The 288,358-nt window shown below is 44.0% G+C and overlaps 1 protein-coding gene and 1 pseudogene across 1 annotated transcript; one reads left to right on the top strand and one right to left on the bottom strand.

The window, feature by feature from the left end:
• Positions 1-47,932: 47,932 nt before the first annotated feature.
• Positions 47,933-252,951, bottom strand: C5H1orf21 (chromosome 5 C1orf21 homolog). The gene is made up of 6 exons (XM_057769664.1): positions 252,574-252,951; positions 166,188-166,412; positions 142,079-142,173; positions 83,498-83,574; positions 74,717-74,777; positions 47,933-57,253 (listed from the first exon to the last, which is right to left on the bottom strand). Exons 2-6 carry the CDS (start codon positions 166,279-166,281, stop codon positions 57,215-57,217), a joined length of 366 nt encoding a protein of 121 aa, XP_057625647.1. The 5' UTR covers positions 166,282-166,412; positions 252,574-252,951; the 3' UTR covers positions 47,933-57,214.
• Positions 252,952-267,103: 14,152 nt separating this feature from the next.
• On the top strand, positions 267,104-267,277 carry LOC130875134 (40S ribosomal protein S29-like; annotated as a pseudogene).
• Positions 267,278-288,358: the final 21,081 nt, after the last annotated feature.

The raw sequence follows: 288,358 nt of genomic DNA, 5'->3' as shown, positions 1-288,358 counted from the left end.
AGTCTGGAATGTGGGAGTAATCAACACTTCCCCAGACATTTATCCTGAATGAGCAAGGGTTTGAAATCCCTGGGAAATGTCAAATAAATGACGCAACAACTTTGTGTCAAGACAATACTGAAGAAGCTTTGGGTTTTTTACTTGGAAGAGAACATAGCTCACATGGGAGTCTTGGGATGTCAGAGCCAAAAGGTTCTTGAGAACGTCATATCATCCGATCCCTTCAACTGGCTGAAAACAGAGGCCAGATGTGGGAAGTGACACACCCATCTGGAACCCACCCCTTCTAAGCTTCCTGTGCAAGAAGGCTCTGCGCATGTGCCTTGGGGTCATGGCTTCGCTTGGCAGACTCCGCTTGCTCATCCCTCCTTCGCAAGTTACCATCCAGCTAGTGAGATCATTACCGACTTCAAAGCTGGCCCGAGATGCCCTTCCAGGCCGGGCTCCACCGCCTTGCTGTAACATCTACCGACGTAGATAGCATTGCTCACTATTAAACGTGCAGCACATTTGAACAAAAATGTCATTTAATTCCTTAGAAACTGGCTCTCCTCACTGGAAGTAGCTGTTCTTTTCCTGATGAATAAATCCATTCATGAAAGAATACATTCTGTGCTTTTTTTTGTGCTGTCATTCATCCCAGTTAACTCAGGCGTGGGCAGAGTTAGAAGAAAGAGCAAGGTTCAGATTCTTAGTTGGGTGGATCTCAAAATCAGAGACTTTGTGGTGATGGCAGAACTAGTTCTTTTTAGATTCAAATCACTGAATGTGGCATTTCTAAATTTGAAACCATGGATAACATAGAAAGCAGATGCAGGAAAGAATAGTAATAACGTCCCCGCCCTGTGTGTATGTGTGTGTGTGTGTGTGCGTGTGCATGTGCGTGTGTGTGTACTGGAGGTAGAATACAGCTCCTTGTACTCTATCAGTGACCTGCATCTCTGCATCCCAGCCTCCCAATGTACAAATCTCTGTGAAGCTCTGTAATCTCTTGTAATAATGATGCTCATTTATAGGGTGAGTACAAGATACATACCTTTGTTATTCTCATTTTGCCCGTGAGAAAAATAGAAGGCTAACAGCTGGGATTCTAATACCAACTACTCCACCTGAGTTTGGTTTCTTTTTCCTTCTCTGTATCTTTTTATTGAAAAACATTTTTACACAATATATTTTGATCATGTTTTCCCCTCCTCCAATTCCTCCCAGATCCTCCCCACCTCCCTACCCACCAAACTTGATGTTGTCTCTCTTTCACTCTCTCTCTCTCTCTCTCTCTCTCTCTCTCTCACACACACACACACACACACACAAAGGAAGAAAGAGCAAAAAAAAGAAAGAAGCAAAAGACCAATAAGTCAAAAAGTTGTCAAAACAAAGAAAAATAAAACAAAAAGTCCACCAGAATTCTACTGAGTTTGTTTTGCTACTCTCAGGCATGGGGTCTGTGAGATCGGATCTGTCACGGAACCTGGAAGCTGACTGATTTGGCTAGACTGGCTCTCCAGCCAACTGCAGGGATCCTGCTGTCTCTGAGATCACAAGTGTGTGTGCCATTGTGCTTGACTTGTGCATGGTTTCTAAGAAGCAAATTCAGGTCTGCATTTGTATAGCAAACACTTGACCAGGTGAGTAATCTCCCCAGCCCTATAGGAACATCTGTAAAAGAAAATCAGTCTTAGTAACGTTACATGTAGGATTACCTTTAAATGCACAATTCTTTTCAAAATCAGACGTATTTCTCCATGTGCTTATAAAGTCATCCTCAGAGCAGAGATTTGGAACTAACACATGCCATACGATCTGTTTTGCTTGTTAGGAGACATAGCCCTCTGGTTGGTCATAGAAAGAAGTTTCTTGGAGAATCCCAGTGAAGGTACCAAGGGGACTTGGGGTGCAGTGGTTTCCCAGTGAAGGTACCAAGGGGACTTGGGGTGCAGTGGTTTCCTTTGCACACAGCAAAGCTATCTTGTGAAGAGAGCCCAGACTATTTTACCTTTTCTGTCCATATTTATTGATGTTACTATTTCACTTTTTGGCCTTTGAAAACTGACTTGGCAAACTAGTACAGCAAAGGAGATGAGCCTCGGCACCCATGCCTTATTCCTGAAACTACATGACATAAAACTGACGCCCTCAGCCAGGAGCCTTTCTCCAGGAGCGCTGACAGTCAGGTTAGGTCCTTGCCTAGAAGGGGCAGGCAGGAGTAATGATAAAAAGGAAGGCAAAGGGCTCTAATAAAAAGGGCTACTTTGAGAAGATGGAAACTAATCATTTCGTTCAAACGATTGCGAGTTTTCTGTCCAAACAGAGGAGGAATTGGGGATGTGTGAGAGAAATACAGCCTTACACAGTCTTGGCCAAACTGTGACCTGATTAGTCATGACTTCAGCTCGGTTCTCAAGGAGACCTCTGGAAGTCATTATGGCCTGCTGGGTGGGGACAGTCCAGTTCCTGTGAGATCATCACTCCTACTTGGTGTGACAGATTTTGACATCTGTCTCCGTGGGTCTGCTATTCCTGGAATCCAAGGTGACTACAGGCTCAGGACAATGACTGAAGATTTTTCCAATGTCTTTTAGAGTGTCTGGAACAAGGTACTATAAAAACTGACAGAGGCATAGACGCCTCAGCCACGCCTGCCTGTGTGCCTTCAGCTTTAAAGGGATTTGACAGGTCAGATGTGGCCAGGTTCTAACTCGTGCATCCTTAAAGGAGACGGCTACACACAAGGATGCCTGACTTCCTCCCTCTCTGCAGACCAGGCTGGCCTTGAACTCGGGGATCCGCTTGCTTCCTCCTCTCCAGTGCTGGAACTATAAGCATGCGCCATTTCTCCTCCTTGAGTTAACCATGTGGAGGTACCAGGTGAGGACCCAGAGGGTTTTTAGCAGATATGGTTTCTCAGAACCTGTTACAAATATTTCATTATTTTATTTGTTGTTAGCTGTATGCATTTTCAGAAATGCCCCTTTCCAGGTTGGGTAACTTCCCTCTATCCTACTTTAATGAGAAGGTTTTTATAAATGGCTATTGTATTTAGTAAAATACTTTGTACAGTGCACTTACAACATAAATTGTGTACATTTTCTTCTTTATAGCATTGATATAATGAATTACATTGGTTGATATTCAAATAAATCAACTTTGAACTTTTGGGGTCAATCTTGGTTGACAATGACATATTTGTTTTTAAATGTGTTACTAAATTGTATTAATAGTTTGTGTTAGTATTTATTTATTTATTATTATTATTATTGGTTTTTCGAAACAGGGTTTCTCTGCGGCTTTGGAGCCTGTCCTGGAACTAGCTCTGTAGACCAGGCTGGTCTCGAACTCACAGAGGTCCGCCTGCCTCTGCCTCCCGAGTGCTGGGATTAAAGGCGTGCGCCACCATCGCCCGGCTTGTGTTAGTATTTATGAGGGAGAGATGTTTGATTTTATTTCTTTAGCATCTTTATCAAACTTTGTCATTAAAATTATGGTGATCTCAAGATTAGCTAGGAAATATATTTTCTTCTAATTTTGGGAAAAACTTAAAAATTGTGTTATTTCTTCTGTGTGAGAGAGTAGAGTAGGCCATTGATGTGGGCAGGAAAAGAATGTAGCAGGACACAGAAGAGTAAAGAATTTATGAAGACACAATACAAGGATCTGGCAGGCAGGTTCTCGGGCAGAGGTCTGTGGAGCTGAGAGGAGTGGGGGGTCTTCTCTGCCAGATGAGAGGGGAAATATTTGATCTTCTCTCAAGGAGCATTTATATGGAGTCCATCTACCCCAGGGAGATAGGCAGCTATCACACTCTCTTTAAAGTAGTAAATTTTACAGTTCAAGTTGGTTTTTTCTGGAAAGAGGCCATGGTTCATTAGGGGCTGGATTCCTGACACCCGCTATGTCATATGAATTACCAGGAGTTAGGCTCTGTAGGCACAAACTAGCGGCTGAAGTACTGGCCTTTTCCTGCCTCGTTTCTGTTTTTAAATGTTTGACAGAATTGACGAGCGAAGTTCGTATCACCTGGGTGGTTTTTGTTTTGTTCCGGTGATGGAGATGAGCTGATCACAAAGTAGATTAGAACTAGGTAGACACAGGGCTGGAGAAATGGCTTCGTGGGCGAGAGTATTTGTTGCTCTTCCAGAGGACCCATGTTCAGTTCCCAGCTCTTCCAGAGGACCCATGTCCAGTTCCCAGCTCTTCCAGAGGACCCATGTCCAGTTCCCAGCTCTTCCAGAGGACCCATGTCCAGTTCTCAGCTCTTCCAGAGGACTCATGTCCAGTTCCCAGCTCTTCCAGAGGACCCATGTCCAGTTCCCAGCTCTTCCAGAGGACCCATGTCCAGTTCCCAGCACTCAGCTGGTGGATCACAAATGTCTGTAGCTCTAGTTTCAGGGGATCTGATGCCTTCTTCCGACCTATGTGGGCATCAGGCATGCACATGGTATACATATATACATGCAAGCAAATCATTCATACATATAAAAAGAAAAAAATAAACGTATAATAATCTAAAAATAGGTACTTAGCTCAAATTTCCCATTTTTCCATTCTTTAGGCTTTGATGATAAGTTGTGCTTTTCAAATAGTGTATAGCTTTTACTTGAATTGTTGAAGTTTTATAGAATTAAGTAGAATTGTTGAATTTATATAGACACAGTTACTGAATTATAGAATTTGTATCAAAAAGGTATTGACAATTAATTCCTTATACTCATCTTATTGCCAATACAATTTATAGTGGTATTCCCTCTCTCTCATATCGATTCTTTTTTGTTACTAGCAATATTGCTATTAGCTAGTAGTGGCTTAGCAGTTTTTTTCAGTGAACAAATGCTGTCTTTGTTAAATTCTTCTACAGTTTATTTACTAACTCCCTGATTTCTTCAGTAGCTCCTACCTTCAATATATTTGAATATTTTATGAGCCTATATATGAATTTAATGATTTAAAACATTTCCCCTCTTGTTTGTACCACTTTGGATATAGGAATTTATTTTGTTGACATTAATACAACTCAAAGAATAACTAACACCCATAGTAAACACTTATTCCACGTTCAAAGTCACCAGATAATACTGAAACGTTTAAGTTTAGAGGCTGGGCAGATGAGGAACACTGACATGTGGGCCTTCCATATCCCACAGTCACAGAAAACTCTGCTTTTGGGAGTTTCTGCATTAACTGTCTCGAGCTTTAAAATGTAGCTTCTCTGACCAAGGCTGTACTGGCATTTCAACTGTAGTTTAATAAATAAGACTGCCTGAAGATCAGAGAGTAAACAGCCCTACTGGTCAGCCTTACAGACCAGGCAGTGGTGACACACACCTTTAATCCCAGTAGCATCACTAGTTGCCATAGAAACCGGGCAAAGCATGCCTTTAATCTCAGTCCTAGAGAGGAATGTAAAATGGGAGGGGACAGTTCTCAGACACAGTCTCATTCTGAGATTCCTGGAGACAGGATCACCACTTCAGACTGAGGTAGAGGTATGAGCCAGTGGCTGCCTACTTTGCTTTTCTGACCTTCAGGATGAAACCCGATTTCTCTCTCTGAGTTTTTATTAATCATGCTTCACAAGGCAGGGTCGATGTGTGAGTACAAACATAGATATTTAAAGCAACAGTGTCAGCCCCCAGGCCCCTGGAAGTGGGCGCCTATGGAGTAGGTCTCAAATCAAACCTGAAAGGGGTTTGTTACCATAACAGTCAGCCTTGGGTCTCAACACACACATATATGAATATGCACACACCACAAGCACGCGTGCGCGCGTGCACACACACACACACACACAATCTGTTCAGACCCTTTTCATATTTCTCATTTAGGTTGTTTGCTTTCTTAAAATCAAGTTATTTAGATTCTTTGTGTGGTGTTGATAATGGCCAGTGCTAGATCTATCTTTGGCAAATGTATTCTTCAACCCATAGGTTGTCTCTTTTCTCTGTCAGGTGTAAAAAGTGTATGGGTTTGATGCAGTCCCACTAGAGAACACATGAGACTCTCTCAGCATCACTGAGCACTAGCGAGATTGAAAATTCACAGCACAGTGCAGTGTTAACTCTGCTGTCAGGATGGCTATTATCACAAGGGCTCATAGGAATGTAAGTTTGTACAGCCGGCATGGAAAACAGCTTGGGGTTGTTGTTTGTTACAACATAAGTAAGCAGAGAGGACATCGTGTTAAAGGAAGTAACTCAGAAATACAGACCATCCCCACTCTGGAAAATAAAACAACCTACATAAGCCAACCAAGAGCAGACCAACAGACACCAGACTCTGGGGTCCGGAGATACAGGGACACCTTGCACAGTGTGGAGGAGGCTTCAGGGAGACAGCAGGGGTAAGGTCTTTGTGGTCTATTACAGTGGACTGGTGACAATTAACAGCAATGTGTTGCTACTTCAGAATTGCTAAGGGATTAGATTTTACTCATCCTTGCCATAAAAAATAAATATTTGGGTGATGAGTATGCTAATTCGTTTAATTTAATTTCCTTTTATTCAGATATGACATAGATCACATTGTATCCCCAGAAATGTATACAATTGTAATTTATCAGTTAACATGTCTTGAAAAGATAGTGGTATTTCATTTGTATTTTAATAAATAAAGCTTGCCTGAGGATCAGAAAAGTAAAACAGCCACACTGGAGAGCCTTACAGACCAGGCAGCAATAACACACACCATTAGTCCCAGTAGCCACATGAGCTTGTCATAGAAACCAGGCAGTAGTGGTACACGCCCTTAATCCCAGAACTAGAGAGAATTGTAAGATGGGAGGAGACAGCTCTCAGTCTGTCTCATTCTGAGATTTCTGGAGGCAGGATTGCCATTTCAGACTGAGGTATAGGTAAGAGCCAGTGTCTGGTTGCTTTGCTTTTCTGACCTTCAGGTTGAATCCCAATTTCTCTCTCTGAGTTTTTAATTAATCGTGCTTCATAGTCTCAAATCATTTTTCTGAAGTGGTTGTATCAGTCAACACATGATTTCACCAGCAGCCCCCGTGAGACCCTATGTGACAGCAAATGAGATGGCCTCCCAGCATTTGCTTCTGCAGAAATGTGCCGCTTTTAGATCCCAGGAGAGGAGAGTATTCCTGAAAACAAGCCGTGCTATATCCTTTCCCCTGGATGCCGGGGAGGAGTTGGGGGTCTGTGCTGGCTGAAACCAACAACGGCGCAAACTTTCCAGTTCTCAGAAGCTTCTCCCAGCCACGAGGAGGGAACAGCGTGGGGGGGAGAAGGCAGGGAAACCGCAGGACAGGTGGTGTGGGATGCTTTCTACGAGATCGCTCTGCAGGTCTGAGTTAGACCCTGCCCCCGCCCCAACACTGGATCAGCAGCCTTTCCCGCACTGCAGAATGTGTCTCAGCTCTATGCTTTGCCTTCTTCCCACGCATCTGAGACCTGTCCTGCGTGTCTAGTTGTTTTCTGAACTGGCAAGTGGGAGGGTCTGCTCATGCACTGCAGAAAATAAACTCAGAAGCCTGCCGACCGACGACAGATCCAATGGTGGCACCCCACTTGTCTTTCTGCCACCTGGGGCATGTGTGGTGACCTACTAGACATGAGGATGTGTGAGTCACCCGTCCACTCTGCGCAAGGTAGGCAGCCCACTTGAAAATACACAGCAAAACAATAGAGATTATCATTTCGAGGACCAGACTTTCTGACGGCTCAGCCTGGGATTGTCAGTCAGACCAAAGCAGGGGATGGAGATGCAGGACGATTTGCAGTGTAAATATCCACCATCGTTGGGTGGTGGTGTTCACAGCAGACTTAGCAGAACTTGCTCAGAGTTCTGGAGAAAAGAAGACAGCTGGAGAAGAAATAGCATTCTGTTGTATTTTCGACAGAAATAGAGTCGCTTCAAATAGCCTCTTTGACGTATTTTGTTTCCAAACTGAACACCCTTTGAAGAAAAGACTTTTGTTTTTAAAAGTTTGGAAGGCAGCGATAGGACCTGGGACCCTAATGGGACGAAGAGTGAGCGACAGAAGAACAGAGCTACAGCCCCTTTAGGACGGCAGAGTACTGCAGCAGGAGCCAAGCATGTGTGATTCTAAAAACCAGCCAAGTAGGAACAAGGCTTACATTGTCTTACACAAACTAAGCAGCTAAACACAAGTTCTGGGGTTCAATATGACATGAGAGTAACGAGGTGCTGTGATTTGGATGGGATTTGGTGGTCTCCTCCCTAAAACTTTGTGTGATTTGAGGCTGGGTCTGTAGGGTGGCAGTTCTGGGAGGTGGTGGGTTCTTAAAAAGATGAGACCCTCGAGGGTTGCTGGAAAAGGAGCAAGCCTGGCTTCTGCATTCTAACTCAAGATATAGTTTTTCTCCCAAATTGACTCTCAACATTGTGATGTACTCAGCCGACACATAAAAGTTTTCCTGTTTCTCACCAGTAAATACAGTACAGAAAAGCTGAGGATAATAGTGAACCAGGGCTAACACTCACCCTTCACACTAAACACATGTGTTTCCCTGAATCCTCCAGTGGGAATTGTCCAGAAGAGGACACAGAAAGAAATGAGCTCACCTATGCTCTTCAGTTATAAACACACAGATTTGCCTTAGGAAGCTACATCAAAAATAACTTTGACTTAGCAGTAACTGGTCCTAAGTGCGTGTGTCTGCCAGCAGAGAGCTCAAAGCTCCCTTCTTGGTCCCCGATTTTCACCTGTGTGACCCTTTGCCCAGGAGACCACTCTCCTTTCTGTTCTCACAGCAGGAAGGGTTGGGTAGACCTGAGTAGGCAACCTTTGCAAAACAAAGGTCGTCCCATAGTGCTGGAAATCATTAGTGTGTGTGTTAAGTGTCGGGCGAGGCATGCCTCAGCTGGTGGTACTCACTGGGGGAAAATGTGTGTGTTTCAGAGAACTCAACGGAACTGACTTCAACTCCGAAGGTAGCGGCAGATGCTGGCTGGCTACATTGACCAGTTATTGATTGGTATTGAGGCTAAGCAGCTGAATGCAAAATCCATTTCAATACTCACAATGTGGTGTTGGGGAAAGCCCAGCATGCACACACAGGAGATCTGGCCTCTTATTGATAGGTTCCTGCATGAATGGATCAATGGCCCTGGGACACTGTAGGACCTGGACTCCTGCTGGAGAGCCCAGGCAGAGAAGCTCTGGAAACTTCAGCCCTGACCAAGAAGGGAGCAGGTAAGTTTGTTTGGTGAAACCAAGCAGGCAGTGGTTCAAAAGAAGAGGCCCACACTCGCTGCCTTTCCCCATGGATTGAAGCCGAAATACCCACGGGACCTCACCCATTAGACTACAAACACACCTCAGGGGAGAATCTCTGTTAGAGACTTGGGCTTTTTTGAGATTTAAATGAAACCATGTAAAAATGTGACCCAAAGCCTGTCAGAGAGGAGTATGCCAGTCACAATTTCTAACAGTTAACTTTCGGAGGGCTCTGCTGCTTAAGGCTGCAGCCCACCACGTCCACACAGCTCTCTGAGCTCAGCGTAATATAGAGGACTCCCTCTGCAGCAAGACTCCCTTCCTACCCTGCTTGGATAGTGTCTCAAGGCCTGGATGCCTGACCTTATTTGGAAGCTGTCCCTGAGCCTGGACGCCTGACTTACCTTAAGAGTGACCTTTGACATAGTTCCCTGCAAATGCCCCCTACCCTTGCTGTCCGTATGATAATTAGATATTGTGCTCCAGTTGTGCGGTAGGATCATGCTGCCAAATGCAATTAGGTGATGTCCAAGCCGTTGTCCTCAGCCTGTATATTCCCCTTGCTATGAAAACGTTGAGCTGTAACATTGGAACAAGCTTCCAGAAGGCTATTTCCATTGTACTCACAGCCCATACAAAGTTGAGCATACAACCCCTGCTCCCTCTGTCCTCTCGGACTGGTGGCCAACAGACACGAGGAAAAGGGAGACCTCACCCTGATAGAGATGTGTGTGAAATGGAATAGCTAGACAACTCTTTATGGACCAGATACGGTGACTTAAAAGACCACATTTAGCAAAAGGCCACTGAGAAGATTAATCGGTCTTTGTACCTCATCTCAACCTCTCACTCCAGTTGACCCAATTGTGGGCACAAATAGGACCCAACACAGCCGTAATGTGACTAAGGAAAAGGGGAACTTATTTATCTGTCTCCACATCTTCGTGTCAAAGATGGATTAATTACAGCATACTGCTGACAGCAACTGTAGTGATAAAACTCCTCCTGAATGTTCCCTCTGCTCAGGTGCTGTTTATCCACACATATGCTATAGAGGAGGGATTTTAGCTGTGGAATTCACAAACACACAAGGCATTTCCCAGGGGGCATTTCAGAGTAGAAGTGGGGGAGGCAAGAGTGTCAGTACCACCATCAATAACTGACTGGCCAATGGACCAATCAGAGCAGCTGCCTTAGATGTGGCGGTAAACCAGAGAGACAGCGTTTCAGACAGTAGTGGTAGGAACACCTTTAATTCTAACACATGTGGGTGGAGGGAGCAGAGGCAGGAGGTTATCTGTGAGTTCAAGGCTTGCTTGGTCTACATAGCAAGTTCCAGGCCAAACATGGTGAGACATTGTCTCAAAAATACTCTGTGTTTCAGAGACATTTCCAGCTAGAGTTGGTGTCTAACAGCTAAGTGGGTTAGAGATGTCTTACAAGATAAAATGAGTCTCAGTCACCTTTAATGCATTGATGGCAAAGGAAAGAATAACTTTGCCCAAAAGGTGAAGGGAAAGGCTGGTTGGAAGAGCATGGTGAAGCGGGGGTCTCTGTGCTTAAAGATCCTTCACTCATCCCTTAGTGGCCTTGTCTCTATCACAAGGGAAGTGGGGGCGTCTCTGTGAAGGATCTTGCACTCACCCCTTAGTGGTCTTGTCTCTACCCCATCACACAAACCACTCAACCCTGGACTCGGCCCGAGGCTCAACATTCTTTGTTAACCCTAACATCACTTAACAATAGAAGATAAACTTCTTACCACTCACAAACCATTTTAGTCCAAACCTGGGTTGTTACGTCCATCACGGTCAGTCTTTACTGCTGGATTATTTCCTAGTAGATGTTGTCTCTCTCTCTAACTATGCATCATTTCTCATTTTGAATTTCACATGCCACTCCCCTCATATATTATGCTAAGGTTCTCAACTCTTGTGGTTGACCAAATGAGCAAACAAGTGGGGGACGGGATGAATGCATGGTATCAACACAGACCATCTTCGCGGCAGCGGATCTCTAGGTCCCCTTCTTAGATGATAACCTAACAATTCTCCTCTGGGAACTAGCTCAACAAGAAACTGCTATGTAAGAGATTATATAAGAACCCTCTCTTGCTGCACAGGATAACACAGGCTTTTGAGAAGCTGAGGCAGAATAAATTCCAGACTAGCCTGGACTAGGTACATGGTCGGATCTTGTCTCACTGCACCCACCCCAAAGAACTTTCTCCCCTTGCAAGAATCTCTACCTTTTTTTGTTGTTGTTGATTAACATTGTCAGTTGTAATTAATTAAATAATTTAATTGGAAAAAATAAAGTTGCTAAATTTTGTTGTTGTCAGAGTGCTTCATTTTGCTGGGTGGGTGTTGCCTCATGACAAGTAGACAAGTCAAGAGAGTGAAGGTCTCACACAGCGATGGGTTCTCTCACTGATCTGGCAAGTTCGACTTGAAGGCTTACTCTTGAGCAGTGCGCGCAGGTGTAGCGCATGCCCAGTTCCCGGCAGGCGGACTTCCGCCAGCTGCACCGTCGGGATGGTAACGTGCTTTGTTTGCCCCATGATTCCTGTAGTGACACATTTATTTTCACTCTTCCGGGGCAACAGGAGGCTTCCTTACTAATTCACCGTGACGCTGTTGTCTAATTAGGTGTCTTCGCACAGCAGGCGTTCCAGTCTTGAACATTTCTCTTGGCTTTAATGTGCCAGCCAGCTGCCCGCCTTTGGGCTGACTAGTCTTCTCCTGTGAGCCAAGCTAACACCCAGAAGACACGGAGCCCAGCGCCTGACACCTGGGAGCCCATGGAGACGTATTCCTCATCTGGCATTTCGGTTAACCTTAGGAATAAAATAGTACCACTATGCGGCTCCATTTTTCTTCATCCCATTAGAAGCCAGCGACGCCGTAAATGCAAGCTACATAAATTGAACATTTCATTTCTGTTCAGCCTCATGAGGCAGAGACTTTTATTCCCCTGGCTGTGCAGGCGAAGAAGCCGTCACTGAGAAGTGTGTTAAGTGAGGTTACAACTGGGTGAGTAAGCAAAGGAGATGGAATAAATTTCCTTTTTTTTTTTTTTTTTTTTAATATTTTCGAGACAGGGTTTATCGTAGTTTTGGAACCTGTCCTGGAACTAGCTCTTGTAGACCAGACTGGCCTCGAACTCACAGAGATCCGTCTGCCTCTGCCTCCCCAGTTCTAGGATTAAAAGTGTGCGCCACCACCGCCCGGCTACCTCCATAAATTTTCATCCCCAACTTTACCCTTCGGGGACTCCAGGTGGCCACTACTTAAGAGTATGAAGGTACTAAACACAGTACACAGTGGGGAGCGAAACCAGTCCTCCCTGAGCCTGGAGAGGCTTCAGCACCGAGCTGGGCCACTTGCTTCCCATAGGCGGCCTATTTTAGTGGCCCAGCTGCAATGTGGAGAAAGAACTCCGTGCCCTAAATGGCACAACATGACCCTCCCAGTGACACTGCAAAATAGGGAGCGAACAGCAGGGGCTCCGGCACCCACACTTCCAGGGTCTATTTGTGCTCCAGCCCACGGACCCGGGCAAGAGTAACCACAGAGCGGCTCATACCAAAGAGCGCTTCTGCCTATTGTCTCCAGCGTCTTCCGGCTGGCGTCTTCCGGATCCTGGGTGAAGCCACCTCTGCCCTGTGGGGCAACAGGAAAAATCAGGGACTGGAGATTTGTCAGGGACCATTCCCTGGAAAGTCTTCAGTTGAAACCCTGCCTCTCGTGATTCTTTTTTTTTTTTTTTTTTCGAGACAGGGTTTCTCTGTGGTTTTGGAGCCTGTCCTGGAACTAGCTCTTGTAGACCAGGCTGGTCTCGAACTCACAGAGATCCGCCTGCCTCTGCCTCCCAAGTGCTGGGATTAAAGGCGTGCGCTTGAAGAGGTCCTGGAGTAGGGAACAGAACTCACGATCCAGTCACCTGCCAGGCAGACCGACCACACAAGATGCTGACGCCCAGCAGGAGGTCACCTCGGGAATGCCGGAGCCTGCCAGCTGGGGGCGCTGTGCTCCAACCGAGGCACAGGTGCGGACCTCCGAAGGCAGAGGGCTTCTGGAAAAGCCCACAGCTCAGTCTGGCATAGTGGAGATTTGTGCGCAGCCCATGAACTTGAAAATCCAAACGCATTCATATTCAAGTCTCAGCTCTGTTCCTGAGTGTGGTTTATTTGTACCCGGCATTGTGTGAAGATTTTTTTCATTATTGTGCCATTTAACGCTTGTAGCAACCCTTTAAAGAAAATGATGTAAAATATTCTTCTTGATTTGGCAAGAAATAGGCAGTTAGTTCAACTCCCACACTCCTTGGCCCACCTCTCAGTTCTATGGAAAGGCCAGGTTTTATACATTAGATAAAAAAAAAAAAATGCTTAGGGCGGGGACCCCACTGGTCCTTACAATGAGTTTCTTAGTTCTCCAAACCCCCGGCCAGTCCTGGGCCAGCGGAAGGACTCTCATGAGGACTAGTGGTGATGTACACAATGACCAGCGGGCACCTTTAATCCCAGCACTCAGGAGGCAGAGGCAGGCTGGTCTCCATGAGTTCGAGGCCAGCCTGGTCTACAAGAGCTAGTTCCAGGACAGGCTCCAAAGCTATAGAGAAACCCTGTCTCGAAAAACCAAAAAAAAAAAAAAAAAAAAAAAAAAAAAAAAAAAAAAAAAAAAAGAGTGGGGACGCTCCGTCCATGCCTTTGGCACTCAGAGTGTTTGGGTAGACATGACCCAGGACTGGAAGTGATATCCAGAGCCCATGCTACAATTGCTATTTATTTTAAATTAAATCTTCTTCAGAGACATACATGAAATCAAAATGTAACGATTGTTGAATTTGAATGGGTATGAGTTTTATTTTCAATTTTATACTTTCTAAATGAAAACTGTTTCCTTAGTATAACAGTAATACACATTGATGCATTACCTGTGAAAAATAAAGACACTGTCAAAAAGGAACTGGGAAAAAATGTTCATTATCACTGTTCAGATCTAAGTATTGTTAGATTTTTTTTTCATTTACTTTCTGTGATTCATTAGTGTATTTACTATTTTGTAGACTTGGCCTCCTTCTCTGTAGGTTGCTAGCCCATCTTCTGCCCTTAAAATGCAATACTTCACTCTGCATGGCTATTTAAGTCTTTTCTAGAAAACTTGCATACAACATACACACATCTTCACTTATGCTTGAAAATGTCTCTAGATTACTTCTACTACCCAGTACAATTTTAATGCAAATAAATAGCTATTGTACCATATTGCAAGTGAATAATGCATGAAAAATATCTTTTAAAAGTCTATATATCTTTAAAACAGACACTTAAAAAAAATGTACTTTCTGGACTAGTGAGACAACTTAGCACCAAGCCCAATGACCGGAGTTAAATTCCCAGAACCCGCACGGCAGGGGACAACCAACCCCATAGGTTGTCCTCTGACTTTCATGCATGCCGTGTCATTCACCTCCGAATAAATACATATATATAATAAACATATTTACAGTATTTTCTGGGCTAGGTAGATGGCTTGGTGGGTAAAGTGCCTCCACTTTAAAAATTATGAGGCCCTGTGTTTGGATCTTCGGCATCAACATGGAAAGGTCAGGCCTGTTTGTGTGCATGTGTAACCCTAGCTTAGCATGGGACAGAGAAAGGCGATCCCTTAGAATTCCCTAGTTAGTCAGTCTAGCCAATCAGTGAGCGCTGGATTCAGTGAGAGAGTCCGTCTTACAGGATAAACTACAGAGTAATCAAGAAAGACATCCAGGCAGCTGGGAAGATGGCTGAGTGGTTAAGAATATTGGATGTTCTTGCAGAAAACTGGGGTTTGGTCAGCACCTACATGGTGGCTCACAACTCTCTGTAACTCCAGTTCCAGGGGATCCAATGCCTTCCTCTGACTTCTGAGGGCACCTGGCTCATACAGGGTACACATCGGCAAAGTAAAAAAGATGATGGAAGAGTCCAAGAATAAGAGTATAAAAATGTGGATTCCAGAAATAAGAATGTAGAAATAAAAGAAATACCAAGTTGGAAGCAGGAGAATGAGAGCAGGCTGCCAGCAGCTTTCTCAACAGCTTAAGGATTACCTATTAGCAGTGGGTTACTCCGCTTAACAACCCATAGCTCTGTTTGCAAAGCTGAAGCGGCCTCTGCAAACGCAGGGTGGCTCTGCAAACTGAGGATCAGCTTTTAGACACCCCTGACCACTCATGACCACAAGTCGATGTGAGCTGAGTTAACTTTTAAATGACGAGATGTACGTGACTTTTGACTTTTTGTTTTTACATTGTCCCATACCCTTCCCTGCTATGCGAAACTGGCAGTGTCAGGGGAAATGCAGAGCCTGGGTGAACACTGTCGGGGAATGCCAAAGAAAACAATGGACTAAATACAAGCATTAGTTTAACTGAAAAACTCAGTTAATGGAAATTGCAAAGAAGGGTAATTTGTATCTGAGTTTTACCTTGAGATTGTAAAATTCTTTTGTTATTGCCTAATGTTTGCTATAAAAGAGGGGTTCAAGACCCGGCCTTTGCCACAGCCTTACCAATCCATCTCTGACTATGGTCTTAGCTATGTGATAAGCTTTTTGTGCCCCATGGAGATTTATATTTTTAATTTTTAATTTTTTCCTGGAATAAAGCTTGCTTGTGGTTTATTGGGCTTCAGTGGTCTGTCCCCATCTTTGCATGACCCCCGTGGACTCAACAATGGTGTTGATCTCAGGCTTCCAGGCACACAATTTGTACATACACATAAGCTACATACACATACACAAAATATTTGCTATCAATGGTTGGTTGACTGTGGATGTGAAATCCAACAAGAGCCAGCTGTATATTATAATCATTCTAACATGACTGCAAAGAGTCTTAAAATATACAAGAAAGAATGGCTGCTTTCCAATTTTCTTTACAAAGTTGTTTATTGCCTTTGGAATGAAAAAAATCAAGCCTAGAAGAACCACATTGTGCTAAAAAGATATTTGTAAAGTGTTACATTGCTGGGCTGGAGAGATGGCTCAGTAGTTAAGCGTACTGACTGCTCTTCCAGATGACCGGGGTTCGAATTCTAGCATCCAATGGTGGTTCACAACTAACTGTAATTCCACTTCCAGGAGATCTGGTACTTTTCCAGACATGCAAGAGGTGTGCAGACATACGTGCAGACAAAGCAATGTTTCCTGTGCAGCACAGGCCGTGCAGGAGACGGCTGTCCAGGAACAGTCACACCACGAAAAACAAAGAAGGAAGAGTTGGCTTTGTGGGAATCAGATGGGATATGTGTTATGTCTATAAGACAGGGCGGGTCTTATATGATGAGGAATGGCAGAGCCGTAGCAGTCAATGACAATGAAGAGGAAACAAGATGCATGTTGGCTGACGGAGACTTGGAAGACAACTCTGTCTGCTGTGTGCCGCAGCCAGCTCCTATAGGGTCCGGAGGCTAATTAGGCCATAATCAGGAACTTTGCGAGCTTGTTGCTAAACGGTGTCAAAATTTATTGGCAGCTTGAAGTCTGTCGTGCTGGGAGTCTTAACACCCCCGAAATTTGACATCATCAGGTGCTACGCAATTAGAGCTATTTTTTCCTATTTGCTTACTCTACAGAGAGCTGATTTCTGGCACCCTGGAAGGAATGATCCAAAGACAGGCTTGTGTTGCTCAGAAAGCTCGGGAGCCTGCAGAAGCTAGTAGCACGAATAGAGTTTGTTGCGATGGCGTGTGTGTATGAGCTGGAGTCTTGACCCACTGGCTCTTTCTGTAACTAGAAGCATGGGTAGAAAATCATGGGCTCTGGAAGACCCACAGGAACAAGCCCTGGGTGTTTTGGGATCCTCTTAAAGCAAAAAGACTTAGATCAGAGGATGAGACATCACGAGGCAGGCACACTTGTTACTTGGTCTAACAAGGCCCTATTGATGTAAGTGAGCAGGAAGTTCAGCGCTGGAGAGACACTTCTGATTGAGAGAAAGTTGAGTGAAGGATTTGAAGCAATGGCTGTACACCCAGAAGTCTCTTCCAGTGTGCTCTAAGGAGAGAGGTGGCGGCAGGATTAAAGGGACCTCAGGTCTACCTTCTCTTGACTCCATGACTTCTAGAGTTTCCCCATGCTCTAGGTGCCTAGGGCCAGGCTACGCAGTCTTCCCTTCCCGCTTTCTTATTGCGCTAATGTGCTCTCTGCACTTGCAGTTAGGACAGATGCTCCAAATGCAAGACTATGGGCTACTGGAGAGAAATGCTTGTGAAAGTCAGGTGAAGAAAGAAAGCGGATGAAGAACTCCAGTGAGGCCACAGAAGAGTTGGTACCTACCTGATGAGGAGTCAGAGTGTGTGGTATTACCTTTTAGGTGTCCAGAAGCAGCATCCCTTTGTCCCCACATGTAAGCTTGCTTAGGAAGGGAAAGTGGCCCTCTGCCACTGAGGAATGCCCTGGAAGAACCACCTGCGTGCCCACAGTTGGCTGCCTTGGGAGAGGTGTCCATGAGGTCACAGTATTCCTTTTTTCCCCCTTTGGGAAGGAGCAGCCTCTGCGTAATTCCCTTCAGCTTTGCTGCTCTTAGGAAGAATTTTCTAAAGGGCTGGGACACCGAAAGGGAAGGAGAACGTGGCGAACAACGCTTAATAAGGACGGTGAAGGGCCTTGGTCCTGAGGTCTCTCGTAGAGGTCTTGCTTCAGGCCGGGCTCCCACAGGTGGGCCCTCTCATCTCTCGAATCTACTCAGCTCCTTCACTCCAGATCCACTGCTCAAGGCTAGGATAGAGGAAAGGGCTCAGTCTCAGCAGAGCACATGGCTGGCCTTCCCTGGCTTTGTTTCTTGTCCTAAGAGCGCAGCCTCGTCAGAGATATTCAAAGTGGAATAATCACTCTTTTCTAGAGATGTCATTTTACACCACAAGGTGGCGCTCGTGGGGAGACAGCCATCTCCCTCCAGTTTCTCAGCAGATTTTGGCCTGTTTACTCTTAACCGACCAACCCACCGTGGTTCAGCTGCCCTGGGCTGGGTCGGTCGTCCTTTCTTCTTCTTCTTCTTCTTCTTCTTCTTCTTCTTCTTCTTCTTCTTCTTCTTCTTCTTCTTCTTCTTCTTCTTCTTCTTCTTCTTCTTCTTCTTCTTCTTCTTCTTCTTCTTCTTCCTCTTCCTCTTCCTCTTCCTCTTCCTCTTCCTCTTCCTCTTCCTCTTCCTCTTCCTCTTCCTCTTCCTCTTCCTCTTCCTCTTCCTCTTCCTCTTCCTCTTCCTCCTCCTCCTCCTCCTCCTCCTCCTCCTCCTCCTCCTCCTCCTCCTCCTCCTCCTCCTCCTCCTCCTTCTTCCTCCTCCTCCTCCTTCTTGCTCTTTTTTTTTTTTTTTTTTTGGATTTTTCGAGACAGGGTTTCTCCGTAGCTTTGGTTCCTGTCCTGGCACTAGCTCTTGTAGACCAGGCTGGCCTTCTCTTTTGTTTTTGTTTTTTAGCTGCATCAGACTTTTTCCTCCGGCACCTCTCCCTCCCCCGTTCTCTAATTCTTGCAAACAACGCTTTACAAAATCCTTTTCAGTCTGTCACACTCATTCAGAAAGGGGAAGCAGTCTCTTCTTTTTTCTCTTTTTGCCCACGTCATAAAAAACAAAAACAAAAGGCTCCCACATATCTACCAGGCAGAAAGGAAGCCTAACCCAGCCTATAGGCGTCAGCCTCAGGCACAGGCTGACAAAGGGATGAGTTTGTCACACGCTGCCCCTTCCACTGTTTCACAGGCCAAGATTATTCTTTTGTGGACTAGAGATGATTTTACGATTTTCTCTGAATGAAATTCTTGAGGACAAAGGGCTTATTCATGTTCCCCCAGAACAAAAGGGAAGTCTAGCAGAAGTGAGTCTGAATTACCATCTTTTCAAGAAATAGTGCCTTCGAATGTTTACCCGAGCACTGTTTCCCCCCAGCTTTTACTCAGCCAATTAAAAAAAATTAAGGAGCAAATTATAGCCACCAGATGCCAGAGATACAAATAACTTTTAAAATGAGAAAAAATGAACCAGTGAATAAATTGAGACTAGTTTATGTGAGAAAATCTTACAAATTAAAAACAGAAGAAAACTATAGTCTAATCAGACCAACAAGTACTGTTGCAAAAAGATTGAATTTAAAATGAGCAAATAGAAAGTTGTATCACAAGAAAAATGTTTGATCGGGGAGGTTTTATTCTAGGAATGTGGAAATGGCTTTGTAATTCATCACGCTGGTATATTAAAGCACATTATTATTCTTTAAACCCTGAGTATAAATGAGAGTGTAAGTAACACATGTGTGTGTGGTACACATGAACGAGCAGCAGCAGCGAGCGCCATTGCTCGCGATGGCAGGGAAAGTGTCTCTCATTAAAATCAACACTGAAAAAGGCATCCACACGGTCACCTTTACAAACCAATATTATTTAGGGGTTCTTTTTTGTTTTGCTTTGTTTTTTTTTGTTTTTCAAGACAAGGTTTCTCTGTGTAGATGTGGCTGTCCTGGAACTCGTTCTGCAGACCAGGCTGGCCTTGAACTCTGAGATCCTCCTGCCTCTGCTTCCCAAGTGCTGGGATTAAAGGCGTGCGCCACCACTGCCAGGCCTTACTTAGAGGTTCTACTAAATGCAAGAAAACAATGAATTGAAATATTGTCTACAAATATTGGGAAATATGTGACAAGTTAGAAATTTGGTCAAAGCATGTTTATGCCTTGAGAATCCCAGAAATATAATAATATTGGAACGAAAGCAACTTTTCTAGGATTATTAATGTAGCCAAGGGGCCAAATGGAATGTTATTTTATCAAAGGACCTAAGGCTAGAATAGAAAAACAGTGAAAACATGGAGATTGGAAAATAAACTTCCATGCCATAACATATAATTTCCCCAATAGCATGTATAATTAGCAGAAGTCTAATTAGAATCTAAGTAGAGTCTTTAAATGTGACATAGGATTTAGGATCTATGTGGAATGCTATGTAGCCAAGAACAACCCTGCAGAGATGAAGAAGATTGGGGAAGACTTTCTACCAGACAATAACTCGTTAGCATCATTGCAATATATTTAGTACAGTGTGGTAGAGAGCTTTACATTTTTTCATAAAATTTCCAGAACAGCATTAATAGCTTAAATATAAATATTAATAGTAATATACTGTAGAAAAAACAACATCAAATCTAATAAGGTCCATTTCTATACTGTAATAAATGATGCTGGCTCCCTGTGAAATCCATCTGAAGAAATTAAGAGTTTGAGCCTTATCTTGTATCATAGTAAAAATAGTTTTGACTGATTAAAACCTTAAAATTATAAAAAGAAATTGTATATATAGATATATACATAATTATATATACTTAGATACATGCATGTATATACACACACACATACATACATATGAATGACAATTGTCTTATTGCAGAGGCCATTTTTACTAATACAGGAAAATCAGAAGCTATGTATCTATATCTATCTATCTATCTATCTATCTATCTATCTATCTACCATCTGTCTATCTGTTTGTCTGTTTATCTTCTGGCCTCCTTCAGTATTGAATGAAGGGAGACACATCCATACACACAAGCAAAACATTCATGCACATAAAATGTTTTTTAAATCTCAAAAAAAAAATCCCACAAGAAACAAAGTTTGAGGCCAGCCTGGTCTACAAAGAGAGTTCTAGGATAGCCAGGGCTATTACACAGAGAAACCCTGTCTTGAAAAACAAAAACAAAAACAAAAAAAAAAAACCCAACTAAACAAAAGAAACAAATAATACATTGAGAACATATTTTCAACAGAACTATAGGTGAAGGATTTTTACAGTTAATATCTACATATCAAAGAGGTCTTCATATTGAGACTCAAAAGGCAATCCTACACAGGTGTGAGTAAAATAAGCAAATAAGCACTTTATAGAAAACATCCCCAAACATCCACAAACAGAAGGATACACCATTTACCCTGCAGAGACAGAGACTGGTGCTGTGACCACGGTAGTTATGGAATGTTCTCAAGCTTTAGTTTGGTGGTCTTAGATGAAGATGATCATACTACCTGAACCCTTGACTGCCAAAAACGTGAAGGCCAGCATATGTCAAGTGTGCCGTCTGGAGCCTGCACACACAGGAAGTCTGGTGCATCGCGAAGCGTGATAGAAACTGTTGCTGAAGCTATGAATCAGGAAAATGCAAGTTAGGAGAACCGCACCCACCCACCGAGCTGGCAAACCCAGTGGCGACACTGCTGGTGGGGTTCATAGCGGAGAGGTGGAAACGTAGTGACGCCACCATTGTGCGCATGCGTGTTCTGGCAGCGCCTCTTAGCGCTGTACTCCACAGCATCCTTGGACTCATCACTAACTCAGGAGTGGGGAGGAATAAAGCCGCCAGTACAAGGATATTCACGACAAACAACGGGAAGCAAAACAAAACTGTAGGAGAGGGGAAGGAGCAAAGCCAAGGCCTATTATTATTTCTCATCATAGTATCATGCTATCTAGTGTTTTATCAGTTTTTATTTACAGTGTGTTTTTAAGTGATTAAAAACAAATGCCAGAGAGCGTGGATGTGGTGGTTTGAATGACAGTAACTCCCACAGGCTCCATCCCTGTGTTTGTATGCTTGGTCCTCCATCAGTGGAACTGTTTGAGAAGGTGCGGTCGTGTTGAAGGAGGTGTCACCGCGGATGGGATTTCAGATTTCAAAAGCCTGTATCATTCCCAATAGATTTTGATCTCTTCCACTTGCACCCCCATGCCCTGTGTTTGTGGGTCAGATTATAAGCTCTCACCTGCTGCTCCAGTAACATAAGTTATGTGACTTATACATATAAGTCATATAACATGGTATATTATAGAATATATTATAACTTATATGATATAACTCTGAAATACATATATATATATGTTTTCATATTGTTAAATGGGTACATGAATGCAAGAAAGGGTAAGTATGAGGCTGTTGCTGATTTCCTACATATCTTGTGTTCAGGTCATGTTTGCATACATGGAATAAATTCAAAGAAATATAGGAAGTTAAGTGAAGTGCTCTGATGTTCCACTGCTTGGAAACAATCGTCACTAATGTTTTAGATTTATCTTTCATGCATTTCCTTATTCACAGCTTTCTGTGGATGGAGTGAAGGCTGGCCTCTTAAATCATGTGCTCTTTTATAGAGAAAATACATCAAATCCAAATCTAGTTCCATTGTGGGGGGAAATCTTTTTTCTTTTTCTTTTTTTTTTATTCTTTTTTACTTAAAATTTCCAACTGCTCCCCGTTTCCCATTTCCCTCCCCCTCCTCCCACATATTGCCCCCTCCCCCCGCTCCCCTCCCCCTATCCCCACTCCACTTCTCCTCCCCCTAGTCCACTCCCCCTCCCTCTCGATATTGAAGAGCAGTCCAAATTCCCTGCTCTACAGGAAGACCAAGGTCCTCCCACTTCTATCTAGGTCCAGGAAGGTGAGCATCCAAACAGGCTACGCTCCCACAAAGCCAGTTCATGTATTAGGATCGAAACCTAGTGCCATTGTCCTTGGCTTCTCATCAGCCTTCATTGTCCGCCTTGTTCAGAGAGTCCAGTTTCAACCCATGCTTATTCAGTCCCAGTCCAGCTGGCCTTGGAGAGCTCCCAATAGATCAGTTCCACTGTCACAGTGGGTGGGTGCACGCCTCGTGGTCCTGATTTCCTTGCTCATGTTCTCCCTCCTTCTGCTCCTCATTTGGACCTTAAGAGCTCAGACCGTTGATCCAAATTGGGTCTCTGTCTCTCTCTCGATCCATCGCCAGATGAAAGTTCCTGTGCCATTCTCCTTGGCCTCTCGTCAGCTCTCATTGTCCACCACATTCAGAGAATCCGGTTTTATCCCATGTTTTTTTCAGTAGCAGTCCAGCTGGCCTTGGTGAGCTCCCAATAGCTCGGCCCCCCTGTCTCAGTGGTTGGGTGCACCCCTCATGGTCCTGACTTCCTTGTTCATGTTCTCTCTCCTTCTGCTCCTCATTATAACCTTGGGAGCTCAGTCCGGTGCTCCAGTGTGGGTCTCTGTCTCTATCTCCATCCATCGCTAGATGAAGGTTCTATGGCGATATGCAAGATTGTGGGGGGAAATCTTAACAAAACCGCACACTGAGGGCTTTCTGCATGGGCTAAAAAAAAATGTCTGGGCTAAAGTCAAGAGGTGCCGAGAAGTAATGGTCACTAAACTAGCAACGTGACTCTGAGCAGTCATTTCAGTGTTCTCGGCTCCAGTTCCTCCCACACGGGAGGTCAGGGAGATGATCTCTGAGTTTCCCTTCTGCTCTAGCATCCATGCTTCTATATGGTTCCTGGGGAAAAGTCAGAATGAAACACCAGAAGAAAGGTACAAACTGCAGAGTCAGACACCACTGAGACCAAACACCAAGTTTGATATTGCAGTGCATCTTCGAGCTGGAGCACTCCTTGCTCGAGAAATGGAGAGCTCTTACAGCTGCAGAGCTGTAAAGACTGCTTAGAAAATGTACACAGATTGACCCAGAAAGTCAGCTTGGCAGTTGAGAGCACTTGTTCTTGCAGAGGACCTGGATTTGGTTCCTATCACCCACATAGTGGCTCACAGCTGTTTGTAACTCCTCTTCCAGGGGATCTGATGCCCTCTTCTGGGCATCAGACATACAAGAAGGACACAGACATACATGCAGTCAAACAAAATAAAACAAATAAATCTAAAATAAAAAAGAGTTTAGTGGCTGGAGAGTTCACCCAGTGATTAAGAACACTGGCTGCTCTTCAAGAGGACCTGGGTTCAATTCTAGCACCCATATGGCAGCTCATAACTGTTTGTAACCCCAGTTTTAAGGGATCCAACACCCTCCCACCAAGGCACATGGAATAAAGATAAATAAATCATTAAAACGGAGTTTAAAGAAAAAGTATAAATCATGGAACACACATACATATGCATGTGTACAAGTACAGATGAATGCATGGGTATATATGTATTGGGCTTAATCATATTAACTTGCCTATATATTTACATGTATAGCATATAAATTCTGCATTGTCGCATATTATATAACATTCAATGCTCATGTGCATAGCTTATATTTTATATGCACATGTATATGTGTTTTGTTATGCATATGCTTAGCAGCACTCTTTTCTAATTATGCTAATTGAGTAAAACTGTTTTAAATAAACAAATAAACATAGCATGCTTTATCATCTTCAAAGGGTTACTCTGTTATCATAAGATAAGAGAGCTGAAGAATAGGACCTGAAATTCAAGGAGGGGATAATCAATCAGCGATGAACCAGCAGAACAACCGTGCAGCCATTTTGGAGGCTCATTTCTGTGCTCTCTACCCCTGAAAAGCTAAATGGAGATTTTCCTTATTAGAGATGCTTGTACAAGTCCACCCAAACAGGTTCTGCAGCTTTCTGGGTTTAAGAAAGGGAGGAGAGGATATGGTTTCTCCCATGAAGAGAAGGAAAAAAATGTGAGTGGAATTTAATCAGCTGGAACATTTCCGAAATGGGATACCTGGACATTTTCACCAAGACAGAATGAAATGCAATCTCTCACTACGCATGTGGCCGTGGTTTTGTACCATCTTGTCCCAGGAAGGATACCTTCACTTCCCAGCAGTCTTACCGACTCTGAGGAATCCCGGCTACTGCTGAGCATGCCCTTCTGGAGGAAGTCAGATCCTGGAACATTCTTTCTTTAAGAGTCATTAGAAAGCTTCATGCAGATTCAATACTGACCCTACAGCACATATCAGCTATATCGAAAGAGACAATTCCTTTGTTGTTTTTATTTGCATAGAGACAGGATCTCACTATGTAGCCCAGGCTAGTCTCAGACTCGTGATCCTTGCCTCAGCCTCCTGAGTGCTGGGATTACAGATGAGCACCAGGCTTGGCAAGATATAATTCTTTAAAATTGAAAAATTTACAATTTTACGATACTCATTCTGTATGGTGGCCTTTAAAAGCCAAAACAATTAGAGTAATGTATAAATGGAAGGTATTTTTTAATTGATTTTTATTGAGCTATACATTTCTCAGAGAGACTCACAGCTTGGGTAAAGAACAAGAAGGTAAACAAATGGGTAGAGGAATTTGGAGAGTGTTATTTTTCCTGACATTAATGTATACTATTCATCCTGTGTTGAAGACAGGAATGTGTTGTCGGGGCCGAATGACAGCCTTGTTAGCGACCAGCATGAGCAGTGAGAAGGACACATTCCGCAAGGAAGACGGATGCTTTGGGTGGGTTAAGAAAATCCCCCTTTCCCAGAGAACTGTGGTTGGGGACTGTCTACGTGGGAACCGCCGTGTTAGAATTCAGTTCTCTCCAGTGAGTTTCTCCTCCTCCCATAAACAAATGGTCTGCCCTTCTATGTAGCAGCCCCTTTGGTTGAACCAACTGAAGCTTTTCAAGGCAGCCCTAGTGGCCAAACTGAGGACCAGGCACAGACAAACCCTTTGCTCATTTTCCTTTGTAACCCAAATGCTCAGCTGAAACGACATTGAAAGTGTCAGTCAAAAGAAGAAAAGAGAGACATCAAAGGATTTGCTCTATTTCTGCAAATATGTGTCATTACCCCAAGGAATTAAGACCAGATAGGGCCATGGGGACAAGTTCTAGGCAGGTGTTTCAAATGTCTTTGGGTCAAACTTTGAGATTTCTTTGGGCTTGAGTAGATAGCTGCAGTAGCTAATGGGCATGCTAAGCTACAGATTCACGGTGCGCTTCACAGGGGTCTCAATGACCTGTGGAAAGGGCGTGGTTCTGAGATTGATAATCCCTTAAAAGAAATCCATAGCCCAAAAAGATCAGATAAGAAACCAAGATGGTATTCGCATAATAAAGACTCTGGGGGCATTCTGTGCTCAGGAAATTCATTTAATGGCCTTTAAGCTGGCGTTTCCAAACATTTTATTGAAATGCATTGATTCTGCAGAGCTAAGCAACTCCTAGCCTACAAGGTTGCTCAAATTCCTTTCAGCTCAGTGCTTTTAGATCTTTTAAACACAAAGTAGGGCTGGGAGGATGGCGGGGTACATGAAGTGCTTGCCTCGGGAGCATGAGACCTGAGCTAGATCCACAGAATCCATGAAAAAATGATGGATCTGTAGTAGTGTGTGACCCAGTGATGGAATCCAGAGAGGGGCTCCTGGCTAGCCAGGCCACTTAACTGGTGCTCCAGGTCAATGAGAGACCCTGTCTCAAAAGAAGCGGATTATGTTCTTGATGGTAACAAAAAGACAACCCCTTCCCAAACAGAAGTGGCCCTGGAGGCCACTTTCTCCATCCCAGCTGCTGTGGTGACTTTAAAATATGTCCACAAACCCTCTGGCTCCTTTTCCTTTAAGAGAGAGAGCTGAATTCTGGACCGGACGATGGTCTGAATGTAACAATCCACTTCCAGCAAACAGAACATAGAGCAAAGAATGGAGACTTCCTGGAACTTTCTTTCCGATGCTCTGTATGGAAGCCAGCTGCCACATTATAAGGCCCTCGCTGGCTCTAGGGGACATGGTGGTTGGGGGCGAGGCCTTCTGTAGACAGCCAGTGAGAAACTGTTGGTGGCTGGAAGTGTGGATTCCCCCGCCCTGGTCAAGCTTGCAGATGACGGCGACTTTGGCTTCCACCTTATGAGACCCTAGAGTAGAACCACCCAGCCTACCTGGCCTTCAGTTCCTGACCCGCAGGCACTGCGAATGATTGTTTATCATTTTACACTGCTAAGGGTTGGCGGCAACTTGCTAGGTGGCAAGCCGTACCATAAATCACTTGGTCCTGGAAGCTTTGGCCCTCAGCTTTGTGGAAGCTCTTGACAGTATCCCGATTTCCCCTCCACTGGACGCTAGGCTCTGTAGTTATTCCCGCCTCTGGTACGTCGTCCGTCCATGCGTGGCTCTCAAACCCAGCAGGGAGGGCGAATGGCACTGTTTCTCTTCATCTGGCTGGCGCTCACTAGGAGTCACCTGGAAGAGCGGGAGTGTGGGTGGGAAGTCCAATTAAAAACCTGTCCTGGGGCTTCAGGGATGGTTCAGCAGATAAAGTGCTGGCTGGGCAGGCTTCCACATGCTCTTATACTTCACTCCGAAAGGGGAGCGGGGATGCAACAGACTCCATTAACATGATATCAGAAATGGACTTGAAGTCTCTGACTTTTGGTCCAGGTGGAGCGAATCCACCTCTTTACCCAAAATACTAATTAACCACACCCTCGGTCAGAATCTCTTTTTAGCCACATCTGTTTTCAACAACTTTGAGAGAGCAAAAATAAGCTCAGACTCTCTGATCTGCAGTCATGGCGGGACAGGCTCACATCTGTGGGTTCCCACAGGTCACCAGTTCATGTCAGGGGCTGGGAGAGGTTGCACCTGGCTTCTTCTAGATAGTGAAGGCAAGAGTGCGTTCCCGTTTGCCACAGACCTTTCCCATGTGTGCTTGCTTTCTCTCCCGTGCCATCTCTAGTTGACTTGCAATGCCTGTGAGCACTGTTTTCACTATTCACCGGGGCAAACTTCATTAGCGGGTCAATACCCAGCAGCCTCCGGGCACAGGGTCGGGAGCTGTGTAGAAAGAGCCTGTCCTTAATGGGTTCCCTCACGCTGTGATGCAGCAAACATTTTTAAAAAAGCAAACCATCACAGATGTGTGATGCAAACTGCCCAGAATGTGGCAGCTCCTCCTAGGAAGATTTTGATGGAGGAGATGGGGAATGGCCCACAGGGTCCATTCCCATTCTCCTGGTAGGACAACAGCCACATCGGCCACTGTGCATGTCCTCAGTCTTCACTGAGAAGGACGGTGACCAGCCAAAGAGCTGGGCCCTGTGCCTCCCAGAATCAGTCCCTGTCCCCAGGAAAGCAAGAGCTGTTCTGACAGAAAGACAAAATGGATGAAAGATGCCTCAGCCCCCACATGCCCTATTTTTAATTGATTTGGACACAGACTCTTCAATCTAGGTATTAATATTTAATTGTCCTGTCAGAGCAGATCCTTCACAGTCTGACAGTTACAAATGGCTTGGGACAGAGGAGGACATGAGATGGTGGGACCTCAGGAAATGAGAAAAGTGAGGTACTGACCCAGAGGGGATTATGATCTTAGAGACAAGGAGTAGCAGACACTGGCATCGGGGGCCTGGGAGGCAGACGCTCACTCCTTTTTGACTCTGTTCCTTTTCTACATGTGGAAGCACACAGACTGTCCTCTATTAGCTTCACACAAGAGGACCACAGAGGGAAGGGAGGGAGAGAGAGAGAGAGGCAAATGATAATGATATGTTAGGCAACTTTATGGATGTGTTAGGCTGCATTCACAGCTGTCCTATGTGCAGGCCACAGGCAGAATGTTCCTGCAGCGGATAATGCATTCCTGCCTCTTGATGTTCCCTGCAGCAGATAATGCAATCCTGTCTCTTGGTTTCTAAGTTTGTAAAGAGGTCAGTGGTGGTTTTTCCTGGGTCCCAACCAGCCCATCAGTCCCAGTGAACCCTGATTTCACATGCATGTTTCTTTAGAAACAGTGCCCACCATCTTGGCTGCCCCTTGTCAGAGTACCAAAGAAAAATGGCTGGGGAACTATTTTAGGTGAAAGCACTTGCAGAAGCAGCTAATAAATGTTGCATTGTGACTCATTCATATGCTATTAATAGGCAGGAAATGAACGGGGCCGGCTAAATTCCATTAATTTTCAGTTTCTCCCTTTATTCCTCCGTGTGTGTGTGTGTGGTGTGTGTGTGTGTTTAGAGGTGCACGTTTGTGTGAGTTACCATGTATATGTGTGCAGGTAGTCATGCACATGTGTGGAGGTCAGAGGGAAGCCTTGGGTATCATTCCTCAGATGCAATTCACCTTAAAACAACAAACCACTGGTCTCTCACAGGCCTGGAGCTCACAGCTGGCCAGCAAGCCCCAGGGATTCTCCCTTCTAAACTTTGCCTCCTCAGTGTGTCCACACCTGGCTTTCTAACAAGGGTTCTTGTAATCCAGCTCAGGTCTTTGTGTTGTTAAACAGGTCTATCTCCCTAGCTCTTATTCTTCCTTTTAAAGAACAGAACCCAAGAGGTAAAGTCCAGCTTCCTAGGTTCCAGGGGAGCAAAGGGCTTTGTCCTTTGAGCAGGCATGCCCAGACCCTTCCTCCATGGCCTACTCACTTCTGGTCTCTGTTGAACAAAATCCATCAAGTCTGTTAGTCACAGGAAATCACATTGAAGTGATGGTTCATTTTCATGGTGCCCTGCAGAAACAGAGCTGATTCTAATATGGCTTTCATTTCTCCAAGTTTGCAAGCTTGGGGGCATTGGTCCGCTCTGAAGTGGATTTTTGACATCCTGGTATAGCTGGTTGTTGACCGGATGGGTTGGGATGGTCCCAGTATTTAATGGAGAAAGAGAGGAATACTAGACAGCCTCTCCTGAGCACCAGGTCGTGACCTCTGGGAGAACTGCCTCTTTCCATATGACTGCTGGATACTCCACTGGATTCTTGATAAAATAAACTTAACTCCACTTTGTTCACGAACATGGAGGACCTATAGTATATTTTTCAATTTTGGGAACACACCTGTTGTGAATCAGGAAAGACTGCATTTTGTGTCGTTCAGAACTTTGCCAAGATTTGTTTCCCTTTTGGAACACACACACACACACACACACACACACACACACACTGATAATATCATTGCAGTTCTTGAGTTACCAAAAATCATGGGCACCTGTACCACGCTGCATTTTGCAGCTGTCATAGTCTCCGAGATTCTATTTCTGCAAGCATCCAGCTGCTCCTCACGGCTCCAACTGTCACCAGGTGAGACCTTTACATGCTAAAACATATGGTGGTTATATCATCTAAAGTTACTTTTATAAGTTTCTACCAGTTCTCTCTCTCTCTCTCTCTCTCTCTCTCTCTCTCTCTCTCTCTCTGATATTTAATTTAATTCCAGGATACAAAGGAGGACTTTGCAGAATATATATTAAACTGTAGTGGTATATTATTAGTATTTTGGTAAATAAATCTTGCCTGAAGACCAAAGGCAAAGCTAAAGCCATTACAGGTTAGGCAGGCATGGTGACACCTTCAATCCCAGGATTTGGGAGAGAGAGTTAGATGGATCTCTGTGAGTTCAAGGCCACCCTGGGCTACATAAAATCAATACAGAAATAAATCCAGGTGATGGTGGGCTACATCTTTAATCCCATAGAGAGTCATACGCCCCTAATCCCAGCACTAGAGGGAATATAAAAAGAGAGGAGAGAGAGGCTTAGCTGCTTAGTTTGTGGTCGCCCAGCCTTGGTAGAGGTAAGACTTCTCTGATGGCTTGGCTGCCTTGCTTTTCTGGTTTTTGAGTTGAATCCCAGTATCTGACTCTGGGTTTTTATTATTCGTGATACAGTTAAGGGCAAAGCATTGGATCCAATCCAGATCCTAAACTGGGACTTAAGTCAGTTATACATTCCAAAACGGTGCACGTTCCCAGAGCTGCAGCGATGCCTCGCCGATTGAGAGTGCATGCTATTCTTGCAGAGGAGCCAGGTTTTGTACCCAGCACCCAACTTGGGCAACTCACAAGCATTTGTAACTCCAAGGGATACAGTGTTCTCTTCCAGATTCCAAGGGCACCTGTCTGAGTGTGCACACCCCCACCAATGCACAGAAGTACACATAATGTTAAAACTGAACAGTAAAATAAAATGGCACAAATCCCTGTGGACTGTCAGCAAGTAGATTTCCAAGCTGTACTCCACTCAAGGGTTCAGAACTTGAACAAGACTCAGGATAGTTTTGAAAATGCAAAAATCAGGCAGACTGTGGAGAGGATGAAGGATCAGCGAGGGTGGGGACAGTCACAGCGGCTCCCAGGCTCATGGGGAACAATGGGACTTGTGACAGACTCTTCCCTGCATGAGCAGGCACAGTGATACAAAGTCTCCCAGTGTTTTAGCTGGATGCTGCAGTTCTGGGATCCTGTTGGCTGAGATCAGACTGGGTGCTTTGCCAAAGTGTCAGGAGCCGTGTCCCCCCAAAATTTACAGGAAGCACCGCCGTGAGGAGTTTTTGCAGAGGGCTTCACTTCTCAATTGTATTGAGAATAGTCTTATTGACCAAGCCTATCCCACACCCAAATTAACTGTTAATAGAGAGTTATCTGTTAGCAGAACCTGCCTCACATTCCAAACTATCTAGGCAACTAGGTGTGTCACCTTGTGACTTCCCGACCAAGGAATCGTGACCTGACCCATCGTAACCTCTCGGACTACGTGACGGGCGTGACGGGCGTGGACCACGTGGCAAGACCCCATGCCCCAGCCCCCCAAGCTCCCCATCCAGGGGCTATATAAGCTGTAACCATGACTCTAATAAACGGAGGCTTTGACAAATACGCTTAGCCTCCTTCCTGCTTATCAGCCTATGTCTTTCAGGTGGTGCCTCTCCGTGACCCTGGAATAACTGGCCAGCCAGGCGGGTTACAAACCCTAGACAGAGTAACCCGTCGAGGCGGTCAGTGGCGCCCGAACCAGTGACTCGGAGCACGGTTAACTTTCCGGACGACGATGCGCAGTCCCGGGACAACAAGAAGAAATAGAAGATTCTGCAGCTGTAGAACTCGGACAGATCTGCAGGATGAGGTAGGCGCAGGTTCGCTGTCGTTCAATAAGACATAGGCCAGTCGCTCTCAAGGAAAGAGAAATTCATAAAGGAATTTCAGCAATCACTCAGGGTAAGAGGAGTAAGAGTAAAAAAAAGAGATTTAGTTGCATTTTTTTGTTTTATAGATAAAATATGCCTCTGGTTAGTTTTAACAGGCCCAGAAATACACCCTATTCTCCGCGTCTTCCTTAGTCAGCCAAAAAGGACTCCGCAGCCACTGCCCTATGCTCTGACGGCTCCCGATAGCATGCCTTTGATTCAGAAATTGTTCAATACAAAGCCGCCCTTAAGGCCCAAATAGAAGGTCTCAAACAAGTTCTTGCATTGTAGCATGAACTCTCAGACCTTTCCTCTCAGATTCGGGACTTATAATTCACTATGGAAAAAGGCATGATTTTAGACAAACGGGCAAACGGAGCTAGACAAGTGAAAGCTGCTGAACTCCACCCTGATTCCACAGAAGACCCCTAGGGCTAGAGAGCCTGTGTCTTAGCCTCCTGCCATGTGGAGCAGAGGCAGCCAGACAGGTTGGCTATAAGGAGGTCTGGACTCAGAAAGTTACAGCTTCAGGACAATAAAAGGAGATAAATGTGCTTCTTTTCCATTCCAAAAATTTTGCTTCTTGGTCAAAAATCTTTAGTTTGTAGGCATATAAATTTATATCTAAGGTAGATTAATTTCAGTACTGTGGTTCTGTAGAAAAGTTTTGAAATCAAAGACTTTGAGATACATTCAGAGGATTTTTAAAAATTGTTTAGGATATCCTGAATTTTTATTTCTTTCTTATAAAGTTGAGGATTGTTCTTTTGAGTTCTGTGAAAAATGTTGCTATAATTTTAATGTGCATTTATAGTAAATTTGTATGTGAGTTCTGTGAGGAATGTTGCTATAATTTTTAATGGACATTTACACTGAATCTGTAGACTGCTTTCACTGAAATGGTCATTTTTGCTATGTTTTCTTCTACTTTCCCAAGAAAATAGGAGATCTTTATTTTCTAATGCCTTAATTTTTCTTAAAAGAGTTAAAGTTGTTATCATACAAGTTTTTTCATTTGTACGCCCACTCTTGGGTGGGAGTCGTATTGTCTCAGCTTGTGGTCTTTTCCTGCTGCCAGGTGTAGCTTGAGGGTAAACTGCTGAGACTCAGGCCTCTCACTAAATTTATCGAGGGCCAGAGTTATACTCTAACAAGTGATAATGGTTAAAAATAAAAAACATTTCCACCTTCACAATCAGAGGTAACAGGACCTAAAACTTCTGTCCTGCTTGCTTGGAGTTACTCCAAGATATTTTGTGGTATTCATGGATATTTAAAAGGATGATGTCTCATTTGTCCTAGGTGTAAAAGAGATACACTTGGGTTATTTTCAGATTCTGGCTATGATAAAGTAGTTCTGCTGTATACATAGCTGAGCACATGTTTTTGTGGTCAAAAAACTTTTATATTTAGGCCCAACAGGGGTATTGATAAGTTTTAAGGTGAATATTTGCCTAATTTTAAAAAATGGCCGTAATGAGGGACTCCCAATGCTGGGGAGACTCTCACTCAGGTCTCGGGAGGGCACGGCCCCCCCAGTGACTTGCAGGAGACCGTCCTTGCTGCAATCGCACGAGGCTCGTGACCCACGTGGGGGAAGATTTTGGCCTCTAGTGACCTGTAGAGGAAATTTTTGGAAAAGAGACCACAGCCCTGTGGTCCAGGAGGGTCATAAAAATTCCAAAAATCCAGTGATGGTCGCAGGGGGACAGCTCCCTGCCTCTCGGGACCACTCCCAGGTTCCTAGAGCAGTGTGATGATAATCACAGGAGGAAAATTCCTTGTTTTTCGGGATTGTTTATCAGGATTGCAATCTGGTTTTGTCTTCAGCTGGTTCCTAGGGCAGGGTCGCTGAACAGGCTAGCCCTAGATTTTTGATTCTTCTTTTCCTGCTGGAGAAGTCTGGATTTATCCAGGTCTTTCAATACTGTGTATGATCCAAAAGTGACTGCCAGTTTACACTTCCAATGCAAGTGTGCACTTCCAGCAATGAAGTTTTTTCTTTACCCACATTTTCTTAAGCATAAATTGTTAGCAATAATTTTTAATCTTGGTCATTTTTACAAGGATAAAATAAAATCTCAAGAGTTTTAATTTGCATTTCTCTGATGGCTAAAGGATATTATGTTTAAAGCATTTTTTTAAACTGTCTCTCAGTCATTTTTAAGTTCGTCTGTTGAGAGTTTTCAGTTTAGGTTTGTAACAAATATTTTTATTGGATTAAATTTTTTAATAACTAATTTCCTGAGTTCTTCATATATTTTTAAAATGGGTTTATGATAAGTAAGGACTTTTCCCACTCTGTAGTCTTGTTATACAAAAGTTTCTCAATTCAGGAGAAATAATTTATGGTTTCTCCAAATGTTTGTGCCACTGAGGCTGTGTTTGAGATGTGGCAAAGTGTACTTCAAAAATTTTTTCTCTATGAGGTTCAACAAAATTTTTATATGCTGAGGTCTTTGGCTCATTTAAACTTAAGTTTTGTACATGGAGATGGATATGGATCTATTTTTATTCTTCTACATGGTGGTGTCTAATGAGGCCAAAATCATTAGTTAAAATACTTCCTTTTTTCATTTTCCTATCTGCGGGGCAGACTTGCAACTTAAGAGAATAGCTTATAAGCTTTTAGATATTCAATGGTTAAAGCCCTAGTTATAATATTCTTATAGGAGATCTTGAGCCGATAGGTAAAATTCTTACAAAAAACAGTTTCCAATAGAGAGCTTACAAAGCTGCCAAGCAGGTACTCAAACAAGTAAAATATAAATCAACAAGTACAGTATATTAATTATAATACAGCTATGGCAAATGTGTATATTAAATATAAAACTTGTTCTACAACAGTTTTATAAAAATGCTGTTTATGGCTAAACTTTCCCAGTTTTGCCAGTTAAGATATGAAACTCTTAATTTAGAACAGTAGCCTGTCTGATACAAAAGGGCAGGATAAAATCTGGGAGATGGTTTAACAAAATATTGACTATGATCAATGTTTCTTATACTAAACAATAGATTCATTGATAATTTTAAGATTGATTCCTGGACAATTGCCTTTGCTCAATTCAAAGGCCAAAACAATAATCTTTCCCCAGATGATCATTGCTACAATTCACACACCTGTATTTTGCTAATGTTATAGTTAAAAATCCCTTAAAGGATTTTATGCTAAATTTTACAAATGGCTCTTCCAAGGAAGAACTGCATATATGGTAAAAAAAAATTATTATGGAGCATACCAAGGCTCCTTGAAAGCAACTTATAACAGTTGCACACAGCAACTTATAACAGTTGCACACAGATCCTGATGAAAACGGATCTAGCAAGATGACATCAAGCTGACCTTTACTAAGGCAAGGTAAAAAAAGCCCTTGCAATGCATTATGAAAAAACCCGACCTATATATATTTGGGGTCGAGGAGATGTTTATGCTTTTTTCACACAAAAAAAAAAATATAAAAGCTGGACCTGATGTCCGTGGCTGCAGACACCCCACAGAGGAGTTCCAGACACATTGGAGAGGAATCCTTGATCCAGTCTTCCCTGCCCCCAAGGAGAGGAGTGCCAGATAACAGAACCTGCTACGCCACTCTGCCTCCAAGAGAGTCCAAGGAGACGGCTGAGATAATTGCCAGGATGCGCTTCAGATAGCTGAATCCAGCTCACCTCACCCAGGAAGCCCACCTCCCTTGAAGCACAAATGTTAAGCTGCTTCTGCAGTCTGCTTTCTGTTTGCTTTGCAGCCGAGGTGCAAACTAAACATTTAACTGTTTTAAACTTTGGGACACAAAACTCATTTTAATTAACATATTAACCCCTCTTTACTTAAGAAGGGGGAAGATTGGGGTTTTGACTGTTGCTCAGAGACTGGAACTGGTGGTATTTGATAACAACAATGACTGTCAATGTATGTACTCTTACTGGAATTGACTTAATGATATTTGTAACTGCTTATAGATGTTGGAAAAAGTTTGACACATGCTGTAAAGTGTTCAGGTTTAATGCATATGTTAAAAATGTTAGATTTTGATCCCTTTACACTGCCCTAATGTTTGGCAGGCAGCACTCGTAATCTTATTGTGGAGTAGGCATTTAGGAAGGAGGTTATACCTTAGGCCAGACTAAAGGTGAATACTGGGTTTGGAAAACGCCCTTTCTTCTTGTCTGGAAGATGGAGCTATTGGTGCCAAAAGTATATCACTATATCTTTTATTTGAGGAGCTCCTCATAGTCTTTTCATTAATGATAGATACAGGGGCCCAATGACGGGAGTTAGTGTGGACCCTCGCCTGAACAGCACACCATACAGAGGTTGTAAAAACCGGCTCAACATGGCATGGTGCCAGGCACGAGGATCGCCCTCCACATGGCCTAAGACAGGGTGCCCTGTGGTCAAAGACCTGCTTACTTTAGGTCTTGCTAGATACCTTTTATTTGAGGATCTCCAAGGAATTAATGCTACTTATAAGGCACCCCTCTGTTCCCAGGAGAGGTAAATTGCTCCACCATCCGGGAGGAGGGTCCCTCCTTGTCCCAGTCCCTTCTCATTTAGACCTGACACCAGGGTTAGACTCTGACCTGGTGCCCTCCACTTGATAAATGCCTGCTTTTATAAAAGGAAGGGGGATATGTCAGGAGCCGTGTCCCCCCAAAATTTACAGGAAGCACCGCCGTGAGGAGTTTTTGCAGAGGGCTTCACTTCTCAATTGTATTGAGAATAGTCTTATTGACCAAGCCTATCCCACACCCAAATTAACTGTTAATAGAGAGTTATCTGTTAGCAGAACCTGCCTCACATTCCAAACTATCTAGGCAACTAGGTGTGTCACCTTGTGACTTCCCGACCAAGGAATCATGACCTGACCCATCGTAACCTCTCGGACTACGTGACGGGCGTGACGGGCGTGGACCACGTGGCAAGACCCCATGCCCCAGCCCCCCAAGCTCCCCATCCAGGGGCTATATAAGCTGTAACCATGACCCTAATAAACGGAGGCTTTGACAAATACGCTTAGCCTCCTTCCTGCTTATCAGCCTATGTCTTTCAGGTGGTGCCTCTCCGTGACCCTGGAATAACTGGCCAGCCAGGCGGGTTACAAACCCTAGACAGAGTAACCCGTCGAGGCGGTCGACACCAAAGTGCAGTGGCTTAAGGAATTTGGTTGTACCAAACTCCTTTGCATGTCTTCATAATAAGAAAGGTCATGGCCATAATAGGGTCGTTACCTTGATTGCATGTCAGTTAGTAAAAGAGGGAAAGAGTAGCCAGGAGGGCACACCCAGGTGACATTTATGAAGTCACAGGTTTGGAAGAGATGATGCAGTGTGACTGGAGGGGCAAGCTCATCTTTAGCCAGCGGCCACTGCCAGGCCACAGCTCTGACTTTTTTTTTTTTTTTAAAACCAGGCCACCCATTCAAATATTTAAAACACCTCACATGGACCAATTCTGTGTAGTCCATGGGGCTGGACTCAACAAAAGGACTGCCCGTCTTGCTTGCTGAATTTAAGTTCCTTGCATGGAGAAAGGAAATAGTTCAGAATGGAGGCGGTGTGATGCCTAATTTTGACACAATTGGAAAGAGAGATCCTCCGTTGAGGAATTGCCTCTCTGGTTGGTCTATGACCTATGTCAGTGAGATACTGTATTAATTGTTAATTGGTACAGGAGGGCTGAGCCTGCTGAGGGTGGTGCCAGCCACAAAAGCTAGTTGTATCCAAAACCTAGTTGCCCAAGACAGAGGACCAGGCCACGGAGCTCTGTGTGTGTTCCAAGTTCCTGCTGTGAGTTCCTTCCTTGGCTTTCCTCATTGGTGGCCTGTAACCTGTAAGCCAAATAAACTCTTTCATCCCCATGTTGTTTTGGTCCTGGTGTTTTATGACAGCAACAGAAAGCAAACTAGAACCCGTGGGTAGCTACGAACACATCTCTGCAGAGAAACACTTAAAGGACTTGCTGGTTGTTTTAAGCTAGTTTGATCAAAGCTCTTTTTGCAAAGGTTTAATGAAAGTATGACGATTTTGTTGTTCTGAGACAGATAGACCGATAGTGTGACAGTTTTGTCAGCTTGACCTAACCTGGGGTCACCCAGGAAGAGAGTGTCAATAAATTGCTTAGATCACATTGGCTTGTGGGTATGTCTGTGGGGATTTTCTTGTTTATGTGGGAGGATCTAGCCCACTGTGGGCAGCGCCATCCCCTAACAAGGGTCCATGAGTTATACAGACGCAATCAACCAAGTAAGTGAGCATGTGCTGACCAAAATTCACTTCTCTCTGCTCTTGGTTAGAGATGTGATGTTACCAGCTGCCTGAAATTCCCGCCCTGACTTCTCCACAGTTATGGACTGCAACCTGGAGTTGTGGGAGAAAAGATACCACTGTCTCCCCTCAGCTGCATCTAACTGACATTTAATTGCAGCAACGGAAGTGAAACTAACAGGGAAAGAAATGAGAGAGCCTAGGCAGTCTTCTGACATTTTCTTGTGAATCTTTAAAACAAGTTCAGGTAAAATCATGGACCATTTCAATAAAGCTGTGTTCCCTGAAAGCTCCTTACTTTGGAAAATGCCGTTCCTCTACGCTTCAGAGCACCTGCATTTCTCCTTTTCTCTCTCTTGTCTGGACAACCCATATTCAACCGTGCTTCATTCCTTTCTTCTTCTTTGACTCTTAATAATTGCCAACTGTCGAGTCAGGAGCTGGAGAATGTGAGTCAGGGCATGCTATCCACCTGTTCACTCGGCAGGTTGTTTTGTTTTTGTTTCTGTTTTTTTTTGTTGTTGACTTTTTTCTGTGTTTCAGTCACAGCATTAGGTAGAGGGAATCTATGCTCACTCAGGGTTGAGCTCCCTGAAGACTCAGGATAGTTTTGAACAAGACAGCATTCTTTACTTCACAGACTTGTCTCTGAGCTGAGTTTACACTAGCCTGTGATCGGAATGTGAGGAGAGTGACATCACCCTTCATCTCCTTCCTCCACACGTGGAACTATCCCAAGGACATGGTGCCTCAGTTACAGACGATGTCGTCCAGTTGCCCAGGAAGGAAACATCGCCTGTGGGAGAAGGGACTGGGCTTCCCTCAAGCCCACTGGGGTATCTCCAGCAGAGGGTACAAAGAGGACTATAACCAACTTTAGAAGAAGAAAGTAAGGATGATCCAAAGGCACAGCCACCAAGACCTAGTTGGGAAGGAAAGCCTGCCCCCGGAAACAGCTGGAGGCGGGGATCCATGGCAGGGTGGCTGTGATAGTCATTGATGCTGCCATGAGTTTTTCCACTATGGGATTGGGGAGGCTGGAAATCAATAGGGTAGCTCAGGGAAGAACAAGTGCTGGAGACCTTGGGTGGGAGCTTCTGGGAGGTGAGGTTCCCATGCTGTGGTCCCATGGAACCCTTGGAATGAGAGATAAAAAGACCACAGGCTTACCTGGTAAATCAAGTAGACCATATGGATGAAAAAGTTATGTCTTTAAAGTAGAATAGGGAAACCCTGGCAGATATGTCATCATATAGAGACATTTTGTACAGACTAGCTCTTCATTTTTTCCCTCCCTCCTCCTCCTCTACTTCTCTCCTTTCTTCTCTCCTGTACATTCCTCTACTTCTCAAGAACTGATTATCCTTCTGTCCTAGGGACTTGGATAAGAGCCAGGGATTGAGGTGAGGCCCTTAGGATGATTGCCACCCAAGAAACTACAGGCAGGGAGACGAAAGCTCTTAGGTAATTGCAGGCCAGGGTGGTCAGGCAGAACATACATGAGACGTAAGGGACCCAGGTCGGAGAGCTAAGCTGGGGTCATCAGGTCACCTTCTGAAGCAGGTACTGAGTGAGTCCTGGAGAATGAGAGGGAGAAAGGCATTTGGTGGGCTTTAGGCAGGCACTGGCGACCCCTCAGAATTGCACTTTAGGACAGCGGTGACAGTGTGAAGGGTAGGACTTTTTTCTTCTCTGTGGTACCCAGAGTTGGTCTGTAGGAGTACCATGATAAGTTACCACAGGCGAAGGGGTCCAAAAGATCTCTGTCTCTCTGTCTCTCCTTCTCCCATTCTCTCTTCCCTTCCTATTCCTCCCATTCTCTCTTCCCTTCCTATTCCCTTTATCTCAAACTCCACGCTCAAGCTCTGTCTGCATGGTGCATTTGTCTCCCGTGGTCCTCACCCGCTGTTTAACAACAGCATGCTGGTTTAGAACTCTATTATCTAGGCTCACTTTGAACTCATGGCAATCCTCCTGCTTCAGGGCTCCACCAGAGTGCTGGGGTCACAAGTGTGAGCTACCTAGCTTCGAGAGTGTAGATGTAAAATCTGTTCCTTTTAGGTAGAAATTGTCACTAATAATAAATTAAAGGATGTGAGTTTATGGTTCCTTGGAGCCGAGCAAGTCTTGAAGATTCATTTTTCAGTTAGATTTATTAAGGTATAATTAAATAACACAAAATTTACCTCTTAGAAGTGTTTGCTATACCATTATTTCAAGAAATGGCTTCGTATTCTTTTGCAATTTCCTCAGCCCAGATCCTCTACAATACTGAACTGCTTTCGGTTTCTTTTATTTTCCATTATGTAATAAAAGGGGAATTGGCAATTTTCCCTTTTTGCATCTATGAGTAGCTACCCCACCCCCTGTTACTGTTGTTACATTATATGGACCTACCATGACTGTTAAGCCATTTGTCAGCAGATAGACATTTGAGCAGGGTATGCCTTTTGGAGATCATGAGTTGGGTTGCCATGGATATTAGTATACAAGTCTTGGGAGGGTGGCTTTCTTTCTCTCGGATAACTACTTGAGTGTGGGAGTTTTGGGTAACATGCTAAGTGCAGTCAAATGCTCTACCACTGAGCTATACTCCCATGTAACATGCTAAGAGGATGTCCCCAATTCTGGGGTTACAGACACTTGAGGCCACACCCAGCTTTTACGTGGGTGCTGGGGTTCAAACTCAGGCCCACATGCTTGCTCAGAGAATGTTCCTACCCACTGACCCATCTCTCCAGCCCACGATTTTATTTTTGGAGACAGGGTTTTATGTAACACTTGCTAGGTAGCTGAGAAGGACTTGGTGGCTCTACCTTCTGTCCTGGGATTACAGGTGTGGAGTCACCACATCCAGCATCAGCACCATTTATTTAAAGGACAAGCTAAGCCGGGGTGGTAGCATTCATGGTGATCCAGAGGCTGAGGCAGGAGAATCACAGTTACAGGACAGATAAGGCAGCTATCAGTGAGTTTCCCCGATCACTTTGGAAACAATGATTACTTTGTCTCAAAACAAACAAAGAACAAAAGGCCGGCTTTCCCCAGAACAAATTCCCTTGCCACCTTTGTTTGAAAGCAGTCGATCATGAATGGGTGGGTCTGTTTCTGGACTCTTAGTCCTAATTACGGTGATCTTAGAAACAAGCTTTTGTTCTTTCAGGAAACTGGCCAGGTTTTAAATAGATTGAGCATTTAGAAACCTGCTGCAGTCGGTCTCTGTGGATCTCAGGGTTCAATACAAGCATCATTTTCTGGTGATGGAAACACGGAGGTGGGCACACCAGGACCGTGGGCACGCCAGGCTCCAAGGGCTCCCGTTTTGTTCTGAGGAGAAAGCTAACGTTCGCCCACAGGTGACATCATATCCACGATGGGGAGGTCAAGAGGAGCCATTCCCAACCAAGCAAAGCAACCTGCGGCTTTATTAAACAGGCCCCCTTCCCTGTGCAGAGTTCATCTGGTTGAGAAGCATTCTAGCTCACAGTGAAAGAACACAACATACTCTAGGTGGAGCGAGCACTTTCTGGGAAGAGGCTGAGGAGGGGTAGAGAGAAAGCCAGGACAGAGGCGCAATGTTCTGGAATCTTTGCCACTATTAGGGCAGGGTCCTCCAGCTGGCCTAACAAGAGGCCTAGGCCACGATCGCCACAGCTAGCTCCCCTGGGGCTTCTTTCCAAAAAGCCAGCATTTCAGCTACACAGCCTTCGCCTGTTCGTAGGCTTGGATCGTTAGCAGGCTCTAAACAGACCGTTCATTTTCTTTTTCCCTTTAGCACAGAAGGGTCTCACAACTCCAAATACCACCAAGGACCCGAGTGGTTCAAGTCAAAACATTCTCCAGACCACAGGCCTCTAAGAGGAAGGACTTTAGAGGGGAAACCACCACGCAGCAGCCTGGAGACCAGGGAGTACACAGGAGCCTGGGGCCTCTTGCTCTTAAATGCTGGGGGTCTCCTACCACCATTGATACATGCCCGTATTCTCTTCTCAGTCAGCCTCAAGAAACAGATCCGTCTGCTAGGCTGGGGGAGTATTGATTGGTCACTAATTGCCATGTGCTCTCAGATGCTGCCTGTCACAGCCAATTGAGCAGTAGGACTGGAGTCCTGGTGAGGACTTTGGCAGAGGTGACCCCGTGTGGGATGAGTGCCATTCTTCAGTGTCCTTAGTATACGAAAGCATCCAGCAAACACAGAAAGGAATGTGTGTTGCTGGTAGCTATCGGAGACCTTGGGCAGACAGGGCCCAGTGGATGACAGTGCCTTTGTTATGGGCCGAGTTCTCAGGAGTGGCCTGGGGAGAGCCAAGCAGAATGCCCGAGATAGGAGATGATACTTGCAGAACATCACTGTTTAAGTTTCAAACCCAGCAAGGATGACTAAGGGGCCTATTTAACATACAAAAGTGGGCCTGGCCATCAGGTTCTCCCAGCATCCCTCAGTCTCTGTTACAGGGTACGGCTGGCATACCCTGCCCTCTACCCTGAACTCTTCGACCCAGGGGTTGGGCTGTCCTTCCCCAGAGGCTCTTCCCTATACAACCCAGACATTGTGGCTACCCGTCCCTTTCTGGACCTTTAGCCTCCTGGCTGCTGTACCTGGTTCCTTGCTTTCCCTTCTCCTTCTCCTCTTCTCCCCACATGGCCCAGCTCATTCTGGACTCTCCCAGATGTCCCTGCCTCTGGCTGCGCTCTCCTACATACCTAAAATAAACCTCCTCCTCCACCATACCTAGGAGCGGCCATGTCCTTTCCTTCTTTAGTTTCCCACTCATCCAGCCCATGAGCATAAAAGGTTGAGAAGAGAGCAGTGAATAAGGAAAAGCAGCGAGGGAGACATGCAAGGGAAGGAAGAGGGACAGTGACCAATTAGTAGACAGGAGCTCTTGTGAGAAGGGCTGCCTGGCTGCCTGACCGTCAAACTGGTCAGGCGGTAGAAATCTGGTGGTGCCATATCCATGCGCCAAGGCAGTGTGGATCCACCAGCAGAGGGCTGGGATGCAGGGTACGAGGGACACACTTAAGACAACAGTTTCTGTCTAAGGTTGAGCCGAGTATCCAAAGGCAGATGAGGCGGTTCTGTATGGTCCTGGCAAAGACTGGAGCCAAAGGGATGCCAACGGCATGCCATCCGGAGGTGCAAACGTGAAGGATGCTAGGAGCTGAAAGATTATAAGCCAAGCCTCTGCGTAGGACCAAACATCTCTACCACTTACTGCTGGGCGACTTGGGACAAATTCACCTCTTGGCAGCTTAGTGAGGGTCATTTCCATTTCCAGGAGTTATAGGTGGATTATATGAGCACCGGTTAGGGGAATGGATCAGGGGATGGCTCTGCTGCCTGGGTGATGTGGACACTGCCAATGTTCAAGTTTCTGCAAAGGGCATCCTGAACGACCGGAGATCACGTGTCCCTGAGTGAGGACGGTTCAGGCTTCTTCCCAATCCTTACTCTCCATACTTACATCCTGGAGGCTCCTCAGGCTCTTCCCTTCCGGCTGTGCCTGTGACTGGGGAACGTTACTTGAGGGGATCCCTGAACCCCTTAGGTCGGAGACACCATAACACCACTGTGCCAGCCGAGACACGAACGTCACACTGTCATTTCAAGGATAAAGGCTTTGAGAAGATTTAAAGCTTCTGTCACTTCTTGGGGCAAAGCCTGTGAGTAGAGAGGGTGAGGATGAAAATCAGACAAGGCCTTGCGGGTGACTTCAGGTCTACTCAGCACAATGGAGGTTGGGAAGAGGATTTCCTTGTGTCCCCTGCTCACACACCACCCAATCATGTCTTTAAATGACACTGGTATTCCAGTATGACCAGGGGGTGCTGGCATCCCTGTGGACGCGAGTTTGGGTCTGTAGTTGGTAAGAAGTATGCCCTGGAGTCTTCAGCTGACGTGGGACTCTGAGGGACCAGACAGCATCCATTCTTAATCTCCACCCTACCCCAGTTTCCAGCTGCCCCTCACATCAGGAGGAGAAAAGTCTCTCCTGTGGCTGCTTACTGAACCTTCCCCATGCTGCCGAATCCAAGGCTCTCAGTCCTCAATAGGATAGCTGCAGAACCCAGCATCAGACGCGTGGCTCAATGTTGAGCATACCAATGACCAGCGCTCGGTAAACAATTGGAGCAAGTGCTTGGCATTCCAGCCACGAGCTGGCTGTTCTGTTTTGGGCAATTCCCAAACTTAACCAGATAGGCTTCCTTTGCCAGTAACTCAACCACTGCAGCCACAGTATTAGTGATAACAGCTACCTCCCCTCCCCGCCCAAGGCCCTGGGTGTGAAAGTCTTGATTTTCTGTTCAGTCAGCTGAGGAGACAGAACAGGGAGTCTGAGTGGGTTCTGCCCTCAGTCCCGGAAGCTTTTCCCAGAGTAGGGTTTGGCTAGCAGGTTTGCTGGTAGCAGGATGTAAAGGGTTCATCTTTCTGGGTTCTGAGTTCTAGCTTCCCAGTTAGGTATGCTGTGGGTAGCAGGGCCAGCTGGGTTGAAGCAGGGATGGAGAAGGCTTAGGCTACAGTGCATGAAGTTGGCCAGTAGAGTGCTTCCTGTACAAGGGTTGCCAGGAGATCCAAGAGGTTTTCTGTCATTGGATAGTCATGAAAACCCTTCCTTTGCAAAGGGACAAACTAAAGCATGCCTAGAAACCAGGTGAGCCCTGAAGGTTTGTCCTTATGCCAAGCACTTAGTCATGTGGGAATTGGCCCTTACCCACAGGAGAAGCTCTCCGCTTGCTTCTGTAAGCATCTGTATGACCCAGTGGTCATTTCTGTCCAAGGTCAACTCATCTTTGTTCTGTCCCTAAGAGATATTTCCCTCTAAGGACTTCACAGCCCCTTGGAATGAATGCACTGTTTGGGATTTCCAGCTCAGGGTCCCATTCCAGACCCTACCCTTAGTACAGCAAGCAGCAGCTCCCTGGAGCTGTCCTCCCCAGACCCCACCCCTGAGAAAGTCTGCCAACCATCAGCTCCACCCCCCACAGGGTATTTAAACCCCCTCCTGGGGGTTTCTGTTTCTCCTCTTCCCCTGGGACCACATGGTTATGTTTTGCTCAGATTAAAACCTGGACTTTAGTTCGGCTTGATTGGTTCATTGTATCTGTGGAGTTAATTCAGTACTGGGTTGCCCGGTAGGGATATGTTTTTATTACTTACCAGCCTATACCCTGTTCTTCCCAAGATCCTCATGGGTGGGCCTTTCTCTTTAGCTGTTTGCTAGGGTCCAGTCCAGTAGCCAGAGAGGTGCACAAACGGATCTCCTCCAATCCCTCAGCTCATAGCTGTCTAGGAAGATAGATGAAAATCCTAGGGACATTGGAATTAAGGAGAGGTCGCCAGTTATCCTTAGGGATACGGCGGAGAACCATTAGTACACACTGCTCATGGACTAATGAGGACGCTCTGGCAAAGCGGCATCATATCTGCTTGTTTATTTATTTAATGTGTATGGCAGGGCAGATTCTCACCCCCTATCTACTGCTAGCACTTGTTTGATCCGTGAAACTCTGGGGCTGAGCATGTTTGGAAGGAGAGCTCCTGGCAGGTGTTTGTCCTCTGGTGTGTGGAAGCACACTGGGTAACTCACCAAGTCTTAGGGAACGCCTGCCTTCATCCACTGGCTAGTCTGCGTTCCCCAGCTGCTAACCTTTGGCCTCGATGTCCTCTCACAGATCAGCTCTGCTTCCCACTCTTGTCGGGCACCGGGCTCCACTCCTGGATCTGGAGGTCGGCGTTTTTGCTAAGTCAGATGAGATGACCATATGCATATTGGTCATCTATGGCTATCATCTATGGGTCTGCCTCGCACTTGTACATATAATTAAGATGCCTCCCCCATCCCCCCACTCTGCTCCATGAGTCTTCTCATGCATTTGGGGTAGGACTCAATTTTACCTGACATTACCATCCACATTGACCAAGAGTTCAGGGCCTCTTCTGCCCTGAGGGCTTCTGCCATTGTGGAAAGCAGTAGTGGGCACGTCTGAGGGTGCTGTGTGTGAGGTCCCAGCTGGCCTTTGAGCAGTGGGAGGAGATGCAGCTAGATGAGGTGTTTCAGGCCAAGCTGCCCACCAAATCCCATGGGGTAAAGTCTCATCCAAGGCAAAGACCTGAAGAGAATTCGATCTCAAAGCATTGATCAAGGTTCACTTCCGTTCCCAGGTCACGGGAAATATGGGACTTCAGAGGATCTGTCATGTAAACGGGGAAACTAGAGGCAAGGTTATAGAACCACGGTGTGAAGCAGAGGTCTGACCTGAGTGCTGTCTGTTTCCTGGTGAGTCGGCAGAGATGACTGGACCCGTTCATTTTGTACCCATAGCCTTCAGGGAAACTGGGCAGGAGGCAGAATTACACTGACCTCTGCTTGGGCGGGAAGGGCGTGGCCTTTGTGATGCTAAGTGGGTCTGTGCTAGAAGAGAGGGGTTGTTCCTGAAAACTCCAGCAGGGATCATTCTGGGCTGGAGCTTTGGCCTTGCTTGAGGGTTTGTAAAACTCAGCAGGAAATTTGAACTTACAACTTTTTGGCTTGGAGGAAAATGCCGGGGGCTGGTTATCAATTGGCTCTTTCTCCCCATACCATACCATCAGGAAACCGTGAAGATACCCTATTTCTATGAGCCAAAGGCTGGTGGGCCAACTGATCAGACGAGGGCTTGTCAGAGGACAGCTGGTGCCATGGAGACATCAAAGCAGGTCAGTTAGCTGCGGAGCTGAGCAGGGCACGTAGGGACTGCAAGGTGCAGGGATCGCTGTTCATGCTGCCCCTCTGGCATGCCTGACTTTGGAGTAGCAAATCCCCCACTCTATACTTGGGTGACTCCAGAGCTCAGCATACAGTGATCAAATGACATGGGTCAACTGGCAGGACGAGGAGAACAAATAAGTCTTTGGGGGAACAGATGGTTTTTGTAAGGCAGTTTCTAAGGGATCCCCTCCAGTCAAACTTGGAAAGGAGACTGTTGTTTTTTTACTGTGCCCGAAAAAGTTAAGTAATTTATTTATCCAAGGTCTCAAAGTGTGTGCCTGTGTGAGTGTGTGTGTGTGTGTGTGAGGGAGTACACAAGAGATAAGAATAAATCTCAAGGCATCATATTGTATCACTTTCCATGTGCGCTGTTTGCCTAGGGGCTTCCCCTCAGCTCGCTGGCATCCCTTTATCCAAAAAGTCTGGAATGTTTGGTCGAATGCATCACCTCAGCTCCTGAACACCCCTGTATACAAAAAGTCCGGATTGTTTGGCTGGGGGCTTTACCCCAGTTCCTGGTATAAGTTCCCTCCCCTGGGAGTTGCCTCAGTCCAAGGCTCCACATCCAAGAAAGCCCGCCAAACAGTGACCCCTCCCCAGGGAGGGTCAAGAAAGCCTGCTAAATGGTAAACCCTCCACGGGGAAAGTTGGGACCACTCCCACAGGCTATTTAACTACCCCCCAGAGAATGAACATGTGGCCTCCGGGTTTTGTGTGGGCTCCACTTCCATATCTCCCGGGGGCCACCCAGGAGCACCCCATTAAACACAGCCATCTTTAATTTGGTCTGATTCGGGCTGATTGGGATTATTTGTGTCGGCAAGGATGTTTGGTGTTCTAAAAAAATACTTAGCATGTGCATTACGCCCTGTGGAAACAGAAGTACTGGAAGAAATGAAAGGGGCTCCCCTCACAAATTCAGAGTCAGGAAGAGAGAAAAGGAGGGACAAGGATATCAACAGGGTCTCACACAGACATTTCTACCCCTCCCACCCAGACCCAGGTAGAAAGAAAGGCTTAAAAAACGACAGAGCCAGGGCAACTGTTAAAAATTATTTAATAGAAACTCCAATGTCAAAATGTAACAATAAACAAAAATACACATGTATAAATATGTATATATAATTAGACTTGTATACTTTCTCAGATCCTTTTCAAAATGGAACAGAATTATCAGAACATCTTGATAGTCCAATCAAAAATAATACTCAAGCCACAGTCCACTGGTTCCATGGGATTGGTACCACTGAAGCACTCTGAGGGTTCAAGGAGTTCCATTCAGGAGAGAGTTGGGTATTGACAATGTCCTTTTCGGGAGATGCGGGAAGGAAGGTGAACAATACCCGCTCTGTACAATGTACCTGTTCTCAGCACCGGTAACCACTATTGTGTAGGGAAAGCTCTCCTGTGGGAGGGGGGGCTCAGTTATTTAAATCTAAACTGTGTGAGTTTGCATGCCCCAGATCTCTCAGATTCAAAGCTCTCAGGGATTACCTTGTGACTTTTTCCTTCTACAGGCTGAGTGCCAAACAGTGATTTGGGATGCAATCATGCTATTCTGATTTGCACCAAAGTAGTGGTATTCAAGTTGGGTATCCAACATACTCGGAGATAGATACCCATGGCCACACTTAACTGTACCAAGAGAAAATAATATACTCCTTATACACTGTTTTATGTATGGGTTTCAAAATTGTGTCCTTGTTTTTTCTCTTCTGGGTATGTCTCTTACTATAAAGTAAATGAGCGGATACCTTAACAGATTCATGTACTGGAGGGTGTACCTCACAGGGTAGCCAGGTGGGAAGGAAACAGGCCCTGACTGCCTCACAGGTCCCTGCACAGACAGCACAGCCCTTTTGTGCTCCTAGGCCCACCCCAAGCTGATTTCTCAGGAGCCCAGAAGAGCACACTAGGCTGAGGTTGAATGCTTCACCAGTAGCTTTCTCTTGAATCAAGACCTTGTTCCTAAAGAAACACTAATACCTGTGGGAGGAGCCATTCTATGGCCTTTGACAACCGGCATGGGGGCTGTTTGACCACCTCTTGGCAATGAGATGAAGATGAGTGGGGAATGAGCCAGGGCAGAAAAATGACGAGAGGGAGCCCTAATTTTCAAGTGGGTGAGCGAGAGGCCACATGTTCCATTAACTTCCAGCATCAGCATCAACAGAGGTTAGAGGTAGCATGTGGGATACTCCAGAGGGAACCACAAGATGTGAACTGCACATCCTTGGCTGAGGAGCCAGAGGACTATCTGGGAAAAGAGTGGGCGTCTGAGCAAAAAATCCTTCCCTCCAGTCTAGAAAGTGGGTGTGGATTGTAGGCATGTCTGGCTGCACCCAGATAGCTTGAAGCTGCACACCCCAAGGGCAGCAAGTTAGGCCTACCTGGGATCCCCAAGCTGAGGATCAGTGCCCTGCGGCTAGAAAAGCTGTGCTCAGCCCCAAAGCCCCCAGCATCACAGGGAACCTCACCCGTGATTCTTGCCTTGGTTTCCCAGCCATGCTGACTTATTGCTGATGTATCTAATTCTGCTTCTTCTGCCTAAAACTTCATTTTGTGTGTGTGTAAAAGGAGAGAGAGAGAGAGAGAGAGAGAGAGAGAGAGAGAGAGAGAGAGAGACCCAGTGCTGCAAACCCTGAAAAGGTTCTTTGGAAAACCTAAAAGGCACTGCTTACCTGGGGCTTCCCATGACTCACTCCTGGGGAGTGCCCCTCAATCAAAGTCCCTGCCAGGTCCTCAGCCACTGTGTAGTCTTGTGGATATTCTGCATTTACACACTGTTTATCTGTACTTTATGATTAAAAAAAGAAACAAAAAGACAAACAACTCAAAAGCAACACCCCTCCCCCAAGCCTCCGCCCCCCAACTCCTCTACTCTTGTGTCCTTGGCAAGGCTCCAGCACGTTCTTATGACCTGGCAGAGGCCTGGCTGCCTCTCGGGGTCAGTGCAGGTGAGCTAACCCAGGGAAGGCTATGCGAAGGCGCTGCCTCTGCTTAGAGTGACACACGCAACACGGAAGCCCTCGCTGATGGAGGAGTTAATTTCATTGGTTAAATAAAGAAACTGCCTCAGCCCTTTAATAGGACAGAAAATTAGGTAGGCGGAGTAGACAGAACAGAATCCTGGGAGAAAGAAGCTGAGTCAGGAGTCGCCATGATTCTCCCACTCCACACAGACGCAGCTTAAGATCTTTCCTGGTAAGCCAACTCGTGGTACTACACAGAATATTAGAAATGGGTTAGATCAATATGTAAGAGCTAGCCAATAAGAGGCTGGAGCTAATGGGCCAAGCAGTGTGTAAAAGAATACAGTTTCCGTGTAATTATTTCGGGTAAAGCCATGCGGGCGGCCAGGTGCCGGGGACGCAGCCCCGCCGCAGCTTATTACAACACCTCGCCACTTCCTAAATAGTCATTTATTTTAGGGAGCACGCTCATCTCCAGGTCTAGGTCAACCTAGTCCCAAGAGGTACTTTAGTTATTTCTCTAATGATGGGTCAGGATCAACTAGCTGTCTCCAAACCAGATCCAGTCGTGGCCAAAGACCTTGAACTCAAACAGTGTTTCGGGAAGAGAAGTTGGAAAGGGGAGAAAGGATGGCTGGGCATACATGTTTCCAGCCAGCAGCTCTGCATTTCCAAAGGAAGGCAATTCCCACTCTGGGAATGATCGCATTTAGTTCTCGGGGACACACACTGAGTGAAGAGCGCAGATTTCTGAAACTCTCCTTCGTTCTCCACGAATCCACAGCAATGCCCCGGGGCCCGGTTTGCTACCCTGTTCTCATTTTCTCTTTTCTCTGCTATTCCTAAGCTCCAACCCTTTCCCTGTAAGGAGGCCCCAGATGGCCCCCTCCACCCATGGGAAGTCCCATGTTGTCCTCTCAGAATGATTCTTCTGGTACTTTCCCTCTGTGCCCAGACAAGTAAGGATTTTGCTGCTATTTTCTGGAAGCTTCTATGCCCAAAGCTGGCTGGCTACCATTCTATCCTGACCCCACAGTATCCCTCATCTCCCTCAGGTAGATCTCCTTAGTGGTAGGTTCCTGAAGGGTGGAAATTGTTTGGTTCACCTCTGTACTGCTTGGCCATCGGCTCAGAGCTTGGAGCCTACTAGGTGTGCAAATAATCTGGCGAATGCACACTGCGACTGGAAAGGAGAGAGCTAAACTATACCACACCTAGGACAACTGATAGGTACTCTGACTCGACACATTGATAACCAAGCGTCCCAGGGGAGCTGCGGCAATGTCACAGCCAAGGCCACATGAATGGATGGGAATGTGTGAGCAATGCTATGGCTGGGCCTGGCATGCGTCTTCAGTCCCACTGTGGGCTGAGAAAGGACATGAGTCAAAGAACCCACACGGAGGCCCAGGGGAGCCCGACACATGCAGACACCAGGCACAGAAGGGCACAGGGCAAGAAGACCACGCACACACCTTGGCACTCCCAAGTCGCTAGGAGTCGCTAGGTTTTCCGGTTTAAGCGTCCTTACATTTATATGGATATTCCCCTAGACATTACTGTAGTGATTACAGAAGGGCAGAAGACAGATCCCCCACCCCCCAGCTTGTCTATGATTAAGCATTTATGTTTACTTTATCGATCTATGTTTGTGTATGTGTTAAAAGAATAGATCCAAATTTAATGTCCTAATAAGGCAACTGCCTGGGTCTTAGCCAGCAAAGCAGATAGTCATTTTTATGAATTTACATCTTTTGTTGGATGGAAAAAATATGGCTTGGAATCGCCAGCAAAACATCCCTTTGCTCACTTGCCTGTCAAAGGGGAAGGGTCCCTGAATGTCTGGACTGAAATGTCAAGCCAGGGACTGCCTTTTTTTTTCTTTTAAACTCCTGGGTCTGAGCCAAGAAGCCCTACGGTCTGATTTTCAACCCCAGAGAGCTGAAGGCAGGTCTCACTAAGTTTCTGCTGTTCTTTTTACTTTAAATCTTATTCAGTCAAATCCAAAGGCTTGATCTAAAAATAATCCTTGAGAAGGAACGAAGAATGGATTCAGGGCAAGAGACAATGTCATACAGGAGACTTCAGCCTAGTGGGACTGTCCTGACTTAGGAATTTCTCTGGCTTCCAAGAGCTAAGAGCCATTCCCACACTGCCCAGAAGGAATCTAGAAGTTGCTAGGTTAGAAGCAACCAGGATCTTGGGGACCTACTTCCCAAGGAACTTGGGCAAGAAATTCTTTGGGATCTTGCTGTGTGAGTCAAGGAGGGCATCTGTTGGTCCCTCCAGGTAGCACCTTCACCAGCTGCTGCAGAAATGGCTCATCTTTTACCCTGCGGATTTTACAGAGCTAGGAGACGAACTCTGTGGAGTTCCTGGGCTGGCCTGACCTTGGACCACAGTGACTCTCTCTAGGTCACCACTGAGTCACATCTAGGTGTGGCGCTTAAATGAGCCTGGAAAGATACAGACCCCCTACCCAGCAATCAGAAAGAGAATCATCCAAGCGTAGGCCACTAGAAAGGATTTCCACGTAAGTCAGTGGTCCAGGCATTGCCTTTCCTCCTCAGAGCCTCTCAGATCTCTCTGCAAAGGTGAGGCCTTTATCTTTCAAAGGACAAACCTCTGAAGAAACAAGCCTAGGAAAACCAGGGAAGAGCACCCAAAATGCGGTGCAGGCTGCATCTTTTCTCAGAAGCTGAAAAGATGTGTCTAAATCCCCCCAAGTCTTTCCCTTCTGAGCCCCAAAGCTCTTCTGTCACCAGCGGCCTCTCAGGGTTTGTGTGACACTCGTAGGGTTAGCGAAGGCCAAGAAAGACTCCCCATGAGGACAGCAAGCTGGTAAGGAGCCAAAGACAGACTCTAGAAGATGGGTGCCCCCAAAGGCGTTTTTTTCTTCACAGTGTTGCAAGGTGCGTAGTAATAATAGTAATTCTATACTTGAATGACATTTTTCCTTCTTTTAACATGACCATCATGGACAGATGAGTTCAACATGTAGGACACACTACTTAGAACATGTGTGTGTGTGGTAAATGGTCTGTTCTGAAGAATACATGAGCTAAAGACAGAATACTGAGGGCAGCATCTGGCACCGAGTGAGCACAAACACTGACTACTAGTTTCCTCTTCCCACTCAAGATGAAATCAGCTCTCAGATCTGACAGAGGATCTTCTGAAAACCATGGCGACACCAATGGGCCCCAGGGTTTGTCACAAGAGACATGTATTCTCCCACAGATATGTGATCTTCTTTTTCTGGAGACACGACAGTAGAAAAGGTGACTGTAGAAATCAAAGGCGTCTTCCCCATTAGAGGAAGGCACCCGTTTGTCTGCAAAAGTGATCCACAAACCTTACTCAAGGAATCCCAACCCCAGAGCAATGGCAGAGGGCTCACCCAGCTTGGAAGAGGCACACTGGGGTCTGCCGACCACCCATGACATCCTGAAGGCCCTCTTGCAACCATCTTTTCATTATGCCTTTAAAACACATAGTCCCTACCTAGTGACCATGCCTTGTTCTTCCACTGGAGTTTTAAGTCACTTAACAAAGAGATCAACTTCTAAAAAGGAGTAACGCTTCACAGCTCAGAGAGAGCTTTCTGGTGGAGAAAGCAAGGAAGGCAGAGCTTATGTGAAATTACAGAGCACAATGTGATGCCGCCCCCACCTCTTGCTTTTGAGAGAAGCCCAAGGGAGAGGATTTCGATATCCATTGTTACATCTTTTATAATGGAAATATCTGGATTTTAAAGTCTAGACTCTTTGTATTTTCTTTGGATTAAGAAAGTGATATTCCCTCTTATTGCAAAACTAACATGTTTAATGAAGTGTCTTTTCTTGGGACCAGCAGAGATGGAGCAACCTTTAAATTCTCAGCCAGCGTCTAAACAGGACTTATCTCTCTGCCACCCTGCACTGTGGGTGAGTGAGGTACTCAGGAAAGGTATACTCTCTTTTAGCAGGGCTGCAGGACCACTCCTGCTGGAACAGAAAAAAAGATGGTGATGAGGGTGGGTGGAGGACGAAGCTAAAACTCAGTGTCAGAGGCCATCCACCTGGGAGCTAGGGGCGAGGCTTACTATCCTGGGCTGCCATCTCTCTAGCATGGCCACTTGGTGCTTGGGTACACCCACGACACAGAGAACCTTTATGCCTCACAGTGGAGGAACAGACAGGCACCAGGGGGGTGGGAACCAAGGCTATTCCTGGGCCACGCGTTTCTTACTTGAGTCACCCCGGGCACAGCAGACAGGAGAGCCCTGCCACTGTGTGGCTGTTTCTGGGGGCTGACCTAGTTTTCTCATTTCTGGACTTTGTCCCTTCTTTGTCCCTAAATAGACCATAATGTCACTCTATGCTCCCACTTATGCCCGAGGCTAGAGGCCTCGTGGAGGTAAAAGCGACTTTTGAGTCTGTCTGCCAGCAAGAAACACGTACTCAATTATGAGAGCGGTACTCTGTGATCCTGAATCTCTGCCAAGCAAAAGAAAGCTGCGCACACATGGCTGAGCCTTTACAACTCTATGGCTTGGAGGACACGAGGCGTGTGTAACCCAGATGCAGATCTCGCCAGCAGACCCGCTCCACCCCCTGGCCACTAGACCAACGGCCCTAGCACACTGCCCCCCCAAAGGCTCTTCAAAACGGCTTTCTGTCCATTTTCAACAGTTTTCTTCCTGCATCCACCAAGCCAATTCCTTCCCTTCCCCCTTCCTTCCAACTCCCAAGTCCTACAGACATGACAACTAGCAAGATGCACCAGCAGATATACTGGGTAATTCTTCCCATTACGTCCTGATGTGGGGGGTAGAGTGGCTATTTTTAACTGAGATCCTTCCAGAAGGTATAGAAAAATAAAGTACAAACACAAATCACTTGACAATTTTATGATTCAAACCAACAAATGGAAAACAGAGAGTTTTGAGTGTTGCTAACATAGTTAAGCCACTTCATGCCAACCCACTCAACCATCCCATTTCTTGGACCTATTTCTAGAGGTACCAAATGTGTCTGAAGATGAAATCACTTCTGTACAGCGAGGAGGTATCCAGTGTGAAACACAGGAGACAGAACTGTGAAAACTGCTGCTTCCTAAACAGCACTTAGGGTTTTATTAACACTTGAAAGTCAGGTTCCCAAGAGACATGGGTAACATCCAAAAATGCTAAACGTGACTGAGGCAAAGGACACGGGTGTTTCATCTCCAGGTTGAGGGTGTTGACGTTCTGGGAAGACACTGTCTTAAGACACGAGCAGAGGAGTCACGTGGAAGACGTTACCATTCGTCTCGTTCTTGCGCGGTAAGAACACGAGAATCCAGAAAAGGCCGTCCACAGAACAGCGAACAAAGTCTCCAGTGAACAAGCTGAGGTGGGGCTTAGCAGTTCATTTACAGTTGAGGAAAACTATTTTTGTCCTTTGGCCAAAACCGTACAAGGGGAGGGAACTTAAAACCCTAGACTACTTGACTCTCCCTGCATTTTTCTGCTTGAAGCTGGATAAAAAAGCCTTAGCTTCTGGCTGCAACTCTATTTATGTAACAACCACAGCTGCTCCCCAAAATAGCTGCTGCTGGCTGCAAGAATTACGGAATTTTGTTGCTTACACTCGGGTCCATTTTCCATAGCACTCGGCTGCATTTTCTCTCCCTCACTTTTGTCGCCCTGGGTCTAACAGGAGATCTTGACATTCTGTGGACAGATTTAAAAGTCAAGGCTCATTTCGGCAAGAACCAATTTAGCTCCCGATTCTATTCTGCGGCGGACACCTTCTGACAACTGGGAACATCTTAACTGTCCCTCTGGTAACTATTCCACCTTCCAAAGGTGGCATTGTGGCTGATAGTGAGGCCCTGAAACTCACAACCCTCAAAATGAAAAACACAGCATTCCTGTGTGTGTGTGTGTGTGAGGATAAACCCAACCCTGGACTGCTGGCATGCTGGCATGGCATTGAATAGGGTGCCCTCCCCTGAAAGTAACAAAGAGAACCCTCATCAAAGCTATCAAACATGATAAAAAAATACAAAAGTTATTTTCTCCTTTTGATTGCTATTTACTTGTGACAATATTTGTTAAAAATATTACTTCTGTCTTTGAGAAGAGACCATTCTCTTCATATAGTATGGAAAAATAAACTCTACTGAACACGTAGTCAACACTCCCCACCACCAGGGACTTTCGGCTTCCACATCTCCAAATGGCATGACCGTGTGACTGTCCTGTTTTCCTTTAGGCAGACACCTTTCACCCATACTACTGGTGCTGGAAACACAATGGAAGGACGTGGCAAGGCTCACGTAGCATTTTGAAGGGGGAGAATTAGAAAACAGCGTGCTTTAAGACCTAATAAAACCAAAAGTCAGGTGGTTTCCAGCCCTAAGAAGTCACAGGGTTGTTCCCTCATCTCTTCTGACCACTCACAGCCCTTCCAAACCAGGCAGATATCAACAGAAGGGTGGGGAGCCATTTAGGCTGCTCATCAGTGTCACTGTGAAGGGCTTAACTTCCACACTTAGGATCATCTTAAAATGGGAGATTTCAACCTGGATGAATGGGAGAAGACAAGGATACATAAAAACAGTAAAATGTTTATTTCTTAGAAAAAAAAGTGAGGAGGAGGGATTCAAAATGATTGTGGTCACACTTCCATTTGCATCTGAGCAAAGCCAATGCTACAAGCTTCACCCTGCACTAAGAGTCCTGGTAAGTGGCACGACCTGCTGCTCACTCCGGTGTCACTTCCTGGAGTCAGGGCACAACATGCTCTTAACCAACCGTGGCTCTTCAACTTTTGAGCAGTGAAACAAGGCTCACCATGGCCACCATCCCATCTCCAAAGACCTACATTAACCAGTGAGAAGCAAGGCTCAGGCCATCTCTGGACCACTTGGAAGAGATGGATAAGGAGGAAAGAGGGGAAGAGAAGCTTGACTTCAAAGCAGAACCAGGCTAGGACTGAAGTCTGTATCAGAGTTCATCACTACATCTTATAGAAAACAGGCCGGAGAGCATCAGAAAACCAATAGTATCTTTAAGGTGAACTGCAGAATTCTGCTGCATACTTGGACACGAGAGAAGTGAAAAGTTGCAACAAGTTTTAACTAGCAGCAACAAAGAAAGTTCCAGAACAGTTTTTTTTTTTTTGTATGTGTATGTTTGTGTTTAGCAATATTCCTTTGCAGGTTCATTAAGAAACACTGTAATTTAATGGGGCATACGATATGGAACGGTCTTCGTTTGCTATAGTGCTGTTCAGTGAAGAGAACCGACCTTTGCAAAGGCTTCAACTGGGGTGTAACCTATTTACACAGTAGTAGCTCCTGGTCTGAGTAGGAGAACCGATGCTATGTAATATCCTCTTCTTCAGAACAGTAATCCCGACCCTGGCAGGAGAAAAGAAAAAGGACACGTGAATCAAAGACTCCAACCAGGGGCTGAAACGGTGACTGGTGGGCTGTTTTCTTCCAGCTTCAGTCTGCTTTGTGATGGAATCCAGGCTTCATGGGTGACCTCTGGGTGCAGAACGATGCATCAAGACCCGCGCTGGCTGGTTTTTAAGGTCCGTTTATCTCAAGGTGTGATATACCAAGCCCATAATAAGCTCTTTTAAAATGCTGGCCAGGATTTATGTCAACTTACATTACAGGCGCACACGAAATGTGGCTTACATAAATAAGTTAAGGAGATGAAGCAGCTAGGAGTCTTCTCTCTCATCAGAAGACTCAACAGTCACTCCAGCCCCACACTTAGTACTTAAAAATGCCAGAGGAGGGGGAAGTATAATCAAAGGATGCCCAAGTTTTAATTCACTCTAAGGCGGCTTAAGGGAACAGCAAACACGGATTTTTACGAACATGTGTGACAGATCTGGGGCTGTGCCTGGTCCTCATGAATGACTCCAAGGACAACAGGCTTTTGATGTGCCTGCCAGCAAGCGGGGAATGGCTGCTTCTGAGCATCTCGTATCACTCGCCACTACCGAGACACAGCTGGGACCGGGATTGAGGTTAGGTTGCCTTGATTAAGTAGCTCTCGGAGGGCAAGTCTCCAGAGGGCACAGGACAGAAACGCTTTCCTGCCTCGTCCCAATGTTTGTGAAGGCCAAGCTGTGTTATTTTGTTTGTGCCCTTCACTGAGTTTTCTTTTCAAACACAAACTAGACGCTCTACATTTGGGGAAAGGGCTCCTTTAAAAACAGAAATTTTGGCCCTATGACATATAAAAATAAGAACTTTAAACAATTTAACCACAAGTCATGTACGACAATGGATGCTCCCATAGTTTATCTTACTGAGATAAGCAAGCCATTTATCCTACACTGTTTTTTGTTAACTGTTTTACAGTGCATTTAGTTCAGAGAAGTTCAACTTAGAAATCTCATTTTTTGTAGTTGATATGCATGAAGTATTGGTAGCAAACAATTCTTTGTTTACTATGTATATACTCCTTTGATTTTAGGCTGAATTTTTACTAATATAAGTCATATTACATTAAAAACCCAGAATTTTTGGTTATTGAAGGTACTTTTCTAATCCTTTAGCCCACCATTACTTCCTGCATATTCAGTGAACTGGTTTTCTTTCAAACAAATCCAAAATTTTCTAAGTCACTGCAATGCTTTCTTTTGTTTGTCTATTTTTTTTTTTTGGTCATTTTTCGAGATAAGGTTTCTCTGTGTAGCTTTGGAGTCTGTCCTGAAACTCGCTCTGTAGACCAGGCTGACCTCAAACTCATAGAGATCTGTCTGCTTTTCTCTCCTGAGTGCTGGGATTAAAGGCGTGCACCACCACTGCCAGGCTGGAATGCATTCTTAAAAGCACCAATGTTTATATATATTTTTTAATGCAGTTATTCCTTGGATATATAACACGCTTGCATATTTCTTTGTTATATTATATATCTGCAAATTGGAAATATTTCACATTTTTCTAATGCTTAAATGTCACTATAATGAATTATTACACCCGTCTGGATGCTAATCCCAGCTGTATTTCTTACTAATTTTGGTACCTTGTTCAAGTTACCTCTTTGAGTCTCAGTTTTCTTATGGGTGAAATAAAAACAGTGACAGTTCAAGGTTAGTATTAACAGTGTCTAAACGGCAACCGGTAAATGAATTTGTTCATGGTGTGCACGTAGATGTATTCAAGTGTGTTCCACATACAAGAACAAAACAAACAAACAAGCAAACACACACACATGCACTGCCATGCAATGAAGCCCAGGGATCTGCAGAAGGAAGAACGGTCACCCAACACTTGCCAAACAGCCCCAGACTGCTTGTTCTGTCAGAATGAGTTACTTCATAGCCTGATTCAGTTTCTTCCACCATCAGAAAACAGCCCAGTGTGCCCTGCAGAATGGAAGTCCAATGACAAAGACAATGGGTAACCAGTGCTCCCAAGAAGAACATGCAGGTAGCAGTCACCCCCATGACAGCCTTCCCGGTGACATGGCTCAGGCTCACACCATCCCTAGCTTTATTCTGGACCAGGCAGGAGTCACTCTCTCTGTCATCAGTTGGAGAGTTATAAAGGAGATTCCCCGGCCCCCACCCTACAAGGTTCCTGACCATTGGGAGTTTATTCTCCAGCATGGGAAACAGGTTATACAAATCTAGCAGCACGAGGTCACAAGCATCAAGTGAGGTTCTCCATGTGGCTTTAACTTGGGAGGCTCAGACTGGACTTGCAGATGGATGCTGGGTAAGCAGTTGGGCAGGATAGGCTGGGGTCAGAGTTTTCATGGAGATTTTATCAGCATAGAAAAGTGTCCCTGGGTAGAACAACAGGCTTTGGTTTCTTGGGCACAGTCACTTTTTCTATCCAGTAGGGCTGCGATCAGGGATATGTGCAGAAGAAGATACCATTCTGTCAGTCAATAAATTCTAGCTGTTGCCACTTCCGTTGTCATTGTCATTATAAACACTGGGCTTGTTCAGGCTCCTGACAGGAGTGAAAAGCCTCATTCGTGAGTGAGGGCAGTGGTCGTAAGGCGAGACCCGACAGGAGCCAGAGAGCACAGGAGCCAGAGAGCACAGGAGCCAGAGAGCATCCCTCCGTCCTCAGCAGTGTGTCCCAGGCAGATCTGAATCCCAATGGGGCACATGAAGACAAGTTCTATGGCTAAAACTAAAGTCCCTTCCCATTTGACATCAAAGTAAGGCCTCACATCTAAGGAAGCAAACACACATATGTGCGCGTGTGCGCGCATACACACACACATTAAATAGACACACATTAAAAACAAAACAACAAAACCTACAGGACCATTTCCAAGGCTCCAAGTTTACTGCCAGCACACAAAGGCCCTATCACACCGCTTGGCAGACAGCTAAATAAACCCTCTGTCTAAGCCAGACCCCGAAATTTTCATTTCCCGAGAATTTGGTCCCCTAAATTTTTCTAATTAGTATGAGAGGAGGAAAACCCCCACGAGCTGCTTTGCAGACATCATTTCATTTATTATTCATATCAGCCCTGCAGGGTAGGAGTGGAGCAAACCTCAGCGAAGCCCAAGATCCCCGAGCTAATCTCCGCCTCTCCTGAGCACTCTTCTCCTCTGTTTCATTTTTCTTATCACCTCACAGCAGCTCAGAGGACAAAACACTTTGGGAACAAAGATTTCTGAGATCAGAACATCCCACAGCTAAGAGGTACCACATGGCATGCAGTCCAAAGCGACCCGGAATCCTGTCGGGAGGGTTCCAATTCCCAGACCCCATGAGAGCCCCCCATTGGCACACTGTCCCACTGGGCAGGCCAGGGAACCAGTTTCTGCTGAATAGGACTTCGGGTCTCATTTCGATTGTTAAAAAACTTTTAAAAACAGAATCATCAAACTTTCAGCTGTCAGAGAGGCAGGAAGTAGGATTGAGGAGGCTGGGAGACACACAGTAAGTCTCTTAGCCAAAGTATGGCCCTCCACCCCCATAAAGGGACCCAAAGCGAACGCCTCTGTAAAGTCCCTTTATGCAATTGTATGCTAGTCACAATTCCAGCCTTGTGCAAAGTACCCACCAAAGCCTTCCCAGGAGACCCGGGAACATTACAAGAAAGGAAACTCTAAATGCTGACAAGGGAAGATTATTTGGAAGAGCCACTGGGGTAACTGGGTACAGATTCAATGACAGGAAGAGCTGGGTCTGACAGCACAGCCCTGTCACTTTTGGTTGGCATTACGGAGGCTGAGGCAGGAGGTTTCCACGACCAGCCTGGGCAACTTAACAAAACCCTGCACCCAAACAAACAACAACAAAGAGGGGGTACGGCTTAGTGATAACGTGTCTACCTAGCATGTGTCAGCCCATGCACTCCAAAACAAAACAAAAACAAAACAGCACAGCCATGTCCTGCCTTCCTGCTGCCCCCAGAGCAGGTATGCTCTTGGCCTCTAGACCCTGGGGACGCCGCTGCAGTCTGATGGCAACCTTCGCTCCATTTCCTGAGTCTAACCTGTTTCTATATACCTCAAGTCTTGCTTGATTCTAAATCAATTTCCTCATCCTCTCTCCTTCCCTCTTCTCTTCTCCCCCTCTCCTTTTAAGGACACATCCAAAACAAGCTAATGCCAAGAATCCCAAAGCCCAAATACAGTTATGTCATGTCCCAGAAATACAGCTTAAGCTGCATGGAAATTACATAACTGTTAGTGTACTAAATCTTAAAAATTGATCAGAGCATAGCATTGAACTTTTGTTAATTTGAGGACACGTTAAACAGTTAGATACCTGTTGTGTTTGTGTGTGTGTATGTATTTATGTGTATGTATTTAAACATGTTAAAAACAAACTTTTCAGTGTAGGAGTTAAAACATAGAGAAAAATATACAAGCAACTTCAAGCAGAGGAGATAGCTCAGTCTGTAAAGCTCCCATCTTGCAAGCAGGGGGACATAGATTCAACCCCCAGAATCCATGTAAAACCTGGGGCTGCAGACACGGCCCAGAGGCTAACGTTCTTGCTGCATAAAAGTGAGGACTGGAGTTTGGATCTCCAGAATTCACGTAAGAAGCTGGGAAGATGATGGCCACCTGTGACCCCAGCATTCAGGAGACAGGCATGGGGCGTCTGGAGCAAGCATGCTGGCCAGATTAGCCAACTGGGCAAGCTCCAGATTCAGAGACATTCCGTCTCAATAAACAAAGTAGAAAATGACCAAGAAAGACACTGACGTCAGCCTCAAGCCTCCACACGTGTGTGCACAAACGTGACCTGCCCCCATGCACACACAACTGGGCATGGTGGAGTGCCTGGTAACGCCAGTGCTGGGGAGGTGGAGACAGAGGACCTGGAATTGGCTGGCCAGCCAGTCCAGCTTAGCTAGTGAGATCCAGCGAGAGGCTGCCCCAAAGGAAGTAGATGGCATTCCTAGGAGGACATTCGGGGCTGTCTTCCGGCGCACGCGTGCGCGCACACACACACACCCCATACCTCTTTGTTTCTATACACACCTATACTCACACATTAGAAAAGGGGAAACTTCACACTAGCAAAAATAGCCAAAGGATTTACTATGCAAGCTGTGAGGAAAATTCATACAGAACTTTTTAAAAATGAAGACATGAGAGGTCAAGCACAGAGAGCGAAGACTCATCCAAGACATAAGTCAAGCAACAAGCAAGCAAAAAGGAAAATAACCAGCAATAAAAAAATAAAAATAACTACAAGCAAAATATTTGTGGCAGTCACTTCTCGAGGGCGTATAGGGCACGCAGCTCTCATCACTGTTGGCTGTGACTAGCAACTATGGCTGCTTTTAAAGTGGCCGGCAATTTCTATCGGACCAGGTGAAGATCTGAATCCCCTGTTATAGCAACCAGAGAAATAAAACCCAAAGATACGTGATTAGAGGGGGAACGGAGACTGCCTATAAGCAAGCAGGAAAGTCATCCGTCATGCAAAAAAGGGGCGTTTGAAAACTGGAGTGCGCAGATGGCTCTGCAGTTGGGCAAACTTACTGAGAACCATCAGCCCAGGCATGTGAATCAGCTTGCTTTATGGTGCATAAATTACACCTTGATGAAGTTGTCAAGTTTATAATTGCAAGTATTTATTTTATAGCATTTTTTTAAAAAAGGCGTGGGGAACAGTATTTGAAAACAGGTATTAAGATATGTTCCTATAGCTGGGCAGTGGTGGTACATGCCTTTAATTCCAGCGCCCAGGAGGCAGAGGCAGGCAGATCTCTGTGAGTTCGAGGCCAGTCTGGTCTGCAGAGTGAGTTTCAGGACAGTCTGGGGTACACAGCGAAAGCTTATCTTAGAAAACCAAATATATATTCATGTACTGCCTACCACTAGCCAGACAGACAACTCCAGCAATGTCCTGCCTTCTCTGTGCCCGAATAGCCATTTACTGCCATACACTCACTACTCCCTGCCCTCACACTTCTGCAACGGTCACTGCCTGCTGTCACCCTGTCCCCAGATGATCCAAAAAGAACCTTCTCTTACTCTCTCTGTGGTTTACCCCAACAGGTGTACAGGGATTTTGTCCACAATGTTGGCCTCCCTTTCTCAAGGGGACGTTTCTCGTTCACCTTTGTCCTTTGGTGTTTAATGGAATCCTGTGTGTCTCCCATCACATCACTTGTGGATACCCCTCCTTGAGAGGAGGCTGGGGAGTGTCAGTAATTGGAAACTGCCCTGGTGTTCTGATAGGAGAAGGAAGCTGTCAACATGTTTTGGACCCCAGTGGAGGAAGCCTCATCCCTTTAACAATGCAGCTGTATCATCTGTAGCTACAGTAATATAGGTCAGACTGGCTTGTGCTTCTAGAACAGTACAGAAATGAAGAAAAGGCCAGGGTGAGGAAGAAGGGGTTAGAAGTTGATACTAGAATCCCACTTCTCACTAGTCATCGTTTTTATTCATTTATGGAATTTCTAGGTGAAGCGTATGTGGAATCATGCCCAGTCGGTTTGTCTTCTTTATCAGTCCTGGGGCTGAACCTACAGCTTCATGCATGCTACGTGTTCAGCATGCACGCTCAGGGTTGAATGACTGTTACTCTATTGGGCCCTGTAGAGCTTTACTGTGATAAGAGGAGCAAGGAGCATTTTGATTGATACAGTGTGATGGCCCCTTCTGAATTGCTGTACATCAATTCACTGGGAGTTTCCCTTCCCTTCCCTGCGCCCTTGTTCACAAGCTCTTCCTTCTAGGAATGACCATCCTGGGCAATGGCTTCCAAGTCTCTGTGGAATGTGGACATTCAGCCTTGAACCAGGAGCACAGGGCAGGAGAACCACATTCGACAGCTTCAGAATCTAAGAGCCACCAGCCAGAATGCAGAGCAAACAATGGGTAGGGGGCTGGGAACGAAGAGCAGCCTCTGGGACTGAGGTCTTACAGCTCCCGGCAGGGTTGTGGGCTGGAAGCAGACGCCTTCCTCAGGGCTGGAAATGTCAGAGCCACTTGAGCCACAATGCCACTTTCAGCTCCGTGTTTTTGTTTACAGCCCAGTGACAGCTTACAACAACAGTTTTAAATGCGGAAGAAATGCTGAAGAAAACAGAAAATAATTAGCTGCCCTGGTAAAGTCTCCTCCCCCAGCTTATTTCATTAGAGAAATCAATGGAGGCATTAATGGCTGTCTCTGTCTCTAATGAGCTTTATTCTAATTAGACTCACACATTATTAATCCAGTTGGGAAAAGGCCTGGTTGGTGAGCAGCAGCAGAGTGGAACAGCCTCCGGACTGGCACTCTGGCCACGTTAGGAAGGGTCACCATGATAACATAAGCAGTGGCCACCCTGGTGTGTAGGACTTCTCATCTTCAGGACAGGGCACATAGACACTACCCCCTTCACTGTATCCACACCACCACCCACCAGCAATAGGGACCATTCAGAAGCTTTAAAGCTCCCACGTACCAAGCTTTGTCTCACACTGGTACATACGTGGCTTCAGTGATGCCTTTCCTCACAAGGAGCAGTGATGAGAAAGCAGGATAAAGAACCTGGGATGTCTTCGTTCTCGAAGACATCTCGAACCCATGTTCTTTTGGAAGGGCCAGCTAGAAGATGTTTGAGGTTCTATTCAATCGGGCCACTGATACAGCTTAAACACGTGCAACCAAAGTTCCCAGAAAACAACCGTGAGGCCAGGCATGGTGGTGCCAATTATCCCAGCTGCTTTTCTGTCCACCTACATGTCATTCTCCTGCAGTTTCTATTCTGTGACAGGCATAATTTTCATTTCATCTCCTTTCCCCACCGGACAGTATTTTTCCTAAAATTTCTCTGCTGTGATTTTTTATTTTAGGTGTATGATGATAAACAGATGTGCCATAAATTTTTGTGGAAGATTTCCAAGCTACCCAGACGGACTTAATTCTACGAGGGTCTTATCGTCTTGTCAGGGAGTTCTCAGCCCACGCCAGGAACTCTAATACAAGCTACTGGGTGCGTGGGGGCTTTGCTGTCTCCCTGAGGTTTGTTCCCTTTTGTACAACTGACACATCTATATCTAAATTTATTCGCCTCATGATGGAGATGCGATTCCATATTCTCTAGTGCCTTTATAGCTGGAAGTGACTGTGTTTGCCCTAGAACGTACAGTGAGGATGGGCGTTTGGGAAGGCGAGTGACATCCGTGTTTTCCTCCCACTTGTCATCAGCTTGTTGCTGGCTTAAAGACGTCTTCTCCCTGCTTCACCCCAAAGCTACTCTCTAGACAGTGACTGGCCTATCTATTCACAGCTTACCACTCTGACTACTTCACAGACTAGGCCAAAGGATGGTCAATTTTAACATGGTAAGTTTCCCTTCCTCCCCACATGGGCTGTGTCACTGCTGGCTGCATTAGGAGGCTCGCCTTCCCTTCCTTTCCGAACAGGAAGTAGAGGGGACAGCTTAAGAACCCTAAAAGGTAGAACACGAGCTAACCAAGCAGGAAGTAGAGAGGCCTCTTGAGTTCTGGGTCAGGAGAGTACTTCCACATGGCTTCTTTCTTCCAGAGAATGCCAAAGGCGGCCAATATGGCCAAAATCCAGAATGGAACTGAGCAGGGCCCACTGCATTTCACTATGGGTCTGTAGTTGACCCAACATATTCCCTAAGAAGACACATGTTAGAGGGAGAACAACCAGGTGGATTTCAGACAAAGCATAAGAGGCTGAGCTGGCAGAATCAACTGTGTATCTCCACTAGTGGAGACTATTGGGCTCAATGGGTTGGTTATTAACACCGATTAAATCTGACCATGGCCAACAAGGAGAGCATTTCATAACGTCTAGGCAATTCACTTTGTCTGTGACTATGACTACGGGAGGCCTCGGGAACAGTTTCTGCTGAAATCTAAAACAGGAATGGTTGGGGACTGCAGACCACCAGACCCTGAATTTTCTGTAAACAACCTGTTTTCCTCTGCTTTAAGCAGCCTGCAGCTGATGTCAGGGGAGTGGTTTCTGGTGAGGCTGTACCTGAAAAATCTGGAGAGCTGGGGCGTGGCAAGAGCCCTATATAAGCTGTCCTTGAGCACAATAAAGGGGGCATTTTTGTTTCAAGGATGACCCGTGTTCCTGTGTCTCTGTCTCTGCGTGTCTGTGTTTGTCTGTGTTTCAATCTCCGGCCCTTTGCCCAGCTCGGAAGGAACTGTAGTAGTGCAGATTGTCCGCTACAGGTGAAGTACTGTAGTCTACCTAGCACAGGCGTAGGGAGCTACAAGGAATGTTTTAGGTGACCTAGAACATGGGCCATTGCCCTGAAGGTAATGCTCCCTGGACATTCTGAACCGCTGCACACACTGGGAGCAGTTGAAGATGTGAGCAAGGCTGGTGACCACTGTGTAATCTGCCTTTTGTCCACTTGACATCTTGTCATAATATATTCCTGCTTTCAGGGACTTCTATTGACTGAGAAAGTGAAGTTTCAGAGCAGTACCAAGCATGGAGCGAGCACTATGCAGCTACCATTTAGACAAAAGAACTCCTAGTGTTTGGTATCATGCTTCTGTCTTTCACCTTCCCACCTAGAACATGAGATCACAATGGCCACAGACTTTACCTTCTCAGATCTTTTCTTTCTTTTTCTTCCTTCCTTTCTTTCTTTTTTTTTTTTTTTTGATTTTTCGAGACAGGGTTTCTCCGTAGCTTTTGGTTCCTGTCCTGGAAGTAGTTCTCGTAGACCAGGCTGGCCTCGAACTCACAGAGATCCGCCTGCCTCTGCCTCCCGAGTGCTGGGATTTTATTTTTCTGATGTTGGGACTCGAACTCGGGCATAGGTATGTCCTCAACCATTGATGATATACTCCTGCATCAAGCTTACTTTAGAGACTTTAATATTCCTATAATATTGATACTATGTTAGCTACACTATACAAAATATACTGTTTTTTATGTGTGCCTGAACATTTAAATACATAGCATATAAATACATGCCACTTATAAATATTTCATACAGAACATACTATACTAATGTGAATGCATGCAACATGCATTTATCATATGCCTGCCAATACCTGACAGACGACTGGTATCTGTTATCTATCTCTCTGCTGAATGTAATTATAACTATATCACAGTATTTCTTTACAACACGCTTTTTTGCATTGTATTTTCTGTACTCTATTCATTTAATAATATTACTTGAATTTTGTAACTGTTCCATCTATGCATCTGCTTCATTACTTTTTTTTTTTTCCTTTTTTTTTCGAGACAGGGTTTCTCTGTGGCTTTTGAGCCTGTCCTGGAACTAGCTCTGTAGACCAGGCTGGTCTCGAACTCACAGAGATCCGCCTGCCTCTGCCTCCCGAGTGCTGGGATTAAAGGCGTGCGCCACCATCGCCCGGCCTGCTTCATTACTTTTAACTGTTGCATAACACCAAGATATAGAAGGTTTAATTTGTTTCTCGGCTGCTGCATGTTCAGATGCTTCCAGCTTTTTAAATTTTCATTTTTGCTATTTAACACAGACTGCTATGGTGGCATTTATTGCATTATATAAGAGAATTTCAAGGGTATATACCTAGTAATGTAAGAGTTTTTAATAGTCTGGGTTACACATATTTCATATTACATATGTGCATATTACGTAATTTGACAACAAACCTTCTGATGTTTTAAATCTTACAAATGTATTCCAGACTAGTTCTGGATCTGTGTCTGGGAATCATTCATCATTAATAAGGTGGATGCTGAATCAATATGTTCCCCTGCTCCTTGTGTCTGCCATCACTCACTGGTACCCAGAGAGGAGGCAGCTATGATTGCCCAGCTCCAAACTTCCAAACCTCAAGAATGAAAGTACAGGTGTAGAATGTTTTGGTGCTCCTCCTGGAGACGTGTTTGTACAGTAGAATCAAAGGAACTTAACCAGATGAAGAACGTGCTTCTCGTGATGCCTGATGCACCGACTGTAGCTGTGGGTCACGCGAACCCAATCTGATAGAATAGATAAGGGTCCTTGAAATAACTTCATACACACAGACTTATAACCTTTCTACCTTTCTTACCAACTAGTGTAGTTTTGAGCCCGTGGAAATCAGGCCATTCAGGGACCCAAATATTTTCTTTTTCTTTCTTTTTTTTTTTTTATTTTTCGAGACAGGGTTTCTCCGTAGCTTTTGGTTCCTGTCCTGGAACTAGCTCTGTAGACCAGGCTGGCCTCGAACTCACAGAGATCCTCCTGCCTCTGCCTCCTGAGTGCTGGGATTAAAGGTGTGCGCCACCACCGCCTGGCTCAAATATTTTCTAAGTGTAAACAAGTGGTTGTTTGATAGGTAGGTGTCCAGAGAAACATAATGAAGCCTACTGTTTTGAAGACTAACTATAAAATTAATTTAAAAAGAAGTGAAGATAAACCCTCAAACCAACCTCTCCATCTTTGGGAGGTGGGGTATTATATAAGACAGAGAAGAAATGAAGCTGCAGGCTAAGCTAACAGAAGGGAGGGATTTTAAAATGCAAGCTTACAGATGCTGGATCAGCATTTTAACTGTATGGGGAGGGGAGCACTAGCAGGTTCTTAGAAGACCGTGTTCCTAACTGAGTCTGAGGGTCTGCTGTAGTCACTCAGGGTGAGAGCGGTTCAGGGACTTCACAGTGAGCTTTCCTATATAACTGATAACTGGCAGGCCTCGGCCTGGCACACTGTGTGCTTTACCATCTGTTTTGAGGGGCAGAGAGTGGATGTTTTTATTTGGTATCCAGAGAGGAGGATAGGGAGGTACATTTCAACCCATGCCCTACACAATTTAGAAAATGCAGTCAATGCGTCAAGGGATGCTAGGCTCTACCTCCACAGGCCTGGGTGTAAAATTTAGGAAGAGAAAAGGAATTCTTGGACATTTCTGGGAGAGACAAACTTTTACAATTCAGAACTTCTCAGCAGGACTCTCAGCACAAAGCTCCAGGTGAAACTGGACTGAATAAACTCTAAAAAAAAAACAAAACCCTAAATATGATTTGAGTTGGCTTATAGTTGTCTTCACGCTTGCACTTACCAAAGAACTACTTAGCAATGTTTTAAAAACCCAGAAAAATTACATGGAAAAATCCAGCTTCAATTTTGGCTACAAGGATTGCACTGAGACAAAGACATATATATATATGGAGCATTTTGCTTTTTGATGCTTAATGCTTCAACTGTACCTAGACGGCATACACAAAAGGATGAACTGTAGAGAAGAGAGGAGGAAGAGAAAGACATAGCTTATAGGCCAGGGGATTATCTGTACAGAGCAAGCAAGTACATGGCAGATGGAGGCACAGCTTTCTTTTTCATATAAATATATCTGGGCTTGGGGCATGGCACAGAAGCAGAACACTTGCCCAGCAGGCACCATGGAGGCTCTGGGTTTGATGATCAGAACTAAATACAAAAGAAGACAAAAGAGAAAGAAAAGGTGTCCAATAGTGGGAACACTGGTCATGTTAAATTTAAAATATTGCTTGTCTAGGGAATGTTCTACCCAGTCCAGGGTTTAGTCCTAGGTGCAGAAGGACGTCTTGCTTTCTACAGGAACAATGAACTCGCTCTGAGTGAAAAGAGACAGAGTCTCCATCACGGAAACTTGCTGGGAAGGGACACAAGGGTCTTAGTGCCTCGTCGGCACTTAAAAAGCAGGTTTTGGTTTTTTCAGTCTACCCTGGACCACTGGGCAAATCTTAATCGCCAAAAGAAAGCTGGTCGCAGAAAGAGCCAAGTAAACAAAAAAAAAAAAAAAAGAAAAAAAAGAAAAGATCTTTATCATCACAGTGGAACAAAACAGTTTTCTTTTTTCTTTACTAAACAAAACAGTATCAGCAAACTGAACATCTTTTGAACCAATATGTGAAACTTGGTAATTGATCTGAAATGAAGTTTTCAAGGTCAGTTTAAGACATATGCCAATATTTTACTGAAAATAAAAATACTTAAAATATTTCTATACAGGCAAAGAACCCTACAGAATATCATTTCAACTAATTTATCCACCTCTAGTTTTTACACTGGTGGTAGCTGCTGGTCTTCCTTTTTAAAATGAATTTGTTTTACAATCCCAACTGCAGTTTCCCTCACCTCCTCTCCTGCCACTCCTTCCCTTCATCTTTCCTCTACCCCCCCACCCAGCCCCGGTTCAGTTCAGAAAGGAGCAGGCCTCCCAGGGGTGTCAACAAAGCATGGCATATCAAGTTGCAGTAAGACTAAGCACTTCCCCTTCTATGAAGGCTGGGTAAAGCAGTCCAGTATGAGAAACAGGTTCCCAAGAGATAGCCACAGCATTAGGAACAACTCCTGCTTCCACCGTTAGGAGTCCCACAAACAGAACTAACTACACAACTGTCACATATATGTGGAGAGCCCTAGCTCGCTCCCATGCAGGCTCTTTGGCTGTTGGTTTAGACTCGGAGTTTCTATGAGCCAGGTTAGTTGTTTCCGCGGGTTTTCCTGGGATGTCCTTGACACTGCTGGTCTTTCAATGGAAGAAGACTATGAATTTATTCTTTCATGGTTCCACTTCGAAAATGGGTCTATTCGAAATTCTTATGAATTTAAGATGATCTCTATCTTGCATTAAATATTGTAACCATAAGGCAGGATTTCAGGAAGAGATGTCTGGATGAAATACCCATAAAAAAAGTAAAAGAAAGCCACATATTTTCTCTCCTGAATATCCTTGCTTCAAATCTTTGTGTTTAGCACGAGGAAGCTAGGAAATTAGAGACTGCCATTGGCAGGGACATGAATCTAGGAAGGGGAAATAGTAAAATACAGGTGAAATGAAAAACAGAAGGGGGATATTGGGAGAAAGAACAGCTCAAGCAGGTAGTGAGAGGGATGGGAAATGAGGGTCAGGAAAAGGCTTAACTGAAATGCTGTCTGTGTGACAAAGCCACTGGGGAACTCACGATCCTATAACACAAGCAAAAATCTAAGAGGAAACAGTAAAGCAAAGTGTTCTGAAGGAACGGGGGAGAACAGCAGAAGCTAAGGGTCTGAGTGGGCATGGGGATGTGGATGGTGTGAAGAAGACGTAGGGTGGGCTAACTATAATTATGGATGTATGAAGAAGCCTTAGGAAACTCCACTAGTATAAAAGCTAATTAGAAATATTTTTAAAAGGAGTTTGAACAGAAGTACCCCATGTAGTAAATAATGCTGTACTCCAAAGATACCAGTTATTAAGTTAAAATCTCAGTGCCAGGCATGGGTTACCTCCTCAGAGAACACCCAGAGGTACCAAAACAATGCAGGCTACAGACAAGTTCTTGTTTGCCTACTGTATCTAGATGGCAAGATCTTCCTGTTGGAGACACCATACACTTGGTTATAGGACACAGAGAAATCAGCCTTGAGCTGATCAGAAAACTCTCCCCCTGGTTGGCTTTCATAGAGCTGGAAGGTGCTATGCACACTGCTGGGGATGAAAAACTCAAGGGTTTCATCCATTGCTGGCCTCTGCCTGCTACCATACTGACCTCCTAGGCAAGATGCACCTATTGCTGCAATAGTGGCAAAGCAGTTAATGGGGTAACCAACTACTCTTTCGATTGGATTTGAGGTCTTCTCCTCAGGAGGGAGGGAGGGGATTCGTGCCAGATACTGCAATCATGGTCAAAACCCAAGGCTAGGGAAGTCATAGAGGAGAATCTATTGACATTTTTTCCTAAATGGTCATGTTGTCAAACTGCCTTCTAAATACCAGAGGGTGCAGAGGAATGCTCTAAGTATTGTATTCTGGGACATGACATGGCTGTGGCACACGTGAACTCACAGCAGCTGTGGTCACCTACACAAGACCTGCACCATGTCAAGCCAGTTAAAATTTCCAGCACGGAAGCAAAAGGTTTCCATTTACAAGGCTCCACCCCTCCCCCAGTTGAGGAATTATTGGCTGCTGGAAGAAAAGTCACTTTGTTTTTAGTGAGTGTCACTCCTGGTAGGTTTCCTATGCGTCCCCTCATGTCCACACACATATGAGCAGTGCTAATCCAACTCAGTGGGTTAAAAGCAAATAAAAATTATAAAAGAGAACATGAAGTTGGGAAAAAGATGTGATGGAAGGGTCCTGAGAGGTGGATATAATCAAAACACACTGTATAATGTATGAAGTTTTCAAAGAATAAATCAAAATAAAAACTGAAAACAAGCAACACTTGCCTAAGAGCCCCTAATCCTAAAGAAAAGAAAAAGAAAAGAAAAGAAAAAAAGGAGGGGGTCTAAAGAGAGCTCCATCATGAAGCACTCAATATGCAAACACAAGCACCTGAGTTCTAGACCCACATCAAAAAGCATGATGGTGCATGACTGTAATTCCAGCACTGGGGGGGGGGGGCAGAGCCAGTGGATCACTGGAGCTCACTGGCTAGCAACCTTAGCTCAGTTGGAAAGCTCTAGATCCCACTGAGAGACTTGGTCTCAAAAGATTCTACGGAATGACACCTAACATTGACTTCTGGCTTCTGTATGTATACACACACGTGTGCCTGAACACATATGCACTAGTACATACACACTGAAAAGGAGGCAAAGCAATCAAAACTGAAACTCTGTGATGATTTAACTATAGTACAATACGTTCTGGATTTAATAGTGTTTGTAAGTTATAATGTCAGATTTGTAAGTTAACACAGCCTGGCTCCATACTCCATTCAGTACATGAAGCCTTTGAGATCAAGCTACTGTTCACATTTCCACACAGATAAATTGTGTACTTTAATGTCAATGTAAATTCATACATGTCTAGAGAAGCAACTTGGAGACTCTGAAGAGAGACAGAACAGTAGAATCCCAATCCCGATTATTACAGCCATCCCTATTATCTGTCAGGAGTAGGTCCCCAAGATTCCCATTAGATTCCTGAAGTTGGGGACTGTGACAAACCCTATATATTCTGTTTTCCTGTTTACACTCACATGTCATGTAATGATGAAGACACATTTAGAGAAATACATCACTAGACAATTTTGTTGGATAAACATCAGAGAGGGAGCTGGACGGCATAGGTCAGCTACCTAAAGAGGTTAAGATACCCAAGATGCATGAGACTGATATCAGTGTGGCAAGGAAGTAGAAGGAATACATTTTCAAACAGCTACCAGCAGTGTAATAGGCATACACACCAACAGTAGAGCCCTTTGATCCAAGCACCATGTACCGTGACTGCGTGTGCTCTCCTTCCACGCAACTGGCAGCGCAGTACGCTTTTTACAGTGGCATCACCACAAACACACAAGCAATGGTGTGACGGTGTAACAGCACAGCACCAACACCACACACACACACACACACACACACACACAAGCAATGGTGTGACGGTGTAACAGCACAGCTCCAACACCACACACACACACACACACACACAAGCAATGGTGTGACGGTGTAACAGCACAGCTCCAACACCACACACACACACAAGCAATGGTGTGATGGTGTAACAGCACAGCTCCAACACCACACACACACACAAGCAATGGTGTGATGGTGTAACAGCACAGCTCCAACACCACACACACACACAAGCAATGGTGTGATGGTGTAACAGCACAGCTCCAACACCACACACACACACACAAGCAATGGTGTGACGGTGTAACAGCACAGCTCCAACACCACAAACACACAAGCAATGGTGTCAACAGTACTGTGTGAGAGGAATTTTCAGCCGTTACAATATGACGTGACCACTCTTGTGTATGCAGTCTGACTGGATGACAGTTAGACCCTGTGGATATGTACACATATCCTTACACACGAATAATAAAGCCCAATATATGGATTTGGCACAGGAAGAGCAATGACCATGAACAGTAATTATGGCAATAGTTATGAGTTAGTTAAGAGTTACAAATTATTATTCGACTTTCCCTTTAGTATTTTTGGACCGCACTTGACTGAGTAATTGAAACTGTAGAGAGGGAAGCTGAGGCCTAAGGGAGCACTGTGTTAGGTGAGCAAGTGTGGGAAAGTTACTCATGCACTCTGAGCCTCAGCAAAAAGCAGACAACAGCCCCGTGTGCCATCTGTGGTAGCGCTCTGCTGGTGTGGTCTGCAGGGAAAGCAGCCACTCCCAGAGGAGGGGAGTAATGGAAATAGGCACGGGACACCTGGAGGACTTGGTGCAGTGCCAGGTGGATGCACACACTTGGGGGACTTGGAGGGAGTGGCCTTCCTTTGTGGTCGACGGCCTCTTCCTGATCTGACCCACCAGAGTGAGCTGGAGAAGGCTATGACTCCCGGGTCTAACGCATTATTTTCGTATACACTCTTTTGTTTGTTCATTTGCTTGTTTTGTTTTAACATCCTGACCAATCCTTTGCCAAAAGATTTAGAATACAGGGGTAAAAGTATCATTATCCCAACTTCTAATTAGTAGATTTATCTTGAAATAATGTAGTATACTTAGTTATTTTGCCTTCTTACCTTTTCAATTTTTTCATCCAGCATTCTGAAGAATTCTTGTTGGCTTTCAGAGATGTGCATGCTGCAAGATAAAGAACAGTAAGTACACACTTGAACCCCGCTCTCTCAAGTAAGCGATGGTGAACCCCTCATCTCTGGGCAGACAGTTGTTCATTACTGCAGACTTTCCTACTAAAATAGCCCAAAGCTACTTAGAACACACATCTTCGCACTGATTGTGCAAACCTATTTCCTAAGTCTACAAGTGCTCATGGCTTATGCAGCATAACTTCACTCAGTGTGTAGGGGCTACTTATATTGATATCACTGGGTTGGGCCTGCCAATTTATTTCCTTCAAAACCACATGTGAGGTTGTAAAAGAGCAAAGGACATGCAACATGGGGAATTTTCAGCCCTGTGTGTGACAGAGAAAATTATTCTCATTACACTGAAGCATGGATTTTACAGAAGTTGTAGCACTAACATACCTAGCTGATTCTATGAGTATGGGCTGAAAACACAAGAGCAGCGGACAGAACAGTTGCCCGACACGGCCGCTGACCAGTTCTGCACCGTTAGTAACTGGAACTCCACTGGACTAGGGGTCAGTTAAGAGTGCCGAGGAGTCACCCTCATACACGTGCTTCTCGTCCCATCCACTGCATCGGCTGAGCTGTTGTTGGGGTTAACACGTAAGAAGGCGAAGAGAGCAGGGACCATAGATGGGAAAGGTGTGGCAGAAGGGGCCTCAGTGCTGAGGTGGTCCTAGCCTGACGATATTTACTGAAAGTCCATGGAGGTGAAGGGCACCGGGTGAGCGAGACACACACTACATTGGTTGCAGTGTCTGGGGACAAGGGTGGAGGGCACGCCTAGGATAATCTTTAGGTGTAGGGAGAAGCCTATCTATGTGCTACTAACATGACACATGACGTTCCTCACACCTCAGCAACCCTTCAGGCTTTCCATGAGCTCCACTCCCAGGAGAAGCTCTCCGCTAGGTGTAAGGCCACAACTTAAAATCTATGAGCGTAGGACAGCAGCTGTGCCATGCAAGGAAAACAAGGCAAACCCGTGACACCACTAATCAGTTCACAGTTGACAAAGCGCTTTCACACATAGCGTGTGATTTCGCCATCCTTTACGAAACTTCTCGAACAGGAAAATGTTCTGTTTGGGAATTGGACTCTCGTTCATACGCAGTTCTGAAAGGCAGGGCAAGAGTCTGGGATGAAGCGAATGAACGAAGCCAACAGCCTTCTCTCCACAGAATCTTGAGCAGAAAAGCCAGCGTGTGCACTGAGCTTTCCCAGCTTCCCCTGGCTCGACCTGCTTAAGGGTCAAAGCGTTTGTTTCCCTGAGCCACTCTGGAGGCAGACCTGTCCTACCACATACTCTTTTAATAGAAGGCCCACTATAGACAACCACTCATGTTCCCTTGCTGACTTCAGGCCATCCTGGTAGTCTTAAATCACCACACTCTCCTGCAATATTGCGACACTCAGAGCCACCAGCACAGATAGGGCTGGTCGGAGTCCACAAGCCTGCGGCCCCAGGGCTTTAGTTCTGCATCTCGACTTAACACTGTTCTTTTCTAGTGGTCTCTTGCTGGCGTGGTGCTGGTCTTCCCTCTGCTATGTTCCCGGATGTTACTTTACTGCAGGCTTCAGATCAGCATGGCCAAGCTTTTCCGCGATGTCTGCAGGGAAGGTGAGACTCCGAGGTTTCCTGAGGGTGCAGAGCGTGAGTCACTCGACACCCATATTAGCTGTATGGACATACTTTGACTCTTCTTGTTCTTGGCCAGGTTCTCAACAGCTGTAGGTCTCAGGCAGCAATTTTAAAGTAGGTGTGGATCTTCATACAGATAACAAGTGTATCACTGACGACGAACGACGGTGAATATTTTTCCATTTTCATGTATATGTATGCGGTGTGCATGTGTTTATGTATTTACATTTGCAAATATAGGTGCATGTACACATATGTGTGTGTCTGTGTTGTCTCCTTAAGGATGTTTAAGAGACTCCATGAAAATGGTGTTTTTAGGCTTTGGTGTTCATGTTGCAAACTGTTGCTTGCAGTTCTTAGCTATATATACGTTGCATGCAACAATGTATATATTACATTGTTTGCTAATTAATGGATGGAGTGCTATTTAAATTCATGTGACTTTTGACCCCTCACCGCAGCAGTGTGATTTGTCACATGGCTGAGGTGCCTAGCCTCAGACACCTCTTCCTACATAAGCAAGCATTACTGCTAACCATCTTCAGTTGTTGTCAATATCCATTTGTGTCTTCATTTAATGATTACAACATGAGAACAGCCATGCCTGGTTAGCAGCCATACACAAGCACGGAGGACGAGGGAGGGTATGGTAACTCTGCCAAGTGTGGTTGCCATTTCTGTGGTCGCAATGCACTTCTTACGGGTTCTGTATCAGCAACTAGAGACTGAAGGTGGCTGCCACTAGCCTAAGGATGTGTGCGGAGACACAAGCACAAAAACCTCGGTGCTTTTAGTCTGCATTGTCCGATGTCAGGGAAATGCTGCCTGCCAGCTTGCCCGCCTGCCTGCCTGCCTACCTACCTACCTTTACAGACCAGGCAGGTTCACTCTTGAAATACAGCATGCTTCCTGCTGTAGGTGGAACCGGGTAAATGGAAAGGGGGCTTGTTATCAGAACCTCATGCATGACACAAGCTCCTTCAGATGAATGTTTCTGTAGGAGAGACTATGGCATGCTTCTCCAAGAGGAGGAAATGCTCCCTCAAGGTCCTAGTTAGCCGACTATCACCTCATTTAGCAGGGTATGAAAGACAAAGGCTCACTTTCTTTTCCCTGGGCTCATTCCAGAGGGAAGAAAGAAACCTTGTCAATAAAGAATCTGATGAAACACACGCTTGCCCGGATGCACATGGACCCTCGCCTTACCACACGGAAATCCTATCAACACAGCAGCACTGATATCAGAGTGCAAACCGCGCTGTGAGGACCAGCTCCTCCCTGGGTACCAACACTATTCTAGGCATCTTCTTTTCCTGAAGCACACCTGGATGGCTGTGAGTTAGAGAGAGGGAAAAGCTACCGACAGTCTTACCTCTCCACATACTAGAAAGGGACTACGGCTACATGGTACATGAGTTTATACAGCAAGAATATGTGGGGCTAATGTTCCTCCTTAAACCTTTACAAGAAGCTACACAGTGGTATCTGCTTTAACTCACAAACCTCAGCAGATACTGCGTGGGCACTGCAAAGTTCTGTAAGACAAACTTGTACCCTGAGAGGCTTTTCTTTCCGCTGCTTCTCAGTTTCATGTGTAAAGTGATCCAAAGAAGGAATAATGGGCAAAATGGGCTTCAGAAGTAAAGGCATTCAGATTTCATTTTTAGTGACATATAAAATTCTCAAATATGGAAACTTCAGCCACAAAAATGTAAGGCAGTAATATGGTTTGAATCTGACAACGCCTCCCAAAGGCAATGCCACAAAGGCCTAGTACCCAGAATGTTCAGAGGAACAGTCTGGGGCGGGGGGGGGCATCTGGATCATGAAGCTCACTACTGATGAATTCACTGACAGTTATAGATACTGGGTTTCTGAGAGGTGGTGGGAACCTTAGTATGCGGGGCTTAGCTGGAGGATGCAGGCCACTGGGGGCAGGCTCCTGAAGATGCATTTTGTCTCTGGCCCTTTACACATTTGCATTATCCCCATCTCTATCTCCTTGCCTCCACTTTCCTGGCTTCCATGAGGTGCTTTGTTTTATTATAAGCTCCAGGCCATGATATTTCTCCTTCACCAGAGGCCAAGAAACAAAAGAGCAAGTGGCTATGAGCCAACATAAGCCTTCCATTCTCCAGGTGCATCTTCTCAGGTGTTTGTCATAGCAAGGAAAACGTGGTTTATATGGGGGCAGCCTGTCTGTTTGCAACTTGACATAAGTTAGAATTATTCAAGAAGAGGGAACCACAACTGAGAAAATGCCTCCATAGGCTTGGCCTGTAGGCAGGCTTGCGGGACATTTTCTTTATTAGTGACTGATGTAGGAGGGCCCAGCCTATTGTGGAGGCGCCATCCCTGGATAGGTGGTCCTGGATGGATGGGAAAGCAGGCTGAGCAAGTCAGGAAGCAACACTCTTCCGAGGCTTCTGCTTCAGTTCCTGCCCTGATTTCCCATAGTGTTGGACTACAAGCTGTAAAATGAAATAATCTCTTTCTTCCCTAAGATGATTCTGGTTGCACTGTTTTATCATGGCAACAGAAACTTCACTAAGACAGGAGGCAAGACACTACCTTCTTAATGTTCTACCTTTGAAGGTACAAAGCACCATCCCCAAATACTGCCTCTCCTTGCTCAACTTACCAACCCTGAGGTTTTCAACAGCTCTGGGTCTTTGTTTTTCTATAGAGCTTCCCAGCACTGATATGCTTATCTTGTTTATCTATTTTGTAACAATTTAATCCTCAGGTCCAGATGGAAATCCAAGTGGACAGAGACAAGACTTGGTCTGCCTTCACACCTGCAAACACCAAATGCAACCACCGACTGGGTTCCTCTTACTCTTACCCTGCTTGGCTTTTTCTTAATGATCACCAGACACTTCCAAGTGAGCTTTGGGGTGGAAGCCTCACTCTGGCCTTTCTGACACACTCCCAGTGATAGTTCATACATAGCTGCTTTTATTTGCTTAATTACTTTGTTTGAAATAAAAAAACAAAACCAATATAAGCAGCTGTGAAACTCAAACCAAAACTAATTACTACAACCTCAATTACAAGCTATAACTGACCCAAGGTTAGTTCCCAACTGTGTGTCCCTCTGCCCCAGGGGAACCATTTCTTGCCTTTTATCTTGCAGTACCTCTGAATGTGCTAAAAACATCCAGTTATCTATTTTGGTTGTATTTTTAAAGTCTATAGAGTGCAACAAGCTCTATATAACTAATGCAGGATTGCTGTCAAATTGCCAGGGTCTATGCAGCATTGTGCACCACTGCAGAAACTTAGCTAAACTGCTGACCAACCTTTCATTGTGTAAACATCCTGTATTTCATTTACACAGCCCCATTTAAGGACGATTATCTTTTCTCCCTCGTTCTCAAGGCACTCTAAGTACACAAGATTCGGTTTGCCACTCAAAACACACACACACAAACACACAGTTTCCCCCTCTCATACATACACAAACACACACTCACACACGCGTGTGCACACACGCTATGTGGAAAACGCTATTTCTAAAGTAAGCATACAAGTCCATTTAATATATATCTCTAAAAGCTGTAGTCCACTCTCTCCCTGTAGATCGACCGAGCAGCTTCCAGGTGTCAAGGTGAAATAAAGGGTTCTTTCCAGCACAGTGGTTCTCAACCTTCCTAATGCTGTGACCCTGTAATACAGTTCCTCATGGTGTGGTGACCCCCAACCATAAAATTATTCTTGTTGCTACTTCATAACTGTAATTTTGCTACTGTTATGAATCATAGTGTAATTATCTGTGTTTTCCGATGGTCTTAGATGAGCCCTGTCAAAGGGTCACGTGACCCCAAAGGGGTCGCAGCCTGCAGGTTGAGAGCTACTATTCCAGCAGGATTGAGCAGTATCCATCCCTGCGTTACCCCCTAAATCACAGATCTAGAAAAAGCTTTGTAAAAGAATAGCCCATTTTCAGGGTGCTTGCATGGAAAGGTGATGGGTTGTGTTATCAGGGGTCCTGTGGTCTCCAAAGGCAGACGAAGTTACAGCAGTGACGAGCATCAGAGAGGCTGCTGGGGAGGGCCTGGTGACCAGCAGCAGGGGCCTAAGTGGGAGACAATCAGTTGCACCATTACTCTGACACAGTCAACCTTAAGTGGATTTATTATTTATTTTTAATTTAAAAAATTTATTTAACTTTATTTTATGTGCATTGGTGTGAAGGTGTCAGACAACCTGGTACTGGAGCTACGATGGTTGTTAACTGCCATGTGAATGCTGGGAATTGAACCCGGCTCCTCTGAAGAGCAGCCAGTACTCTTAACTGTCGAGCTATCTCTCCAGACCCTTAAGTGGATTTATAAGTGTTCATTTTGCTTTGAAGTGAGCATCAAAACTCTTAATCCTTTCCCTACCTGCTGATGAGTCCTATGCTCTAGCAAACCAGAGACACTGGGCTTGGACAAAGGGACTGTATTGGTAAGGGTTCTCTAAAGAACAGAACTTACAGAATGAATATCTATCTATCTATCTATCTATCTATCTATCTATCTATCTATCTACCTACCTACCTACCTACCTACCTACCTACCTACCTGGGATTTGTTAGAATGGCTTACAGGCTGGTCTAGCTAATCCAACAATGGCTGCCTATGAATGGAAAAGTCCAAGAACCCAGTAGTTGCTCAGTCTGTAAGGCTGGATGTCTCAGCTGGTTTTCAGTGTACACTGGAATCCAAAAGAACAGGCTCTAAGGCAGTGGAGGAACGGACTTGCTAGCGGGGGTGAGAACAAGCAGGCAGGGAGCAAATGCTTCCTTCTTCCATGTCCTTTATATAAGCTTCCAGCAGAAGGGCTGCCCCAGATTAAAGGTAGGTATTTCCAGCTCAAAGATCTAGATCAGCCGGTTCTGGTGGCACAGATCGGTAGGATTTGTTGAAGGAGGCAGAGGCAGGTGGATCTGGAGTTCGAGGCCAGTCTGGACTACACATTTGCTGGGCGATGGTGGCGCACGCCTTTAATCCCAGCACTCGGGAGGCAGAGGCAGGCAGATCTCTGTGAGTTCGAGACCAGCCTGGTCTACAGAGCTAGTTCCAGGACAGGCTCCAAAGCCACAGGGAAACCCTGTCTCGAAAAAAACAAAAAACAAAAAAACAAAAAACAAAACAACAACAACAAAAAAAGATCCAGATCAGAAGTGGGTTTTACCACTTTAAATGATTTGGTTAACACACCTGGCAGGTGTGATCAGTCATTTGGGTTTTTGTTAATTATAGATGTAGTCAAGTTGACGACCAAGAATGGCCATCATAGGGATCATGAAGCAGGTTATTTTAAACTCAGTTTTCCAGGAAGGCCTAGCAATGACACACTTCTTCTGCTACGGTTGTGATGTAACATCAGAACGGGGAGGAGGTGACATATGTCAAATATGCTTGAATCCTTGGGAACTTACTTGGTCTTAAGCAGAGTACTACAGTAAAGACTAACAGCCTCTCTTAAGAAATATAACGGTAGTCTCATGATCACAAAGTGAATTTTATCACCAATATGGAATAAGCCCTAGAACAATTTAGAAAATGAGTCAATGTTTATTTTTTATGTACTGTTTTATTTACTTTTTCCTTTAAGACAGCTTCTTGCTTTATAGTCTTGGTTTGCCCGGAACTCACTAAGTCAATTGGCCAGAAATGCATGGTAATCCTCCTGCCTCTGTCTCCAAAGTGTTAGGATTTAACCCATGCACCACCATGCCCAAGACATTAGCTATTTTAGTGATGAGTGTTCATCTGTTGGAAGCCAGCAAAGTATCTTCAAGTACCCAGGCCACTGAGGAGATGTACTAGGTACCATCCCCAAATACTGCCTCTCCTTGCTCAACTTACCAACACTGAGGTTTTCAACAGTTCTGGGTCTTTGTTTTTCTATAGAGCTTCCCAGCACTGATATGCTTATCTTGTTTAAAAGCATATTTTTTCAAGTTAAAGATCTCTTAAAATTACGCGTTAAAAGCAACAATCAGATTTAGGAGAGAGAGGCTCTGGGTCCACCTGTGTCTGACCCAGTCAGGTGCACCATTTCGACTGAATGCTTTCTTATTTCCTGGCTTATCTTTATTATTTTGCCATATACGTATACACATAATACTACTCATTTATATCTTTGAATTTAAAGGAACATCCTGCTACTAACTGCTCTGAGAATGCCCCTCCCTGACATGTGGAACATGTACCTTCCTCATTTATTTTCCCTGACTGCCACATAGCATTCCCATCAGAAGAACACGCCACAGCACTGTTAGCCACTGTATTACCGATGGACACTTGGTTTTACTTCTAAAAGCTTATCTAAACTGCTGTTATGGCGATGTCAAAATGTCTCCCAGCAGAAATGTGTTTCTCAAGGGCATATGCCTGTCCCCGGAGGTGCTGGAGGGTAAAGTCTGCCTAGTTTCAACTTTACTAGATAGGAAACTGCACCCCCTGCCACTCCCTTCCAGTTGCACTGCTGTGAACCCACAAGGAGGGGTTCAAGGGGATCTGGTGTTCATCATCTTGACAACCTCTGTGTTGTCAGACTTTTCAAGAATCTGACTTTTCAAGAATGAAATAACACCAAACACACCAGCCGTTCAGGCTTCCTCCTCAGTCAGATGGCTCTGATGGCTCTTCATGTGTTAGCCCTTCCTCTGGGTTTTGCAGTTTTATCTGTAGAAATAGTTCCTGCATTCTGGAAACTCTATATTGTCATTTGTACGTCATCCTCGGTCTTGCGACCTCGACTGTCTTATAGTATATTCTAATGAAGATATGTTCACAATTTTATTGCAGCCACCAATCAGTAAATTCCCATATGATTTATATTATTTTATATCTTAATCAAGATCTCCCCATCTGAGAGCCATAAAGCTATCCCTCTTATTTATTTATTTTACCAAATGGCCTGAAACGGTCAGCTTTGCTATGCACTGAGCATGTTCTGAGAGTATGTTTTGTTTACTGTCTCAATTACTAAAGCTCTATAATAAACCTTGATTACCTGGTAGGCAGAAATGGGGCTTAAAGGACAATACAAGGAAAAGAGAAGGCAGAACTTACTTTGCTCTGGGTTGATGGACCAATCCAGGGACTTCTTTATTAGTTTTAAGCCTCGCATTCGAGCTGGCACTTTTTTCCTGAAACACAAGCACATATGTACGAGATGAGAACCTGTGGTTATGTAATAAGCGGGCATTTTTCATCAGAAACTCTTTGATCCTGATGGAGCCCCTCCACCGAAGCTGGGCACGCCACAAAGACAAGGGTCCTTGCAAAGATGTTACATAAGGCAGGCAGAACCTGCCAGACACTGGAACAGGAAGTACTGTAATAAAAAGAGTTGGCTTTGTAACAGGTACCACTGGGTTTAGAAAACAGCACGCAGCTAGCATTTAATTACCGATTTTCAGTGGTGAGTGAATCGACAAAAGGTTCCAGTACAGACAGAGGGAAACGGGACAATCGCAGGCACTGCCTACCTGTGCGGGGGAACTGGATGCAGTAGAATGCTAAGACACAGTGTGAAAAGGCCCTAGCTGGGACAGGGACGTGACAACAAATGACTAACAGTTTCACGTCACAGTCAATTTTGGGACCAGATTCTAGTGGATTAGTAGAAGTCTTTGGCTTTCAGTTTGGCAAGATTTTGTATTTCCAGCACAGCAGCACAGGGGAAAGAATACGCAGGTATTAAAGTGTTGGCGTGTCAGTAAGCGCACTACCACCCCGCGCTTGTAGAGACATACACAACGTGCTTTCCGCTTGAAAAAATACCCTTGAAGTGGAAGGAAAGAGCATTCTAAGCCTCGTTAAAGGGAGGCTGTTCATCCTTAAAGAACTTGAACTGTGACCAGAATTGAAGAGGCCACTATTTATTTAAGAGCTGGACTACCTTCCCAGCTCCGCTACATGCCCAGTGGCCTGCAGGACATGAAACAGACAGGTCCCAAATAGACTCTTTTGTGTCCCTGCTTCTCTGAAGAGAGTGAATCCCCTTTGAGTCAGTAAAATGCCAGCAACTTTTCTATTCTCTGGCTGGTTGTTAGTTACCATCAAACATGAGTGGGTCTGCATAATATTAGCACTCTAAAAATATGGTAATTTCATGTTCTAGGAAAAGAAAACAATTACCATTTTCCTACAGGCCACCTTGCCTTCTTTATACTAAAAATAATGCATTCATAAGCATTTAAGAAGTATAAACTAAGGCTGGTGAGGTGGTTCAGTGAGAGCTCATTACACAAGCCTCATGCTTGAGTTCCACCCCCAGAGCCCACAGTGCAAGGAGAGAACCAACTCCGAAAGCTGGCTCCACCAGCATGCTATGTTGGCCACACTCCCCAATGATAAGCAAAGTAAATTTAAAAGCCATGGACTATATTCTGGTTACTTCGCTGGGGTAGACAGGGAACAACAGATAGTTACTGGAGCTTTCACAAAGCAGGTGGGAGAATTAGCTACCGGCTCCAGTAGCCCAAACCTAAAGTCCATTGTTTCTATTGGGGTTGTGCTGCCTGACAACGGCCTGGAGCATCATGCAGGGTGTTCTGCAATCGTGCAGGGTGTTCTTCACAGAGCAGTAGAGCACACAAACAGAGCCAGCAAGCGACTGGTCTTTCTGTCTGTCTCAGAGAAGAAAAGAGACTGACGGAAGCCTTCCAGCAGGGTCGAGCGCACAAGTTTCTTCCACTTTCTCCTTGAAGCTGTATGTGTTCTTAAACACAAGGTGGGCAGGTATGATCTGCCACTCCCCTCTGGTCACATAATCTCCCAAATTCCTAGAGCTCAAATGATACATCAAAATTTTCAACATCCTGGAGGCAGGGAACTGAAATGTCACATAACTGTAACCTACTTATATTCTTATTAAACTACTCTACATAATTATAATACCTCTTCGAATCTCCCTTAAAAACCTATTATACATACTTGCTAAGAACAACCCTCAAATGACAGAGGCTCAATGGCAAAACTTTCTACTATGTACTTATGTTTTTATTTTATAGATTATAATTCAACAAGGCTTGTAATAACAACTGAGGACCTATATTTTAATATATTGACTTATTTAATGTTCATAAATATTTGCATACATTAGCTCATTTTCACACCTACAACACCTCTGAATTAGGCAACATTTTATTTCTTTTTTTCTCTCTTTCTTGAGACAGTGTTGGTCTTGAAGTCTCAAGCTTCATTCCTCAGTTTTACAGTGTACACCACCATGCCTAGTCACTTAATTCCCATTTTACAGATGAGCACACTGAGGCATAGGGCGATGAAGAACCTAACTGAGGTTATATAAGTAATGAGTGGCGATACTGGGCTTTGAACTTGGGAAGCCTGACTCCAGAGTTCACGGTATTAGTTACTGGCCACAGCTCTCAAATGTTTAGAACCAACACTTCTATCCATAGTCTTCAAGATATCACACCTCATTCACATTAAAAAAAAAAAAATAACCAAAAATGCATTTGCTGAAATCTCCACCCACATCACCAGAAATCTCTTGACTGGTGTTGTCAAGTTCATCACGGAAGACACAAAGCTTTCCAAAGTTACAGGGTTACAGGTTTTGGTTAAGGTTTGAATTTTAACACTGGCAAAACTGAAAACAAACCGCTGTCAATGACAAACCCATGTCAATTACTTTCCTTGAAGCAAAAATCTCTCTTCATTCATTTTTGAGGAAACGATTTACCAAATTTCCAGGTTTGAGCATCCAGGATCTTTAAAGGAGCTATGCTATCCCACTGAAAGAAAGAACCGCACACTCGGCTAACATCTCCATCAAATGCACAAGGGCTTTTCTTCCTGGAGACACTGTCCTTGGGTAGGCAAAGGAAATGCTTCATCCACATCTCCTACTGCATTGCGAGGCTGGGAGAAAGATATGCCTCCGAGCACGAGATGTAATGAAATGTAATTTACAGTGCTTCACTGAGGACCTTCTTAAGCAAAAATGGAAATGAGTTTTCTACTGAGTCCTGATGGGGTGGCCATACACGTTGACTGCTGTATCACTGCTTTCTGTCGCTGTGATGAAATACTGGAAGCCTGGCGATTTGTTACAAAGAAAAGGGACTTATTTAGTTCATTATGGGGTCCAAGATCAGGTCGTCTCCTCTAGCTCCTCCCAGTGAGGGCACCCTTCTTGGGAAACCCAAGGCTGTGTGGTCCACCCTTTGGCCACAGTTCCTGTCTCTCACACACAAAGAAAACTTACTGCACTGACCATGGTGCATGCAGTCAATATCAACAGTCTCATGGGGTAAATTCATATTCCATGAAACTTCCCCAGCATAAGTGTAACTGAGAATACAGATGACCATAGCCCAATTTTAACACCTCCATTATCCCCCTAAAGGCACCTTAAAACCATTTACAGTTAGTCAGATTGTAGATCCTGACAATCATAGCTCCGTTGTCTCTACAAAGCTGCATTTTCCAGATTCACATAAACGGAATTGCAAAATGCGTAGCTTTTACTTCGGCATTTTTCAGTGAGTATATTTGTTGGATTTGTTCACATGCAGTATATATCAGAACTTGGTTTTTAAACTTTATCATTCCAGTGTATGAATATACTATACCTAGCCATCACTTAATGGACAATTCAGATTCTTTTCAGTTTGTGGCTATTATGAAGAAGGATGCCATCACCATTTACATGTGAGCTTTCATACAAATATGACTCAATCTCTCTCAGGGAGAGTCCTGGTAGTACAAATGTTGGGCTGTGAGTTTAGTTTCCCGACTGAAAACATTAACATGCTATTTTATAAAGTGGTTGCATGATCTTACATTTCCATTCACAAAGCAGGATGGGTCCAGGTTCCCCACATTCCACCACCACCACCTGGCTGTTTCTCAATTACTGCTACTCCAGGGGTCATGTAGGGCATCTCACTGGGAACTTTATTATTAAAATTTGACTTTTAAGGATTTGTTCTTATATTTTCTTATGTATCTATACCCTGGGATACTTTGTGCCTTGCTATAGATATGCCGAGTACTGATATATTTACTTGTTGCTTACATTTACCAAAGAAAGCCAGTTTTATTTGTTTATAAACATGATGAACTTATACTTCAGAACTTGTTTGTTGGGGGTGATGAGGGATGTGGAGTGATTTGCCTTTTTTAAAAAGACCGGATGGAACAGGAAACAAAAAAGGGCTGGAAGAGGTTGATGTGGTGGAGACCCATGGTCACAGCCTGACGGGTCACCGACAGGCACCTGCTCTAGGAATAAAATTGGAAGGATGTAGAAAAGACCACCTGGATGCTGTTTCCCTTAAAGATCAAAGTGTTTCAATGCTATTTCAGTAGGATGTAAGTATCCTACCCAAACAAGCTGGGGACGATGTGACCGAGTAGAAGTCACGGGACTTCCTTTCTCCACCACACCGGCATCTGAACTCTTTGGGCTAAAGCACGAACTCCCAGCCCTCTCAGGACACCCTGAATAGAGCTCCACAGTCCTGAAAAGGAAGCCCTTGGCGATTCTTTACAGATCTGAGCACATCATTTCGGAGAGAAGATGCCTCCATATTGTGGATGTCCCCATTTGCCCTTCAGAGAGCAATTTCCGGGGTTCTCTACAGACAGCAACTCAGTGTCCCAGACAACCCCACAGAGGCCGGCCAGGGCAGATGTCCCTTTAACTCTAATGCCCAGTGGCCCCATTGCCTGGAAGAAGATCCCATTTTCCAAAAATGTCTGCAAACTACTGCCAGGTAGTGATGAGCTTATTCCAGTAACTAAGTTTTCCTTTGCATGGAGTCATTTCTTTCTTTAGGAACGGCGCGCACTTGTCATGTCAGAGTAAACGTATCACCCCTTCTCATTTGCAGCAGACTGCCAAAGCAACTGTATTAACACTGCTGCCAAGAGCTCCCCTCCCGCTCGGCAACTCCCTGAGGGGAGGAGGGAGAGGGGAAAGATCCTAGATGCTCACAGAGCAGCACCTGCCCAGGATGCAGACAGAAGTCACCCTGCTCTGGACAGGGATGCATGAGGAGGGGACATCCTTTCTCCATCACCTCCTTCTCTCACCTATCTGCCTGGGCTGACAGCAGGGGCTGCGAGGGTCTTTTCTAGCTGGGCTTAAAGCAAAGAGAGAAACCCCAGTGTTCTTTCCTGCCCAGCAGCAGGGAGTTCTCTCTTAGAAAGCCCCAGGGTCAGAGTGAGGTCTAAGTACAGTTCCTGTGACTGCCACAATGTGCTGTATGGAGAAATGACACCCAATGAGAAGGCTCAAAGGGTTTGCCCCACCTCTGTCTGTCTGTTTCTCTGTCTCTGTCTTTCTCCCTCCATATCATTTTACCTCATTTTCATTCATGGAAACTAAGTGGGGGGGACTACTTTGTCAGATCCTATAGTGAAGAAATTTTAGGCCATACACGCATATTTGAAAAATAATATGTTCAGACACAAAATAATCATTTCACCTCAGAGGGATGTATTTCATAGAACGTAAACTCTTTGAAAACCATCTCTGACATCCAATCTTTAATTTCTCACATATTAAGATGCAAAAGGATGTCATCGCTTTGAAATAGCTTGTCTGTTGCATGATCAGGATTAGCTGGACCACATTTACCTCCCCAATGCATGCTTACATACGGGAATGCATGCTTACACACGGGAATGCATGCTTACATACGGCCAGCCAGCATCAGAGCAACAACGTGAAGCCCAAACATCCATTATGTTATTTAGGTATAGAGATTTCTAAACTTACTAGTATTTTGTTAAAGTCATTTACTGGTGACGAGGTTGAAATGGGAAGTCTTGGTTTTTAGGGGTTCTTTCCCCTTCAAAGAAAAGAGTGTCCCACATCCCATTTTACAGCAAAGTGACGCACAAGGGGCAAGTCAACTTTAGAGCAACCAATGCCTTTCATGCAGTTGTTCTAAGGCAGACCGGAAACATTTAAAGTAATCCTGCAGCTAAACAGCCACAGGAAACAGCTTGGAACAGATTTAATTGTCTATCAACAAATTTAGAACAAAGTCATTAAGTCACTATGCCGGTAATTAAAAGATACAAGCTACAGTGTTCCCAGATCCTACTGACAATTATAAGCTAAGGACACTTTAAAGAGACGATGCTTCTCCGGGTTCTTCAAGGCATACACACACAGGGAATGCTTTGGAATACCTGCTTTGGAACTACAATCAATGTTTGCCCATGATGCTTTTATTAGCTAGGGAAAGGTAGCTTGTGCTGTGTAACAAGCAGCCTCCAGCATAAGGAGCTCAACGGAATGAAAGTTTACTGCGAGTACATGCGACTTATCTGGTGCAGGGTGCAGAAGTCAGATACTCAGGCTAACTGAGGCCTCACATCAATCTATCTTTCACCATGGCTGGAGGTCAGCAAAGGATAAATCCTCATATTTACTTGGTCATATGTTACAGAACATATAAAGTCAAAAACACAGACAATGTGAGTCAGCCAGGGCAATACAGTGAGACCTTGTTTTAAAAAAAAATTTGTGTGTGTCTGAGAGAGAGAGAGAGAGAGAGAGAGAGAGAGAGAGAGAGAGAGAGAGAGAACGAGCATGGTTTTACTAGACCACATTTGTCAAGAGAACTGCATTAGTTCTAGGTAGCCCTAGTAACTACCATACCTGTGGTTTTTCTAAACGCACACACGTTCGATCACAGTACTACTTAACATTAATGACAGAATTCTCCCTTTCTAAATAGTTGAATGCATAACAAATACCATTATTTATATTAAACCTTGAATTTTTATATAAAAAAACCCCCACATCATTGAAAATTTCAACTGCATCAAAATGCCAGGCACTTCGGGAGGTGACCACGGTGGCTAGCACTGGTCACAAACTAGACACAAGACCTGTACTTCAAGCACTCCAGAAAAACGCATGGAAAGTACACAGGATCATACTCCACAGCTTCTCCATTGCTTCTTTCCTTCCCAACCATCAAACAGAACCAAACACATAGGAGCGGGAATCCCACTCACTCTGATCTTCATCAGGAAGACCAATGGTCTCAGGGATTTGACTCTCTGCTCATCTGTCATCCCTCTTTGCAGCTGGTGTGGGGTTCAGGGTAGGGCGGAAAGAAATAGGAACTGAACACCTGCCCTATTCCTCCAGGGTCGGAAGAGAAATGAAAGAATTTGGATTTTATTCTTCTGGACATAGCGGAGAGCCCTGCAGAGTTTTCAGCAGGGAAGTCACACGACTAGATGAGTTCTAGAAACATCACAGCAGAGCGTGAGAAGCAGAGGCAGGCTGTCTCCCGAGGAGCAGGCTGCAGCAATCCTGTGGTCTTCTGTGGACAGTACCAGGTAAGCCTGAGAGGAGGGAGGGTACTGGACTGGGCAGTAAGAGGACATTTCATTCTCCAGGGCCATGCAGTGGGAGATGTGATGAAGAGACCGGAGGGGAAGGAGCAGAGCCAGGAGATGCTGAGAGGCCAGTTTGCTTGAGAATGCTCCTCATCAGTGAGGACACCTTCAGATACAAGTGCCAGAAAGGCCATTTGACTTCCTTTGAGCCAGTAAGGAATGTATTGGATTACCTAAGGGAACTGGATCCAATCTCATCCAGGTAGTAAAGTATGTCTGTCCGTCTGTCTTTGCTATCATCTTGGTTTAATTTATTTCATGACCCTTCCAGCTCCACATCCAATCTTCCCTACTCTGTAGGTCCATAAGGCAAGAATCTTTCTATCTGGTCCTAGTTACAAGCACAGCAGGAAACACTGCAATCAGCCAAAGAAGGACCCAGTTGGCCATTTCGGTGGCAGTGATGTCACAGCAGGACAAGAGCCTGTGTTGGGAAAAGAGGATGCAATGACCACCACATTTGTTATTCATCTGCCTATGGGCTCTTTGTCTCCCAAATATTTTCCATTAGGACACACATGTGTATGCTTATGTAAAAACAAACTATTAAAATGATAATCTATGCAACACAGACCATACAGTGGGTGTACGTGCTCACATTTAAGAGATTAAGTTTTGGACTGGTAAACAAAGATTTCTCTTTTCCATTTCCCTTTCTCGCAGCCACTCTTAAATTCATTTTAACAGCGACAGATAGGAATGTGCACATTTATGAGGCGCCATGTTCTAAGTACTTCTACAAAGAGATTTAGTGACTTTCCAATTTAGTTCCCACTGGGCACATTTCTCCCATCAGAAGTCTAAGCAAATAGAAAGTCCCTGTTTTAACGGCACCCTCCCTCTCTGGCTTTCCAGCTCATATAAACGTCAGGTCTGCTGTGCTGTAACGGCTTTACAGAGCGGATGGAGTTTGTCACTAGATTCCTATACAGTCCTGTACTCGGTAATCAAATCTGGCATTGTTCCATTATGTAAGTTCTCCAAAGCTTTAGGTAAAGACTGGCCGAGGCTACAGTTTGGGCTGAAAAGGCTTCTTCATGATTCAAAGTTACAGTGCTTAGGCCATAAAGAGCGAGCACAACTCTTTCCCCTTCCTTCCTTTAGAGAAGCAGCAGCCAGAAACAGGAGCACTGATCTGGACATGCCTAAAAGGCGAGCTCAGCCTCGAGTGTCTTCACTCGTCACTCAGTCTTCTAGACACCTTCTAGCAAGGCTCCCACACTGCCGTTTTCTGCAATCGCTCCTAAATTTGGTGTACATCCCCTCAAGTCTTAAGTGGGGCATTTACAGGGGTGCAGGGACAGTGGTGGGTCTGTGAAGCACAGCATAGTGGCGTGCCAAGGAGGAGAAATCTACCATGTCTGCTGCCCTCATGTCCCACCTGAGGGTCGGTGTTGGGAGATTTTTCCATTAGGGCTTCATCCCTGGGAAAACAAGCTGAGGCCCACTGACTCGGTCCCTGTGGAAAGGCTTCAGAACATCTGGTCACACTTCGTTCTTTCTGTATGCCCTCCAGGTCTGGATGAGGGGGTCGGATAAGAGGGCAGTTTGCTAATAGGCCAGCTGAACGGGGTTAGACGGCTAATGAGATTCAGGGGCTGCCAACATGATAGACTTCCATGGTGGTGGCTTACTGTCCTTTGCTGTAACAGCATCTTTGTATCATTATTAAGCTGTTTATTCCCATCATGCACCTGACTCATGCATAAGAATTACCCTATTTTGGGAAATCCTGACCATTCCCTGGACCGTTGCCTAAAACTCACTAAAATTCTCCTCCATTAGAATTTGACCATGAACAAGCCATTCATAATCCATGCTCCCGATGACATCCTTCTCTGTACCAAACCATATTTTTCTCCAGTGTGTACTATTTCTATCCTCTGCTCAGGTAACATTGTAGACCCAAGTTTCTGTCCCACCGGGTCCTGCAGCCATTCAATCCCAAAGAAACACACAGGCTTATATTAATTATAAACTGTTTGGCCTATTAGCTCAGGTTTATTATTAGCTAGCTCTTACAACTTAAATTAACCCACAATTGTTGTCTATGTTTAGCCACGTGGCTTGGTACCTTGTCTCAGTAAGGCATTCTCATCTTGCTTCCTCTGAATCTGATTGGCGATTCACCCTCTTCCCAGAATTCTCCTTGTCTGGTTGTCCTGCCTATACTTCCTTCTTGCCTACTGGCCAATCAGCGTTTTATTAAACAAATACAAGTGACAAATCTTTACAGTGTACAGAGCATTATCCCACAGTATGACACCTCTCTCTCGAGGACTGGTGCTTAAATCTTAATGTAAATAACCTTTTCCTTTCTTCTTTTGTGACTGCACAGATACATTTGTACTAGAAGCCCAGGGTTGGCCTGGGAGGGTTCTTTAATCATTTTCTACCTTATTTATTAAGGCAGGGTCTCTCATTTGAGCCAGAACTTACCAATACAGTGAGTCTGGCTAGCCAGTTTGTTCTAGGGAGTCCTGGTGTCTACCTCTCAAAGGGCTAGATTGTAAATGGGCCACAATAAATGTCCCAAACTTTGGCTCTCATAGGTGCATCACAAGCACTTGGTCTACCAAGCTGTCTCCCTGGCACCCTTATCTTAATTGTAAAAAACAAGCAACACACTTTCCTTTGCTTTAAAAAATCCCCTTTTAACTTGATAAATCCTAATTTTGCTTCATATGGCCTCATCTTAAAATTCTCCTAAGCAGTGTCAGTCAGGACCACAGCTGTTCCCGGAGAAGCCTGCGAGGGACAGACTCATCAGGCTGCACCTCCTACTGCCAACTACACTAGAGAAAAATCAGTTTTCAGAGTCATCTTGCTGATTCCTTCATTCCTTATCTATAGAACCCAGCAAAAATTTTCTCCTACTTGAATAAAAAGCAAAAACAGAACAAAATTAAAGTGCAGACTTATGAGCTTCAATCAACTATGTGGCCCTGAAGATAAGCTTGCTTGTTTTTCCAAGGCACGTCTTGGCAAGCCTAACTATGACATCCTTTGGTGTGACTGCAACCTCTAGATTTCAATATAGCTTATTAATTGAGATGCACCTGCACGTGTTTACAGTCACATGATAAGGACAACCCACCTTAATTAGAAATAGTATTTTCCATACTCAATTTCATGAAATAATTTAAACTTTTCTGGTGCCTCTGACATTGATGTTCATACTTAGTATCATGAGCACTTTCAATTCATCTCGTTTTCAGGCATATTATCCTCCCCTTATGTATGTGGAATAAGAAACACTTTGACCTTTTAATAGTAAGCCACCAGTGTGGAGCTTTGCTAGCCACTCACTGTACTAGCCTTTCAAAGTAATTGATAAAAAGCTGTTTATGCCAAGTATGGGGGCTCATGCCCATAATCTTACCACTAGGAACAGAGAGGCAGGAGGCTCAGAAATTCAAGGCCATTCTTAACTGTGTTTCAACTTCCAGGACAGCCTGTGTTCCATGAGACCTTCCATCGGTCCCAAGAATCCCTGGGAAGGTTTGTTATGAAGACATATCCAAAGTCATTACTAAGTTTGAGTTTGTTTTCCTTTAGGAAAAACAAAACAAATAAATAAAACAAAAAACTGTGACCTGCTGGAAAAGCTTTACGAACGTCCAAAGGAGCCACAGACACGTCAGTCTTTTAAGCTGTATCTCCCCACAAATTCTGCATTCAAAACCAATGAGTGCATCTTCCTCTGAGACTCTGAGGCATCCATTTTTCCCAAACCAACATGATCCATAACGCGAAAGGAACTTACCATAAAAATGACAGCTGAAAGGATATATTTGATAAAATCTAAGGTTTCATGATGAAATTTAATTGACACGTTGGACCTTATGCCACTTTGCAAAGTCTCACGTCAGTTATATGCTGACAGGAAAGTTCATAAACAGCGGACATTTGCTGTACAACAGTCGCTTGTCATTCTGGGGGCACCCAAAGAGAACACGCATGTTGGGGTCTTCACGCCTCCTGCTCACCTCCCTTCTCCTGCTCTCTCTTTCATTTCATGCTACAAAAGATAAACTCCCAGATAATACTTCATTTGCTTCTGACATGACAGCACACACATTTAACTGATGTTCCCATGAAAATTCAACAAGGGAAAGGCAGAGACATTGATTCTGGCTACCGAAGGTTTCTTCCAATTATAAAGACAGTAACAAGAATAAAAGTAACAGCTAGCGTTGATGGCAGCTTTCCCTTGTTAGACGCCACATTAGCCCGTGGGTCTTAATTGATTTAGATACAGATAAACTCCAACCACAGGCCCCAGTGGTATTAGCTCAGTAAATGTCAGCCATTATTCTTACTGCTATTATTGTTTACTTAATACGTACCAGTTAATTCTGACAAGAACCACAGAAGGTGAGACTAAGGAGGTGGCCATTAAAGAAATGGATGTTGAAGGTAACTGTCATCTGAAGTGAAAGTGTGGCCCCAAATGGACTCTCTTTCAATACAACTTTGCATTATTTAAAAACCTAACTCTGCATAAATTAAAGAGGACGTGGGAAAGAGGAGTCCACTTATTTTCAAAGCTGTCTTTTATGTCCTAATACCTAAAAAGATGAGCCACGGCCTGGATGGAAGGCACATTTGTAACAACACAGTCCTGAACACTGGTGCTGTCCCCATGTCACTGCTTAGAATCTGTAACTGTCCTTCCAGGTCAAAATAAGTCAACGTTCAGAATATATATGGATCAATAAACCCCGAATCACTCACAGGGAATGGGGACCAGGGTTCATTATAAGGGCATGCCCTCTTCAAAGATAATCAATTAAAACATTTCAAAAGCTTAACTTATGACAACCAAATAACACATAAATTAATTATCTATCCTGGGTATACTGGAGCTAGTTCCTAACTATCTAAGGGTTCTGTAAGCCAACCACAGTACATAAACGGACTGACATCATCAATATCTGCCTCCTCCTTATAAGCTGGTTCTTCAGTTCTTGTTATAGACAGGCATTATTTCATCTGTAAGACTTACCTGCTCTAGTCACCTAAGCTGCTGTTCTGTAGTCACCAGGGTGGAGCGACTTTAAGTAATTAGGTGGTAATGTCTCTCTCCAGTATCTAGTATGTGGTCTAGAGAAAATGAACGACGTGGCAATGGGAACTGACTACCCTTGCCCAAATGAGGACCCACTACGCTGCTCCAGAGTCACCCAATGGTTCCATAACCCCCAGGAACTATGAGCAGTTACTGTAGAAGCTAGACACAGTCTAGTCAAACGACCCAGGCTATGAAGAAAGGTAAGGAAGACACCAAGATGAAGATGTCACCCTCCTTGGCAGAAGCCCTACCTCCGTTACTGTCTTGGTGGATAGCCATCACTCTAAGTTTATACATCTGTCTCAGGGCCTGGGTTAAACACCTACATCTAATAAAATGCAAGTCCTTTAAAGCTAGCCATAGTATCGAGCTCTTTATGTACAGATGTGCTAGACTTCTGTTGCTATGACAGATACATAAATATCTTTACATATGACAGATACATCTTTTCCTTAAAGAGGAAAGATCTGTTTTGGTCTATAGTTCCAGAACCTTTAGAACAAGGTCAGCTGAATTCACGCGTTAGGCCCAAAGTGAGACAGAACATCCTGGCAACTGGAATTTACGACAGAGGAAGTGGCTTATCTCACAGGAGCCAGAAAGAAGGCAGGCAGGAAGGGGCCAGGGACAAGGGACCTTTCAAAGACACTCTCCGACGACTTCCTCCAGTTCCCATCATTTTACCATGTTCCATTAATAACACAAAATTAGAATCCATGTTTAGATAGATCCACTGATTGGCTCAGGGTCCTGATGATCCAGCTGCCTCTCAAGGATCGGATCCACTAGTTTTGGGAGCCAGGCTTTCAAAACATGAGCCTCTGGGAGACAGTTCATGTTCAAACCATAGTAAGAGACAGCAGTGGTGGCCACTCAGTAAGCGTTGGCTGAATGAATACATGAACATTTGTCTTTCTTATTTGTTACACTGTTTAGTGACAATAATTCCACTCAAAATAAAACTGGACAGAGAAAAGGCTGGAGCATCTTAAGAATGAACCACAGAAGTGAGACACAAGGGTTGGTATCTTTATCGTAGCCTAGACTAAAGCTGTGACCAAGGAGGGCTGGAGGAAAAGAAAAGCCGGCTAGAAATAGCACTTACCAAAACTCATGACATCGTCACTTTTAAGCTAGGTTATAAGAAGTTCATGGTGGTTTTTCTCCTTAAAAACATGTTTTAAGTTATTTCAGGGATGGAAAAAGAGCCTCATTTCACTCCTGTAAAGTATTTTCACCATAAATTGTTGGATCATAGTGACAACAAATGTCAGCTGTTACTCATTCATACTAATAATCATTTGTGTAAAAGCTAGAAAACTCACAGCATCCAGGAGACGTAGAACAGTGGTGGTCAGAGGCTGGGAAGAACGGGGAATGAGTGACTCATGGGAACAGAGCTGGTGCCTTGCAAGATGAAAAAAAGTCCTGGAGAGGATGCTGTGCTGGTCGGCAGCAAGGCTGATATGAAGTTCTAGTGTACTATATACCTAAACACTGTCAGATGATGAGGCTCCACCCCTTCCTGAGGGGCCATTGGTTGCTGGAAAGGGCGTGTTGTTTTCTTCAGTGGGGTCTTCACTGATAAGTATCCCATGCTTAGTAAATAATCCTCTGTAAATGTAACCCTCTGTAAATGCTCTTGGAAGTAAGCCTAAACTTGGCAGGATAGATGCATACACACACACACACACACACACACAAGAGTAGGAGGGGATGAGAGGATACTAGGAATGAAAAACTAAAATTCATTATATGTATGTATATATATATAATTATGCAATTGTCAAAGAATAAAAGAATTAAAAATTTCAAAATGACAAATCTCATGTTATATATTATCCTATATAATTTTAAAATACGGAATTTTAAAAAACACCAGTTTAAAATTCTTTATCAAATCTAGTAAATGTGCTATTTTTGTATATTTCAAAGCCGACATTAAACAGAAAACATACCACATACATAGATCTATTAAAGCATTTAGTCGTGTGCTTACACAGTGTAATCTCAAAGGATCACTTCTGTACCACATAATCCACTGAATAATAGCGGCAAGCCTGTCTGTCCATGCCATAAAGACTGATACACAAGGCACTGGCCAGTGCAATCTCACACCTTTGAGAACTTTGGACTTTGAGAACTGAGAGCAGCTAAAATTGAGAGCAAAAAACATGAGAGAAACATGGATGGCACCAGGTCTGTGTATGACTCCAATACCCGACCTCTTTAGAGGGAGCAATGCCATGCCATTTTCTAGAGAGCAGCAAGAGGAACCGACAGCAGCTGACGGTGGCAGCAGAGCTCCAAGCTTCGCTGGTGAGGAACCAGGACTGAAAGGAAGTCCATAGAGAAAGGAGCCTTGAAAGCCAGGGATGGAAGATCCGCTCTGGGACAGAGCTGCTGTCTGACAGTAAGGCCCAGCCTTTGGTTGGACACTGTGGGAATGGGTGTCTGGACAGACTAAAGAACTCGCTGAATTCTGGCTCTTTGTCTGCCTGGTACACGGAAGAGGCATGTGAGAAGGCTCATCTCATCTCGTCTCATCTATGGGGAGAATCTACGCCTTCTTGTTGACTTTCCAGGCATCAAATGGGAGGCGACAATCAAAGCTCTTGGCACTATGAATACAGACTTCCCCATTAAGAGCTGTGATTTTAGCTTGGTATCCTTCCCTTAGAGTGCCTGACTGCAGAAAAGGAGCATGGTGACCTGGGATCTGGTGTGTGTGTGTGTGTGTGTGTGTGTGTGTGTGTGTGTGTGGTGTTGGGTATGGATGGGCGTTGGGGCGGGGGTGTGCGTGGAGGCCAGAGGTTGTATTCCTCATATGCTCTCAAGCTTAGTTTTTGAGACAGGGTCTCTCACTGAGCCTGGAGCTCCAGGGATTGTGAGGATCTTCTTGTCTCTCCCACTCCCCCAGAGCTGGGATTACAGGGGCAGACCTGACTTTCCATGAATGCTGGGGATCTGAACTCAGGTCACCATGTTTGCATGCCAAACGCTGCCCTCACGGAGCCAGCTCCCCATCTCCAAATGGTTTTTAAAAATGGAATCCCAATCAACCCTCTTGGTTTTAGTTCATCTTCTCTTTGGTACCTAGAGAGGCCAGGTGCTAGCAATTCCTAGGCCTTCATCATCTGTAGGGTTTAACTGGATTTTTCTAGGTTTGCGGAGTCAGTTTCTACCTCTGCTTCCCGCTTACAGAACACTGACATTGCTGTCTCCTAGTCTTAGAAAATTAATATTGTTGTTATTCTGAAAAGCCCAACAGCTGTGTTCTGCTTGTTCTCCCCATTCCTACTGTTGTCTAGACCCTCTGCATGAGTTTTCTATTTGTACAACTGTACCCAGCAGCTGTTATAACTCCACTTAGAGATGAGGAAACCAAGTTTCAAGAACTTGCTCAAAGAATTTCAGGTTGGGAATCAAAGCCTTAGCTTATGCTGCTGTTCATATCCAAATGCTCCTGGTGGAGTGATAGTAACAATGACAAAGGGCTGACACTGAGTGTTTCCTTGGTGACCAGTAGCTTTCAGTCGCTCAGCAATTACACTGGTGCTATGACCCATTTCAAGGAGGACCATGGCCTGTTGCACTGTAGTATAGAGCTTCCCCAAGAACTCAACACTCAGAGATGGTGGCTTCAAAGACCATACCCATTCTCCAAAGACAGTTATATATGAAGCTTTCCCTAGCCTACTTTAGGAATCTTTCCCAACCCTGTCACTTCTCTTCCCTAAATCAATGACCAAGGTTTAAAAAAAAAAAAAAAAAAAGGAAAAAATCTTCCTAATCCAGTCAACTAAGACAGAAGCAAGGGACAGAGGTTGCCCAGAGTGACAGTAATATTATTTCGAAAATATTTTAACAAGAAGTAATTTTACTAGGTTATGCAATCCCCTCTGATAGCTATCTCTGACATGCAGACTGAGAACAATGTCCAGAACTGCCTGTTTAATTAGACATGGGAAAACAATACATGCTTTCGAGAGAAAAAGGCAGCCAGAATTGGCATCTGGGTGTGCTTTTCTAAGACTACTTATGCTAGGGGGAGCTGCTCAACAGTTTTAGAAGTTTTCTTCATTTGCTTCTTAGAGCTGTGTTAGAATAACAAGAATGTGTAGGCTTTTATATATATATAATTAAAATTTGCTTAGCTCCAGTCTGGTAAGTGTTAATTAACATGACATTTTTCTACAGGAGACATTTAAAAATAGTTTCATTCATTCTATTTACAGTGACTTCTTACTCATGCCGAAGCACCAATCACCACCTCTGCCTTTCTCCATGCACGTCCGAGAACTTAATGAAAAGGTAACGCCGTGTAGGCGTTGAACAGATGGCACGAAGAGTCGAGTCTTAACGTAGGTAATAGAACATACGACATAAAAGTTGAAAAAAATCAAATCAGTGGCACCAAAATATCAGGACTGGGAAATCTGGTCCTGGCCTCCTGCACAGTCATTACTAAGTCATGATGAAGGGACAGATGGACTAAGGAAGAGTGGGATGGACGGTGGCGCATATGCTGAGCCTCTAGCAGACTCTTCAAAACGGCTGTGTTAACAAGGTAAAACAAGGCGGGGTAATATCTGCAATCTGTCCCTTCATTTTTCATGTCTCTTGTACTTTGGGGCACCTGCTTACCTCTGTAAAAATGTGTTATAATCACTCAAAGAGTAGTTAGCTAAAAACTGGTAATTCCTAACCTTGGGTGTCCTTCTTCAGGATCCAAGACCCTAGGATCAGAGTAACTCTCGAGTCTTACCATCAGCTTTTAGGGTCCTTTTCTAGGTTCCCAAAAGATGCCAACAAATATGAGTTGTCCTAAATCTGCAGTTACCCGGGATTCCAGGAGCAACACAGCCTGGAAAGACAGCCCTCCCCTGTAGATGAGGGCAACCACCCTACTATGTGGAGGATGTCTCTGTCCTGAGAGCCACCCGGTCCCGTTTTGGACCACTTCATAGAACTAGAATGGAAACAAATCTTGATACACTGGTTAATCATGGCGACCTCTTGACCTCCTGTCTGCACTCTTCCTGTTGAAACCTAAAGCTCATGCCAGTATCCTGAAGATGGGTTTAGACACATTTGTGCCCTTTATCTGTTCCTCTTCCCCAGGTGTACTGATTAAATCCCCAATCTTTTCCATATTATTTTAATGGCTATCAAAATGTCTGAGTCTAGTCTTAAAGCTGCTTTGCCTTAAAACTTTGGTTATAAATGACATAAATTTAATTCCATCGGCTCATCCTTAACTGGAAAACATCCTGCACACATCAGAGGCTGAACAATGAGTGTGATTATCCTGAAGACCAAACAGTTAGGAATTACACACACATACAAACTCATGTCTATCTCTGACGTTTCACTGGTGGTATAAGGAATTATTTATTATAGAATTCAAAAGTTCCACATGAAATAATTTTAGTAGCACATGCCTAGCATTTTTTTTTTATTTTTGTGTTTTTATTGGGGTTAATCATGGGTAGGAACTGTCCCCTTCAAGGTGTGCCCCTCCAACCAAGCATGTCCATTTTAATCCTCTTGGGATGCCTTCTGGGATTTTTTCTTTTTCTTTGTGGTTTTTGTAGAGCTAGCAGCAGCTTCAGGTTCCTCAGAAAATTTCCTTTTCTTCTTGGGGACCTAGCATTTTTTTTTAATTCTCAAAGATAACTGATTCCACAGTAAAACTTTTTTAGTTCTTCCTCAAAAGTCAATGAGGAAGATCACTCCCATGTACTGAAGGGCACTGTGCAGATAAATGATAGCATACTAAGGAATTGTCAGGTCCAAAGGAAACTCTATTTCCCTAAATTCCCAAAGGCAGAAGAGACAAATGGCTATCTGTTCCTATTAGCATATCAAAGTCCATGCTGGCCTCCAGGCTCTCTCAGTATCACAAGGTCCTGCTACACATTTTAAAGTCCAGGCTAGCATCCTACCTCTTCTCACCTCCTCAAACTTCCCCAGCTTCCCCAGCTCCTAGGTTATCATTCTCCTTATGACCCTGCCATCTCCATATGCTCATTCTCTTTGTCTTTCTCTCTCTGCCTCTCCCTTCCCCTCCACTCACTCTCCCATGCTCTCCTCTCCTTCTTTCCATGTCCCTTCCCCTTTTGTTTATCCCCTGGCCAGGTCCAGTCAGCCGGCCATGCTCAGTCTACTAATTTCTCTCTCTGCTCTGGGCTCTTCCAGATCCCTCCGGCTGTTCTCTCTCTCTCTCTCTCTCTCTCTCTCTCTCTCTCTCTCTCTCTCTCTCATCTACAACAACAGCAACTACAACAACACAATCTTTCCCCTTAATTGTACCTTGGAGTGGTCACATCATCAGTCTATACAGGTATCACTATTATATCTTAGTGGAGATGTCTTTCCATGAATTATTGATTATTTTATGTAGCTGGTAAAGCGGTACTGGGCAAAAAGATTCCAATGAGTATGTGCTAATGGATACCCTGTCCGGACAGAATCAGACACATCCATGTTCACAGAGACATGCCTTTGTAGAACAGGAGAGTTATTATCACATCACTCTGATTAAAAAGGAAGCGACAGTGAAACATTCCCTCCTTTACTTTCTATTCATGAAGCCCAAGGTAATCTCTGCTGAGTTCTGACAGTTTTTGGAACACAGAGGCACAATGGGCCTTCTCCCTATGCTCCAGGACTTCTGGAGTTACTTCCTCAGGATATACAACACATAGCTCCATTTTGATGGGTCTTCTTTAGAAAGAGGGGATGTTGAAAGGGTTTTGGTGAGTAAAAGCTGCTCTTAGATGATGAAAGGAGGAAGGAAGGAAGGAAGGAAGGAAGGAAGGAAGGACGGACGGACAGACGGACGGAAGGACGGACCGACCATAGGGGAAAATCTCCCACAAAAGGGTTATATTTCAAGAAATTCTGAAAAATAAAGCTATTCACCAGACAAAATTAGACTTTTCAGAACCTAAGTGACTTTTAAGGAAGTTGCCTAGAAAATTTAGGAGAGAAATAACTGGATGGGGATTGGGAAGAAGGTATGTGGTAAGATTATGTCTGTGACCAAATCATGATAGTTGATCCTAAAATGTCAAGAGTTACTACTATACTGCCACTGGGAGTAATTACCATCCAGGTTACAGCTGCCTAGAGACCAGGTGTCCTCTCATTCTCCACTCTGAGGCCATGAAATTGGGGATGGGGTACTGCTCATGGCCATGTTTCTGAGCTGAGTACAGGGATAGGTATTAGCACTCTGTGGGCTAAGGAAACCTGGTGCCCCACAATTTATTCTATTTTATAATTAGCTATAACTACTGTTTTTTGTGGTGTGTATGTGTGCATGCGTATTTATAGGCATAAATATTAATGCATGTGTGTCACGGCTCCTGTGTGTGGATCACAGGACAACTTTGGGTGTTGGTCCTTGTCTTCCACCTCGTCTGTTTTCCACAGCTAGCTGACTTGTAAACTTCCGGGGATTCTCCTGTTTCCACCTCCTATCTCCCCACGGGAGTAATGTGATTCCAGACTCCTTCTGCATGTCCAGCTTTTACATGGGACCTAGGGATTTGAACTCAGGATCTCATGCTTGCACGGCAGGCACTTTTACCCACTGAACCATTTCCTTAGCCCCATTATTTATTCTGAACCTGGCAGATGCCTTTGTCAAAGTGACCTCCAGCACCATCAGAGATTTCTATAGAGGCTGGAAGTGTACCTCTACCTACCAGGAGTTCTCACAGAGAGCACTGGACAGACGAGTTCTCAAAAATGTTTGCTTAGAAGAAGAAAGGGGAAAAAAAAGGTGTTTTCAAAAGGCCCCTAAGCACATCAGAGGTTGACATTTACACACAGACAATTGGAGAGCACTAATTAAAAACAATTCCCATCCAGTCTTTAATACGGGCAATGTAGTCACCAGCTCCTCAACCCACGATCAACTCAAGGTGAAGAGAAGGATTCATTTCGTGGTGGCTCTGTGGCCACTACAGGCTTCCTGGCCAGGCACTGGTGTCTTCTGGGGGTGGTGAGCTAGAGACTGCACTGGTTGCACGGGGTAGGAGGTAGTGGGAGGGGTGGGGAGTGGAGATTCTGGAGAATGGAAACTTTCTGTTAAGTGTCTGGGGTCACAGGCTGCAAGGAAGCAGCTTCCCTTTCCTTAATCCTGACCCCCATCCTCTCTCTTCCTTTTTCATCTGCAAGATTCTTTCAGCTCATTGGCTTTTCAGAACGGGAAGGGAAGTCATATCCAAATGAAAAACTGAAAAATACATGAATTTCTTTGAAATGATTCTGATAGGCCATTTTTTTTCCCTTCCTTCCTGGCTCAACAGACCCAGTGATGCATGCTATCAAGTTTATATAAACCATTTTATCTACTCTAGAGCGTTAGTGTAAAACATTGGCTTTTCAGGCTTATAAAAAGCTTACCGTGTCTTTGTTTCTTAGAAATCTCAAATCTAAAATAACTTTCAAATTATGTACTAATGATGTCACGTGTTGATAGCAGGGCCATACTCAATGTCAAGGCAAAGCAAGTAGACCCTTCTTTAGTCTTTTGTACTGAACCAGTCACAATGGTCCTATGACTAACTACAGCTGTCCCCTGCCTACCTGCTTCATAGCAACCATCTTCTGCGAGTTCTTGCCAGCCCAAACGACCTGACACTTTACCCACTACCTTCCCCAGCAAGGGCTCACTGAGGGTGGAATCCTCACCCACATTTTTAACTCAGACTCGGGCAAGAGTAAGAAGCCCACCTCATTGTCATGTTCTCAGCGTAAGCATCGGCACAAAGCAGACTCTTCCTGAGTAGGCCCAACTTAGCCCCAGCCTCCTGTGCTGTACAATTCCATGCACAGAGTCTGTAGCACTTACAGTCACCGAGAGTATGGCGCTTAACAGAGACCAAAGGGTTTGGCGTGCCATGTCTTAACTAATTTAGCACTTGTTACTTGTCTATGAGGAAGTAATGATACATTCCTGCCGACACTATTTAGGAGGTAGACACGGAGCCTGACTTCACACTAAGGATTTGGCTCTAGATGAGTCAGGTGGACTGCCTAAATGACCCAGGAGATGCCTCTTCTCACATGGGACGTGTTGATGTCACTGGAACCTGTGAGGGTCCCGGAAGGCTGGAGAAGGGCAGACAGCTGGAGTAAACTTCTTACTTTACTCTCAACAATCTCTTAATATTTTTGTTCATAACTGGATGGTTTATGCATATTTTAACTTTGGAATTTGTTATAAGAGTTGAGTATTAAAGAGAACTCCTAGGAATGACTAGTCTAAGAAGCAAAAGAAATGCACAATTTGCCAGGGCCATCAGCAACCGTGACTCACATAAACGGGGGCCAGAGAAATCATCAGGGTTCTTTACCGATGCACACCGACGGTTTTCATATGCTGGAGCACATGCGGTAAAGCCTTCTCGTGGGTGCGCGTTAGGGCAGATGTGAGAGGAAGCCCGTGGGAGCGGAAAACACAGCTGAGGTCACTTTTACTTTAACGGCTGCTAATGAATTAATGAGAAGTGGGGAGAAACAGGATCCGGGAAACGGACCGGAGTAACCCTGCCCTTGGAAAGCTGGCTGCGACACGGGAACAGCTGCCCTTTCCTCTTATCATTCTGAATGCCAAACGGATAAGGCAGGGCACACATGAAGCTTTGTGTGAGGATGCATGCCTGAGTTATTATTAAACAAAGGGCTCACCTCAAGGAAGCCCAAGGACAAGTGTATTCCGGTGAAGTCCCCTGCAGTCCCCACATCGGAACAGGTGTGTCCGATCAGTCATCATCTACAGAAAAGGTTCCACCAGCTACCTGTGGTAGCACTGCCAAGCCATTTTAAGTTAAAGCAAAATTAGTGAAAAATTAACATACTCAAAAAGCACCAAAATAAGCAAAATACGTTTAAAACAGAAATTAAATCACGAAGGGAATGTTTCAAATTGAGTTTCTCAGGCCAACCCAACACTCTAAGAATAATAATGATTAATTCATGCTTCCCTCATTGGCATTCATGAGTCAGGAGGCTTAGATGCTTACACTGTGGTTTCCAATCTGAGAGAGCAAGGGAGGAGGGCAGCTGATACGCAGGCAAACAAATCAGACATAATTCCTAAGTCCCTGTAAGGCCTGCCAGTGTGGAGAAGCCTTGTATTGTTTAGAGCAAGATAAAAAGAGATAGGGGAAAAAGTCATTTCAGGAACAGAGTGGGAAGGGGATGACACAAAGACACAAAGGTTGGTAAGTCTTGTGATGCCCAGGGCTGCTTTTATCACCGTGATTCAGTTGGACAAAAAATAGAAATAGATTCTGTAAGCCAAGACAGTCTTCCATTCATCTTTTCCTTTCTAAAATTATAACAACCTTCGGTAACAATAAGGCTCAGGCATTTAAGAAGCGAGTTTCCCCCCCTGGCCTGGTGGCATGGGGCCCAGACACTCTGCAGATGTCACCTTTCCATGCTCAGAAAGTCCAAGTCCCTCTTTCTTTGTGTATTTTTCTTCGACACCCTGAACTATTCCAAAACAAAGCGCAGTGGTTTTAAGAGTTTTTGACTGAAATCGTTACATGACCACACAAACCTGAAAAAAACAATGATTAGCTATTTCAGAGGCCCCGTCTTGAACCAGAAGAAGCCTTCCTTCCTATTGTGTTTACAAACGCAGAAGGGGCTGCCCCGGGACTTCTCTGGCCTTCGAAAACAAAGGTTTCTTCTACAGAGACTTGGGGCTCTCCTGAGCTCTGAAGCAGGGGGAGCTGCTGGATGTATGGTCAACATATCAGGAGCTTGCATAAGTGAGCGGCCCCCCAGGGGCTCATCCCAAGTAGGAACCCCCAGTGGGACCACCGCTACTGACCACCCAGCTTCATCAAGCATTTACTTCTGTAGTGGATATGGTCAACATTCCAGAGTGAGAGGCGATAGCTTTAACACTGAAGTGTGTGTGTGTGTGTTCCTAGGGTGGGGAGGGCAGGAACCTTGAGGAAGAGAAGAGGCAGTAACTGATTAGGATAACATGTCCTATAGATCTAGAGTACACTTGGGAACAAAGCCAAAGGAAACAGCAAAGCTTTGTCTGTTCTTCGCAGGGGTCCTCCCTGGGTTCACAATGAGTCTCCCCAGGGGTCCTCCCTGGGTCCACAGTGTCTAGTAGGCATGGAGGGCCAGAGGCCGGCTTCACACAGTGCTGATCTGTGTGAGACTCCAGTTGATGAAAATTATTTTTCTCACCACAGGCACACTTGGCTAAGGCAGAAGAAAGCCTTTGGGTGGAGAGAAACCTTCCTGACTCTGGACTTCTGACTTGGTTGAGCCTCCCCCAGCAACCCACCCACAACATCTTTTTTTTCCCCTCAATGTCACCCTCTGAATGGTGGATAAAATCAGAAAGTGAGATTTTACTAAAAACAATTTAGGAGCATTGGAGGGCTGACTAGGAAGCTACAAGGTGTGTGTGCACCCTGGCCAGCCTATGCCAAAACTTGGCTTTTAACTCAACGAGGAAAGAGATACTCTGGAGGCAAAGTTGAGTAGCCATGGCCTAGAAACATGGACTTGGGTCACTCCATTGCTCTAACACGAACATATTTTTATGGTAACAGAACTAAGAAAGCTATGAATCAAGAAATTTCTAAAATATGTTGAGTGTGGTACACATGCCTTTGATTCCAGCTCTTGGGGTCAGAGGCAGGAGAATCTTTGAGTTTAAGGCCAGCCTGGTCTACAGAGTTTCAGAACGGCCAGGACTACACAGAGAGACCCTGTTTCAAAAAAGGAAATAAAATGAAAACACTGGTGGAAACATTCGGAGGGTGGCTTGGCCAGCAGGGGCAACCTCAGCTATAGACCCAGGCGCTAGTGCACAGGCCTGGGCCCTGTGCTTGGCAGAGAATGTTAATACATTCCAAAGGTTTTAATCTGTTTATCAGGATGCTAGGTCTGACACAGATGTGGGCAAGGAATAGCCCTTGAGGAATGGCTAAAGACCAAGGCCAACTGTAACTAGTCCCTGGAACCGTAATATTCCAATCTCTCCATTGCTACTGAAGTTGTAATTGGCCTTTGTAGACACAGCTTTTATTTCAGGAATCTCCTTCAGGACCCAAGCGTGAGTCCACGAGCTCACTTCCACATCACGCCTGAGTTCTACAGGAGAACGGGCTCTGGTGTCCACTCTTCCATGTCACGAGCGTATGGACACTCACCTCCCTGAGCATGAACCCTGAGGGGCTGCCTTGGTGAGGCCACCAGCAGCCTCTCATAAAGCCTCTGCTTGGCAGCAACGCCCGCTTGTGTAAAGGAAGCCCAGACAGACTCCATGGGCAGGGGAGAAGGGTGGGAAGGGGCCAAGGGAGCAGAGGACCTGACAGCGTGTGAGGCAGAGATCTTTGGCACGCACAGCACATATGTTGCTACTGATGCTCTTTTGATAATCACAGTAATATTTTCAGTGTAGTAAAGAAATCATCTATTATTATATTCATTAAGTCTGGTTAACATTTAGAATATTGCCTATAAAAGTTTCGCCTAACTGCCTCCTACACGTTTACAAAGTTGGAATTATGAAATTGGACATCTTTGTACAAATTACTTTTATTGGCATATGCCGTTTCAATACCTGGACAGCCTACTTACTGAAGCAACGCTTGCTATTCCCAGTTTTCGCCACCATCGACCTCCCACAAATCATACAGTCTTCCGTGGCTGCGTCTCTCTGACTTTCCTTCTTAGAACCGCTGGCCAACGGGAGCAGGATCATCTCTTTGGCTTGCAGTATCTTTACCCGGAAAGCTGGTACTTATTTATATTTTCAGCAGCAGAATATGGGGGTCTGACTCACACTTTGCCAAAACTAACAGTATGATTTTAAAAACAAACAGAAACAAAAAACCCCACAAAAGTGCTGCCGACACCCTAAGCAGAAACATCACTTTGTTGTATTAAGTCTGTGTCTTTTGTACCTCTGCTGAAGCTAACCTTTATTCTCTCCCTTCCCGCAGCCCATTTTCTCCTGCAAACTGTTTCTCATCTCCTTTGCCCACTTAAAGGCCACACTAAGCTAGCTATTCTACAACTGTCAAAATAGTTTTCTTTGTTAGAGGCACCGATCATTTCTGCATAACACTTGTCCTAAATATTTTTCTGAGGCGGTATTTGCCCTTGTAAGTGTTTTTGTGTTATCCAATCTATGACATTTCAAATTCACACCTCCTAAGCATACTCTTGCCTTGCCCAGAGTCCCTTTCCGTCTAGTACACTCCTGTCCAGGGGAAGCAGTGGGCTCAACTTCCCAACAAACAACAGATTGCAACAGGAAGGGCAGCTAGCCAGAAGCAGAACCGAGTTATGCAACTGAGCTTCATTAAGGATGAGCCCAGCAGGGAGGCAGTTGCAGCTTCAGGTCCTTCCAGAAGCTGAAACAACTTCTCTATGGACCCTGGGAAGGTCTGCCCCAGCCCTGGCCCCGCCCTTGGGGTACCCTGAGATCTGGTTAGGTGACATCTTGGTTTATTTGAGTTGGTTTTGTCCGTCATAATCGGGACTCTCTTTACTAAGACAGGTGAAAATATAATGATTCTTGTGGTTTCTTGTGCTTTCTGTTCAAAACACTATCCCATTCCAATATGGGCTAAATACTTGCCAATTGTTTTCTTGTAGGTTTTAAGAGATGATTAAAAAATGACAATTATTTAATTCATCTGTACTCACTGGTATGTGGTTCTTCTGCCCCTGGTTTGCAGCGTCCTGGTGCGCACACACTGTGTGGGTATCTGTGGGTATCGCCCCATGGCTCTTTGTTGAATTCCACTTAATCCCGTATCTGTTTTAATCATTTTCACTTCACTGTATTTTTTTAGGGTGCATGATAGCATATTCCCCTTTATTGCTCTTTAAAATGGTTTTGCAGCTCTATTCTGTAAAACATGTTATAAATTTCTCTTACCATATCACCAACCATGAGCTACGCCTTAGATCCATCAAGTAACTCCATCCTACAGTAGGAACTAAACTGGAAGGCCAGACTGCCTGCCTGAACGCCTGCTTATCAGTCCTGTCTGGTTATATAAGTAAGGCAGCTAAGAGAAACTTGGTAAATAAGTTCTATGTGGCATTATATTTTGCCTTTAAAAAGTGGGTAAAGAAAATTGGGCAGCTTACAAAATTCAAGAAAATTCATTTACTCTTCTTTTAAATTTTTTTTTTTAAAAGCAAGAAATCCCATCTAGGGCTGTGTTTTAGTATTTGATTTTAGAATGCAATATTTGGTACTTCTCAGGACCTCAAGGGAAGACATCTTAACAACCTTCATCCAACACTACATTTTATCCTTTAGTTGTAATTCTGAAGGCATCTTCTGCAGATCCTAGGTGCGCTGGTGAAATAGAATCAACACACCTTTCCAAATCAGCACCATTTGTGAACATAAAGGTAAATGCAGGAATTAATTATTTTGGTAGCTCAGTGATATCTTCCTTTAACATGACAAGAGATAGCTCAGGAGGTAAACACTAGCCTGGAACATTCCAGGCCTGTGTGGTTGGTTCCCTTTCTTACCTGCATGTAATTTTCACACCCCACAAAAACAATCAAGCAGGCAGACAACAGCAAAGCTCTCAGTGAATCAGCACAGCTACTGTGAAAATCTTCAGGAAGTCCCACAGAAAACTAAAAATAGAATTACTCCATGGGGAAGCAAAATGACTCAGTGGGTGAGGTCCTTTGCTGTCAAGCCTTATAACCTGACTTCTTCCCCCGGGAGCCACACAGGGGGAGAAGAGGACTCTGATAGTTGTCCTCTGACCTCTAGAACTCATAATAAATAAATAGAGGGGCTAGAATTATTATATAATGCAATAACCTCTCATTTGGGTATTTGCCTAAAAGACTGGACATCAGTTTGTCCAAGTGTCTCCTGTACACCCAGGTTCACTGTATACATTCACAACATCCCAGTAACAGCATCATGATCTCCATCAGTGGATAAACAGATAAAAGCTGGCGCATGTACACCGTGGAATACTACTCAGCTTTTTACAAAGAAGAATCATCTTGTGTGGGACAACACAGACCTGGAAGTCACTAAGCTAAGTGAAATAAATTAAACACTGGAAGACGTGGAAACTAAAACCACCGAACTCACATCAGCAACCATTACCAGAGAGGTAGGAGGAATGAATGCAGACATGATTGTTAAAGGGTACCAGGCCACAGTTAGATGTGGGGAGTATCAAGTCTTTACACCGTATTACACATTGTGTTCAACATAGCCACTTGTTAAATACCATACATTTTAGTGTCATAAGTTCACCACAAAAATACCAAATATCTGAAGTAATGGGTAGGTTAGTCAGCTAAATTTCATCCTTCTGTCCTTTATTAAAAATCATAATACACTTTGTATCTCCTAAGTGACACCTTATGATAACTATGATCTGTCATTGCAGAATTTAAAAAGAAGACAAAGCCACATTTCTGATGTCCTAGGTCAACATCTCAGACTGCTCTGAATACTAAACAAGCATTACTGGGATTCTTGTCTGATATTCTCCCACACCTCTTCCTAGAGGATGGTACACTCATTTCGATTGTTTCCATTTTAAAAATTAACTGAAGATATTAGATAAAAAACTTAAATATCTAAAAGGTTAACAACAACAACAACAAAAAGTAGAGAAACACATATGGCTTTTTCTCTATACTGTATGTGGAAGGAAACACACCGGACAGGTTTGTTTTCTCTCCCTCCCTAGTGTGTCCGTGCAAGCCTGCACATGCATGTGTGTGCACTAATCCTGAGGTGGGAGATGAAATGACAAGATCTTCTTTAGGATTTCCTAGATTTCCTCCTCGTGCCTCCCAGAAATTACATTCCGATTAGCTACCCTAGGAACCTGAACACATGTCCTTTGTGCAGAAAGAGATTCTGTATGTTGAAGTTGCAACGAGATAGTATCACAGACATAAATCCAAGCAAGTACAGAACGATTACAGTTAAAGACAAGAAGGAAGCTACATGGGTCAGACCCCTGCAGAGACAAGAGAAGGACGCTATTTCAAATACACACCTTAGCACGGCACTTGGCAGCTTGTCCTAGAAGATCTTGCTGTTGTTTACTTCTTTCTATACTTGGTTCCTGGAAGAGCCCAAGGTCCCTCCTGCTTTGGTGGTGTGCATGCGTGTGTGTGTGTGTGTGCACGCGCATGCACACGCACATACATTTGTGTGAGTATGCAGTGTGTTTAGGCCAGAGGTGAATAGTGAGTCTTCAATCACTCGCCACCTTGCTTTTTGATACACAGGGTCCCCCCTGAAACTGGAGTTTATGAAGCGGACTAGACTGAGAGGGCAGCAAGCTACAGGGACCGGGCTGTTCCCAGCTCCCCAGGACTGGGATTATAGGCATAGGCGGCTGCACTTGGCTTTTCATGTAGGTGCTAGGTAGGGGTCCCAACCCAGGTCCTCATGCTGACTCAGCAGGTACCTACTGATCTATCTCCGTGTCCATCTCTGCTGCTTCTCACTGCAGTCTCCTTTGCCTGAAAAGCTACTGATGGCCCCTTTCACTACCCCATCTAGCGACTATCGGTTCATTCCGAGGACTTCTCTTCGGCTCACTTTGATCCTCCAGGTCAGCTGGTGCCGAGAGCCTGGGTTGTCAACTGGGTGAAAACTGTCATCAAGGTACAGGGGTGGGAGGCTGATCTGCCAGCTAAGACAGGAGTGCCAGGCTAGGTTGGATCCAACTGGAAAAAAGAAGGCTTTGTGAGAACTAAGAAAGGGGCCCATCAACCTACCAGACTATGCCAGCAAGTCTGCAGAGACTTGGAGGCTGCCTTTCAATTCGTCCACACAGAGGGGATTTTTTTCCCCTCATTTGTATAAAGGCAATACATAACCTTTCATTGATCCTGCAGGTCTAGCCTTGCACATACAACAGGCCTTTTCATTCCTAGCACTTAAAGGAGTATGTAGTCATTTATGCTTAACTGGGTAGCATCAGGCTTTCCTATTGGACAGCAAGAGCCACCACAGCAGGAACCAGGCTTTCTGCTCATAATTACCTCTGCCACGGCTAAAGAACATGCTAAAATGTGTATTTAAGGAGCGTGCTGATGAAAATAAATGCCGTGCAGATGTTATATTGAAAGAAATGCTCAACTTGGGGCATGAAGGAGGTGCCTAGAAGGTTTACACAGACACCACTGTCTGTGGCATCCTCAGTTTTGGCAGACTGAAAGATGGATTCATTCGCTCGTCATCAGAAGGAGGATTTTCATTGAAACATTTCCCTCTCGGGCTGGAAAGAAGCACACGCTGCTTATAGAAAACAGCAGCGTCAGGCTGGCTGCGCCTCAAGGCCAGCTTGGAGAGGAGCAGTTTTCAGACAGTATTCCCAAGCAAGGCAGAGCTCCAGTGACTCAGGAGATTCCGGATAGACCGGGCATCTTGGGACTCGAAGTACTTGTTGAGACAAAAATTCCTGCTCAGTTATCTGAGGACATGAAGGTAAAGCGTGTGCCTGTCACTCAGGCTGCACACTGCAAATGAGAAGCTGAGGCCAGTGGAGGAGTAGTTACAGGCCTTGCAGCATCTGCCAGCAGGCCTCACGCTGCAAACAGTGATCTGGGTGGGGAAGGACCAAAGTGCACAGACCAGGCAGTGGGTAGCCATTCCTTCACGGGGGAGATGTCTCAATTCTGAAGTTCTAAAAATTCCAAACCAGGAAAAGGAAGGGAAGAAATAGAAGATTTAGTCGCCGGTAAGAGTTTTCCATTCTTAAAAAAGAGTAGTATACCAAATTGTATGCAAATCTATCTTTAAATTTACGTAAAGTACAGACCGTGATATGTCACTTTCTATCATAATTCTTTACTTACTATTATAATTTAGATATTTTCATGCCTGCATTTACAGATCTTCTTAACAGTTTGCAACACAGTCTACAATAGAACGCATCATCATGTCATGGAAAGATGGCCAGGTGGCTTGGTGGCACTTCCCCGGGGCTTGTGTTGAGAGCCACCTCAAGACCCAGTAACCTCTAAGGTGGCCTCCTGGAATCCCAGCCTCCAGAGTTCATACCTTTGGGTAGTCGCTTCCCATAGGACTGGCCTATGTAACCAATGATCCGTGGCAGAAATGTGGGTGTGTGACTTCCAAGATTAGATTATAAAAGCCGGAAGCTTCCCACTCAGTAGCTCTCCTGCTCGCTGTCTCTGTCTCCGGGATTATGCTCTGGCAGAAGCCAGCAGCTGTGCTGTGAGAACAAACATCCAGGTTGCCTACCGAAGGCTTCAGACAGCCATGACAGAGCTCGGAAACCAATCCTCTAACCCCAGTTGTCTTCAGACAACGGAAACCTTGGCTGACAGCAGTCTCCTGAAATATCCCGAACTGAACCTCCAGCTAAACTGCCCTGATCTGAACTCAGAAACTGTGATAGGGGTTAAGTACTTGTTTTAAGTTAACTCCTGTGTCAATTCCTCACACAGTGATAAATAACTCGTATACCAGTATGATAAAGGCCTACTGGTGATTACCAAGATCAAAAGAATCCACATAAGCCAGACATGGCGGCATGTGCTACCTCTCAGTACTTGAGAGGTAGAGGCAGGAGGATCACCAGTTCAAGGCCAGCTTTGGTTGCCACGGATTAGATCCTATCTCAACATCACCCCACATCCCCCTGCCGCACAAGTAATTTGAGAAATTTGAAAAGATTTGGCCCAAACTTTTACCAAGAAATGTGATACCAATAAAGCAGGGAGATGATTTCCCTGAGTCCTCAGATAAGTGTATTCAACAAGTGGGGGAATGCCACCGTTGTGTTGACTACGTTTCTTTCATCTCTAAAGTTCTCTGGACACACCCACTGCATCATCAGGGATGCAGAAGAAAAGGTCCTTTGCAAGGAGCCAAATGGTTTATTACCAGATACTGGAAGCCGGCATATCTCAACCTCCACACCACTACCAAACACTTAACATCTCCTGGACACAATCAATGTTGTAAAACAATAACCACCGAAGCCGGGTTCGACAGTAGACAGAGCTCCTTCTGAACGCACTCTACACAGAATTAGCAAGTGATCGCGAGGCTTATGTGTGAACTTCATGCTTTGAACCTCAGAAGAGACCTAAATCCAAACACTCATCTCCTCCACCCCGACCCAGCCAGAAGTTCCCAAGGAAAGCAGAGACAGTAACAGAGGTTGGATACCAACTCAATGTCTGTGTTTGATAATGCCGTAGAACTTGGATGAACCATCACAACAGTCTCAGGTCAAAGACAAACTCAACAGTTCTTGGGGAGGATAAATGGTTCTACGGGGAGAAACATCTTACCGTTTTGGAAGGCCATAAAAGACTGGAACTCAGTGACATTCCAGAGAAGCAGAAGAGCACCTGGAATCATGAGCAACCCCTACCCCACCTAGCCCCAGCACCACACCCATCACAACAAACGACTGCTCAGTGCTTCAAAACATTATTTTCAAGGATATTTCACTAAATTATCCATCACATGGATTTCTACTGCTAAAAGTCATTAAAAACATATTTTTAAAAAATGAAAACAAACAGCTCTTACAAAGATGCAGTAGACACACTATGCCAGGGAAGTGGTAATTTCAGAAAACATTCATGGTTCGAAACCAATTGGTTGTATGGTATGAAATGGTCTCTTTATCTTTAATCTCTCAAAGGAGCAAGCGAGAAGGTTTGTCTGGCTGCTAAACCGACTTGCTGATTCTTCACTGAGTACACCATGAACAAGTAACAATATAACCCAAGAGTCATTGTTACTTTCCCAGGCCACACTGGTCCGTCATGGGAATATCATTGGCTCCTGCGGCAAGGTTGCACTCATCCCCTAAAGAGAGCTCTCCTTTCTTTCCATGGACAAAGATGGCTTTCAATGAAGCCATGAGTTATTCCCATTGCCATCCCCTACCTTCGCGCCAAAGGATGCTGTACTCTTGGGAAGCAGGATGCTGTCTTTGAGAAGTTCAATTGTGAGCTTTGGGCCCATGAATGTGAACTTTACTCCACCCAAAGCTCTGCTGAGTCTTTAGGCAGACATGAGCTCTCTCTTGTCACTGACACCGGCTCCATACACACCATACATACACAGGCATGTCACCGGCACTTGCTCCATACACACCATACATACACAGGCATGTCACCGGCACTTGCTCCATTCACACCGTACATACATAGGCATGTCACCGGCATTTGCTCCATACACACCGTACACACACAGGCATTACTCACTACTCTAGGATTGAGCAAGCACTGCCTCGTACTGTACTCAGAATTCGCGTCATCTCTAGGCAAGGGGGGGTTAACGGCTTCTCCAGTGAGAAGGTCTCTCCTCCGGTTAACAGCTCAAAATTCTGACATGCTTGTCACAGGTATTGCCTGGAGCTTCAGATACTAAAACATAATGATATATTTCGCTAAAACATGCATTCCTTCCCCCAAATCACTATTCATCCTATAATTTACTATCCTGAGTGAACATTACCACAGACTATCATCGGGTCACACCGCTCCCTCCTGCCGGGCTGCCTGCCTACATGATCTTAAGACAGGTTACCGAGGTACTTAAGAGGTCTTTCTCTGTGAAGTAGGGATCCTGAAAATACAGTTATTTGCAGCCAGTGAGCTGAGGTATGTGGCGTGCTTAGCCTGTGGCAGGCACACAGTGTTTGTTCTTCATTTTATTCTGTGAATTTCCTGGTCCTATCCCTCAGTATTTCTACATCCAACAGAGATCCAGCAGAAGGGCTGGGGTTTCTGCTGAATTAGGCAGCTGCAAGCGGCAGAGGCATTGAGCTTCCCGATAAGTTGTGACAATGTCGTGACAGCCTAAATATGACTGCACCCTGTTTAGGAACGGAATGCCTGACGACAAAAACAAGAACATAGTTTGGGCAATTAATCACCTTGTTCTTTCCCCACAGAGTTCAATTTTGGAAAGTCAGGCATTCTGTCCTTAAAAAAGTGTATTTAGAGAGAGCTGGCCAAGGTGCTATAGCACTCACACATGGAGGCACGTTAAATACTATCATCCTGCTGAAGTTCAGAGGGTTTATCCTGAGCATCTTCACACAACTGTCCATGATGCCACTGGGCTCCACTCCTGGGCACACCTTTTCCAAAAAGCAAGCCAAGGTGAGTGTCCCACTTGCACTTCCAGGTCTACTCTGCTCGCCACGCAGAAGCAAGCCAGGGTACTGCTGTTGAAGTGTTCACCGAAGCACACTGGAAACACTTCAGGCATTGTCAAGGGACCACAATGAACTCTCTAAGTAAGTACGCCATGGTCAGATGTTCTGCAGGGTCTGGCCAAAGACTCACACCCTTTTCTGCTACCTTACAGGTACCCGTATACAGTTCTAGCCTGGGACCTAAGGAAGAGACGTGGTCATGATTGTTGTGTCAGGAGGGAAAAGAGAGGGTGGACAGGCAATCATCAATAAAGTGGTCCACTGTAGTTCCTGTGACCATTACAGATAACTCTGTCAATTAACATGATGCTTGACATGGAAACTGCTTACGCCTGCCAAACAGACAAAACAAACATACGTGTCTCCTGAGCTAAAACAGACCACATGGTAAGTGTGGTAAGATAGACACACCATTTATGTTCTGTTTGTGCTGCCACTACTGCCCCCGTGGGCACAAGCATCAGAGGACACCGCATTTTGGGGTTCTCATTCAAGCGGAAGTCGAGTACTAATAGAGGCTCAGGTGGGACAATACGGTTTCAAACCCCACTTCGTCCATTCTCTGGAGATCTATGTCTTAGCAAATTTCTTCATTTTTCTATTCCTCAGTTTGCTTATGCAAAGATGATGGTTAGGAAGATTTTATGAGCTAATTTATGTGCATCACTTAGAATATGCAACAGAAGCGCATTAGTAATATTATTTATTCTTGTAATTGGCCTTCAGATAGATGGATTTATCCTTTAAAAGGTATTTTAAAATGTATCAATATACTTCAGCAATAGTTTTATCAGACATGATAAATACTTAGAGGGGAAAGCTGAGATGCCGGCATTTCTTACATGACCATTTACAGTTTACAGAACAAAAAAAATCACTCATGCGACTACATATGGAACATTCTAAAACACCAAACTTTCCTCAGAATTAATTTAGAAACTGCTAGAAAACCAAATAGTAACAACTGCCACATTGAAGAATATACTACATCTGTCAATTTCTTTTAGAAATTAGGTCAGGCAGTCAGTAACTCCAGCATAGACAGAGGAGGGGCTCATGGTGATTCACTCCTGGTTGAGGAGCTATTGGTAACTGAAGGCTGCTGGGGAAGAAGGAGCCATTTTTCTTCCAGGATATGACTAGCTGCTGGCTCACACAGGCAGGAATAACTAGATTTAATGAGTTATTAATAATAAAACCAAGTCATAAAGGTGGGAGGAGCACCTACTGGGGAGCTGGAGGGGACTTGGGAGTGGATATGATCAAGACACATTGTATATATGTATGGAAATGGCCAAAAATAAAAAAATCTATTAAGAAAAAAAGAATTGCAAGACCAGGAACTAGAGCAGACAGCAGAGTCAAAAGTTTTACAATACATCTCTAAGAAGCTCAGAACATAAGATGCTCAGGGATACACATTCACTTTAAAGTTAGTATTTACGAGTAACTACTAGAAAAAGGTAGCAAATAAACTAAGAAAGTAGTTAGAGCACCACTGATGAGCATTTGGATAAGTGTTTTAGAAAGATCAGGATACATACGCTGCATGTAAGATTGTCTGGTACCTACTAACCACGTTGGACATTTTACTCAATGAGCTCACCCTACAAAGACTAGAGTGACTACCTCAGTTCCCACTGCTTATCATCCATGGGACAGGGTGTTTCTCTCAGAGGGGACTTATATTGTGGCAACGATTCCTAAGCTCAATGGTTTTAAATGACAACTCAGCTTTCATGTCCATCATCACTGGGGATACCACTCTAAGTCATGGCCTCACTCAGAGGCAGAGACTAAGAGACCAACAATCCAGACCTTTATTGGCCATGACACTAAGCAGGAAGGGATCTGTAGAATTTGGTATTGCTCCAGGGATCCCCTTGGATGTAACACACATCACCTCCACTATCATTCTAGGCTCAACAAGCATATGGTCACAGGGGCAAGGAAATTCCCGTGATCCCAGAGGGACAAGACTGGGAATGCCAATAGTGGGCATTCCCAGTAGCTTCAATACTATACAAGGGGCTTTTCCGGATCCTTCCACTGTAATATAAAGAGTAAAATATGTAGTGTGAAATGCCATGGGCATGGAGCTTTGCTGGTGAATTCAATCAAACAAAGAAAGGATGAATTCTGGTCTTTATCAAACTTTCCCAAAAATTAAAAAAAGGACACTTCCTAACTCACTCTATAAGACTAAAACAACTCTAATTCCAAAGCCAAAGGTACTACACAAAAGCTAAGTACAGACCAATATCTTTTACCAACACTGAAACAAAATTCTTAACAAAATATTAACAATTCTTAACAAAAATATTAACAAACAATTCAATAGCATGGGGAGGGGAAGGATTATACACTATAAGCAAGTTGGGTTCACTACTGGAATACAAAGATGGTTTGTTCAGCCATGTATGGAAGAGTGAGAGAGGCCCAGTTATGACAACACACAGGAACCAGCCTCAAATTATTCTTAGTTGATGCAGAAAAAGCACTTGGCAAAATCCAACACTCATTCATAATTTAAAGGTAAACAAATTAAGAAGATAAAACATGATAAAAGCTACATACAAACTCCACAGCAAACATCAGACTCTCTGGCCCAAATCTGATAAGTCTTCTCTAATATTCAGAACAAAGAATAAAGTAAATGTTTGCTGTCGCCACTTCTACTTGGCATAGAACGTGGCGTTCTAGCCAGAGCAATGAAGTGAGGAAGAGAAAGTATCAAAGTTATAAAATGATCTGTTTGCAGATGACATAATCTTATATGTAGAAAAATCTAGAAAATGTCACAAAATATATTTGGGAAGCAGCTGCCAGGATGGGAAAACTCCACCTAAAGGTGTGACCTCTGGCTACATTCCAGCCAGAAAGGTATACACAGGGGTTAGGGAATGGTCAAGTCTTGGGAGGAGTGCCGTTATCTTCCTCTGATATTTCTCCCTTCTAGCTGACTGGTATGAGGCCCTGTTGATGGGCACTGAAGAAGCATTTTAAAGCCCAGTCAGGAAGCTGTGTGCTGGGTATGGCAGAGCAACAAGACAGAGGGGCCTGGGCCTCTGAATCTACAAAGCTTCCATAACAGCTCTTGCAGTCTGTTCGTATGCTAGCATTATATGGAAAAGACATACATGCTTGTAATGAGTACTTGGCCACAGATGAGCAAGCGTGTGTGTGAGCTGGTTCATGCTTATGTTTCGACATGAAGAAATTAAGAGCGGAGAGGTTGGGAGATCAATCCTCAGGGTTACACAGCTTCCTTTTCTGTAATCTGTACATCAAAACAATGGGCATAAGGTGAAGCACCCTCCAGTCCTTTAGTGATTTAAAGCCATCTCCACAGCATCATGATTCACGGCAGACTGGCAGGGGTAGACACAGTGTGTAATTCTATGAATGACATCATTTCAAGGGCCTTGCCATAACCAACAAGAACTCTTAGCAGAATGATTTAATTCAGCATAGATCACAGGCTCCAAGGCTAGCGGGAAACTGAAGTTTCTGACAAGGAAGCAGCCACACCAGGCAATTCTCAACCCCTATCTCCTACTTAAGTCCTGGGCAGTTGTCAGTGATCTACTCAGCACATGACCTCAGACACAACTGCGAAACGGCTTTGGCTGTGAGAATGAGAGGCTTTTGGTGAGCAAAGGAGAAAACTCAGCCTCACTTAAGGTCAAGTCCATGCGAGGGGCGAAGGGCCACACTTGTTTCTGGTTCGCTTTCTCAGCATAATGGAGAAGGTTTCACTGTCTCTTGAGTTTGCTCACTTGTTTTGAAACAACATTCAACAGGGAATGGTGCCTCCTGCTGTCTTTCCTGCATAGGAGGCTTGTGTGTAAGAAGCTGGGAAATGGCTGGGAACTGCTTTGGAGGCAACTTGCCTACCCACTTACGCTCGGGATTCAGTCTATGAAGTGGGGACAAGCAGGGCTTCTTTCTCCCTACTGGAACATTTAAGGTTGTTCTTGGGAGCTTCTTGTTAAGAGTTGATTCTCAATCACCTGACAACTGAAATCGCAGGTTGGGGTTTACACACCCCTCTTTCCAGGTCCCCTCACAGCTAGCTGCCCAGAGTCATTTCCATGCAAGCAGGACTGACAGCAACGGGGGGGGGGGCTTACTTTCCTATGACAAATTGCTGTTCTGCTTCACTGAACTTCGGAGGGCTCAGACTCAGTGCCGTTACTGTTCCAAAGCTGATGTCAGTACTGGATTTCAAAATCCCCCCAGGGATTCCTGTCGTCTGAGAGTGCCTGAGCTCTCACCTTAAAAGACCCCCAGCCAACCTTTCTAGCTTCCTCACCCGCACCGCTCCTCTCCCTTTGCTGGCGGACCATGGCCGACACTCCTTCCGGAAGTATCTCTCCTCATCTTTCTGTGCACGGGCTCTCACCAGTGTCCTCGCCGGTTCCCTCCCCGACTCCCAGGGAACAGACTCCGTATCTAGGATCTCCACAGCACTGCCTGTTTAATTATATTTTAGTTTCTCGTGTTTCCAAACCATCCCGACAAGTTGTAGGCATCTCGGGAGGAAGGGCTTATCCCCCTAACTTTATTCCTCCCATGGGGCAGTTCCTGGTTTTTGGAAGCTGTTCAGTTAATGTATGTTTATGGAATGACTGAGAACAAAGGAAAATGAACCCTTGAGATACAGCGCAAAAATGAATCAAACACATGAAAAAAGTTACGGTTTGTAATAAGGTCGTTTGCTCTATCGTTTGTGCTGAGACGGACAGAAAACATTTGTAACACAGAAAAGCTCAACGAGAGACCCACGCAGGGGCTCAGGAGACTCGGCAGTGCCACCTTCATTTTCCTTAAAGACGTGCGACCGATTCTGAGAAAATTAAAACAGAAACCCTACTTCACTCTGACGTAAACTGCAGGCACTGGCTGGCAAGGAGCACTCCTCTGTGCCTTCTCTTGTTGGAAGTCATTCAAATTGACAGACTTCCTAATGCACGATGCTCCACGGAGCTGGCAGCTAAGAGTGCCGCGTAAACTAGGGTGTCAGGCAATGAACGGCCATGCTATGAGAGAAGGCGAAGAGGGATTCTCTTGAGAGTGGTCACCGTGGGCCAGGCAAGTGGTTCATGTTAGGGATTCAAAGAAAACTTCAGGGCTGGAGCAAGGGCTCACCTGATCAGGGGATAAAAGCCACAAGAAGCCATTGTCTTCACTCAAGACATGTTCTGCATTAAGACGTGGCTTTAATACTGGGGCAGTGGTAAGCAGCAATGGAGCAGACAGGATGGGACGGGAGTGGTCATCACAAAGGGACAGCAAAGAGCCACGGAGTTCTGATCTAGTGTTTATATTTTTAACCATAAACATGGTGCCTGCGAGCTCTCCCCTGTGTTTGACTCAGATCTACATTATAGAACTGGCTTTGCATCCCAACACCTGGAGCTTAGTGACACTGAGAACAGTAGCTACCATGTACGAGGAGCCTGTAGGGCGGCCCGTTAGGGGCTTCCTCTGTCTAGTCTTCATAGGCTTCTTGGGAGATCGGCACAACTGCTTCTGTCTTACAGCTGAGAAACTGAGGTTCACATGTATGTTTCTGATTTGTCCAATGCCAGACAGGCGATGCTGTGTGATCAAGGCCACTCCCTCTGTCTCCAACCTTCCCCACCACACCTGAACTCACTCTAGATTTCTATCAACATCAGAGGAAAAATCAAGTTTGTTGAGGAAAATAAGACGAGTTTCCTTTAAACTAAACAAACAACCCCCCCCCAAAAAATAACCCACATAAAATTATCTGAGTACTAATTAAATCAGTTACATTCATGCTCACAAAGAAAAATCTAGACAAAGAAGAAAATTTTTATTTCTAAACTAGCACACCGATGACATGAAATTTGAACCATGCTTCTGGTCTGTTGTGGGGATAAACACCGGCGACGACCAGGTGGCTGGGGAAAGATCAACACGTTCCCTGAAACTGCCCTGAACTACAACCTCGGCTGTGCCCTACAGACTCCTGGGGGGCAGGGAAAAGACCTGCTCTCAAACTCCATTCGCTTACAACTGACACTCAGGACCTAAGAGAAAAAATCCTGGGGAATCTGGCCCTAGCGAGACAGCTATGCAGCACTAAGGAAAAAGAGAAGCTTGGAAGATCTTAGACACACACTTACAAATCCCTTGGACTAAACATAGCACATCATGTGAAAAATATTCACGAAGCAGACATTCATTCTTGGGGACAGAAAGAAACATTCTCATTAAAAACGAACAGAGCCAGAGCGGGACGGACGCACGACCTCTGTGACGGCAGCAGGATCGCCATGGTCTAGTCAGCAGTAAAGTCAGCGCTGTAGGCTGCCGGGTAGGGCGTGAACACGGGCGTGAGAAAGGTACAGGGAGAAAATGGCAGACACCAACGACCCAGCACCGAGAGACCTGCAGAGCGGTGGCACCCGCAAGGGTGAAGAGCGAAGGACACTCACAAGAACCTCTGTCTTAAGTCTAAAACCAGGGAGAAAGCTGTAGTCCTCGATATTCCCACTTTAGAGAGGAAACGAGAGGGGATGGAGTAGGAGTTAGGCTCTGGAGGGATACAGTCTGCAAAATATTTAAGTGTCTGCATGTGTTTCGTCAGGTTTTTGTGTGCACCAATATCACCCCAATACCGTATCTACAAAAATCAGTTTGCTCCAAATACCAGAGACAGAAGGAGAGAGGAATCGCCTCGTGGGGAGAAGCTGATGGTGACAGAGCTGGGTGACCAGACACCCACTTTTGTATGAGGAACAGGTAAGTGTGATGATTGATTCGATTTCTGATTTAACAGAAGGCAGTATTAAAAAGGACGTATGGCTGGGTATGTACGGTAGCGTTTGACTGTAATCCCAGCATTCAGGAGGCAGAAGCAGGAGCATCAAAAGTTCAAGACCAGCTTAGACTACTGTATGAGTCTGAGATCAGCCCAGACTCTGTGTTGAGACCCTGAATTAAAAAAAAAAAAAGTTATTGAGCATTGATTATGATGATCAAATGGCCTGACTGGGACAAAGGAACAGAACATTAAATAAAAGTCATCAACACCAGCATTATAAATGCCAGCGTCTCTTTCATCCTTGTCAAAGCCAGCACCATTGTCGCCAATGCTACCCAGGACTCAGCACCTACTATGAAGCTGGCACCAATCTCATTTCAAACTTCAAAATGAACTGGGTGTTATTATTGTCTCCATTTCACAGATGTAGAAACTGAGATCCAGGGTAATCAGGTTATTTACCAAAGGCCCATAGTTAAATAGTTAAATCCTTAATAGCTTCACTTCCCTGCCTCCATGACTATCTGTGACCAGAAGAAAGGGGTGGGCATATAATACATCTTTCTTTTTTAAAAAGTCACTATTATATCTATGTACATATAAATTCTTTTACTTATAAAGTAGCTAGGGATGGAACTCAGGGCTTCATTCATGTTAGAAAAAATGTTCTACCGCTGAGCAACCTACACTGAATGTTTATCTCCTATACATTCTACTTAAAGGAATAGTAACCATTATAGCAGCTCCAATATACAAAGGATCCGTATGTGCTAGGCATTGCATTAAGCATCTTGTATCTGATCATTCAATTCTAACAGCTCCATAAAATATGAAGGTGAGGTATAGATACTGTAAATCTTACGATGACAATAGCATTGTACAGGGTCACCTAGCTAGCACAGCAGGCTGTAGGCCACGATTTGAATAGTGTCTATTTGACTCTGACACACAAACCGCTTCTTTGCTATGCTACCCTCCTGAGAGCATTATGGATAAAAGGACATGGGGTGGACTTTAGTTTAGACAAGACCCAGTGACTGCTTCTTCCAAGTTTACCGAGAACCCCCAGGAGGAAGCCCAATTGAGCAAATGTCCCCCAGGCACCTGAGAGGTGAGTTACGTAACTCCTTCTGTAACCTCCTTCATGATGTGCCTTCCAGTGCTTCTCCAGGACTAACCTGTACTTTTCATCTCTTCTGCGGGGCTATGTCCTCCCATCTGCTTCCTTGCAGGTGTTCTTATGACAATCGTCCCTCTTATCGTATCATCTTACCATCATAACGGGTAATTATTCTGTATTTCTAACACTCATACCAACACCTATGCATGTGCGGCATCAATAACGCCTTTGGAAATAGCTCAGTGGCCATTTTATTCAACAGGCATTTGTTATTCCTGCCTCTGGTGTTTTATTCAGATCACTAAAGCTATGCATTCATTCACACACCTTCAAGAGCAAAGCATAAAGCTGTGTGTCATTCCCTGCCTTTCTGTCTTTAAAGCCTAAGTATGGCAAAGAGTAAGTACTCCAGACATATTCAGTAATTGAAAAAGAAAAATGAGATCAGGAAGAAAAGAGAGGGGTTATTAAGTAAGGTGAAAACACATTTCAAAGAGTTATACAAGGCAAAATGCCTTGGGGTATCATATGTATTTATCATTAAATCTGTAAAAGTTTTTTAAAAACATAAACTACTCCTCTTACATCAGTGTTGAAACTGGCAGTCTCCAAACTACCAGGAGGGTCTAGGCAGTGACTGTCAAAAACAATAAAACTATTCACGACCATCAAGTCAGTGATCCCACTTCAGAAAACATATCTAAGGAAATAAATCGACAGAAGAAACTGCTGTGTTTGGGGACACGCTTATAGAAACACTATGCACTATGTAATGATGAATAACAAGAAATAGACTAATACTTAGCTTCAAGATAAAAGCTAGGGAAAATCAATTTGAAGTACTTTTACACACCCATTAAAATTTAACATGATGATGATAAAGGAAAATGGAAAATGATATAAGGTTAAAGAAAAAGATCTGAAATGCAAAATTCATGCCAGCCACGACTATGGATCTATAGAAGCTATTACTCGAATCAAACAAAGACTGACAGCAATCTCCCTGGATGAAAAATGTATTATGATGATAGGACTATTTATGTCCTTTAAATCAAATTTTAAGATGTAGTTGCCCAGAAAAACAAAGTCACACATATAAGTGAATACTCGTTTTCATTTTATTAGATGAACCAACTCAGGCAAGAAGCTCAGTTTTTCTCATTTTACCTGATTCATTGTCAAGTAAAAAAACCGTTTTTTAACTGCTTTGCATATTTCATTAAATTAATATATGTGTCAACATGTACTCAGCATTTAATATGCACCTGGCTGTGATGCTTAATGTTCCTCATTAACATGACTGGATTTAGACTAACCAAGGAGACACACTTGGGGTTGGGCCTATTAGGATGATTTCATAAAGGTTTAACCGCGGAAGAAAAGCCTGCCCAAAATATGTGCAGTACCATCTCAAAGGCTGCGACCCTCAAGTGAAAGAGGAGGGAGCCGGTTGAGCACCGGCATTCATCTCTCCCTCTCTCTCTTCAGACGTGACAGGAAAAGTGTCTCGTGGTCCTCCAGCTGCTTTCCACCACACTCCCCTTCTATGACAACCAGCACCCTTAAACTATGAGCCCAAACAAACTCTTCCTTCCTTAAGTCGCCTTTGCCAGGTCATTCTTTTTTTTTTTTTTTGGTATTTTTTTATTCATTCTTTTTTTAATTAATTAATTTATTTCTTTATTAAAGATTTCTGCCTCCTCCCCGCCACTGCCTCCCATTTCCCTCCCCCTCCCCCAATCAAGTCCCCCTCCCTCGTTAGCCCTAAGAGCAATCAGGGTTCCCTACCCTGTGGGAAGTCCAAGGACCACCCACCTCCATCCATGTCTAGTAAGGTGAGCATCCAAACTGCCTAGGCTCCCACAAAGCCAGTACGTGCAGTAGGATCAAAAACGCATTGCCATTGTTCTTGAGTTCTCAGTAGTCCTCAAGGTCCGCTATGTTCAGTGAGTGCGGTTTTATCCCATGCTTTTTCAGACCCAGGCCAGCTGGCCTTGGTGAGTTCCCAATGGAACATCCCCATTGTCTCAGTGTGTGGGTGCACCCCTCGCGGTCCTGAGTTCCTTGCTCGTGCTCTCTCTCCTTCTGCTCCTGATTTGGACCTTGAGATTTCAGTCCGGTGCTCCAATGTGGGTCCCTGTCTCTGTCTCCTTTCATCGCCTGATGAAGGTTAATATTCAGGAGGATGCCTATATGTTTTTCTTTGGGTTCACCTTCTTATTTAGCTTCTCTAGGATCACGAATTATAGGCTCAATGTCCTTTATTTATGGCCAGAAACCAAATATGAGTGAGTACATCCCATGTTCCTCTTTTTGGGTCTGGCTTACCTCACTCAGGATAGTGTTTTCTATTTCCGTCCATTTGCATGCAAAATTCAAGAAGTCATTGTTTTTTACTGCTGAGTAGTACTCTAATATGTATATATTCCATCCTTTCTTCATCCATTCTTCCATTGAAGGGCATCTAGGTTGTTTCCAGGTTCTGGCTATTACAAACAATGCTGCTATGAACATAGTTGAGCATATACTTTTGTTGTATGTTTGGGCATCTCTTGGGTATATTCCCAAGAGTGGTATTGCTGGGTCCAGGGGTAGGTTGATCCCGAATTTCCTGAGAAACCGCCACACTGCTTTCCAAAGTGGTTGCAGAAGTTTGCATTCCCACCAGCAATGGATGAGTGTACCCCTTTCTCCACAACCTCTCCAGCAGAGGCTATCATTGGTGTTTTTTATTTTAGCCATTCTGACAGGTGTAAGATGGTATCTTAAGGTTGTCTTGATTTGCATTTCCCTGATCGCTAAGGAAGTTGAGCATGATCTTAAGTGTCTTTTGACCATTGGAACTTCTTCTGTTGAGAATTCTCTGTTCAGCTCAGTGCCCCATATTATAATTGGGTTGATTAGCCTTTTACGGTCTAGTTTCTTGAGTTCTTTATATATTTTGGAGATCAGACCTTTGTCAGTTGCGGGGTTGGTGAAGATCTTCTCCCAGTCAGTGGGTTGCCTTTTTGTCTTAGTGACAGTGTCCTTTGCTTTACAGAAGCTTCTCAGTCTCAGGAGGTCCCATTTATTCAATGATGCCCTTAATGTCTGTGCTGCTGGGGTTATACGTAGAAAGTGGTCTCTTGTGCCCATGTGTTGTAGAGTACTTCCCACTTTATCTTCTATCAGGTTCAGTGTGTTCGGACTGATATTGAGATCTTTAATCCATTTGGACTTGAGTTTTGTGCATGGTGATAGATATGGATCTATTTTTATTCTTCTACAGATTGACATCCAGTTTTGCCAGCACAATTTGTTGAAGATGCTCTCTTTTTTCCATTGTATACTTTTAGCTCTTTTATCGAAAATCAGGTGTTCATAGGTTTGTGGGTTAAAGTCCGGGTCTTCTATTCGATTCCATTGGTCGACTTCTCTGTTTTTATGCCAATACTAAGCTGTTTTCAATACTGTACCTCTGTAATAGAGTTTGAAGTCAGGGATGGTAATGCGTCCAGACGATCCTTTATTGTATAAGATTGTTTTGGCTATCCTGGGTTTTTTGTTTTTCCATATAAAGTTGATTATTGTCTTCTCCAGATCTGTGAAGAATTTTGATGGGGATTGCATTGAATCTATAGATTGCTTTTGGTAGAATTGCCATTTTTACTATGTTGATCCTCCCAATCCAAGAGCAAGGGAGATCCTTCCATTTTCTGGTGTCCTCTTCAATTTCTTTCTTCAAAGACTTAAAGTTCTTGTCAAATAGATCTTTCACTTCCTTGGTCAGAGTTACCCCAAGATATTTTATGCTATTTGTGGCTATCGTGAGAGGTGATGCTTCTCTGGTTTCCCTCTCTGCTTCCTTATCCTTAGTGTATAGGAAGGCAACTGATTTTTTGGAGTTGATCTTGTATCCTGTCACATTACTAAAGGTGTTTATCAGCTGTAGGAGTTCTTTGGTAGAGTTTTTGGGGTCGCTTATGTATACTATCATATCATCTGCAAATAACGAAAGCTTAATTTCTCCCTTCCCAATACGAATCCCCTGGATCCTGCCAGGTCAGTCTTACCAATGAGAAAAGTGACCAATACACCAGTTGCCAGAAGCACTTCAGGAAGGTTAACCTGCGGAGCCCTCCAAACCCCTTAAGATAATGCACAGGGATTCTGCAGTCTGGAGTAACTACAGCAAAATAATGACTGTCAAAGGCTTCCAAACGGCCATGGGATACAAAGTGTCAGCAACGGCAATGGTAACAGTGGCTCCCCATGCTCCCCATCCCATATCCCAGACTGTGAGCAAAGGCTTTCCTTGCACTGTCTCATGCAGTTGTCACAAGAGCCCTGTTATCAAGACCTTGTGATTGTGTCTTCAAGAAACTCAGACTCAGGGAGGTAAGCACACGTGAGTAACAGCGTGCCGATGTCTGGACCTGGGTATCTGATTTCACAGTCTGGTATCTGAATATCATGTGACAGTGTGTCCAGTTTTGTTAGGGTGCGATCAAAGCCCTTCAGATATTGAATCTTCCATGCCATTAGGCCAGGATGCTCTGATTGGTCACCATGATTTAGGTCCCTGACCTCTGCTCCTGCCATCCCTCACCTGACTTTTTCCACAGTGCCCCGCAGCTTTCAAGATTCTGCCTTCCCACAGCTCCTCACACCTAACTGACTGTTCCCATGACCTGCTGCTGAGTCTGCAGTTAGAGCTTTAAAATTAGTAAGTACCATCTTTTACACGTCTTTACTATTCTGTTTCTTCTGGAATGCAGACAATCCATAGAGGCCATGTTTCTTACAACTCTGTAAAGCCTTTTATTGCTATTCTAGGCACAATTCCCATACATCATGATTACTTGTAGAATAAACGAAATATCCCAACAGAGAAAACACTCCTAAGAATGCGGCCGACACAGACGATAAGAGGAGCATTTGGCACTCTGCAGTGGGAACCTTGAGGCTCAAGCTAAATGTAAAAACAGCATGTGGGTCTCTCCCATGGAGGCTTCCCTAAGGGACTGCTAGAGTCAGGCGCACACAGTGCCATAGGTTCACATGTTAGGCCCATCAGGAGGTTCCACGGAAACAGGATGCTAAAGGGTTTGCCTCCCAGTGGCAGACATAGGACCCTGGGTAGCCCTGATCACACCCCAAACCAAGCCAGGAACTGAGATGTAATACACAGTTAACGAATGCTTACTCTGTGAGTAAGTGAAAGAATGGATAGATAGATGGGGCTGAGGCTTCCTTTTTTCTGGGTTCCATTTGTCTGCATGCTTTAGATTTAGTTTATGTGTGCGTTTCGCCTACATGTGTGTTATGTGCACTACAAGCATGCCTGGTTGATCAGAAGCACACCAGCAGAAGTCAGAAGAGGGCAGTGATTCCCTGGAATAGAAGTTATGGATGGTTGTGAGAAACCATGCCGGTGCTGGAACCGAACCCAGGTCCTATGCAAGAGCAGCAAGTGCTCTTCAACACTGAGCCATCGCTCCAGCCCGAGACCTCCACTCGGAACATGCTCTACCACATCAGTATCTGATTGTGGGGCTTCCTAAGTGCACGGCACTCCTTGAATTTCTGTGTAAAAAAACAAATTAAGTTAAAACAACAGGGTTAAACACTGGTCCCTCTGAGCTGAATCTTGAGTCTTTCTCGTTTCTTGTCAAGGACTTTTATGTTACCAAGAGCTTTAACCCTGTGAAGATCTTCCCTCTTAAAAATAGAAATTTTACTTTTGAAAAAGGAAAAGGTCATTTGTAACTTAAGCATTCTTTCCAAGTGTGAAGAGAGAGATAAACTGGGTGAACCAACGCTCCCCGCGTGGCTCCGAGTGAAGCACTGCCATTTGAAAGCCCAGTGGATGAAGATGCCTTCAAAAGGAGAGATAAGACACAGAAGACTGTTGAGTTCAAAGCTGACTTTAATTAGCCAGGCCACCGGGGTAACAGAGATATGCCAACATTCATCTAATTAGCAGGCTCTTGGGACAAGAGCGCTGCCTAAAGACAGACACAGCTTTTCCTCATTAATGTCTGACGGCAAATCTAGTAAAACAAGCAGTGTCATTCACTAGAAACTCTCTGGAATTTGTGCTTTCTCACATTTCATATGCAATATGGGCTAATCTAAACTTGAAGGTCTGGAGTTAAGATGCGGAACCTTCTCCTTTAAACCCACCAACTCAACACTGACCACTATCTTACAATTCTCAGAAGACTAAGCAATGATTACTACGGACTATAATACATTATCTATGTTACATTCACAGAGTAAAACTGGAATTAGACACCTAATTTTTAGGATTCTATGGGCTGTGTCCAACAAAACAGTGTAAACTGTGATTCACAAGCACACGAGTGCCTGGAATTTTTCTAGAAAGTTTTGAAGGTGTATGCTGTAGATGGGAATCCAGAAATAGAGGCGGAGTAAGAACCACTACTTTTTACTAAGAAATCACTGTGTTGTTTACAAAGAACATGTAACTTAGTCCTCAAAATAATCCAGACCTGTGACAATCATTCCTGTTATAGATGAAGGGGGCAAGGGTTGTAGAGTTTGCTGAGTTAGAAGGAAGGTTAGTGTTTTTCTCAGGCTCAAGTCTGAGACTTCATGGACATCAGGACTCTTTGTTTCCTGGGGTAGAGTGTGCTGTGGGCACCTAAGGGGTAGGCAGTGTGCTGTGGGCACCTAAGGGGTAGACAGTGTGCTGTGGGCACCTAAGGGGTAGACAGTGTGCTGTGGGCACCTAAGGGGTAGACAGTGTGCTGTGGGCACCTAAGGGGTAGACAGTGTGCTGTAGGCACCTAAGGGGTAGAGGGTGTGGCTGTGGGCAGCTAAGGGGTAGACGGTGTGCTGTGGGCACCTAAGGGGTGGACAGTGTGCTGTGGGTACCTAAGGGGTAGACAGTGTGCTGTGGGCACCTAAGGGGTGGACAGTGTGCTGTGGGTACCTAAAGTTACAAGAGTATTCCTTTCAGGACAGGAGCTTGAGGTCATGCTTTCCTTGATCAGCGTTTCTTTCTGAACAGGAATTAGATCAAAGGACTTGATCCAGATGTCTAAAGTCAGTGAAATTTCCTGCAATGCTTTTCCCATGGAGCACTCCCCGACTACCCAGAAATCTGACCATGTTGGTGATTATAGCAGGCTGCAGTTCCCAAAGGTGGCTGAGGCATTCTCTTCCGTTCTCTGTATCATTTGCCATGTACGCCACTCCGCCATTAATAAGCGGGGTATATTTTTCCACTTCTGTACATCCAGTTAAGCTCTGACAAAGCCAATTATCAGGTGATTCTGTGTGACGACCACTAGCTTACCAGCTATAAGAATCCCACAGCATGTAGAAAAGTCCCACGGACACCTATGTCCTCCAGATGAGTTCACAGCCTCTATAAACTGCCAGCCCTGTGTGCAAGCCATCTTGACCACCTAGTGAAGCACAGCTCACATCCTAAGCAGGTACCTTGAGATCTCAGCAGGATCTTGTGTCAAACAATCTATAGAAGCATCTGAAAACGAGGGAGGCATGAAACAGTGCAGACGCCTGCTATACAGTAACAGTCCATTGGAAGGGTGATGATGGCGCGGACTTCTAGGCTGAAGCAACTGGACCTTTCTGAAGCAGCCAGCATTTCATCTTGGGTGTAGGATGCACACACAAAAGTACCATACGTACTTCAAGTGGTGGCTAGGCTGTAGGCATCAAACTCTCTTATTGAGAGAGTTCACTTCTCAAAGATTCAAGGGACTACAAAAATGTAAATATATAAACATTTTACTTCCCATTTGAGCTACTTATCAATGAATGGGGGGGACTTGCAAAATGTTTGCCTTTATTTTTAATCCAGAAAGAAGAGTAGGGCTTAAAAATGATTAAATACACAGGGACTTAGTTTATCACAGAATGGCAAACAATTCCTCTGTTTTTTTTCCTTTTTAAAAATATGTATTTTTAAAAACTTTTATTGTTTTATATTACGTGGTTGGTGTTTTGCCTACTTGTGTACCTATGGAATTGGAGTTGAAGGTGGTTGTGAGTCACCATGAGGTTTCTGGGAATTGAACCCAGGTCCTCTGTAAGAGTAGCCAGGGCTCTTAACTCCTGAGCCATCTCTCCAGTCCCACAATTCTTCTTTTCTAAAGCAATAGCTCAAATATAAGTTTGTCCATGGTGAGCTTTAGAACAGTCATAGCTGGATTCATTTTTAAATCCCATGTCAAGTTCTTTCCAAGACAGCGAAAGGAAATTCTAGTCCCTAATGATCCCAAGTAAAAAGCCCGGGTAACCTAAATGTGCAAAATACATTGATGATTCGTAAAATTTCCCACTGCTTGACAGCTTATTCACTTTCATCACTGAGTAATATTCTATTGTATGGATATACCGTGGCTTGTCCGTTCATCTACCAAGGACATCTCGGTTTCTTCCAGTTTTTCGGTACTTGTGAATGGAACTGCTAACAGGAGTCACGTGGTTTCTGTATGGTCACAGGATTTTCAATCAATTCGGAGAGGAGCCTAAAAGCACGGTTGCTGGACATATGGCAAGACTATAATTAGCCTTGTGAGAATCTATTTTTGCTTGGGAATGTTACATTTCTATGCATGCGAGGTCTAAAACCATAAACGGTTCTCGGGGGACTTGTATTTATTTTTGTTCACTTCTATCTTTTGCCAAGTGTGTTTTAAAGTAATTCAAAAGCAAGTAGTGTATTTATGAGCAATGAAAAGTTAATTTTGGAAGCACAGCTAAACACCAGGAGTGAACGCATGGCATGTGCTACATGTTGGCTCACTCCCTCTCCCTGACTGGCCAACGGGGATCGTGGATAATGAGCTTGAGCGTCATGGGGACTAAGGCATCATCACTGGGGAGCACCAGCAAGAGCCCACCTTCCCTTTTCTGTCTATAGCTGTCCCTTTCACGTTAGCGTGCGACAGACTCCAGAGAAGTAAAGAGCCCCTGGATAGCATCCGGGAGCCCCTGAGCCACGTCAGTCCTGCAGTGCAGAGTTCTAATAGTGAGGCTTCTGCTTCGTTTCTGGGACTAATACTTTCTTCATATCCCAGTTCCCTCCTGCAGAATACCATCTCATGTCTGGTCTAAGTTCCCTTAACCATAAAAAATCCATCAAGGAAGTATTGATCTTGGATTAACCAAGCCCCTAAATTACTGGTTTAGGAGAAGTTTGTCCACAGATGAGAATCTGTTAGGTAACCACCCACTCAGACACAAAGCAGAAAACCAAGACAGCTCATTGAAGTTTGGAAAGATATTGTCACTATCAACTGTTTTATTTTCAAAAAAGGGGGAAATCTGGCATCAACTATCATACAGAACACTGAGTAAATAAATTAAATTAGCTTTATTATGTATGTGAGGCAGGCGGTTAGAGCAGTATTTTCATGTCTATTATGATACTGACAGGCTAGGCAATACACCCTCCTGCTTTTAAAGGAGATAGATGAATATTTTATTCTTTGTTTATCCAAATGACACGAACAGAATTTTGCCTTGAAGATGGTGTCTGTCTAGTTCTACTTAAACACTGGGGTCACAGTTGGAAAAGAGACAAGAAATCTAAATCTAAGCATTGCTGTGTCTACTCTATCATATCATGAGCTAATCCAGAGACTGTCCACTACTGGGCAGGAGGAGACCGAGAACAGATTCGTCTAAGACCATTCAAGGAAAGCATCTCGAAAAGCAATCACTCCGCTACCAATGCATGGGAACAGGAAGTCATCAACACCCTTCATCTTTAACTTCGGCCAGTAGGACCGGCCCTGTTTAATCTGTAGATACAAACGCTGCAGTGGACTACACAGGGTGACTACCAGTAAACCAGGAACTAATGTGCCACCAAGGGAAAGAGATGAAAGTTAAAAACATCAAACTAGTTGATATGTCAACTAGTTACAATAACCCCCTAACATACTCCATCAGCATAAGTCACTGATTATTCCTGCCAAGTGTACGCCATCAGCCACTTCAGTCGCTGGTCATCCCTGCCAAGTTTCCACGATGGCCTCACACTTTCCCTTCTGCTCAACATCTTTCCAGTCTCCTTTGCTAATGACAAGCTGGCCTTGTTCCGGCCCTGCTACAAAGCTGGCCCACTATGATTCTTCTAGGACCCCAAGTGAGGACCCACCATTCCTTGCTGGTTCTCCCCAGCCTTCCCAGGTCTCTCCAAGAGGCTCCTGCACCCGGTTGCTGTGCACATCTGTCACCCTGTAAGCTGCCTCAGAGTTACCACCTGACCTTGTCAAGCCTTCTGTTCCCTGAGTGCCTAACTGATGGGCAGAACTGAGTTTGCTGAGACAGGATTTACTCAAGAGACAGACGTTCTGGGACCCAAACACTTAACTCACTCTCACCTTGTTGATGCTATGGCGTATGGGAGACAGAAAACACGACCTGAGATAGGATTTCAGTCAGGTTCTCCCACGCCTTCCCTTTGGTACGGTCTTGCTGTTGTTTCAGCAACCATATGTGAGAAATTAGGGTTTGCTTCAGTGGTACAGCACCTGCCTTACATGTGAGGGGCTCTGGGCCCAATACCCAGCACCCCCTATTCCCCAGAAACATCTGAGTCACGGATTTCTGTGTACGATGTGTGCAATGATGTGTTTAACTGGCCCTTTGCTTCCTGGAAGCAAATAATAAATAATAAACCATGATAATAACTCTTTCTTCAAGAGTGGTGGGTAAAATGCTTCCTTAGAACCTACCTTTGTTTCTACCATAAAATACCATTGACAGCCATGGATCCAGGTGACTGTTTAACCAGGCATGGCAGTGATGGCGTGTGCTGGTCGGTACGGTACAGAACACCTGTGAGTGCTGTCTGAATCCCATAACATGCTGTTCCCAAATGAGGAGCCAGGCTTCTGCTAATCACCGGCCACTCAGAAGGCTGAGTCAGCAAACCCCTCCTCCTTAGAGACTAAACTCTCCTTCTGTGCTACTGGAGAACAAATGACTACAGTGCCAGTAGAACCCCTAAGAGCTTGAACGTGTTTGCCAGCGGGGGACAGGAAATCTCCCCAGATCGATGAAGAGGTACAGTTCTTCCAGCTCCTCCTATGCAAACCGAGCGGGAGAGATGCATGGCAGCACCCTCTCCTCACACCTTCTGCCCTCCTCTAGCTGATTCCCTGGAAGAACTTCAGGCTAATATCAACCTATATGACGAGGGAGGAAGAGGATTCCTCATCCTTAGACTCTATATGCACTTGGGCTACATCTAAAGCCAAAGCAATAACTACATTGCAGGAAAGTATTATCTTGCCATTATGGTTTAAGTGTGAGATCTCCACAGGTTCATGTGTCTGAACACTTACACCCTTAACTGGTGGTGCTGTTCTGGAAGGCTGGACCATTTAGAAGATGGATGTACTGCTGAAGGAAGTAAATCACTGAGGGCTGGCCCACTTCTTGTCTGATCTCTGCTTCTGGTTGCATCAAGAATGCAAGAGTCTCAATGGGACCCATCTTTCACCATGGAATTGTCCAGGGTCTTCCCCTCCATGATGGACATTATCCCCACACACTGGGAGCCAGGATGAACTGCCCCTCCCTTGTTGTTGCCTCTTCTTGGGTATTTGGTCACATCAAGACAGGTCACTAATTTCCTCGTGTAAATAAGATACCAAGCATGTATTCCTTTACTTTGTTGCAGGAATTTTTCAGTCTCTGTTGGTCCCTAAACCAGAAAACAAGTCCCTCCAAGTTCAGACCTCCATCCCAACGAGTCAGCTAAGCCCCAATCTGGGGAAAATCCAAGCTGCAACTGGATCAGAGACAGTCCATACAGTTTCCCACTTCTCTGCTAGGGCCATCTTTGCCACTGTCAGTTCACTTACCTCATGCTAAAAAGTACTAGCCATGTTTCAATGGCTTGGGAAAATGAGACAATTCAAAGTCACAGTGTTTTTGCATTATTTTGGTTTCTAAAAAGAATGATCTAAACTTTCACTTGAGGACAAGCGGTCAAAGATAGTCATCTCTAGATCAGCAACACCCTCTACTCACACACTGAAACAGAAGTCAATTTGCTATTGTATTAGCTGCTCCACAGGTCACAAAGGTAAACACAGGGCTACACGTTACACAAATGCAGTCTACAGGACTTCTCCATTGCTAATGATGAGAACATCTCTATGGGGGAGTTTATCTGATTAGAACAAACATTGTGTTAGCACCTGAAAGTTGACAACCTTCATTCACATGCCCTTTATTGCTTCCAGAGTGATTTGGTGGCTGTGGTCTTGAGAACTAAGTTTTCCTATTGATGTAAATCACCCAGTGGAGTCACAGATATTTCCAGCTGTTCCTCACATCAGAACTTTGTGGAACAGGAGCCCTCTTGCCAGGCACTTTCTTACTTTACCAGCTAGATGTCGCCGCTCCTAAGCCTCTCATGTGTTTCTAGTGCACTGTGTCTTGTCAATGATATTTCCTAATTTCAAGTCTTTTCTGCAATCAAATGACTTGATGTTTTGGGAAAAATTTAATGCGTTAGGGGTATGTTTGGAAACTCACAGACTTAAGAGGGGTGTGTGTGGTTGTGCATAAAACTCAATTGCACTTCAGCTTCCCTGATGAAGCCTGTTAGAGCATTTCATTTAAAAAGCTCTGTTCCTTGACTGTGCTCAGAAACTGGTGATTCAGATGTGGTATTTTGTTTTGGTTTTTAATTGTTTTTGTTTTATCTTTATGTGCACGGGTACATTCTGTGTGTGGGTATGTGCACGTGAGTACAGTTTCTCAAGGAGCCAGAAAAGGGCGTGGGGTTCTTTGGAGCTGTACTTACAACTGGTTGTGAGCTGCTTGACACTATTGCTGGAGCCAAGCTTAGGGACCTCTTCCAAATATACTAAACTCTCTTAACTAACCGCTGAGTCATCTCTCCAGCACCATAGAGACGTGTTTTAGATCATCCTTCAATGCTAAGGACAAGACAGACATCAAAAGCTCATACTGTGTATCACTGGAGAGAAAAGGATCTTCTTATTTCAACAAGATATCTTCAAAGAGTGAATGCAAATAAACAAAACATGTAAATCTAGGAAGCGCATACCCTAAACAGGCTAAATAAACACATTGGCACAAAACGATTTAACAGCTCTGGGGGAGGATGTCCTCAGAACGGCAAGTGTTAATTAAAGCAAACCAGACAATGTTTTATTAAACAGTGAGCAGGGCTTCCAAACCATACATGGAATGTTCCTTGTTAAGACAGTAGCAGAGGCAAAGGGCTGGGTACTGCCAAGTATAGAGTAATACACGTTTAAATTATTTACATGCAATATGATGAACTTCCATAGCATAAGACTTAATCAATCTCATGTCTCTTTCTGGCTGACTTCTAGCTCTCCCCACATGAACTGTATCTACCCAAGACAACGAGAAAAATGCCATGGTCCTACTTAAGATTCTCAAGTAGTCAGAACTCGAAATTTGTTATTTTACCTCCTTTGAATAAATGAATTTTTAAATCAAAGTTTAAATAACAAAAATCTCCCTTGAACACATAATTAATTCTTTCTCATCTGCTCCGAAGTAACACAACTCCATTAACAAAAGTAAAAGAACAGTAGCCAGTAACAGCATGTTCTTTGCCAGGAACCACACCAATCTTAGGTAATTTGTGCAACTTCTCACTAAAGTGAGTTTCCTGATTGTGCCCATTCTGCAATCAGCTAGCTGAACTCTGTGTGCCGCTAGCCTGGAACACATCTATCATAGCTTTCTGAAATGTCTATGAGGTTTTCCATCTACACGGAGATTTGTGGGAAAACACAGAACTTTGCTGTTTTGCGTTCATTTCTAAATATTTGAAATGGCATCACGGTATACAGAGCAACACTGAAACCGGCATGATTTTCCTCGTAACAGCTCCGACTCATTCTTTCTAATTGCTGCTTAGTGTGAGACTAACTACTGTTCTCCTACTTACAGGAAGAAAATTCCTTGTTCAATTTTTTTTTTAACCAATAAAAACAGTACTATGGGTGAACGTCTTGTGCAAGCTTCCCTGTGCTCCTGGAGAGCTGCCCACTGCACAAAGGCTGTGGCAGCGCTGGTCCTTGGACAGAAATGTGGAAGCGCTGGTCCATGGATAGACATGTTTAAACTTTCACAGACACCAACCACCACACTGTCCTCTGAGAGAGATGCTTATTATTGGTACGTGAACAAGTATTTCCCTACAACTATGCCAGAGTCGGATATTATCAAGCTTTAAGGTTTTGCCAATCTTATGGGTGAAAAAATGGTATCATATTTTAATTTGTATTTTCCTAATTAAGGTATGTCATATCATAGGTGATACCACCCCTACTGGTAGTTAAGAGTCACTGAGTCAAAGCAGGGGCCATATAAAATGTATATGTATGCTAAACATATTATTTTATCTTAAAATACCAAGATGCACATTTCTTTGCCCAACCGTTGTCACCAAAACATGGCTTCTCCTTTCTGTGAGGGACAGCGAGAGAGGACCTCTTTCACTGACTGTGTCCTCAAAGCACAGCTGTGATTTCTGTTTGGTTTCTTAAGTGAAGTGAGAAAGAAAAGACCTTGTAAGAGTCTGAATGCAGAAGTCAATTAAACAGTGAGCTTTTAATAACCTGCCTTTATCAGAACTTTTCAAAGCGTTCCATTTAAATTTCAGCGTTAACAGCTCTCTCCATGCTGGTATTTCGCTGGTTTGAGTATTATTTAAGTAAATTACATAATTACAATGACATTCAACCAGCACAAACCAGTTTGAGAACCAGCACACCTCTGGCTCTTGGAAACACAAAATCAAATGAAATAAAAAGCACAAGTATTTTTAGAGAGCAGCCCACCAGAGAGCCAGGCAAGCATGGCTGGGGGGACAGTACCTTTCCGAAACACACGGAAAACTGGTGTCTCTGAGAGAGTGCGCAGTCCAAGCGATGGAGAACAACTTCTGTATGATGATGGCCTCGTTCGGTTTACTGTAAGCCTATTTATTTATCTATACTTCTAACAGATCAATCCCTTTTCTTGTTTATTTAGAGGTATATTTCATGTATCTGAGATAGGAGTCCTTTCACTGTTTATGATCACAAATGTTTTCCTCCGGGCTCTTACTTATCCTTTACCTATGTCTTGTCCTTATCTACTACTTCTCCTTATCGACTACCTATGTCTTGTCCTTATTTATTACTTATGTCTCTTTATCGACTAACTATGTCTTGTCCTTATCTGCTACTATGTCTTCTCCTTATCCACTACCTATGTCTTGCAACTATTTTGTTTTACAAAAGTATTTCACTTTGATGTCAGGAAAGAAAATTCTCTCTTTACAGATTTTGTTATCTTTGCCTTCATTAAGCAAGGGTCCCTTCGCAAAGACCTCAAATAGTTAAAAGGAAAGTGGGATATGTAGATGTAAACAATGCTAGAAATCAGAATATACTTCTATCTGGATTCATCAGTCATGGAGAACTTAAGCATCTCCTGAGCAACGACTGGGTACATATACTGCTGAGACCAGACACTGACTTAGAAACTAACATAACGGAAACCACTTTTCCCTCTGGAAAGCAGCCTGCTCAATCAGAATCAAAGACATCCTTCTCCTGCCCATTCCCATGCAAAAGCTGGAAAACTGCCATTGGAGTATGGACCCTGAGCATCTGGCCACATAAAGGAGTGGGGGTTGGTATACATGTCACACCAATCAGTCAGAATGACCAGAAGTCTCTCTCTTCAAGTGTCTAGTGCCAATTCTGACCACAGAGTTAACTAGGAATCTATCAGAAGAGTCAAAGAATTGCAAGGACAACAGCAGTGAGCAGGGCGGTGCAGGGGGAGTGGGGCTGTGTTGACCTCAGCAGGAAGAGCAGTGAGGGCAACTCAGTCTCCAGCTTCCTCAGGATCCCAAGAGACAAGCACCATCAAGCAGAGGTCCAGAAGAGGAAGCCAAGGACAGGGCGCCTGGGCAAGCGTCCTTCCACTGAACAGTCCTTCATTTTCACTATTTAAGATATAAATTATTCACTGACATTTTACTATTTAGGGCTGTTGTTCACATGTATAGAGAGAATGATGTAAACAAGCAAAAACATCAACAACGAAACAAAAAACAAAGCCTCTAATATCCACTAGAATCCGATGGAAAATGACAGCCACAGTCATTAATACTGTTCCAATCTCTGTGCCACAGTAGAAGTCACAAAAGTAAGAACAAAACATGCATTAAAAAAAAATGTCAGTGAGGCAGAAATACTTAATGCTACACAACATTCTAAAAAATACATCCACTCAACAATATAAGCAAATAATCTACATATAAAATATATGCAAAATATAAACAAACCCCATTTGGTACTAATACAACTGAATAAATATACTTTCTTAATTATTTTAACCTCTTAAAAGTCAATTAAGATGATAAGTGCCTAAATATTTTATAGAGGTGGGTTGCTGGGGAAGAACGTGCACAGTGATTTGTAACAGAGCAGGAAGCCCTCTAACTTCCTATATTACAATTCCCACAGGAACTCAGATGTGCGATGCCTTTAAAATCATGAATGTGAGGAATAGGATCTTTGGATGGAGACCGACTTTAAAAGCATGTGGTTTTCCTTTGAAAGGCAACCTCCTCATTACACATTTTGAATAACAAAACGCTACTATTCATCCTGACCTGAATCTGAGTTGGGGGTGGGATCCATCTCCAGGACATCTCAATCCTACATCGGGCTTCTTTGTGTGTGTGTGTGTGTTTTTTTTTTTTTTTAATTCCCTTCAACTTGACTTTTAGAAACATTAATAATTTTGCTGTGTTTTCCCTGGAGCATTTCTTATCAGGACTAAAAAGGGACCCATTCTGAGAGAAACAGGATACAGGGCAATGGTGCCGCTTCCAGGCAAGCTAAGAATAGCTACAGCGTTTTCAAGAAATCTTGTCCCAGGGTGTGAGCCTCAGCTCAATGTGCGACGCAGGTTTTCTTCCAATTGTCACCACAAGTCATTGATAACAGAGAACTTCAGTTCTTACCAGGTTTTCTTGGTTCCTGGCTGCTATTTTCTGCTCCTCTTCTGCTCCGTTTTTCATGTATTTGACCTCTTCCACGGGTTTGATTCTATACTCATCTGAATGACAAAAAAAGGGGCGGGGGAGAGGAATTCAATACAATGCAGAAAAGTGTCAGCAAAGCCATGCATTAGACCCTTGTAGCCTTTACATGTGGCTCATCTGGGACAATCTGGAAGAAGCATGCATGGGCATCTTGGGTCCCTCTGAGTAGGTGTCCTGCCTTGTCTGCACCGCAGACCTTATCCAGTGAGCAAACACTAGATAAGAAGGAGGCTCTTCCACTGATGGAAGTCTCTAGAATCCAGACATTGGAAAGCACCACACATCAGGAGACTGGGGAGAATGTCTTCCTTCATTCCTAGAGACCATCTGTCCCGAGTGCCTATAGCAGCAATTCCAGTTCTATGTTTGCACCTTAGTTTTTCCCCTTTTGAGCAATATGGTACTGTTTATGATTAGAGAGTTGTACTGATGAACAAATAAAACCAACTGGAAGTTGAATTTTTTTCTTTCTTAGGGCTCTTACGTCAAATTCGAACAGTCTGCATGCGTGGGCATCTTGGGTCCCTTTCAGTAGGTGGTCGGCTACTACTCTGTAACCTTTAACCTCTGTAAATTTCCATGCACTGAGGCAGAAGACCAACTAGCTCGAAGTGGGCTGGTGAGGCCCCAAGGCTGTAGAGTACAGAAGGTTGGAGATGGAACCTAGCCTTGTCAACAATGTCAACATCCATCGTGGGACGAAACTGGGAAAGACGGCAGCCAATGTTCTCCTGTAGGACAGAGATTTGGCGAAGACAAGAATGACATTTCCACCAGATTCCTATCAACAGGAAATGTCTTGGTACATGAAGTTCAAAAACAGGTGTGATTTTGACTCATCTTTGGCCTAACTTGTGAAGGGAGAAAAAAAAATCACAGAAATTATGGAATTAGAAAATTTCATCTGCAAACTGCTTTGAAAATGTATGAACTCACCTCTAAGTTCATACTTAGTGTCTATTACTAAGAAGGCTTGTATTTCTGGCTAAGAGGTCATAACAATTTCCTACTGACTGAGTACAATGAGTATATTCCTTCAAATGTCTTGTTCTAGTATTTATGATACAACTGTCTAATGTGGTTGTACTTTCTCCATCCTGCCTCTAACACAGTATTTCTGAAAACTAGCTATAGTAACACCCAAGACAGTGTGCTAGTCAAATGCTTCTCTCCTTCTTAAGAAGCTAATATATTTGCATATCTGCGTATGAGAAGACCCAATGTTTGTGACTAGGCCATCTGTGTTTTAGCCCCCACTTGCCAATTCAAGGTAGATAAAGGTTCTATTCGTTTTTCTTTATTCTTATGTTGTGGAATGTTCCTTCACACTGCGTGAAGAGGTGCACTGTGACCGCTTTAATAAAAAGCTAATTGACAATGTTAGGCAGGAGGTGTAGGTGGGACTTGTGGACAGAGAGAGCTCTGGGAAGAAGAAAGGAGGAGTCACCAGTCAGATGTGTTATAACCAGGACGAGCATACCGGAGAAGGCGTGGCAAACGAGCGTGTGGAAGGACGGAAACGTAAAAATAAAGGGGGACTTAAGTTATAAGAGCAAGTTAGAAACCAGCCTAAGCTAAGGCTGGACTGTTGCTATTAATAAGTCTCCATGTCATTTTTTTGGGGGGGGGTAGGGAGGGCGTTCGCTGGCAGTACAAAGAAAAACCTGCCTACATTTCTAATGTATGTTTGTGCATGAGTATGGTGTATACGAGTGTTTGGGTTTATGTGCATATATGTGGAAGCCAGAGGCCAATTTCTGTTGTCTTCCTGTATCTCTCATTGTTTTAGACGGGGTCTCCTGCAGAAACTGAGCTTGATGATTCAGTCAGACCAGCAAGTCCCAGGGTCACCCCATCTCTGCTTCCCTAGCAGTGCAATTGCAGGGTGAACCCTCTCACCTGGCTTTTTACACCAGTGTGAGGACTTGAACCCAGGCCAGCACTTCACCATCTGAGCCATGTCCCCAGCCCCATTTCTACTTCTTTCTAAAGAAACTCGAGAGACTGTATACAATTACAGTTATGAGCCTTTCAGGAGCCCCAGATCTAGAATTATCAAGTTAATAGATGGATCAGAATCGTCAACTACAAAGTAGAAGTATTTCACAGCCCTTTATGATGACCCATGTGCTCACACAACCCCAGAACACAGGAGACTGAGACAGGAAGGTCTTGACTTTGAGGCCAGGCTAGGCTACATTTTAAGTTTGAGGCCAGTCTGGGATGCACAGTAAACACTATTTCAAAATAAAAGAACAAACAAGAGAATACCATACTCTGATTTGATACTCAGATAAAAAAAGGAAATTAATAATACCAACATATTAAGTACTGGTTACTCATAAGTTGTGAAACAATTGCTAATTTTAAAAGAATAGATATAATTATGTCCCTGATTTAATAATACAGAGATCAAAATACAGGTAAAAACACAAAAACTTAAAAATGGGCTGCCCAACTTTAGTTTGAGGCATTAGTGTTTATAAATCAAGGCACAATGACATAATTGCTACAGCTTAACTAAACATATGCATACTTATGTTATAAATATAACATATCACAATCTGGATTGTGATGATCTGGATTCTATAACGTTCTACCCAGGACCCCAAACCTCACGTAATCACACCTCATTACAGAACATGAGCAGAGACTTCTGAAAGAGCAGACAGCCCTCTGCACACTGCACAGCACAGCACAGGTGCCCCAGAAAGGGCTGCCCTTCTCCTGCCCACTTCCCTCTCCCATCTCATCCACCATACAACAGTGAAATCACACTCTGAGCAGCGTGTTAAAGTAAACATTCACTCTTTATTTTCTCAGCCCTCCAGACAAATTATTAATATTTTTCTCCAATGAGATGGAAAAGTTCCTGGTGACACGACTTTCAACAGAGCTTTACTTCAAACTCAGGCTTTTTCTTTTCCTTTCCTTTCTTTTCTATTCCTTTCTTATCTTTTCATGGAGACTGAATCCAGATCAATTTAGACAGCAGATAACTTTGCCGGTGTCGTTATGATCCTTGCTGTCTGGTCAGGGCATTGTCAGGACAATACAATGTGACTGAGTACATAGAATGAGCAAACAACCACCTAAGACTACAAGTCTCGCCTATCACCACTACCTCTACAACACACAATGTAAAATCTATTCTAGCATAAAGCAGGAAGACCTCCAAGAAGCCAAATTTCTTTAAAACAATACTTAATAAAATAAAATAAAAAGGCCTGCCAGCTTTGTGAAGCCTGGTGCCTGAAATGAAGATGGAGTCCATCTGGAGACAGATGATCCAGCAATGAAGATGCCATGCATTTCCATAGAGATGTGGCTGCCTGGAAAGTCTTCAGGCCTCGGGGTAGGTGAGTCCGGCATTTTGGGTTACAGCAGCAGGACAGTCACAACCGAAATCTATTTCCTTTTGTCAGTGGCACAGGGGAATTAATTTGTGGCCTCAGTCTCCTTTTATCAGAACCCACACTGTGGACAGCCACTGCTACAAGCCGAGAGTCCTGAGAGCGGAACAGTGAGGCCGCTCGGCAGAGAGCAGAAGCCGGGCTGTCTTCCTGTGCACACCTGATCCATCTTTCCTGTCGTTCTGTTGTCTTGTCAGGTGCCTCATTAAATGCAAGTCAGGAAGCTGACTATTCCCTAGTAAATAGTTTCAGGCTTCCAGTCAAAACAGATCTGTGATGGGATTTTTAGCATCTTATTCAAGGTAACAGCAGAAGGGTGGTAGCAGCCAATGATGAAAAGGAGAAATGGGTGTCAAAGTAGGTTCAGGTTTTCACTGTCTTGGAAAGTAGCTATGGTAAGAGCCCTTCTTAGCTGGAGTGCCCTTCCCAGACAGCTTCAGAGTTTCCTCCTCAGTCTAGCAAGCTTGTGAAACTTCTGACTTTTAATAATCCTGGAATTAGAAAAGCACCCATATCCTTCTAGTTGATTAAAGTTGGGGTGTTAACTTTCTTTTGGAGATGTTAATTTATTTTTATTTTATACGTATGGGTATTTTGTCTGCAAGTATGTCTTTGTACCATATTAATTCTATGAGTGGCCTCTGAAGCAGAAGAGGGTGTCAGGTCCCCTAGGAATGGAGTCACAGAGAGCTGTGAACCACTGTGTGGGTGCTGGGAATGGAACTTGGGTCCTTTGATCTCTCTAGTCCCAAACCCAGGGTCTTAAAATTATTGTTCTTACTATTAAGGAACCTTTAGCAAGAATATCTGTAAACCCTAGGAGACAGCAGTGAGTATGTGACGGACAGCAACTGGGAAGGGCTAAGCAACAGCAGAAGAGGAGGGCCAGAGTCACAAGCACAGACTATCCTAGCTAAAGACCCCCAGTCGGCAGGTAGCTCACAGCTGCCTTTAACTCTCTCTACTTCCAGGGGAGCTGATGACTCTTTCTAGTTTCTGCGGGCACTCACACATGGGATACACACACACACACACACAAACACACACGCACACACATACACAAAAATAAAAATAAATAAATCTTTAAAAAAATACAAAAAGAAAAGAAAGGTTGATCCTTCCTTATGGCTCTAATGACTGTCAATCATCAGGAAGTGTAATTTGAAAGCACAGGGATGTGCAGCATGGCAGTCGAGCTAACCTTTTCTAACAAGGAGAACTGAAACTAAACAACAGTAACACACACACACACATTGCGCAGGCACCAATGGTCTGCACACAAAATACAGAAGAAATGGTTTTCTTTTCAGTTTCCTCCCTCGAAGCCCCTTCAACTTAACAGAACTGAGCCAGGCCACAACTCGCTCAGAAACCCTCACAGTAGGTCTTCGGAGGAGACATGAAGCATTTCCTCTCCTGGTCCTGGGCAGAAGGCTGGAGCTGAGCCAATAGTATAAGCAGGCAAAAAGGATGTTTGATGTCAAACAGCCTCTTCTTCAAATGTCTTCCTTCACTCTGTCACTCTGCAAGCCTCCAGCGTGCTGTTTCCCACCCCTGCCTTGCCCCGCCACTGCGGCATTCCACTAAAGGCAGGTCTACAAGACCATTCCTCAAACTTCCTTTCCTGCAAGCCAAAGAAGGATCTTTAATTGGTGCATTCAAAAGTATGTACCACAAAGGGAGAAGCTGAGGCTAGATGTATGCTAAGAATAGGAGTGGAGGAAGTCAAGGATAAACCAGTCCTACTTGGCCTTATGTCTTGGGTACTCTACTGAGCCTCCTGAATCCTGGGTCACTGCTTTTAATTAAATTTGAATTTTGTTTTTATTAGATACACCATACTCTCTCCCTTTCTTCTTTCTGTCTTCCTCTTCACTGCCCATTCCCTCCCACTTCATTTTGTACACACTTATAAACAGTGGAGCTGGAACCCAGATATTTCTTCTATCATTGTGTTTTTAAGCTTATCTCTCTTATCATCCTATTTTCTGCAATTTAACAACACTGTGTTCTTCAGTGAGTGACATCCGTTGGACTGACAGATGTTTAACTGCAGAGGTATTAAAGTGCACAGAATAATGAAGGTTTTGATTATGTCAACATATCTAAGTTCACTTTTACTCATTCTTCATCTGGAAATGAGTATCAATATAAACTACATTCTGGCCTGTGTGATAAGTGATGCAGGGGAGATGGGGGAAGTGGATGTAGAAGGTGCCCTAGGAAAATAGCTGTGTGTGTGTGTGTAGGGGGGAATTGGTGTGGGCCATGGTCCGTATTCTGTTAATTATATTTTAAATAAACGCTGATTGGCCAGTAGCCAGGCAGGAAATATAGGTGAGACCACCAGACAGGAAGTAGAGGTGGGTCAAGGAGAATGGAGAATTCTGGGAAGGAGGAAACCCATTCCTCTGCAGTCCTGGCCCAGACACAGAAGAAGCAAGATGTGACTGCCTCACTGAAAAAGGTACCGAGCCATGTGGCTAACATATACTAGAATAATGAGCTAATATATGTTATAAGAGTTAATAAGAAGCCTGAGCTAATGGGTCAATCAGCTTATAGTTACTGTAGACCTCTGTGTGATTTCTTTGGGACTTAACGACTGTGGAAACGAGGCAGGACAGAAACCCCGACAATGGGGAATGACACATGACTCCGGCTCTGAGAACTATCTCCTGTTTGGGCATATCCTCCAGCTCAGAGTCTGGCAGCATCTCACTGCCACAATTCGCCAAACGGACGCTAAATTTGGAACACTATGCATGAAGCAGACTCGACGGGAGAACTGCCTAACCGCAAGTCCCGAGTCAGGCAGCTCCTCGCCGTGGCTTCTGTAACTGTACTTGCGGAAGGTGATCTCATCAGTTCAGATATGATGGTTATTATTGGAAATTTTCTAGGGTCGTTATACGTGGCCTGCTCCCAAGAAAATCCCTCACACAAGGCTTCTGCACAGTCATAGAAAGATTTTATTTTTTTTCCAGAGCTTATATCAAATAATCCTGATAAATAAAACTACTTTCAAAATGAAAGCATTTAAGTTTTAATGATTTAAAGATCTCAGTTGTTCAAAAGTAACAAGGAGAATTGCTTTTGGACGTAAACTCTGTAGAGATTGGACATGGAAGTCTACTAGGGAAAGTACAGATTGTTCGTATTTATAGATGCCTATTAAGACACCACATAACCTAAGTGAATGTCACTAAGATACAAACCCCTTGTGCCGTTTCCGTGTTTATTCAATAATGAAACCTAATGCTTGTTTATACTTAAATAAAAAGTAAGTAAAATTCCTCGTAGTGGCAATAATGGTCCAATTTCATGGAACACTGGCTGGGTTGTTATATGGCAGAGTTTCAGATATGGGCCTGTAACAGAATTTATACATGTATATAGGTTTTATATAAAATCTAGAATAAATACAAACACTAACATTCTTTCTTAGGTGCACTATGGAGCAATGACAGACAAATATGAAAAGACACTGTTATAGCACCACACACGTCCTTCTTTGTATGTAAGACTGCTAACCCCACCACTACCTGGAAGGCCAGAAACACGAGCTGATTTTCTAATCCATTTCGGCTGTTCCATCTGCAGTTGCTTCCTCTGCCAACCTTACTCACGAATTTACAGGATGCCTAACTAGTAGGGGAGTGCATGCCATCTAGGGTGAGTTGACGTTCTCTGAAGCTGGTGGCGCTACAGACCATGTAGAATACTGTGACTATAGTAAGATGGAGTGCCGCAAAATCACCATGGGTCCTCTCAATAAACCCTATCCTCCGCAGTATCCGACTGAATAGCTTTGTAATTATTAGGTAACACCATTTGAGATGTCATTATTGCAATATGGACCATTTGCTTCTATGAACTCTAAAAAGTAAGGGTAGCATCTGAGACACCCCTTCCCCTGCCTGCTCTAACAAGCCTACCTGATGTCCCCCTCAGTGAATTTGTCAAACATTGATGAGTAGCTTTGTTTTGTTCTGTGCCTAAAGAAGTTCAAGCAGCCTCTGCTCCAGTGGAAAATATCACTCAGGGTAACCTGATCCTTGCGCCACAGACACAGTCACTCTCATTTGCTTCAGAATAATCTCTTACTCTTTCGGGAACAGGCACTGTATTTTGAGTCAACACTAGACACTCTGCTTAACTAGTGTGGCTACCTTCTGTTCTGGTAAAGGTGTGTGTGTGTGTGTGTGTGTGTATGCATGCACACCTGTATGTGTATGTCTGTGAAGAACCAGAATCTAATGACTATGTCCATCTGACTCAAATCTTTTCACTAGCTCCTGACTTAAGTGAACTTCTGGTAGAGAAAAGACTCTCAGATAATCCTGACAGAATGCAGAGAAATGTTTGTCTCATTTGTCTAGGTATTTGGCGCAGATGGGCTACTGCGATCTGTGGTACAGACTGAGCGGGGTAAGGAGGTTGACCCCAGGAACCAGGCCAGTCTGCATGGCACTGAGCTGCAGGGCTAAAGAGAAGAAAACAGACAGATGTAAGGAGAAGCAGGAAGCCCTAAATAGGCTGGTCTAGAGGGAAAGTTGCAGGGCATTCAAGAGAAGAATGAGTTTTGAGGTAGTTCAAAAGAAGAATGAGAACAGCCAATGGCAGAAATTCATGGAGGAATAAGTTTCAATGTGTGGTTCATGAATGAGATGCTTTTCAGGTCTTAGGGGTCATTCAGCAAAAGTTTAAATAGTCTTTCAATGGTGTCAGGTGTTCCTTTAATATGTCTCTGGACTGACGCTGGCTTGCAGGAGCCTGGCTTTACCTGGGTTAGAGAACTATTAAAAAGACCTCGGCAGCCGCGAAGTCATTATTAGAAAGAACGGGAAGAAAATAGATGGAGTCATTTTCGGCTGAAGCAATTCCCAGATACAAGCAGTGTGATTGGATTTTTAAAATGGGAAAACACGTCCAAACGATACTTCATGGTCAAATAATACAATTCTTTGCTGTTGAAAAGCATTCCCTGCTTGCCCTCACCCGTGTGTTTTGGAAATGAGTGGAGGGCAATGCTGGAGTATGAGGGAGGCCTGCTGGCTCTACCCTTCCCTCTGACAAGTCTGTACTCTCCTCACAGGGACGGCACCCTCATAAGACAGAAGTCACCTCCAGTTTTCCTTGTTCTCCTTCAGGATGCTCTATGGAGGGGGGGACTGGCTGTGGTTTACTTTACCCCATTTTAATCGTCTGTCTCCTGCTCCCTTCTCTCCACCCTCTCCGCTTGGCGATCTACTGCCTCACCTTCCAAGATTCATCTTCTCTCAACTGCTCCCCAGTCCGCAGAGGTCAAGCCAACCAGGCCTGATCACCTTCACACAATCGTCACTGCATCTATGCAGATGTATCTGTATACATCTGTATACAAATACTGTATCTTGCTATGGGACACTTTTTCCTACTGTAAGACTGTAGAGCACAGTACACTTTTTGCTGAGTACCCACCCTAAAGACTCCTGATGCTGTTGAGGTGGGGCGAGACCAGCAACATGCCTCTCTGGGAGCACCACCCCTTAACCAAGGAATACATTCCGATTAAACCAACAGAGCGTGTCTGAAAATCCCCTTTCATGCTTAGATTGAATGCAAGGAAGCACAACTGGTTTCTGAGACCAGAAGTGACGCTCGCCTTGGGTGTGTGCACTGCTGAGACCTGGACACTCACATAAGCACATCATCACCATCTCTAGTTCTGCTCTCAGCCAGAAACAAATGGAAAAGTGCACAAACATCAATGTATGAGAGTTCTGATCCTACTAATCGCTCAGCCTGGCTCGATACACTTTCTAAATGCTCAGGCTCTTGGTCATCCCACACTATGAAGCTTCAGAGGATGCCACTGGTTCGGGGAAGGTGGGGAGAGTTTGTTGGTGCTAACTTCTACCATTCCCATCCTCATGGAGAAAGCCATGGAGAAGGTGCAATGAGGAAGTCCAGGCTTAACCATTCTTTACACGAACCCTAAATCTGCCCTGGGGTCCCCATCTCCTCTGACAACACTAGTTCAGACCCCTCCCTAGACCGATGGGGTACAGTGCTAACCATTCATTTGCTCTCAGTCTCCCACAAACACACACCCGAGTCTCTGCATGGCCTTGGCTGGCCTAGAACTCACTCACTATGTAGACTGGGCTTGCCTCAACTCCCAGAGAGACACTCGCTTGTCTCTGTACCGCGAGAAGAGATCGAAAGCAGACTGTATCACTCCCCACTCTCTGCGGTCCCTTCCCCACACAACAGCTAGGACAGTGCTTTTGAAAAACTTCTTTATAATTGTCTTGATTAACATACCATGCTTGCAAACATTTACAAGGTGTTTTTCCTGAATATTTGCACTATGCAATATCAAATGAGGGTTATCAGTCCATTCTAAACACCATTTATTTACAGTAAAAAAACATTCCCTTCCTACCCTAGACAATTCTTTAAGCTTTAACACAAAGTCAGACTTCATCCATTGGAAACCCTCTCCTTAGCGTTTCTACCTTATGTAGAACAGAATCCTGCATCTTTGTCTCAGCTACTGGGCCTGGCTGCCCCTCTTTATCTATCACCTGGCCACCAGGGTCTCAAGCTTCCTTCCTGGGACACACCAGGAAGTCCTTCGCTTCTGCTCAGGGGCTAACTCCTTGACTTTTCCTGACCAATGAATATAAACAAGCCATCCTGTCATCTGTTCATCCTCTTTCTCTCTCTGTGTGGCCCTGGTACCTGTCTGACCATGCACGTCTGTCTTTCCAACTATTGCCTAGCTCATCTCTGATGGTGTGGGAAAAACAGCTAGCCATTGTCTAATGACATCTTTTATCCGCTAGCAAAAGCCAGGCTTTCTTTTAATAATATTTGTTCAGTTAGTATTTCTTAAATGGGTAATCCTGATTTTCAGAGCTTGGTTAGAACTAAAAGCACACTGTTTTCTCTCTTAAACGTTGGCAATCTAACAGCTGCACCAAGGAAACTTGGTAAGGCACACGGAGGAGAGTCATTCTATCAAGATATAAAGGCTGTGAAGAGAGGCCTTGAAGAGAGGTAATCAGAAGTAAAAGATTAATGGAAAAATACTGCCACACAGATGACATAATGAATGCAAGGGTGCTTGGTACATTAAAACTAAACTCATACTCATATATAATTTGAGAATTTCTTCTGTGGTTACATATCAAGATCAGTAGTGACATTTACATAGTAAAGCTTAGATATCCATGGCTGGAAGGGAATTCAAATATAATTTAGTTTGTTTTGAATGTGGTTTTCAAAATGGAAATGCAATGTGGTCTAGATAAAGATTTGAACCTGTGTGGCTTTGCTTGCACCTTGTGGGAATTGTTTTAGTCTGTAGATTTGCTATTTCTACTCTGCCCTTACTTTTATAGTTTATGTGTATATGCAACACCTGAGTGCAGTGCCCGAAGAGGCCAGAAGAGGGCACTGCATCCACTGGAATGGGAGTCTCAGGTAATTGTAGGCCACTTCATATGGGTGCTGGGAATGGAGATCCTATGTAAAGGCAGCAAGTACTCTCAACTACCGAGTTCTCTCTCTAGCTCCACTTTATTTCTTAATGATCATATATAAAAGCTTGCGAAAACATTTTAAATGAAAATTTAGATATTCATATATGCTATATCTTCAAACGTGGGATATGAGTTAAAAGGGAGTAGACTGCAAAAGTTATGTTTGTCCCTCATAGCCTTCACCCTCACAGGGGCCCCTTCCCTGCTTATGACCCTTTCAGCTAAGCTTTGTTATGAAAAACCTTAAGAACATTCAAAGATACTTTCTATCCATGTTTAAACAGTAACTGTTAGTTACATGTTAGCAGACATGTATATACATGCTACTACTGTGACACTAATTATCTGGTGCACACATTTTCATTTGGCCCAAGGAATTCAAAAGCCAGGTGGAGCCTAACATGCAGACGTGACTCTAGCAATCAACCTCCAACCACAGGTACCTTTGGTTCTTCCTTGGGATCAAACTGCCTAGAGTACCGCAGCCAGAGTTGGCTCAGGAGGAAATTACAATAAGAGGCTGTGTCTTCAGAGCCCTGATGGCACTGTCATCTAAAGAGTCACAGGAGGTCAGCTCTAGGAACAGGAGCGGAGCAGCGCGGCTATTCCCGGAGCTAGGTTTTTCTCTAAGCAGGGGAGTCTATCTCGTCTCATTTTACTCTTCTCCCTACTTCTGCGCAGGAGACACTGCGGTTTCCCAGCCCAGGTAGCTCACCTGTTATACCATAATACTTCTGTGTGCATTATTCCTCACGACTTTGGAGACTGCGAAGTCCAGGATCAGTGTGCCAGCAGACGTCTGGTGAAGCCTGCTTTCTCACAAACGGTTCCTTCTTCTGTGTCATACAGGGCATACAACACAGGCCTGCTGCCCTGGGACTCTCTGGTAAGGGTGCTGAGAATGTTCACGAGTGCTGCCTCTCAGGACCTAACTGCCTCCCCAAGACCTGCCTCTCAACAACATTAAACAGGGAGTTCAAATTTCATCATGTTAACTTGGAGAGGTGATAAGAATGTTCAGAGCACAGCATCAGGGCACTGGTGGACACGGTACCTGGTGGAAGTCTGGTCCACAGGACACTTGCTGCCCTTTAGTGCCAGCTTTCGATCCTCAGTTTCTTGCTGAGTGGTTTCTCACATTGGACATTTTCTCTGGTAAAAACAGTTTAAAGACTAAGGGGAATCTGTACCTTGGGTAGCCACTACCAGTAAGCACACATTGCCTTCTCATAGATACTCATTCCCATGGAACACTGTTAACTTTGGAACTAGCCAATCAACACCCCTCACAGAGGATTATTAGTTTAGGAGCACTTAATTGGTTGGGGCAATTTCCCTCACAGTTTAGAACACTGTTATCAGAAACACAATTAAACCGTGACACTAATTTATGATCACAAACTGCTCAGCTGAAAACGGTTCATAGCTGAAGAACACTGAGGGGAGGGAGGGCAGGTGGCTTAAAGCTAGTCTGCTGCACCACACTCTTGCTGCCTGACGGAGGTGATGTCTCATAAACACTTTGCATTATCGGCCTCTTCTTCTGCTGTCCTGCGGGAATGGATGTACTACAGACATCACCCACCGTGTCCTGATCTTCCCTTCTGCAGACAGGTGAAGATTCAGGGCTTACCTGCAGCAACGAAAGCAACTTAAATCTTAAGGCAGCAACAGTTCCCAGAGCTTGATGCATGTACAGCCACGCACGTGTGTGTGTATGTGTGTGTGTGCGCGCGTTTGCACATGTGTACGGGTGTGCATCCACATGTGTCTATATGCATTTAGAGGTCAGAGGTCAATGTTAGGTATCTTTCTCAATCACTCTCTCCCTATTTCCTGAGACAGGGTATATCCGTGAATGTGGAGTTCACAGTTCTGACTACACTGGCAGCCAGTGAGTCCCAGGGACCCACCTGTCTCTATTCTCCAGCACTATTCCTGGACTGTGTGCACATGTTGGCATTTCATCAGGTTACCTAGCTGTCTCACCAGCTCCCTTGATAGTCTTCATGAAGAAGGTCTGCATGTAACATACAGTGCACAGACTGCAAGCATCACTTCCTTGAAGACACCAGCCATTCACAAAAATACCCAAGTCAGGTCCAATCCCGCAGAAGACAAAGGCCATCCTGCCATAGCCTGACTCTTCTGCTTCTGTCGTGGGTTAGCGATAATGCAGTTCTGGCATACATGTGAGCCCGAACTCTAAAATAATTATTTCAGGGTCCATAATAATCTGAGGTAAGGGTGACCATCTGAGAAATTAGCTTCCAATTCTATAGCCTCTTTTCCTAGCATGTTCCAAATGTTTTCAGCAAATTTCCAAATCTGTAACATGATTCTGATATTGTCTGTGTGAGCTTTATAGTGTTTGGGGGAAAACTGGTGTGAAATTCTCAAATACTTTAGGCTCCTTTCCTAATGTGGGATTTCCTAGCGATTTCTTGCCGATTCGCTCTTCTAGACACGGCTGTACGCACCGTCTCTGAGCCTTCCGCCTGTACTGTTGCCATGTCTCAGCCCCACCAGCTCTTTTGTTTGTTCATCTCTAAGCAAAGACTTTAATCACCCTCTGCGTGTGTCCCCCCTGCTCCTGTGACGAGCCCCCCTCTGCAGTATCACCACAGGACACTGACACTTGACACTAAGACAGCCATCTGTCACTCATCAATGCGTTGAAGGCAGAGATTAGGTTGGCCTGTCTGTATGAGCCGTGATGCCTAGCATGGTGTCCAAAGCACGCAGAACAGCCAGCAAATGCTTTGCAGACTGATAAGACATACTGATGTTTGAATGAAACACACACCAGGGATCAGACCCCACCTGTTTACCTGAGCAAACATGCCTTCATACAGAAACCCATGGCGCAAAGCTATTTCCAGTCACACTGTACTTTCCTTGGGGAGCAAATCTGCACCGCCAGAAAATCCAACGGAAGCCCTCTGGAGGGTGGAAACATTTAAATTACACTTATCAGAATAAATAGTTGCGCTGGATAATACGAGTTAATTATAAATACAAAGAGGAAATCCACATCACCTGAAACTACTGCTAATGTTGACAGGAAACTCCTAAGCACCTTCTTTATGCACTGACACGGAATTTTAGAGGCATCACAAACAGTACTTCCAGTTGGGTATGGCATCATAGGCTTCTAATCCAAGCAGAGACAGAGGGTTGCTATGACTATGAGACCAACTGGGGAGATCAATGGGCTGTAGGCTAGCCTGGGCTACACTGTGAGACTCAGAACCCTCCTGCCAGGCCTGATCACCTGGTCCAAGCTCAGGGCCTACACAGTAGAAGGGAAGAATGGACTCCTACAAACTGTTCTCTGACCTCCACACGTGTACTGTGGCACACACATCAATCAAACAAAAAGCACACAGACAAATAAACCAGTAGATATAATTGAAAACAAAAACTCTTGGTGTACCTTTATAACTAAGACAAGCTGTGTGAAGACGTCTCTTTCCCCTTCTCACTTTAGAACACGCGGAAGGATTACTTCATCTTTGGTGGTGCTACTGCAAACATCCTGCTGATGAGGAAGACCTTTGGGCATACAGGTGTGTACAACATCTGCCCGTCTAGTTAGCCCCTAACAATGCTGCAGCAGCAAAAGGCACACTTATTTAAAATCCCATATGCATACTGCTATTCTGTGCTCCAGAAAAACTGCTCTGGTTTGGCATTACTCATCAGAACAAGAGACAGATGTCTATTCCTGCCCAGTTTGAGGGGGTAAAAACTGCTCTGTTTTGCTTTATTTTGGTATGTGTTGTGGAGAAGAGGGGGTGAGGTTAGGGGTTATTTATGACTGAGAAGTAGGCTATTTTTCTGTCTGCTTTTATTGGACTTCTGTAAATTTTTCTTCTTTAAATTGCATGGTCACAAATTCAGCCCAGTTTTCAATCAGCACGTTCTTTGCTTTTAGAATTCATGTCTTTTTTTATTTCTCACATTTACCTTATTTGTTTTGCAAATAATATTCACGGGTTGACAGTTGTCCTTTAACTTCCCGAAGAGTTGTTTGTTTAGTTACTCCACATGGAGAGTTTTAGGTTTTTATGCAGCCAAATTTACCCATTTGTTTTATTGAGATCAGATTTCACAGCATTATATGGAAGACATTTTGTAACCTAAGACTGTAAAAACAGTCACTAGTATCTTTATAGCCTGGCTGGCCGGCCAATGAGTCCCAGTGTTCCTCCTCAGCACATGCCAGCACAGCTGGCACTCTGGAAAAAAGCACTTTTCAAAACTTATTTTCATTCTTAGTTTCACGCATGCATGGAGTGGACTTTGTTCATTTCCATCCTTCATTATCCCCATCTCTCTCTGAAACACTTCTTCCCAGAGGCTCGCTCCTTACTTCATGTCTTTTGTGTGTGTGTTTAATTAGGTGTCCTGTATGAGCATACTTAAGAGGTTATTACTGGGGCATGGGCAACTTACTAGTAGCTACACCACTAAAGAAAGTGCCAACAGAATCTCAGGGAGCGGTGGGGTCTCATAAGCTCCTCCCACTTCCATGGTGAGATGCTGACCGGCCCAATCATGCGCATGACTTGACTTGCGGAGTAAACACAGCTATGGTGAACTCATGCATGCAAGCCCTGTCTACCCAGTGTCTTTTTGGAACGCATCACCCCTTCTTCCAACTCCTGCATCCTGTTCACCCTCTCTTCTGTGATTTTTCTGAGCCTTGGAGGGATGATACATATATTACTTTTTACATGGGTCGTGAGGATGGAACCTTCTGTATGCTTATATGGTAAATGCCTTATGGACTGGGATGGTTTCTTTAGTTCCTGGTCTCTTATCTTACATTTAAATTGTTCGAGTCATCTGAAGGGCCAGTGAGATGACTCAGAGGGCAATGGCACCCACAGCCAAGCCTGACAACCTGAGTTCTACTGCTGGGACCCATATGGTGGCACCGTGGAAGGAGAGAACCAACTCCGGCAAGTTGTCTTCTGGCTTCCACAAATACACCATAGCATGTGTGCACAGTGATACACAAGCACCCACATACACACACACACACACACACATACACACACACACACACACGGCAAATAAAACTGTAATAGAGTCATCTGGAAATTCCTAATACAAAAGTGAGGAATTCAAGGAATAATATCTTTTGAAAATAAAATGTGAACTGAAATAATACCTATTTTGTACATCGTTTTAAATTTTCCTTTAGTTCTGGATGCAGTTCTCTAGTGACAGCCACAGGCGGCATTAGTGCCTGCTTCCTCCTGGTCTCTCTATGGTGCTTCACTAAGAAATATCCTTTCAGAAACATCCTTGGTCCACATGCACATGAAGAGCTGGAAAGTTACAGATTAGGAAGCACACACATTTCATTTATGCCAGGTAATATGGACTGAAGTCCTCTGAAGGCTCATGTGTTGAAGGCTCGGCTAAGAGGTGGGGCCTGTGGAAGGTGGTTGGGCCGTGATCTATGGACTCATAATTTTTTTATTTATAATTCAATGAAACTACTGAGAGGTGGTGGCAACTATGGGGCAGGGCGCAGTCTGAGGAAGTAGGCTATTGGTCCTTCCTCATTTTCTCTTTGCTTCCTTGTTCTCATGAACGAGCAGCCTTCTCTACCACACGCTTCCACTGCCATGACGTGTATCTGTTCTCAGGCCCAATGAGCTGCAGCCAGCCAGCACCGCTTGAAACTGTGAGCCACAGTAAGTCCCTAGACCCTCCGCTCCCTCGTGTGCTGTCACAGCAATAAAAAGTCAATTCAATAAGTAAAGCACACACTTATCAAGCTGTATCATGGGAGATTTTTAAAACCACACTTTCACAGACCTGTGTCACCTATCATCTTTATCATTTCTGAGTCACATCCTTCGTCTCATTTCACACACACACACGCGCACACACACATATACACACACCACACACACACCATACATACACACACACCACACACACACACCATACACACACACCACACACACACACCATACACACACACACCACACACACACACCACACACACACACACCATACATACACACACCACACACACACACATACACCACACACACATACACACACACCACATACACACCATACATACACAGACAGAAGTTCTGACTAGGTCAGGACAGAAAGGGAACAAACCGTCATAACACAAATATGTAGAAATCTCAAATAAAAGATAAGGATCATCCGGCTATTGGATCAGTTGCTCAAATTGGGTCAATCTGTCACCTGTAAGAAAATTGATAAGTATTCTCCCAAGTTTAATCGCAGAGGACCGACTGACAACTTCAGAAGTTACAGCTGCACACAGAAGAGGCTGCCTACAGGATGACGGGGACTGCAGTTGGCACCTACTCAATGCTTACCGTGTGTCACCATGCGACAATGCGTCTAAGGCCCACAACTCCATGGCACCCCACATACTGCACAGAGGAGGACCTAAGTCGCTAGCCTGACAAGTCTGCGTGTCTGCGGGGAGCCAGTTTACCAGATTTCACAGCTCTGTGGATGACGTGACGGTGTTTCAGGTCCTCCGAAACTACCCTAATTACCACAACAGACTCTCCAGACATCCTCGTTTAACAGCCAAGGCTGAGTTAAAGCAAGCAGTTAGCAATTACTTCCCCCAAAGCTCCAAAGGCTGGTTTAGATCTAATGCCTCCCAACAGATAAGCTCATTCGTGAAGAGGGAATCTCCTCAGTCCAGCTACCCTCCTCATTATACAAACAAAGCCACGTCTTTAGTCAAATGACCAAGGAGGGCTCTTAGCTTCAAACTCCTCTCTTACACAGAGGCGATAGTGGTAACAGCTGCATGAACAAGCCTCATCAACCGTAAGGCCAGAGTCCCACACTGTGTATGTGATGCCGTGCGATCATTCAGTGGCAAAAGCGGCAGCCACACTCGAGCCCTGGGGCCGGATTCTACACAGGAACTCCAAAAATTCCTTGAAGCCAACCTGCCAGGCGGGCGATGCTAGGTGGAGATTGTCTAGAGACAGGCAGATGCCTCGGAAACTTCCTTTTGTTACACCAGCCAGGATTCCAGGAAGAAGCCAGTTTCAAATCCTTTGATGTCATTTGGGAAGGAAACACTGAGAATTGCCAGGGGTGAGGAGACGCTTCCCCTTCCACTCCTGCTGATGAGTCTTAGACTCCCCCAGCTCCAAGCAAGCCTTGGCTGCAGCTCCAGCACAACACTGGAAGCTGCCAGAAGCACCAGCAGCTTCTCTTCTGCCTTGCACAGGGCCGAGCTCACTTCGCTGCAGCCAGAGGGATCCAAGCAGCTGCAGAAACACAAGACTCCTGGAGGGGCAACTGAGTACCTAAAGGAAACTGCGGGGACCCCCAGGGCTCTGACAGTAACCCCATGAAAATGGGAACTGAGGGCCAGAGTTCCAGATTAGAAAATCAATGGCTGTGTGACTCTGGATAAAATAAGGCCTTGGTTAAAAATGATCATGGAATCCACAGAGAGGACAGGTTGTCTGTCTGTCTGTCTCCTGTCCGTCTCTGTCTCTCTCTGTGTGTGAGATCACTGGACACTAGATCACTCTGGCACATTAGAGGCCCTGATTTCTTGCAGGCATTTTTGAAGATGAAGTAAGATTATACAGGTGTCATGTGCTTAGTATGGTGCCCAGCACACTGGGGAAACTCAACTGTCATTAGCTACTTGGTATGGCACAAGCAGTTTGAAAAAAAAAACTGAATTAATTAAATATCGTCAAGTCTCCAGAAACAGCTTCCCTCAGGCAGAAGAGTATTGCCTCTCAAAGGCTTTAGCACTCAAGCAGACTGCAATTTTACAAAAAAGCATGTTTTTATATACTGGCCACCTGTGTTTTTTTTACTAGTAATAATGTATAGTAATATATGAAAGAGTTTCATGGTAGTTTTATACATGTGTATAAAGTATTTTGATTTTAATAAACCCTTCACACCCACACTTATACCACCCCCAACTCCCAATACTCCCTCTTCCTTTGTTAGTGTCTTTTTAAAAAACATAATCCACACATAGAAAACAAATGATGTATTTGAAGAACAACTGTTTATTTATATGCCCACTTTTTGATTGGATTCTCAGATCTTTTGGTGTTTAGCTTTTTGAGTTCTCAGCTTCCACAACCATAACCTAGCTCTATCCAAGTCCCCCTGGACACCTCCAGCTTTAACATTCTGGCTGTGTGGTTCTTGGGTTTTTGGATACAGGCTCTCACTAGGTAGTTCTGGCAGGTCCTGGAACTCCCTATATAGACCAGGCTGGCCTCAAACTTGAGAGATTTGTCTTCCTCTGCTTCCCGAGTGCTGGGATTAATGTGTGCCACCACTCCTGGCCTGGACTCTTAGCATTTCTAGTGGCTGCATGAAAAGTAAGCAGGTGCACATAATTTTAATAATGCAATCTACTTAATCTGTAAGATCTAAATCATCATTTTAACGTGAGCAATAGTAGAATTTAATGAGCTATTTTATATTATTTTCCACATTAATTCTTCATTTTGTACAAAATGTACAAGCATCTCGGTCCTAGTGACATCATCCACATACCAGAGCCACGTGCGGCCAATGGCTACTGTATCACACAAATACAAATTATCCTCTCTGTAATTATTGCAGGAGCAAAGTGTCCTTAATGAAGCTTCACTTTGTACAATCAAAGTTATGAGGGATACACAATGAATTATTACTTTGCCTCCCACTGATTTGCATTTCTAAATACATCAGGAAGCATTTTATCATTTAATCTTCACCACTGCCCTGAGAAATTGGTCCCTGCAGAGTTTTAGACAGGTTACAGACTGGTGTAAGTGTATGTCCTTCCCTCCCTCCCTGCCTCCCTGCCTCCCTGCCTCCCTCCCTCTCTCCCTCCCTCCCTGCCTCCCTGCCTCCCTCCCTCCCTCCCTCCCGCACACACTTCATGTTACTTTATGTACCACCAAGAATGAAAGTATATCTAAGTCCACATAAAGGACAGCCGCCAGGTTCCTGACTCTCTTGCCAGCTTTTGATCTTACAATGGCATCCAAAAAATTTTACTACAATAATCTACGCACCTCTGTTTAAAAGGCTGGAATAAACATCAGGTGCTCCTTAAACCAGACTTAGCAGCACTTAGAGCCAGTTTCGTTACAAAAGGGGGCTGGTACGGTCAGTGCTCAACTTGACCTCTGGGTATGCCCTCTGCATCCTGCTCCTAGGCTCTCTGGAAACCTGGGTCCTCTGAAGAGCGTGCACTTTCTGCCCACAGCTTGCTAACCAACTGATAAGAGAGATTAGATTTATCAACAAATATACGACTTACTTTAAAAACCAAAACCAAAAAATTCCTGGGATGACAAGAAAGAGACGCTTTCCTGAGACCTTAGAAACGGCTCAGACAGCAGTCTACCTTTGGAAAACAAAAAGATTTGAGGAGAAGAAGGTAGGAGAAAATTCACTCGGCAGCCTCACCTTCCTCATGTGGACGAGAGGCACCATTTGAAAAGTTAGGCAACAACATGTAAACAAGGGTCTGCAGCAGAGGCTTGAGGACATCCTGGACAGTAGAGCTCACGGAAGATCCTCGCTAAGTGAAACTGTGTGACTGGGCGTGGGGAGGACAGCAGCCAGGCCCCAGGGATCCACCAAACGGTGAGAAATAACGCATCAGTACCTTGTGGTGCGATAGAGTTTGAGGCTGTGTACTGTACAATAACAGAACCTTGAAACTGCAGGAGAGCCGGGTGGTGGTGGCGCACACCTTTAATCATAGCACTCGGGAGGTAGGTGCTCTCTGTGAGTTCAAGGCCAGCCTGGTCTATAGAGCAGGTTCCAGGACAGGCTCCAAAGCTACTGAGAAACCTTGTCTCAAAACCAGGAACCTTGTACTATCTGTGAGAATATTGGGATGGGGGCTTCTCCTTGCAACTTAATTTAAGTAGAGAAACAGGTAGGATGTATCTTGTCAAATTTAAACTACAGCATTCAGTAACAGCCCTTTCTTCAATACTGAATTTCTAGAATTCTACTGCCAGACCCTGGTAGGACTTTAAAAAAAAAAAAAAAAAAATCTTTCATGACTAGTGATTTGTCCACCGTTATATTCTTGCTTTAATTAACATTGTACCACAAACTTGCAAATGTTTATGTTAAAAAAAAAAACTAACAAGATAGTAAATACTGGGGGGAATAAAATTTCAATGAATATTAGGGTAATTAAAAAACAACAAAGAAACAAACAAAGGTCACCTCAGCAGAGTCTTTAACTACACTTCCTATATTTGGACCACAAGGATGCATAGAGCCATTGAGGACTAGGCAGACCTGGGACAGTCTCATTACCCAAATTCCAGCTGCTCATTGCATGCTTGTCCTTGCATGCCTGCAGTATGCATGCTTGTCCTTGCATGCCTGCAGTATGGTCAGGCACGTCTTTACTTCGGGCCTGTCACCTGCTTTGGCTCGTGAAATGTGGCATACATGCCTATCCATCCTTAGGACCCAGTTATGTGTGGTTCACACTCTTGTTATTAGAAAGGATGGTTTGCCTTCAGTGGCTCAAGGTGTGTAGGGCGTGTAGGACCAGGAAGATGAGAGACGAGTAAAGCACCACCCCAGCTGACCCAGCAAGCAAAGCCACACTGGCTGTTGCACAACCCTGAGGCTGAGAGTCTACCCAGCAACAGTTGGCGAGCAAATGCTAACTTCTGAGAAATACTCTTGTACACTAGAGAAACGCTGTCTTCGTGCATGTGCAAGCTGCAACTCAACAAGGAAAAAGATGGTTAGGCGGCACAGAATATAAATACTCTTTACTAACATCACAAAATTTTGTCCTTGCAGTCTAAGATGTTCTTTCTAAAGATTGTTATTTGATATTATTTTTCCTATAATTTAACCTTGACTTGAATTTCTTCACCTGCATTTTATTCTCCATTCAAATTGGAGTCTTCAAAATTCTGAGTATGTCTGCCACTACCTCCAGCCTTTTCTCATCTAGTTCTCTCCTGAACTCTTACCTGGCAAGTTTAGATTCTTCCAGGCCAGGTTCGTATGCCACTTCTGTAAAGAATTCATTCTGATTCTGCCTCTAAAGTTAAGACAGCCCCTGCCTGAGTCTTACCATGACAAGTATCTTCTGATATTCGACTTATTCTGCCTCACAGTACTTCCCTATCCTCTCACAAAATAGAAGACAGCTAGATCTGTGGGATATTTACCTCTGTAATCCCATGATGCTTAGCAAAAGGCCTTAAACAGTAGATAGCGATGGGAAGCAGCCATACACTAGGGAAAGGCAAGGGATGAAGAGGTGACCAAGGGCCCCAGGATGCGGATGCTGATGCTGAAGCCAGGAGGCTTTGAAGCAGTCAGCTTTTTGTGATTCAGCCTCTACATATGCAAATTGAGACAGCACATATTTCACAGGATTGTTGTGAAAATTCAACACGAAAATGAATGCAAATGCCTCCCGGTGTTGACATATGGTGGCAGTTCCATCTGAGGTAGCTCCCTTACAAAACTGATCATGACAGACCATCACACAGAGGCTAGTTTAAACAAATCCTGATGGTGGATCATTTTCTCTTAGCACCCTTCTCTTAAGGGTCACAATAATGACTCCAGTTACAATTAGCTGCTTTCCCAGTATCTGCAGTTTCAGTGAGCTGGTGTCTGGCTTTGTTAAGATGCTCAAATATCCATTATTTCCTTACATTTCTAAATCCTCCAGATAGTCACCACAAGAGGCAAATTTGTCACAGGAACAGAACTTCTCATTCATGAGAATACATTTTAATAGAACAGTAGAAATTCCAGCTCCAGAACAATCATTACAATGGCTCAAATTCCAGGGCTGGGAGATGGCTCAGTCAGTTTAGAGCTTGCTTTATATGACAAAGACCTGACTCTGTTCCCCAGAGCTCATACAAAGAGGCCAGTGTAATCCCAACACTGGAGAGATGGAGATGGGCTGGGGCCCTGGATCTTGTCCAGTCAAAGAGATCCTGTCTCAAAAAAACAAGGTAGACTATGTTTGAGGATAAATAAACCAAGGTTGACTTCTGGATAATACACATGTATTCATCTGCATGCTTGTGTGCGTGCACACACACACACAACTGTTGTATAAGTGACAGCATCATTTGAGAGTGACTGCGGGATGAGACATTTCTCAGTAAGCGTCCTTTTCCAGCAAAAGATTTTATAAATAAAGGAACTGTTTTTATTTATATTTTCAGTCAGTAGATATTACTATTGAAGTCATTTAGCAAAAGCTGTTCCAGATGCCCTGTACTAGCTTGAATTGTATACAAGTATTCACATTCCATCAGAGCAGAAATTGATTTTTCAAGAGACAAACCCAAGGTCAAGAAGCTCAAAATCCAGTAAGTAGTCAGGCAGGTAATGAACGCCACAGAGTGACCTAGGCTTGGTGCATATGGACAGGGAAGAGTCTGTGGGTCAACAGAGTCCACAGGCTACTGAAGCAGCGGCAAACACCACCCTACTCCACTGATCCCCCCAAGTAATGAAGACCCAGACTCCCAGAGCTTCTGAAAGCTGAGTTTCTATGTGGAGCATATTCACTTTTAAAGGCTGCTTTTTTGGGGGAAGGAGGGGAAAAGAAGGGGCCACGAAACTGTGATTTGTGTGACTTTTGTACTAGGAACACAATAACTACTCTTCGTTATATGTTTTAATATGAATTCACGCTACTAACCCTACAACACCCACATTCTCATTTACAAGCCTCCACTCATTCCACTCCCAGCTTGTATTTTCAGTTGTCACCCACCTTAACACACACGTCATTGCCTGATGTAAACTGACTAAACCTCTTCAGTTCTTTAGGTTGAATGTGAAACTCTTGTATAAACACCTCTGTGATCCTCCCTCCCCAAGCCTCCCTAAGTACACATGGTATAAACCGACGATAGGAAAAAAAAAGACCTGCAATGATTTCACTCAAGTCTCTCCACCACTTTGACCCGGCGGAAGAGAAGAATCAATCAGGTTACTCACTGCCACCAAAGTGAAAGGCCTGGGACTGCCAGGCCAAGAGCAAAGTGTGCAAGCACTCACCGCCAAACACATCTCCGTTCTGGTAGTTCTTCCCTTTCTGAGCCTCCTCTTCATTTTGAACAGTAGCAACATGCTTGGCAGAGGCACAGCCCATAGTCTCATTCGGTCAGCTTCAGCCGGGCTGAACTGCAAATCATCTCTACAGACACGGGGACATTTTTCTTCTTCTCTCTTTAAACACAAAGGAAATCCACTTCGTCGTTGCGTTGGTCACAGTGCGTGCACCTGCAAGCATAGAAAGCTCGATGAGAAGGGGAGACTCCATACCTGGGATTGCTCCATGCTGGGTGGGGGATTACACAGCCCAATTCCACACTCGGCATAGTGTGGCCATCCCCTCTCCACCACTGCTCAGAAACAACCTAGAAAGGCCTGCCACACACAATGCATGCTGGGAAGGAGCATTTTCAAAGAGATGTAGAATGTATATATTTATTCAAGGAAATGAGAACCACCGACTACTATACGGGCACCCACAGGCTTACAGACTTGCTGATGTTCTGAAACCTCAAAACATTTAGAGTAAACAAAACACTAGGGAAAGCCACAGTGCACCTCTCTGCCATCCCTCTGGGCAGGTCGGGGCTCAAAAGTTTTCTTTGTTTCAGGAGACCATTTTCTTCTTCAGAATGAAACGTAGACTAGGTTATGCATCTAGACTAGGCTACACATCTGGAATAGGCTATGCATCAGTGGGAGTAGGCTACGGGCCTGGAGTAAACTATGCCTCCGGACTAGGCTCTGCATCTGGAGTAAGCTACGCATCCGGAGCAGGCTACGGGCCTGGAGTAAACTATGCCTCCGGACTAGGCTACACATCCAGACTAGGCTATGCATTGGAGTAGGCTACGCATCTGGAGTAGGCTATGCATTTGGAGTCTACTAGAGTCGAGAATTAGGCTTCCCTGTGTTCACTTTTGGCTTAGCTCTCACTGTTTTAAGGACTGAGGAGAAAATGTAAGGAGATAGAGAAAAACACCGCTGAGTTAGTTGTCTAATTCCTGGCTTGGCCTCTGTGTGCCAACTGGTCTCTTGTACAGGCATAAGGACTGTTAATGAATAGGTCACTCAGAGCTAATTCCCATTCTATTAGAGTGAAATGCCCTTCCCTGCAACACTGATAGGAGCTGCCCCGGATTCTCAGGGTTTGCTGTGCCCAGTGTGCTCTGATATTTTCATTTTGTTTTGTTCATGCCGTATTTCCATCAGTCTTACGCAGCCCTTCCAGTCCTGTAAATGAGCGGCTACAATTTCGAAGCTGTCTGTTGAAATCCCCCTTTCCACACCCCTTACCAACATAGCCCTGACCTCTCAAGCCCTTGGCAGCACCAACACAGCACCGTTCTTCTTTCAACCTCACCAACACCCACATCCCACCATTTCTGCTACGAACAATTGAGCCTGTCAAGTCTCCCAGATGGTGTTACCAAAACACAGTGCAAGCCTCATTTTTCAACAAAACTACTGGACCCTAGGCCCTTCTTAGAATGCAAAGGACATCAATAGAAATCTGATTGTTTAAGCCATAAACCTCAGCAAAGAGCATTTTCCCAACATCCTGATTAATTTAATAAATGAAATTAAATGTAAATATAATGATCTAAATTAGATCATTCAAATAATGACTGCAGTAAATGCTACAGTGATAATATATACTATGACATATATGACAATAAATACTATGACATATGTTACCTCAGATTATTCTCTTATTATGGACCATGAGAAAAAAGTATAAGGCTGCTTGAAGAAATATTACAAATCATGACACTTTGCTTCTTAGAGAGTTGATGCTAACACCTCCTTCACACAACACATTTTCTTTGCTTTTTGCTTTTTGCTTTTTTTTTTTTTTCGAGACAGGATTTCTCTGTGGCTTGGGAGTCTGTCCTGGAACTCGCTCTGGTAGACCAGGCTGGCCTCGAACTCACAGAGATCCACCTACCTCTGCCTCCCGAGTGCTGGGATTAAAGGCGTGCGCCACTACCGCACACAACACATTTTCATCTAAGGCTACATGAGATCTAGGTCTATGGGTGTATGTACTAATACACATACACAGGCGCTATTTTATTGATGAGGGAGAATCTTCTGTTTTGTGTTAATTTCATTGGTTAAATAAAGAAACTGCCTTGGCCCTTTAATAGGACAGAAAATTAGGTAGGCGGAGTAGACAGAACAGAATGCTGGGAGAAAGAAGCCGAGTCAGTCAGTCGCCATGATTCTCCTCTCCAAGGCAGACACAGGTTAAGAATCTCCCTGGTAAGCCACCAGCTCGTGGTGCTACATAGATTATTAGAAATGGGTTGGTCAAGATGTGAGAGTTAGCCAATAAGAGGGTGGAATTAATGGGCCAGGCAGTGTTTAAAAGAATACAGTTTCCGTGTAATTATTTCAGGGCATAAGCTAGCCATGCGGGAGCTGGGCGGAACGCAGCCCGCTGCTCCCCACTACATTTTATGACTTAGCAGTTCTGTCTTTGAAATAACTATATGCCTCAGGATCCTGACAGTGACATGCTTCTGACAATGAAGAAGGATATACACACACAATAAGGGATGTGGTAGAACGCAGAATCCAAAAGCGGTCAAATTCTGACTGGGTGGGGGGCAGCGACTAGACAGAGGAAGTGAGATTTCTGTGCCATCATAAGACGCAGTAGAAACTGACCAGTCTGCGAACACAGCGACGGCATACAGATGTGGGGAGCAGATGAACAGGAACTGAACTAGGGAAAGACAGAGCAGGCCTGTGCACTTGCTCCCGAGGGGTCAGGGCAGGAAGAGGCTGCAGGGCACATGCTTTGTGAAGAGCCTCAGAAGGCGGGCCAACTCCATCCAGCTTAACACAGCTAGGATCGTCATCACAGGAGGGCTTCTTGTGAGACTATTAGACTAGCAACATGGTTACCCACTCTGCCTCCCTTGTCCAGTTTCTGATGAATCATCACAGAAACAAGAGATGGGACTGGTCTCTACAGGTAGGAGAGAGGAGGTGAGAAACCCTCCCTGGCCCACGGCAGCTAGCTGTTCTGTCTGCCCACGCTGCATGGTTTCCGATTTCTGTCAGCCCTTTCTCAGGACGGCATCTCCTCCATCCGCAGCTTGGTGGCAAAGGGGAAGGTCACAGGTGGGGAGGGAAGCCCCTTCCTTTCCAAATAGGAAGTCTACAAGCAGACTGCCTCACACAGGCACAGGGAGACAAACCACTCCGGCAGGAACCCGTCCTTGCCTCTTGTCACCTCTTCAGAACCGACGAAGGGAAACCAGGAGAAAGAAATGGGAAGGAATTAGGCCAATCGCCCAGGAGTCCTGAGAACTGAGAGACAACGTCCTACCCGGTCCCCATTCACCTCAGTTTGTTTTGTTTTCCAGGCTAAGTTCACATTTGAAATTTCATGCTTCTTGTGAAGAGACTGAAGCCGCACACCTGCCCACGTGGATGATAGCAGAACAGAGCTAACCCTGCATATGCTAAGTTTGTCCTTAGATACATATCCGTGACAATTATTTTACAAATTAGACACTTAAGAGAGTGTTGGTGACTGGCAACAAAACAGAACCATTGTGCGGCACTAAAACACGCGTGCATGTATTATTCTCCTGGGAATGAGTCAGGAACTTTAGAACCTTCAATGATTTCAAGTCACTGAAACCATGGAAGCTGTAACCACAGGCGCGGAGAGATTCAAACCAGAATCTGACAGGAACGAAGCTTCTGACCCAGAGAGAAGCATTTCATGATGCTCCTCATTCGTAAAAGCTGGGCTTCAATTAAAATTTTACTTGGGTGTAAAAAGCTAGTGATACGGAAAAGAACACGTTGCTTCAGGCTAACAAAGATGAGACAACAATGTAAGATGCTTCTTAAAAGGATGTCTTTGTTATTCAAGTACTGGAGTGAGGGTCAGGTTAACAGGCACGGGATCAATCTGTATCCAATTACATGATTCCATAGGAAGTTTCAGTTTAGTTACTTCTAAATATATAAGTAATATCATGTAATATCACAGAGAAGTTTAGAAGTTTAGTTACTTCTAAATATATAAGTAATATCATGTAATATCACAGAGAAGTTTAGAAGTTTAGTTACTTCTAAATATATAAGTAATATCATGTAATATCACAGAGAAGTTTAGAAGTTTAGTTACTTCTAAATATATAAGTAATATCATGTAATATCACAGAGAGGGGGGGAGAGAGAGAAAGGGAAAGGGGAAGGCAAGGGGGAAGGCGTGAGGGAGAAAGGGCGAGAGACGGTGAACTCCTGGGCTTAAGTGATTTTCATTTCAGCCTCTCATGTGGCTGGGACTATGGGCATGCACCGCCACACCCAGCCCATCATGTTTCCATAAACAGTCACTCAATACGCACTCCCTCGCCATCATCAGTGTAGAGTTTACTTTTAAATATATTACATAGCTTGTAGCATTAATTTGATTTTAAAACTGACACTTTCAAGGTTTACAGCTATTTTATTTAGTAAGATCACTCCGTTGGTTGGTGGTGATGGACTCATTTGAGGGGCAGATCTCCAATTCCTAAAGTTAATCATGTCCAGATCACCGAGGAAAAGTTCTGAATGTCATAAGCGCTTGTCCAATCATTCATTTAATTAGCCGTTGTTAATCGAAAACTCCTTAGTAATACACCGTGATTGGTAGGTACCAGGCACACAGTTGTAAGCAAGATGAGATACGATTTTCCCCTCTGCCCCCATAGGATATAAATGATCAGTGAAACAGGTAATTAGACCAGTTTTGCAGCACTGTGGTCCAGCTACTGCAGATTAAGTACAGAGCCAACAGGGAGTTTACCGCAAGGGCACCTGGCTCGGCTTTGAGCAGGTGAGTCTAGAGAGGTGCTGGGGTTGAGACCAGACCACAACTAAGGAGCCATCATTGAATCACCTTTGAACTGCATAATCTTTCATCCTAGCGTGTCATGTCAAGGTTTCATCTCCACTTACAATTCTCTCACTCAACTTGAATTCAACTTGAGACTTCCTTCTGCACAAACGTGCAGAAATGTCTCCCCGGAAGACTGCCAGAATCACCTGCTTGCGAAAACTCCCCTTCGGTTTGTGCCTTCCCAGAAACACTGGCTTCCTTTCAGCTTCCCTGTCCCCTTTAGCTCGCTGGGGTTCTTCCCCAACCCCCGCCTGGCCTACTCATTTACGGCTCTGAGGCAAGGCGCAGGGTGCACACATGCCTGCAGAGCCCACATTTCCACCTCTCGTGATTAACAGCACGCTGCTTGAAGTTGCACATCACAGGGTGGAAGCTGAACTGAAGCATCTCTTTGAAGTCTGATGGACACTTCTAACACTGACTGACAGGCTGGTTTGTTTTCAAGCTAAATAATCTATGAGATAGGCCCGTCAGACAGCTCAGAAAACAGAGCCAAAATAACTGCTTATGGCTTTGTGTGTAATTCTCCTCAGATGACTGGAACCGACATAACATGCGCAATGTCCTCACAACGTGAAAACCATAATACCACGGACTAACCTAATCCAATGTCATCTTTATAGACCATTTCCCCAGTTTTTTTTTTTATAAAATGCATCAGCAAATCTATAAACCTAATTCAATTTTTTATGAAGGACTTTAAAGATGTGTGACCGTGTGAGTGCACATCCCTTCCCTGCCTTTCCACGCCTCTTGCAACATCCTAAGGAGCATGATTACTCCACACTAACTCACGGTATAGCGTGGGAAGTTCTGTCCATATGCACCCCTACCAAATACCGCATAATTCAGCCCTATTAAAGGAAGGGCGGGGTTTCACTTTAAAAATCACTTCCATAAAACTGAAAAATGAAGCAAGAAAAATTCTATTTTTGAGGAAAATCAAAGAAATAAATGAATCCTTTGTTTAAACAAAAAAAGATTTTGGATTATGCAATGTTACAGGTAACCTTGTCTCCCACTAATTGACCAAAAACCTTTTCATTTTGGATAAAAATGTTGGAGACAATTTTCTTGTGAAGAAAAACACATCTGGAAAAAAATAAATAAATAAAAATAGTAAAACCCATAAAGAAAGCCTAGGCCAGAAAGAACATGGATATAAAGGCCCACACAAGGCCTGCAGAACTGGAAAGAAACCAAACTCTGATTGCAATGGGCACACAGAGGGCTATGAAGTTAGCAATTAAGAAAAGGATGTAGTTGTATTATTAATAGACCAGGGTGAAGTGGTCCCTTTTGTATTTTTGATTAAAAAGGAAAAGCAAGACAAGACAGTATCTAGAAGCTCCTCTCTCACTGAAGAGTCAGCATTCAAGCACCATAAAATACACACAGACACACAGACACAAATATATAACTAATCAGTCTGTCTGCCCATCTGCTATGTCTCCTAATAATGACTGCTAACACAAAAGCCCACTTGGGGGGAGACAAAAGGAAACTTAAAAGTGATTTCTAATCTTGAAGCTTTGCTATCCCTGAGCTACTGTTAACACCTTTTCACATCATTGTGGTTGCTAAAAATACACAAAGATGTCACGTTTGACACGAAGGCATCTGGAAGTCAAATCTTCTGTTAGCATCAAAGAACATTCTCACCCATCCCCTCACACTCATCTGGCATCACGGCGATTGGCAATATGCTATTAACTCCCAAGACATGTGGATTCTGACTTCTGTTTTTGCTGTGGGACAATGGTCTATACCCTGTCACTTGTATTTTAATAACATGCTGATTGGCCAGTAGCCAGGCAGAAAGTATAGGTGGTCAACCAGGCAGGAAGCAGAGGTGGGGCGATGAGAACAGGAGAATTCTGGGAAGAGGAAATGGTCAGTCTGCAGTCATCATCCAAACACAGAGGAAGCAAGATGAGAATGCCTCGCCGATGTGGCTAACACAGATAAGAATTGTGGGCTAATTAAGATGTAAGAAAGAGTTAATAAGAAGCCTGAGCTAATAGGCCAAGCAGTGATTTAATTAATACAGTTTCTGTGTGATTATTTCAGGGCTAAGTGGCTGGGAACCAATAAGTGGCCTCCTTCCTACAAACAAACAATCAAAAAACCACTTTCTTCATTAGCAGCTGCTTGTAAGCCTGGATTTCTCAGAATTGTACAGGGTAGTAAAATTACTTCTGATAATAGCTGGCTTAAGTCCAGGTTATGGCTTCAATGTGCAAAAACTGGAAAACAGAACAAACCTCAGCTCCTTCCCCTTTCTCTATTCTGGCTTTCATCAACAAAATTAATTCTTAGAACTCTTCTTGCAGGGAACTGGTTAGAAAAAGCTGTGTAACGACCGTCCTTCGAGCTCAGGACAAGAACTCTGTGCCATTAGAGTGTCCCTCCTAACTCTACTGCTGTGCTACCTGTATAGATAAACTGAAGTCTGTGAGCAGGAGACATGACTTCTGGGAAGGCAGCCAGCCAAAGAGCTCTTGATTAAAACCACACACCTATAGCATTGTGGACTCTCAAAGATAGTCCTGCAGAAGTCCCAAATTCTGTTCCTAGTTTCCGTATTGGGTGGCGTCCAACTGCCTATAAATTCTGGCTCCAGAAGATCCAACTCCCTTTGACCTCTACAGACCTTCCTCCACCTACGCATGGGGCACACACACAAACTCTATCCTCTCCTCTCCTCTCTCTCTCTCTCTCTCTCTCTCTCTCTCACTCATACATACACAAAAATAAAATGAATCTTAAAACAATTAAATCAAACAAGCAGGAACCAGAAACAAATGAGTCTTCGTACCTTGAAAACAAAGAAGAACTACATGAATTTTATCTGAAAACTTAATTTGATATTGATATTTCAGAATGGATATATTTAAGTTGGCCAGAATCAGTATTACTTTTAAATAAAGTAGGAACACTGAAAAGATCATTGTCCTAAAATCTTGAATTGCAGTTTTCCTATAAATATATATGTAAAATAAATATAAATAAAAATATAAACACACCTCTTACATCTTACCTCCCGAAATAACTTCCCCTCTTCCTTCTAGTGCCTGAACCAAAATAAACAGAATGCTCCCACAACAAGAGGCTGGTGTTTCCCTCTGACCTAAGAGCTCGTTCTGAGATCTCAGCCTTACATCCAACTATGTGTGGAGTCTGGGAGGGCTAGTGACTCACTAAACCCAGACTGCAGGGCAGGTGGCTGTTCACTGAGACACACACTGCTATAGGAAAGCCTCGGCTACCTCAAATCCTACCTTCTGGAACCTTTATACTTTCCCTTACTGTTTGTGATCTGGAAGGGCCCTGAAAGCTTGGAGAATTTAACAGGTAAAACCTCCTCATGGATGGGAAGATGTTTCTGTCACAGAGACATCATCCTAATGAGCTAGGAAATTACACCCAGGGCCTTGTGGGAAAGGACGTGTAGGCAAGTTCCTCACTTCACCACGTCTTGGGTCTCATCTGTATGATGAGAACAGGCCTTGTGAATGGAGACAAAAAGATGACCTATGGCAAGCACCTAAGAGGATACCTGCCTGGCATGAAGAAATGTCCTCACTATTAACGGGACATTGAGGAAGAAAATTGGAAAGAATAAACAGAGGGTCAGTAAGCTGTGGCAGGTTATTGGTTTTAGTAAACAAAGGTTAGCAGGCTGACCCAACATGAAGAAAGTGGGAGAGCACCCTCTCTTCAGAAGCGCATGCCCCAGCCAGTGTCTCAATTAGGGTTTCTATTACTGAGATGAAACACCATGACCAAAAAGCTCATTGGGGAGGAAGGGGTTCATTTGGTTTATGCTTCCAGATCATAGTTAATCACTGGAGGAAGTCAGAACAGGAACTCAAGCAGGACTGAAACCTGGAGGCAGGAGCTGATGCTGAGGCCATGGAGGGGTTCTGTTTAGTGGCTTGCCTCCCCTGGCTTGCTCAGTCTGCTTTCTTATAGAAGCCAGGACCATAAGCCCACGGATGGCAACACCCGCCATGGGCTAGGTTCTTCCATTGATCACTAACTGAGAAACTGGATCACATGGAAGCATTTCCTCAATTGAGGCTCCTTCCTCTCTGATGACTCTAGCTTGTGTCAAGTTGACACACAAAACCAGCCATTACACCAAGTGTTTCTGTTGTGCTGGGTTGGGGGCAGCCAGTCTCTGTGTAGCATGTCTCAAGGCTCTACAGGCAAAGGCTGTGTGCAAACACACCACAGGTCAGGAAGCCACACTCGGTCTCAGCTCCAGTGAGCATGAAGCTTGTTCTTACCAACTTATGTCTCTTTCACCAAGGGATTCCCAGGATTACAGCCTGTCTGAGGAATTTCTCTCTGTACTCTTCCCACCACACTGGCAGGCCAACAGTGGGTAAATCAATGGCCAATGAACGAAATATCATGGAAATTTCTTTTCCCAGAGATATGGCTCATAATCGTTTTAAGTAAGGGAATCTACCTTCAACCCTATTTTCTTTACTTTAATGGACAGTGACATCTTTACCATAACACCAATGATCAAAGTTCAAAATGTTCATCTGGGTCATCACAGAGAACTGAAAATGTTCAGTACATTCCTCCCCCCAAAGACAGGAAAGACTAGTGAAGAATTTTCAAAGCTTTTGGCACTAGAATGCTGGCCCTAATCTGTCCTGAGAAAATGTGCTATTATTCTGACAATTTTTGTTTTTTTGACAACATGCTTTATTGTCCACCTTCTTCTAGGGTCCAGAGATTCAAAATAAGATATCCAGCCTCCCACATGTATCACCCATTGTTAATAAGAATCAATACATGAGCTGAAGCACTTCCAAAATGGACCCATCTGATAGATCAAAGACTTCGACTGTTTGTTCTCGCTGGAATTTAAGTCCTTGGTTTACCATAGCAGAGATGGACTTAAGGAGACATTTTCAGGAGATTAAATGATAAACATCATTTTCAGGTAATGTAAGCCAGACCCTTCCACCTACTAAGCTGGGTTTTGTTTTTTGAGTATCTCAATTTTCTTTCCTATTTTTCTCCAGGAAAGTGTAAGGCTTTGGGAAACTGCACTGATTTTGCAGCATTCAGCCAAAAAGCCATTCTGCGCAATCACTGTTATAAGAAGCTTGGAGAGCAGATCTGAGAGGATGAGAAAAAGTCCCAGAGTGATGACTATGCCCTAGAGCGGTCAGCCCGTAACTCTGGGCTGAAGGGTCTTTTCATTGCATCTGCTGTTCATCTTTGATGGTCACTGTGGCCAGAGAGGACAAAGAGAAGTGATGCTCCCCTTTAGTTTGGGTGCTCTTCTCTGGCCGCTGAAGATCTATTAAAGAACATGTAGGGTTAAAAGTCTCAAGCCCTGACGACCTTGTAAATGGTACCAGAAATTGCTAGGGACTGAAATAGTCATTCTGAATCTATCCAATGTTCCCTACTTGAAGTTCTTGTTTGTGCTCATGGCGTTCTCTCCTACTGGTCCACAGCATGTACTTACAGAAAGAGACCCTGCGACAAGCTGAAGAGGACTCCACAACACGAGTGGAAGGCCTAGTGTAGCATCAAGACATGCTTGGCTATAAGCAGTCCCCACCGGAGACGAGGAGGCTTCACCTGAAACAGAGCGCTCCAACCTGGGCTCAGTGAGTGACTATTCTATCAGAGAGGTCTTGAAGAAGTGAAATGAGGATCTCAGCATTCTAGTCCAGCTAGACCTTGTCCTGAGAGGTATCTGGAGAATTACCAATGGCTCACTCATCTGCAGTGGCTATATAGATATGCCTAAAATTGACAGATATACACCGGGCAAGCTGTTATTATTGCTGGGCTATGGAGACTGCCACCACCCTGTCCCCTAGTTCTATTTCATCCCTGTTATTACCACCCCAGATTGGAAGAAAATAAGACACAATGTTTCTAATTCCAAGATCTCAATGAAAATGCTTTTTAAAAATTAGGATACAAATTCAAATTAGTTATTTACATATCATCTCCAGACCTGGCCTTCAAACTTCAGTTTTCACGATGTCGTCTCCCTTTGTTTACAGTTTGCTTTGCCTGAGAGAGAGAAAACTGCATAATCATGGCCAATGGATGTCAGGATGGTAGTTCTGAAAACATCAGAAAATGATTCAAACTTTTACTAAAAAAATCTGCTCCCCATAAATTCCTAAGAACCTTATCAACTTTCCATGGCAGAGATAAATTAAGGCCTTTCTCTGGCTTCACACCAACCAATATTCACCAACGCTTCCAGGGTAAAGACCTTAAGAAGTATGGACTCTGAAGCGAGCCACATCCTCAGGCTAGCGAAGGCCAGGTTTCTGGAACTACAATGAGAATACTGTGAGCTGGGGATTTGGATTGCTCACCCTCACTTGGACTTGTTAAACCACGACCGCTTCCTCCTGCTGTCCCAGCATAACCAGCACCCGTCACACGGGACTCATCAAGTGCCCTTCTCCCTCAGCATCCTACCCTCCGTTCATCACAGGCCTGCACATTTCCGGAGAAAGCCTGGATGTGTATCACTGTGGTGTTTCTCAGCCATGCCAGTCTAGCAGACACACCGAGAGCAGTAGTCCTTTGAAGGTGACTCCATTTCCGCATTTTCCTGCTGCTATGTAGGAAGCTCTCACTGGGCGAGAAAAGAAACTCAACAAGTCTTCCAAGTGCCAGGCAACGGGCTGTTGTGTCTCCCACCTGTGTGTCTGCTGCCACTCCACTTTGCAGAGAAAAGGATTCTCCTGCCTCACCTTTGCCTGACTCTTGGTGTAAGCAAACCTTCCCAAAAGGCTGGAGCCAATGACGGTCACCCACCTCAGAGCCAGCAAATGGGCAAAGCAGCTTTTGTTCCCAAATAGTTTTGTTCACCTGTCTATTATTTCCAGAAACAGGAAGTATAAGACTCCTTGAGTGACACAGTTTGTGGCATTTCTTGTTTCTTGTGTGTGTGTGTGTTTTTAAAGGTAGAGTCTTGCTGCATAACCAAGGCTGGTTTCCAACTTGCCATCCTCTGCCTCGGTTTCCTGAGTGCTGGGTCATAGTCAAGAGTCACATGCTATCACCTCACGCTAACCTTGGTTTCTCATAGAGCTTAGCTTAGAACACGTACTAAAAATGTAGTAAGGGCTACAGAGATGGTTCAGTGACTAAGAGCCTGCTGCAGAGGATCTGAGTTTGGTGACTAGCATCCATGGTGATCAGATACCTCTGGCCTCCGGAGGCACCTGCACATAGCATATATCCCACACAGAAACACACATGTGCATAATGAAATACATCTTTCTCAAAAATAAATGAATTTCTTCCAAGAGCAAGCTTAATTCCTTGTCACAGGACCGAAGGTTGTCCAAACACATATGCCATCCCGTCTAGGTTTTACAGCTGCCTTGATGCACAAGCCTAGTGCCTTGCTACAAAAGCCCGTGTTCTCAGCAATCCCCTTAACTCCGCCAAGCCTGCCCACCCTTCAAAGGCCAGAACACATCTTAGCATCTCTAGGAAATGCCACTCTAGGCCACAGCACTTCCTTTTCCCTTATGTCATCAGTATGGATCTATGGACCGGCTCAGTATGGGTCTACAGGACCCACTCATCACCCTCCACATTGCGAAATGTCTGCGCGTATCTTTCCATCTCCACCCACCATTTGGAGTTAGTATTTAACTCTCATTTAGGATATAATTATACACAGCCTTGGGGCACATATGGATATACTGTCATTTTGTATTGTGAACTTTTGGTGTCGTTTATAAATTCTGAGGGCCAGAGATGCTTTCAATGAGTCTGACACTGTAGATCTTTGCAAAACATAGGGGGCTAACAGACATGTTTCCTTATATGCTGGTTAGAAGTGTGTAGAATGAGAAAACTATAGTAATTTCAGCTTTAAAAACTTTTATGAGAATAGCTAAACAAAATCACCATCCCAGACTGTTTAAAGTCATCAAATGTTGATATAATTATACTACAATTTGGTAAACGTACTCTCTGAATAAGGCTCTTTCTATTTTAAAAAAATTGCCCATATGATTAAAAATATGGAGAAGTTTCAGTGGGAAGAATAAACGGGGAAAACTTTAAAGACCCTGTATCGAAGACTGATGTTTCTCATCCTGCCTCTAGCCCAGGAGCACCGGACTGCAGCAGCCACCACAGCCTCACCATCTAGCTCTTACTCCAGGGCTCAAGTTCGTGACTGAGTTACCACCACAGCTCTGCAAAGGTAGCCTCCAACTCCCAGAGCACAAACAGTAACTTCAAATCAGTCTCCTTCACCGAGCATGTCCTAGACATCTGCTTGTAGTTATGTGATGAGGTGCTGTGTCTAACGATTTGGTCTTATTCATTTTGTATCTCATTGTTTACCCTCCAAAATATGAGCAGCAGCTGCCTGCAACCATAAATAACAAATCTGCAGCATAGACGGTATGTTCAGGGTTCAGTACTTCAGGGTTCAGTAACCTAGCAACAGAGCAGTGAGAGACTTTTTTCCTAAACTGTGCCTACATCTATGTACCTGCCTGGCATAGACTTGGAAACCCACTGCTCAAGTCAGGTTTGGCTAATGACGAATTGATTCTGGCAGATAGATGGGAAAAACAACTGGAAGATAAAAGGAGCCTCGATGCCAGGCTTCAGAAACCGGAGCATCAAGACGAGGAAGGGGAAGAACACACACTACCTGGGACCAGTTGCCAATTACACTTTTGCCTTGGCACAACTCTAATAAGAATCTAAGAGTTCTTAAGGGCCAATGCCTAACATTTTTATATTATGGGTTCTGTAGGTTGATGTGCACTCCAAATGTACTCATTACTACCTACATTCTGACAGATAAAGGGGAAAAGAAAGAGAGAAGAGGGCGTTCTAATGCTTTCTTTTCATGAATGGATAAACGCTGAATCAATTTACCCCTGTGCTCCTCCCTTGTGGTGTGGTCTGCTTTATCTGCTCATCTAGCAGACTTGAGAGGACTCTGGTTTCTAGTGGTCATTTGTAGTTAAGAGCCCTTCATTTCCTATATAATAACATCTAGAGACCTATATATTGTTTCTTTTTTCTTCCCATCCAAAAATGAAGGTCAAAACATGGTAAAGCAACATGGCAATGTGGTCTTTAAAAGCTAATGGTTCCAGCAGTGGTACAAATAAATAAATAAATCAAATGTGGAAGGCTGTTTATTTATGTCAGAGAGAAAGTGGAATTCTCGAAAGGATGACATGGTCATTTGTTTTCCCCCAATGAAGCCATCAAAGGGGAGTAAGCCAGGAGCCTACCCTTCATCCCTCAAGGGGTAATGAGCTCTTGCTAGGTTAAACCCGCCCTCCTCCCTTGTTGCACTCACTTTGAAACACAGATGCACAATGACATCAGCAGAACAGCTAGACACCATCAATCTGTAAGACAGGAAGTGCTGCAGCCAGACCTGCAGCCTTTTCAAACATTAGGGCTCTGTTCTGAAATGCAGGAAGGGCTCCTGATGAGACCCATCACTGGGAGGCAACAAAGATCAGACACAGTCCATATAGGTGGCAGTGCCCAAGACACAGCTTCTTAAACTGTGGCTCAGCACCCCACCCGGGGTCAAACAACTAAAGATGGGGGTTCCGAACATACAACACATGGACTCCATCCAACATGTGCCATCACGCCATGCCGTGGTAAGAGTGCTGCCTGAAATGGCCTGGGTCAGAACAAAGACTACAGTGCAGTATTTGATTTGTTTATTTTACCATCACACGAAGTCTTCTGCTCTTACAGAAGCATGGCTTAAAGAAGACAAAGGTTTTCTGTATGTGAGAGTTTATGTGTGTGTTCATGTGCATGCAGGGTGTGTGTGTGTTTGTGTGTGTGTCTGTGTGTGTGTGTGTGTATGTGTGTGTGTCTGTGTGTGTGTGTGTGTGTATGCAGACCAGATATTAGTGTCAGGCATCTTCCTTATTAAACCTGGAGCTCACCAATTAGGCTGGCTGCAAGCTCCAGGGATCTTCCTGCTTCTGACAACCCCAGTACATGGATTACAGACACATGTTACCACACCTGGCTTTTTGTGTGTGTGCTAGAAATCTAAAATCTGATCTTCCTGTCTGTACTGTGTGACAGCTGATCTCGGCTGTCAATCTGACACATCCAGGAAAGGCGAATTTCATTGGAAGAATGCCTCCATCAGACTAGCCTGTGGACACATCTGTAGGCATTCTCTTGATTGCTGACTGATGTAGGAAGGACCCATCCACCGTGAGCAATTCCAACCCAAGGCAAGCAAGTCTGTGCTATAAAGAAGGGCAGCTGAACATGTGTCTGGGAACAAGTCAGTGAGCAGCTTTTCTCTGTGGTCCTCACTTGAGTTCTGCCCTAGCTTCCCTCAGTGATCTAGAAGATCCTTCTATGAGCTATAAGATAAAATAAACCCTTTCCCCCCCGAAGCTGCTTTTGGTCATGGTGGTCATCATAGCAACAAAAAGTACTTTACAAACTAAGATATCTTCCTGGGGCTGGAAAACAAAGACTCTGACTGTTCCAGCCACCACTGCCCAGCATGTATCAAGTCAGTGTATCTTGAACTGCACTGTGTTAAAACGTTTGACTGTACAAGTTGATGCTGGGGTTGCTGGCTTGAGTTTCATTTAAAGATCATTAAATGAACTTTGGTTTAGATTAGAACAGAATTTCCAACAGTTTGTGAAGTAAATACTTCTAAACATCTGCTGTTTTATGCTCTGTAGTTCTGTGACACGGAATTCTGCACACTGACAATGATTAAAACCACAAAGTCATCAACTCTGAAAAACACTGAAGATGTTCTGCTTCCTACAGAATCCAATGTTGAGCCAAGATTTAACTCTCTGGGTAAAAACAATCATGCCGATCTCATTAGTAAACAAATCTGCTTTCATCTTTAATAAACGGTAAAATTCTATGTATATCAATTGTTTATGTATATCAAGAATTGTTTTAAAATAAATTTTCTGATGGATTTGTTATTGCTAAATGTCTAGTTTATAAACCTATCAAGTCAAGTCAAAATTTATTTGTAAAAAAAGAACAAGAATGGGAAAAGTTTAAAGCTCTGCCTTGGAAACTGAGACTCAAATCTGCCAAGGTGTCTGAGGTCAGGTACCGGGGATGTGGATGTACTGCTTAAGGCCCCAAATCCTACGTCAGTTTTGTGGTACCTTCCTTCCTGTAAACTTCATTATGAGAAGCTAACCACATATAACTCTGTCAAGAGGATGGTGTGTTATATAAGCCACAGGGGAGTCCTGTCCACTGTTATTGAAAGAGATGGAACACACAGTCCACATGGAACAGGCCAGTTCAGAGCCTGTCTGACTCTAACCAGAGGTACAAACAAAGGAATGAGTGGATGGGTGTTCCAGGTCACAGCGGAAAGTGAGGTGTGGACACCAGGCCATCTCCAGCAGTGAGGCCCAAGGGCAGCAGGTAATCCAACCACACCTGGAGACGAGGAAAGATATCTACCCTTCCTCAACATCACATGGTGATGGACAACTACAAATTCAGGGGCAAGGTTACAAACTCATATTTCTGCAGCACCTGATCACAAGCAGTGCCTTTCACGCCGGCCCCGTCAGCTTGCCAGGCTCATCCAGGCAACATAGGGGACAAGTAAGAGTATGTTCTGGATGCCAGGAAAGCTAACCCAGAGGCAGGTGTCCAGGCAAAGTGAGGGAGAAACATACTTTTACAAGGGGAGTAACTACCTTAATTTGATCTCTACCGGAGTGTTATTTTTTTTTTAATCAGTATTGGATAATAGTCAATGGTATTTATAACATCTTTAACCTTAGTTTCTCCTGTTAACACAAATATAAGTCAATTTCTTTTTATCTTCTTTTGGGAGAGGAGCTTCTTTTGGAGGTCAGTTTTATGTTAACTTAGTACAAACCTAGACATACCTGGGAAGAGGGAACCTCAATTGAGAAAACGCTCCCCACCAGACGGCCTCTAGGAGAGTCTGTAGTACGTTTTCTTGATTAATGACTGGTGTTGGTGGGTCTGGCTCACTGTAGGCCATGCAACCCTGGGATGGTGGCCCTGGATCCTATAAGAAAGCAATCTGAGCAAGCCATGGGGAGCAAGCCAGTAAGCAGTGTTCTAAGGCTTCTGTTTCAGTTCCCGCCTCCAGGTTCCTGCCCTGACTTCCCCAAATGGTGGAGCATGATCTGAGAGCTGTAAGTAGATAAAGACCCTTTCTCCCAAGTTGCTTTTGGTTATGCTACTTTTATCACAGTGGTAGGACCCTAACTAAGACAAGAGCACAGGGATTTAGACATGCTAAGCATGTGTCCTACCACTGAGCAACATCCGCAACCTCCACACAAATCCATTTCTATTTAATGTCCACTGAAGCTGCACACTGTTTGCAATGCCCATAGCCATTCAGGGACCACGACCCAGCAGACAGTGGCAGTGGCTTCTCAAGTAAGGGGGAAAATACTGGCATCTGAGGCCTCGCTGAGTGACCTTCTTCTACCTCTTACTCATCTCCCTTATCGAGTTTGATCACCGCAGACCAAGAAAACTGTGATTAAATATCTATTGAGAAATAATAATGATTTCTAGCCACGATGGAACTGTTTTCTCCCAGGGACTTGCTGGCTTTGCTATCTCGGGTCTAGGAGCAGCCATGTTTGGAGTTCTGGTAGAAAAAAAGTCTGAAATGGCTACAAATGGGTTGAAAAAAATTAACTATGTGCTAAGGGGTTGTGGGAGACTGGGAAAACCAGAGGAAGGGACCAATGAAATGCAGAAGTGAGCGGATGCGAAGGTTTTGGGGATGCTCTCTTTCCCTGTCATCTCAATTCTTTCTGTTTGCTGTACTTTTTGATATAGTGTCTCACAGTGTAGTGCAGCTGACCTAGAACTCACTATATAGCCCTAGCTCCCCTCAAACTCACGGCAATCCTCCTGTCCCAGCCTTCAGAGTGCTGCGATTACAAGTGTAAGATTGCCTAAGCAGCTCACCTCAACCTCGTATACTCAGATCCAAGCATAGCATCTGGTTCCTGGGGACTTCGGTGACCTCCACCCTTCCAGAGTATTCACACTGCAACTCCCCGTCCACCATTCCTAGGGCTTTGCTAAACGTCTGTTCCTCCAGCCAAGAGTGAGGGACGGAAGCCAGTGCGCCTCTCCTCACTTTTAAAGAATGCTGCATACTGTGACTGAGGCACAGGTGTTCAAAGCATGCTTCCTAAGTATCCGATAAGGCTTTAAAAAAATGTAGACGAGGTCAATACACAGGACAGGCTACAACGATCCCGGGGCAGTGCTGGGCTTTTAAGCCAACACATAGCACAAGGAACACCAATAAAATCTCTTTTATGAGAAATTCAGGGAGTCATTCATTCACAGGGAAATAAAAAAAGAAAGCCACATGCTGTTTCAATGTTCTGTGAGGCCGAATTAGGCACTTTACCACCGTTGCCAGGTCCTTACTGGTACAAATTTAATACTTGATGGTATTTGCTCCAAAGCCATGAAAGCAAACCAGACGAGCCTGACAGAGCCGGGGAGCTGGAAGGGTAGCTAGACGGTCGGTGACTGTTTTACACTCACGAGGAACTGGGTTTGATCACCAAAAACATTCATAAAAAATGTTTTAGGAGTCTGATTTAGCGTCTACGCTCTCCAAACAAAAGAAACATAAGAAAAACAAAAGAAACATAATTAGAGAAACACAGTTTATTTTGTTAGTTATGAACTCCCTCCTTGGACACCTGGCTGTTCAGTAAATAGCTTACTCTCCGCAACACGCCGACTTAGCCAGTGACAATGATGGAAGCTGACATGGAGGTTTGGGCCTCTGGAAAAGTCCTTGCTGTCACTGTTGCCTAGAACAGGAGTTAAATACTGGCTGACACACTGTAGAAAAGATGTGGCCTAACAAACAGCCTCGTGTGACACACTAAACGCAGCTGAGTAGCACAGCCGTCTGAAAACTACTCCTAGGCTGCTTTCTTAAAACCCCAACTTTCCTCAAGGAAAATGACCTCAACAATACAGAAATTTAATAAAGACATGAGCACCACTCTGACTTCCAGTCATTCAGCCTGAGAGCCTTCACGAAGGCATGACTGTCCTGCTGTGTCCGACACACCCTCGCACCCTCGTTTCATCGTTGTCTCCTGACACAAATTCTAACGCTCAAGCGTGGAATTAGCCTGAGACTCTTAAAGTTCCTTTAGTGGCATATACTTAACAACAAATTAAAATTAACTTTGTTATGAGATAATTTCCAATCTCTTGTGATAATCTGGCAGCAAGCCAGATCACTGTAAAAGTCAGACTTGCTGCAAGTGAATGGAGATGTTAAATTCAATTATCATAGAGTTGTTTCAAATTATAGCGGACTAGACAGCATAGCCATTGACTGCAGCACACATGGGTCAGGCATAAGATGCAGTTCCTTACTGTCTAGGTCTTTAATTATACGGGGTAACTTCTTTAGAGAAGTGCCCTCTAATCTATTTTCCACAGGGCCCAGCAAGGTCAAATGAGCGACTCTGGGACTGTGGCAAACTCCTCCCAACTTCTGGCTGAACTCCTGAAGAGAAGCCAGCCCTGCAGAAGATGGGCAGTACTACACCCATGGAGCTGCCATGACACCCGGGTTTGAGGCCCAGCACCACCCCATGCTGAACAAAGCAGTTTGTACCTCAATAACAACCCTAATCAAAACAATAGTCATTTCCCCTCTATGCTTCAAATAACTGGTTTCCAGCAGGAACAGGGAACCTTCATGAACCCCAGCTCTTTCCCCTTACCTACAGACAGACAAACTGGACAGTGGACAGAACCAAGGCAGAGCTAATCTCTCTAAACATACTTCCTCTTCCATAAAGTAGATAAAATAGTATTTACATTGTAGGATCCTCCTGAGGATTTGAGGCAAAATATGCAAAGCAAAGGTATATTATCAAGAACTTAGTAGGTCTTTTAAAGGCGGTAAGGACCCTTTAAAACTATGTGCCTGTCTATGAGGAAGTACACACACCCTTCAATGATAAAGGGGGCCATTACTGCCTTAGTGACCTTTATCCTACCTGTTATTCCCAGGAAAGGTATCTCAGGAAATTCAAAGCTGATGTGAGCTCACTGTATCTGTGTTAAGGCCCATAGCCAATCAGAGGAAAGAGAATGTGGATGCAAGCATGATGGTAGCTGGCACGATACTCATGGATGCAGAACAAAAGAACCATAAGCATGCGCAAGAGGCCACAAGAGCTTCGTCCGTGAAGAACAGGGGCAGTGACTTTCAGTGTCTTTCCAAAGCCCACGTGTCTTACTTACTTTTCTATTGCTGTCATAAGACACCATGAGCAGAAGCAAGTGGAGGAGCAAAAGGTTTCCTGCATCTTATATTTCCAGGTAGCAGTCCATCACTGAGGGAAGTAAGGGCAAGAACTCAAGGTAGGAGCTGAAGCAGAAGCCTTGGGAAGAATGCTGCTGCTTTGTTCCTCATGGCTTACCCAGCCTGCTTTTATGTAACTCAGGACTACCCGCCCAGTGCTGGCACTACCCACAGTGGGCTGAGCCCTCCCACATCAATCATTAATCAAGACTTGCCTCTACACCAGTCTTACGGGGGAATTTTCTCAATTGAGAGTTCTTCTTTCCAAATGACTCTAAATTTTGTCAAGTTGACAAAAATACTAACTAGGATGTCATGATACTGTATTCACAGACATCAGACTGTCTGTAACCGACTGAGTCTGCTGAAGAAGCAAAGAGAAATAGAATCCATGTTTTTTTTTTTAAAAAAAATGGTTTTAGCTGGGCTTAGTTGGACACAACTTTAATCTCCACACTCAGGAGGCAGAGGCAGGAGGATCGCTGGTCTACCTAGTTAATCTCTGACCAATCAAGACTGAATAGCGAGCCGGGCGGTGGTGGCGCACGCCTTTAATCCCAGCACTCGGGAGGCAGAGGCAGGCGGATCTCTGTGAGTTCGAGACCAGCCTGGTCTACAAGAGCTAGTTCCAGGACAGGCTCCAAAACCACAGAGAAACCCTGTCTCGAAAAACCAAAAAAAAATAAAAAAATAAAGACTAAATAGCAAAACCCTATCAAAAATAAACGGAAAGAGAGTTGGTAAACAGACAGACAAACAGACAGACAGAAAATAAAGGAATGTTTCCAACTATTATCCTCAGCTCCCTTCAGGTAGGACCCAGGTCTCCTCCCTTTAGATTTTCATAGCATTCTGCGTCTGTCTGTCTCGACAGGTCAATGCCATCTACGTTGGTCTATGTACTACACAGCATACACCCCTAGGAGGCAAGTACAGTGCTACTCACCCTTGTTCAGTGTGTGTTGAGCATACTAATTTACCTCTCAAGACGACAGATGCAATCCTAGTCATTCTATGTCCTGAATACCTTCCTTCATGCTGCAGAATATTAGTTAAAGATGTATTGCACTTGTTTCTGCTGTGGAATGTTTGTTTAATGGTGCAAAGATGTGTTGCAATCTTTTATGTTGCATTTGTATAACTCTGTGAAGCTGTGTTACTGTGCCTGTCTAAAACACCTGATCAGTCTAATAAAAAGCTGAATGGCCAATAGCAAGGCAGGGCTGGCAGGCAGGGAGAATAATAGGAGGAGAAATCTAGGACAAGAAGAATGAGGAGCGAGAAAGAGGAGGAGAGAGAGACTCCAGGGGCCAGTCACCCAGTCACCAGCAAGCCACGGAGAAAAGTAAAGAAAGAAATACAAAAATAGAGAAAGGTAAAAGCCCAGAGGCAAAAGGTAGACAGAATAATTTAAGTTAAGAAAAGCTGGCAAAGAATCAAGGCAAGCTAAGGCCAGGCATTCGTAAGTAATAATAAGTCTCCATGTGTATTTATTTGGGAGCTGGGTGATGGGCCTGCCAAAGAGTAAAGAGTAAAAGCAGCTAACAACACCTTCAAGTAAGAGTTTCTAAAATACTCTAAGAGCTGTGTTGATCACTGGACACGAGGCAATACTATCCTGTAAAGAATTTGCTTACAACTCTAAAGCACAAAAGGCAATGTTATCATTCTAATGGATGTCTTACACAGATGCCTGTATAAGTCCAGGAATGACTTATACTATGCTAGTCTAACAATAAATGATAGATATCTGACTCCAGTGGAGCAACTTTCACAGAGCTAAAGGTGAGTGATGAGAGCTGCAAGGCAAACCGGCTTCTAAATACTTAATCTCAATATCCACAGATTAGTGATGCTTTGGGCCTTCATCAGAGAAGCCCCTTTCTGCAGTGGATGGTGGGTAACACAGAGACTGAATAAAGTGCAGAGACTGAGACTTGTGAAGCGCTTATGTGTAGAACATCTAGCCTCCTCCCCAAGACTCAGGGACACTGCAGAGGATGAGCTAGAGAGAAAGCAACAGCCAGAGGTTCGGGCAGAGTGTGAGAGGTGGCATCTACTGGATATGACATGGCTGAGGCAGTTATGACCTGACCACAGCTGTAGTTATCTACACAGCACCTGGCCACTCAGCATTACATCATGGGAGAAGGGTCCATGAAATGCCACACTCACTGAGAAGCTATGGTGGGAGGAGTGTCACTCTCTTCAGTGGTGTAGCCACTGATAAACTGATGATGCTCCAGTAAACAAGCTCCCATTGATGCTTCTACGGGCAACTGTAACTAAATCCAGTGGGTCACATGCACAAAAGGGCCATAAAGTCAGAGGCTGACTTGCCTGGAAGAGGGTTTCAGTTGAAGAAAGAGGGGAGATTAGACAGGATAATAAGGCCTCAAATAAATTAAATTCATTATCTCTATGAATGAAAATATCAAAGAATAAAAACAAATATATAAAAAGAACTTTATAGTTAAAAGGGGAGATGGGGAGAAGGACCCAAACAAACTTATTTCTAGAGCACATACAAAGAGCCAACAGGTATTTGAGAAGGTGTTGGCATCACTGGTTCCTGCGAAAAGCCCATGGAAACCATGAGATACACGGCACATGGGCTAGGATGGCCATTTTTAACAGTTACCTGAGCAACACGTGTTGGTGAAGGTGAAGAAATGGGAACCTTTGTGCACTGTTGGTGAGAATGTAACTTTGTGCAGCTACTGTGAATGGCAGTATGGACGGTTCTCGAAAATTAAGACTAGAACTACCATATGACCCAGCAATCCTCTCCCTCAATACATATTCAAAGCCAGTGGAATGGGCACTCCATATCAATGCCTGTACTCTCAAGCTGTCTGCAGCACTGTTCTCAGGAGCTATCCTATAGAAAGAGCCCATGTCTGAACGGATGACTAAAGACAGTACTAGTAAATGGAGTGTTGTTCAGTCTTATAAAAGAAAGATCCCACACGTACAAAAATATGGATCAAACTGGATGGTATCAAACTAAATGAAATAAGGTAAGCACAGAAAAACAAATACTGCCTGACCTCTTTTAAATGCACTGGGATAGATGTTTAAAATAAAGTTAAATATGCATAAACAGGAACTAGAATAGTGATTACCAAAAAGAGATGTGTGGCTTGGGGAGAAGCAATTCAAAGAGCACAGGGCTGCAGTTACGGAGGATAAGTATTTTACACTGGAAAGTTACTGGCAGTAGAGTTCAGGTACTGTTGCTAGACACATGCACACACCCTATATACACCTTATATATACCCCATATACGTACCACACACACACAAACATATACACAAACATACACACATGTACACACACACCCTCTAGAAAATAACTGATATGAAGGTATCCCAAATGTGTTACTTTGTTAGAATGTTATGGCCATTTCATTAAGCATTCATCTATCAAAATATCATGTTACATACTCTAAATAAATAAAAAAACCTAGTAAAAATAAAAACCCTGTGATACAGTAAGGTAATTGGCTGAATTAGCAGAAAAATGGGTATCAAAGATCAAGCTACAAGGTGCATCTGGATGGAGTCAGGGAAGGCTGTATAGAAGACGGAGGGTTTGATTTGGTAGTGGAGAGTTTTAGCGTGAAAATTCTAAGATCTTGAGCATGCACCACCCACCACACTCGCTCCTCCAGAGGAATGGGAGCCAGGAGTACCATAAAAGAACACGGGAAATGCATAACCTTCCCAAGGATCACGTTTCTATATCTTGAACGTAAGCCCTACTGGCTTTGCTGAGCTATCTGGGGTAATCAAGTAAGTAAACGCAAGTACTAATCCTTGAAGGAGAGCAGGGGTCAACATCCTGCGACAGACAAGAACCGGATCTCAGCACATATAATACTCATCTCTACTCAAAGAATCACAGAGCTTCTCGGTGTGTTTGATCCCAGAAACCATTACTGACAACGTGACACTGGCAATCCTCCTAAGATCCCCAGTCTCAGAGCCACGTGGCCATTCATTCATAACTCCTCGGCAGACACTTACTCAAGGCCTTGCAGTGTAGGTATTGTAGATGCTGGGAATAGATAGGAAAACCAAAAGACAGAAATTTAAAGTAGCTACTTAGTAAATCTTAACATTAGCAATCGCTTTGAAAGGGTAGTCCAAAACGTGTGACACTATATTCATTGCTGTCCCCAAAGGGGGAAATATTGCTGCCCAAAGGGCACACTACACCAGTTGTGGGGTACACAGAGCATGATGTGACACTTCCTAAGACTTTTTGTCAAGGTGTGATCTGGGGACCAACAAGACCGAGAAGGATTTGGGATTATTTTAGGAATGCAGATGATGGACTTTACCCAGAACTCAGTCTGACTGATAAAAAACTCACATGCACACCGAAGTTGCAGAAATGCTGTTGGAATTGGGTTTATTTATAAGTTCGGTTGCTAAACAGTTTCCCTAGCAAGTGGCAAATCAGATATCCTCCTTCCAAACTTCTGGGAGAGCCAGGGTCGGAGAACTTGACTCTGGTGAGGTTAAGCACCAGTGGAGGAGCAGTGCTGAGTTCTTAACTGGGCTTAATCCTGATTAGGCTCCGAGGATTGATTCTCTTTGAATAGATCTGCTCCTTATTAATAAAGTGGTGAGAAGGTCTCTACAGAGGGCTAATTTCTACAAAAGAAAAAATAACTTGAAAGACCTCCCAAAGCACCCAAGATCAGCTCCACATCTCTTCTCTAACCCAGTACCATGGCAATGTCACCAAAAGTCTAGAGGAAGCCCAAGTACCCTTCACACAAGTCAGATTTTAAGGTTGGGGACAAACCTACAAATATCCTCACCATCTTTAACAACAGAACTTTGAGAAAGCCAAAATTCAGATGTCAGAAGGGATCTATTATTAGATACCCATGACACATCACACCTCATTAAACTTTAATTCCCACTTTCAAAATCTAGACTGTTTTGAAACAAGGACGTAATTCATTTAAAATTCTTTATATAAGAGAAAATAAGTACTGTTCTCCATTTCCTCCAAAGAATGCAGATATCTGAGACCGTACAGCACTTACTTGGGACCAACGTCTTCAAAGAAGTTTAGGGAGAGCAAACTGCAATTCCAGGTACCTGTTAAAGGACCTAGACTCTTCCGTAAGCTTGGGACTAGTAGGTTATGCTGCCTGCTGCTGTTGAACACACTATTAAACTTACCTCTAAGAATCCATGACTGTGATTACTGATCCTGTTTATCCCAACCTGACAATAATTATCCATACAAACTAAAGGAATTATCTGTCCCAACTGTATCATACCGAAGTAGAAACATGTGGAACATTTGAACCATTCCTATCCTTTCCTTCAGTGTTCAGTTCCAGTAACCAAAAAGGTCAAGTTTCTAACATACAAAATTCCTTACTTACTGTATTTCCAGAAGAAATGAACTCACTCCATGTGTGTGTGTGTGTGTCTGTCTGTCTGTCTCTGTGTCAGTGTATGTCTGTGCTTCTCTGTACGAGTGAGAGGGTGTGTCTTTGTGAGATAAATGTTTTACCAAAATCTGTAGGTGCCCACACTATACAGGTCAAATTCTCATCCATGAAATGTATTTGTTTTTAAATTCAGAAACAAAAGTTCCATCGACCTTTCTAAAGACTCGTTGCAATTAAATTAGTCTTCTCTGTGGGCCACAATCAAACCATAATTCTAAGTCTCATCCTAGGCAAAGCAAAGGTAGGATTTTATTTAGAGGAACTCTAACTTAAATGGACAAAGGCAGAACTATCTGGCCCTTCCTGCCCCTCATCTCAGAAAAAAAGCAGCTATTTCTCTAAGAACAGGCCAAACATAATTAGCAGAAAATAACTCAATCCAAAAAATTAAAAAGAAAAAAGAAAATCATTTTAAAAATTAGTTCTAACTGAAATTTCTTCAGAGAGTAAAAACAAAATTAGGTGCCAGCCACTCATGAAGCCTTGGAGCATAGAGAGAGCATTAAAATCAGGCCAATGGACAGGCGGAAGCAACACAACAGTGGAACACTGAGTTGTTTCTCTCTGACAAGAAGCATCAGTTTCCTGACAAAGCTGGGTCTAGATTTTTCAAATGTGTTACTACACTGTACATGACGCAATACTTCAAACTGGAATTTTATCAATGGCCGAGGAAAAACTGCAAAACAAAAGCAGGCTGTCAAAAGCAGTGCTTTCGGAGACCAGCCTGGTCTACAAGAGCTAGTTCCAGGACAGGCTCCAAAACCACAGAGAAACCCTGTCTCGAAAAACCAAAAAAAAAAAAAAAAAAAAAGCAGTGCTTTCGGCTGCCCCTCTGCCCAAGGCAACACTGCAAGGACCTGGGGCGCCCCATGCACCCTACAGCTCCTACCACATGGAGCCTACAGAATGGAATGGGGCCGTTCTACAGGGATGGTTTGGCTAGAACAGAGCGCTGGCTCCTTCTCCCCCAAAACGATGGCTTCTTCGTCCATTAGAGATATTTCATAGTGTGCTTCCCCTACCAGAAGGCCATTCTAGAAGTCCACCATGGCTCTGGTGAGTCAGCTCGCTGTTTAAGAGGGGAACTGCTGAGGAAATGCAATCAATAGCTTCTGGAAGACGGCAGTCCTCCTGGCAGAGGCTTCAAGCTTCCTTCTAAGTGACTTTTCCACCCCGGAGGCCACTGAAAGCTTTTAAGGGACAGACAATGGAGATGAGGAAAAGCTACTAAATGTTTTAAAGGTCTTAAAAATGCCTCATCAAACAGGGCAGTTTCCAGTAAAACGATACTCAGTCACAGAACGGCAATGCTCCAAGGGGGTCAAGGCAGGGTGTAAACAAGGACACAACACAGATTCTGTTCCTGCCCCAGAGAATACAATTTCACCGATTCTATGTGACATGGGAAATAAGGGATTCACAGAACTTTTTGTGATATTTATTGTTTAGAGAGGTTAACCAAAGCTTGCTTTGAGACACCAATCAGCGAAAAGGTATGTCCAGTCAATACGGTGGCCGAAACGCCTCTTTCCTCTTGGAGATGATGGGGGTCACGCTGCTATTGCATGAGGCATCTGGGACATGACTTTGTCACAAACAGAAAACTCAGGTCATTTCTAGAGCAACTCCTAACTCAGCTGTTTGACATAACCAAAACGGACCCAGGGACTCTCTAGTGGTGATCCCACTATTGAGAAGAGGTCAGCACATCCCTGGTGATGACCTCAATAATAACGGGGGAGGGGGGAGGCGCTCTACTCCAGTTCCAGTCTGTGATCTTAGTCTCAGGTGGCTAAGGTAGGTTGACTACCCTGAATGCCACCTGCTTCAAAACACAACAGTAAGTAAGGCAGTGACAAGGAGGCAAGGCAGTGATATCCTTCCTTCCTTGACAGTTTTCCCATCAGCCAACATTCTACCTTGTCAAAAAGAAGGTCCCAAATTTTCTATGGAAGTATTCCTCAAGAGTGCTTCCCTACCACACGGCGGCTGTCCGGGGATTTAAGAAGAATTCCGTATGTCACCAAGGGAGCCATTCATTTAAGTACCCAGCCTTAGCTTTGACCTGGGATTTGAACCTCACAAAATATTTGCCTTGAAGGGAGGGAGACTGAGAGATCACTGGGGCACTCATTAGCACTTTAATTTCTGTCCAACAACAAGCTAACATTAACATTTATTTCTCAAATCAAAACAATTTAGAAAGGCTGTAACCAGTCAGCAAAGCGCACGCTCGTCCCGTTTATAAACATGGGAAGCCGAGTTTTCTGATGCCCGGCTTTCACTCCTGCCCTCTCTGTGAACTCAGAGCAGAAGAGCCTTCGATGTGCCAAATGCTCACTGGGAGGAAATTACACAATGAGCTTTAAAGAAAAAACTGTCTTACTGTGTAGCTGAAGCAGGCTTTGAACTCTCGATCCTCTCAAATGCTTGGAATGACAGGCATGTGCCACCAGACCAGGCCCAACACATTTTTGTTTGGGGGCATGCTTTGCAGCCGTGCTTCCTCAATCTTTAAAGAGACCTCTTCCCCCACCACCCATTCATCAGAGTCACAAGACATTCAACAAATGTTGATGGGCTGGCTGAGATTGAAGACAGTGTTCAAAAACTGAATTAAAAAAAAAAACTTAAAATTACACTTAATGTGCACTATGCACTTGTATAAAAATGTCCTTACATAGCACAGTACAATGTAAAAATGATTAACATCATAAATACCTTAAGACTTTTTTTTAAATTATGTGTGTGTTTATGGAGGGGGCTGTGCAGCTGAGGGAAGGTGCCTGCAGAGGCTAGGGGGGGTGTCAGATCTTTGTTGGAGCTACAGGCTGTTCTGTTTCACCCTGTATGACTGCTGGCCATAAAGATTAAAATAATTCATTAACTGGAAAAAACAGGTTCTATTCTAAGTTGACCTTTCTAAAACCTTTCATGAACATCAAATTTCATTAATTTTAATGCTGATGTGGACAAACAGAGTATATAAAAGTTAAAGCAAAAGAACAGGCCATCTAGATGTATTCTCTCCCTTATCCCGCTGTGTGTTGGGATTGGGGGAGGTGCATCTAGGGGCCGCAGACCCCTGCTACGGTATGCCAAACCTGCAATGCAGACACTCTATCACTTACCACAGTAAAGGTCACAGACTTCTCGTTCACTGTATTAAGATATTGCTAACATCCATTTAAACGCATGTCTACTGGGTAAATGACACACATTCTACCACCTGCACTGTCCCCACATCCCATTTACCTAGCAAGCTGCAATGGGCCCAGGAAAGTAGAGGAAAAGATAGCAGGAAGCAGCTTGTCTGGAGGACACTGGGCCCAGCTGACTCCAGCAAAGCCACACCTCCCATGCTCTGCATTTGGCTGATTCTAGCAAGTTTCATAAAATGGGACTTCTTGAACTAAAGCTTGGGGGACCCTTTGTAAAAAGTCTAAGGTGACAGCTGTATCAGGCATCCAGCCAGGACCCGACCATACTGTCTTCAAGGCTCACCATCTCTGAGCTGTAACACACCGTCTAAGCACAAAATTCTTCCCTCAGTTCCATGCTCTGTACCCATGTCCTACAAACCAGTTAAGGGGACTTAAGATTTCCAAAATCCAGCCAGCGCAAGCCCTCCTTTCCCACTTACAGAACTTGTAAGCATGCCCTGCCTCTTGGTTCAACGCCTCCTGGCGCGGGGAAGTTGCTAGGCACTGAAAGGAAGCTATGTAGAGAGGCATGATCACACAATTAGATACAAGCTCACAGTTGCTAATCCTCGGCTTATAAATATATTAAACACAGGGATCTTAATTATGACTGGTATTATATGTATAATGCTGAGATAACTGGGAAAGCCTTTTCTGTTTAAAATTGTTCTCAGAAGAATTAAATTATTAGTTTCTGGGGAAAAAAAAGGGGTCTACTATCAATGCTGAGTTCAGTGGTTCATGGGTATTAAGAAATTCAGTTAGAGCTGGTGACACACCACGTAAGTCTGATGATTCAGAACCTGTGTAAAGGTAGGAGAGAACTGACTTTACAAAGCTGTCTCCTGACCTACATATGCACCAAGAAATGTGTGGATACATGTGCGTGCACACACATATGTGCACACGCGCACATGCGCGCACACACACACAAATAATTAATAAAATAAAAATTAAAAATAATCCAGTTAATCTCTTTGTATTGTTAAAAGTAGCATATAGCAAAGTTAAAATAATATTTTACTACTTTACTGATTTCAAAAGATGTATTTAATCAGAATGATTAGGAAGAGAATGGTCTTACCACAAATGCTTTACCCCCATATTTTAAAGAAGTCACTGAAAAAAAAAATAAGAGAAAACAGGAGAACTCAGAAGTGGAACAGCACACACAGGTCCCTAAAGAAAACTACCTTTAAACACACTGTCACGTCCCGTCTCTCCTCTCTTGCAGAGATGAAAGCCAACAGAAAAGGGGCTATGCAGTGTCCCTGCCTCCATCTCCAGGCTGAGCAGGGAGTGAAGTCCACAGCGAGGAAGAACAGTCCTTGGAGGCTCAGGGCAACTTGCACTCAGCAGCTCTGAGTCTTAGGCATTCTCAAAGATGCTACAGAGGTCTAACAGGTGAGTGCACAGCCCTGGAAACTCAAACCCACAACAGTCCTGGGTGGTGATGTTTGCAAACAGTAGCACCCGAGGGGCCCAGCAGAGCCTTCCCATAAAATGGGAAGGATAAAGAGACATTTTCCACATTGACGGCAGGTCAGGTCAGGGGACCAGAAAACGGTGGGGATCTGAATCACCACGGTCTAATAGTTCTGGGGAGGAATAATGAAGACAGGAACTGGTTAGTGGTGAGCTTTACTGAGACCCTATAAGCCCTAGTATCGAGAAAAATGCACAGCAAGCCAATCTGAATAGTGTCACATTCCCAGAACAGACAAAACGGGGCTGGAAGCAAAGCAATCGGCACAAGGTACATGGTAGAGGTCGGCTGAGCAAGTGCGGGGTGGTGAAGGTCTGCCTAGGACACTGCCAGACACAGACTTAAGAGACATTCCGGTAAGAAAGGAAGAAAAATCTAGGCGAACTCAGAGGTGTGGCACTGAGCAGAAATTACCCAAACCTAGTCTCTGAAGTGTTGATGCAGACAAGAAGGTAAGAAGTAGACAAAAGGTGCCCAGGGCTGATGCAGAGGGCGGGCGGACTTGCAGGCCAGAGGCCAAAGGTGAAGACTCAAGCATGCAGTGGAAGGGAAACGAGTAACTGAGGACAATGTGAGGCAGTCCACAGTGTCCTTGAATCATGCACTGCTGAACTAAGATGAAAGTCAAAGGCTGACTTCTGAGAAAATGCACATTTGCATACACAAAGTCCTACACCTCAGAGGAATTAATTATTTTTTAAAGAACTATGAACTGATTAAGAATTCTAGAATAAAGCACGAAACGAATAGAATGGCAGTTCAGAAAGGAGTAGCCAACTGGAGAGAAGGTCCAATGATTAAGGGCGCCTGCTGCTCTTGCAGAGGACCCAGCAACCTCGTGGCTGCTCACAGCTGTCTCCATTCAAGTTCCAAAAGATTCAGTGCATCTTCTGATCTCCACGGGCGCCAACCATGCCTGTGGTGCACATACATACAAGCAGACAAAACTCATACTCGTAAAATAAAAACAAAATTTAAAAAAATAGGCAAGAGAAGAAAATACTGGATCAATAATGAAGTCTAGACTATGACTACAGGCCACCCTTTCTAAAAATGTGCCGTGGGGATCCTGGGAAGGACACAGAAACGAGAGTTCACTTCCAAGTCATATTTTGATTTGTTGCTGTTTCTTAATATTTACTTCTGGAAACTTTATATGAAGTAGAGAGAACACTTAAGCGTGAAGACTTGAGTTCTAATCAGCAGATTCACTAAGGCTGGGTGCAGTAGCACACAGATTGGTGGGCAAGCAGGAGGTGGAGTCAGGACCGTCTGGTAGCTCTTGTGTGGGGACCAGATAACCTAGGGTAGGCAGCATGGGTCATGATAAACCCTGTATCAACAAGTTAAAAAGCAAGAAGTGATACTCACGGTTGTCCTCTGACCTACAGAGGCACTCTGTGCTATACTCGTCCACACACACACACACACACACACACACACCACAGGCAACAACAAAAACCCGCAGTCTTCTATCTTTGTGTTTACTTCCATAGGAAGTTTTCAAGCACGTCATGAATTTTAAAAAGTCTGCCATTAAAACTGTCAGAATTAGACATTTCCCTGCTTTCTTCCAGGAAGACTCATAGAAGAGAATTCTCTACTATGTCAACTCAAGGGATAACTATCTTTATCTTGTAAACACAGTCTTGTAAACAGATAAAGAAATCACATTTCTTTACCTTGCAAGAAAAATATTTAGTCAATGACAGCGCCAATGTAACTATTAACATAAAATAATGCAGTCACTCAAGGCTGCACGTGACACTATAATTCCCACCACTGTCCTCACATGACATCCGATTTCACACGAATACACTCAATACATCAACCGTCCTTCTGAAAACCTACTTCAGGCCTTTGACCTTTCTCTTGTCTATACCCCTAAAGAATAAATTTTCCTTCAACATTTATATCAAATATGGTCCAAAGCATTAAGTGTCCCTGTGTATTATAATTACCCAGTCATTAGAAATAAATACCATGTCTAAAACAAGGCAACTTTTTATTTATAGAGCTGTAGTTTGGGGCAAAACTGACCCAGAAAAGTAAATAGACTTTTCATTATAAAAGTGCACATCCAGAAACTGGCATCTGAGAACCAGCCGGCTTCCAGTGCATTCGTAAGCACACCTAAAAAGTGACTCTGTTAGGACGAGCGTTAAGTCAACTAGCCAGCAAGTGATGCCAGTGCACAGACCGGAGACGACAACCACTGTAGAGAACAAAAAGGAAAGGCAAAGGCCCAGCTCTCGTGGAAGTAGTAACCCACCATGCCTTGCTGTTTTCTCATTTGCATCCTGTCTATTTCAGCACAAGTCATATTCCACGCGACGGCTGAACAAATGCTTAAATCATTCTAGGTGTTTCCATGCTGAGAACTCAACAGGTATGACAGTTTAGCTTGGAGACTCTTACTTTTATCTTCCTTGTCTACCTCCACTCCTGGTTAACCTCCTCTCTGAGAGCATTAAATATTTTTCCCTGTGGGACAGCATGGAGCATGTCATTCATTCTCCTCCTAACAATCATATGACCTGCACAGGAAAGCTAGGTATGACACCTTCATTTTCACATTATAAAGAACTAGGTTAGAATGTAGTATGACCTCCCCCGAAGTCTCCCAGGCAGAAAGAGGGTGTCCTGGAGTCCACTTCACTGCAAATAATGCTGAGAATAACAGACTGGGGTGATTATTAGCATAACCTGGGGAGGAAACCCAGAAAGAAAATAGCAAGGATCTTCCTTCGCTGAGATCTGGATCACTAAGCCTGGGGTCTCTATGCAAACTGGCTTCATAGGAATAAAGAACATCCTATGAGATACGGCTAACAACTTCAGATGAAAGGCTCGGAAGGAGCCTGAACTTCCCGAGAAACAAGAATTCTTTGACTGAAAAAACTTTAATACCTGTTTATTCTAGAAAATCATGCTGTGCTTCCATTCCTGCCTGTGTGCAGCCCCCACCAGGAATGGGGCATCTTGCTCCAGGTATACTAGAAACAGGTACTGTTTAGACTCTGTTTAGCTATCATGGCCCAGGGATTTGTTTCTGAGCCGCCAGGTCAGCAGGAACCTACCGTTGCCCTGCCATCTCTTCAGCTGCTCTGAAAGGCCAGCTAGACAGATGGCAGTGATGGGACAATGAAGTTCAAGAGACTTCACTAGTGTCCCTCTAGGGATGCTCTGGACAGCTTTGGGAAGAAGGGTTGTAGCACCCAAAGGAAAAAATCAAGACAAATTACAGGAAAAGACCTTTCCCAATTTTCCCAATATGCTAAAGAGCCCTGTGTGGTGGCATAGGCCTGTCATTTCTCAGTACTTTGGAGTCAGAGGCAGGAGGTGATGAGTTTGAGGCCAGTCTGGGGTACTGAGAGAAACCACAGGCTCAGAAGAAGAAGCAAAAGTAGAAGTGGACATAACACTGCTTTCACGGGACAGTATTTACAAAGGAATCTCAGCTCTGGAACCAAGCAGGAGCTCATGAAAACTGCCACGGGAGGTGGAGCCCTCTGTGAGAGAAGACAGGAAAGCTGTTACGGTATTTATAGACTTCTATCTGGTGAAACAGAAATCCAGTACACCCAGTGGCGAGCAAAACTTCAGATTATAAAACCAGATGATGATACGCATCAGAGCAGTTCCTGTCATCCCCGGTTCCCAAACCGTGAGATGCTAAGGAAGAAGATCTTATCTTATGCATAATAGTCTCACCCAGAGCGGTGCGTGCAGGGCGCACCAACGGCCTACAGAAATAAACGGAGTGCGGTAAGAATAGACATGCTAACGAAATGATTACGGGACCTTGCACCTAAACTTTAGGGAAGTACCTATGAGCAGGGGCTCTCCAGGAAAAGGCACGGAGCCATTCTTCCCCGGCATGGCTCACCTTCCCTTCACATTCGAACCCAGGTACCGCTGCTGCCAAGACCAACTTCAAACTACAGTGCTTCATACAGAATTGGAAGGGGGAAATGAAGCAAATTCTTCTACATTAAAAAATCACACGATGTTTTTAATTATTTCAAACATTGCTGGTCTAATACCAAGTTCTGACTCACAACAGTCACACCTGGAAACATGCGACTCACACGGTATCCGGATAAACTGGCAGACTCCGTGTCACAGCCCTTTCATTTAGAGCTTCCTTCTTCATACACAGAAAGTTTTTCAGCACAGGATATATCCAGAGAGATGCAAATAAGGACCACCTATCAGGTGACATGAAAGGAGAGGGGAAAGGTGCTATTTGCTGGGGGAAAGGGAACCAACAAGAGGGCAGGGGAGGGCAGTGTGGAGGAGGACACAAACAAGGTATAAGGATAAATACATATTAAAATGCCATATTGAAGCCAATTACTTTGTATCCTGACTTAAAATTAATTTAAAACAGAACAGAAAAAGATTTTCCAAAGACTATCAACTCTAGAAGAATGAAGACGTTAATCTTCACAATCAAACTAGTTCAGATCCTCAAAGTATTTAAAGATCATCTAATCCAAGTCTTGACCCAGAAAGCATATGTCAATCACTAGAAACATGGGATTGGAGTCAAACTGGTAAGTGCCCTGGGGAAACTAATGACCGGTGTACATAAAACCCCAGTAATTCTTTCTAGGTGCCTATAGCAGCCAGGACCCAGAGCCTGTTAGCCAGAGGGTTGGGTCATCAGCATTCATGAAGATCATTTAATGCTCTATATTTCTCATAAGGTTTACTATAATCCTCTTTTAAATATCACCCTCATATAAATCAAGGAATTCAGAGATAAAGGGACTTAACGGAGGTTCTATTGCCAACAGACTCAGGACTTGCCTCGCCCAATTTACAGTCTATGATGGCATTAAGAATTATGAGCACTTGGTATCTGAATGAGTGTTTATTATATGTCCAGCTCTAGGCAATTCATAGACATTTTCCCATTTAATCCGATCACTGGCACTTAAGGGCTCACTGTTTCCACCACTATCCTAAAGTTAGGTCCTGGGTAACTTGCAAGATCACCCAAGAGTAAGGGGGAAGTCAGGGCTTAACTCACGAGCCATGTGACCCCCACAATCCAAGGAGCACTTCCTTATCAGCCTCTTCTATTTACTGATCACACCATAACTGAAGAGAATCCAAAGGTTGGGCTGTGATGACATGGCTACCTTCCATCTTACCAGAGAACATCAGGCCAATATCCAGACCTGCTGGACATGAAATACTGCAAAAGCCGACATACAAATTACTTTAATTATTGTGTAAACCTTCTACAATAATGACAAACTTTAGATTATCTTGGTGTTTACAGCAGTTTTAAATACACTAAGAAGTTTCCAAGATGCTCAGAAGTATACATTTATTCCACAATGCTTACATTGCTAGCTCTGCCCAATCATTGATAAAGTAGGAAACATAAAATCCTATCTCCCAGGGCTTCAGTACAGGATTTAAGGAAGGTCATGTATGATTTTAGCTTCGATGCTTATAATCACTCAAAACTGTTAAAATCTCACAGCACTGCTACTGCCTTCTCATTTGAAATTGGATTTAAATAGGAACGAGGTCCTTTTAGGCTCACTGAGAATAAAAGAATAAACAGTCCAGGGAATAAATGCTAATTGTGTGAAAGTCTAACATTGGAAGCAAGCTCCTAAAGTTAGGGAAGAGCTGATACCTGATTTCCAAACAAAACAGATGCTCCTCCCACCTTTTCCTAAAATGAACACACACACACACATATATATAGTATCTCTCAATAGAGGGAAGATTTAAGAAAGAGCTGTGGGAATTAATTAATGGTAAAAGAAAAGGAACAGACATAAGCAGAGTCAAAAAGGGACTAGGAGAAACATGGTAACTCACTAAAAATAACTCCATCACAAAAATTAAGAGGAAGCTGTACTGAGGTGAAATGTCTAGTTAGCTCAGGATGGAAATTTTCACTAACCAACTTGCCTGTTCAGAAGGTACCTCTCCCCTCCATGCCACTCCAAAGGAAGCAAGCGCAACTTCAGCTCCCAAGTAGGCTGAGCTAAACAGCCAGCGGGCACTAGACAGGACCCTTTAGGTTCAAACATAGAAGACATCTCTCCCAGTCTCTGGCATCAGTATTCTAACAGAACTGCTAAGCCACTCCAGGACTGGAGCTTTTTAAGAGAAGCTGGAATCTGGCTAGTCTCTTAGCCAGGTATCTTTCACTGAACAAAGAAAACTAGGTTTCTGTTCTATGACAAAACTTTCCTCGGGGAGACACACCCAAATGTCTACTTACCCCAGATAGGGATCCCACAACGGAGCAAAGTACAGATACCACCAAAGTCCTGTGAACCAATGCGCTCCACTGGGTTACTTACAGCAGGAGTATAGGTGAGGGGTTACTTACGGGGCAGAAATTACTCAAATGACTCACCAAGGCCCACCCCAGCATAGACGACAGCTCACAAAGCTGGGAAACCTGAGGCACACTGCACAGTCTGCAGGCAGCTCAACAGGCTGGGATGTATCCTTTCCAAGCGACTGGTCTACTTTCATAGGAATGTTGGTCGCAAGACAGTTTAGCAGGACAGCTTATCTGCGAGTCCTCTTCTGAGCCCAGCTGAGTCTTCTTTGCAGCTTCTATTTCTGACTCTGGCAGGGAGGAGCTGAGTGAATCTAGTCAGTTTCAGAAACTTCCGGGAGCAATTTTGAGCTGTTTACCTTCCTGTTTAAGGAGCTTCCCTGGAGGATGGAATGTTTGAATCTCAGACAGTTTCTTAATAATGTTTACTATACTTAAGGGTAATTGCTGAATGCCTAACTTAAGGGTACCTTTAAGTGACACACAGATCACAACCCCCACTCCCCATTTTTACACACATACACACACACAAGTTTTCACATTGTACTTAAAAAAATCTTAAAAAAAAAATCTTTAACTTTCCTTAAGGCAATATGTAAACAAATTCCTTAATTAAACAAATAAAAAAATAAGAGCAAGTGTTTTCTAATGCTTTTGACTTTGAAGCAAGTTTCCCAATGCCATCAATATGTACTCTGGAGGAATCAGAAATCACTTATTATAACTCTATCCCCCCAAAATCATCTTAAAATCCACATTAGTGGCTCCCACCCTCATGCGACTTGGCTCCATCAGAACTGGGGGAGCAGAACCAGGAAACATGTCTAATATGATTCCTCAAGTTATGTTATCTGGAGAAACCAATTGACTATCAATAGAGCAAACTCTTAATTTCCTTTTTTTCTAAATCAACCACGAGAAACAAAAACCCTTGAGGAATCATTAGATTCTATCTTTGCATCATAACCCTAACTGTCCTTGCAACCCTGAACACATAAGATGATGTCCGATCACATCATGAATGTCCTCTCTCTAGCTCACAAACTGTCAGACTGGTCTCAAGTAGCTTACAAATCTTATTAACAGTTTCTATTTTAACTAAAACACAGAATGTAATCCAGGTAGAGAGTAGGTTTAGGGAGGGAGGGAGGAAGGGAGGAAAGAGGGAGGAAAAGTAAAAGCTTTTCCGGGGACTGTGATAATCAGGTAAAACAGTGCTTAAAGTCTGGGCAGTCTGGAGTAGATTCAGCTCCATCACACGCAACCTTCCCACACCCTCGTTTGTGTTGATGTAGAGACCAGGGCCTCCAGAGGCGAGGCAAACCTGTTTGCACTGGTTGTTTTTCTCAGTGCTGTGACACTCTGGAGGGGAGACAATTTAGGGGAAGGAGTTCACTGTCTTGGGGAAGGCACGACAGTAGCAGAGGTTAGCCCATGGCAACAGGAGCAAGAAACAGTTTGTTTCTGGATGGGAAAGCAGAGAAGAGGAACAGAGGTGAGACTAGCCTAGAGCCGTCACAGCAAGCTCTAGTGACACATGCATAAGCTAGGCCCTACCTCCCACCAGCTCCATGATCTTCTCTGACAGAACCACCTCAGCACTGCTCAAGATCAAACAGTGAACCAGGGTCAGCACCAGGATTCAGGGCCAACCGATGTGAAGAAACAAACCAGGGACAGAAAAATAACATTCTTAATGACGGGTCATGACTGCAACCCCACGACGTAGCTTCCGTTATCTGTTTGTGTTGTTGTGGTTTTTTGGTCAGTGGGGAGATTCTTGTTGCATTTAAGGTGACCGTATTCTTGTGTCTCTCTTCCAGTTGCAGAAAGCTTCACCAGGGACTACAGATTGGGTCTGGAATGCCTCCCAAACACCTACATTTTAAAGAACCAATCCCAGCTTGGTACTACAGGGAAGTGGTGGATACTTTAGTAGGAGGTGGGGCCCAGGGGAAGGTTTTAGGCTCTAAAGGGATTGTGGGATCAGACCTCCTTCTCCTTTCTGTCTCTCACACGAGGCACAAGGAGAATGAGCCTCGTTTACCATGTGTCTTCCCGGTTAGTACTGCTTACCTCAAGCAGTGAACTGAAACATCCCAGAGCCAAAATAACTCTCTCCATAAACTGATTGTTGTATGTATTTTTAATAACACAAAGGTATTCAAGAACAGACAAAGCACAGTCCCTATCCTCCAGGGGTGCACAATCTAATAAAAAGGTACATCCCATCAGCAATGCTTCCAACCAGAGGGTCACCAGGAGATCTGCCGGTGTATTACCCTTTGCAACGTGTACCTTGTACTGGAAGCCAATCTATGCCTGACCTTGAGCAATTTTGCTAACTTACTCAATATGTCTTGCTAGGATAAACTGCTTTCTCTCTGCTGGGAGGGGAAAGCTAGAAGCATTACGCTGGGGAGCAGAAGTGGCCGCACATGCAGAGGGACCCATCTGCCCTTCCAGTAACACGTCATCCGAAAAGAGAAAAATAGGGGCTTCCCTGGGTGACTACAGAAGCCCTGAGACCACTTCCAGTTCTTCAATTAGTAACAGCTGGAAAACAAAGCAAAATCGACTTCTCAGTGTGGCACCCCCTGAAAGTCAGCAAGCACAGAGCAAAGCCCCGTGTCACACTAACCTGGAGGAACAAGTCAGCTCCTAAACGCAACTGACAATGTGAACTCCAACCTCCTCTTTTTGTTTAAATTTTAAAATATAGTCATTCATTTATGGCGTGTGTGTGCATATGAAGAATCATTCCATCAGAGGTCATCAGAGGGAAGGAGTTCTCGCCTTCTACCATGTGGGTTCCAAGGATCAAATCTCAGATCACTGGGCTTAGTGGCAAATACCTTGGCTTGTTAAACCATCTCCCTAACCCTTCCTCTTTTTTGACCACTGGGGAAAGTTCATAAAATGGTGCTAGTGTTGTAGATTACATGTAAGTTCCCACTGGCCCCCACAAGCAAGCGTGCATGCCGTCTGACACCTCCATGTCTCCTGTCCACCTTCAGCTGCAGTTTCTCCCTGTCTTTACACTCTGGGTGTGACATCTGGAGGAAAGGTTCTCAAGGAACAGAGGATCCAAACACAGGGAGTTGAGATATGAGGTGAAGCCAAGGGAGGGTGTAGGAGACACCTCTTGTTAAACAAAGATTTCCTTATTTACTCCTGGTGTTTAAATGACTAGAACAAGAGCCTTGGTTTCATACTTCAAGTCAGTTCTGTGTTCCCTGTAGGGTAAGCTTGATCCAAATACCAAATCCCTTTTGTGCTTACAGGACAATGCTTGTACCCTGAAATGCGCGTGTGTGGTTGTGTGTAATGGAGGAGAGAGGTTATCAAAATCCCTTCCACGGTGGGATTCAAAGAGCTTGCTCTTCTGAGGAAAAAAGAAATTTCAAGCGGATCCCACTGCCACACCCCCATGTAGTCTCCTCTTTTCCACAATGGGCAAAAGAGGCTGCAAGTAGTCAATTTCGCACAGCTGGCTTTTCTCTACTCTTCAGGTCTCAATACAAAACTTCTGGTTGAGAAGGATCTCCCAAGGCACCTGGGCCAGAAAACTACTGACCTAGTTTGTTGACTTTAATAATGGCACTCACCAGTATCTGAGATGTTTGTATGAAAACAGTTCTTTCCTTGGTTATGGCTGCCACTCGCTCTTAGGACAAGGTGTCCCACAAAACCAAGCACCCTCTGTGTTGTTCTCAGCTGTATTCCCAACCCAGAGATCCGTGCCTGCCACTAGGATGTGCTCGATAGAATGCTTACCGAGTGAAGCGCACACTTTGTGGGCTGCCTCAGACAGTGCTGATCCTGACCCTCAGTGCAGAAATTCTGAGGTTGAATGGAGGTTTAAAAAGAAATAAAGATTCTAGACCTTGTCTTTGGATATCAACTATGATCATGAAAACATCAAATTTGCACTCAAGATTCTTGTTCTCATCACTGAACGTAGCAAAAGAAGAAACAGGGAATTCCTAGTTACCTCAAGGATTTGGCAGACCTCTTCAGTGCATACTTTAAATCACCAAAAGCCTATACATTTTGCAAAGGCATGGGGCTGTATTTTTCCTTCTTCCTCACACAGGCACCAGATCTTAAAAGAAGAAATGATGAATGGTCATAGACATAAATAATCCAAGGCTAGTGAGAGTCAAAGACCAATTTCAGAACACTGTTTGGGGGACAGACGCTGGTGTGTATGTAGCTCAGTTGACAAGTCCTAACCCCTATCAATTTCTGTTTTATCAGTCAAGAATCATTATAAAGTACTTTATAAATTCAAACTTCACCAAATATTAATTTAAAAATCTGCTTTTTAAAAACATAAATAACTGACTTGAGATATACATTATATGTATTGTCACTTTAATGAAAGGATTGCCACTTCATTAGCGTGAGAGAGAAAGAAATACTAAATTCTTACAAATAAAATATATCATGCTTGAATTACAATTATCAATTTCTGAGTAGGGGCTTAGGATGGATGAATCCACTAGAACTGACTGCAAAGTTTCTTATTATGTGATAAACATTCACAAGGACACAGTTTATAAACTGATCCTGCCTGGGGTTGCCAAATTTGGCACACACGTATACATACACAAAAATCTCCAGTTAATTTGAAAAATGGGTGAATTTATGGTAGATAACATTGTAAGTATATCCTAAAGCAGATCATACTGGGTAGACTTACACTAAAAATTATTTTCTGTTATAAGTAAAAGCTTGTAAGTGTGGCTTTTTTTTTGTATACTGTACATTGGCTGGTAAACTTAATGTTGTCTGACGGCTATGCTAAACTGCTAGAATATTCTAATATTTCAGCTGAATATTAGGACAGCAGATTCCCCGTCAGTGCCTTGAGTTGCCCTCAGACCAAAATCCAGCAATTCTCTGATGACAGATGGTAACAAATGTGACTAAGCAGACACCTCAACACAACATCCACAGTGTCCATGGAAACACATTCAAAACTGTCTGCCTACTTTCCTAAACTAATTTAGAATCATATAATCACAGAATTTTAGAATTGGAAACCTTCGGAGATTCTTTTTTTAAGAAAAAAATTATGTCACTTGCAAATGCAAAGAACTTTCCTATGACCGAAGTCAGCACGGAGGAAGAGACGGGTGTGCTCAGCACGTTTAACTTCAGAGGAGCCAGACGCCAGGCCTCTGCGGCTCCAGATTCTCTCGACCCTCCCAGTGTCAGCAACTTAGAGGCCACCTTGATGAGTACGTCTTCAATAGAAAAGAAATGGACCATGAGCATCTCTAGACTGAATGGGCACCAAATTCATCGGTGTGAGCCGAGTGTTGGGCACCCAATGGGTGTGTTTAAGATGTGTCTTGAGGAAAACTGAATGACCACGTGGTCTGGAGTCACTGAGACCAAATATGGAGGAACCTAGGTGAGGAAAACACCCCAAGAGGGTAGACCTATGCGTATGGGGGTCCTCTTCCTTAACTGGGTCCTCTCTTTGTGACACCCTAATGCTAAAACAGAGCCTCTCATCAATCTCTGCATCTGGATCCCATCCAACAGATGTCGCTCTTCGTTCTGTTCAGACCTTCTTACTTCCTCACTGTCACCTGTTTCAGGCACAGGCCAGCAGACCTATGTCTTTAGGAAGGAACGATATCTTCAGACACAAAGGGATACTGGAACAAACAGCACCCGGAAGACAGGAGAACAAGGAGCTCGGGGCCAGCCCTGGCTCCATAAAACAATCAAGACCAGCTTGGGCTCCATGAGACCCTGTTTCAAAGCAACAAAAATGAATAAATCCTTACTTGGATGCCTGGAAAATATTAACACAACTCAATGCTCATGTAGTTAAATGTGTGTGTATATACTTTATTAATTCAGACACCTGAGGCACAGCTAGCTTTGTACAAGCAACGTACTTCCCCTCCTCATCTGCAGCTGCTCTGATCATGTCTCTCACGCTACTTAGAAAAGGGAATCTTTCCTTCTGGGCCCTGGTCTCCATCTACAGTTTTCCTTCTGAAGCTGCCCACTGCGGTCATGTTCCTCTTCGTGCAGCAAACGTGTTGATCTGCAAAGTTTCATCCATGGTCCCCTACATGATGATAAGATAAAGAATTCAACGGAGTTCTGCTTGGGGATTTTCCAAGGGTTGAAATTTGAAGAGACAAATATTTAAAGGGGCTATCGTTGAATAGTCACTCACCAGAAATAAATTACTAACCTCCAAGATACTGACACTTCACAGTGTCCACAGAAGTGAGGTTTACCATCGCTCTCGTTTTAGAAATAAGGGAAGAGAGGTGAAACCCAGAAAGGTAGTGTCCTACCCAAAGCCAAACAGCTGGAGCCGAATTTAAGCATGGGCCTCTCAATATAGTTCTAATCAAGTAAGTGAGCCTTAGAGAGTAGAATGGACAACGTCATTTCCAAGGCCAGTCCAAGTCTATACAAAGTTAGGATGGTCACACCCAAGATAAACTAAATCTAGAAGAAAGGGGCTTGAAGGTTAAAGGAGAAGAAAGACAGCAATCCAACTTTTCCAACCACGGACAACAGGAAAGGATGGGAAAGGTCGGATATGTAAGCCTTGAACTAAAGAGCTGCTCAGCCTACATTCTGGAGCTTGCAAGGTTGGAATTCAGGAAGTGGAGCTGCCTGGGGCCAAGAGCTGAAGGGAGACACCGAGTTCATTCACGTCAACTATATCATCAACAGTCGGGAGCCAAAGGCTGCCTAGGACCACCAGGTCAAAGAGAACACCAGGCTTCCGGATGCCATCACTCTGTTTCCTACCCCAAAACACCTCCCTGGGTTTGCTAGGGAAAAGAACAAGGACAAATATCAAGAACTATCTAAAAAGGGGAGAAGGTGGTGGATGACAGATGACTGTCCTGGCCTCCAGCCTTTCTGGGAATCTCTGGGGATCCACAGAGACCACAAAGTAGCTGCAAACACGAGGAGACAGGTCAACTTTCTTTTTTCTATGTCTTTCTTTCCAAACTGGAATAGATTCAGAAAACTAAAGAAGTGGCCAGGTTTCTGTCAAAGCTAAAATGGAGTTTTAGCAGAGATTTTTATAATCACAAGACATTAACGGGGACTCACTAAGAATATCATGTCAAGTTAACTTTTATATCCTGTTTCTGACAGAGCTGTTGGTGAGCAGAAAAAGTCTGGTCCACTTGGGGTGTCAAGAGGCTTGACACCTGAAGCATAAAATAGCAAATTAAGAGCTGAGCTCCGCCCAAACAGAAACTTCTTGAGACCCCTCTGCCAGCAGCCCTCTGAACATCTTAGCATCTCACTCCCGGGGGAGCCAGTCACTTGCTGAGCAAAAGGTAGCACCCCCAATGGTTGCTTTACCTGTCTGAAGCACCCAAGTCAAGGTAGATACTCAGTGCAGGGCACAGAGGACCTCAGAGTCGCCTAAGTGGGGGAACTGATACACGTCCATTGTGTAGGAAGCAAACAGTACATCCTGCCTAGGAGACAGACGAAGTCTTGGCCTCTCCTCAGAGAACGTTGAGTTGTAGTCTGAATGAGAAATGTCTCGATCAACTCATGGATTTGAACACTGTCCCCCAGTTAGTGCTGTTGTTTAAGGTTAGGGGACCTTTAGAATGTGGATCCTTACTGGAGGAAGCATGTCACTGGGGACAGGCTTTGAGAACTCTTGGCCTGCTCCACTTACAGTTAGTTTACTCTGCTTCCTGTGTGTGACTAAAATATGATCTCTGAATTTCCGCTCTTGCGGCCTGCCGCCATGCCTTCTCCATGGCTGTGGACATCTAGCCCTTTAGAGCTCTAGCCAAACTGAAGTGTTGTCTTCTTTACAGCCATTGTGTTTACCACAACATCAGAAAAACACAGGCAGGGATTGAATAAATTAAGAAGCATACAGCTAACATCAGGTGAAACAGGGATCCTATTGGATGTTGCGTGAGAAGACATTCGGAAAGATGTCCTTAAGCACCAAATAGCACTGAAGCCAAGAATCAAGGTAGGGTGAAAAAATTAACAGCTAAGAAGACAGTTCTTCTGAAAGAGATTGTCAAGATCAGCAGGTGGACCAAAGGCCCGTGAAGCAGAAACAAAGCAGTTACCCAGAAGACAGGCTGTGGAGAAGGCCGAGCCCGAGAGGTGGGTGGGATGCCGGGTGATGCCTGCTCCAAGGGCAATGGGCCTGGAGCTGAAGGGCTGGCAACAAGGGAAAGATAAGATCTGCTGGGCTCTGAGATGGACCATTCTGCCTGTGTGTGCAGAACAAACTGGGGGATGGGTAGATGAGGGGATAGAAGCCCCCAGTGAGGAGAGTCTCTGTAATAATCCTGGCAGCTTCAGTTAGAATGAACAGATGCAGATCACTCCCAGGTTTGAAGGTTCACAGTTACATAACAACAGCCAAGTTCATTCATGCTCTGGTAATAACATGGAGGAAGCACTCCTCGGGGCCACGTTTTTCCTTGGCTCTGCCCTTGGTCCCTGTCCTTTCCAACATCTTTATCTTGATGGGGACGAAGCCAGAGGGAAAACAGCAAAGCCTCCCACGATATAATTTTGGGAGGGATGTTCAACACCAGATCCAGCAGAAGCATCCTTTGACCTCTCTCTAGACTCAGGCAAAGGTGGAATTCATAAGACTGAATCCCTCTAGCTTGTATTCTCAAGGACCTCTCGGGCTGGGGGCACATCTGGGCAAACATTCACCAGGCTGTGATAAGGGCTTCCACAGTGCTGTAAACATGCTTGCCAAAACGTGTACTGACAAGAAAAGTTAATTCTAATCCAGAAAATATGAGCTGTTTTTCAAAAGTGGCCTCTGGCCTTGCCGTTACAGGCTGGTAGCATCACGAGTGGTGGGAGAGGAGGAGGGAGGGCTCTCCTCACAGCGTGGAGAACCTGAGGAAGGTGAGAACTGAGGACAAACATCCAGCAGGAGTTCAAGGGCAAGGCAGGCCTCATCCTTATTTTAGAACACAGGATTAGTGTCCACGTGCTGGCTTACAAGTCACTCCACACACATGGCCTGTTTAATCTCACATCCCGATTGGTTTCTATGAATGCGCTAGCAGCCCCTCCTCCACCCACCCACCCACAAAGGATAGAGTTATAAGACCGAGCCAAGAAAACAGGTTCCCCTCAAGAGCCTTTACTCCACTCTGGATCTAGGAGATCATGTATCACCAATGGCCTGACATTTAAATGAAAGTGATGGTCCTCCATTCAGATTTTAAGACTCTTCCAGAGGTAGAAGAATGGAGAGAATCTGATGCTGGCCATTCAACACAGGCTCACAAATACTCTGCTTCATTCGGTGCGTCTTCGTTATGACTGGTCAGAAATTCTGGTCAGGGCTCTTCTAGAGAGGAGATCGATGAACTGATGCTGAAGTCAGTGCTATCCAGCATGCCCACACACTAGCTCTATGGCCAAGAGTCAGTAAGCACTTCATTCCTACGAGGTTCAGTTTCAGCATCTTGAAACTGGTTCAACAAAACTCACAGGGGCCACTGGGATATAGGCGTGTCGGTCACATGAAGCTGGGCCACTGCACTAATGGTCGTTAAAACTCTAGCTCATTTCTCTATCCAGATCGGAACACAGATATTAAAAATGTGTAGAACATCTGGGAGGAGCTGTGAGACAGATAGCTTAGAGCCTTGCAAGTCTGGACACTGGGAAGCCTGAGTGCCTGCCCTGGCTCTGTCACTCAGCAGCTGTGTGATCTTAGGCAAGTCACAACTGATTTGTGACTCAAATCTTACCTTAGAGTGATGAGAGCTGAGATAGAGGTTCCAAATGACTTCCAAAGCTTCACTCAGCTCCTCACTCGGCTTCTTAAATTTTACAATTTACCATATGAGGCTTTCATAAAGGAGCTAGTTTCCCAGAGAAGAAAGTTCTCTAACACAAGTTTGTGAACATGAAAGATGTGTGCAAGGAGATGAAGGCACACCATGAGGGAAAGAGAACAAAAACAAAAAACTACAACAACGACAAAAAAATGGAACAAGCAAGGCAAGGACTCAAAGAGCAGATTCAGGCTCAAGCTAAAAAACAATTTTCAGTCATCAGGATTATTCAACAATGGACAAAACCAAAAACGAACACCAATACATGGCTGCTGGGCTGTGAGATTCTCAAGGCAACGATCCTGATCCTCAGCTTTACGTTCCCAGGACCTCGCCTCATAAGGCACAGAGGAAACATTTAAGGGATGGGTGCATGGGTGGACGATGGAAACGGATGGGTAAGAGAGAAGCAGAGGGGAACAGAAAAGAGGGAGCTGTCTGATGAGGCAGTGAACTTCCCATTGCTGGAAGGTTCAGGCATCAGCTGGATGACCATCTGTACGGGCTGCTGCAGAGTGGAATTCTATCCCGTGTAGGAGGTTCCACTAAAGGTCTATGTGGTATTTATTTCCTAGCTTCTCTCCCCACTAACTCATCCTACATATTTTTGTCAGATTAATCTCCCTAAAGGACAGCTCTGTTGGTGTCACCCTCCCACTCAGAAACTTTCAATTTCCCTATTCAACTTCCCATTCCCTATTCAATTAAATCCAGAATCCTGGCATTTGAGGACCCTATTCCTGCTCTGTCTTATGAAGTTTGTTTATCTGTCAAAACCCAGCTCACCCATCTCCCCACCAAAGTGCTGACGATTCTTCTCTTTTCCTGCAGTCTACCCGAACTCTGCCTACTGTACCTTACTGTACAGAATTATGTACCTGGTGATAGTTCTGTCTTGTGATATGTGAAGTTCCTGAATGAAAAAACTACCTTTATCTCTATACCTCTAACATGAGGCAGAGCATCTACTTTTGGAAATAATTCACTAAAAATAATGTGAACTGCTGACTTATAATACGTCCAGCATTCAGTCAAGCATTATCCCCTTGGTTTTTATAACAAATGTATTTATTGCCCCCATTACATAACCAAGGAGGTGGAGCCTTAAGGGAGGATAACTAATGTGCATAAGACACAAAGGCAATGGGTTACAAGGGCTGTCTTCAACCCCACAGTGCATGCCTGGAAGTCCTAGATAGGAGCCACTCCACAGAGCTGATTTCCTATAACAGGACCAAAATAATTAATGTGCTTACTCATTTAGCAAGCATTTACTGCACTACTAGGGGACCCAGGCTGTGTGGAGTCTCTGTCTTCAAGACGCTTCTAGCCTAACATATGAAATCTGCATCAAATACTACCTGAGAAAAATGGACAAGAAAAAGCTCTCAAACCAAAGGGATGAAAAATATGACTGCCATGCCTTCCAATTCTGAGAACCTCCGCATGCTGAGCCCTGCAGGAAATCATGCCATGAAGCTTTGTGGATAAACACACGGTGGTGCAGCAAGGCTGGCTACAGTAAAGAGCGCCATTTCTGACGTACAAGTACCAGGGTCCAACTCCCAGTACACCCACATTCTTGCTGCATGTCCTTACGCAATTTACTTTGCACACATCAGTTTCCTCGGTCGGGGAAATGAGACAGACAGTATTTCCTGCCTCATGGGATAGCTCAGAGATGAAAGACTGAGCCAACAATGAAGACCAACAACGCTGCTACCATGCAGTGTTGATAGAAACTTCACTCACTGTTAAGTAACTTGACCAAGAGTACAGCAAGTGAGGGTCTGATTCCAATATCCAGACACAGCTCAAGTAGCCTCTGTATTCAGATTTTCAACACTGGGACAGGGAGGAACAACAACCTACTTTTGCTCATGGTCTCAGAGGCTGCAGTTTGTTGCCGGTTGGTTTTGCTGCTTTTAGCTTGTGGTAAGGCAGATCGTCATGGTACAGAGGGTGTGGCAGAAAAGACCCACTCACCTCATAGTAGCCAGTAAGTGAAAGAGGCCCCAAGGTCATGCCCAGGGGACTTCCTCCCCACAACCAGGCCCCACCTCTCAAAGTCTCCATCACCCCTATATCAGACCATCAAATTATGTCTCCCTCAGTGTATTAGAGTCTTCATAACTGCCTCACAACGATTGGGGTCACCAATTAGGGACCGAGCCTCAATAAATACTCTTTGGGGGAACATGTAATGTCCAAACCATAAGTCTTCTTCAGGGAGGATATGATGAGGTTTGAACTAAGTTTTGAAAGGCAAATGAAAGGTCAACAGGGAAGGGGAGGAGACGAAAGTCTGCAGTACCCATACTGCCTTGTCCCTATACTGGTGCTCATTCTGTGCTCTGACTGACATGCATGCGCTACCCATCATTGAGTGTCAACCCACCTGACGTCAAGACTGATTCCCCACCCCCACTTCCCACATGCATGGCTGGCATATCTCTTTAGTAGTTAAAGCTTTTGGCATTTTTACACACTTTGGTCCATATACATGTTTACTTACATAGTGTATGAATGGATCTCCAGGGGGATCCTGGGGTGCTGTTCTTATACCCATGAAGCAGCTTGTTTTCGGAAGCACCAGTCAGTGCTCACCGGCTCAAGCTCAAACATACTTGTTATACTAATTGCCACTATGAGGCTGAAATTAGAAAGCATCTCCAACCTGCAGGCAGCACCACCTTAAACAGTACTTCCCACTTGACAGCTTGAACTTCTGACCAATAGGAGGAACTGTGATTCATTATGGAGAACTGGCACTCTTAGTAAGAGAGAAAGAGAGAGAGAGAGAGAGAGAGAGAGAGAGAGAGAGAGAGATAACCCAAAGAAACTCCACCCTGCCAAGCCCACATTTACTGGCAACTGATCCATATGCTTTTTTGATTTCCTCATTAAAGTGGAATAAATGAAAGCAAAGTGGGAAGGTCTATGTTTGGGGAGGGGTGGTTTGTTTGTTCAAGGCAGGGTCTCTCTGTACAGATCCTATTGTCCTGGAACTTACTCTATAGACCAGACTGACCTAAAACTCACAGAAATCTGCCTGCCCCTGCCTCCTAAGTATTGGGATTAAAAGCCTATACCACCACTACCTGGATGGGAATATGTGTGAAATGATTAAAAACCTATAAAAAAGTTTCCTGGTGTCAGGACACACCAACCATCACTGCAGTTTTGTTTCCAAGTTTGAAGGAATCTTATTTTTCTCCTGGGTAAGCTTTGGTTTGGTCAGACACAGTACATGAATGTACTTAAGGAGAAAGGTAACTGACATCAGAGGAAATGCAAAGAAAATAAACGTAACAGTGGTGAGCGTGTGACTTTCATGGTTAGCCCAGTCACAGAGAGAGAGAGATCTGCAATCATGAGGCAAAAAGCAAAACAATAAAAACGAAGACAAACTTATCCAAAACTAGATAATCACTCTTTCTCTGGACCATTCAGTTGTTATCTGTATACTGACTAATCTTTATTTCCTGCAGATCTCACTTTTAATTATTACTTTAAAATATTTGGAAAATTGCATCTGAAGATTAATGTGTTAAAGGATTATTTTAAATATTAGCCTACTTTTAAAGTTTACTGTGTGTGTAGGTGTTTTGCCTGCATGCATGTCTATGTACCATGTCCATGCCTCTGACCAGGAGAGGCCAGAAGCAGTCCCTAGATCCCCTGGAACTGGAGTTAAGAATGGCTGGGAATCACCACGAGGGTGCTAGAACTCACACCCAGGTCCTCTGGAAGAGCAACAATTGCTCTTAAACACTGAGGCATCTCTCTAGCCCCATACCAGCTAATTTATAACAACTCCAATTTAACCTCAGGAAGAATACAAGTGCATTTCAATAAGATACTGTGGGGGAAAGGCTTCAGGGCTAGAGTAGCACTGACAACAATTAAAAATAATGGCCTAATGGCAGACAAACGCAAGACTAACTAGTTTTTTTCCTCCTAACAGTTAAAATTAGATGACTTCACAATGTTATCTTTCTTTAGGTAAAAGTGAACGGTGATCACAGGTCTCATTTTAACACAGCTGGCACTGTCATCCCATGACTGTCTGGTTAACTTCGCAGCTGGCCAGACCCTGAGAATTTAACTCTTAATAATATCTCACAGCCAAAATAATGAGCTCCTGCTTCCTACATGAAGTATTCATCTATAACCCAAACACAGACCAAGCTAATTTAGGCCAACAACTCAAGAGTAATTTTAGGCTACAAAACTGCTTCGGCTTTTATCCCCAAAGATACATTGTTAGTGAAATAAACAAAATCAGCAGATTTCCTCTTGCATAGCCTAAATCCTAGCTCTCAGAGTGTGAAAGACAGTTTTGCAATTTCCCTCAAGAGTCCCTTCAATTTGTTTTTGTTTATTACATTTTTTTTGTGTGTGTGTGGGTGGGTGGGTGTGTGTGTGTGGTACCTGTCACAGCTCATGTATTGAAGTCCAAGGACAATCTGCGAACAGGTTCTCTCCTTCCACTACATGAGTTCAAGGGATAAAATGCAGGTCGTCAGGATTGGTGACAAGCACCTTACACACCTTCCTTGTCACCTCATCAACATCTCTCCAATTCTGAATAACACAAAGAATGGTCTGTAGGCAGACCTACAATTTAAAACTTGACTCCAACTTAGGGGGTCAAAGGTATCCTTAGCGATCCACACCCTCTCTCTCCTCTGTTCACTCCAATGTGGCCAGTGAGCCTGTGCAGGAGTCAGATCCCGAATAATAAGAGAAATGCTAGAATCACCACCATCCCCAACCCCCAAATGTACTACAGAGCTATAGCAGCTATTGGCACAAAAACAAACTCGCAGATCAATGGATTCAAAATGAAGACCCATACATAAATCCACACACCTATGGATATCTGATTTTTGATAGAGAAACCAGAAATACACACTGGAAAAAGATAGCATCTTCAACAAATGTTGCTAGTCAAACTGGATGGCTGCATGTAGAAGAGTCCAGACAGATGAATACTTATTGCCCTGCATAAAACTCAACTCCAGATGGATCAAAGCCCTCAACATAAAACCAGATACATTAAACCTGACAGAAGAGAAGTGGAGAATAGTCTTGAACTCAATGACACAGGAAAAGACCTTCTGAATAGAACACAGCTAGCCCAGGTACTAAGATCAACAATTAATAAATGAGACCTCATGAAACTAAGAAGTTTCTGTATAACAAAAGACACCAGCATTCAGACAAAGCAGCAGCCTACAGAATAGGAAAAGATTTTTACCAATTCCACATTCGATAGAGGACTAATATCCAAATATATAAAGAACTCAAGAAACTAGATATTGAGAAAAGAAGTAACCCAGTTGAAAACTGGGGTACAGATCTAAGCAGAGAATTCTCAACAGAAGAATTTCAAATGGCTGAGAAACACTTAGAAATGTTCAACATCCTTAGCCATCAGGGAAATGGAAATCAAATCTATTTTAAGATTTCATTTTGTACCCATCAGAATGGCTAAGATAAAAAAAAAGAACAGCTCGTGCTGGTGAGGATGTAGAGTAAGAGAAACATCCATCCATTGCTGGTAGCAGTGTACAGCCACTATGGAAATCAACGCAGCAGTGCCTCAGGAATATGGGACTAGATCTATGTCAAGACCCAGTTACACCACTCAAGCATATAACCAAAGGACGCTTCATGCTACAACAGAGACACTTGCTCAACTATGTTCACTGCTGTATTCACAAAAGCCAGAAACTGTAAACAAACTAGATGTCCCTCAACAGATAAAGAAAACGTGGTATATTTACACATCAGTTGTTAAAAAATAAAATCATGAAATTCACAGGAAAATATATGGAACTAGAAAAATTCAGCCTGAGTAAGGTGACCCCAAAAAGACAAATATGGTATGCACTCACTTATATGGATATTAACTGTTAAGTCAATGATAACCAAGCTACCACCTATAAAACCACAGAGGTTAGGTATAGAGTGTGGGGGGTGGTCAAGTGATAGATCTCCCTAGGAAAGGGAAATAGACTAGAAACTTATAAATGGATGGAGGGGCTGGAGCAGGAGGATAAAGCGGAGAAGGGAAGCAAAGAAGGAAACAAGGGAGAGACAGCTAAAATTAAGGCTCTTTGAGGGGTAGTACGGAAACTTAACAAAGTAGAAGCTTCCTAAAATATTCATGTAAGAAGATCTAAAAGAAATAGCCAAATAATGGGGAAGACAGAGCCCCACCTGAACATCTCTTGTCACCAAATAAAGCTTCCAGTACCAGAGCTCTTGAGTTCTTGGCCAAAGGGGTCCCAAACAACCCAGACTTTTGCCAAGACTGGAAGTTGCTCTCCATAAACTGAGAGTGAGGCCCTATTGCTTAAGACAGCATCTATACAACCCATTGACTATGGAGAAGTCAAGCTGGAGCCTGCACAGAACCTTCACCCCTGCACACCAGTGTCTTTGCTCCAGGAAGGTACTCTGGATACTACCAAAGGAGAAACAGAAACACCAACCCAGCCACAGACTCTCTGTCCTACCATGGTGTCTTGCCTGAAGATATGCTAGGGGGCTGGTGGCACAAAACTTGTGGGAGTAACCAACCAGTATCTGATTTGATATAAGGCCCACTCCACAAGATGGAACCCATATCCGACACCACATGGGTGACTAAGAATCTGAGACTAGATATCTAGAGACCTAGAGGAAAACCAAATACTACTGTTCTAGGGGAGAAAAATAAGTAGCAATAAAATGACTCCTAATGACATTCTATTATACTTTATAGATCAGTGTCTTGCTCCGTCATCATCAGAGAAGCTTCTTTCTGCAGCAGATAGAAACAAATACAGAGACCCACAGCCAGACATTATGCAGAGAGTGGAACATTCAGGCCTAAAAGGCATGTTTCCATCAAATCCCCCTCCCCCAAGGCTCAGGGAACCCCACAGAAGAGGAGGCAGAGTGTAATAGTCAGAGGGGATGGGGGACACCAAGGGATGAAGGCCCTCTAAATCAACACGATCAACACACACAGGAACTCTCAGAGATTGTGACGACACGTACAGGACCAGCATGGGTCTGCACCAGATGGAGTTGTAGAGCTGAAAAGAGAAGTGAACACATTTCCCACCCCTCACCCAGAAGCTGTCTCCAAATAACACACACTTGAAAATGAAAACTTTGTCTTCTCCAAGGGAGTCTCAGTGGGGAAGCAAATGACTCTTAAGGGTAGGCTACATGACCAGCACTAGATGGTCAAGAGGAAATGAACACAAGGGCATATTTGGAAGTCCCTTGTCTCATAATGTCATGTCAGGCCTCTTTTTTTAATCTTATTTTTATTTCAACACATACAGAGGCTTCCAATTTGGATTATTTATGGGATTTCTCAGAGTGCAAAGGAGTGGGGTTCTGCATCTTGTTTCTTGTGACTTTTCTTGGGGCTCTTATTTTTTCTTTACTTCTTTTGCCCTTATTTTGGTTGTATTCTGATGTTAAGTTTTTGTTTATCTTATTATCATCTCTTAGATACCTGTTTGTTTTCTAATGAGAGACAGAAAAACGGGGTGAACCCAGATGGGAGGGGGGATCATGTCACATTCTACAGGTAGCCCTTCCCCTTCCTTTGAGAGCAAACATCGGAGCCCTGGGCCCCTCTATATTCTATCCCCTGAACCTCTTTCTCCCTTTTATCACCTCTCTGGTGAAGCTGGTCTTGATACCTAGGGTTGCACTACCTTGAATGCTCCCACACACTATATGGCTACCTTCACCCGAAATCTTCCAATAAATGCCTCCCTCCCCACTAGACTCCTTTAAATCATTCAGGAGCAAATTACTTTAAAGCAAGATTACCCAATCATTCGGCCTCTTCAACGCACACCTACTCATCACACTCGAACATGCTCCTGCCTGCTCTCTATCATCTGATGCATACCCTCAAAAGACTCCAGCACCACACTGCTTAGACTTTCCAGCCATGAGAACCATGAGCTAAATAAATCTTTTGTTTTTAAATCATTCTGCCTTGGCTACTTTGTCACAACAAGAAAAAAGAATGAACAAATACGCTAAAGTACAAAAGCGTGTGGCTGCCATCATTTAGTGAACACTTCCTATGCACTAGGCATGGTGTGTTACATTTCGTTTCATCTTCACCAAAGCCAACAAACAAGACATTATTGTCGTCATTTGGCACAGGAGTAAACTGGGCTCAGACTACACAGACAACATAATCTAAGAACACACCACTGAAAATGCCCAGGGGAGCTCCCTGCAGACCCAGGGCTGAGCCCCATTTTGTCTCTTGGCAATACTGACTCACATCTTCGACAGCGTCAAACAGTAAGAGCTATAGCCATGGTTTTAAAGGGCTCTGGAGTGCAGTTAGTGATAGGCAGAAAAGCAGGACTCAAAGAAGAGAACAGGGAGAATACTGTAAGAGAAACTGTACTCTTCTTGATTGTTTGATGAGCCAAGTTCAAACTACATAGCCCAGGCTAGCCTTGAACTTGTGATCCCCCTGACTGAGTTTCCATGGTGCTGGAATTATAGGACTGCACTATACCTGACTAAAGCTATACTTCTATAATAAAATAGCTTACCATCTTGTAAAATCATACTGATACTCTGACAGACAACATAGAACATAGACGGTCCAGACTACTGAAGGCAGCCCTGGTCTCCCTAAAGGCTTGCTGTGGCCAGGACAACCCCTTAACCTCTTTACTAGTCTTTGCAAAGTGGCATCATGCTGCCCAGGCTAATGTAGTCCCTACAGATCTTGACATTCAATAACAGAAGCCTATCGATGCATCAAGAGAAAAAACGGTATTCAGTAAGTCAGCTATTTCCAAGCCATAGCTTCTGGCATTGGGAAGTCTGACAGCCAGTTCACAAGCCCAGCAAATCAAAACCTAACTTAACTAGGACAGTTGGGTCTAGGAGGTCCCACAGAGCAGCAGACAAAGTTATGACTCTACTGGAAGGTCACGTTTGTGAATCACCACAGTGGAAGGTCAAGGGCTTGGTCAACATCTAGACACAAAGGAGACAGAGTCTATGAACAAGAACGACCAACAGGGCTGACCACTCTTCAGGGAGAGGGAGGATCCAAGTCAGTCAATCACTTGTTTGACTTAGAACAGGCTAGGCATGAAGACAGAGTTACAAACCCTGCCCGAGGCAACTGGTGCCACCTCACCCAACTCTTGAACCAAAGACAGTGGAGACCAAGGAAGGGAGGCCAGTCCCTACTAAGAAATAGGACCAAGCTTCGTCACCTAACAGGCCTGGCCTTCTTCCATAAGTTACTTCATCTTTTCACCAAAATTTGCCTATGGCTTCTCTCCCAGACACGATGTAAGGAGATAGATGTTTTTACTCTTTCCAGACAGATGGTGGCCATCTCATAAACTAGGTGCAGAGGTTAAAAGAGAAGCTAATACTTCAGCATCAGAAATTATCTCTCATACATGGCCAACTCAAGTTTCCCTCTCGCATACTAATTCTCTATTTTGAGCTTAAAGGTCCAAAATTAGATAACACATAAATGACAAAAATTCATTTTCTGGTAACCATTAACGCCCCCCCCCCCATTTTAAATCCCTACTAAATGGTTCTAATCACGTAACAATCCTAGTCTTAATTTTTGAGATCTATAATTTGTAACCATTTTAATATCAAATAAACAGGCTGTCCTTAGGGGAAAAGAGATTAATTAAAAGCCTTCTCCAGCTGCAACCACTGTCAGAGTTGTCCTGACACACGGATGTCTTTGGGGGCAGGGCGTACTTAGGATCTAACTATACTTAAAAAATAGCATTGTTGCTATGGAAGCAGCTCTATATTTTGACTGTTTTTTTCCTCATGTCAGCAAAGGCCATATTCTTTATATGCAGCTTTTCTCTTCACTTCGGAGTGCTGTGACAGTAATCCACCTCATGTAGCATGCCCTGCCTTGCCCAGGCAGTCACCCGTCCTTCATGCACTGCTGAGCCCAAGACACTGAGGGCAGAGCATAAATCAACTGGATTACACACACACAAGTGCAAGCAGAGGCACATGAACATGTGCATGAGTGCGCGCACACACAACACACACACCTTGGTCACTCACCCTTTGATGGAATCATAGAGGTCACCCAGCTCTCTGTTAGAGCTTGTCTGGTCAAACTCTAGCCCCTCAGCTTTCAGGCATTTCATCACAACCACTAATCAAATCATGGACTCGGGAGTGAAACATTTTTGCTTTACACTGAGTGTTTCAAAAATTTCCCATTTCAGTGCGCTGGCCTTTCTTCATGGTCGTCTTTGGAAGCGAGCACTTCCCCCAGAAGCCCAGGGAGACTGCTCTGACGTACTAAACCTCCCTGCTAGGGTGCCTTCTGGACTCCCATGGCACCCAACAGCCCAGAAGCTGCAAACTGTCAACCTTGAAGGACTGAACACAGAGAAGCAACCAGCAGGCATGCAGAGCCAAGCTTGCCAAACAGGGTAGGTAATCACATTGAGTAATGCTGTATTTCATAAAAATGAGGTGTAACCCTGAAGCCATGAAACAGGTTTTCTCCTGCGGATCATAATCTCACTTTGAAGGGAAACTCTAAAGAGGAGTTCCACATATACAGGGTGATGGATGTGCTCGGGTTTGGTTTGTTTTTACACAATGACAAGGCCCTTCTTTGGAATTATTACAAAATCGCCAAAGGCACTATGAAGACATTTTCCACTGAGGTATACATATAGATCAAGACTGAATAAGGCTGAATCAACGACGCCAGTTTTCTCCTAATCTAGCAATTCGGCTAACTTCCACAAACTTGATTCCTTTTGTACTGTTCTCATCACCTGCTTGGTGGGAACAAAACATTAAAATATGATTCTTCAAAGAATTTTCAAAGATGCTTGAATAAATAAAAGTCTTACTTAAGTATCTGACGTGACGTGAGAGAGCCCTCACCCAAAAATGTTTACTGAGCAAATTCCAGCAAGAAAGGAATATATCAGTTCACAGGGAGTAACTATCTAGACTCTTTTCAATTTACAGTATATTTAGGAAAATTATTTTGTTTCTGTGAAAATTTAGTTTCTCCCTGGCAATCTGGTCTGGGATATATTTTAAATAAGTTAAAAGAGAAACTGGGATTCCTATTACAGTAACCCCTGTCTTCAGCAGATAGACTCCAAGATGCCCAGTGAATCACTGAACTACTTATACTAATCCGTTTTCTGTTGTTGCGGCAAAACCCTTGAAGCTGGATATTTTATTAAGATTATTATTTAGCTCATAGCGCTAGAAATCTAAGGGCATAAGCTATGATCCTGACAAGTCCCCAACCCTATCCAACTGCATTACAACAAGACAAGAATCCAAGCATGTTAATTTTTTATATTTATTTATTTATTTATTTATTTATTTATTTATTTATTTATTTATTCTGGATGAGTGTTTTGCCTCCATGAATACATGGGCACCACTTTTGTGTCTTGTGTCTCTGGAGTCCAAAAGAAGGTGTCAGGTCTCCTGGAACTGGAGTTACAGAAGGTTGTGAGCCACCATGTGGGCGCCAGGAACTGAACCCAGATTCCCGCAAGCTTCTCTCCTACCCCCAACAGCAGCACTGTAAAACAACAGGCTCCTAGGAAAAAAGAAACCCACATGCATCCACCATCAATCTTTGAGGCCAAGGCCCTCAGACCCTCACTAGCCTTCACCAGGCCTACCTCTTAAAACTTCCATCACTTCAGCACCGCTACAGTGGTGAGCACGCTTCTAACATGTTAACTTTTGGGAGGCAAACTACGTCCAAATCATAGTGTATGAACCCTGTATGAAACCATGGCTTCTTTTTCCAAAGGGTAATATCTACAAAGAAGAGTTTTCAACAGTATGCTCTAACCCACACCCCCTTGATCTGACAACTGGCATGGCTACTCGAGGATTACCCGAGCACAGCACCCGGATACGCTGGGCCAACAGTTCATTCACATTCCAGGAGAATGGAGCAAGATAGCACACGATTTCAGCACACTACTCAGAATGGCATGGACTTTAAAATTACAGCTTCTTTATTTGTGGAATTTTCCACTTAATCTCTTTGGACTGCAGTAATGAATAAACAAAACCATGCAGGAATAGATTTTAATGTGTGTTCCTGAGTAATGGACTTAAGAATGGTCTTCTTACTCTATATCATAATAGAGAGAACGACCTCACCCTTACGATTGTGAAATCAACACACTTATCCTCTGACAGTTCAGGTTGCGCCATCAGCATCAAAACCCCTGTGCCACTCACGTTTACCCTCCCCAAAGAACCAGCACTTCAAGAGAAAGATGAGCTCCCAGCTCTATTTGTTTTCAGGCTGACGGGCAGTGAGAAGGCAGGATGGTGTTTTCCAGCCAGCACATGGGAGCGTAACAAGCACCTAAAAACACAGACAGTACCTTTCTAACCTGGCTACTCTTCACTCCTTGATGCTTCTGGTACTTTCTCTTCTCTTGTTTCCCAATTTCTACTAAAGGAAACTCCAGAGCATTAGTGGGTCACCTCCCACAGTTAGGAAAGTGCTGGCTCACAACATACGACGTGTATTTGCGACCATGTGGGCCACAGTCCAAGCTCTGTCAGAACAGAACATGCAAAATGGGCACGTTGCTGATTTCCAGCCCAGGACTCCTGCAACAGAGGATCATCAGCTGGTAAAGCTGATGGACTGTCACTTGGTGAGCTTCTTAAGAGACTGACATGTGCTCTGAAGTCTGAATCTGTTCTAGTCACTAGGCCTAAAGACTCGAAGAGGCTAAATGATTTTTCGAAGTCGTGCTACTGACTAATAGAAAAGCCAGTAGTCAAGGCCCTTGCCTCCTGCCTGCCAGTGAGTGTGTTTAAACACATAAAGCCCCTTTGCTGACCTATGTCCATCTCTAGTCCAGTATACCATGCTTGGCCCAAGTTCCAGAAACTAGAACTGCCATGCCCGGGGGGACCCACGGGAAGGCAAACCCCACTATTTGTAAATGATCCTTCCAAGAATATAAACAAACAAACAAGATCACTCGTGTGGCCAAGTTCGTAATGAACTTCCAATCCAGAACAAGGCTCTGGGCTGTGGGGAGAAGCATTTAGTTCTCAAGGCCACGTTGCTCAAGTTATATTGATCTTCACCAAATGCACTTCTGAGCTAACAAAAATGATGTTCAAGGGCCGAAAGATGAAACAATGGGAAAGTCTTTGAATGATCTCCCCTGGGATGATGTATGTGAACAAGTGTCTCTTCATCCCAAACAAATGATTCTACCCAAGTCCAGGTTGATGAACCACAGAGTTTACGAGCTTATTTACAGAAGGATGGGGAAGGGGTTAGTTACAGGTGTATGGGTGACAAAGGACCCACCCCAAGATGGGTGAAGGTTCATGAAGGCTACACGGCAGCACCCCAGCCAAGCTTCACGCAGCTGCATGGATGACACTCCCTGTGAATCACAGCTTTCTAATCTTTCCCATCCTCACAAGCCTCCTCAGCCTCCTCAGCCTTCTGAATCTCTCGTCCCTCTGGGAGAGAATGTCTTGATTTGGAGGAAACGATCTATTTTTTGTTTTGTTTTGTTTTTTGAGAAAGGGTTTTCTCTGTAGCTTTGGGGCCTGTCCTGGAACTAGCTCTTGTAGACCAGGCTGGCCTCAAACTCATAGAGATCTGCCTGCCTCTACCTCCAGAGTGCTGAGATTAAAGGCATGCGCCACCACCACCCAGCCAAGATCTTATAGAAGGCAAGACGATCAATAAACAATAATCAGAACTATCCACTTTAGTTCCTAGAGTATAAAATTGCAAATGGCACTCCAATATTTTAACAAAAGGACAATATCAACCAAAAGCAGAATTTATCTACAGATGCTACATACAGCTATTCAAGAAGATAAAATTAAATGTGAGGTTGTAACTGCTATTGCCAATTGATAGCCCGGTTAGGCTTTTGATTTGCATTTCTGAACCATCTCACCACCACCACCACCAAGACCAAGAGGCCTTTTCCACTTGGTTTGGACAACTGTGGACCATACAGTGATTCCCATTGGAAGATCAATGTGATATTTACAACCCAAAGCCTATTTCCTACTGTCTAATCAAATTAATTCAATGAGCAGCTATTAACTTCTGGTCCAGTGTTAGGCTTTACAGGGTGAGAAGAGACTCTCTATAATTTATGTTTCTACTACAAAAGTCCTCTGTAGGTCTGTCAGCATTGTTATAATAAATCACACAGGAAAGTGCAAGACGGTACCTAGGATTCACCTGGACCGAAGAAGAAATACCTGCAGTGTGCACAGAGAAGCTAAGGTCAGAGGGACTTTCCTCCTTGCTCCGCCTCTCTGGATCTGACACATCCCTGTCCCCATTATGCTGGTTGCTTTTGTCAACTTAGCACAAACCTATACATATCTGAGAAGAGAGAATTATCTTTTTTAAATTTTTTCTTTTTTATTGATTTTATTGAGATATACATTTTTCTCTGCTCCCCTCCCTTCCTTCCCCCTCCCTTTCAACCCTCTCCAATGGTCCCCAAGTTCCCAATTTATTCAGGATATCTTGTCTTTTTCTACTCGAGGGAATCATCTTAACTAAGAAAATGTTTCCATAATATTGGCTTGTAGGAAGTCTGGAAGGCATTTTCTTGAATAATGATTGATGTGGGAAGGTTGAGCTCACTGGGGACAGTGTCACCCGAGGGCAGGTGGCCATGGGTTCTATAAGAAAGCAGACTGAGCAAGTTATGGTGAGCAACCAGTAAGCAGCACCTTCCATGACCTCTGCATCAGCTCTTGGCTTTAGGTTCTGGTCCTGACTTCCCTCAGCAACAGACTATAAATACAAGTTGAACCTTTTCTTCCCCAGGTTGCTTTTGGTTATGGTCTTAATCACAGCAACAGAAAGAAAACCAGGACACCCATCCTTCCCTTTGACTTTCCTTATTCACAAAATAAAAGTAGGCCTGAAGATCACCTGGTCACACACAGCCATATTTTCAACAGTAGAGACATTTTTCCCCATAGTTCTGGGAATAAGAGCAAAGATGAAGGGTGCTGTCACTTTATTTTCTGTGACAGTGAACTCAGTGTGTGTGTGTGTGTGTGTGCGCGCGCGCGCGCACACACACGCACATATATACATACGTGCACACACACACACTGAGTATATATATATGTGTATACATATGTATATGTCCTTGCACTCAATGCCTCAGCACCTCAGGGTGCTCTTTAGAAAGGCTCACCTGGAATGATGAGGCTTGACATAGCTACCACAGAGATTCAGTAAAAGCTCTAGAGCAGACAATACAGAAAAGATATATTCTTCAGACTTCATATGCATGAATAAACCTGATATAACCAACTCTGACATCATTCTCATGTCCTCACAGGACAACAATGCTAATCCAAAGCAGCTTCACACTCCCTTGTTCCCAGGCATTCCTAACACTGTCAGATTTCATCCAAATGAATGTTAGTATTGACTACAAATAAACTGGAATCTTTATGGGGATTGAAAGATGAGTTTTACCTCTGGAGTTGGATGGTAGATATTAGATTTTTCCATTCTTTGGTGCTGGGGAAATTTCCTATGCTGAGGATTGAGTACGGGGTGCCAAATTTTGGGCAGGTGCTATTCTATCAAGCTACACATCCAACCCTGGAAACTAGCATTTTAAGAATTTCTCCATGTATTTTTGGTACTGCCCATACACCACCGCACACGAAAGCCTCAATCACTCCCTTGATTGAAGAATTCAAAATCTGCTCACAGTAGCCACTGCAGGCTCAGATCAGCAACACAGCTCTACCCAGCAGGTGTCAGGAGGAGTAGAGACTAGACTCCTTCCACTTGCTTGTGCGACCTTGTGCTGAGCCCATCCTGAGTTTTAACTCCTCACGGTGTATAAAAGTGGTGCCCTACAAAGGTTCTGCTCACACTCATCAACAGAATTATTTTTAGACAACCTGGAGAACACACCAGGGCTTTCCTCAGGTAAAGTTAGACTGTCAACGCTCAAGTCCCTTCAAAAGGAGAACTTCTCCCTGTATAGTAACAGAAATAGCCACACTTGTCCAGAACAATGATATATTTTTACCTTATAACTGAGTTTTGTAACCAATTGTGCGTCTCCCTTTCAAGTGGCTGCAGGATAATTTGGGGCCAACTTTGTAGACTATCTTCAAAGTCCTAGGCAGGCCTTACTCCATGCATTTCTTTGTAAACTATTGCTAATGCCCTAGGCAGGCCTTACCCCAAGCATTCCTTTGTAGACTATTGTTGATGTCCTAGGCAGGCCTTACCCCAAGCATTTCTAGACACCAATGTTCTTCTGCTTCCATATGACTGATACCATACGGAATTTAGGGGTTTTGTCTTTATTATTATAATTTTTTTTTGTAAAAGAAACAACTAAATAGGGCCAGAGCAGTCACCCAGTTGATAAAGTGTTTACTTTACAAGCTTGAGGACTTTAGCTTAAGTCCACAGAACACTTGATTAAAAGAAAGAGAAAAAAGTCAGGCATGGTGCTGTCTACTTGTAACCCAGTGCCGAGGAGCGAGAGACAGAAGATCTCTAGTCTTCACTGGCTGACCAATCTACCCTACTGAAGGAGTCCTAGTCCAATGAGAGACCCTGTCTCAAAATCAAAGTTGGTAGTGCCTGACGAACAGCACCGGAGGTTATCTCCAGTGCGCGCACACACACATACACATGCTAAGCAAACAACATTTAGTAAGTGCCTAGGCATAGTTAATTTGATTCAGGCTCCTCCAAAGGGATGCTTACCTTGTGTCAGAGCATCTAAGCACCGAAATATGATCCAGATCTGAGTTCCTACGATACACCTTCGAGTATGCATTCCTCACACAAGAAGCCCCATTGCAGGCCTGCAGTCCATTATAAAGCAATGACCTGGCGTGGTTACTTCCTTAGTAAAGCTTTGCTTTGTCTCACAGGGATGATGTTGAAATGTGGGGGACATAAATAAGCTAAATGGAAATCTAAAAACTGCCCAATGATATAGTCATCACAGAACCCATCCCCTACAGGAAGACAGGAGTAAATTACAAAACAAACCCATGTCCTTTGAGGTTCTGTATGCTGATGGACAGTTCTAACAAATAGTTTCTAAATACACAATCATCTCGCAAACTTATCAGCTTTATCATTAGCATACGGAGAGCATCAAATAAGTTTAGTGTCTCACACTGGGGTCAAAACTCAGCGAAGCAAACCAAGGGGACCAGAACTAAATTTTGGCTTATGACAGAAACGAAGACCCTTGAGGAAATACATATAGCCAGCCCTCTTCAGTTATGCTGGATTAAGGGAATGACAGCACTCACTTTCCACACCTAGTGTGAAAGCACCAAGAGGTGCTCAGCAGCTTACTGCAAAGAACAAATTAGCATCCTCACTCGTCATGAATAGGAAGTATGCTCACATGTCAGTCATGAAAAAGGAGCATCCTCTGCTCCTGCATTGTAGACCTCTATAGGCTCAGAGCAAGATTCTCAAAGCACATACACTTAGCAGCTAAATCCCGGAAACTAGACGGACCCTGGGATCTCGAATTTGATTATAAAGTGTCCCTTAAATCAAAAGATTCAAATTTAAACTAAAACACATTGTCAGTAGAATATAGAGAATCATTGTGAGATTTTCTCCAAACTGAAAATATTTCATTTACATTACCTATGCAGGGTTTGATGATTGCCCAAGAGAAGAGATTATTTGATGAGAGATTTCAAGAAAAGAAATATTTTTGGTAAATCAAACTTTCATTATGTCCGGTAAAATAAATTCAAAGACTACATTAGAAAAAAAAAAATATAAAACCTGATGACAAATTCTTGTTCAATACCATCATCATAAACCAGAAACAAGTTCTAGCTATGTAGAACCCACCGTAATTCATTTCAGTTTGCAGAAATAAGTCCTCCTGGGAACGAACGGCTCTCGCTGTTGTCTCAACACAGCACAGCAACCCACAGTCCGGTCTGCACTACGACAATTCAGCATCTTCGGGAGCTAGAGTGAAGGCCTAAAATCCTATTTTATCTATTCAAAAATCATTCTATAACTCAGGATAACCTTCCCAAGACAATTCCCAACCTCTTTAGTCATCTTCATCTATGCAATTATCAAAATATTGCTTCCGACGCTGTGTTTCTTGGACAAATTATTCACAGATCTTTTAGCTTACCTAGCATTTTTCTATCTCACTGGCCATTTCAATAAACTCTGAAATGAGAAGAAACTTGCTTTATTTTTCTAGATACAAAGCCTTTTTCCTAGATGTTTTTGCTAAAAAGTATTGATTCCTCCCTTGGCCCAAGGTGGAGTTAAGAGACAAAAGCTCAACATTTGCCTGCATTTTAGGCCTATAGTCTTTACTTTGGCCGAAGGCACAGGGCTGTCATTGTCCTTAACCCTTCCTCCTGAGTCACCTTAGATTCCAGGAACTTCAAAACCACCCAGGACAGACCACCCAGCAGATGAGAATAACTACCCATTGAAGAGGAGCTATATGCAGGAATGTCTCCTGGGAAGCACCTTACCACCTCAAGCTATAAAGCCTTCTTTACTATTAATAATTTTAATTATGTGTACGGAGGGCGATGGCGCACATGAGCACATGTGTCTGCAGAAGGCGTCAGGAGGCCTCGGGTCTGGAGCTGGAGATTCAACCAAACTCCAGTAACAGTAAACACTCTTCCCCAGAACCAATAAGGACCTCTTTGATCACCGTTCCAAACCAGAACTGAGAAAGCGATCAACCAGACCCCACATTGACCGGGACTCTCTATGTACACAGATCTCTTGCCTATACCCCAGTTCTTTCTGTAAAGCACACATGGAAAGAGTAAGGATGGACTTGGGAGTCAGTGGACCTTTTATTTGTTCCGTTTTACTGATGCAGTCACAATAAACAAATTTCTCTGCTCACCACTGCTTATCTCTTTAATTGCATACAGGGAAGAGGTGACCAAGCCTAACCTGCTGGGGCTGCTAGAGAAAGGATTTTGCTATCAAAACTCTGTTACAGATGTTATTTTACATTTTTAGAGAAATCTTATTTCAGCTCATATTGAAAAAATAAATTTCCCACCATCTCTATAACTTCTCCACAGAGAATGTTTAATGTATCATTTTTATTTCTCATAAACTTGCCAATTTTTCATCCTTTATCCCCATTCTGCTATATCTCTTTCCCTGGCTTTACACAAATTTATATAAATGTTTTGATTCTCTTTTACCGGTAGCTACTCTGCTGCCCTGCTAGGGAAAAAGGCATAAATAAGAGTAAAGCCAATGGGGGTATGGCAAGAATGCAGGATATTACTCAGTAACTCAGAGACACAGGGAATGAAACAAGTCCCTGGGGCTTCTGGAGTCACCACAACATTTAATTCAATTTGGTATATATCTGTCAAGCCCACTGTGAGCCTGGCATGGTGCAAGGTGAAAGATGAACTACACACATGGGTAGGGCATGTAGACCAAAGTCCTCACTCAGCAAGGAATTAATTGCTGTTCTGTAAGGAGTTGGTAATTCATGAGCAAGAGAATTCTAATACTTTGGCCAAGATCACTTTCTTCTTCTTTCTGTTTGAATTTGCCAGGACCCATGAGGAAAAACCCTTCACGCTAGGACTCATGGGATAAAACTTGTCTTTAGATCCCACTGGGCTCATTTTCTACAGATATCCCCACCTTTCCCTTGAGTCTGCAGAGGACATCCCTACCCTCCAGGATCCCTGCTCCATTTTGTTTACATCCTCCCGGTACTGTGAAGAGATTTCTTTCTACAATAGGCAAAGATCAGAATCAAATCCAATATGAAAGGGACCTAAACATCAAAGAACAAAGAACAGGTTGTGGGGTGGGGTGGGGTGGGGGATGCTCAGCTTCAACTCATCCTGACCAAGGAGAAAGCACAGCAAGATCCTATCAATTTTAGTCAACTTCAGGTTGAGGTGTTCCCAAATTACAAAGGGATCTGTTTTGTAACTGAGTAAAAATAAATGGAAAAACAAAATACAGAAATCGTGCTGAGCAAGAGATGGCATTGCTAAGGACTAAAGAGATGGTTCAGCAATTAAAAGGGCACACTGTTCTTGCAGAGGACAAACCCACCCCTGAACACACCCACACATAGAATTTAAAATAATAGAGTTAAATAAATAAATATAAAATAAAATGATATAATATAAACTCCTAAAAGAGAAGAGAGAGTGTTGGGAACTATCCATGTCTCACCCTCATGCTGAAATAAGCCTAGGTAGTTTCCAGCAGACATCCATCCCCACAGGGTCACTGGGAAAGCAGCAGAAGGCACAGACTTTCTTCTAAGATTTCTGAATGAGTATTGTCATCATTAGACAAAAGGCCTCTAATGTGTTATTTTTGTTATGCAGGAGACTTCACCAGATTGGGATGTAAGAGAAAGGACTACGAAATCTGACCAGTTACAACTGCTATTTCAAATGTCAGAGAATCCCCTAAGGGTGGTGGAGCCTTCAGCAGAACACGCTTTCTGTCCAGTTAGCCCTACTTGTGACTCTGCCCACTTCTGAGTTCTTATCAGGGATTCCTTTCCTTAAGATATACAACAGGTTTTTAGTACCTCTTTGATAGCTAGGGTTTTCTGTTTGTTTTTGTTGTTGTTTTGAAACAAGGTCTCTCTATATGGCAGTGGCAATTTCAGAACTCTCTGTGTAGACCAGGCTCAGCACGAACTCACAGAGATCTGCCAACCTCTGTCTCCCAAGGTGTGTACCACCATGCCAGGCAATAGCTAACATTTAACCTACAGCTCAATTTAACAAATCCCCAGGTCCTAGCAAATGACCCAAAGACAATCCACTGTTGATTTGGATTTGAATGAATGAATGAATGAATGAATGAATGTCAAAGCAATAAAGCAGTGTTTTCCCGCTGCTAGGAGGGGTTCTGCTATGGAGCTCACCTAGAAGCACAAACCTGAGCTCCGGGAGTTGCTACAGAATCAATTAACTGGGCTTTTGTGCTCACTCAGCTGCCCACCTAGTCAGTGAAAAGTAATGTTTCAGTTCAGGATTTATGTTTGATTTGCAGACACACCACCAACAAAAACAAGCCATTCCCCACTGTGATGTAATAATATTAACATTCACACACTTCCCAGTTTAATAGAGCAATTTGAATGTTTTACCAAGTGCACTGAGTCATCTACCTACTCAGCAAGGAGATGCTGAATTGCTACCATTTCTATTCAGTTTTCTCCTCCCTGGCGGCTAATCTTAGTATGACTGGTCTGCTGATCCTCCAAGAACTCTGAGTTCTATCAGTCATTTGAGCTAACAAAGTTACAGGCCAAGTTAATAAGATGTAAAAATGAGAAGCCAGATTCCCAGTGCTACCTAATGGTCCCCAAACTCTCTTCCTCTCCTGACAGCCAGTAACCCATCTGTCCAAGTAGTGCAAAAAATGGACCTTGCCTCTGCAAACTCTCCCTTTCATCACAACTCTTAGTGCAATCAATATATACATACTCTACACACACGCCACTCACATATACTTTACGCACGCCTTACATATACATACACACACACTACACATATACACAGCACACACACAGCACAGCACACACAAACCACAGGTACACACACACATACATACACATACCACAAACTCACACTACACACACACCACACACATACACATACCACACACAGCATACGCACACACACACATACACACACCCCACAGGCACACATGCACACATATATATAATACACATATATACATGCCACACACACACAATTTCTTCACACTTGATAAAAGGAATAAAAAGATACCTATGTCAAATTTAACGCTTATCTGGCAACCCAGTAGCCATGAATGGTTTCCCAGAGACCTCACAGCCTGCCCTAAATGTTCTTGTCTGCCTTTCCTCATTCCCGCAAAAGTCATGATGCTTCAAAGGGAACAGCGAGTTATTAAAAACCACTTATTAAAGCTATCAAAGCAACCCAAGATGGTGCATTCTGTCTGAAAGGGAAACATGTCTGTGTATTTCTACATGCGCGTGCTGTGGGCTAGCAGATGCACACGCTACATGAAGTGGATGGAGTGGAGCCTGACATGGGACTCCTGGGGCTGGATTCAAAAGAAAGAAAATATCACCTGAGGGATGCTCAGAGTTTTTCATGTTAAAAGCTACCTGATAAATGTATATCCATTCAGTTACAGGAAATACCATCTAAGTATATGTTTAATTTTTCCCACTTACTTTAGACACATAAAATGTAAAGACCACAGTTAGTTGCACACAAAGATTCAACTCTATGGAGAAATAGGGGGCATAGGGACAAAGAAAGAGGAGAAAGACCCATTTAGTGTGTCATATGCATCCAAAATTGGACCAAAGCCTCCGTGTTTCCCTTACTCTTCACACATGCAGCTGGTTCCTTAAAGCACCATGAAAAGAGGTGAGAACGAGGCTCAGGTCCTTCCTGAATAGTCCTTTAATGAAGCAAGCATTGGAAAAGGCATTCTGGAAGTATTTCCTGCATTGTGGGGGTATCTTCAGGTGGGCAGTGCCAGCTCATCGAATCCTCTCCTCATTGTTACCTTCCTTGCCATTCAACAAGCAACTTGACCACACCTTCACGCAGAAATCGTACTTCCCAACAAGCAATACTTGATCATATGGATCAGGGTTGATTTTCCTTCTCTGGTACTGACATTAACTCCTGGTCCTTGCTTGAATCCTTTGTTTGTGACATTTAAGATCCAAAAAAGGGCCGGGCAGTGGTGGCGCACGCCTTTAATCCCAGCACTCAGGAGGCAGAGACAGGCGGATCTCTGTGAGTTCGAGGCCAGCATGGTCTACAAGAGCTAGTTCCAGGACAGGAACCAAAAAAAAAGCTACGGAGAAACCCTGTCTCGAAAAAAAAATCCAAAAAGGGGGTCGATCCCCAAATGGTGAGTGATCTGACTGAGAAGTAGAAACCCAAGCTGGAGCTCCCGTGCACTTCCTTCCCTTGTGTACACACGGTGCCTCTTTGGCCAATCACATGAGTCTGTTCAAGGGAAAATGCGGTTAATTTTTAACTTGGTTAATCATGGGTTTTTTTTTTTTTAGGTGAAAAAGAAAAATGAAGATTTCATTCTCACACATAGTATAAAACTATCATGTGAGAGATTCTCTCATGGGGTCGTGAGTTTCCTTACACTTGAACCTAAAGTGACTTGCAAAGACACAAATCAGTGAAAACGGGAGAGATGTGTGGCTTGCCAGTCATTCTAGAAGCACTTCCTTAGTCATCAACAGACACAGAGAGACCTACAGAGCCGGCCACCATTTTCACTCCTACACCGACTTTCTCTTTTTGACTACAAAATGTCACTGCCTTCTGCTAGTGCTGGGCATTGAACCTGTGCATCCTGTATGCTAAGCAGGCACTTCACCACTGACCTACATCCCTAGCTCTTCCCCCCCCCTCAACAGTTTTACTTCCTTGAAAGAGCTAGCATATCACCTTCCAGGGAAAGAGGCCCAATGGCCATGGGGGCAGGAATCAGCCGAGGAAAGGACAGCTCCCAAGTAGTTCTCCTGTGGTTTCTACAGAATTTTTGGAAGTCATAATTTCTCAGTAAACCAGGTTCCTTAGCAACCAAATGCTCATTTGAATTTTCTTCCCCATCCTGCCACCCAGTCCCACTTAGCTGCAGTTGCTGTTGGAAATATCAGTAAAAAGGATGGAGGAGTGCGTTACCTGGGGACTTGAGAAGATAACACATCTATCTGTACCACCAAGCCTAAGGAAGAATTATCAGTGCTCTCTCAGCTTTATAAAAACTTTAATAGCGAAGACAAAAGATGAGGGAATGCGTCTGAGTTACCATTATAAATTTGAATATGTAGGTCCTTTAAGAAACAAGAAACCATCAAGGTGCTAAAACTTGACAAGCTGGAGAGAGACCCAGGTGGGGCTTGTACCTCCCAGGTTTGGAAGTTCACGGTAGCCCTTGAGAACAAACTAGGGATGGCTTCATCTTTAAGAACAAGAACTTGGACACAGAGATAGGTTTCCCACTGAATCAAATCCACTCGCACCAACAAATACATGGAAGTCAGAGTTAGGAAACAGCCACTTAGCAGTTCTACTGTGAAGGAAGCCTACAACTGATGTCAAAATTCACTAGCTATTACAAAGAACTGCACCCAAGAGACTGGGGGATTTTGCTGTCTAAAATTTTAGGAGGTAGGAATTTGGTCTTTCTGGGATGGTTCTCCATCAAACAAAAACGGAACAGGGGAGAAGCTGAAGCTCTCAACAAAAAGAAACAGAAGTCAGAAGGCTCTGGAAGAGAAACTGTGAATGTGGATTTGGGGGCCAGATAAACCTGTGTTAAAACTCCACCACGGACTTCCTGTGTGACTTCAGACTAATATCCTCTTGGGCATCCATTTATTAATCCGCAAAGGGAAGCCACGTCTAGTTTTCCATAGGGCTGCTTTCCAAGCTAACTGGCATATATCGTGCTTAGTAAGAGCTTGCTTTGAAAATTTGCGATTGTCAGGAAATTTGCTACTGCCTGCCTATAATCCCCGTCTTTGGGAGGTGGATTAATAGTTCAAGGCCAGACTCTGCTACGTAGTGAATTTGAGACCAGTCTGAGGTAGATGAGACGCTGACTAGTCAAGACGAAGAAAGGAGAAAAGGGGGAAAAGAAAGGGAGGGAAGGAGAGAGAGGAAGATTTGTTCTCCCTTAGTAAAGTTTTAAATGGTCATGACAATAATCTAATTAGGTAGCGCATTTCCTTTTGCTTGGTATGGAAGAACTGGCCAGTCTCCATACACTGCACTGGGTGCTGACACAGTTGCTTGTGTGCACACTGCGTGAGAACATGTTTCCTGCTGCTCCACACAGACACCAAATGCAACTTTTGCCTTCAGTTTTTCATACAACTGAGACTTTATTGCTATGACATAAGAAACAAGAAGAGCCAAGGCTTCACACCTGCAGCGCCTCTCCAGCACACACATTCTGTGAGTTTTGCTTAGCCTCTGTGTCTATATTCAGGCCATGGCTGTTTGGCTCTTCTTTTGCAATGAAATAACCAAGAACGCATGTAGATTTTAAAGTATGAATGCAAATGAACATCTGTATGTCTATCTCTGGCATTTCTATCACCATGAAATTTCCACATGTCCCTTCCCAAGCACAACCAGTCCTCAGCCTGAAGAATCTATAGCCCTCACACTCTGCCACCATCTCCTTGCTTCTCTGGATGGACGTTCCTACGAGCAAGTCTCTCATTAAACCAAAGGTGCTTTACTGAACATTTTTGAATGTCAGATAAATAGAGCCCTACCATATTGCTGTCCCATCTTGCTCTCCTCCTCGGACATGATAACTTTAAAAGCAAGCAGGCTTGAGGGAAGGCAAGGCAGAAGGGTACCACAGGGTGATTTAACAATGTGTAGGTTATACTTGATTCTGTCTGTGCAAACGCAGAGCTGCCTTACTCAGTATACTGTAGGCAGATGCATTGGGCATCTCAGGAGTTCTGTATCCTGAACAGCACTGCTCTGGGCATCCTTGTCCATGTTTAAGAGTTTCTCAATGGGTCGGGCAGTGGTGGTGCACGCCTTTAATCCCAGCACTTGGGAGGCAGAGGCAGGCGGATCTCTGTGAGTTCGAGGCCAGCCTGGTCTACAAGAGCTAGTTCCAGGACAGGCTCCAAAACCACAGAGAAACCCTGTCTCAAAAAACCAAAAAAAAAAAAAAAAAAAACAAAAAAAAAAGAGTTTCTCAATGGGAAATGGGAAATCAGCCCAGCTCGTATAAAAACTGAAGTTTCTGCTCCCAGTCTTGCCGCACAGTCTAAGGGGACCCCGTTCTGCTATCCTGATGTCTAAGGACATGATGTGTTCCAAGCCATCCTTCCACAGCCATTGCACCAATTTAGTATCACCAGCGCCATAAACATAGCCCCTCTGCTTCATGTCTTTGCCCAACACTTGACATTAACAGATTTGCCAAGCATGAGATGGTATTGTACCATGAACGGTTTTAATATTAAAAGATATTCTACAACCACTATGATTAAACAGAAAGGTACTGGAGCATGAAGGGACAGAACTGAATAGAAACTGTAGAAATACAACTGATTATTTATGGAAATTAATTCTATAATTGGGTCCTATCTAAATTCATTGAGCAAAATGAACTATTTTAAGCAGGGGCTTGCAATACCCAGATAAGCATGCTGAAAGAAGAGGAAACTGGATCCAGTCTCCACACCATCCACTAAGATAAACTCATAGTTGAAATGTTAATGAGGAAATCACACAACTACTAAAGGACAATACAGGTGAATCTCTCTACGACCAGGCTCTTCAAAACAGCAGCTACTACTGACTTACTCTTAACTAAATGAAATTTAGGTTCAAATACTCATGCTTCATTCAGTGATTAAGAAATGCTTAGATATACTTGGGACATGGTTATATGAAATTCCTCTTTTTCAACTGCAAATCCGTGAAACCTAAATACAGGTAAGAACTTACAACAAAAGCTTAGTGCCCAAGTTGAGATATATTAAAACACTGGGATGAACAGATGCTCAGATGTTAAGGTCACTTATTGCTGTTGCAGAGATCCTAACTCAATTCCTAGCACCAACATGGTGGCTAACAGCTGCCTGTAACTCCAGTTCCAGGGGTCGGATGCTCCTTTCCGGCCTCCAAGAGCTGCTACTCCCAGAGTGCATGTAAATACACATGCACACATACATCCACAAAATTCTTTTCAGTCTTTTTCTTAAGTTAAAACATACATAAATCATTAAAAATTTTAGTACGGGGGTGAATGTGATCAAAATATATTCTACATATGTATGAAATACAATGTAACATTATTTTTGAATAATATGCACTAATAAAAATTCAAATACCAATAACTTTTAAATATTGATTACTTAAAATAATATTTTTGAGTTAAAAGTATATTATTACAATTAATTTCATCTATATATTTATGATAGCTACTAACAAATCATATGCATGGTTTATTTTATATTATTATAAAGTATTACTCTAACACCTGGAAAATGAGGATAGTTTTTCTAAAGTATGACTCAAAAACACAAAGCAATAAAAAAGACAAAATTCATTTATATAATGAATAGTGCAATCAGTGAAAATGACAAATGGTAAGCTCAAAAAAAAGTTCATAAACATTAGGAATCATATCTCCAATATAACATAAAGAGGGAAATATTAAGAGATGATTCATGGGCAGAAGGGACAATTGAGGCAGGATCACGAGAAGAGGTGTTCAAGCCAGCTCATTATAAGAAAGATACAAAGTGGGCTGGGATGAAGTCCAGCTAGGAGTGTGTTCACCTAGAATTCATAAAGCCATGGGTTTGATCACCAGCACCACCCAAACTGGGCATGATGGTGTAAGAGCTGTTACCCAGCACTTGGAAAGTGAAGGAAGATCAAAAGTTCAAGGCCATCCTCACATTAAGAGGGGGGTACTGAATTACATTACATATATAATCATCTCTCACTATTTAGATAACAAAAAAATACTAAGGTTTCACAGAATACCTATGGTTACATGGGATATATAAACACTCCATACTTATATGTGGAAACTATGCATAGAAACTTCCAGAAACATGTAACTCATGTTTTAAATAACTTTACTTACAATATAATGTCGTGATTGCTTCATTTTAACCTCTTACTATGCCTAATTTATAAAGTAAGATTTATCAGAGGTATAGGGAAAAAATCCATTGGGGATCTTGTAGCATTTCCGAGGGCAACAGGGAACTACTCTACTGAGTAAATGGCATGGTATTTATCCTTTGGCCCAGTGATGCTACTTCTTAGAACCTATCATAAAGAAAGGCCATGGAGAAGACTAGCAAACCTTCAAAAGGCCGTTGTAACCCCTGTACATTCAAGTCTTCTGCTTGATTTTCAACTAGATCTCCATCAACAAAAGCAAACAAGTTCCCACTACAATGAAGTGAAGACGAGAAGCAGCCATATATTCAGATGAGTAACCGGGATACTTTAACACAGCAGAGTCACAGTTGTAAGATGTAATGAGAAAACTCAGATCCCTCACATATACTACAAAGTGTAAAAAGGAATGTATGGAACTACAGGAAGCTACTGTTTTTCTAAGAAGAAAAAAGTCAAAAGTTGTATTACTAAAATAATATAATAAATAAATATGCACTGAACATATATGTATGTGCATATTAATTAGTGTCTTCCATATATACACATGTGTTTATATCCACATCTCAATAGGTATGTACATATATATAAACCTTCGTAATTCTGCCCACTGAAAAAAACAAGCAAGGTAGCAAGAAGTCTTAATATCCAGGCTCTGGTGTGTAAATACCATTTCTCACTAATAAAGATCAAGGTAGGAAAAATGCAACATAAATCTGAAATACCTTGTTGAAACAGAAAGCAATGAATCTGTCAATGACTTCCTACTCTTGTCAAGCAGATTCAGAAACCAACTTAAAGACTCTCCCACTGGAAAAAAAAAAAAAAAAACGTAGAAAGAACTTCAAAAGAAATAGCCATCTGGAGGCTGAAGCAGGAAGATTGCCAATTGGAGGCCAGCCTGGTCTAAAAGCAAGACCCTGTCAAGAAAAAAAAATGTACAAAAATCAATAAATAATCACAGGGGGTTTAAATACAAACTGCATTAAAACCTATGTGTTCATAATGGTATTTACATAAACAATACAATAAAAGTCTACACTGGTCTCGATTGGAGGATATTAGAAAAATCAACTCATTATTTTGAACATTAATTAACAGAGGGAAGGAAACCAATTAATAATCATACTAAATGACATAAACCTCAAAGTAACCAAATGGTTGATATGTTTAATAAGAGAAAAGTTCCAGCTAGAAAGTTCAGATAAAAGGCTAGCATGGGCAGATAGAAGGCTATCCTGATTTTATAACCTGTTCTGCAATGGCAGTGACCCTCAGCAGCTTGAAGGGCCTGGGAATAATTCTATTGTGGAAGGAACAGGTTGACAACAACAAAGCCCACTGAATCATCCATTAGAGCTTGGATTAGTCTCAGTACCTCACTTACTACCCACCAGACCTCAGTCAAGGTCCTTCCTCCTAACTCCTCCCCCAAAGAAGAGGGTGTCTGTGACCACATGTACTGGGACAGGTACCAAACTCCATGTGAGGAGCTACCAGTGTGCAGGAAAACCAGGAAAAAAGAAATGTGAAGACGAAACCAGGAGAGCCACAGAATGCAGAAACCTCACAGGACACGCTGCTGTCTCTTCAGCAAACAAGCTCTAGGGAAGAAAATGAGGATAAAGAGAGAGGAAGCCTATCTACAAAAAACAGACGCATCCCTCAGCTGTGAACATCACTTGGATCCTGCATGTCACAAAGGAAATCACTAGAAAACAGAAAGAGGCAATCAAGAGAATCTGCTCTTGGGATAGCTGATAAAAAAAAGACTTGCTGTTGAAACAAGTTTAGGCTTGATAGTATTATGGTTATATGAAAAAATGGTCCTTATCTTTTAGAAATTGTAACCCAGTAGGTCAAACAAGACAATAACCATGTGTGTAATTACACTTCAAAAAGAAACACAGGTAGGGGGAACAGGCAGAGGAGAGGGCACCATTGGTGAGGAGTAAATCGTTAAAAACCTGACAATGGAGTGAGAGAAATTAATTCTGGTCTCGTAGTCACTACTTGTTACCCACAGACTTTGGTAAAGGCCCTAAGCATGATGCATCTCCATTTTTCCTATTTATAAAGTAGAAGGAAGGGTAAGTGCTACAGCTAGCTACTGCAAACACTGAAGAAGAGAATGTATGCGATCACTCTTACAGTACCTGAGAGCAGAGGGAATACTCAGTACGCATTAGCATCAATTAATACAAGTAGTGCTGCTGTAAGTCAAGATCCCAAGCTGGAAGTGGAGGAAGCTGAAGAGAGTGTGTGAATCAAACCCTTCCCGCTTTATCAGGATGCATTACCCACCTCTACCTCCCATCTCTCTGCAACCAGTCTCTCTGCAACCAGTCTCTCTGTAGGGACTGCAAACAGGAACATCAGACTCTTGGTGGCCTTCCCTACTTACACTACAAATCTTTAATGACATGGCTTCTCACCCTCCACTTCTTCAGAAAAGAGACAATTAACCATCTCTTGTGATAGATAATGTTGCAACTGTGTGGTTAGCCGTAATGGCCATTCATCTGCAGAATGTATTTTTATCCTCTTACAAATCAATACACACACTCAGAAATTCAAAATGATTGAACATTGTGCTGTTTCATCCTCCTTCCAAAACACAGCTCCAATTAGTTACCACCTCACCAGGTTCTGGCGTAGGTTACACAGTGTTAAACTGAGATGTTTGAACAACAAACGAACACGAACTTTAAGCTTTGAATGAGGCATACCCTAGCACATAACCATGGCAAGTTGCCAGCGCTTTTGAAGAGTGAGGAAATACTTGATATTCTTCAATGAAGTAGATATTCCAAGCTCTCTTTAATAAGAGACATCACAAATCCTGAGTAAAGTTCATACGTCTTATTTTACTTCTTCATGCAAGAATTCTGACCAAACACCACCGTGGGATCCCTTCTTTCCCCTCTCTTGCCTAGTCTGCTTGCCTTTTGGGGAACCTCCATTATGCAATTTTCTTCTCTGTCCTTTCTATCACACATCTTGATGGCTGGAGTTTCCTAGAACCCAATGTTCTGTTTTCTCCTAGATATTTTCCCATTTCTCTTTACATATGAGAGGACAATCTCCTACCAAATCACAAAAGCACTACCACATTTCATCCATCCATCCATCCATCCATCCATCCATCCATCCATCCATCCATCCACATATCCACTCAACAAACATGTGCTGTACACCCTACGAAGGACTTTTTTTTTAATAGGGAAGGATCAAAGAGATGCAATCTTGTTCTCATGTGCTTTACCCTTGGGTTGAGGAGTAGCATTAACGTTAATCCAAAAATCATAAAAATAAACATGCAGTTGCAACACTGAGATGACATACGAGGGAGGAGTCGCATGGCGTGGTAAGAAGATAGAAGAGAGGGATTTAACCTTGCCAGGGAAATTACAAAATGATTCCCTAAGAAATGATGACTGAGCTGAGATCAAACCTGTAATTCTATCCCAAGTGCTCTTCGGAAAGCCAGGCCAGAGTTTCAGCTGCCTATTGGGCCTCTCCATCCAAGAGAACAGACATACCTAAAACACAGTAGATTTTAAACTGACGCAGTAACTTTTCCCCTCAATGCTTAGATTTTCATCTCAGAGAGCCTGATCCATTCAGAAAATATTAGCAGTTATCCTTCATTTTCTTTCACCCCGCCCCCCCATTTTACTGGTTCCTTCTGATTCTGTTGTTGTTTTTCATCCTTCTCCAAGACCTCTTCCCCAGGCTTAGGCATTAGCTTAGCTCTCAGCACCCCTGACCAGGCTGCCATTAATACCACGGTTCATTAGTTCTCTCATTGTCCCAGTTAGTTTTTTCTCTACACTTAAGAAATGACCATGCAGAAAAAGAAGTATCTTCCCTCTTTCAGGGACTCTCACTGCTGAGATGCTGGGTAAAAGTCCAAACTCTACAGTGAACTCTACAATGAACTCTACAGTGAATGCTACGCAGTTCATCAGCCTCAGTTTCCAGGCCTCCATCACCTGGACAGAGCAGCCTCACAGATCCACAGCCTCATCACAGAAGCTCTGATGCCCGCAGTGGCCTGCTTCATCTCCCCCTGCTCCCTGACCTGTTTGTCCCAGAATGCCAGTCTCTGAACCGGCCTGAGAGTCAATGAATGAGTAGAGTGGGAAACATAAAAACTGATCAAACTGTAACTTACTGTCCAACCTGAGACCTTTAGTGATGGGGGCTCAGATAGCCATGCTGAGCCATGGGTGTGAACCAAGACTGTTCCCAGGAAACATGGGTGTCCTGTGGGCCTATCTCCCAACTTGAGTGCTTTCTTATCTCAGCTCCCAAAGCAACTTTAGGAATTCACCACAGATCACATGTTCACATGACAACTCTCCTGCTTACCTGGGACCTACCCAAAGCCACGGCCGGGCCTCTGGGTCTCTGTAGCTCCAGCATCTCCCTGGTGCCAGGCACTGAGATGACACAAATCATCATCAACAAAAGCAGATGTTTGTTCAATACATTACTGGAGCAAGTAAGACAGATTAGTTGCCTTCACCTTGGCCAACAACAACACCATCTTTCTCCATCCAGACTAGACTTCCTCATCCAGTTAAGGAGAATTTTAAATAGGAGCACCATTTCGATAAAAAAAAAATCCAAGCTTCACATCAATTACTAGTTGTCAATTAACCAATAACTATTTATGCGACATAATCAACTCTTCTGGCTTGGTAGGCAAGACAGGAGAGCATATAGCTGGAACCAAGAAATTACATAAATGATGATGGGCGGGGGATATAGCTCAGTAGTCGAAAGGCTTGTCTATAACATCCTGGGTTCCATTCGCTGCACTGAAAAAAATTATCTCACCTAAAACCAAAAGTAATAATAAAATATGTGCTACAGGAGTACATGGAAGGCAAAGAACGAACTACTTCTTAGAGAAGAGCGAATTCCTTAGAGCGTGAAGGATTTGAACTCAGAGTTGAGAAATAACTTCGGTCCCAAGAGAAACAGTTAAGAGGGAGACGATCCCATGGCAGGCCTAAGGAAGTCACAAAAGTAAGCAGGTCTGCTTTGGGTGAGCTTTCTCAAAGTGCCACAGGTCTCTAGCATAGAAAACTGAGCATCTGAATCTTCAGGAGACACTAAGCAACTCTGAGAGATTCCTAGATTGTGAATTCCTCCATCAAAGTATCTGTCCGGCATGCACAATGAGGTACATGTTGCTTATTCCCTTATAACCTTCTAATCCTAGCAACGGTTACGTGACTATCTCAGGAAATCACTTTGCTAGAGCTTGCAGACAGAACTGAAGTCACCCCTTAGCATACATGAACCACTCTGCCTCACCTTACTCTACCCAGGGCCTAGGATCTTCTCATGAGGAGCCGTGTGAATCTAAGGCCCCTACCATCCTGGAGACAATGAATGCAGTTCTTTTTCTTAACAACGAAGTTCAAGGAGAGGCTGTCAGGAGAGCAGCTGGGATGTGCACAGCGCCTCTGAGGCTGTTCTGAGACCCACTTCACTTACCACTTACCTCTCTGAGAACAGGTACGAAAATGTCCTCACATTCCAGGGAAACAATGTACTTCTCAGGCAGAAAAAGCCGTAAGTCAGCAGTGAAGTGGAATATATGGGTTTGATGAGGATGTCAAACCACTGCACTATCTGCCACCAGCAAAGAAAGCAAAGAGTGAACAGAGAGGGAATCCTCACTGACGCTGCCCATGGTCTCCCTGACACACCTCCTTCCAAAGGGCTCAATCACCGTACTATCTGTGTCAAAGCTAACTCTCAAGTACAGCTTTTGTAAAAGGCCAGTCCTGCATTAACAGGTCAACGGCTTATATGGCTCTGCTTTTTTTTTCCCGGGGTGTGAGAATCAAACCTAGGACCTCCGACCTGCTAGAAAGGTGCCTTCCCTACCACTGGGCTATATTTCATTTCACTCACTGATGTTATAGTCCTCACCCAAACACCTTTCCCACAGCTCTAGTCTCCCCAATAAGCTCAACATGGACTACAGACTTATAGGTGAAATGGACAACGGCAGGTCTTGCTAGGAAGCTTGGCATAAATGTGATAACCAGGAGCTTATCAAATGCTCATGGAGAACCGCCATGAGCTACCAATTATTATGACTACCAATTATAAAATCCCAACAAACGGGGGGATGTATGGTTCAAGTTACAGCAACGTTTGTTTAGCCAAAGAGAAGAAAAGATCTAAAGAAGATGAAACAAAGTCATTTTACTTGTGCTTAGCAAGGAGAAACTGGTGTGTAATAAAGCCTTTGAACGGGACTATCGCGGGAAGCTGTCAAATGTTTTCCAAGATTTGTTGATCAAATCTTTACAAATAACAATCGTCATCAGGATATTTCCTTTTGCTACTATCCCACAAAGGACCGAACTGCTAAGTGAAGTGACACACGCAAGCGATGCTCCAGTTGTTTTGAAATGGCCTAGGAGCCTTTCACGTCTACAATATAGCAGGGTGGAGTCAAACGTAAAAACAAGTTCCAAAGTTCCCGAGGCTCGAATTCCACCTATCACATGAGGTATACAGCGTATGCCTGTCAGCTCCCGAATTCTGTAAACAACACATCTGTAGAGATGGCGGGAGGCTGTCAGACAGGCAGAGGCAGCTATGTGCTGGAAGAGCTAAGGCTTGATTGGGGGGAGGGGGGTGAGGAGGCGTGGGGCAAAGTAGGAGGCCAGCAGAGGGGCCCTGAGGGCAGAGGGGAGGAGCTGGGTTTGGAAGCCCTTGGGCAGCAGATGGGCTAGAGAAAGTGATTTCCTGGTTCAGAGACTAGGATAGCCCATTCTCACAGGAACCTCTCTTGCAGGTGAGATAAAGTGGTGGAAGGGGCAGCCAGAGGGACCTGGGGGTGGACATCTACGAAACAGGAAAACATGGGAAAGCTCCAGGAAGAACAGGAAAGTGAAAGGGATATTTGGCAGAGGAACTGGAGGTAAGCAAGGCCAGCCCAAGAGAACAGATTTCTCAGAGATCCCCAGGATGCTGGGAGCCTGAGTGAGCTCACTGCACTGGGCAGGGCTCCATATTGCTTTTTCCGGGTTATTTTGGAGGAAGCAGCTGTGGACCAAATACACTGGGAGTCGGGAGTGCTAGAGCTCTCCCGGGACCTCGCTACCAGGAGAGATGCCAGCATAGAAGCCCCTGATTGCTGCCACTGCAGTTGAATGTCCAAGGCGACTACAGACATGAAAGGAAACCGCCAAGAGATGATAAAAAGGAGGTATAGGTGTTGGCTGAGCTCCTCAGACAAAAGGGTGAAGATCACAGGAGAGGAGGATTCATCAGGCAAGGAAATGGTGGCTATTCCAAATTAACATGACCCTAAGTTAGAGCTGCGATTATTTGTTTGAGTATCCTGTTTTCTATATTTACTTCCCCATCAAATAGGTTTCAAAAACTCCACCCTGATACAGAATACACAATCTTAATAAACTATCACACAGATTTATTAAAAAGACTATGTCTGCATCTAATGTATTTCTCCAAGGTTTTAACACATTACAGACCTGAACTAATTAAGTTAATTCCTTTAGTTTGATTACTATCTGAGTGATTTCCAAGTGCAAAGTAGTAGTGCCCTGCCAGCTGCCATGGGGGTTTCTGAGCTGAGACGACAGCCCTGCCTGCCAGCAGTCTGGTCAGGAGCTTGCATTCAGATTAGGGAAATTGTACTCTTTCCCAAGTGTAGGGAACAGAGCAACTTACAACTGAGGGCATACATCTTTCCAGCTACACATTTATAGGAAAGTAAGGATCATATTAATAGTCAGTGACTGCAGACACTGCTATGCATTCATCTCCATGTTTATCCTGTCCTGGTTTACCCCCAAGCGCTCCTCTCATAATTGCATAACCGCAGCATGTCATGTTGTTTCTTACTGCAACTGTAACTTGTAAAATTAAACTTCAGAACTGAGACAGGCTGAATGATTGTCTACTTTAAAAATATGTGTATGTATGATTTACACACCACTTCAGATAAGCTCTTGAATTATGAGTCCTAAAAGTCAAAACTGTCACCATAAAATGCAGTTTTAGTATGACAGTTCTTCCTGCACAAAAGACCTATTCCTGTGTGTGCACGCTCGCACATGCACACACACACGTGAAGTTTTCTAAACAGTATTTTGTACTGTCTGTTACAATCTACTTTTCAGATTTTATTGAGAACAATTTACTTCCCCCACACTATGAAGTGATGTTTAAAGAAGAATCACAAAATAGCTTTAAATTCACATATTTGCTAAAAAAAAAAAAAAAAAAAAAAAAAAAAAACATATTCGTAATATAAAAATGACTTCTACTTGGGTCAGTGACACGCTCATCAGATAAGAGTTCAAGCTATGAAGCCTGACAACCCACATGGTATAGGAAGAAAACTGACTCCTATAAGCTGTCCTCTACCCTCTGCACACACATGGATGTGTGCTCACAAACACACAATAAATAGAAAGGTTACTGAAAATACTTCTGCATACTAACGTAGAGCAGGATCAGAGAAACACCTGAACACCCACCATGTACCCCACACTGTGTGGGGTCTTTGCATCTGGATCATCTCCCATAACCCTCCACTCACTGTGGGGTGGAGTCTCCCCTGTAATCATTTCCAAAACAGTATTTTTGAAAAGATATACTTTTTCATGAAACTAAGTCTAAACCCTCCATTATCAGAGTGGATTCTTATTTACTAGGTGTCTGGGTTGCTTTGCACAGTCAATAGGTTCCTGAAAAGTCGAAGGTGAATGAACTGTTTTGTGGAAATCATTTTCACGTAACATTGCATTGTAAGAATAAACGTGTCAAGCCTCCTCTCTGATTGACAGCCAGCAGGGTGCTGCTCAGAGGGCCGGCTCAGGGGCTCCAGTTCATTTCGGAACACAGCCTCAACCCCACCACTCTCCTGAGTTCAGGATTTCAGAGTTTAGCCAAGAGGCAATCCAGAATTAAACAGTTTAAACCAGTACCCACAGCCAAAGACCTCAGCAACACAGCAGGGGGAGAAATACATTCAGGATACACAAAGCGATGCCACGCCCCCTCCATACTCAATTCTAACAAGCTGAAGGAAAACAAAGCGTTGTATCATAAGACAATGCTAGTCGAGCGATTTTTTTTTCTAACTCACTTTCTTCTTCCAGTTTCCGGCTAGAACTGTCATCATAGTCTCTCCTTCGAGTTACCTTCAAACTAGAGCTAGAAGAAAACTCCAAAGAATACAAAAGCCCAGGCGTTTGTATCTAAATATACCTGCCACAAAAGGTGTTTATATGGCTACCAATTATAAAGATGTGTTCAAACAAAGCCCACTTAGGTCTCTCTGTATAAATCTCCCCTGTATCTCTCTGACTTAAGGGAAGCACAGGGACACTTAGCTTTTGACAACTTCATTGATAAAGAGCATGCAGTAGAAGTGGTCGAACAAGAGCCTTGAGCAAGCCACTCAGACACAACATTGAGCAAAGCCTGCTCAGCGCCAAATCCAATACCGGACAAAAACACCTGCATCCTGGACATGGTACAAGTTGTGAACCATCTTCGTCCTTAGTAGCACGTTTGAGTCAGTCACAACAGGGACCCAATGAATGGAGTTCTTCATCATTCATCTCTTGTGACTCTTCAGGAGATTCAAGTCATTTCTTTTAAGTGTGTGTGTGGTGGTGGTGGTGGTGGTGATGGTGTGTATGTGTGTGAGACGGGGAGGGGGGGGAGAGGGAGTGGGAGGGCAAGAGGGAGAACCCAAGCACATGAAGGATAGAGGACAACCTCAAGGGTCATCTTCAGGAACTTTGACCACCTCCTTTGAGACAAGATCTCATCAAACCACATTACACAGCAATCCATACAAAATGATTAAGGGAGGTAGGCTGGGAAAGTAAATTACTAGCCAAAAAAAACAAAACTGTCAGTTTTTGTTCAGCTTGGAGTGAAAACTTTTAGCCCTGAAGAAGGAAGCTTGAGAACACCGAGATCCGTCTAGAATGAACTTTTTCCAGCTGGAGGATGTGGACACTCTACCGCCCACGTGGACAGAGGGCAAGTGGGGTTTAGGTTCTACACTAGAAGGGGTGTGCATGGAGAGAATATTTTCCACATGAGGAGAGCTAAGCGGCAGAGGTAACTCAGCCCTCCCGACAGTCTCCCCTCCAAGGGGTCCAGAGCACTTCTCCTTGCTTTCCTAGTAGTCCGGCTCTCCGAACCTCGTTCGCACAGCGCCAAACATTAGAAGAGATTACACTTCCATACTGCACTTCTGAGCCCCCAAGAGCTAATGCCAGCCTAGCTTCCAACGCCTTTAAATACACTGGGTTGTTCAATCCCAGGAACCCTTCCTTCCTTGTAGGAAAACAAAAACAGATGATGGAGTCCAGATTAATTTCCAAATCCCATCAACTGGATTTCCAGCCAGACAACAGAGCACATACTCAGGCGATCACGTATGCCATCTGCAGAAGTATGAAAAAAGGGTAGAACCCCCCACCCCCAAATCTACACCTTGGACTTAGCCGAACCTTCTTAACTATCACCCAGTCCCTCCGCCCCTCCCCCCATGTCTGAAGTACTCCAGGCCCACTCCACCCATGTCTGTTTCATCCTGGTACCTAATTCTACCAAACTCAGGTTATTCTCCTTGGGCAGAAAGTAAGCCCATGGCCTTGAATTGGAAGGTGCTCCTTATAACCATGTGTGCAACCAGCTCGACAGTTCCCCACGCTTCTAAAAGGAAAAAAAAAAAGTCCTGCAGGAAATCTGTGGCCAGCCGGCCCCCTCCCAATGTCTGAGTCAGAGTAGAGCGTCTTCAGAGAGCTTCTGGCTGATCAGGGTGTATCACTTTCAGAGCTGCTCAGCAACTGAACTTATGGCTGTCTTCCAGCCACGCAGAACATAAGCTCTATTTTAAAACACTTTTCCCAACTCACATACGATGAAGGTATCTCATAGGTTGACAACTTCCTACTGGAAACAAATCACTTCCCTCTCAAACTGTGCTTGCTAGCTCTCAAGATTAATGCCTGTTCGGCTGTGCATATTTTTCTCTTTGGCCATGCAACTCCATTAGCGAGGAAAGGCACCCCCAAATTTCATCAGCAAGCCTGAGCCATTCATGGCCTTCAGAAGAGGAATGAATGGGCAATGAAAGCTCTTCGGCCTAGAGACTTCTCCCACACAAACATTATATATGGGGGGGGGGATCTCTCTGGAGGGAGGGGGCAGGGTGGATGATAAGGAAGGATATTAAGCAGCTGAGCAAAGGCAGCCCAGGAGCCGCCGCGGCACTTCTCGAACTGCCTGCAGAGGGGAGAAAAAGCTGCTCATGTAATATAACCAAGCACCCTCGGGCTGCCGCGCAAGGGCACGAATAACAAATACACGTAGGAAGGCAAACAGATATACAGAAAACAAGCCACCCCGAAAAGGTCAAAACTTCAGAAATTCCGGGGATCACATCACCCACATAAACGCACCATCAGTGGGAGCGAGAGAAGGGACTTGGAGACTTAGCAAAACATTCTAAATTTGGGTGGTTTTTTTTTCCTTCCCAGCTCCTGTTTGCAAAGTAACAGTGGCTACAGGCAAAGCTAGAGAAGAGCAGGAAGGCTGAGGGCGGCGCGGGGTGCGGGTGGGAAGGGAGGGGTGTCTCACACCAGCCACCCAGGCCTCGATGTGACGAAAGTCGTCAGCAGCCTTAACCGCATCCCAGCCCCTCCACCCAGCAAGCAAGATGCCCCCCCCTGCAGCTCCCCCAGCCTGGCTCCGGTCCCTTGCAGCGTGCAGCCCCGGCAGCCCCGCAGCAGCAGCGGCAGCAGCAGCAGCCCAGCCCGGGCAGAGTGCCGGCAAACGCCAGGATCGTGGCTCCCATCCCTTCGGCAGACACCCCACAGGCCTCCCTCCTCGCCCACCCGGGATGCCCAGCGCGCCGGCGGTGGCTCCCGCTTACCTTGGGCGCTCGCGGGGGGGGGCTGAAGGTGGCAAGCCCCCCGCCCCCCGCCCCTGGCCTCCTCGCCCGTTCTCTTCCTCCCTCTTCCACGTCCTCCTCCTTCCCACAGTGTGGCCGGGGCTCCCCCTCCTCCCCGCCGTCCGGAGTAAAAGCAGAAAGCCCCGGAGCCGGGACCGCGTGAGTGCGTGCGGGAAGGCGGCGTGCGGCCAGCTCTCCAGTCACTGAGCGCGGCGCGCCGCTCGCAACTAAAGTGTGAAAGAAGCGGTGGCCGCGGCGGCCGCGCCACAGAACAGCCCCCCGGGAGTGGGTAGGGAGCGAGCGGGAGCTGGCAGACTCGAGCGAGGAAGGAGGGGACCTCCGCGCCCAGTCGCTCACTCGAGGGGCGGGGGCAGCCAGACACTCCCCCGCCGCCCGGCCCCTCCCCTCCCCGGCTCCCGCGCGCGTCCGGCTCCCCTCCTCCGGGGCGGGGCCTGCGGAGGGCGCGGGGCCGGGCGCGGCGATCCGGGAAGAGGGGCCCGGCTGCCGGGGCTGCGGGGAGGGAGGAGGGTAGACAAGCTGGAGGACGTCTGTCTGCCTGTGTGTGTGCTGTAGGGAGAAGGGGAGCGAGCTGTGTGTGTGTTGCAAGAAGGGAGGACTGCATGTCTCTGTGGCGCGTGTGGGTGCAGCGGGAGGGTGATGTGTGTGTGTGCGTGTGTGTGTGTGTGTGTGTGTGTGTGTGTAGCATGGAGGGCGAGGTGTGTCTGTCTGTGTGATTTCGCGCGCACCCTTGCTGGCGGGAGGGCAGACCCAAATAAGAAAGCTGTGTCTTGTCTGGCCTTCTCGGGGCCTGTCAGTTGGTGGCGTGGGAACCAACGGAGGCTTCACCGGGGAGAGGCAGGAGCAGGCAGGGGCGGGAGGAGGCACGTCTGTCCTGCAGATCCAGAGATCTGGATCCCGAGGGCTGTGCCGGCTCAAAGCTGTCTGTGGAAGGCTGCACCGCCTCGCCCTACCCCTCCCAAGCCGGGCTGGGCTGGCCGCAGCCAAGGCCACGAGGCCCACCTCTGATCGTCCCCACCTTGCCTCGGAGCTGCGGCGCTAGCCAGACGACTGAAGGAAGCGTCTGCGACTTAGTAAAAGCCAAAAGCTGCTGGGGGAAGCTGCGGAAGCCCTGCACTGCTCTCCCCACCCTGCCGAGCCTCCTAGGACAGAAAGGGTGAGACCGCGCCAGCTAAGATACTGACGAGGAACCCAGCAGTAAGATCATCCCCTGCAAACGGGCCAGTTCTTTGTGGACCCCCACAGATCAACCAATTTCCTTCCCTTTCGGGAGGGGTATTTTTCTCCTCATCCCAGGCATACTGGGCATTTGGGCTGCACACTGAATTTGTCTTTCTAGACTGATAGCCTGTGCACGTCTTTTGTGCGGCTTCCCCGCGCTTCACTGCTCCTTCAGGACCTTAGACACGTGAGGAATGCCAGGCCCCCGAGCGAGGACACCCAAGAAAACAATAGGGGTGGAAGATCCTCCCCAGACCTCACCCTTCACACTCACACACAACCGAATCGCTTTTCACATTCAGATGAAATTGGAAGATGATAAAAGACCCAGCTGTGACAGTGATACGGCACTTAATTGAAAAGTAAATTCCAAATCCGGTTTAATGAAATGAGCTGAAAACCCACCCGTTAGTGCTGGAAAATCAGCCTCTTTAGTTTTCAATTCAATTCTTTCTTTTTTTTTTTTTTTCCATTTTGTTCAACTTCAAAGTCTAAATATCACGTTCGCAAGCCCAGCTTGGACTGCATTTTTTTTTTGTTTTATATTTTAGTTTATTTTTCTGGATTGTAGACCAGCCCCTTGAAAGGGAGTGGCAAGGAAAGGAGAGTGCCCCAAAGAAAAATTTGGGGAATTTTTAAGAGCTTTTTCTTTCTGCAAAATGGAGTTGATAGTGGCCTCTTCCTCATAAGAAAATAAATAAGGCAAGAAGAAAATAAACTGAGGAGGCATTTCGAGTAAGACACTTTGTGTCTAACGTAAGAAATAAATAAACAGGAGTGGTCATTTTCAATAACATTAGAAAACATTAACCCCAAATTTAGCATGCTGCTTTTTTTTCTCTTCAGGTTCCTTCTTGAAGTGGGTGGGTATTGCTGCTGAGTTTATCCAAATGTAGCCAACCATTCTCTGGGGTGTTTAGGACATGCCCCAAATCTTCTCTGGCGATAAAATGAAGAAACTACATAACCAAATGTGCAGTTGTATGTGTGTATTTGGAGGACCACGCGGTCTGTTCTCCACCTCCCTCTCCTTCCCTCCTCTGCACAGACCACCCTAGATTGCTGGAGCTCTTTGCTCTAGACCTGTCTTGTACCCTCTTCTGGTCTCAGACAACGGCTGGTACTGGAGACTTTCTGAGCTGAAAGCGCTGAGGACTTGAAATCCTCTGAGGTACCAGAAGGTCGCGGAGCATGCACTCTCATACCTGTCCTGCTCAAAGCCCACCCACTCTGTGGCCTTTTAAGGCTAGCTTGAAAATTAGCGGAGGTATTACATGGTCCGTGTGATTTTGTTGTTTTGAGTGACAGCATCTCTGATAGTCTCCATTTGCCTGGAACTCTCTTCCAACTTCTTCCCAAAAGCTGAGATCTCTGGGATGTGTAACCACACCAGGATGTGAGATTTTATGTTTTTTTTTTTTTAAAAAAACTCAGCTAAATATGAAGGAAATAAAAGTCATAATTCCACCATCCAGAGAGAAGTACTTGGTAAGTGCTTCAAGCATGACTATATTTCTTTCATTTATTTTACTGTTCTTTGGTCAGCACAAGTTTATTAAGCACCTCATTAGGGGACCAGATCATTTATCAGGTCCCAGTTACAATACACCATTAGTGTTATTTGTTCCTCGGAGGAACTATTCGTTTGACTTTCGCGGATGGGAACTCATTGTTAAATGTCCATACTGACCACAGGCAATCTAGTTTCACAGGGTATGAAGCATTTACAATTTTGAGTCATTTTTAAGAAGGATTTTAAAAATCCTTCGGAAGAGTCCACATACATGGAGATTATATGTAAGTCTCATGCAGATTTTAATAAGCTAACCCATTGGTAGTGGAATTTTTATAGAAATTAACCTCTTTGGTAAACATTACTTCAAAGTACATACCAATTCCTCCTTTTTCATGGCGCCTCTAGACACCTACCTCATCTCCCCTTACCCACAACTGGGTGAGATGAGCATAGAGAGCACCATCACCTTGTCACATCTAGCCATCGTGGTGACAGCGAGGAAGAACACCCAGTAGAAGGAGGAAGCAGAAAGGATTACCACGAGGGACTGGAGGGAAATGTGCTACTAACCTCACAGAGCAGTCATACCTGCAGAACTTCTCGGCCTGGGCCTAGGGAGACTGCTCAGCAGTTTGAAATGGTGATCTGGCAGAGGGTCCAGGTTCGGTTCCTAATATACACAAGGTGGCTCACAACCACCTACACACACACACACACACACACACACACACACACACACACATACATCCAGTTCCAGGGGATTCTATCACCCTCTTCTGGTACCAGGTATACACATATATGATGCAAATACATTCATGCAGGCAAAACGCAAATTCTCAGAAAATAAAAATAATTTTTTAAAAACCTTCTTATACCAGGCATAGTGTTGACCACCTTTAATCCGGGCCGGCTCTCAGGAGACAGAAGGAGTTGGATCTCTGTGGGTTTAAGGACAGCCTAGTTTACATAGCAACATATAGTTCAACCAGGACTATATAGGCCCTGTCTCAAAAATAAATAAACAACAACAAAAAACAACTGCTTGGGCAGCCCAATCTACTAGATGTTTCATTGCCAACTAACTTCTCTACTGATACATGGTTACTAAGATAAAGATACAGACTGACATAAAAAAGGATGAAATATCCACCTGGCATCACTCTGTTGCTCTCCCACATCACCAGAATAGCTAAATTCCAACACTATAAATATAACTTTCCAGAAAATGGCCTTTTGCCCAGAAAAGCTACATTTTAATCCTCAAGGATAGGGTCAGATGATAAATGCAAGGAAAAGCACCCACTGCTCAAGGCAACCTCAGATCAATCTCAGGGTCAACATAAAAAGCCAGATGGCTATGATCCCACAACAACTACCTTCAGAAGACAGGAAAGCCAGTGGAAGCTCCCGTGCCAGTAGGCAGCAGAAACAAGAGAGACGCTGCCTCAAAATAAAACAGAGGGCTTTGCCTTCGAGCCTGATGACTTGAGTTTGGTCCCAGAAACTCAGGTAGTGGAAGGAGAGAACCGTCATCTTCTAACTTCCTTGGGAAAGCTGTGTCATATGCATGTACACATAAATAAATACAAATAAATAAACAATGGGAAGAGAGAATTGACTTTTGCAAGCTGACATCTAATCTCAGCCCATACATGAACACACACACAAATATATAAATGAATCTTTTTAAGAACGTCTTCAAAGACACAATTATCATCGTCCTATTTTTTCCTGCTCCTAAAGCTTTGAATATTTAGCTTCATAAAACCACTCATATAGAGCTGGGCGGTGGTGGCGCACGCCTTTAATCCCAGCACTCGGGAGGCAGAGGCAGGCGGATCTCTGTGAGTTCGAGACCAGCCTGGTCTACAGAGCTAGTTCCAGGACAGGCTCCAAAGCCACAGAGAAACCCTGTCTCGAAAAAACCTCATATAATACATCTTCTTCAATTTCTTTCTTATTTTTAAATAAATATGTACCATGGACTGTGTGATGAATTTCAAAATTTGTATATTGAACTCAGCTCCTGCTGGGATGACATTAGGAGATAGGGCCTTTGGGAGGCGGTTGGACCAAGATGAGGTCTTCAAGGCGGGCTGCTGATGCTCATGATGGGATGGTACCCTGATGAGAGCAATTAGGTGTTCTGCTCTCTGTCCTGCGATCATAGAGGGGCACAGCAAGAAGGCACTCATTCGAGCCCCGGGAAGGTTCCTACCAAAATCCTGACCATACTGGTGTCATGATCTTGGAATTGAACCCCCAAACAATAAGAAGTTAATTTTTGCCATTTAAGTCACCCAGTCTATGATGTCTTGCTACGGTACACTGAACTATGACATACACATTCCCTTTACCTTTGGATATAGAAAACCGAGAGGAATGTGTGAGTTGAAGAAGATAGAAATACAATGTTCTGCTCTTCTAGAGCTCTTCTCATTACACGGAATGGATTTTATGTGATTTAGTTTCAAGAGGTTTTCCAATACAGTTATTTTTTTTCTGAATAATCAGAGGTAGGTAGCTTTGGCCTGCTAATCCAAACACAAATGGCCCTCAAATGTCCTGACATTTGCCCTACTCATTTTTGCTCCGTGTTGTACAGTAAGCCTTGATCACGCGCTGTGTGTCACGTGCGTGGTGTGTAATTCATAGTGACCGTGACCCAATTCACTGCACCCTCCCCTCGCCACCGACAGGTGCTAATGTTTTCCACCTCCCCACGAAGATGCAAAGGCAGAGTTCCAGGAAGTGGAGGGAAGAAGTCATAAAATGGCCCAGTCTTACTATTTTCATGCCTGAGTCCACACTTGAAGAAACATATTTTCTTTTCCTTCTGGTCTACTTTTCTGCCTCATTTTTATTTGTCTTTCAAAGCCAAATTCAGACTCCTAAGTCAAAGAAAAGAAAGTTCCATCTGAGTAATTGCCACCCTTAAAATATCATCCAGTGTCCCCTTCCCCGCTTGCTGAATTGTACAGCTTTGCTCTCCTGGGGGCCTTTCACACACATCTTTTATCGTATTAGGTCTCACGGTCAAAATCAGCAGCTAGAGTCTTGAGAATGTGGCTAGGGTATAAAATTTATACACACGGGTAAAGTGCCCTGTGTACAGTTGCAGATTGGGAGCTGTTTGTGTGTTTTGATTGAAATGCATGAGGTGAAGGACTCACAGTTCCCTCGTGGCTCCAAGTTAAATCAGACAGAGTAGAGTTTAAAGTCAGTGCCAACAACTTGTTAATGGCTCTCTAATTGGCCTTTCAACAATGTGTGAATTACTCTGAGTAACCTGCTCTTCTAGATCTGAAAATTATAGCTCTTATATTTATTTTTCCTTGCATTTCTCCTTAGGGTATATATTTTCTTTTATCTTGTTTTTGCAAGTTGGGTGGGTAGACCAAAATATCTGTACTTGAAGCCAGGAGTTTCAGAGCTGTAATCAGGATGGAGACTGGGAAAGGGTGATGATGTGAAATGCAGGAGGACCGCCCTGAACTCCCAGGACTGTCTGCTTCCTCCCTTTTTTGCTTCATAGCTTTTGCTTTGTTCAGATGGTGGGGGCTAGTGAGGTTAGTCTTCCAGCATGGAGCCCCTTTCTCCCTGGTTACATAGGTCTGCGCTTCTCTCTTGAGTCTGACATGAAATCCCTAGATGGCCAAGTCATTTGGTCCTTGCAAATCTTTGCTGAGTGACGGCCCTGCTCCCATTCTACTTGTGCAAATAGCACTGCTGTTTCACAGGCTGATCTCATGCTCCAGGCTACTGAACTCTGTAGGCAGGCTGTGTGATCCCACAATGCTCTGGCTCAGTGCACCCTTAAGGAGGCTCTGGGGGATTTACTCATGAAGTTGGTGTTCCTCTCCTTAGCCGCAACAGCAAATGCCAGCATTCAAAAAGTGAAGCAATTGTGACACAGCCCCAAGACTGTAAGATAAAGAAGAGAAATTGGGAGAGAAGAACAGAAACAAGAATATATATATATATATATATATATATATCCATCTCTTTGAAAATGCCCTCTCTTTTCTCCACTCTGTTCCAGAAATTGGAAGCAGACAAGATCTCCAGGCAAAAGAAAAGTTGGGAGCATGGGGGTGGGGGTGGGGTGATAGAAGGGGAGACGGGGAGAGAGAAGGGAGAAGGGGAGTGTTGGGGAGAGCTTGGGGGAGTGGGATGGTTGAGATGGAGGAAGGACAGATATGGGAGCAGGGAGGAAGATATCTTAATTAAGGGAGGCATTGTGGGGTTGGCAAGAGGCTGGACTCTAGAGGGGGTTCCAGATGTCCACATGGATGTCCGCAGCTATGACCCTGGGCAGTGGAGGAGAGGGTGCCGGAACTGGCCTTGTCCCGTAGTCAGACTGATGACTATCCTGAATATCACCATAGAACCTTCGTCCGGTGACAGATGGAGATAGAGACAGAGTCCCACATTGGAGCACTGGACTGAGCTCCCAAGGTCCAGTTGAAGAGCAGAAGACTATGAGCAAGGAAGTCAGGACCATGAGGGGATGATCCATCCACTGAGACAGTGTGCCTGATCTAATGGGAGCTCACCAAATCCAGCTGGAATGGGACTGAATGAACGTGGGATCAAACTGAACCCTCTAAATGTGGTTGACAATTGGGGCAGACTGAGAAGCCAATGATAATAGCACTGGGATTTGTCTCTACTGCATGTACTGGCTTTTTGGGATCTTAGTCTATTTGGATGTTCACCTTCCTAGGCCTGGATGGAGGGGGGAGGGCCTTGGACTTCCCACAGGGCAGGGTACCCTGCCCTCTCTTAGGACTAAAGGGGGAGGGGAAGAGGGTGAGTGGGTTAGTGGGAGGGAAGTGGGTGGAGGGGAGGAAGTGGAAAATTTGATTCCTAGTATTAATAAAGTAGTAAAAAAAGAAAAAATTAAAAAAATAAAATAAGAAATAAATAAGAGGAAGATCGCTACAATCGTACTCACGCAATGAAACAAAGCCCAAGCTAGGTAAGTCAGTCGCACTGGTTCTGATGGTGAGAACAGATTTGTGATACAGTTCTGTATTATGTTTTCTTTTTGACGATTTTTAGAAATTATACTTTAAATGCATATTATTTGTATAATTAATGGAATTTTTATAATTAATGGAATTCTTGACAGTGCTAGTTCCTCATTGCATACATTGTGCATTCACTCCGTGCATCCAGCTCCTTCTACCAAGGACCAATCCCCTCCCTGGTATCTACTCAAGGACCATGTCCCCAGCGTCTTCCCAGTGTCTACACGTTCCTCTTAATTTTTCTGTGTTCTCCTGTTCTCTTGTTCTTCCTCACATCTAGTAACCAGTATTTGCTTCATGTTTCTAGGAGCTTGACTTTTTGATTCTTAAATGAGTAAGAACACATGGCGGTTGTTTTCTGTGTCTGGCTTGTTTCTCTTAACAAAGTGACCCCCCAGTTCTATCCACAATACTTTGTGGCTGAGTAGTATTCCACTGTATAAACACACCGCGTTCTCTTTAACCTTTCATCCAGCGAAGGGAAGGGCATCTGGATCTGATTCCATATTTCAGCTATTGTGAACAGTGCTTGCAAAATTGTTCAGACACAATTCCTGAGAACCTGACCGTTTAAGACCTAATGGAAAATATTGCTACCATAGAAAAATCAACAAAGTATTGTTTTCTGGTTCTTTCTGAAAGGAAAAAGAAAGAAATTGAGAAATCTCAAAGCAAGATTTCAAAATGTTCTTGAGTATTGGTATGTGTAAGGTAATTTCTAAATTCTCCTAATTCACATCTCAGCTCTTGAAAGCCTCCACCAACATCACGGAGTAACCACTGTTCACTCTGTCTGCTAGGTATGAAAGTCAAGGAACCCAACAGCTAAGTACGTAGGCCCCGCACAACGTCGTTCAGACGATGAACGTGTTGAGACTCGGTCCTAGAAAGGACTTTTCACCACCTCCCCATACCGTTGTACCTGCCAAGCTAGTGTGAAAACACAGCAAAGAGCAACTCTCATGTCGGGAATCTGCTAAATGGGCGGGCGTCTTCAGTACGCTCCCCAGCATCTCCTGTGAGGTACCAGGACGAAAAGAGGGGCTTGCTACTCTAGGACGGTGGAGCTGCTGGCCGACAGGGATTTCTTCTGCCTTTAGCCAGGAGACCATGAAGCAAAGTTGGAGATTATAGCGCAAAGGCAACTAGCGGGCTTGACGCAAGACAACAACCGTATGCTTCAGCACTCCGTTTACTTAAGCCTGTCCTCCTTGGTCCTGAATAACTGTTGGTGAAAACTAGTCTTAGCTTTTTCAAAATGCTAGATGTCAATGGCAAGTAAAGTCTAAACACAAGCAGTTTAAATGCTCTCAACATTTTAACTGGAGGTACAATTGAGTATCTCCAGTTACTGGAGGTACAATTGAGTCAGTGGCAGAACTCTTGCCTATGGTGCAGAAGGCCCTGCTATCAGTACCCAATGCAGCAAAACCAAACAAACAAGTAAATAAATAAGATGATTCAGCAGCTTAGAGTGGTGGTTTTATTTCCTTCTTCCCTCCTTGTTTAGTTCTACAACCCCAATCCAAGCTCAATCTCTTACATCCTAGATTTGAACCTAGTTTTTTTTTCTTTTTTTTTTTTTTTTCTGAATCTGATTTCCCATAAGCCTTCCTGTTGGCATGTTCTCTCTACAGCATGGACATTCTATTGCTGCGTTCTCCTGGGCTGATGCACCAAAACACCTATTCATGTGGTAGGAAGAACCACCGCAGGCCAAAGGAATGTCCTATACAAGCCCAGCCTGCCTGGTGAAGCAAGTTTATTTGCATTACTTACAGGCACATGGTTGACTCAGGCAGCTGCATTATCAAAAAAGCATTCCCCAGCATGGTGACAACTCACAAAAGTTGTGTGGCTGGAGTTCCCTGCACACTATGCAGGAAGCTACATACCAAAGTCTCATCTGTCCCACAACTGCTTACTGCTTGTGAAGCCTGTAAGTTTATGGAGGTTCCGTGTCTTGGAAATTGTGTGGGGGCTTTTTTTCTCTCCTTTCCATCCTAGAGGAAACTGCTACATAATCTTAGTTTAAAAACTCTAGCTCATTGAAGAGTCTAGAAGGAAGGGCCAGTCGGGCACATGAATCCTCCCATATATTGGTCCGTACCTGCTTTTCCAGACTGGTCCTCATTTCCAAGTGCTGACAGGTTCCCATCCACATTGTGAAGTTTTCTCCCCTTGAGCCGTTTTGTGCATCCTGTCTATGTAGACCACTCAGACTCCTGGAGAACACTCAGATCTCAGAGCTGCCTCTCAGTCAATCCTCTTGTCCTGTCGCCTGTGTGGTCATGGGTAAGCCACCTTGACCTCTCTTAACCAAGAGATCTTGTGTGTGTGTGTGTGTGTGTGAGAGAGAGAGAGAGAGAGAGAGAGAGAGAGAGAGAGCACTTGTGCGTGCACACAGAGACAAGAGAAGGAAAGACACCAGGGTCCTTTCTATCACTCTCTTCCTTTCTCTCTTTAGACAAGAGTCTCACTGAACCTGGAGCGAGACTGAGTGAGCCAGTCCTAGTGACCCTCCAATCTCCATGGCATTATAGGTGCAATGCAACTACATGTGACTTGTGACTTTTAAGGTGGGTTCTGGGTGTTCGAATTCAAGTCCTCATTCTTGTGTATCAAGTTCTCGTACCCATTGAGCCATTGCTCCTGCCTCAAGTTCCTCCCCTGCTACAGTGATCACACTGCAGAGAGCGAAGACCAATTTGTGCATCCTTAGGTTAAGCTCTACTCTTTATGGTCTGGATTCAGTGCAGGGTTTTCAGGGAATTCATCTTTGGTCTCCCTTGTCTGAGCTGAGCTCTTCTTCCCTCACCTCTCCTGAAGAATCATTGGCTGTAAGACTTTCTACAGCACTCTCCTTCTTAAAGTTTCAAGATAAATATAAAAAAAAGACTTTGAAATGTGCATTCCTTACACTAGTTAATCCATTTTTACTATTATAAAGCATATGCAGATTTTTTTGTTTTTGTTTTTGTTTTTGTTTTTCGAGACAGGGTTTCTCTGTGGTTTGGGAGCCTGTCCTGGAACTAGCTCTTGTAGACCAGGCTGGTCTTGAACTCACAGAGATCCGCCTGCCTCTGCCTCCCGAGTGCTGGGATTAAAGGCGTGTGCCACCATCGCCCAGCTATAAAGCATATGCAGATTTTTTTTTAAAGTCATATGGTTCAGTGGCCTTTGATATATTCACGAGGCTACATAGTCATCACTGCTACTAATTCTAGTATGTTCTGGCCAACACGTTTTCAACATCTGTGTGTCTTAACAGAGGCTTTTATTCTTTGCTTTTTAAACTCCCACTTCTGGTGGATGTGAAATGTCACTTATTGTGGCTTTTCTCATTTACCTAATGACAAATCATATTGGGCCTTTTCATCTGTTCCACCTTTGAAGCCTGCTTGTAGTTTTACAGTAGCCATTGTGGCAGCCAGCACTGGGTTTCCTTTGAAATTTCCTACACAAGTGTTTGCACTGAGCTGAGTGGCGGGGTTCCCACGTGATAACTGAATCAGTTTCTTTCTCATACCCACTGGGTACCCTTGAATAAAGTGACCATAAAAGGGAAGGCAGAGAACAAAGAACGTGTGAAACAGGCACAGGACTGTAAGCCCAGCACTTGGGAGTTGGTTGGAGGCGGGATGATCAGGAAGTCAAAATCACCCTCGGCTTCACAGAGTTCAGAACCAGCCTCTGCCATGTGAACCCCTGAGTCAAACAAGTGAACAGCAGCAAATGACAAAATAGTATAGGAGGACGAATACAGGAACCTTAAAAAATGGAGGAAATGAAGAACAGGAAGGAAAGAGCGGAGGGAGGGAGAGAGGGAGGAAGGACCGATGGACATACAATATTCTGAGAGGACTCAAGAGCTATGCTGAATAATATTTTCAGCTCTTGACAATGTCCTGGCATTTTTACTAATAAACTGCTTTTTTTCATTTCTCCCCATGGTTATTTTGGCACAATCAATAAGGTAATATTGCATTAATTATTATTATCATTACTATTATTTTTGTTGTTATTTGAGTCAGGATCCTATTATGCATCCCCAGCTGACCTGGAACTGGCTATATAGACCAGGGCAGTCTCGAACTCACAGTAGTCTCCCTGCTGCTGCTTCCTGCATGCTGGGAATTAAAGGCGCAGCCGCAATATTTTACCAAGGAACTATTATTTTAAAATTATTTCTTCTCAGTTTTTAAATAAGAAAAATAATTAAACATCATGAAGCAATTTCTTCCTCATGAAGGTAGTTGGCGCACAAAAGCCTAATTCCCCCATGCTGCTTTGAAAATCTACTTTCAAAGGAATTAAAACAATAGGGGCAATTCTGGAAAGTTCTCTTAGACACTCAACTCAGGTGCTGCTATATTAAAGAATACTTGTTAGACACTTTTTGATGAAGCAGGGCTCACTTTAAAGAAAAGAATGGGAGCCCTAAATTCAGTACTTGCAAACAAAAGATCTGAGAAGCAGAAGAAAGGGGTGTGCAGTGGACACTCGCTGTGGAAGAGGAGTGTGCAGTGGACACTCACTGTGTAAGAGAGGAGTGTGCAGTGGACATTCACTGTGTAAGAGAGGAATGTGCAGTGGACACTCACTGTATAGGAGAGGAGTGTGCAGTGGACACTCACTGTATAGGAGAGGAGTGCGCAGTGGACACTCACTGTGTAAGAGAGGAGTGTGCAGTGGACGCTCACTGTGTAAGAGAGGAGTGTGCAGTGGACACTCACTGTGTAGGAGAGGTGTGTGCAGTGGACACTCACTGTGTAAGAGAGGAGTGCGCAGTGGACACTCACTGTGTAGGAGAAGAGTGTGCAGTGGATACTCACTGTGGGGAGGGGTGTTCAGTGGATACTTACTGTGGGAGAGAGGGGTGTGCAGTGGACACTCACTGCAGGGAGGGGTGTGCAGTGGACACTTACTGCGGGAGAGAGGGGTGTGCAGTGGACACTCACTGCGGGAGAGAGGGGTGCAGTGAATACTCACTGCAGGAGAGAGGGGTGTGCAGTGGACACTCACTGCAGGAGAGAGGGGTGTGCAGTGGATACTCACTGAGATAAAGAAGGGGTGTGCAGTGGACATCCACTGTGGGAGATAGGTGTGCAGTGGGTACTCACTGGACAGTGGCTTAAAGGCTGGAGAGATTAGAGCTACAGTAGTCAGGGAGGTAGGAAGAGGAATTTACCAATTCCTTGAGAATCCACCAGCTACAAAACCCAGAGTGCCAAAGTGCAGCCTCCATTAGTGCTAGGACTGCGGTCACAACAGAATGTGGAAAGAGAGTGTCTAGCCCAGCTCAACTGGGGTCACTCTCAGTAGCTCAGCGAGGACGTCCCCACTGCCAGGACTGCCCGCCTCCCTTAGACATCCCGTTGGATTGCCAGGCATACCCCCTCATTTGATGAACCAATCTCATCGGAAATGTATGGTGTTCAAGTAGGTTTATTTATTTTTTAAATGTAAGAAATAGCAGCTTATGGTGGCGCACGCCTTTAATCCCAGCACTCGGGAGGCACAGGCAGGCGGATCTCTGTGAGTTCGAGACCAGCCTGGTCTACAGAGCTAGTTCCAGGACAGGCTCCAAAGCCACAGAGAAACCCTGTCTCGAAAAACCAAAAAAAAAAAAAAAAAAAAAAAAAAAAAAAAAAAAAGCAGCTTAATCATCATTGCTTGAGTCAGAGGGATCCAGAAGAATTACTGTAATTACTTTCTGAAGCATAATGGGAAACAGAAACTTTCTGGAAAGGCAAGATCAGAAATCTCAGAATGGCCAAGCCTCACAAGAACCAACGCAAAGGAAGCTGGGAAGATCCAGCCCAGCACTGACGTGGGTGCTTGCAGTCAGCGTTAATCTGCCCCTCACCACACTCCCACACCCCGTAACACCGCATACTACTGCAAATGAAATATCAAAATCATCCCAATTTATGAAATAAATTAAAAAAACACCATTCGTGAGCTTACGTGTAAGCTTTACTGGCTGTAAAAATTCATTTTGCAACACCACGTGACAGCCCACAGAGACTGAGACCTGCAGTACTCGGTAAAGCGGAAATGCGAATGCGCGTCTGCACGTAGCAAAACTGAGTCAGCTCCATTATCTGATGCAACCAAACTAGGAACGAACAGCAGGCTACCTGTGACAAAGGTGGAGAGGGAAAGACTAGGTCACATGGCGACAATTGTTGGAACAAGCTGGCCATAAGTGAAATAAATAAAATAAAAAAAATTAATGCTTACTTTTAGCAAAACATAAAATTAAATTCCAGTTGGATGATGACATATTTAAACGTGAAAAGTAAAGCACTTCTGTTGTCATTTTAGTAGAAGATCAAAACAGGAGAAATCTTTCCATGATGTAAAACCAGGCCAGCATTTCCTAAGAAGAGACCATGAACGAAACAAGAAGACTTCTAGATTTGAATGTCTGAAATAGTTAAATATCTCAAAACATCATAAATGAAATAATAAATGACACACTTGAGTAATATTTGCAATCCATCTGATAAATAAATGTTAGTTTTCTTAATATGTAAAGTGTACTTTAAATGAAAAAGATACTTTTCAACAGAAAATTGATCCAAGATATGAAGAAATAACTCAAAATGAAGGAAATAGATTATTAAGAATATAAGTGAAAAAGTTCAATGTTGCGAGTTTGAAGAGCGCATGCGTGCGCTGGCTCCCTCCTTTTGGCTCCTCGGCCATCAGTGAGGCAGCATGGGTCACCAGCAGCTGTACTGGAGTCACCCGCGGAAGTTTGGCCAGGGATCCCACTCCTGCCGCGTCTGCTCAAACCGCCACGGTCTGATTCGGAAATACGGGCTGAACATGTGCTGCCCAGTGTTTCCAGCAGTACCCGAAGGACGTCGGCTTCATTAGGTTGGACTAAGCGACCTTCAAGACTCTACCCAGTGGAAAAGATCAATGCCAGTCTTTGTTCATAAGAATAAAAAAAGTGAAGACCTTCAAAAAAAAAGTTCAATGTTGGTAGTAATTAAAATACACCAAATATTATTTTCTCTCTATTTGTGAATGATTTTTTAAAATTATTGTCTGTGGAGTTGATACTTAGAAGTCCAGTTACTTTCTTCTCTTGGTGACAAAGTAATGGATGGATATATGATTAAAAGCAATGGAAGAGTTATGGCCTTACTTTTAACAGTTATTCATTTTGTAGGAACTTCCCATAAGGAAACGACCAAAGACCTTCACTAGGACGCATTTGTTTAAGGGCTTGGCGATGATAAGGAGTGTTCGTGACTATACTATAAACACTGCGAAAACTGTACATTTCCTGGAATGACAAGTATAACAAAAATAAATTTAATTTGGTCTGGAGCAATAACTCAGTAGCTAAGAGCATTTGCTGCTTTCTCAGTGGACCTGAATCTGGTTCCTAGCATGCATGTCGTGGCTCAGAACCACTAGCAACTTCAGTTCTGGGAGATCCAAAGCCCTCTACTGGGCTCCAACAAGGCATCCATGTATGTGGTGCACATACATACACGAAGGCAAAGCACTCACATACATAAAATAAAGATAAATAAATCTTTTTTTCTTTTAAAGATTTATTTTTATTTATTATGTGTACAGTACGTCTGCATGTATGCCTGCAGGCCAGCAGAGGACACCAGATTTCATTACAGATGGTTGTGAGCCACCATGTGGTTGCTGGGAATTGAACTCAGGACCTCCTGAAGAGCAGTCAGTACTCTTAACCTCTGAGCCATCTCTCCAGCCCCAGATAAATAAATCTTTAAAAACCTAATAAACTCAATGAAATTATATCCATGTGCTTGGAAAAAAACCAAAATACTAATATTGGCTACTTCTATACTGTAAGATTTGGAGTGACTGCTTTTTAAAAATAGATATTATCAGAGGAGATTTGGTTTGTCCAGGATGCTGTGGCCATAGACCTGAAAAGGGCCCTCTAAAGCAATTGAACAAGGCTCCTAACTGTGCACAGAGACAGAAGCAGCAAACACACGGTCTGCACGTCCGCAGGGGTCTGCACCAGGCCCTCTGCATATGTATTATAGCATTCGTTAGCATGTTTATGGGACTCCCGAGTGTGTGAATGAGTGCCTCCCTTGACTCTTGTGCTTTCTCTTGGGCACTTTTCATGCTGTTGGTTTTCCTTGTCCAGTTTTAGTGTGTTTTTTTTTTTTTGATCTTAGCTTATTATATTTTATTTTGTCATGTTTTGGTGTTATCTCTTAGAAGTCCATTGTTTTCTAACGAGAGACAGAAAGGGAGTGAATCTGGATGATGGGGGGAGATGGGGAGGATCTGGGAGGGGAACTGTAATCAGGACATATTGTTCTATTTTCAGTAAAAGGGAAAAATAAGCAAACACACACACACACACACACACACAATCTTGGGTCAGTGTTAGCCACAAAAGCAAAGCTTATGATTAGTTTAATACTTGGAAACCAGGTAAAGTTGGAAGGAAAAAAACTGGCTCTAGCTAGTTGTTCTCTGACTTACACACACCTCTCTCTCTCTCTAACGCACAAATAATAATAAATTAAAACTGAAATATTATCTTGAGCCAAGTATAGTTGCATATGACTGTCATTGTAGCCATTGGGAGGCTGAGGCAGGAGGATCATGAGGCTAGCCTCAGCTACACAGAAAGTTTGAGGCCAGCCCGAGTGACATGATATACCATTTTTCTGTGTGTCTGTTTCTTTGGTTTCCATAGCTTCTTTTACAAAGCAAGCATTTCACTTTTGTGGGCACAGGACATGTTTCTGTGAGAAGGGCACACTTGATAGTCTTTCCCTGGAAACAAAGAAGGGATAACAGGTATGGAAATGGAAGTGACCTTTAAGAATTTCATTTCAAACCCCTATTAGACTCACTGGAAGCTAACCCAGCACTTCAATTTACACTATAGTTAATTATATACCACAGTTGCGCTTTTCCTTTAAGTATATGAGAGAAGAGAGTGCTTATTTTAGGTCTCTGATCTCTTGCCAGTAATATACCGGCCATGTTTCTTCTAAATTGCCTTATTAGCCTGTGTGTCATCAGGGCTGGCTTCTGTGGTATTCCTGAAGACCTCCGCTAGGGACAAGCAATGGCCCAGGACCTCATGTCTGCATTCTGAAACACACTGCTCTTCCTGGGCAAAACTCAGTTCCCAGCCATTGTTTCCAGTGCCCAACTAAGTGCAACTGGGCTACTGAAACCCACCCCTGTGCGACACAGTGGTTTGAATGAGACCGGCCCCACAGGCACATATATTTGAATGCTTAATTCCCAGTTGGTAGACTGTCTAGGAAGGGTTGATTACATGTGGGTTGTTGGAGGAGGTGTGCCACTGAGAGTGGGCTTGGCAGTTTCCAAAGCCCACACTGTAAGTGTTAACAGCTCTGAGGGAAAGGCTTCCCCAATGGAGATGTTATAGTTCTGAAGGGGAAGGTATCCCGGCAGTCAGGAGCCAAGGTATACCAGAAAACCACACTGCATGCACAACAATCCTCACGCAAGAGCAAGAGAATTTTCTGGGAAGAACATGGGAGGGTGGCTGCCTCTGCTGGAGTGAGAAGCAGCAAGAACTGAATAGGAGGCAGCCTTTTGTAGAGGGTTTCTCGGGGGCGGAGTTTTTCAGGACTGAGATTTCCATAGGGGATTGGTAAAATTTCAAGGTAAGCCTAGGGATTTGTGGGGTTCCAAGATGGGGGATTGGTAAGTTCAGAGGCTCAGGGATTGGTAGGTTTGGAGGTTCAGGGATTGGTGGGTTTGGGTGAGTTTTTAAACCCAGAAGTGGGCTTGGATACCCTACATACACCAGCCCCAATCCTGCCCCCTCCCCACCCCCTCTGACTACTGCCTGCAGATCAGAATAAAAGTCTCAACTACTGCTCCAGTCCAATTCCTGCCTGCCTGTTGCCATGTTCCCCACAATGATGCTAGTGGACTTACCCTCTAAAACTATAAGCAAGTCCCCAATTAAATGCTTTCTTCTATAAACTGCCTTGGTCATGGTGATTCTTACACAGCAACAGAACAGTAACTAAGACAGGCACAGACTTTCCCCACTTTGGGCCCTTTGTAGAGCTTTTCTTAGACTATGAGGATGGAGGATCCTTCTACCTCTCCTTCTCTTCCTCTCTTCTGCCTGTGTCTCAGACTTGCTGGCCCAGCCCCCCGGGGGTCTTCTTTTGTCTTTTCTCCCCCAAGCATTTCCCTTAAGAAAAATCCCTTCATGATATGGCTGTTGTAAAGAGAGAGCTGCTTATTCATCCCGGCCACCCAGCTAGCTTACACCTGAAATAATCACACAGAAACTGTATTAATTAAATCACTGCTTGGCTCATTAGCTCTAACTTCTTATTGGCTAACTCTTACATTAATTTAATCCATTTATATTAATCTGTATATCGCCACGTGGCAGTGGCTTACCGGGAAAGATTCAGCATGTCTGACTCTGGTGGCGGCTCCATTGCATCTCCCTGACTCCGCCTTTCTTCCTCCCAGCATTCAGTTCTGTCTTCCCCGCCTACCTAAGTTCTGCCCTATCAACTAGGCCAAGGCAGTTTCTTTATTCATTAACCAATGAAAGCAGCACGTGGACAGAAGGACCTCCTACACCACATGGCCTTTCAGAGGGCCCAAAAACACAACTTCTCAGCAGTCTTGACTCCTCAACTGTGCAGTCTCCCACCGCCTTTCCATCCTCACCACCACCATCATCACCACCTTCACCTTTTCAGCTATGCCAGAAGAAATGGACTCGAACAGAAGGAAAGAGCAGACAGGCCACTTCAGCTCCAGTCCTGCCAAGTGACAGATGCCAGCTGGGTCACATGTCCCCTCTTCAGACATAGGCTGCGTTTTCATCAGAATGCATGTTTCACTCCCAACACATGGGAATTGGGTAAGCCTCTGCCAAGCCCACATTCAGTCAAGACATGTGCTACCCAATAAGACATGTAAGGGAAACTACTGTGTGTGATTTAAAGTTTCTAACACCTACATTGGCGATGACAAAGAAAGAGTGGAAACTATTTTCATAAGAGATTATATTTCTCCCACCATATCAAAATATCATCACTTTAACATGGAGTTAATATAAAAAGGTTAGCAATAAAATTGCTTATCATTGACCCGAATGTGACATCCGGTGTGTAGTTCACACTTCCAATACATCTTGATTGAGACAACTGTATTTCGGAAATTCAGTGACCCCAAGTGGCTAGAAGATATGAAGCTGGGCGCCATGTACCACACAACTGGTCGTAAGTACCTCCAGTGTGATAGGGGCATCTCTGTTTTTTAATTAGGAGACAATGATGACCATTATAAGTGTTTAGGATGCTTCATAAAGACTCCTTAGCTGATTATTTGCATATTAAATGGTGCAGAATGTGTATGGTGTAAGTGTGCCCTTACGGGGAAGTAATTTTAGTGATAGGACAGGCTGGACAAGCACGGAGGTATATTGGGGTGTACCGAGGTATATCGGGATGTGCCCATTTGAAGGAGGTAGCCACCTTAGCTGGCTTTTGCAGAGTGCATCCCATGTGTTTTATCAAGAGAGACCAAAAAAAAGCAGGATTTTGCATGAAATCTCATTTTTTAAAATAGATTTTTGTTGGACATGTATGGATGTTTTTACCTGCATGTATCTATAGGCATTGCATGTATATAATGCCTGTGGACAGCAGAAGATGCCACTGGATGGATACCCAGGAACAGGAGTTCCAGAAGGTTGCCAACCATCCCCCCCCCATGTGGGTGCTGGGAACTAAATCTGAGTCCTCTGCAATAGCTGCCAGTGCTCTCAACAGATGAGGCTTTGTGTGTGTGTGTGTGTGTGTGTGTGTGTGTGTGTGTGTGTGTGTGTGTTTTGAGACAGGATTTCTCTGTGTTACAGTCCTAGCTGTCCTGGAACTAGCTCTTGTAAACCAGGCTGACCTCAAACTCACAAAGGTCCACCTGCCTCTGCCTTCCGTGTGCTGGGATTAAAGACATGCACCACCACCGCCTGGCTCTAATGTACAATATCAGATATTAACTCAAAACAGGTCAGTGAGTTCATGGGACACATGCATTCACAACTGCAGCCTCCACTGTCTAGAACTCTGTTGAAGGCAGGCACATCACAAAATTGTCGCGTTTTAGGAAAGAAGGGGGTAGAGTTATGCCTTCCTGAAGTTTGGGTCACCCTATTACAAAATCACAAAAACATTCTTTGGTGTTAAGGCTGACTGTGAACACACAAAACATTTTCCATTTGACCCTCAGACCATCCCCAGGCTCTTGTTATCCCTATGTGACAGCCTAGAGCATGGAAGCTAATGAGATCAGTACTAGTTCTAGCAAAGGCGATACAGATTTGAGTGTGGGTTTCATGTTTATTTACTGCCCTAAAGCTTTCCTAACATCCAGCCCAGTCTGTGTCAAAGATGACCTTTATTTAGTTTGTTGACAGTAAACTAAGGTGATGATTTACTGGACTGTCCAAGACCAGGACCATCATCCCTTCGCCCTGCACACACTCATCCTACCCACTAGAACTTCCTCTGCTCAAATGGCCCTGCCTCTTCCCCCTCCTTCCACTCCCCAGCTTAACTCCATTCCCTCAGGAGGGGTGTGGCTAGCTCTTGCTGACTATTTAGATAAATAGTTTTAGAGCACCCTCTCTGGTCTTTGTCTACCTACTTTCCTGGCCTTCCTTCAACACCCAATTCCTGTTTACTTTGACCTTCTAAGTAAGTCCTTGTTTGTTCTGAAACATTTCCTCCAAGAGACCTGGGAAGTAAACAAAGCTTAGAAAGCCCAGAAGAACAAGAAACCTACAAGGTTCAGGAAGCTCTCTTCAGTGATGCGGCTACCTTTCAGTCATCTATGCTTCTACGAACTTTTACCCATTATTTAGTAAACCCATAAATACATTGGTTCACTATCCTAGATTTCACTGGGATAGTTTCTTCGGCCTGTCATCACTGCATACATGAGGTGTTCAGGCATCACAAGGAAAAGTCATACAACAGAATTCTTCCTTTTTGTTCTCTCATTCTCTCTCTCTCTCCTGCATGTATATTTGTGTTGTGTGTTTGCATGTATGCATATGTGTTTACGTGTGTGTGTATGAGTGTGTGTGCATGTATGTATGTACAAAAACGTGTATGCTGAGGTCAGAGGTTAACGTCAGGTATCTTCCTTGACTGCTCTCCATCTCTTTTCTGGAGACGGTCTCACAGCTTAACCCAGAGCTCGCCAATACAGCAAGTGTAGCTAATCAGCTTCCCTATGCCTTACCCTCTCTCTCCCCAAATTTACATGGATTTGAGGAATTCAAATTTCAAACTCTGGTCTAAATACTTATGTGGCAAACTTTGCTGAAGGAACCGTCTCCTCCCCAACTCCTCTTTCATATCTCATATGCCAGTATCTCGTGCCTAGAACTTAGATGACCCAGGCTGTCTCCCTGCTTTTGGCATTGCCATACTCAGTCAGATTCACTCTCTGCACACTGACTGGAAAATAGCACTTATCTTCTTCTTATTATTTACGGACCTTTTGTTCAGCAAAAGATATTGTCAGCCAAAATGTAAAGATGACCAAAGAAATGGAAGAAAATATTTTCTAATCATGAATCTGGTAAGCAATTAATATCCAGAAAATATAAAGAACAGTTATATCACAAACAACAAACAAACAAAAACCAACCCAACTTAAAACAGGGCAAAGGAACTAAATAGACATTTCTCCAAAAGAGGCATACAAGAGATTGTTAACACATGAAAAATTGTTTAACATCAACTAACCATTAGAAAAATGCAATCTGGAGCAGTGATGAGTCAAAGAGACAGTTCAGCAGATAAAATGTTTGCCTCCACATGGGAGACGTTAAAACTGACAAGCTGTCCTCTGTCTTTCATGCATACATTGTTACATGCATGATCAACCCCCCCCCCCCCATTAAATCTTAAAAAAAAACCCACAGTAGGATGCCTTTATCCTTATTAGGACAGCTATTATTAATGACCACCCCACAACAGAAAGTAAGAAGAAATATTGTCAAAGACATGGAAGATTTGAAAGCCTGTGCATTGCTTATAGGAACGTAAACAGAACAGTTGCTATGGAGAAACAGTTGTTCCACATGACATGAAATATAGAATTACTGTATGGTCTCTCCCATCCACTGGAGAAGTTAGAACCACTCAAACAGGTAGCTACAGACCATCGATCATAGCTGCATTATTCGCAGGAGCCAGAAGGCAAAAGCTGCCCCAAGGGCCACCAGCAGGTGAATGCATCAGCAGTGTGGCATATCCACAGCAGAATCTTGTGTCTTTACAAAAAGAGTAGCATCCTTAAGCATGCTACCAATGGATGAACCGCAAAACCTTTATGCTAGAAGATAAAGGACACACACTGAATGATTCCATTCCTATAAGGCACCTGGAATACTAGATACATTTGTAGAGACAGCAGGCAGAATTATGGTTTCCAAGGCCTTAAGAGGAGGTGGGGTTACTGGGTAGAATGTTTAATCACCACAGCATCTGAAGTGGTAAGAAAGTTCTGGAAACAGGTAGTGATTGGTGACAGTTGTGTAAGGTGATAGATGTACTTAATGTCTCTGAATTACATAGTAAAAAATTACTAAGATGGTAAATTTTGTTATGTATACTTTCTCACAATAAAAATCTCATTTACTGCCAAAGGGAATAAAATAAAGACTACTTAGCCTGACCAATCAGAGTTTTCATGGTCTCGGTTCTGGGGAGGTTTCTCAGTAGTTAAAGCACTCACCTCACAAACAAGGGCATTGGAGTTTGGATAGGATCTCCAGAACCCAGGTAAATGCCGGGTGGGTGTGGCAATTCCAAGGCAGATGCTGAGATAGGATTCCCTGGACAAGCTGCCTAGCAGGGCGCCCTGCCTTAAAAGAACCAGGTGGGAGAGTGGCCTTGGGCCTCGGCACAAAATCACACACCTGTATCACACACACTTGTAAATATGTACACACACACACACACACACACACACACACACACCACCCAACACAAGAATAGCAGGATAGGAGATTTTACCCTCGCCTCCCAGCCAGTATCTACAGCCTCATTCCTGGACATTTCCAGGCCTTTGAAGGCTTGAACTCTTTTTCTTGCACTGTGGAGTTCCAGACCTCGCTCTCCCTTCCACTCTCAGTCAGGCGAGGAACCTCTTCCTTATGCTAGGCCAAGCACTCCCCATTTGTGTTCTGCATCTCAGGGACCAGCTCCTCCTCATCCCTTGAAATGGGACCTGTCTGCAGCCCCATGAAGTCCCTCTGCCCTCCTCCATCAGTGCTGTTTCTCCCCAGCGTCATCCCTCCATGTTCCTGAATCTTGAGGTGCTCTTTTCTCTTTCTGTGGTGACTACTGGCTTCTCTGTTCATCTCTCGCTAGCTTGAGACATCCTCAAGGGAGACCACAGCATCCCAGCTTGCAACATCAGCTGGAGTTAAAAGGCCCTCTCAGAATCCTCTGATGGGTGAACGGGTGTCTATGAGTAGCCCACTGTTTTTAAACTTGGACACAGGAAGAAATGGCCTTTTTAAAAATTGGGAAATAAAGGAAGAATTTACTGTACTTTTCCTACTAAAGCCACAGTGGTTTTATTCTAAGTAGTTAAGAGTAAGTATTTGAAGACATCTGTGATGTATTGGATTTCAGCTTGGGCTAGCTGGTTTTCTCTTAGCTTTAAAGACATATGGTGGAGACAGTTACTGTGCAGATATGGCTTAGTTTTGTCCACCACAGTCTCATGATTTTAGAAGCTTGAGCATTCTGTTGTGATGTGTGAGACATAGCAAGATCATTTAAGAGGCAGAACTTAAACAAGCAAGGTAATTAAGACACCAGAGGTACAGCTCATGAAGGAAATTAGTATAGTTATAGTGGGACCCTGGTTGAATCTTATAAGAGTGAGTTGCTATAAAATGAACAAGCCGGGTCAGGCGATGGTGGCGCACGCCTTTAATCTCAGCACCTGAGAGGCAGAGGCAGGCGGATCTCTGTGAGTTTGAGGCCAGCCTGGTCTACAAAGCAAGTTCTAGGACAGGCTCCAAAGCTACACAGAGAAACCGGAGCAAGCCGGGCCTTTCCAGCATGCTACCTTGTGTCTCAGCAGTGGCCTCTTCCACACTCACTCCTGCCACTGTGATACTGTTTGCCACGAGGCCCAAACTGAACCCCGAGAGAAGCTGATGGTATGTTCTCCAACCTGAGTCATGAATGAAACAAACTCTTCCCTGTCACCCGTTTCAGTTACTTCATCATAACCAGAAAGGAGATGAAGTCAAAGGCGTTCTCCATTTATTAGCACTTTCAGTTTTATTTATTATTTATTTTTTAAATATTTATTTATTATGTATACAATATTCTGTCTGTATGTAGGCCAGAAGAGGGCACCAGATCTCATTACAGATGGTTGTGAGCCACCATGTGGTTGATGGGAATTGAACTCAGGACCTTTGAAAGAGCAGGCAATGCTCTTAACCACTGAGCCATCTCTCCAGCCCAGTGCTTTCAGTTTTAAAAAGAAAAAAAAAAATTACTGTTTTCATTGTATAAGGAAAAAGAAAAAAGAAAAACGCTGAAGAAAAAGGAGAAATTCTGAATAAGTTCCTGACAACGTGGTTCTCTAGAGAAGGGCATTGCACGTACAACCCCTATCATTCCACCGCCTGCTGTCATTTCTTCACATTTTATTCTAACTCATAGCAGCCAGCAATCGCGCTTCCTGGCATCAGCCATGATGCTGCTCATTACTGCTGGGTCAGTGGCCCCCCATAACCGTCAGATGTGTACCTTCCGCCAAAGTCCTACTTAAACATAACCTCCCAGGAAAGTATAACACATACATCAAATAATCAATACAAAATCTGGACACCCATTCCAGCAGGCACTGTCCTGGCTATGCGATTTATTCCATGTGCAGGAGTTTACTAGGACCGTCTTAACAAAACACCACAAAAAGAGTTGCTTAAACACCGGAAACCCATTACCTCACAGCTCTGGAGGCTGGATAAAGGGCTCACGGGGCGGCTCCTTCTGAGAGCTATGATGTGGTATCTGTCCCACTACACTTCCCTAACATCTGGTGGGTTCTCAGCTTACCGAAACATCACTCTGATGCTTGCCTTAATCTCCCATTGTATTTTCAATGTGTGCAGGTCTGTCTTCTAAATTTTCCATATCAACCAAGACACCAGCCTATACTAGTCGGATGGGTACACCTGAGCTGATTTTAACTAATTACATCTATAATATCCTTGTTTCCAATGGTCACTCTGTGAGGTACTGAGGACTTGAACTTCAACATACGAATTTGGAAGGAACCACAATTGAACCCATGACAGTACCTTGAAAAGGAAGCTCAACCAATCACCTTGTTTGTGAGGCGTGTTCCCCTTATGATGGAGGAAGGTCACTGGCTAATAAAGAAACTGCCTTGGCCCATTTGATTGCCCAGCCTTTAGGTAGGTGGAGTAAACAGAACAGAATGCTGAGAGGAAGAGGAAGTGAGCTCAGATGCAGGGCAGCTCCTCTTAGAGCCAGACGCGATGCAGCCAGCCGCCAGGTCAGACATTCTGAATCTTTCCCGGTAAGTGCACCTAGTGGTGCTACGCAGATTATTAGAAATGGGCTAAATTAATACATGAGAATTAGCCTAGAAGAGGCTAGATATAATGGGCCAGGCAGTGTGTAAAAGAATACAGTTTGTGTGTTGTTATTTCGGTATATAAGCTAGCCAGGCGGCCTAGCCGGGCTGTGGGAAGAGGCCTGCAGCTCCCACAACACCCTTAAGCTAAGATTTACTTATAAATCTTGCGGGTGTGCTTCCGGCTTCCTCTTTGTTTTTCCTGCGCTCACTGGAACTCTGGCTTTGTAAGTTCCCTTTTTCTTCCCTTTATTAAAACTAAATATTTTATATTAAAGCTAGTCTGGTTAATTCTATTGACCACTCGCCAACAGTACCTCCCTTAATTTCCAACATGCCACTGAGAAATTTGATATCCACATTTTCTCAAGGAGGAAACTGAGGCTCAGGAAGGGAGCACCTGCCACTAGAACATCAGTGGATAGAAAAGCTGGGATTCAAAACTGACTCCAGATCTCAGTCTTCTTCTATTATATAAGCAAAACATGCTTATTTACAGTATCTGCCTGATTTCTTCTAGGCTCTGTATGTATCTATCAACTGATGGAGTCTTGACCTTTTCACCATCAATTACTGATTTAGTTGCATTTCAAAACATTTACTGAGTGCCTGCTACTGGGAGGCCACATTGAGTCAAAGATGACTCAAAACATGCACCAGCTCTTGATATATTTAAAGTGTGATGGAAAGACAGACATAAAGCAAGCCATTATTTTACAAGAAGTCCAACAGTGTTGCTACAGTGGGATTCATACCAATGTTGGTACCAGTTATTCAGCCAGCAGTTTTTGCATCTTTACCTCGATGACCAAGGACTACAAGAAGCGTATTTAATAATGCGTATTTGCTTTGTTCTGGCAAGTTCTTCTCTTTAATTGAACTCCTGAGGATGTGCTGTGTACAAGGGTTCAATTTCAAACTCAGAGTCTGCTTCAGAATCCAGGTCTCAAGTGACACACTGTTCTCTTGCTTGAGGTCATTCCTTCGCTTCCAGTGATTCCTGGAACATTTGGTCCTAGCATGAAGCAGCCTCCCTTCTCCGAGGTTGATAATCATGTTTCCATATGAAAGCAAGAGGCCATGCTCTCCCGTGTCCACACCTCCAGTCCCACAAATCTGCCTTTTGGGGGAGTCGGGGTGGATATCTAGAGGGTATCTAGGAGGTAAATTCAGTCAATCTCTTTTGCTAGCTACCAGATACCGGTTGAGGCATTTCCCGGGAAGGCACTTTTTAAAGCAGTGCTCTGTTCGGATTTGGTCCATCCCTTTCAAGTTTCCCTATAAACTTGTTCCTGTAGAACAGGTATAATTGGTCACCTCTCTCATGTGTGCACACTTATAGGCACGTGTGCACACTTATAGCATGTACATATATGTACGTATACACACAGACATGCACACACACACACACACTGCAATGATGAAATTCTTAGGGCTTATACATTGTCTATAGGATCCAGTCGCTTAGTTCAGAAATGTCTATGGTGAGCAGGCAAGGGAAAACAAAGGCTGTACCGTGCTCTTCGACATGAGCTCCAGAACATTTCACGCTGAGTTTGAACTAGATGTGTGAAGACAGGCTAGCTGGTGCTCAGGTCGAGTTCCCCAACTCCTCTTTGGCCTTTTCTCTGTAAACAGAGTTCAGCTGTGCATGCATTGGATGCACATCTCATGCATGCCCCCTATGACATGCAGATCACTGCATGTGTAGGGAAGCCTCAGGCGGCTCAGACTGGGGCCATGGCAGCAGCAATGTAAAGACTGACAAGCATAAACAGGTTTTTTAAAAATGCCAGAACCTGCATGGTGTGACCAGTCCATTGTGCCAGTGTCTGGCATGGGTGGGACTCCAAAGCTAAGAACTCCAGCAGTTCTTTATGTACAAGCACAACAAATACATATCCAGTGAGTCGTGGCCTATGATAGAGAGAACTTACATCATGGGGCAGGGCTAAGAAAGGAATGAGTGTTTACCAAGTCAGACTCCCAGCAGAATGCACCCCTCAATGCTAACAAGCATTTTCTTGAGCAGTCATGCAAACAGTGACACAGGACTCCTTCACACCCTCCTATATGGCTAAGAGTCCCTTGGACGCTGGATTTCCTAGTGCCCAGCCTGTCTGTCTAAGACCTAATGCTTGCACCCAGCCTGCTTTTCAGACTTTTGACCTGAAAGTGACAACACCAGCTTTCTGAGCTCCGTAGCTTGCAGGTGGCAGATTGGGAGACTTCCTGGACTCCAGAATTGTGCTAGCCAAATGAATCTCTTTCTTAATGATGCATGCATATATACATATATATCCTATTGGTTTTGTTTCTATAAGAATCCCACTTAACATAGTGTATGTCTATTGCGTCATGATGGCTTTCAGCACTGTTCATATTCCATTGCAAGATGGCTGCCTTGGCTCCCAGCAGTACATCTTCACAAAACTACATGTCGTGGCTGGAGATATAACTCAGTGGAAGAACACTTGCTATGCTGGACTCAGTCCGCAACAATAAAAAGAAAGAATAAAGGAAAAAGAAGAAGAAAAAAAGGGACAAAGGCTCTTTCTCTGCATCTCATTGAATGGCAAAGAGAAGTTCCAGAAGGCCTTTCTGCAGATTCCATCTGTGGGTTCATTGGCCAGAATTGTGGTTCCTTTCTTATTCTAAACAATAATTACAATAGTAGAATTACCACAATTTGTGTCACCACCAGAAATCAACCAGAGTTCACTGGAGAACGTGACTGTCTGATTCCTGAACAAAACAGGAATCCCTATAACCAAGAAGGCAGAACATCAGAAGGCAGAGCCGCGGTCGGTGGCCAGAGGGGATGAGAAGAGAGGATGGAAGCATCCAGGGAGCCTGCTACAGAAAAGACAGCACGTAAGCACCTCCAGGCAAGAAACAATTCCAGTCAGAAGATCCGACCCTGATGACCACAGGCCCTGACCTGACAGGGTGAGCTTCTCTTACAGGAATGAGTTTTGCTGATCTTTAGGATAGCTGCTAGGGACACTCTGTGCTGCGTATCCTGTGGGTTCATATTACACCACCTTGACCTGAAGCCAAATTATGCATAAGAGTTCTAAATTGGTTTATGGCTACAACAGACTAGCTGATGTCATTTGTCAAATGTGACACTCTAGAATTATCTTACCAGTATAAAACCATGCAAATGTTCCTCCACATAATACTTATAGGAAAACTGTTTTTGAAACAGGAGTGCAACACAGCAGTGTACTCTCTGTGGAGTAGCAGAATAACGGACCAAGCCCACTGCGGGACCAAGCCCACTGCAGTGAGGCACAGGGTCTAGAAAGCACCTCTTTTGATTTGACTCAGGACATTTAGGAAAGGGAACTGAGATTGTCTTCTTTGCAATGAGAAGGATTCTTTTTACATGAAAATTATTCAAAAGTAGCTAGGAACCTATACACTTTTTTTTTTTTTTTTTTGAGAGACAGAGTTTCTCAATTTGAATCTGCTCCCTCTCTGGGGGGGCTGACCTTGAAATTTTCATCTTCCACCTTCTCAGTGCTCACCATTGCTGGTTTATATGGTGTTGGGGACTGAACCCTGGTTTTATTGGTGTTGGGGACTGAACCCTGATTTATATGGTGTTGGGGACTGAACCCTGGTTTATATGGTGTTGGGGATTGAACCCCTGGTTTCATGCATGCTAAATATGCCCAATACCCACAATGTGCCAATCAGTTTTGATACTCACATTTGTCAGAGGGCTTGTGGTTTAGTAGGAACTCGATATGATTTCAATAAACAATAAGACCATCCTTGACCCACACCGTGGTGCTAGTATTATGGGCGTGTCTCACCACGCTGCCACTGAGCTCAACTCTCAGCCTTCAATTAATACATTTTAAAAATGCCAAGTATATCTAATATTACACTTTATATGTAGGTCCAGTTAGCTGTCTTCTTATCAGCTGTTTATAGTGAGATTCCCTTCAAGAAATATCAAGACAAAGACTCCGAAGTATTACCTACTCTTGGCACCATTACTAGCACTAAATCTTTCTTTGTGGATGTGAACACTGCCCCCTGGGTTTATATAGCCATTCTCAACAGAAGCTGCAAACCGAATCACCTACAGTAATTTAAACAGTATCCGTGCCTTGGTCCCATCCCCAGAGTTTCTGACTTGGTATCTAAGGAAGTTTGGGTACTGACATTCGTTAAAGCTCTTTTGGTGAGTCTAATATGCAGGCAAGCTTGACAACCTGCCTTTCAGTTACATGGAAAGGGCTTTTTGTGGCGCGTACTACTAGGCCACCTTTGAAGTTTCTGATGCAGTAGGCAGGGAGGAGGAAGGAACTATAGGAATGTGAATTATTAATGAGTTCCCCAAACGTGCTGATGCTGCTGGTCTGGGACTATTGCTTGACAGTGAGTTCAGCCCACTAGAGCTTATAGGTCTAAGCTGCCTGGAAACCTACTTTTGTACAGCACGCATACTAAGAGTTATTTTATGTCTAAAAAAAGATTGTAATGAAGCCGGGTGATGGTGGTGCACGCCTTTAAACCCATCACACGGGAGGCAGAGGCAGACGGTGAAATTACCTGGCACAAGTGACAAGAAAGTGTGAAATACGCAACGAACCCACTTAGGATTATTAGAGGAGGAGACGTGTAAAAAGTCTGGTGAAGTCGGTGTGCAGAAAGAGAGCTTAAAATGGCGCATCCAGCTTTTAAGGGTCCCCTAGCGCACATACACAGGGGGATGATGTGGTTACGCCATACGCAGATGCAGATGACTGAGCTCATGCATGCACGCAAGAAGCTGCATCATACGTAGGTAATGCAACCATGCTGCACTTGGGTCACACAGGGTTTTTTAAGGTCCCCAAGGTGACTAGGTATTTTTGCCTGAGGGCTTATCTGCACATGCGTCGCCCTGGAACCCGGAAGTGCCAGCCATGCTGGTTGGCTAAAATCATAACAGATCGATCTCTGTGAGTTCGAGGTCAGCCTGGTCTACAAGAGCTAGTTCCAGGACAGACTCCAAAGCTACAGAGAAACCCTGTTTTAAAACAAACAAACAAACAAACAAACAAAAAAAGATTGTAATGAAAGAAAAACAACAGCATACAACAGAAACTATGAAGCTTTTTGTTTTGTTTTGCAAGACAAGGTTTCTCTATAGCTTTGGAGCCTGTCCTAAAACTAGTTTTTTATACACCTGGCTGGACTCGAACTCACAAAGATCCACCTGCCTCTGCCTTCCGAGTGATGGGATTAAAAGCATGCGCCACCACTGCCCGGCTATATAAAGTTTTTAAAACAGGAAATAGTTATTATGTGACCTTTTACAGAACGTATTTGTTGATCACTGCTCTAGAGTATCAAAGGGATTGATGTGAAAAAGTAAGACTTACAGGAAAAAAAAAGAAAATATTGGTGGGAAAATTTGTTCTTATAAGCATAAGGTAAACATTAATCATAGATTAGAAATTATTAATCCCTCCAGCGTCAGGAAAATGACATTATCTTATTTAGTCTTGACCAGTACAACTAAGAGAAGAGGCAGCTGAGGCTCAAGAGGTTTGCCAGGCTTAGAGAGTCTTACAGGATTCTGGAAGAGCGTACCATGCAACTTCTCCTGTGCCTCCTTGCTGTGTAAATAAGAAACAACCAGAGAGCTGACAAGAGAAACCTGGCCAGCCAGTGACCACAGCACCTAGTGTTTGCCAGTAAATGTTGGTCCGATTTCAGTGAAACAAGAAATGCTCAATTCTGTTTCATAGTTTTATGCAGTCATTTCCAAACAAAGTTATTAAAAGAAATGTTTATTTGAGTGAATGCTCCGTCTGTTGATGGACAGGGAGTCTTGTAAGAGAGCATGTGCTAACACACGAGTTGGGCTTCATGCAGCTACTACGGGATCAAATGATCTGCTGTCACTTATATGTCTGACTTCAGACAGCACTGAGGAGGCAATCAGGATTCTGCATCATCCACTCACTGATCTTACTTCAAGAGATTAATATTTCACTTTTCAATTTGAATTCATTTTTAAGGACAGGGTTCAGCTGAGAATCCCAGAAATACCTCAGGTTGCTCAGCAGTGTGTTTTGAAGGCACAGAAATGAATAAAACAGACATTTATGCTTAGAGGATTCACAGGCCAGCTGGTGGTGGGTCAGGCATGGAACTGACACATGAACAATGTGGCAATGTCCCACTGGAACATTCTGAGAATGCAGAAAAGGCACAGGGACCCCAGCAAGGGCTTAAGGAGGGTGTCTCAAGGAGACTGCACAGTAGAGTGCTTTTTTCTCCCAAAGGCGAATGGTAACATCTTTGTTTATTTTGTGTGTGTGTGTGTGTGAGGGGGGGGAGGGAGAGAGAGAGAGAAGTGTTTGACTCTATTTCCCCCCTACTTTTTTGGTGCTAGAGACTGAACCCATAGCTCTCATAAGTCAAGCCCATGCTATCCCATGAGCCACACCTGGCTCTCTAGTACAGCCTGATACCCCCGGAGATGTAAGCTGAAAGCAGTTTTAAAAGCATGCTTTAGCATCTGACCACAGAGCCCAGGCAATGTGCGAGGCCGCTTACCTAGGAAAAGGAGCTAGACCAGGCATTCCATTTCTTTTAACTGTGGAAGCTACTTTTTAAAGTTCAAGTGAGTAATATGTGACCATTGTAGAAAGCATATGAAGGAGAGAAACACAAAGAAGAGAAACATCCATCACATCAGCACTACCCAGAGTCAGTATTTTATCCTTTAAAGATTCACTCTTTCTCTCTCTCTCTCTCTCTCTCTCTCTCTCTCTCTCTGACTTTTTTGAGACAGGGTTTCTCTGTGTAGCCTTGGCTGTCCTGGAACTTGTTTCGTAGACCAGGCTGGCCTAGAACTCACAGAGCTCCACCTGCCTCTGCTTCCTGAGTGCTAGGACTAAAGGCACATGCCTCTACTGCCTGGCCCTTTGAAGCTTTGTCAATACATGTATAGATACATATGCATAAGTAACCAAAATTGTACTTTATATACAGTTAGGAGCAGTTCTGTTTCCACTTAACGTTACTTCTTATGAATTGTCTCATGGTTGCATAATTTGGTAATTTTTTTCCACTACATGGTTATATTTTAACTATTTCTTTTTCCTTTAAATCTCTATTTTTTCTAGTTCTAGCTATTATAACTAATGTAATGAAAAATAACATAAGTATAATATTGTCTTTGTCTAAGAACATCAAAGCATTTTTGTTGTTTTTTTATGCCACATATTGTGAAAATGCTTAAGTTTCTACTTTTGCCAATAATAAACATATTTCTGAAATATGTTTTAAAGTGTATTAAGGTGACAGATTAAACCAAGATTCCAATTTTAATTCTTATTTCTATTCTATTTTATTTATAGAAATTTTATTTCTATTATACTGTTACAAATGCTGACCATTAAAATATTTTAAGGCTATTTTTATGTTTTCTTTTTAGAATTGTCAGTAATTTTGCATTTTTTTCTATTGAAGAATTGGTTTTCTTACTGATTATGTGGGCAATTAAATATATATCACATAATATGTAATATATATATACATATATATGTATATATACACACACATATAAAGGCTATTGATTTTGTTTTTGTTTTTTGTTTTCAAGACAGGGTTTCTCTGTGTAACGGTCCTGACTGACATGGAACTTGTTTTGTAAATCAGGCTGGTCTCTGGCCTCAAACTCACTGAGATCTGCCTGCCTCTATCTCCCAAGTGCTAGGATTAAAGGTGTGTGCCACCACTGCCCACCATCGGCTATTGATTCTTTATATACTAATAAAAGATATATTATCAATTTTGTTTGCCCTTAGTTCTTTATGTGCAGAGGAACTAAACTTTAAAATATGTAATTTCTCAAGATTGCCATGTTTAGATTCCTTTCTTGAATGTACAATATATATTCATCTAAAAATTATTCTAATTTTTAAATTAATGCTACATTTTTCTACAATTATCTCAAATTGGGCAGTGGGATTTGTTTGGGTTTATGGTGTGAGGTGGTGGTCATACACACAATAAGAAAAGCTTCCCAATTAAGGCAATATTCAAGCAGAATATCCTTTGGGTTATCAAGATGGTTCAGTTGTTAAGAGCACTTATTACTCTTCCAGAGGACCTGGGTTTGATTCCCACCAATCACATGAGGGCTCCCAACCATCTGTAACTCCAGTTATAGGGACATCTAGCACCCTCTTCTGGCCTCCACAAACATCAGGCATGCATATGGTACACAGACATATGTGCAGGCAAAACACACATACATATAAAATAAATAAATAAGCCATTTAAAAGAAAGGAAGTATTTTTTTTTTATTTCCTTGAAGTAAAACACAGCACAAATCAAGTAGCATGCACAAGCAAGTCAGAATCAGCAGGGTCCAAACCAATCTCTTGAAGTCTTCCAGTTTCTTGAGCTCAGTACGATCAGGCTGCAATGGTTCCTTTGCATTAGACCATATTAAATCCAGGAAGTAAAACTCATTATATCCTGACCTGAGACGACAAGCGTATTAAAACAGACACTGTCTACTGGACAAGCTCTTTCCACTCACGAAACACACAGCAGAAAAATAACACAGCGGTGGCCTTGATCTCCACTGATTTCAAACACAGCTATTGAGTACCCATGCACAGGTATGTTCTAGACTGCGAAATAACTGGAATTAGAATGGCCATACTTAAGGATGAACATTGGTATGTCCTACACCATGGATCCAAGAAACAGTGCCAGCTTAATATGTTTCCTAAAGTTGAAAGAAGCAGTTTTTCTAAAACATAATTAATGCAGGAATGCCTGAATACGGAGCATAGCAATGTTGTGAGGAGTGAGATGGCAGAAGTCTCGGCATGCTCAAAGCACTGTTTCGAGGGACAGAAGAGGAACATTTTTTCAGTTTACTAGGGTAACGATCATTTTTGGTATTGTAATCTTCAGGAAACTGTCCTACGGAGTGGGCTGGCAGTAATATCCAGAGCTGAAAAAGAATCCGCAAAGCTCTCCAATTCCTTCCCCCACCCACACATTTGATTTAGTAGCCCGAGTTCTTTCTCTGGGATCAAATTAGAGCATGTAATCTTGTTTGTCTCTGTAACTGCCTGTATGGAATTATGACTGCCCTTGGCCTTGCCTGAGGGACAGCACGTCTAACCAATAGCTTTGTGACATCTGCTGCCATTATTGCTTAACACCCAACTTGTCGTCTTTCCTGTTGACAGTCTTCCAGAAACTGTTTTCCTGTCTGAGGATGTAGTTTAGGCTCGAGCAGACGCAGCGCATGTATGGGGCTTGAACATGATCCCAGACTCTTCACCATAAACAAAAAAAAGACACAAAACACATTTCCTTCCTTTCTACCCTTCCTTTCTTCTTTTACTCCATTTTTTAGCTTTTAAAAAATTCTGAAGGAAGTAAACGTTAAATTCTGATGACATGAATTATGTAGAAGTTCTTTCTTTTCATAACCTAAACTCCAATTTCCTTGGATAATCTCTTAAGTCTGACTTATTATTTGTACCACTTTCATTCCTAATTGTGTGTTTTGATAACTGATCAGTTGTTCTTATTCCATCCCGACAAACAGTAATTCAATGAATTATTAATTTCTAGGTCCCTTGATATCATAAAGAACAACAGCCAAAAGAAGTCTCATCATGCAGCCAGCCCGCTACAGTAAGCTCTGCGCTGAGCCAAGGGGACGTTTTTGGCACTTCTATCAGATGCTTGACACCTAGTTCTTAAAGAAAATTTATGAATATTATAATAAGGAAAATAAAAACACACCAATTGCTTTTTGACTTATAAATTATTGACTTGTGAGTTTTGTTAATTCAAACTCATTTCCTCAAAGCATGAATATGCCTATGCAAAATTTTAAAACTATATTCCTAATTTCCCATAGAAATTGGATCTTTTTCATATATCTTGCAAACACTGGCTTTATGACTGGGCGAGGCAACCTGTTAGGAACCCAGTCACTCAGTATTCTCCCATTCTTAATCGAGATGGAAATTTATAATTACAGATTGATTTCTCTAGATGCTAAATGCCCACTCTTTACTAATTCTTTACTAAAAGGAAAATAATCCAACAAAGATGTAATATTTCATATAATGGTGTACATATATATGCACATATATATATATATAATAGTTCTCACATGCTTATTAATTGATTGACTACTAGTTTAGAGATGATGGTGAATGAGGCTAGAGGGATAAGCAAGTTGTGAACAGTCCTAAGAAGGAAGGATGGGAGAGCTAAAATTGCTCATTTCCCAGGGCT

Source organism: Chionomys nivalis, chromosome 5 (assembly GCF_950005125.1).
Source record: "Chionomys nivalis chromosome 5, mChiNiv1.1, whole genome shotgun sequence".
Classification (NCBI taxonomy): Eukaryota; Metazoa; Chordata; class Mammalia; order Rodentia; family Cricetidae; genus Chionomys; species Chionomys nivalis.
Note: the sequence above shows the minus strand (reverse complement) of the source record. Positions and strands in the feature narration are given on the sequence as shown.

Coding starts and splice junctions, on each gene's coding strand:
- C5H1orf21 (XM_057769664.1), bottom strand. CDS start 166,281: ATGGGCTGTGCCTCTGCCAAGCATGTTGCTACTGTTCAAAATGAAGAG. Junction 74,778..83,497: donor GTCCATCAACCCAGAGCAAA/GTAAGTTCTGCC, acceptor TTTATCTTGCAG/CATGCACATCTCTGAAAGCC. Junction 57,254..74,716: donor TGGATGAAAAAATTGAAAAG/GTAAGAAGGCAA, acceptor TTCTCCTGCCAG/GGTCGGGATTACTGTTCTGA.